Source organism: Oncorhynchus gorbuscha, linkage group LG13, assembly GCF_021184085.1.
Source record: "Oncorhynchus gorbuscha isolate QuinsamMale2020 ecotype Even-year linkage group LG13, OgorEven_v1.0, whole genome shotgun sequence".
Lineage (NCBI taxonomy): Eukaryota > Metazoa > Chordata > Actinopteri > Salmoniformes > Salmonidae > Oncorhynchus > Oncorhynchus gorbuscha.
In genome coordinates, this window is record NC_060185.1 from 39,399,082 (window position 1) to 39,659,717 (window position 260,636).

At 43.2% G+C, this 260,636-nt stretch overlaps 2 protein-coding genes and 3 pseudogenes across 2 annotated transcripts; 3 read left to right on the forward strand and 2 right to left on the reverse strand.

Annotated features, from left to right (window-relative positions):
- LOC123992853 overlaps positions 1-9,234 on the reverse strand; it is a 24,226-nt pseudogene extending 14,992 nt beyond the window's left edge.
- A 60,360-nt stretch (positions 9,235-69,594) lies between these two features.
- LOC123992309 (pleckstrin homology-like domain family B member 1) lies at positions 69,595-166,042 on the forward strand. The gene is given in 28 exon segments (XM_046293467.1): positions 69,595-69,746; positions 73,863-73,964; positions 77,774-77,897; positions 84,292-84,462; positions 95,917-96,042; positions 106,730-107,245; positions 107,247-108,256; positions 137,900-138,160; positions 139,730-139,876; positions 140,166-140,303; positions 146,260-146,415; positions 148,390-148,500; positions 148,872-148,961; positions 151,029-151,148; positions 151,806-151,958; positions 152,114-152,121; positions 152,183-152,480; positions 155,482-155,598; positions 156,351-156,453; positions 157,608-157,885; positions 157,887-157,903; positions 160,102-160,192; positions 160,475-160,621; positions 160,755-160,974; positions 162,398-162,483; positions 162,691-162,720; positions 163,424-163,462; positions 163,985-166,042. Coding segments are annotated over 28 exon segments (4,836 nt in total). The 5' UTR covers positions 69,595-69,710; the 3' UTR covers positions 164,126-166,042.
- Positions 166,028-191,150, reverse strand: LOC123992310 (annotated as a pseudogene).
- Positions 191,151-209,833: 18,683 nt separating this feature from the next.
- LOC123993955 lies at positions 209,834-214,758 on the forward strand. Its single transcript, XM_046296434.1, has 5 exons — positions 209,834-209,987; positions 210,165-210,345; positions 211,116-211,352; positions 211,673-212,858; positions 213,562-214,758. The coding sequence occupies exons 3-5, from the start codon at positions 211,214-211,216 to the stop codon at positions 213,746-213,748; spliced, it is 1,512 nt and encodes a 503-aa protein (XP_046152390.1). The 5' UTR covers positions 209,834-209,987; positions 210,165-210,345; positions 211,116-211,213; the 3' UTR covers positions 213,749-214,758.
- A 19,009-nt stretch (positions 214,759-233,767) lies between these two features.
- LOC123992311 lies at positions 233,768-254,594 on the forward strand (annotated as a pseudogene).
- The last annotated feature ends 6,042 nt before the right edge of the window (positions 254,595-260,636 follow it).

Below are 260,636 nucleotides of genomic sequence, written 5' to 3' on the forward strand. Positions count from 1 at the left end.
TGGGTAGCCTTCCACAAGCTTCCCACAATAAGTTGGGTGAATTTTGGCCCATTCCTCCTGACAGAGCTGGTGTATCTGAGTCAGGTTTGTAGGCCTCCTTGCTCACACATGTGTGAGCGTACCAAGTAATTAGGCGTCACTCTAAAGCGGGAAGGTGGAATAAACGAGTCAGGAGTAGGTTTTTCTGATTGAACACGGTTCTCTATTGAGGGTATTTTGTCAACAAAAACATTCTATAACATAAATCAATGAAAAATCTTCCAAGGAAAAAACACACTTCTCTCAGATGAAACAAGAACACTATAGGATAATCTTTAAACTACAACAAACATAAATCACGGGTTTGTCACCGTCTTCGTGGTTCTTTCAGCACAGCTTCTCTCTCTCGGTGGCCAGCTTCCAGAGGTAGTTTTCCTCCCCTCTGCTGGTTCCATTCTCTCTCTTATAGGGGAAGGAGAGTATCTCATTAGTACCGTCAGCTGTGCTTAATTGACTCTGGTTACCTTGTCTCCCATGCTTTGTTGGGCTACTATCCATGAGCCCAGCCTGCCCTCTAGTGGTCCTTCCCCCCCAGGACCGAACCGGAGGGTCGGGCGCCAGACGCACCGTCTTGGTCGCGTCAGCGCGTCTGCATTCCCGTTCCTCGATCCGGCCCTGTGGATGACATGGAAAGAGAACGGTTGTAAAGACAAAAACCACCTGTCTATTCTGTTGTTATTGTTTCTCTTACCAGCCATCCACGTGAGGGGCGCATGGTCAGTAACTAATGCAAACCTCCGACCCAGTAGGTAATACCGGAGATAATCGAGGGCCCACTTGATGGCTAAGGCCTCTTTCTCTACGGTCGCATACCTCTGTTCCCGATCGCTGACTTTCCTACTAATGAAGAGAATCGGCTTCTCTGCTTCACCTTCACCCTGAGCTATTACGGCCCCAAGCCCTGTATCCGAGGCGTCGACCTGCACAATGAACTCTTGTGAGAAGTCCGGAGCCTGTAGAACGGGATCAGAACACAGGCCATCTTTTAACAATTGAAAGGCCTCTTCCGTTTCGTCTTTCCACTCTACCTGGTTTGGCAGGTTTTTCCTGATGAGGTTTGTGAGGGGGTTGGCAATGGTTGCATATCCCGGGATAAAACGGCGATAATATCCTGTTATCCCTAAGAAGGCCCGAACGTCTCGCTTGGTCCGGGGTCGAGGCCAGTCACGGATTGCCCTGGTCTTCTCTGCCTGCGGGCGTATTTTCCCATTCCCCACGGTATACCCCAGGTATTCCGCTTCGGACAGGCCCAGGCAGCATTTATTTGGATTGGCTGTCAACCCTGTGGCTTCCAAACTCACGAGCACCGCCCGTAATCGCAGGAGGTGACTATCCCAATCCTCGCTGTGGATGACCACATCGTCTATGTACGCCGCTGCATACTCTTGGTGGGGCCGTAGAATGGCATCCATGAGGCGTTGGAAGGTTGCAGCGGCTCCGTGCAGTCCGAAGGGCATCCTCACATACTGAAAAAGCCCCTCTGGGGTGGCGAAGGCAGTCTTTGGGCGATCCTCCGGAGCCACCGGCACTTGCCAATATCCCTTCGTCAAATCCAGAGTAGTGATGAACTTGGCCTTTCCTAAGCGCTCCAAGAGTTCATCCACGCGGGGCATGGGGTACGCATTGAATGTAGAGATGGCATTCACGCCCCTAAAGTCGTTGCAGAGTCTCATACTACCATCGGCTTTGGGGACCAGGACTATGGGACTGGACCACTCGCTCATCGAGGGCTCGATCACGCCCATCCTCAACATCTCCCTCACCTCTTTCTTAGCGATGACTCGGCGAGCCTCAGGAATCCTGTAAGGGCGGATATGCACTTTCTTGCCGGGTTCAGTGTGGATATGGTGGAACAAGACATCTGTTTGCCCTGGGAATGGAGAGAATATTCGACCAAAGTTCATAATCAGCTTGTCTAGCTGTCTTGACTGCTCCGGTAGGAGAGTTTGGCCACGGCGCACCTGTGGTAGAGCCTCTTTTTTTTCTTTGCCCTCCAGGGCCATCAAAGCCACCTCCTCCTCTCGTCCATGGTACGTCTTCAGCAGGTTTATGTGATAGAGTTGGACCTTCTTCCTCCTGTCAGGTTGCTTGATGAGGTAATTGACCGGTGAGACCCTTTTCATTACCTCGTAGGGCCCCCTCCACTGCGCCAGCAAGCGATGTTCGGCCGTGGCCACAAGCACCACCACTTTCTCTCCCACGGTGAACTCACGGGGGGTTGCGGACTTATCATAGGCCCGGCCTTGGGTCCTTTGGGCCTTCTCCATATGCTCCTTGACTATGGGCCACACTGCTGACAGGCGGTCTCTCATCAGGGTAACGTGTTCTATTGTGGATCGAAAGGGGCATGGTTGGGTCTCCCAGGTCTCCTTGGCTAAGTCGAGGATTCCTCGACAGGGTCTGCCATAGAGCAATTCAAACGGAGAGAATCCAGTGGATGCCTGGGGTACTTCTCGCAGGGCAAACATTAAGTGTGGGAGAAGCATGTCCCAGTTTTCCCGTCTCGGGACACCACTCTTCTCAACATGCTTTTAATTGTTTTGTTCAAGCGTTCACAAAACCCATCTGTTTGAGGGTGGAATATGCTTGTACGTATCTGTTGAACCTGATATAACCGACACAAGTCCTTCATCAACCGGGACATGAACGGGGTTCCTTGATCGGTTAAGATCATCTTGGGTAGGCCCACACGAGAGAACATCAGGAATAACTCCTTGGCAATTCCCTTTGACGACATGTTACGCAGGGGTATGGCCTCCGGGAACTTGGTAGCATAATCTATAACCACTAGGATGTACTCGTGTCCTCTGGCGGATTTTGGGAGGGGTCCTACGAGGTCCATAGCTATGCGTTCAAAGGGAGTCTCTATGATGGGGAGAGGAATCAAAGGGTTACGTAGGTGTGGCCGTGGGGCTGTACGTTGACACTGATCACACGTTTTACAATACCTGGCCACATCTCGGGTGACACGGGGCCAATAGAATCTCTGCATGATTCTGTCAATAGTCTTGTCTCGTGCCAGGTGTCCTCCTAGGACTTGGGAATGGGCTAACTGTAGAACTGTATCCCTGTATGGTCTAGGCACCATTAGTAATTCCTGGTTTTCCCCCCTTCGTCGTACGACCCAGTATAAGAGACCCCGCGTGATTGCATAGTAAGGAAGAGGGGGCTCACCTGATCCGTCGACGTTCCTCCCGTCGATCACCTTCACCTTCCTCATGGCCTCCCTTAGGTCTGGGTCTCTATGCTGTGAGGTGCCGAACTGTCCCTTTAATTCCTGGGGCAGGTCAACCTCAGTAGAGGGATGTGGAGGTTGTTCCACATCCCCATCAGGGGAGACCGAGGAGAATCCCTTCCAGGTTCCCTCCTCGGATGGAGCTTCAAATATATCCCTTAGTGCCTGGTTGCTCCTTCCTTCCTGCGTTGTGTATAACCCTTCACAGGTGTCTTCATCGGTGGTTTCCTGGAATATCTGTCGTAAACGTTGGGTCGCTATTTCTTCCTCTGCTGTAGAGGACGAGGACGCGGCTACGTCTCCTTGTAGTACTATTACCTCGGGCTTGGAGATTCTCTTCTTTCCTGTCCCCCTTCTTCCCGTGCATAACGTCATCTGCCGAAGCTCCTTATATAGGGGACAGTCTCTCCCGATCAATAATGGCACCTTCAGCTGGGGCACTTTCCCTGCCCTGACTGTACACCTTCCTTTTGGAGTGAGAATAGGCATATTCACAGTGGGGTAATAGTGGGTGTCTCCATGGATACAGGATACGGCTACTTTGTCTGGTAGCAGTGTTGCGGAGGTCACCATCCGCTCCTCTACTAACGTAACCATACTTCCCGAGTCGAGAATAGCTACCACATCTTGTCCTTCAACTCGCACCGGAATCTCTGAGGCTGGGGCTATCTCTGCTAACCAACAGTGTTGATCCTGCCCCCTCAAAACGGGATGTGTGGGGGTAGGCAGTGACGACTCCGTGACCATGGGCTCATCCTTTCTAGGACATTGTGGGGCATAATGATTGGGAGACTGACACTTATAACACCGACCCGGCTGTGTGGTGGCTGACTTCTCCCACCTCCGGAGGGGGCTTGGACGTTTCGGTGGCGGGCACGCCGGGGTGAGTCGTGGTATGGGATTGGAAGACTCCTTCCGTTCCTCCTTGTCACTTTTTAACAACTCCCCTGTAGACCGATATGTTTCCACCGCCTGGGCTATTTCGTCGGCTGACAACGGGTTGGCTTGCCCCACAACCCTTTTTAAGTCACTGGGTAATTCTCTCAATATCTTGTCCACTACGAGAGTCTCTATCACATGTCCTACTCCCTTTCCAGGTTCTAGCCACTGTTTTGTCAGTCGTATTAAGGCGAAGATCTGTGCACGGACGGGTTGATCAGCTTTATAGGTCCATTGATGGAACTTTACAGCCCTATCTCTGGCAGTTAGCTGGTACCGGGACAGGATCTCGGTTTTTAGTCGCCCATAGTCCGTAGCTTCGTGGGAATCCAGGTCAAAATAGGCTTCTTGAGCCACCCCGGTCAAAAGAGCAGCTAATGCGCTAGCCCATTCTGTGGGCGGCCACTCTTCCAAGGTGGCCGTCCTTTCGAAGGTCATGAGGAAGGCCTCAATATCATCCTCCTTGGAGAGACGAGGTAAGATGGAGTGAGCAGCCGCTCTTGGCCTAACTCTAGGTTCTTCTCGTCGACTCAGCTGTTGTTGCAGGAGTTCTATGGTTGTCTTCTGCGCCGTGATCAATTGTTGTAGTAGGGCGTTATCCATCGTTCTTGAATGGTTCCTCCGGGTCTTCTGGAAGAATATTAATTTACTCATTTATCCTTGTGTCACTCGTCCACCTAATGCCTGCATCCTCCACCAATGTGAGCGTACCAAGTAATTAGGCGTCACTCTAAAGCGGGAAGGTGGAATAAACGAGTCAGGAGTAGGTTTTTCTGATTGAACACGGTTCTCTATTGAGGGTATTTTGTCAACAAAAAACATTCTAACATAATGAAAAATCTTCCAAGGAAAAAACACACATCTTCTCCAGATGAAACAAGAACACTATAAGATCATCTTTAAACTACACCAAACATAAATCACGGGTTTGTCACCGTCGTCGTGGTTCTTTCAGCACAGCTTCTCTCTCTCGGTGGCCATCTTCCAGAGGTAGTTTTCCTCCCCTCTGCTGGTTCCATTCTCTCTCTTATAGGAGAAGGAGAGTATCTCATTAGTACCGTCAGCTGTGCTTAATTGACTCTGGTTACCTTGTCTCCCATGCTTTGTTGGGCTACTATCCATGAGCCCAGCCTGCCCTCTAGTGGTCCTTCCACACATGCTTCTTCAGTTCTGTCCACAAGTTCTTTATGGGATTGAGGTCAGGGTGTTGTGATGGCCACTCCAATACCTTAACTTTGTTGTCCTTAAGCCATTTTGCCACAACTTTGGAAGTATGCTTGCGTCATTGCACATTTGGAAGATCCATTTGCGACCAAGCTTTACCTTCCTGACTGATGTCTTGAGATATTGCTTCAATATATCCACATAATTTTCCATCCTCATGAAGCCATCTATTTCGTGAAGTTCACCAGTCCCTCCTGCAGCAAAGCACCCCCACAACATGATGCTGCCACCCCTGTGCTTCACGGGTGGGATGATGTTCTTCGGCTTGCAAGCATCCCCTTTTTCCCTCCAAACATAACAATGGTTATTATGGCCAAACAGTTCTATTTTTGTTTCATCAGACCAGAGGACATTTCTCCAAAAAGTATGATATTTGTCCCCATGTGCAGTTGCAAACAGTAGTCTGGCTTCTTTATGGCGGTTTTGGAGCAGTGGCTTCTTCCTTGCCGAGCGGCCTTTCAGGCTACGTCTATACACGGCTCGTTTTACTGTGGATTTAGATACTTTTGTACCTGTTTCCTTCAGCATCTTCACAAGGTCCTTTGCTGTTGTTCTGGGATTGATTTGCACTTTTCGCACCAAGGTACATTCATCTCTGCGTGGTCCCATGGTGTTTATACTTGCATACTAATATTTGTACAGATGAACGTGGTACCTTCAGGTATTAACATTTCTCCCAAGGATGAACCAGATTTGTGGAGAGCTACATTTTTTTCTGAGGTCTTAGCTGATTTCTTTTGTTTTTCCCATGATGTCAGCAACGAGACATTGGATTTGAAGGTAGGCCTTGAAATACATTTACAGGTACACCTCCAATGGACTCAAATGAAGTCAATTAGCCTAACAAAAGCTTCTAAAGCCAAGACATTACTTTCTGGAATTTTCTAAGCTGTTTAAAAAGGCACAGTCAACTTAGTGCATGTAAACATCTGACCCACTGGAATTGTGATACAGTGAATTATAAGTGATTGTTGGAAAAATTACTTGTGTCATGCACAAAGTAGATGTCCTAAACGACTTGCCAAAACTATAGTTTGTTAACAAGAAAATTGTGGAATGGTTGAAAAACAATTCTTAATGAACCCAACCAAAGTGTAAGTAAACTTCTGACTTCAACTGTGTTCACACACACACAATAGTTCAGGTTTGGGGTCACTTAGAAATGTCCTAAATTTTGAAAGAAAATACAATTTTTTGTCCATTAAAATAACAGCAAATTGATCAGAAATACAGTGTAGACATTGTTAATGTTGTAAATGACTACTGTAGCTGGAAATGGCAGATTATTTTTAATGGAATATCTACATAGGCACAAAGAGGCCCATTATCAGCATCCATCACTCCTGTGTTCCAGTGGCATGTTGTATTAGCTAATCCAAGTTTATCATTTTAAAAGGCTAATTGATCATTAAAAAAACTTTTGCAATTATGTTAGCACTGCTGACAACTGTTGTCCTGATTAAAGAAGCAATACAACTGGCCTTCTTTAGACTAGATTAGTATCTGGGGTTCAACATTTGTGGATTCGATTACAGGCTCAAAATGGCCAGAAACAAAAGACCTTTCTTCTGAAACTCAGTCAGAAATGTCTATTCCATGTGAGAAATTGCCAAGAAACTGAAGATCTCGTACAACGGTGTGTACTACTCCCTTCAAAAGAACAGCGCAAACTGGCTCTAACCAGAATAGAAAGAGGAGTGGGAGGTCCAAACGTCTGAACAGTCATGTAAAAGTAAAGTACAGATACTCCAGAAAACTACTTCTGTACTTTAAAGTATTTTTATACAAGTACATTACACCACTGGAAATAAACCAATTGAATTTGTACTACATATTTTTGAAGTAGAGCAGCTCTCAAATACATCTCCATCATGTGGTGTTTACCTACCTGTCCAACGCAGACAAACAAGGCGAAGATTATCATTCCTAACCTAACAGGATAGGAGAAGCACAGTGACAGAAACTAAGTTGGGGATGATATGAAGTGAATATGTTCATCACAATGTTATCTCTCCTTGTGTTGCTGAAGATGACTGCCCTAGATAATCATAGATTCAGATGAATCCTCCACACACACACACACAATTACCTCAGGATCTTTTGTTGTCATAGGTTTATGGTGAGACTAGGGATTTCCTACTAGAGCACTGGAAGACAAACACTACCCATATTACAGTGGGTAGACGGGCTGTATTGTCCATGGAGGAGAGTTTGGGGAAAACACACCTCCAACAGGAATCTGCACCAGAGTGATTACAGAATCCCTTGTCATATTATATAAATATGACGTACAAGGTCCCTATTCGTGTAAACCTCACCGTATCTACGAATTGTACACATACAGTTTTTGCTATGAGCAGCACAGCACTATGCATGAGATGTGTGACTGAATCCAGGTTGTCACTGGAGGCAAGAAGTTAAATACCATGTCTGCGCCTGTACAAAGCTGTTGTCCTTCGAAGGCAATAAACAACTATTCCATGTAGGGATGATGTGCTAGTACAGTAATGTTTCATTAGTAACATTGTAGTCCTACCTGATGCCAAAGACCCTGTCGAGCAGGAAGCCCCCCAGGAAACAGAGCACCACGTTGGGCCAGGAGTATCAGGCATAGAGCTGCATGAACATGGATGTGTTGAGCTTCATGTCCTGGTGAAGACCAGAGAGGAAAGAGAATGTCAGTGCATTGGAAGACCAAATTACTAGAAAAAGTCAAACAAAAAGGCAGGAAAACACATATGAACTCTGAGTGCATGGACCAACCATACACTAACTATGACCTTTGGTCTGTTTACAGTATTATAAAATCTTTGATTACAGCGAAAGAAAAATGTACCTATGCTAGTTCTAATGAGCCAGTTCCTTGTTAGTGCCGACAGAACACCAAAGACGACGCATTGCTTTGATTCACTGCAAGTTTACAACATCGTCATGAAGAGTCACCAGACTTGCACATATAATTACAATGGGCCATAGACTTATAATAACTACAAAACATTTAGTTAAGTTATTTTCTATATTGCAGCATCGGAGGAAGGATCTGGCATACAGCAGGCTAGACTACAATGACGACAGGGTGGCATGATGGTGTCATGACACAAAAGTTCTGCATGTGTCAGAAGGAAACTTCAGTCCTCCTTCCTCACCTGTATGACTTGAGTCTGCAAAGCAGCGGGGTTATCGTAACAGAAGTAACTCCCTGAAACAAAGGAACGCTGTTAGTGGGTAGAATTGATACATTGTGTTTGGTACATCAAAGTGCCGCTACATTGTAAACTCGCTCTGATTTGATTGATACGGTCATAAAAGGCTACGGCGAGGTGAAAGATAACCAAACTAACAACGATTCAACAAAGTCTGATATCCAAAAGCAATTAGTCTGACAGCTAAATGAAGCCTAAACTTTCTCCAAAGAGTTGATGGAACCGCACTGCTCACCGAATCCGAGAAAGCACATTAAAAGTAGGACGAAAATGCTATGAAGCAGTCGTCTCGGGTCACAGAGCGCGGACATCGGTTTGACCGGTCCGCTTTCATTTCTGGGACCTGAAGAAGAGAGATCCCATTCCTCGTCCAAAAGCTTCTGTCGCTCTTCCGCCATCTTCGTCTGTGTTTTGGAATGGAAGGGAAAAGGTTAATAGCGCGCAGTTAGTCAAATGGCGTACTGATCCACGTGACTCGCCTCGGGTTGAGCGCAAAATGAATAGAACTAACTAATTCAAAGGACGAACAAAATAAATAATAGTATAGGCCTAAATGCTCAAGCGCACACATTCGTTCTGACTTTCTGCTCAGACTATCAGCCTCACCTGCTGTTCCTGTCAATCAGACATGCAGTGTCAACCAATGAACCAAAGATGCGTGAGGGAGGGCCGAGCCAACTCACAGTCACACACTAACATGCTGACCAGACCTGAAACGTTGAGTGCGAGAGCCTTGCAAAATAAACGTAGAAACACTGCTGGCGGCGCCAATGAGCGTCTGCGTTGCCAAGGGCTAAAATAGAAGTCATTCCTAGCCTGCCTCTCCCATCTCCTCATTGGTTTATAGAAGCAGGTACCCACGTGCCATCTCCTCATTGGTTATACCCACATGGGTGATTGAAAGACTAAATGTTTTGCCGGTAGTCGTGGTAAAAGTGTAGATGCCAATCACCATATAAGTTCAAATATGAAAAAGCCTGGAAGGAGGAGAGATGACTAGAAACGATTTGGTTGGCCATTTTATGTGTGGATTAATTGTCGGAGTAGAGGACCTTGTGCTTTGAGAACCTTAAGGGCCTGCTAGTGATAGTGGTGGAGCCAGCACCTCCACACGTGGAGATGTATCCACTCAGTGAAGTAGGCCTACTCCGCAACCCACAGCAATGCAGTCATCTATGGATCAGTTTATGCCAAAGTCTATGTCTGTAGCAAAACCGGGCCAAATTCATATTGCATTGGCTAAATGATTGCCACCGATTTCCAGCCATTTTAGATCGTGAAGGAGAGAGGTTTTAGAAATTATAGCAATAGTCTAAATCCAATGTACACAATTCCAAGCAGAAAAACCCTTTCAAAATCACTTATTCCACAACTGTACGAGAGCACACAGGCTTCAGTGTGGGAAAGAGTCCAGAAAGCTACTGCAGTTTTCCTCACCACTGACTCCTGGATATCAGGGGTAACCACTTCTTACATGTCGGTTACATGTCACTTCATTGAAGATTTTTCGATGTCTAACTGTCTTCTGGACTGCTTTGAGTTCAGCGACAGACACAGCTCAGAGAACTTGGCAGAGGAACTGTTGAGAGTGGCCAGAGAATGGCAAGTAGATGGAAAAGTGGTCTGTTCTGTTAGCGACAATGCAGCTAACAACCAAAGCCATGAAAATGTTTAAATGGACCCATCATCCATGTCTTGCCCACACAATCAACCTGATCGTAAGAGATGCTCTGAAGGTGATGAAGCCCACTGTGGACAAAGTGAAAGCAGCTGTGGAATATTTCCACAGGAGCACAGTAGATGCTGAAAAACTCAAGTCTGCACAACACCAGATGGGGATGCCTGAGCTGAGGCCTAAACAAGACTGCACTACAAGGTGGAATTCAACATTTTATATGTTGAAGCAATTTCTTCAGTCAAAGGATGCCATCATCTCTACCCTGGCCATTGTCAATGCACCTGTTGATGCTCTGACCCAAGAGGAATGGGAGGTGGTGGAGGAGGTGTGCAGAGTCCTGGAACCCTTTGAGCAGGTCACTGTGGAGATCAGTGGAGAGAGGTACAGTAAGCAGTTATTACTACATCATTATTTAATCCAGTATTATATATGTATACGAGCATTAGATGAGAATGTAGTATCAGTAGACAAAACATGAACCTGAACTAATAAGTTACTGTTCTCTCTTTTCAGTTATGTGACAGCCTCAAAAATGATACTCCTGTGTAAGGGTCTGCAGCGAATCATAGCCAGCCGCCAGAGAGAAGCAAATGTAACCACAGAGTTGATGGGCACCCTATGTTCAGAAAGTTCCACAGAATGGAATATAATCACCTGCTAACAGAAACCGCTGTACTTGACCCCAGGTTTAAGAAGTTAGCCTTCATTGATGCCAGAGCGATTGATGAGGCTCTTCAAAGAATAACCTCACCAGCAGTCAGCTGGCTCAGGCACCAGGAAGAAGAGGGCGGGACAGCCCCAGCAGTCAGCTGGCTCAGGCACCAGGGCGACAGGAAGAAGAGGGCGGGACAGCCCCAGCAGTCAGCTGGCTCAGGCACCAGGGCGACAGGAAGAAGAGGGAGGGACAGCCCCAGCAGTCAGCTGGCTCAGGCACCAGGAAGAAGAGGGCGGGACAGCCCCAGCAGTCAGCTGGCTCAGGCACCAGGGCGACAGGAAGAAGAGGGCGGGACAGCCCCAGCAGTCAGCTGGCTCAGGCACCAGGGCGACAGGAAGAAGAGGGACAGCCCCAGCAGTCAGCTGGCTCAGGCACCAGGGCGACAGGAAGAAGAGGGAACAGATGGAGCAGAAGCACCAGCAGTAGTGCCACAAACATCTGCTGTTTGGATGCTGTTTGACGAGAGAGCAACTGGGGATGCAGCACGAAGGAATCCCTCAGCAGATGCCATAATGGAGGTCCGATCCTATTTGGAGGAGCCCTCTGAGCTGGTGGAAGAACAAGGCCTCTGTCTACCCAAATAATTACTGAGATAAGAAACCCCATTAGCCCCTTGAAAGTGAGGCAGCTTGCATTTATGAATGCAAATCTCTCATAAAAGCTAAATATGGTCAGCATTTCTGTGTGCTGCTGGTTATAACATGGCATAAAAGGAGAGAAGAGGGACCCGTTTAATGTTTTAAGTGGGACGCTGCAGTTTTGCACATTATTTATTTTTCTTATGTTGTTCAGATTGTATTTGTTTTGAATTGTTGTATTTGTTTTGAATTGTTACATTTATATGCACTTTTTATATACATTAAAACGTTATACTTTAAATGCAAATGTTTAATAGTATTCTTTTTCATAACAAACCAATGCATTTAATACAGGAGAAACAGAACGAGACAATGTGCCAGGTGTGATATCCCTAAATAGCTCAGGCGAATGTTCCCATTTTCTTTTATATTTAATGTTTTATTTCTTACTATTATTTTTATTGGTGCGTAACTGTTATGAAAGTTGTATTGTCAATTTTGTTTTGTATTTAAGCGCCACGTTAAAATGTGTACATGACACTGCAACAAAATTTTCCCATGGGGACAATAAAGTCAGCAAGTTAAATGAAATCACACTCTACCTTGATTAGAATTGTTTTAACACCAATCATAGTCAAACTATTTGACTTGAAAAAAATACAAAACCTACTTTTTTTTAAAGAGCCATTTGGGAGCCAAAAGAGACGTCTCTTTTTGGTGAGCTGAGCTGAACGAGCCGGCTCACTGAAAAGAGACGGAACGCCCATCACTACAAAAGAGATCAGTATCTGAAAATAACATTCAATACAATTCAATACAATGGTGATTGCTACAGCGGGGGATTCATAGTCAGAATATATCACCCCATATATTAAATGAAATTAATTTCACATTATATATATATATATAGAAACAAGGCCAAAATAAAAAAATAAATGAATACATAATTAAATAAATGCTTGTATGTAAAAATAAATGTACGCAGAAAATCAAACACAATTTGATATGAGTTATTTTGCATTTACTTATTTTGCCAAAATATGCATCTTCCTAATTATTAATTTTTGTATTTTTGTCCCCATTTCTTTATTTTTGCCAAATTTGATTTCTTAGTGTATTTATGCATTTCTTCTTCCCTATGCAAATTATGAGGTGGGACTTCAACATTCAGGCATAGCAATCAAGCCCAGAGCTTCACGTTCGTTATAAAAATTTGACTAAGGCGCAGCAAGTGAGTAGAGTTACACATGTTTTTAATTAAACCGAAACTCAGCAAGACAAAAACGAAACGTGAAGCTATACAAATAGTGCAAACAGGCAACTAAACATAGAACAAGATCCCAGAAACACCAAAGGGAAATGGCTACCTAAATATGATCCCCAATCAGAGACAACGATAAACAGCTGTCTCTGATTGGGAACCATATCAGGCCAACATCATTTTAAAAAACCTAGACAATACAAAACTAGTGTACCCGCCCTAGTCACACCCTGACCTAACCAAAATATAAAGAAAACAGACATCTCCGGTCAGGGTGTGACACAGAGAGCGGATAGGTTGTGGTTGTAGTCGTGGCCAAAGGTTTTGAGAATGACACAAATATAAATTTTCACAAAGTCCGCTGCCTCAGTTTGTATGATGGCAATTTGCATATACTCCAGAATGTTATGAATAATGATTTGAATTGCAATTAATTGCAAAGTCCCTCTTTACCATGCAAATGAACTAAATCCCCCAAAAACATTTCACTGCATTTCAGCCCTGCCACAAAAGAACCAGCTGACATCATGTCAGTGATTATCTCATTAACACAGGTGTAAGTGTTGCGGAGGACAAGGCTGAAGATCACTGTCATGCTGATTGAGTTCGAATAACAGACTGGAAGCTTCAAAAGCATGGTGGTGCTTGGAATCACTTTTCTTCCAAAAGTGATTACTAAATGGCTCGGGGAACAAAACATTGATATTTTGGGTCCATGGCCAGGAAACTCCCCAGACCTTAATCCCATTGAGAACATGTGGTCAATCCTCAAGAGGCAGGTAGACAAACAAAATCCCACAAATTCTGACGAACTCCAAGCATTGATTATGCAAGAATGGGCTGCCATCACTCAGGATGTGGCCCAGAAGTTAATTGACAGCATGCCAGGGCGGATTGCAGAGGACTTGAAAAAGAAGGGTCAACACTGCAGATATTGACTCTTTGCATCAACTTCATGTAATTGTCAATAAAAGCCTTTGACACGTATGAAATGCTTGTAATTATACTTCATTCCATAGTAACATCTGATAAAAATAGCAAACTTTGTGGAAATGTATATTTGTCATTCTCAACTTTTGGCTGCGACTGTAGGTCCTCCCTAGAGAGGGAGAAAGACTTCATCTAGCACTGCATCCGTTACTGCATCAAATTTATATAGCCCTTCGTACATCAGCTGATATCTCAAAGTGCTGTACAGAAACCCAGCCTAAAACCCCAAACAGCAAGCAATGCAGGTGTAGAAGCACGGTGGCTAGGAAAAAAAACTCCCTAGAAAAGCCAAACCCTAGGAAGAAACCTAGAGGAACCAGGCTATGAGGGGTGGCCAGTCGTCTTCTGGCTGTGTCAGGTGGAGATTATAACAGAACATGGCCAAGATGTTCAAATGTTCATAAATGACTAGCATGGTCAAATAATAAATAATCACAGTAGTTGTTGAGGGTGCAGCAAGTCAGCATCTCAGGAGTAAATGTCAGTTGGCTTTTCATAGCCGATCATTAAGAGTATCTCTACCACTTCTGCTGTCTCTAGAGAGTTAAAAACAGCAGGTCTGGGACAGGTAGCACGTCCAGTGAACAGGTCAGGGTTCCATAGCCACAGGCAGAACAGTTGAAACTGGAGCAGCAGCACAGCCAGGTGGACTGGGGACAGCAAGGAGTCATCATGCCAGGTAGTCCTGAGGCATGGTCCTAGGGCTCAGGTCCTCTGAGAGAAAGATAGAATTAGAGAGCGAGCACACTTAAATTCACACAGGACACCGGATATGACAGGAGAAGTACTCCAGATATAACAAACTGACCCTAGCCCCACGTCACAAACTACTGCAGCATAAATACTGCAGGCTGAAACACTGCATCTGTTACTGCATCTGTTACTTCAGGGGGTTGAGTAGGCCGAGACACTTGGTGAGCTAGCTAATATTCAAATATAATGTATAATAATTAATATTACATATTATTTATAACCAAGTGCAAACCAAGTGTAAAGTAAGAATGTGCCTCCGACTACTGACATATCACTTAATATTCTGTCATATAGCCTAACTTACTTGTGCATAAGACTAGTGTACTTAAAATAGACATAACACAAGCTAAGCTGATCTATTGGTTTAGAATATATTTTTGAAATCATAGTTTTTTTCTAAAGGGTGAAGTTACAAGGCTATTTGGTGCGTATAATAACCAAACAAGGTCAGGGAGTAAACCAAGGATCACCCAAACAAACACTTTTCACGTACACCCACACATTGTTCTGTCTTGGGCGGAAAGACAACTGTCTCAAGCAGGGTTGGCAAAGAGCACCTCCAGCGAGTGGGGTGGGTGAGAGGTGCCTGAACTTGAGATATGGCATCTGACAAAAGTTGTGCTGAAAAATAATCATGGTCACATCACTTGATAGACAAAAGGGAGCCTGCAACCAGACATTTAAAGTCAATCAACAGAGTCAACCAAATTGTTTTGTGCAATATTGTGACAATTGGATTTATAGTGTGCACAGGCATGCACAAGTCTAAGTTTCAGAACATATAACTTTAATGTGTAAGGGGGTTTCTTGTTGAGTTATGAAGAGATTCTTGCATATTTCATTTCTGTTTGCATTGTGTATAATACTGACCCTAGATCGGCACCTGTACTCTGAGAAGCCTGACAACTTCTATGGCTATTAAATATGAAATCCTACTCCTGTGATTAAAGCTAATCTGGGCATGTAGTTATCAAGCTTCTCAGAGTATGGGTGCCGATCTAGGGTCAGTTTTGCTATCAAAGAATAAGGCTAGAATATAGACAGGGGAAATGTGATCATAGATCTGCACCATAGTGCAAGAAGCTGGACAGCTGGCCCAGATATCACACCATTTTGAAGGTCCTGTCAGTTAGATATGTACACTCACCGGCCATTTTACTAGGTATTAGGTGTTAACGCAAATAGCCTGCTCCTTCGAACAACGAATCATGTGGCTGCCTGCAACTCAGTCTCTAGAGTATATAGAGTAGAGAGCTTGAGTTGTTGGTCGACTAAACCTTAGAACGGGCAAGATGCATAATCTAAGCAACTTTGACCGTGGTATGATTGTTGGTGCCACACATGGTGGTTCCAGCAACTCAGAAACAGCTGCCCCTTCTGGGATTTTTACGCACTACAGTCTCTAGAGTTTACAGAGAATGGTATGATAAGTGAGTGGCAGTTCTGTGGGCAAAAACACGTCAAAGGAGAATGTCCAGATTCATTCAATCTCACAGAAAGACCACAAATGCTCAAATAACAGATGTTTAACAACAGTGGTGTGCAGAAGGACATCTCTTAACATAACACCGGGAATAATTCAGGCTGTTGTGGAGGCAAAAGGAGGTCCTACCCAGTACCTAGATAGGTGTACCTAATAAAATGTGTTATAAAAAGAGTATATAATGATAAAATATATATATATATATTTTTTTTTTAAATCAGGTTTGCAAGTTAAATATATGTTTTGTTAGTCATTATCTCACAGGGAATCAAGAAAGCTCACAAGAATTTGTGGAGTTCATTTTAACTTTGTTTCCAAAGTTGAGACGAGGGCGGGTACAAGCTACTGAACATTTCTGGAACTACACGGATCCATCATTATACCTGTCCCATGCCCCAATCAGGGCTACAGTGCAAGATCTGAAAGACCCTTGTGTCATGATAAATCATATGCTACTCTGTACATTTGGATTTAACTTCATTAGTCGATTCATAAGATTTGTTTTATGATATACCGTAGCTTGCTCAAAACTTACCTTTTAACAAGACAATTTCTACATTCTGGTCTCATTCATAATTGTTATAGTTGTGTAAATCTGTAGAAGTGTATTTAAATTCCTTTGTAAATGACCACAAACTAATGTAATGTAGGTCTGAAGAAGCTTAATCCTTATGAAGAATGCAACTTAACCAATTATTCTATTGTTTTTTGATGATTCTGGACAAGATTGTCTGGCCTTGTAATGAGGACGATGAGGATACCCTCACCTTGGAGGACCAATGCAGAGTCTTACATTTCCTAAGGAAATGTATAGAAAGTGTCATAAGTCTTTTTCCATTGTTTGATGCACTGATAAAGGTTCTTGATGAGAGTCTAAATCAAATGTAACATTCTCTTTAGAAAAGTATTTATTATTTGATCTCTGATCACACAATCAGGGTGTTAAAGGGAACACTAAGCCCTAAACACAGTCAGTTCAAGTAAAGGTTCTATGTGCATATATCTTGGTAGGATAGTGTTTTTTGGAAAGAGGGGTTAAAGTTTCCTTCATTGTATGTTTAGAAAAAAGGTCCAAAAAGTAGCTATTGTAGACCTTTGAATTTTACAATTTAAATATCAAGCATTTAGATAATTGCTACAATATTTTGCCTTTTGTGTTAGAGTATAATGTTTGTGTAATGCCAAGAGTGTGCAAAGCTGTCAAGGCCAATGTGGCTATTTGAAGAATCTCAAATGTAAAATATGTTATATATGTTTTTTGTTTACTACATGATTCCAAATGTATTATTTAATAGTTTTGATGTCTTCCCTATTATTCTACAATGTAAAAAAAAACTTGAATGAGTAGGTGGTCTAAAACTTTTGACTACTTACTGACTCAAGACTCAGCCTTTCATTTTTAAGTAATTTGTAAAAATGTCTAAATTCATAATTCCACTGACATTATGGGGTATTGTGTGTAGGCCAGTGACACAAACTCTTTAATTCACTTTAAATTCTGTCTGTAACAACAAAATGTGGGAAAAGTTAAGGGGTGTGAATACTTTCTGAAGGCACTGTATTTTACCGATCAGCTAACCACATCATATGTTACAGCAATCTGTCAGTTGATTACACAGTCGATGTCAGTCAATGACACGTCGCCGACGTGGCATGCAACCATTGGTTGATGCGTGCAACGTCTGAGCAGGGGAACGTGACCAATGTGATGACTGCTCAATGCAGCAGATGACATAATCTATGATGTCATAGTGCCAAACGCTATAAATAAGACGTGTGAGACTGTCAGACTCACTTTCTGTGGCTCGCCAACGGTAAGTGGCAAGAGATCTATTATCAATGGCATTAACTTGGAAACAATGTAAATCACAATAGATGAGTTTAGCTTCTCAGCTTTGCCTCATTTATGTCCTTTGATGCTATTTTATTGGTCAAGGTGAGTTTAGGTTGTAACTATGGTAAGTGTGGGATTCAGCTTGACCTATACATTAGTAAAGTGGGGGGGAAACGCTGGTAAGCTTTGGGGAAGTGTTGTTTCTCTGTCTATCCTACAGAGCAGCCAGAAGCAGGAGCCAAAGGAGTTGGAGTCACTGCTGACACCACTATGGCTTCGTTAGGGGATATCTACAACTCCTCTTTGATGAGTAAGGTAAGTAGTGCACATGACTAACACCACCATGGCATTGCCAGAGACAACTCATCTCTGCAGATTGTGGAAGACAACACTTTGCACCACTGGCAGTCAGCCATTTACTTTATACGCGTGTGTGTAGTAGACATGTATCACAGGCAGACATTTTGACACTTCTACAAAGTGAGTAACATTTCTCATGGGATTGCAAGCATGCCCTGAAGTAATGGGTTCAGGACCCTCTTGAAATCATAGGCCCGCTCACTAACTGTAATCACGTGAATTTTAACCCCTAGCCCATGGCTCTTTTCAGTTTCTGTAATTTTTGAAAACTTTCTCCGCTGAGAACACTACAGTATCTCCGGGGTTTATGAAAATTCCATTCATGTTATTTAGAATCTCCCACAATACCCTTCTGCAAGATAATTTAATACGAGGCTGAAGAATGGGCCTCACCTGGCTCCACTCACCGCTCTAACGGCATTGTAGCGCATTCATTTCCTGCCCAAATACTAGGCCTTGTTGCTGGCGAGGGAGGGAGATGATATGATTATTATATTCAGACGTGAAAGTAAATCAGGTCGGAGGTGTCCTAAATCCCCACGCCCATTTTGTGACTCTCCAGAAACCTGACTCAGGTCAATATATTTGACTCAAAAAAAAAATGTATCTGACAAAATGGCGGTATGATTATTATGAATAATACTTCCCTGCCAGTCTCTTGATGTTTCAGGTCAAAGGCCCTTCAGTTCAGATTTCACGGCTACCTAATTCCCATCAGAGCAGTGTGCCTGGTACACCCTGTGGCTAATCTGTTGTTACAGCATCACACATGGAGATCCATCCTGCCCCACTATCTCAGAGTTCAATGGTGCGGGAGACAACCTTTACCCTAGCCCATTCATAGATTGTAGGCTAATGCTGGCGCCTTACCATCTGCCACGCGGAGGGAATGCCCTGTCGTTTCGATGCTGCCTCGATGCTCTGTATAAAACGTCAATAATCCTCGCTTGCTATACGGTTTTGGAAACATTGAACTCAACTAAATTATCATCCAAAAATAATTGTACCAATACAAAAGGTACAGCTGTTTTACCATAGAACCCCACAGAGGTTTTTGGTGTAACAGCTTTGAGAAGAAATGTGTAAAAAAAAAAAAATCCCCCTCCCGGTTTCCATTAGCTCAGCCGGTAGTGTCATTGTAGTAAATGTGTAACGCAAATCTCTTTTAAAAACGACACACGGTAAGCTTATCTTTTGTATCTGTAAAATGATTTATCTGTGATATGAAAGTTAAGCTCAAGTGTTCCAAAACCGTATCGCAAGCTAGGATTATTATGAACATTTCTCAACGTTAAAACAGAGCGTCAGCATTGTAGTACACACGGTCCATAAGTTCAACTGAGAACCCTATAGAGCTGGTTGTACACCCCCTTGGGTTCTCGAAAGCGACAATTGGCCCAAAGTGTAGATTTAGGATCAGCTAAACTTCTTTGGATTTATTCAAATTAAATGTGTTAAACTGTCCAGTGAGAATCTCACTTTTAAACGTTCAACTCATACCCAAATAATTTAGTTGACTCATCCTATACTCGTTGTCACATTCTGACCTTGGTTCTTTTGTTATGTCTTGTTTTAAGTATGGTCAGGGCGTGAGTTGGGTGGGTTGTCTGTGTTCTTTTTTTCTATGATTTGGGATTTCTGTGTTTGGCCTGGTATGGTTCTCAAGAGGCAGCTGTCAATCGTTGTCCCTGATTGAGAACCATACTTAGGTAGCCTGGTTTCACTTTTGAGTTGTGGGTGTTTATTTTCCATGTCAGTGTTTTGTTCCACACGGAACTGTTTCGGTTTTGTTTTTTCGCATGGTCATTTATGGCTTTGTTCAGTGTTCATTATTCTTATTAAAAAACTAAGATGAACACTTACCATGCTGCGTATTGGTCCGATCCTTGCTACTCCTCAAGAGGAAAGCCGTTACACTCGTATGTGTGGCCAAAGTATAAATTGGAAAAAACAATTTACAAAAATCTCAATTTCAAACTTGTATCTCAAACAGTCCGTTTAAAATAAATGCTTGCTAATTCCTCATAAAGGATGATGTCATCCTCCTAAGGAAGATGAGCTGGCCAATCAGTGGCCTTTCAGCACAGAAAGCTGCTTTTTAAACGCACTGTTATAGTCATACGTCACATATGTTCATAGATGCTATTTGCATACTGTTTGTCTGTTGGTCATTTGGAAATCTGGTTGTATGAAGGTAAAATGAAACGCACATGGCGATGCGTAATGTTCCGTTTTGCTGGAGCTAAAGCACCTGCCTGTACAACTAAGGTTATATAATAAACTGTAGATTCATGCCAGTTATGTCCTATTCTACACCTCCAGTGAGTATTAGCTTTGGAATTAGCCTGCTTGTCATCTAAATGCTGTGCTAGCTGTAGCCCAGACTAATCTTAAAGCAAGCTAATAGTGCGACATAAGACCACAGTAAAACTACAACAATACTTGTCTTGTGTGGCAGGGCTTGCAAACTATTACAGACTACAAAGGGAAACACAGCCGTGAGCTGCCCAGTGACATGAGCCTACCAGATGAGCTAAATCACTTATGCGCTTCGAGGCAAGCAACACTGAGGGATGCATGAGCGATTCAGCTGTTCCGGACAACTGTGTAAGACACTCTCCGTAGGCAACGTGAGTAAGACCTTTAAACAGGTCAACATACACAAGGCTGCAGGGCCAGATGGATTACCAGGATGTGTGCTCCGGGCATGTGCTGACCAACTGGCAGGTGTCTTCACTGACATTTTCAAAATGTCCCGGATTGAGTCTAATACCAGCATGTTTCAAGCAGACCACCATAGTCCCTGTGTCCAAGAACAAAGGCAACCTGCCTGAATGACTACAGACCCAGTCCCTCAGTGTGTCAGAGTGAGCAATGAGCTGTCACCCACTCTTAGCTATGATGTGGGTGTGCCCCAAGGGTCAATACTGGGGCCATTCCTGTTCATTAATGATCTGCCTTCTGTCTGTACTGGGTCTGAAGTTCAAATGTATGCAGATACAGTGATATATGTGCATGCAAAGAGCATACAGCAAACTGCACAAGAACTCACTACTGTAATGGTCCAGGTTACAAAGTGGCTCAGTGACTCGTGCTTGCATCTCAATGTAAAAACTGTTTGCATGTTCTTCACAAAGAGGGCAACAGATGCTACTGAGCCAGATGTCTATGTGTCAGGGGAGAAGCTCCAGGTGGTATCTGATTTTAAGTACCTTGGCATCATACTTGATTCCAACCTCGCTTTTGAAAAGCATGTGAAAAAGGTAATTCAAATAACCAAATTCAACCTAGCTAATTTCCGATTTATACTAAATTGTTTGACTACAGGAGGTATCAAAACTGTATTTCAAATCTATGATACTCCCTCACTTAACATACTGCTTGACTAGTTAGGACCAGGTTGCTGTACAACATTAAAACCTATTCAGTCTGTCTACAAAACAGGCTCTCAACGTGCTTGATTGGAAGCCCAATAGCTATCACTGTTACATCCTCAGAAAGCATGAGCTCCTGAGTTGAGAAAATCTTGTGCAATACACCGACGCATGTCTTGTATTCAAGATCCTAAATGGCCTGGCTCCCCCTCCACTCAGTATTTTTGTTAAACAGAAAACCCAAACATATGGCAGCAGATCCACAAGGTCTGCCATGAGAGGTGACTATTGTTCCCTTAAGGAAAAGCAGCTTTAGTAAATCCGCTTTCTCTGTGAGAGCTTCCCATGTCTGGAATAGACTGCCATCAGACACAGCTGCACCACATATCACACTTTCACAAAATGCATGAAGACATGGCTAAAGGTCAATCAGATTTGTGATCATAATTCCTAGCTGTGTATTGTCACTTTCCATGTTGTCTGTAGCTTGTGAGGTGTGGAAACACTGTTGCTTTTATGAATTTTGTCTTGCTGCTTTTTGTTCTATATTTCTCTGCCTGTATGCTATGTCTTGCCCTATGTTGCTCTGCGTGTGCTCACTGCGCAATGATTGTAATTGTTTTTAATAACCTGCTCAGGGACTGCAGTTGAAAATTAGCCGGCTGGCTAAAACCGGCACTTTTACTGAAAATTTGATTAATGTGCACTGTCCCTGTAAAACTAAAATATATAAACTCAAACCCGTAGCACTCACGTCCGTAACCATGAAGTGCTTTGAAAGGTTGATAATTGCTCACATCAACACCATTATCCAAGAAACACTAGACCCACTCCAATTTTCATACCGCCCAAAAAGACCCACAGATGATGCAGTCTCTATTGTACTCTACACTGCCCTTTCATACCTGGACAAAAGGAACACTTATGTGAGAATACTATTCATTGACTGCAGCTCAGCATTCAACACCATAATGCCCTCAAAGCTCATCACTAAGCTAAGGATCCTGGGACTAAACACCTTCCTCTGCAACTGTATCCTGGACTTCCTGACAGGCCATCCCCCAGGTTGTGAGGGTAGGTAGCAACACATCTGCCACGCTGATCCTCAACACTGGAGCTCCACAGGGGTGCTTGCTCAGTCCCCTCTTGTACTCCCTGTTGACACAACTGCATGGACAGGCACGACTCCAACACCATCATTAAGTTTGCAGACGACACAGTGGTAGGCCTGATCACAGATGACGAGACAGCCTATAGGGAGGAGGTCAGAGACCTGGCCGGGTGGTGCCAGAATAACAACCTATCCCTCAACATAACCAAGACTAAGGAGATGATTGTGGACAACAGGAAAAGGAAGACAGAGCACACCCCCATTCTCATTGATGGGGCTGTAGTGGAGCAGGTTGAGGGCTTCAAGTTCCTCGGTATCCACATCAACAACAAACTAGAATGGTCCAAACACATCAAGACAGTCGTGAAGAGTGCACGACAAAGCCTATCCCCCCCCCAGGAAACTAAAGATTTGGCATGTGTCCTGAGATCCTCACAAGGTTCTACCGCTGCAACAGCGAGAGCATCCACAAGAATCCTGAACAGAATCAAATGGCTACCCGGACTATTTGCATTGTGTTGTGAGGCACATTGTTTGTGATAATGCAATGATGAACTAAGGCATGTTTGCACATTTCTAGACATTTGTTTGACTTTCGTTGTAAGAACTATTCTCTGGTCTTGGGCTCTGGAGGAGGCTGTAAAAAATCTGTGTTCACTGCAGACACACATTCACAAAGAGAGGGAATATTATCACCGTACCATATTCTAGGGCCCTGCATTTTGCACAATCATGTCACATGATTTGGATTCAAAATATGTAATTAAAGCTTTTTCATCAAACTGTCCCCATTTCTTTTTATGTCAGATGGTCCAGCATCTTCCTCAGACAATTGCTTTTATTTTTGATGTAATTCTCATTTCTGGATAAGGCTTAAAATACACAATACATCTTCCTATGTCACATGATTGTGCAAAACACAGGGCCTGTGCTGCCATCCTGTTAGAAGGTAACAGATTATTTTATTACAATGGTTAAATTGGATTTTCATTGTGTTCAATGGTGTTATTTGCCCCCTAGTGGCGCTTTCTGGTACTTAGAAAGACAACGCAAACGGGAAGTTCAGAATTTGTTTTGCACGCATAGAAGCAGCTACAAACAACGGTCTTTCAATGTAGTTATTTCTTGTCACGCTTCAGCCTTGGAAAAATATTTGTTTGTAAGTTCGATTCAAGCATTTAGCTAATGATGATAATCTTGCTATTGATAGAGTTTCTTACATATCAATGTTGGTTGCATTTACTCACATATTGCAATGCCTTTTGTGTATGTCGTTAGCTGTATTACTTTGCTCATGCGTCATGCAAAACAAATTGTAAAATATACAATACTGTAGTTTTTTTACTGTTTCTAGTGTAATATGCTTTGTTATTCTACATAGATGGTTATACATTATTAGAGTAATGAAAGGAGCAATTACCATATGGTTAACAATTAGCTATATGGTTTGGCATCATGCCAGATGCATGGTACCTTAACCCGTGCTTTGTATTTATGCAACTTCAAATGTTTAATGTACAGCTACAGTATGTCGGTGTGAATTGAACACTAAAGTATATTCTTTTCTGTATTTTGCAGTTTCACAACATAAACGTTTTCAATATATTCATTCAAGAAAAGTCACGCCTTGGGAGTTTTATTGAAGACTTAGTTGTTAGCTATCTGTCTAGTTTTGCATGGGAACGCAACTCAAGGGCAGAATAGGGCCCTACATATTACATAAAGTGATGGCTGTGGGACCTTTCATTGGTCTAAAGTAGACTAGCCAACCAATCAAACTTTATTGTCCCTAAAGTGAAATTTGGTTGGTCAGCAGGGGTTACATGATACAAATTGTCCATATAAAACTTGAGAGCGTTAAGAGTTTAAAGTAAATAGTTTTAGTATTTACAACCCACCTGGAGTGGTGATCTTGGTCCATTCTACTTTAAGGAAGTCTTCTAGTTTTTTGTCTCAGCTCAGACAGACTTGCTCACATCTTCAAAGTATTGAAGAGGACGGACAACGATGATGGGTACGTCTGAAGATTCACTAGGACAGGAGAGAGACTGATAACTCTGGAGAGAGAGCGAAGCAGAGAGAGAAAGGGCCAGAGAGAAATAAACATAGTTTCACATTATTTTAAGTTAATTTTCATATATTCAGGGGGATATTTGGCAGGGGCATTTCTAGGCCTAAGTCAGTGTTAAATGTAATATGTTATTGCAACATTTACCAAGACAGTATAGTTACCTGAAGAACATGGATGTGATTCTCTGTGAGAGCTCCTCCAGTTCAGCTATCTCCTGCTCCAGGAGTCCTTCAGCTCACCTCAATTCATTCTTCTCCTGGGCTTTGATCAGCTCCTTCATCTCAGAGTGCCTTCTCTTGATGCAGCAGATCAGCAAAGATCCTCTCACTATCCTCCACTGCTGCCTTTGAAGAGCGCTGTTAGAAGACAGACAGAGTAACAGTCTTCTTCCTCCTCTGACGAGGAGTAGTAGGAAGGATCGGAGGACCAATGCGCAGCGTGCTACATGTTAATCGTTATTTTAATAGAACACTGAAAAAAATACTAAATAACAATGTGAAATAACAAAAACCGAAACAGTTCCGTGTGGAACACACAGACACAAAAAATAAATCACCCACACCACACAAGTGCGAAAAGGCTACCTAAGTATGATTCTCAATCAGAGACAACTAACGACACCTGCCTCTGATTGAGAACCATACCAGGCAAAACACAAAAACCAACATAGAAAAAGGAACATGGACAACCCACCCAACTCACGCCCTGACCATACTAAAACAAAGACATAACAAAAGAACTAAGGTCAGAACGTGACAGAGAGAGAATTTTCTTTGGAGAACATTTTAGAAATTAATACAGAAATTCAAAGCTGAAATGTTTTGAGTCAATAAGTATTCAACCCCTTTATAAAACAACAGATGCTGAATATCACTTTGAGCATGGTGAAGTTATTAATTAGGCTTTGGATGGTGTATCAATACACCCATTCACTACAAAGATACAGCCGTCCTTCCTAACTCAGTTGCCGTAGAAGAAGGAAACTGGTCAGGGATTTTACCATGAGGCCAATGGTGATTTAAAAAAATACATGGTTTAATGGCTGTGATAGGAGATAACTGAAGATGGATCAACAACATTGTAGTTACTCCACAATACGAACCTAAATGACATAGTGAAAATAATAAAATATTCCACAACATGAATCGTGTTTGTAACAAGGCACTTAAGTTCCAAAAAAATATTTGGCAAAGAAATTAACTTTTTGTCCTGGATGCAAAGCGTTATGTTTGGTGACAATTCAACACAACACACCACTCTTCATATTTTAAAGCATGGTGGTGTCTGCATCATGTTATGAGAGTATGCTTGTCATCGGCAAGGACTAGGGAGTGTTTCTAGGATTAAAAGAAAAGGAATACAGCTAAGCACAGGCAAAATCCTAGAGGAAAACCTTGTTCAGTCTGCTTTTCAACAGACATTGGGAGACAAATTCACCTTTCAGCAGGACAATAACCTAAAACACAAGGCTACACTGAAGTTGCTTACCAAGACGACATTGAATTTTAAAAGAATAATTGGAAAATATAGTCCAATCTAGGTGTGCAAAGCTCTTAGAGGCTTACCCCATAATAATCACAGTTGTAATCGCTGCCAAATGTGTTTCTACCATTGTCTCAGGGAGTGAATACTTATTTTTCATTATTTAAAAAATTACGTTAGAATATGTCTTCAACTTTGACATCACAGAGTATATTGTGTAGATCGTTGACCAAAATGATAATTAAATCCATTTTAATCCCAGTTTGTAACACAACAAAATGTGGAAAAGGTCAAGGGTTGTGAATACCTCCTGAAGGCACTGTTTATTTTTCAGCGAGTTACCATTGAGTTGTTCTGGTCTTACCTGCTTCTGAGTCCTCTCTGCTGCAGCTGACACTGTATCATGGCCTTTATGTTCAACACACTGAACACTGTTGATCGGTACAGCAATAAAGATCCAGCAGTTTGTGGTGATGAGATCAGATCTTCTCCAGTAGTTGTGTGGTGGCTAGGAAAAAAAAGTGCGCTTCCTGAAACCAGTAGATTAATGGTGAGGTTAGAGGTGAGTCTCACAGTAAGACAACAGACACACCATACAAGACATGAGGGCTTTCTGCTTTCTGGTCCCAGTGCATACATGACACGCCACGTCTCTAGATCCAGCATAGCACAGAGCAGGGGGCCGGACAAACCAAACAAATCCACATTAGGTTTAATGATGTAGTATCTCACGTGTCAAACTCATTCCACGGAGGGCCAAGTTTTTATTTTTATTTATTTCACCTTTATTTAACCAGGTAGGCTAGTTGAGAACAAGTTCTCATTTACAACTGCGACCTGGCCAAGATAAAGCATAGCAGTGTGAACAGACAACACAGAGTTACACATGGAATAAACAATTAACAAGTCAATAACACAGTAGAAAAAAAGAAAAAAGAGAGTCTATATACATTGTGTGCAAAAGGTAGGAGGTAGGCGAATAATTACAATTTTGCAAATTAACACTGGAGTGATAAATGATCAGATAGTCATGTACTGTTATGCAGGTGAATGAGGACCCAAAAGCGACTTGGCGAAAACAGAGTCTTTAATCCAGTAACGTAAAAATACAATCAAAAAACACAATTTCCACTCGTAATGACGAGAACAGACTGGAGACTCGATCTTGAACTGCAGGTTGCCTCGGGAAGGCACTTGAACTTAGCAGACTCAGACACCTGCTCACCACGCAGCATCTGAGGGAAACACGACACGACAGGGCGATACACAAACACAGCACGGTGAACAATAGACAAGGATCCGACAAGGACAGAAGTGGAAAACAAGGGGAGAAATAGGGACTCTAATCAGAAGACAAAATAGGGAACAGGTGTAAAAAGACTAAATGAGTGAGTTAGGAGAATGAGGAACAGCTGGGAGCAGGAACGGAACGATAGAGAGAGGAGAGAGAGGGAGGGGGAGAGAGAGGGATAGAAAAAGGGAACGAACCTAATAAGACCAGCAGGGGGAAACGAACAGAAGGGAAAGCATAATGACAAGACAATATATGACAAAACATGACAGTACCCCCCCACTCACCGAGCGCCTCCTGGCGCTCTCGAGGAGGAACACTGGCGGCAACGGAGGAAATCATAGATCACAAACGGTCCAGCACGTCCCGAGAAAGAACCCAACTCCTCTCCTCAGGACCGTAACGGAAAACGATAAAAAGGGAAACTAGGGTACTACTCTAAAAAAAAAAATAAGACACGGGTAGAGAACTGAAAGCTTAAGAGCAAACAGAACCAAACAGGCCAGGAGAGTAACAACTAGGGACAGACTGAGACACAGCAAGGGCAGGAACAAGAACAGGAGAGATGCGATGGCAGGGAACAGACTGAGACCCAGCAAGACCAGGAGCAGAAGCAGAAAAAAATTACCAGACTTCTTCTGCGCGCAGTCTGAACACGCAGCCACGAAACGGCGCGTGTCACGCTCCTGAGTAGGCCACCAAAACCGCTGGCGAATAGAAGCAAGCGTACCCCGAACGCCGGGATGGCCAGCTAACTTGGCAGAGTGAGCCCACTGAAGAACAGCCAGACGAGTAGAAACAGGAACGAAAAGAAGGTTACTAGGACAAGCGCGCGGCGACGCAGTGTGCGTGAGTGCTTGCTTAACCTGTCTCTCAATTCCCCAGACAGTCAACCCGACAACACGCCCAACAGGAAGGATCCCTCGGGATCGGTAGAAGCCACAGAAGAACTAAAGAGACGGGATAAAGCATGAGGCTTGGTGTTCTTAGTACCCGGGCAATAAGAAATAACGAACTCGAAACGAGCGAAAAACAACGCCCAACGAGCATGACGCGCATTCAGTCGTTTGGCATAACGGATGTACTCAAAATTCTTTTGGTCAGTCCAAACGACAAAAGGAACGGTCGCCCCCTCCAACCACTGTCGCCATTTGCCTAGGGCTAAACGGATGGCGAGCAGTTCGCGGTTAGCCACATCATAGTTACGTTCCGACGGTGACAGGCGATGAGAAAAATACGCACAAGGGTGGACCCCATCGTCAGTATCGGAGCGCTGGGACAGAATGGCTCCCACGCCCACCCCCGACGCGTCAACCTCAACAATAAACTGTTTAGTGACGTCAGGTGCAACAAGGATAGGAGCGGATGCAAAACGCTTCTTAAAGAGATCAGAACAACAATCATACGACCGGTGAGGAGGAAGGGAGTTGGTTCTGGACCGACTGAAGACCGTGCGCAGACCATGATATTCCTCCGGCACTCCTGTCAAATCACCAGGTTCCTCCTGAGAAGAGGGGACAGAACAAACAGGAGAAATAGCAGACATTAAACACTTCACATGACAAGAAACGTTCCAGGAAAGGATAGAATTACTAGACCAATCAAAAGAAGGATTATGACACACTAGCCAGGGATGACCCAAAACAACAGGTGTAAAAGGTGAACAAAAAATCAAAAAAGAAATGGTCTCACTATGGTTACCAGATACAGTGAGGGTTAAAGGTAGTGTTTCACATAATATACTGGGGAGAGGACTACCATCCAAGGCAAACATGACCGTGGGCTCCCTAACTGTCTGAGAGGAATGTCATGTTCCCGCGCCCAGGCTTCGTCCATAAAACAGCCCTCTGCCCCAGAGTCTATTAATGCACTGCAGGAAGCTGCCGATCCGGTCCAGCGTAGATGGACCGGTAAAGTAGTACATGTACTTGACGGAGAGGACCGTCTAGTAGCGCTTATCAGTCGCCCTCCGCTTACTGATGAGCTCTGGCCTTTAACTGGACATGAAATGACAAAATGACCAGCGGAACCGCAATAGAGACAGAGGCGGTTGGTGATTCTCCGTTCCCTCTCCTTAGTCGAGATGCGAATACCCCCAGCTGCATGGGCTCAACACCTGAGTCAGTGGGGAAAGACGGTAGTGTCGGAGAGAGGGGAGACACAGTTAACGCGAGCTCTCTTCTATGAGCTCGGTGACGAAGATCTACCCGTCGTTCAATGCGAATAGCGAGTTCAATCAAAGAATCCACGCTGGATGGAACCTCCCGAGAGAGAATCTCATCCTTAACCTTAGCGTGGAGTCCCTCCAGAAAACGAGCGAGCAACGCCTGCTCGTTCCAGTTACTGGAGGCAGCAAGAGTGCGAAACTCTATAGAGTAATCCGTTATGGATCGATTACCTTGACATAGGGAAGACAGGGACCAGGAAGCTTCTTTCCCAAAAACTGAGCGATCAAAAACTCTTATCATCTCCTCTTTAAAGTTCAGATAATTGTTAGTACACTCAGCGCTTGCCTCCCAGATAGCTGTGCCCCACTGCCGAGCCCGACCAGTAAGGAGTGATATGACGTAGGCAATCCGAGCTCTCTCTCTGAGTATGTGTTGGGTTGGAGAGAGAACACTATATCACACTGGGTGAGAAAGGAGCGGCACTCAGTGGGCTGCCCAGAATAACATGGTGGGTTATTAACCCTAGGTTCCGGAGGCTCGGAAGACCCGGAAGTAGCTGGTGGCACGAGACGAAGACTCTGATACTGTCCTGAGAGGTCGGAGACCTGAGCGGCCAGGGTCTCAACGGCAAGCCGAGCAGCAGACAATTCCTGCTCGTGTCTGCCGAGCATCGCTCCCTGGAGCTCGAGAGTAGAGTAGAGAGAATCCATAGTCGCTGGGTCCATTTTTGGTCGGATCCTTCTGTTATGCAGGTGAATGAGGACCCAAAAGCGACTTGGCGAAAACAGAGTCTTTAATCCAGTAACGTAAAAATACAATCAAAAAACACAATTTCCACTCGTAATGACGAGAACAGACTGGAGACTCGATCTTGAACTGCAGGTTGCCTCGGGAAGGCACTTGAACTTAGCAGACTCAGACACCTGCTCACCACGCAGCATCTGAGGGAAACACGACACGACAGGGCGATACACAAACACAGCACGGTGAACAATAGACAAGGATCCGACAAGGACAGAAGTGGAAAACAAGGGGAGAAATAGGGACTCTAATCAGAAGACAAAATAGGGAACAGGTGTAAAAAGACTAAATGAGTGAGTTAGGAGAATGAGGAACAGCTGGGAGCAGGAACGGAACGATAGAGAGAGGAGAGAGAGGGAGGGGGAGAGAGAGGGATAGAAAAAGGGAACGAACCTAATAAGACCAGCAGGGGGAAACGAACAGAAGGGAAAGCATAATGACAAGACAATATATGACAAAACATGACATGTACAGGTAGAGATACTGGTGTGCAAAAGAGCAGAAAAGTAAAAAAATAAAACAGTATGGGGATGAGGTAGGTAAATTGGGTGGGCTATTTACCGATAGACTATGTACAGCTGCAGCGATCGGTTAGCTGCTCAGATAGCAGGTGATTGAAGTTGGTGAGGGAGTTTTATCTAAACCCTCCCTGGCGCTTGAAAATTAAACAATTGACCCTGCCCTATACCCAAATTAATAATTCAAACATTAAGTGGATAGCAGAGAGCATGTCTACCATTTACCAAAACGTTTTGGGACAGACCAGAGCCTTAGATAGGGCATTTTAGAAACTGTTCATCCTGTGAGCATTACATGGATCTCCTTTACAGTAAAAACATTGCATGAATTTATCATTGTATTTGCAGGTCCGAGAAAATAATTGCCTTACATAAAAATGTCATGCAATTCTACATCATTTTACATATTAGCAGATATGTTTTAATACCACAGAAATTACCGAAATTACACGCTAAGAAAGGACAGAATGTTCATCTTATCATATTTCTCCAATGCCAAATCAAATACATTTTTATTTGTCATGTGTCGAATACAACAGGACCTTACCATGACATTTTTACTTACAATGTCATGCAGGTGAATGAGGACCCAAAAGCGACTTGGCGAAAACAGAGTATTTAATCCAGAATAAACTTTACAAAACAAAAAGCATAATACTACACGTAAAGACGAGAACGGACTGGAGACTTGATCGAGAACTGCAGGTTGCCTCGGGAAGGCACTTGAACCTAGCAGACTCAGACACCTGCTCACCACGCAGCATCTGAGGGAAACACGACACGACAGGGCAAAACATAGACACAGCACGGTGAATTATAAATGAGGATCCGACAGGGCAGGTACGGGAAACAAGGAGTGAAATAGGGACTCTAATCAGGGAAAAGGATCGGGAACAGGTGTGGGAAGACTAAATGATGATTAGGGGAATAGGAACAGCTGGGAGCAGGAACGGAACGATAGAGAGAAGAGAGAGCGAGAGAGTGAGAGAGGGAGGGGGAGAGAGAGGGATAGAAAGAGGGAAAGAACCTAATAAGACCAGCAGAGGGAAACGAATAGAATGGGAAGCACAGGGACAAGACAAGATAATAAATGACAAAACATGACATACAAGCCCTTCACCAACATTGCAGTTTTAAGAAAAAAAGAGTTAAGAAAATGTTTACTAAATAAACTAAAGTAAAAGAAAGATATTTAAAAAAGAGGTAGATAAATCAAATAAAAATAATAAAAATACTGAGGGTACAGGTTAGTCAATGTGCGTGGGTACAGGTTAGTCCAGGTAATTTGTACATGTAGGTAAGGGTAAAGTGACTATGCATAGATAATAACTAGCGAGCAGCAGCAGTGTAAAAACAAAGGGGGGGGGGTCAATGCAAATAGTTCAGGTGGCCATTTTGGTATTTGTTCAGCAGTCTTATAGCTTGGGGGTAGAAGCTGTTACAGAGCCTGTTGGACCTAGGCTTGGTGCTCTGGTACTGCTTGCCTTGAGGTAGTTGAGAGAACTGTCTATGACTTGGGTGACTGGAGTCTTTGCCTTCCTCCGACACCGCCAGGTCCTGGATGGCAGGAAGCTTGGCTCCAGTGATGTAGTGGGCTGTATGCAATACCTTCTGTAGCACCTTACGGTCGGATGTCGAGCAGTTGCCATATCAGGCGGTAATGCAACCGGTCAGGATGCTCTCGATGGTGCAGCTGTAGAACTTTTGAGGATCTGGGGACCCATGCCAAGTCTTTTCAGTCTCCTGAGGGGTAAAAGGCGATATTGTGCCCTCTTCATGACTGTCTTAGTGTGTTTGAACCATGATAGTTTGTTGGTGATGTGGACACCAGGGAACTTGAAACTCGAAACCCGCTCCACTACAGCCCCATCGGTGTGAATGGGTGCGTGTTCGGCCCTCCTTTTCCTGTAGTCCACGATCATCTCCTTTGTCTTGCTGACATTGAGGGATAGGTTGTTATCCTGGCACCACACTGTCAGGTCTCTGACCTCCTCCCTATAGGCGGTTTTATCTTTGTCAGCGATCAGGCCTACCACCGTTGTGTTGTCAACTAACTTAATGATGGTGTTGGAGTCGTGCTTGGCCACGCAGTCGTGAGTACAGGAGGGGACTAAGCACGCAACCCTGAGGGGCCCCCGTGTTGAGGATCAGCGTGGCAGATGTGTTGATGCCTCCCCTTAGCACCTGGGGCCGGCCTGTCAGGAAGTCCAGGATCCGGTTGCAGAGGGAGGTGTTTAGTCCCAGGGTCCTTAGCTAATGTGGGCATTATGGTGTTGAACGCTGAGCTGTAGTCAATGAACAGCATTCTCACATAGTTTATTTTGTCCTGGTGGGAAAGGGCCGTGTGGAGTGCGTCATCTGTTATTGCGCCATCTGTGGATCTGTTTGGGCAGTATGAGAATTGGAGTGGGTCTAGGTTTTCCGGCATTATGGTGTTGATGTGAGCCATGACCAGCCTTTCAAAGCTACTGACGTGAGTGCTACATGGCGATAGTCATTTAGGCAGGTTACCTTCACTTTCTTGGTCTACTTGAAACATGTAGGTATTACAGACTCGGTCAGGGAGAGGTTGAAAATGTCAGTGAAGACACTTACCAGACTTGGTCCACGCATACTCTGAGTACACGTCCTGGTAATCTGTCTGGCCCCTTGGCCTTGTGAATGTTGACCTGTTTAAAGGTCAAGCTCACATTGGCTATGGAGAGCGTGATCACACAGTCGTCCGGAACAGCTGGTGCACTCATGCATGCTTCAGTGTTGCTTGCTACAGAGCAAGCATAAATGACATTTAGCCCGTCTGGAAGGCTTGCGTCACTGGGCAGCTCACGACTGGGTTTCCCTTTGTAGTCCGTCATAGTTTGCAAGCCCTGCCACAACCGATGAGCGTCAGAGCAGGTGTAGAAGGATTCAATCTTAGTCCTGTATTGATGCTTTGCCTGTTTGATGGTTCGTTGGAGGGCATAGTGGATATCTTATAAGAGTCCGGATTAGTGTCCTACTCCTTGAAAGTGTCAACTCTAGCCTTTAGCTCGGTATGAATGTTGCATGTAATCCATGGCTTCTGTTTGGGATATGTACGTACGGTCACTGTCGGGACTACGTTGTCGATGCACTTAATGATGGAGCCAGGGACTGAGATGGTATAGTCCCTGAATGCCATTGGATGAATCCCGGAACATATTCCAGACTGTGCTATCAAAACAGTCCTGTAGCGTAGCATCCACAAATTTTGGTCAAAATTTCCAAATGGAGGGTGAGCTTTGTATGCGTCTCTGTGTGTGGAGTAAAGGTGATCTAGGATTATTTTCCCTCTGGTTGCACAGCTGACATGCTGGTAAAAATGAGGTGAAATGGATTTAAGTTTGCCTGCATTAAAGTCCCCAGCCACTAGGAGCACCGCTCGGGATGAGCATTTTCTTGTCTGCTTATGGCCTTATTCAGCACGTTGAGTGTGGTCTTAGTGCCAGCTTCAGTTTGTGGTGGTAAATAGACGGTTACGAAAAATATAGATGAAAACTCTATTGGTTGATAGTGTGGTCTACAGCTTATCATCAGGAGAGCAATACCGCGAGACTACCCCTCATCTTACTGGACATAGTTGTTCTGTCCTGCCGATACACGGAAAACCCAGACAAATGTATATTATCCATGTTGTGGTTCAGCCCCGACTCTGTGAAACATAAGATATTACAGATATGTCCAGTTGGTAGGATAGTCAAACAGAACTCACCGTGCTTCTACACCTGCATTGCTTGCTGTTTGGGGTTTTAGGCTGGGTTTCTGTACAGCACTTTGAGATATCAGCTGATGTACGAAGGGCTATATCAATAAATTTGATTTGATTTGATCTGATCCAGTTTATTGTACGTTGACCAATAGAAATCATGGTAGAGGCGGGTTACTCACTCACTGACAAATTCTCACAAGGCACCCTGATCTCCGCACCCCTGAATTTCCTTATTTTCTTCATGTGAATGACGGGGATTTGGGCCTTGTCTGGGAGCAGCATTATATCCTTCACGTCAGACTCATTAAAGAAAAAAATCTTTGTCCAGTTCGAGGTGGGTAATCTCTGTTCTGATATCCAGAAGCTCTTTTCAGTCATGCGAGACGGTGACAACAACATTATGTTCAAAATAAGATACAAATAATGTGAAAACACACAGCCACCCCCCCAGTGGCATTCTTTCGAATCCGTGTGTTTTGTTTGCAATGAAACTGTCCCTGTTGGCAAATAATTAAATCTTAGACGTCATTAGGAATCTGAGCATGGTACTTTCAAAAGTTAGGCCTACCTTTCAACCCCAGACAGAGTAGACTTACTGACGCAGAAAAATGTAATGGCTTAACCAAAAGTGTTTCCTTGAAGCAGGCTGGACGCAGGGTTGTAATATCCATTGCAGTTTGTAATGCAGCCTAGCTTTATTTACACCATCCCAGCAGCTATCTTGAAAAATAACTTTGATCTGTGCTTCTCCGAGCATGCACTTTGTAGCCTATAGCTTATAGGCTATGGATCATTTGATTGAGATCACACTAAATAGTGCTTGATATTGTGCGCCCAGCAGAAAATCAGAGATGAGGGGCAGCATCGGGCACACATCGATATACAGACTAATAAGCAACTCATTTTCTAAAACATTAAGCAATAGTGAAATTCACCATTTACAAATTACATGACCCTCCCCTGGACTAGATTGAAAAAAAACACTAAACCCTCCCCCTGACTGAAATTGAAAATGCATGAGCTTCTCCCATTTTCCCCCAGGTCTCCATTATGTAAATTTCAATCCATCGTAAATGTACATAAATCTAGTTGTAAGGCACATAAATTACACTAGTACGGTTTTTCTGAGTCAATGCATTGACATTCCACTAGAGGGAGCTATTGCACTGTACATGAGCCAGAGACAGACGAGGAAGAGACACCACTCACTGTTTTTTTTCTGGTTCAGTGGAAGTCAATGAACTTATCCACCATCTTTGAATGAGCATAGAATGTTGTAGCCTACATGGTGGCCTGACAGGAAAAATGCAGGACCCTCCCTGGTGATCAAAATAAAAATAATTGTTGCTCCCTGTGACCCAAATAGAAAATATTACGACACCCCAATTTTCTTCGCACACCCCCTTCCAATAAAAAATGCCAGGTACCTCAAGGGGTTGTAGGACAATTTGGAAACTGTGAAATGACTGCATTACCCATAGATGGTCTCTTTGCAAATAAGGGCCATGAGATTTAGCCTTATGATTTGACCTAGGCCTACTATATGAGTGTGTTTGGGTTGTGGGTAACATCCTGGATCATGGGTAGTCCTATCAAATCATGAGAAATTTGGGACATAGTTTTTAAATGCCCTGGAGTTGAGAACGCCATAGCATCAATTAGGATCAAGAGGCAAAATAGTTGAAGAGAATAACAACACAGGGGGGTGTCAGGATTTTGCCAGGCTTGTTCCGGTTTTTGGTCACTAGATGCCCCCATTGTGCCTTTTGACCTTTTGTTTTCCCTTGATCCCCATTATTATTTGCACCTGTGCCTCATTTCCCCTGATTGTATTTAAACCCTTTGTTTTCCTCAGTTCTTTGCTCTGTGTTTGTATGTTAGCATCCAGCCCTAGTACTCTGTGAACTCTTGTTGATCCCGGTGGACTCTCTTGTGGAATTCTGTTTTTTGTTCTTGTTTGTTTGTTTGTTTTTTTGAGTATCTTTTGAGGCTTTTTGTGCTTTACCTTCCACCTTGTGGATTTACCTTTTTTGTCTTGGAGGATTACCTTTGTTCTTGTAGGATTCCTTTTGAGGTTGTGGAGTTACATGTTTTCCTGAAGAACTTCACTTTTTACTTCATTAAATACACCGTCTCAAGTACTGCTGTGTCTGCCTCATCTTTTGGGTTCTGCCGACTATTCGTGGCTCAGTTGGTTAAGTGACTGTTTCTCACTCCGGAGACCCGGGTTCGTAATCGGGTCCTGACAGGGGGTTATTGAGTTGAAGCTTATGTGGTGGTTTTCACTGATTGAAGGAGGGTCGCCACTAGTGTAATGTAACAAGATTGTGATGACAATATCTGATGTCATATCCTGTTCTCTATGTGTATACAGTAGGTGCGGTGGATGCAGATGGGCAGAATAACGTAGGGTTTCCAGCACTTGCCAGACGAAGTTACACCCCAATTATTTTTTAACGGAAGCATGAGGAGCAATGCGCAGTGGATTGTGGGAAGATGAGCAGTGCGAACTAGCGGAGCTATAGAAAAAGTTCAGCTCTTCTCTACTTTATGCAAATTGCATGTGTCCACCACTGCCATTAACCAAACAGGTGAGGAGCAGATGTTTGCTTGAAAAGCTTCCATTCATGAAACATAGTTCCACCGGTCATTAGATCCAGACAAGCACAACCAAAAGAGATGAAGGAAAGCAAATCATCGCTGTGTCTGGTTTTCCAATTCTATTTGATTTGCTTTGCTAGAATACAGAGACAAAATCATCAAGGTCAATGGCATGGAAGAGGATTGCAGAGATTGTTGGTGTTTTATGGTGAAGAGTTTGTTTGTGCTGCCTGCTAGCTATGAACATCAAATAACCTACACCTCAAAACTGTGATCAAAGCCATTAGTAAATTAAATGGTGAAATTTGCCCATCAAATACTAGAAATCATCAGTAACATGCATTATAACATTGTAGATTGTACACTAAGCATGGATTTCCCATGTAATATGCTACCAATTGGATTATGTTTTCTTAACATTACGATTCTCACATATTATAACTCTTTCACTGTACTTGTGTATGACTGATGATTATAGCGAGTGGCTGTGGATCCGACTTCTCTGGACCCCCCTTCCCGACGATGAAACGTTTCTACTTCCTGCAGTCTCTGCTCTACTAGTTCAACTGCCCAGAGAACAGACTACTCAGGAGAGGGTGCTCGTCTAATTAAAGTTAGATCAAACTTAAATCAATGTCTGCAAGATCACATAATGATAGTATTCTACATAAAATAACCAAACATAATATTATGACTTACTGTCAGTAATGAGATTTTAGGTTGATTGCGCCAATGGTCACATTTTTCTCTCGTGTGGCCAAAACACATGTCGCCACTAGACAAAATATGTGCTTTGGTTGAAACTAAACACAGGTGTGTTATACAGTTTAACACCATCTGCTGTAAAAATGTGCTCACTGTACAACACTGTAGGCTACTTTGAAACAATACTGTATAACTGAAGAAGATCTAATTGCATATCCCCACCAAACTGATTGAGATCAAATGGTTGGTATGTAGATGCTTCATGGGAGTTTCACAGGTAAAACCTGAAGAATTATCATTACATATTGACAGGGAGAAATGTGAAGGGACGGTGAGGACAAGAAGGTTCACATAAAGTGATGAAAGTAAAGAAACACAGGCAGAACATGATCCGGATCTTCAGCTCTGGCGAAAAGAGATCCAGGGGGCTGGACAGGGTGGATACCGACAGATCTACCGCCTCGGCCTAATTCAAAATGGCATATTCAAAATATTATCTTTGGTGTGTGTTTTTAATCTAGGAATTTATGTCATTTGTTTCAGTTTCCCTAAAACCTATGGTGATAATGATAACCAAAGTGATTCACAAGTTTTAAAAAATAGAGTGGAACAGTAGAGCACTAATACTACCTCTGACATGGCACAACTGACCTACATTTCATCAAGTTTCTACAATGCCATATTTCTGTAATTCAGTGGTAGGTCTGTGAGCAGTACCACACGTGTGACATGGCACCTGACAGGTGGAGTTAATGGTAATGGACACAATAATCCGCCACTATAAACTGTAGCCCCCTGACTACTGTAAAGGGAGAATCTAGGATTCAAACAACAACAAAATGGACTCCCCAACACGTTCTTTTGCAAACAGCAGAGGGATGGAGCTGGAGAAATGTAACCACTCAAATTCATCGACAGGGCTTTGAATGTATTACAAGGACTGACCATACATGAGATCAAAAGGACAGTTTAACCATGTTTTAAATGTAGAAAGTGTTTGTTTGCTATGTCATTTTTTATGACAAACAATGGGTGTAAACCAAGCTTCGTAGTTTCGCAGTTCTGTTCAGGTAACACAGCTGAACTCATGATACATTTACAAGTTATATTCTTCAAAATATAAATTGTAAATGTTTGGCTTTTCTCACCAGCACTGATTTTGCTGGCAGCTGCTTTATAGATTTCTTTATTTTATTTGCAATGACTGTAATATGTAGCTGTTCTATCTACTTTCATAGAATGTACTGGCTGGATAAGAAAGTCTGCTAAACGACCTAAATGCAAATGTAAAAATCAATGGCTATATACAATTCATTGAAAAGTAATAAAAGGATGTCCCAATCCCAGAATGCCCCTTTAAACACCATACTCTAATTTGTCCTCTGAAACACACTCCTCCCCAACTATGAAAACAATGAAATTCAGATGATAAGTTATGACCAAACGAGGAGGATTCAGACATACAATAGGCCTGATAAACCACACTCTTCAAAAATATGTTGCTTCTGCATTCACTGGACCATGCAACTGTAATGGAGGTGTGAACCACAATCACATGCTGAGTAACCTTACCTGAGACCTGAGCGCAGTGGGCTAACACAGTCTTGTGTGGTGACAGAGACCCGGCTTTGAACCTAGTGAGTCACACAACCAATGACCATCTCCAGGGGCCAGCAGGGGTGATTTGTTGTGGGATTGTTTCTGATCAAATCTGGATAACAGAAATCTATTTATTTTCCTAAAGCGATTTTTCAAGAGAGGGGGGGGGGTCAGTAAAACATATTTAACAGTTGATTTAGGGAGCTGGATAGTGTCATAAATAAGCAGGAATGAAGGAATAAGCATGCATTGGATTAGTTCAGGGCTTACCTGATTTGCACATTGATTGCAAGGAGTGAGGAGCAGCTGAAAGGATGAGAGTCGACTGGGAAGTTTGTAGGGGATTGGATCATGGAAAACATGGATGGAAACAGACTGGGGGATGACATTAGAAACCACAAAGAGGGAGATATTAAATACAACAAATCTAGATGGAAATTGTTGGTGACACAGGGACAGACAAATCCTTTGTGGTCCTTCAAACAGATGGGCAACCGTGGAAAAGGACGGGGAAGGGGGGTGACGTCAAATGGGCCAGGGGGTTAACAACATCCTTATTTGGGGTTGGGGGTGTCAAATGGGCCAGAGGGGTTAATAACATCCTTATTTGGGGTTGGGGGGTGTCAAATGGGCCAGGGGGTTAACAACATCCTTATTTGGGGTTGGGGGGGGGGGGTGCTAATAGCAGCTCTTCGTCATTTTTTTTTTAAACGAATGAATGAACAGGCAGATAAGCACTGAGCCGGGCTTTGTAAAGGGTCTCAGGGGAGAGAGAGGCTGAGGGGAGAGCTGGGCACAGACAATAGACTCAACAGAACACCATTATCATTGGTATGCTGTTAGAGAGTCTTATTTCAGTATTCAGTCTGTCAGAAAACCTGTGAACTACATAGGATTTTTTACTTTGTTCTGGCTGTTTTGGACTCTGGTGTTTGTGGTGTGATTCCTGTATGGTTTGGTGATTGCAGTCCAAACTCAGTACAGTGGAAGTAGAACTGGAAGTGCTTCTAGACCTGCTGGGAATCTGTTGTAAGAAGCAGCCTGTTCACCTGGACTCGAGGATGATGCTCAAGAAGGTCCGCTTCAAGGTAAGCTATTATTCTCTTATGTTGTTTTTTTAGTCAGGGCATGTGTAGGGCCCTGTGGTTGGATTAATCATGTCACATGACCTGGATTTCATCATTCATTTAAAGCTTTTTTGTTAAACTGTCCCTTTTATTTTTATGTCAGATGGTTCAGCATCATCCTCAAACAATTGCTTTTATTTTTGGTCTAATTCTCATTTCTGGAAAATGGTTCAAATAAAGGTTCAAATCCAGGTCATGTGACATGATTAACCAAAACACTTGGCCATATTATGACACGTGATTCTAGCAATGGTATTGCTTTATTAGACAATTGCTGAATCTGTATTTTCTAAGTACATCAAGCTTAGGAACTTAATACCAATGACCTGAACATAGATATGTGTTGTTGTAGTATTTTGTTTTATAACCTCTTTATAAGCACTGTAAAAACTTCCCAGAATATTTGTAGTGTTAAAGATCACACCGATTTAACCAGGGATAGAAAATGTTCATTTTATTTATAAATACTGTATTTGAATTCAACATTCAACTGCTGTGTACTGTCCATGTCACCTCTGTGTCACGTTTGGCCAGCTTACACTGACTGCCCATCATACGGCTATACACCCGCTTGATGAATCCTATCTAATGTGATGACATTCATCCCTTTTGCATTCCACAGAGTGGAGTCACAGAGGAGATAGAATGTTGTATTTACTCAGTAGATTAGAGTTGGTTATCCCCACTTATTCACAGCCGGTGGACATTGACCTTAGCGCTGCAGTTCAAATTAGGTCTGCTGTTGTGGCCCATGTGGTGAAACCCAGGTGATAATTATGACACCGGGCTTCTCTTCCTGGGAAAGATAACACAACCACTTGGTTGGAGGTTGCCTGGGTTAGGGCTTGGGGTTGAGCGTCAACAACAGATGATCTAGTTAACTTTGAGTAGGGGTTTAAGGGTGTGGTATAATATCATCACAAGACTACTCTGAACATGTGGACTTTTTTTGACACCGTGATATACAGTGCATTCAGACCCCTTGACTTTTCCCACATTTTGTTACGTTACAGCCTTATTCTAAAATGGATACAATCATTATTTCCTTTCATCAATCTACACACAATACCCCATAATGACAAATAGAAAACAGGTTCTTAGAAATGTTCATGTTTATTAGAAATTAAAAACAGAAATACCTTATTTACATAAGTATTCAGACCCTTTGCTATGAGACTCTAAATTGAGCTCAGGTGCATCCTGTTTTCATTGGTCATCCTTGAAATGTTCCTACAAGTTGATCGGAGTCCACCTGTGGTAAATTCATTTGATTGACCATGATTTGGAAAGGCACACATCTGTCCAAATAAGGTCCCACAGTTGACAGTGCATGTCAGAGCAAAAACCAAGCTATGGGGTCGAATGAATTGTCCATAGAGTTCCGAGACAGGATTGTGTCGAGGCACAGATCACCATTCTCGCCTTTATGGTAGAGTGGCCAGAAGCCACTCCTCAGTAAAAGGCCCATGACAGTCCTCTTGAAGTTTGCCAAAAGTCACCTAAAGGACTCTGACCAGAGAAATCAGATTCTCTGGTCTGATGAAACCACTCTTTGGCCTGAATGCCAAGCGTCACGTCTGGAGGAAACCTGGCACCATCCCTATGTTGAAGCATGGTGTTGGCAGCATCATGCTGTGGGGATGTTTTTCAGTGGCAGGAACAGGTTGACTAGTCAGTATTGAGCAAAAGATGAACGGAGAAAAGTACAGGGAGATCCTTGATGAAAACCTGCTCCAGAGCGCTCAGGCCCTCAGACTGGGGCAAATGTTCACCTTCCAACAGGACAACGACCCTAAGCACACAGCCAAGACAATGCAGGAGTGGCTCCGGGACTTGTCTCTGAATGTCTCTGAATGTCCTTGAGTGGCCCAGCCAGAGCCTGGATTTGAACCCGATTAAACATCTCTGGAGAGACCTGACAATAGCTGTGCAGCGACGCTCCCCATCCAATCTGACAGAGCTTAATAGGATCTGCAGAGAAGAATGGGAAAAACTCCCCAAATACAGGTGTGCCAAACTTAGGTAGCCTAGTGGTTAGAGCGTTGGACTAGTAACCAGAAGGTTGCAAGTTCAAATCCCCGAGCTGACAAAGTACAAATCTGTCGTTCTGCCCCTGAACATGCATTTAACCCACTGTTCCTAGGCCGTCATTGAAAATAAGAATTTGTTCTTAACTGACTTGCCTAGTTAAATAAAGGTAAAATAAAAAATACCCAAGAAGACTCAAGACTGTAATTGCTGCTGAAGGTGTTTCAACAAAGTACTGAGTAGAGTGTCTGAATACTTATGTAAATGTCACATTTCAGTTTTGTAATTTTTTATACATTTCCAAAAACTTCTAAAAAGTGTTTTTGCTCTGTCATTATGGGGTATTGAGTGTAGATTGATGAGGGAAAACATTTTTAAAACTAATTTTAGAATAAGGCTGTAATGTAACAAAATGTGGAAAAAGTCAAGGGGTCTGAATACTTTCAAATGGTATTGTGCTCTTTGTCCCTGAGAAGGAGCTTCCTATTTTTGGTCACTCTCACCTGTCACCCGTCCCTTCAAGACTGCTACTTTTCCTGTCCATGGGCCACAAGAGAGAGAGAGAGTGTGTGTGTGTGTGTGTGTGTGTGTGTGTGTGTGTGTGTGTGTGTGTGTGTGTGTGTGTGTGTGTGTGTGTGTGTGTGTGTGTGTGTGTGTGTGTGTGTGTGTGTGTGTGTGTGTGTGTGTGTGTGTGTGAAAGAGAGAGTGAGAGAGAGACAGTGCCAGAGATAGAGGGTCAGAAGGAAAAGGAAATTGGATGCATTCTGTAAGAGTATGTGGAATTTCCTTCTCATGACGCTACAAACAGACGACATGACAACATGATATTCAGCTAGCGGGACATATGCTGCACCGGCAAGATAGAACAGCACACTCCGGTAAGACGAGGGGGGGCGGTCTGGGCATATTTGTAAACAACAGCTGGTGCACGAAATCTAAGGAAGTCTCTAGATTTTGCCTGCCTGAAGTAGAGTATATTGTGATAAATTGCAGGCCACACTACTTGCCTGGAGAGTTTACAGCTATACTTTTCGTGGCTGTTTATTTACCACCACAGAAAGATGCTGGCAATAAAACTGCACTCAGTCAGCTGAAAAAGAAAATAAGCCAACAGGAAACCACTCACCCAGAGGCGGCGCTCCTAGTGGCCGGAGACTTTAATGCAGGGAAACTTAAATCAGTTCTACCAAATTTCTATCAACATAGTAAATGTGCAACCACAGAGGGAAAGAAATTCTAGATCACCTGAACTCCACACACAGAGACGCGGACAAAGCTCTCCCTCGCCCTCCATTTGGTAAATCCGACCATAACTCTATCCTCCTGATTCCTGCTTACAAGCAAATATTTAAGCAGGAAGCACCAGTGACTTGGACTATAAAAAAGTGGTCAGATGAAGCGGATGCTAAACTACAGGACTGTTTTGCTATCACAGACTGGAACATGTTCCGGGATTCTTCTGATGGCATTGAGGAGTACACCACATCAGTCAATGGTTTTATCAATAAGTGCACCGAGGACGTTGTCCCCACAGTGACTGTACGTACCTACCACAACCATTAGCCATGGATTACAGGCAACATTCGCACTGAGCTAAATGGTAGAGCTGCCACTTTCCCAATGCGGGACTCTAACCCAGAAGCTCACAAGAAATCCTGCTATGCCCTGCAACAAACCATCAAACAGGCAAAGCGTCAATACAGGGCTAAGATTGAATCATACTACAACGGCTCCGATGCTCGTCCGATGTGGCAGGGCTTGCAAACTATTACAGACCACAAAGGGAAGCACAGCTGCGAGCTGCCCAGTGGCACAAGCCTACCAGACGAGCTAAATTCTTCTATGCTCACTTCGAGGCAAGCAACACCGAGGCATGCATGAGAGCATCAGCTATTCCGGACGACTGTGTGATCACGCTCTCCATAACCGACATAAGACCTTTAGACAGGTCAACATACACAAGGCTGCGGAGCCAGATGGATTACCAGGACGTGTACTCCGAGCATGTGCTGACCAACTGGCAGGTGTCTTCACTGACTTTTTCAACATGTCCCTGATTGAGTCTGTAATACCGGCATGTTTATAGCAGACCACCATAGTCCCTGTGTCCAAGAACACAAAGGCAACCTGCCTAAGTGACTACAGACCCGTAGCACTCACGTCCGTAGCCATGAAGTACTTTGAAAGGCTGGTCATGGCTCACATCAAACACCATTATCCCATAAACACTAGACCCACTCCAATTTGCATACCACCCAAACAGATCCACATATGATGCAATCTATATTGCACTCCACACTGCCCTTTCACACCTGGACAAAAGGAACACCTATGTGAGAATACTATTAATTGACAACAGCTCAGCGTCCAACACCATAGTACCTCCAAAGCTCATCACTAAGCTAAGGATCCTTGGACTAAACACCTCCCTCTGCAACTGGATCCTGGACTTCCTGACGAGCCGCCCCCAGGTTGTGAGGGTAGGTAGCAACACATCTGCCACGCTGATCCTCAACACTGGACTCCCTGTTCACCCACGACTGCATGGCCAGGCACGACTCCAACACCATCATTAAGTTTGCAGACGACACAAAAGTGGTAGGCCTGATCACAGACAACGACGAGACAGCCTATAGGGAGGAGGTCAGAGACCTGGCAGTGAGGTGCCAGAATAACAACCTATCCCTCAACGTAGCCAAGACTAAGGAGATGATTTTGGACTACAGGAAAAGGAGGACCGAGCACGGCCCCATTCTCATCGACGGGGCTGTAGTGGAGCAGGTTGAGGGCTTCAAGTTCCTCGGTGTCCACATCATCAACAAACTAGAATGGTCCAAACACACCAAGACAGTCATAAAGAGGGCACAACAAAGCCTATTCCCCCTCAGAAAACTAAAAAGATTTGGCATGGGTCCTGAGATCCTCAAAAGGTTCTACAGCTGCAACATCGAGATCATCCTGACTGGTTGCATCACTGCCTGGTACGGCAATTGCTCGGCCACTGACCGCAAGGCACTTCAGAGGGTAGTGCGTACGGCCTAGTACATTACTGAGGCTAAGCTGCCTGCCATCCAGGACCTCTACACCAGGCGGTGTCAGAGGAAGGCCATAAAAATTGTCAAAGACCCCAACCACCCCAGTCATAGACTGTTCTCTCCACTACCGTATGGCAAGCGGTACCGGAGTGCCAAGTCTAGGACAAAAAGGCTTCTCAACGGTTTTTACCCCCAAGCCATAAGACTCCTGAACAGGTAATCAAATGGCTACCCGGACTATTTGCATTGTGTGCCCCCCCAACCCCTCTTTTTACGCTACTACTACTCTCTGTTGATCATATATGCATAGTCACTTTCACTATACATTCATGTACATACTACCTCATTTGGGCCAACCAACCAGTGCTCCCGCACATTGTCTAACCGGCTATCTGCATTGTGTCCAACCCAATTCATCATATATGCATTGTTACTTTAACCATACCTACATGTACATACTACCTCAATCAGCCTGACTAACCGGTGTCTGTATATAGCCTCGCTACTGTATATAGCCTCGCTACTGTATATAGCCTCGCTACTGTATATAGCCTCGTATATAGCCTCTCTACTGTATATAGCCTCGCTACTGTATATAGCCTCTCTACTGTATATAGCCTCTCTACTGTATATAGCCTCTCTACTGTATATAGCCTCGCTACTGTATATAGCCTCGCTACTGTATATAGCCTCTACTGTACTGTATATATAGCCTCTGTATATAGCTCTACTGTATCTCTAGCCTCGCTACTGTATATAGCCTCTACTGTACTGTATATAGCCTCTCTATCTACTGTATATAGCCTCGCTACTGTATATAGCCTCTCTGTATATAGCCTCGCTACTGTATATAGCCTCTCTACTGTATATAGCCTCTCTACTGTATATAGCCTCTCTACTGTATATAGCCTCGCTACTGTATATAGCCTCTCTACTGTATATAGCCTGTCTTTTTACTGTTGTCTTTTTACTGTTGTATTATTATTATTTATCACCTAAAACCTTTGCACTATTGGTTAGAGCCTGTAAGTAAGCATTTCACTGTTTCACCTGTTGCACGTGACAAACAAACTTTGATTTGATTTTTATTTAAGTTTCTTGGCCTAGTTAATCAATCATGTTACAGCCCATGCTTTATACCGGTTTGGGGTTTCCATCTCTAATTTGAAACTATCACTGTTTTATACTAAACTCCCACTAGGCGGCACTCTTGTTACATAATATTCAGATCCCTGCTGTATATCTCTGTATGGCTCTGGGTCCACATGTATCACGAATTTCATTTAGGATCAGTTTGACCTTTTAGATCAATAATGAATAAGATTACATGGACAGGGGGAACCTGATCTTAGATCAGTAATCCTACTCTAAGATGCTTCATTACATACAACCCTCATGTTGAAAGGATAGATTATCCAACTGACACTTGGTCATTTCTAGCTGTAGAGCAGTCTGTTGCTAAGAGTGAACTAGAATGGGAGAATACATGAAGGGATAGTGAGTTTTGCTAGTTGTTTTAATTCCTCATGGCAATACTACTCAAAGTGGTCTGTTGTCATATTACCAGCATAACCATATTAGAATGGAGAGTAATCTCCTATGGACAGTGATTAACCTATTTTCCAGAGAACAGCTACGATCATTCATATGGTCATCTTGAGTTCTCACTTTATGCGGATGTTAATGTAGAAAATACTAAGCAACTAACACAAAAGGATATGTGGCTACAGAATAGTAACATTTTACACATTTAGCCTGCAGCTCGTAGAAATGTTGAATAATCCACTTGTGCTTCTGGAGAAATGGTGACCCATTTCCTTGGAATCTCTGAATTCCCACTATATTGAAGTCTGAAATCACTCAATGAATTTCCAGCCCAGACTGCAGTACTGTTCCAGACCTGGAATAGGTTTGTTTTGTTCACCGATTGAGACGTTGAAATCAGCTCAAAGGATCAAGTCAGTGCCCATCAATTCTTTTGATGTCTGTAATGAACATTTCCTTCAAATTAGGCCCTGGGCCCTTCATACATGCTCCCACAAAGCCAATAGGAATTGAGTGGGAGGGGGGTAGGATAAATATGCTATTCATTAAAGATGAAAGGAAAGCAGAGGCAAGCTTTCTACTGACACAGCCTGTCGTGTCTTCATTTATTTTAACAGTGTACTGTAGGGTTGCATACCAAATGGCACCCTAATCCCTATATAGTGCACTTGAATAGGGTGCAATTTATCATGCAGCCTATGTGTTTAAAGTATGCAGATCAATAGTGGGCTGTAGATAAAGTGCATATTTAGTGGCTCCTGAGTACATTGTGTGTATTATGAGTGAGTGAAGTTATGGTTATGAGTGAGTGAAGCTCTGAAGAACCTTGGGGGGGCTCCCGAGTGGCGCAGCGGTCTACCGCCCTGCATCTCAGTGCTAGAGGCGTCACTACAGACCCTAGTTCAATTCCAGGATGTATCATAACCGGCCGTGATTGGGAGTCCCATAGGGCGGAGGACAATTGGCTCCACGTTGTCCGGGGTAGGCCGGGGAAGGCCGGGGTAGGCCGTCATTGTGAATAAGAATTTGTTCGTAACTGACTTGCCTAGTTCAATAAAGGTTCAATAAAACATGTAAAACCTTGATGTGATCAATGGAATAGTTGTGGATGTAGAGAGGCACTCTGTTCTAACCACCGGATGAGTAGAGAAACAACCATTCATTGAGGTTAAAGAGATAATAAGGTACACTATATTTTCTCATCTAATGTCTGTGTAATGGACATGGCAGAGTACCATTTATTATTAATCTTTTTGATACAAGTAATGTATACCATACCTACAATACATTCACAGATGATCATTCTCCCTAGCTTAAAATAATTCCTCATCATTTGCACACACACACGCATACACACACACACACACGCGGTTTGGGGTGGAATTTGGCTCTCTGCTACTCTATCTCTGTGGGGAGGTTAATTACATTTAAATAGACGGTTTAGGCTTAGGGAAGCACAGACCACGCAAGGTTGATGAAAGAGTGCCGCTACTCTCCAATCCACAGCTAGCATTTTAGGCAAATAGTTCTCTCCATCCTAAATGACTTCTACATGTTATACGGGCTGTCTAAATATCTGACCCACTTCTGCCTACCTGCTAATGCTTTTCCATCTTTCATTGAATTTCACTTTGATATATATATACAGTATTTTTAAATCAGGAAAATAATGTGCTTTTTCAGAGGCTATATGAGCTATATCTGTGGCTATGTTGTTGGCGTGTTTTGTATTCTGTCTGTGTTAGAGCCAGGCTGACAAGCAGCAGCATCTCTGGTTAGGTCAGCCATGACAGCTTGAACCAATTATGACAGCTGAGTCTGAGGCTCTGAGCAGCTCAGTTGGTAGAGCATGGCGCTTGTAATGCCAGGGTAGTGGGTTCGATTCCCAGGACCACCCATACGTAGAATGTATGCACACACAACTGTAAGTCGCTTTGGATAAAAGCGTCTGCTAAATGGCATATATTATTATTATTATATTATATATTATCTACAAACAGCAGACGTCTACAGTTTACGTTCACATTGCCATTATGTGATTAGTATCTGCCCCAGCTAGTGGTTGTATTATATGCTGATTTCCCTACTTACTATGTTTCAGTCATGTTTGACTCAGTCAACCAAATGAGCTGCAGAAAATATAGAGTTTACAATATAAGAGTTTAAGGATGAAATAGACTTGTTTATTTTATGTTGAAGAAGTGAAGCATCTGCTATTAAAATGCAGGAACGCAGTAAGTCAAAATAACTAATTGAATGCATTTGTGGGTTCTGTTTCGGAGACAGAGAGACTGAGCCGTTCAGGACACATCTAAGAACACAAAGAACACAATTATATCTAGCTCTCATGTTATGACTATTTGGGAAAAGGTGGAGGTCCACTCCACACTATGCAGTCACTGCCCTGTTATATGAGCTGCTGCCCCTCTACACTCTTAGAAAAAAGGTGCAATCTAGAACTTCAAAGGGTTATTTGCCTGTCCCCATAGGAGAACCTTTTGAATAACCCTTTTTGGTTTCAGGTAGAACCCTTTTGGTTCCAGGTTCTATCTGGAACCAAAAATAGTTATCCTATGTGGACAGCCGAAGAACTCTTTTGGAATCCTTTTTTCTAAGAGAGTAGGGAGTAAATTGCTCTCGTCCAATGAAAAGTCCCAGCACCTTACAGTCATTTTAATCTCCTCCAAAATATGCTAGTGACTCAAGGTGAAGTTGTTTCTGTAGGCGTTGTGAGAACAAGTCAGGATTTCTTTAGCCAGAAGAATGACTGCCTTGTGTCCTGCTAGGAGTGGTTGACAGCACAGCACAGGAGAAGAGGGGGGAGGGAGAGAGAGAGAGAGAGAGAGAGAGAGAGAGAGAGAGAGAGAGAGAGAGAGAGAGAGAGAGAGAGGGGGGAGAGAGAGAGAGAGAGAGAGAGAGAGAGAGAGAGAGAGAGAGAGAGAGAGAGAGAGAGAGAGAGAGAGAGAGAGAGAGAGAGAGAGGGGGAGAGAGAGAGAGAGAGAGAGAGAGAGAGAGAGAGAGAGAGAGAGAGAGAGAGAGAGAGAGAGAGAGAGAGAGAGAGAGAGAGAGATACTGTGCCCGCAGAGCAGAGTACAGGACACATTGCTTTCTCCCTCTTTTTGTCATGACAGTGTGATGTGAGAGAGTGTGTTCAGGACAGGGGAGAAGAAAAACAAACTCCTGCTGCACCTCTCCCTCTATTTGGATTCCATCCAGGATTTTTTTGTTTGGGTTTTGCTGTACATGAAGAAGACTGACAGTGGTGCACTCTACGTGTCCTGCTGTTTTTCTTGTGTTGTTACTGGAAACTTGCCCTTAGGTAAAGTAAACTTCCATCATGCTTTGTTAGAAGGATTGACTTTTTCAGACTGACAATCAGCTGGGAGAGAAGTGGTGTATGAAAGACTCCAGGTGAGACACATTACTCACTTTGTGTTGGCTGCATGTGTAGATCTGTCAGTAGTCTAAAGGTTCATTGATGAGTTTGTCTATTTGCATGTTATTCAATATAGTTTATTCTGTATTTTCTGTTGCTGGTTTAAAAGGAGGGAGAATCATGAATGAATGAACTAATGAGTGGATCACGCGCTTGTTATTCTTGTGATACTTTATTATTGAATTATAAGGGGTTTAAACAAACTGAACTAAATATATAACAAAATGTTATAATTGGGTGAGATTGTGGAGGAATTGTATAGTCACTCTTGGTTGGATATCATTGGTTGGATAGCATCTGGTTGGATATCATTGGTTGGATAGCATCTGGTTGTTTGTGTTAATGCCAACCTACAGGAGTGGGTCCTGTGACTGGTCATGGCTTATCAGAGCCTCAGACAGACACAACACAAGCGTAGGTTGTCCTCCCCTGAGTCTGCACACTGGAGGCTGAGATCTACAGGGCAGATTAACTAGGTATTGTTTGGCTAGTTGGCTACGATGGAGACCAACAGACAATGATCATGTCTGTGTACCTCTGCCTCTTCTAACTGTTCTCTCATAGTCTCTTTGCAGATTCTCTTATCAGGGTGGGGGGACAGAAGGATAGAGGGAGAAAGACAGAGAGACGGAGACAGGGGGGAGACAGAGGAAGAGAGAGAGAGAGAGAGAGGGCACAGACCAGTTACAAAGGCAACAGTCATTGCCACGTTTAGTCCCTTCTTCTTCCCACCCCTCAAACAGTGGATGCTATTGAGAGAAATAGAGGGAATGAGAGGGTGGTTTTGCAGTGGGTCAGACAGACAGGGAAATGCTCTCTAGACATTGACTTAAACTGCAATAATAACTCCTTTGTTATGGAAGATTGTTTTGTTATGTTCACACAGCAATCAGGGCCATGTCATCAAATGTGACTGTGTTGTTCCACCAGTCCGACTTCTAATGTGTGTACTTTGACTGACCTGTTCCTAATTTCATTATTTTATTTCACCTTTTTTTTAAATAGGCATGTCAGTTTAAGAACAAATTCTTATTTACAATGACGGCCTACACCGGCCAAACCCGGAAGACGTTGGGCCAATTGTACACCGCCCTATGGGACTTCCAATCACGGCCGGTTGTGATACAGCCTGGATACGAACTAGGCTGTCTGTAGTGACGCCTCTAGCACTGAGATTTAATGTCTTTGACCGCTGCGCCACTCAGTAGCCCCATTGCTTATTGCTGTTGGTTACCCGGAATGTGAGAGCCTTTTTGATACAATATAACTGTCTTAATAAGATGCATGATCCCTTTACCCCGTTAGAGAAATGTACAGTACTGACAGAACAGAAATAAGTGGTCTACTCTGGTGTGCTCAAGCGGTTACGGATGCTTCCTTCAGTGCACATGTATGCTGGTGTTGGTGTGAGGTCAAATCTGGCCAATGCCCTTCTAACCCAGTAACACACTTTCTCCTTACTTCCCTGTCCTTCACGGTCAGATCAAATAGGTTATTTTTGAGGGATATATATGTATATATTGTATACAATAGAGACTACCTGTCATATAGCATATTTATCTTTCTTTTATCTAATGAGTAGTTTCCCAAGCTGTGAGGATGCCTGTCTGTGAGAGAGTGTTATTGTTATAAACGGCTGTGTGATGCTGGGACTTCAGGCCTTTCCAACAGCTGCAATGTCTGGGCTTCACACACTACCAGGCGGTGCCTGTCTTTGTAGATGCTGCAGACTGGGTGACCTCTACTAAAAGCTCTTTCCTCATGTGATTTCCTTTCTTCCCTCTTCTTCTTCTTTTATGTCTCGCCTTGAGGCAAGCGCTTCATCCAAAACAAAGAGATAATCCGTTTCTGCCCGAATCGTCCTTTGCAATCTTTTTTCTATTTCATAGTCGGTTATTGCCTGTTTGCGAGGCCATTGGAAAGTGAGCTCAGCATCAGTCTTCACATTGTTCTCTTCAATTGGTGGTTCCAATGGCTCAGTGAGGTAGAGCATGGTGCTAGCAACACCAGGGTTGTGGGTTCCATTGCTGCTTGGTCCAGATATACACACAGTTGCTTAGATAAAAGTGTCTGCTAACTGACCATATTAGCATTCACAGATTTGTTTGGCGGTAGTTAGTTTACAATGAATGAAACCCAAAATTAGCTGATCATCATCATTACTGGTCCTATATATATGAGAACACGCCAGACTGATGGTTGGGGTGTTTTCCAAATGTGTTGTCATGGTAACACTTGGTTGGCAGTCCAAATGAGATGATGTCATCATGTGAGGCACTGGTGACATTTACAGCAGTTGAATAGTGCACCTGTTGTCATTTTCTCCAAGGAAACCGCTCTCTCTCTGGCTACTTGTCTGGAAAATGTCTCATTATAGGCCACATCAGTTGAATACACATGAACACAGGATGCTTGTCCAAAACAAGAACTACATTGCTATGATATATTGCAGGCTTTCGATTCATATTCACCAGGTTGGAATCTGTGATTCTGAATATCTGAATATGAGCAATTAGAAATAGACTTGTTTTGGGAAGTCGATTCCTGAATGTAGCAGAGGGGGAGTAGAGGATTGCTGTCCGTCCATCCATCCAGAGGATCGGTTTCCATGAATTCAAGGGATATATCCCACACTGTCGTTTCCTCCCCACCCCAACCCTGCTTCCACCTCTTCCCTGTTACTCCGTCTTCCCATAGTGCTGTCCTTAGCAACAACAACAAGCAATACTTTTTCCCCTACACACCGGACTGGGTTTGAGTTGGACATTTCTATGGATTTCTGAACTCATTTGTGAAGACCTCTCTCTTGTAACTGACTGACATTTACCACTTGAGGAAGAGGAGGACCAATCTAGAGTCAAAAGGAGAAAGGGGAGGGCGAGTCTGTGACACTCTCGACAAGCAACATACTGTGTGAAAGGGTTGCCTTTTAACTCCTAAAAGGCGGGAGGGTGGATGCTGTTTTGTTGCACTGACACACAGGGCCTTGTGTACTTGTTAGTCAGCTTATTCTGGCAACACCACGTTCAAATTCCTGGCTCGCTGTTCCTCTTTGTTCTGTTTTTCTCTTTCTAAAAAGGGGGACTGCAAGATTAATGAATAGACCAAGGAGTCTATCAAAGGACTGTTGGCGAGGCACAGCCTGGCACCAAAGCAGGTGGCACCAGTTGACACTTCAGCCAAACGTCACCTGGCTGGTATAGAGTTACAGACTTTTAGATTCGCTTGGAGAAAGAGAAGTATTGCATTTGCCTGCTGTCGTTTACATTTGGAGAATTTTCAGTTGGAGAAGAAGGAACTCTGTGTATACCATAGGAGCAAGTCCTGGGATAGTCTGTTTTGAGGATCCAGTAAGCCATGGCATCAGCGTTTCTGCCCACTGACCTGAGCGATGGAGCATTATCTCTGTTCAGCTAACATTGGGGTCAAAATATTTCTGCCGTCAAATCCCCAAACTAAAATCCAGGTTGTACCGAAGGTAAGTGGGAGTATAGAGATTAAATTGTGGCGATGGATAAATGAATAAGGAAAACATTTGATACTTTAGTGAGCCTCATAGTTGGCATGTTGTGAAACATGTTGTGAAACATGCACAGAAGGGCATGTATTGGCTGAGCTTAGATTAACGTCATTTAATGTCTCATTGTATAACAAAAACAGTTGGACTGTGGAAATGCAAAGTAGAAATGGTGAATTTGGAGACCAGATGTGTATACTAATCAACATGGTTCCCCCTCACTCTCTCTCGCTCGTTCTCTCTTTACATCATGTGGTTACGATATCAGTTGCTACTTCCCAAAGGCTATCGGTCAGCTCTGTTCTCACACACATTGTCCAATATTTCCCTGGGGGTTTCCCTGGCCATGTGCTGTCTGTATCAGCATGTGTGGTGGGGCAACTGTATGGGGTGGCTGGGCCCTGTAACCCAGTGGAGTGGAGGAGGGTCCAGTCACCTAGTCCATTCCCTCTCTCCTCTGGGGGATTATGGACATTGAAAAGAGCTCTTTGTGCTGACCAGCACAGGAATTTCTGTAGAGTTCCGTGTCTTTGGGAAACAAACAGCCAAAGTCAACGGAACTTTTGAGCAATGACCTGCTTTTGGAATACCAGGGAATACCACTCTAACTCTCAAAGTCCCTCTGCCCTATCCCCTAATGGTAGTAGGGAAATATCGGAGCCTGAGAAAGAATGACTCACTCCCTAACGGTTGCACTTGCATTTAAGCCAGGGGTTTAATTTTGGTCAAGCTTGCCATGCTGGTAATGCATTTATTAGATAGCAGTAGATTGCGGACAACAAGTGTTTTTGCATGTGAAGGATATATTTTTGTATGGAAATGTTAATCCGATAATTATAGTGTCCCTCTTCTATCCACTGAGCTGATCACTGTAGTTTCAGTATTTGTTGGTGTGAGTTGTTCAGTGAGGTCAGTGCTTGGGTGGGAAATCAGTCACATAACATACAGTCACTCATATTGGCCTTGTAATATGTCTTATGAAGAGGCTATAATGCATTTTAAGACTTAAGACTGTATAATAATAATGACGATATAATCACAGAATGTAAGGAGTGGGACTGTAACCTGGAAGCTTATAAGAAATCCCACTATACCCTCCGACGAACCATCAAACAGGCAAAGCGTCAATACAGGAGTAAGATTGAATCGTACTACACTGGCTCTAATGCTTTTCGGATGTGGCAGGGCTTGCAAACTATTACAGACTACAAAGGGAAGCACATCCGCGATCTGCCCAGTGACATGAGCCTACCAGCGAGCTAAATTACTTCTATGCTCACTTCGAGGCAAGTAACACTGAAGCATACATAAGAGCATCAGCTGTTCCAGACGACTGTGTGATCACGCTTTCTGTAGCTGATGTGAGTAAGACCTTTAAACAGGTCAACATTCACAAGCCCGCAGGGCCAGATGGATTACCAGGATGTATTCTCCAAGAATGCGTTGACCTACTGGCAAGTGTTTTCACTGGCATTTTCAACCTATCCCTGACTGAGTCTGTAATGCCAACATGTTTCAAGTGGACCACCATAGTCCCTGTGCCCAAGAACACTAAGGAACCTGCTTAAATGACTACAGACCCGTAGCACTCACGTCTGTAGCCATGAAGTGCTTTGAAAGGCTGGCCATAGCTCACATCAAATACCATTATCCCAGAAACCCTAGACCCACTCCAATTTGCATACTGCCCCAACATATCCCAGATGATGCAATCTCTATTGCACTCCCACACTGCCCTTTCCCACCTGGACAAAATTAACACCAATGTGAGAATGCTATTCATTGACTATAGCTCAACGTTCAACACCAAAGTGCCCTCAAAGCTCATCACTAAGCTAAGGACCCTGGGACTAAACACCTCCCTCTGTAACTGAATCCTGTACTTCCTGACAGACCGCCCCCAGGTGGTATGGATAGGTAACAACACATCCGCCAAGCTGATCCTCAACACGGGGGTCCCTCAGGGATGCGTGCGCAGTCCCTTCCTGTACTCCCTGTAGACTCATGACTGCATGGCCAGGCATGACTCCAACACCATCGTTAAGTTTACCAATGACACAACAGTGGTAGGCCTGATCACAGACAATGATGAGACAGCCTATAGGGAGGAGATCAGAGACCTGGTCGTGTGGTGCTAGGATAACAACCTCTCCCTCAACGTGATCAATACAAAGGAGATGATTGTGGACTATAGAAAAAGGAGGACCGAGCACTCCCCTATTCTCATCAACGGGGCTGCAGTGAAGCAGGTTTAGAGCTTCAAGTTCCTTGGTGTCCATATCACCAACTAACTATCATAGTCCAAACACACCAAGACAGTCATGAACAGGGCAGGAAAATATTTGGCATGGGTCCTCAGATCCTCAAACAGTTCTACAGTTGCACCATCGAGAGCATTGGTTGCATCACTGCCTGGTATGGCAACTGCTCGGCCTCCGACCACAAGGCATAGAGTTATAGGACCTCTATAGCAGGCGGTGACATAGGAAGACCCTAAAAACTGTTAAGGATTCCAGCCACCTTAGTCCTAGGCTGTTCTCTCTGCTACCACACGGCAAGCGGTACCGGAGCGCCAAGTCTATGTCCAAAAGGCTTCTTAACAGCTTCTACCCCCAAGCCATAAGACTCCTGAACAGCTAATCAAGTGGCTCCCCAGACTATTTGCATTGCCCCCCCACACCCCCTCTGTTACGCTGCCGCTACTCTGTTGTTTATCTATGCATAGTCACTTTGACTCTACCTACATGTACATATTACCTCAATTACCTCGACTAACCTGTGCCCCCGCACATTGACCTGTATATAGCCTCCACATCAACTCTGTACTGGTACCCCCTGTATATAGCCTCCACATCAACTCTGTACTGGTACCCCCTGTATATAGCCTCCACATCAACTCTGTACTGGTACCCCCTGTATATAGCCTCCACATCAACTCTGTACTGGTACCCCCTGTATATAGCCTCCACATCAACTCTGTACCGGTACCCCCTGTATATAGCTTCCACATCAACTCTGTACCGGTACCCCCTGTATATAGCCTCCACATCAACTCTGTACCGGTACCCCCTGTATATAGCCTCCACATCAACTCTGTACCGGTACCCCCTGTATATAGCTTCCACATCAACTCTGTACCGGTACCCCCTGTATATAGCCTCCACATTGACTCTGTACCGGTACCCCCTGTATATAGCCTCCACATCAACTCTGTACCGGTACCCCTGTATATAGCTTCCACATCAACTCTGTACTCTGTCCACATCAGTACCGGTACCCCCTGTATATAGCCTCCACATCAACTCTGTACTGGTACCCCTGTATATAGCCTCCACATCAACTCTGTACTGGTACCCCTGTATATAGCCTCCACATTGACTCTGTACCGGTACCCCTGTATATAGCCTCCACATTGACTCTGTACCGGGTACCCCTGTATATAGCCTCCACATTGACTCTGTACCGGTACCCCCTGTATATAGCCTCCACATGACTCTGTACCGGTACCCCCTGTATATAGCCTCCACATCAACTCTGTACCGGTACCCCTGTACCTCCACATTGACTCTGTACCGGTACCCCTGTATATAGCCTCTGTACACATTGACTCTGTACCGGTACCCCCTGTATATAGCCTCTGCACATTGACTCTGTACCGGTACCCCCTGTATATAGCCTCTCCACATTGACTCTGTACCGGTAACCCCTGTATATAGCCTCTGCACATTGACTCTGTACCGGTACCCCCTGTATATAGCCTCCACATTGACTCTGTACCGGTACCCCCTGTATATAGCCTCCACATTGACTCTGTACCGGTACCCCCTGTATATAGCCTCTGCACATTGACTCTGTACCGGTACCCCCTGTATATAGCCTCTCCACATTGACTCTGTACCGGTAACCCCTGTATATAGCCTCTGCACATTGACTCTGTACCGGTACCCCCTGTATATAGCCTCTGCACATTGACTCTGTACCGGTACCCCCTGTATATAGCCTCTCCACATTGACTCTGTACCGGTACCCCCTGTATATAGCCTCTCCACATTGACTCTGTACCGGTACCCCCTGTATATAGCCTCTGCACATTGACTCTGTACCGGTACCCCCTGTATATAGCCTCCACATCAACTCTGTACCGGTACCCCCTGTATATAGCCTCCACATCAACTCTGTACCGGTACCCCCTGTATATAGCCTCCACATCAACTCTGTACCGGTACCCCCTGTATATAGCCTCTCCACATTGACTCTGTACCGGTACCCCCTGTATATAGCCTCTGCACATCAACCTCTGTACCGGTACCCCCTGTATATAGCCTCCACATCAACTCTGTACCGGTACCCCCTGTATATAGCCTCCACATCAACTCTGTACCGGTACCCCCTGTATATAGCCTCCACATCAACTCTGTACCGGTACCCCCTGTATATAGCCTCTCCACATCAACTCTGTACCGGTACCCCCTGTATATGGCCTCTCCACATCAACTCTGTACCGGTACCCCCTGTATATAGCCTCTCCACATCAACTCTGTACCGGTACCCCCTGTATATGGCCTCTCCACATCAACTCTGTACCGGTACCCCCTGTATATAGCCTCTCCACATCAACTCTGTACCGGTACCCCCTGTATATAGCCTCTCCACATCAACTCTGTACCGGTACCCCCTGTATATAGCCTCTCCACATCAACTCTGTACCGGTACCCCCTGTATATAGCCTCTCCACATCAACTCTGTACCGGTACCCCCTGTATATAGCCTCCACATCAACTCTGTACCGGTACCCCCTGTATATAGCCTCCACATCAACTCTGTACCGGTACCCCCTGTATATAGCCTCCACATCAACTCTGTACCGGTACCCCCTGTATATAGCCTCCACATCAACTCTGTACCGGTACCCCCTGTATATAGCCTCCACATCAACTCTGTACCGGTACCCCCTGTATATAGCCTCCACATCAACTCTGTACCGGTACAATAGCCTCCACATCAACTCTGTACCGGTACCCCTGTATATAGCCTCCACATCAACTCTGTACCGGTACCACATCAACTGTATATAGCCCCACATCAACTCTGTACCGGTACCCCCTGTATATAGCCTCCACATCAACTCTGTACCGGTACCCCCTGTATATAGCCTCCACATCAACTCTGTACCGGTACCCCCTGTATATAGCCTCCACATCAACTCTGTACCGGTACCCCCTGTATATAGCCTCCACATCAACTCTGTACCGGTACCCCTGTATATAGCCTCCACATCAACTCTGTACCGGTACCCCCTGTATATAGCCTCCACATCAACTCTGTACCGGTACCCCCTGTATATAGCCTCCACATTGACTCTGTACCGGTACCCCCTGTATATAGCCTCCACATCAACTCTGTACCGGTACCTCCTGTATATAGCGTCCACATTGACTCTGTACCGGTACCCCCTGTATATAGCCTCCACATCAACTCTGTACCGGTACCCCCTGTATATAGCCTCCACATCAACTCTGTACCGGTACCTCCTGTATATAGCCTCCACATCAACTCTGTACCGGTACCCCCTGTATATAGCCTCCACATCAACTCTGTACCGGTACCCCCTGTATATGGCCTCGCTATTTTTATTTTACTGCTGTTCTTTAATTATTTGTATTTTAGATTTTTTACACTTATTTTTCTTAAAACTGCATTGTTGGTTAAGGGCTTTTAAGTAAGCATTTCACTGTTGTCTTTGGTGCATGTGGCAAATACAATTTTTATCTGATAATGATCACAATTGACTGAATAACGGCCACAAATAAGTTCTAAAGCATTATGACACATGTATGCTTTAACTAATGAGAGTGTCATACCTTCAACGGCTTTCACAAAGGGTATGATGATCTTGTGAGTCTGTGTTCTGTAGCGCTGCTGTTCCCCACGGTGGAGCAGGTGGTGTGTTTAGCCTGCAGCAGAGAGTGGCTGTGGTCCAAAACGGATAGCTCTGGGCCCAGGGCACTGAGCCTGTGTGTTTAGAGCACACCATCAGCTGAGGGAAGAATGCCAAAAACTCTTCCAGGCAATGCAGAGTATGTCAATATTGATATCATTGATATCTTTATTTTCATTTTGACCCGTGTTTTTTTTAGCTGCTTATGGAACATGTGGTCGGTTGGTTCGACACTCCTATTAATCCTACAGAACGATTCATTGTAAATCAGAAATAGTTGCACTTTATAATATGTAACTCGGCATCAGAAGCGCAAGTGACCATTTAGTTGAGAGTTCATTGTGCATATCAAATCTCCAATTTAATGTTTAAGACATCTGCATCTGTTGTTAGCAAATGTTAAATGTCCTGGGGGCCACTATCGGGCTTGGGGGCCACTATCGGGCTTGGGGGCCACTATCGGACCTGGGGGCCACTATCGGACCTGGGGGCCACTATCGGACCTGGCCTTGGCCTCAGCCCAACAGGAAAAGCTGCCTCTGTCGGCCATACAGGATGTCCACATATAGTGACACAGGACCGTTGAGTCTTCTGGCTGTCCTTTGTTTGTCATCATCTTCCTCTTGCTGTCACTCTGTTTTTCCTTGATCCTTCCGTGAAGAGATACAATCTCTTATATGGTTCACAGTTCACACAACAAGTCCATCTATTCACTTTCTCAAGGTCTATTTTCTTAAATTATTGCCTGATTTACAATAAGGTTTTTCATAGGTGCTTTCATAAGATTTTGCTTGTTAAATGGAGAATTTTATGAGAAAGTACCATCATACTGGCCAGTTTTAGCTATACATGGCGACCATAACTTGAGTTAAATACTGTGCATTGCTCACTAAACATATAGCCATAAACAACACTTTTAGCCATGTGCAAAAGTGGAAACCATTTATTCTGTCTGGGAGGCCACATCCATTGGCTGTATCCCGTATACCAATGCTATTCATTAATCCATTCTTAGATTTCTGTTATGCTTTGAAAGCTTTGGATGGCGTTACAATGAATCGTGAAACACTAAATAAATCCAAACTTGTGAGGCCAGTTATCCAGTTAAGAAGATTGTCTAAACTGAGATTTTCTTTTTTACTATGTTAGACTGACCAACCCCAACCACTGACCCTGATTGGCATTTTACCCTGCCTATTCCAGATTCCCTTTGTTCTCTGTGGCCTATAATAAACAGTCATATATCTCGCTGGTGCTAAAGAGAAGGAGAGTAGGGATGGAAGCCTTTGATGCTGTTCACTGTTTAGCACCCTGTACGGTGTACATATTAGGACATACACCCCTCCTGCCTGTCCCAGGTGCCCACTGGGTAGGTGAGTCATCTCCAGCCTCTGTCCTAATGATCGTAATGATGCAATCAGCCCATGTTAAACAGCATGATCTAAGCCAGAGGAGTGGTTAGGTAGAGGAGTGGTTAGGTAGAGGAGTGGTTTGGTAGAGGAGTGGTTAGGTAGAGGAGTGGTTTGGTAGAGGAGTGGTTAGGTAGAGGAGTGGTTTGGTAGAGGAGTGGTTTGGTAGAGGAGTGGTTAGGTAGAGGAGTGGTTTGGTAGAGGAGTGGTTAGGTAGAGGAGTGGTTAGGTAGAGGAGTGGTTAGGTAGATGAGTGGTTTGGTAGAGGAGTGGTTAGGTAGAGGAGTGGTTTGGTAGAGGAGTGGTTTGGTAGAGGAGTGGTTAGGTAGAGGAGTGGTTAGGTAGAGGAGTGGTTAGGTAGATGAGTGGTTTGGTAGAGGAGTGGTTAGGTAGAGGAGTGGTTTGGTAGAGGAGTGGTTAGGTAGAGGAGTGGTTAGGTAGAGGAGTGGTTAGGTAGAGGAGTGGTTAGGTAGAGGAGTGGTTTGGTAGAGGAGTGGTTAGGTAGAGGAGTGGTTAGGTAGAGGAGTAGTTAGGTAGAGGAGTGGTTTGGTAGAGGAGTGGTTAGGTAGAGGAGTGGTTAGGTAGATGAGTGGTTTGGTAGAGGAGTGGTTTGGCGTCAGGCCCTTTTAACACTCGGAGAAGCGGCTACTAAGGTCAGAGGTCACTGGAGGTGAAAGGAAGGGAGGGATGAGGGAATCACTCCCATCAACATTTTGTGATTATCAATGGTAATATTTGCAGGAAAAAAGCATTAAAGGAAAAAATCCTACCGGCTGTATTTCTGTATTTCGAAAGTGACAGTGCATTCAGAAAGTATTCAGACCCCTTGACGTTTTCCACATTATGTTACGTTACAGCCTTATTGTAAAATGGATTAAATAAAAAATGTTGCTCATCAATCTACAGACAATGCCCCATAATGACAAAGCGAAAACAGGTTTTTAGATATTTTTGAAGATGTATTAAAAATAAAACACAGAAATACCTTATTTACATAAGTATTCACCTTTCCTATGCGACTAAATTTAGCTCAGGTGCATCCTGTTTCCATTGATCATCCTTGAGATGTTTCTACAACTTGAACGGAGCCCACCTGTGGTAAATTCAATTGATTCAATTGATTGGACATGATTTGGAAAGACACACCTGTCTATGTAAGGTCCCACAGTTGACAGTGCATGTCAAAAACCAAGCCATGAGGTCGAAGTAATTGTCCGTAGAGCTCCGAGACAGATTTGTGTCGAGGCACAGATCTGGGGAAGGGTACCAAAAAATGTCTGCAGCATTGAAGGTCCCCAAGAACACAGTGGCCTCCATCATTCTTAAAAGGAAGGAGTTTGGAACCACCAAGACTCTTCCTAGAGCTGGCCACCCTGCCAAAATTAGCAATGGGGGAGAAGGGCCTTGGTCAAGGAGGTGACCAAGAACCTGATGGTCTGACAGAGCTAGATTGATGAGGGAAAAAAACAATTTAATCCATTTTAGAATAAGGCTGTAACGTAACAAAATGTGGAAAAAGTCATAGTGTCTGAATATTTTCCGACTGCACTGTATATATCTTGAAAACTTGATTGCTGACCGACAAAACATTTTAGGAGCATATCAACAATGGACTAATGAAACAAATATCAAAATAGAGTTTTTGGGTGGAATCTTCCATCCTGCATTTGGTCTTCTTAGAAATACCTAAGAAATAATTGATAAATAAATAAACTTCGAAATTAAAGTTGGTTTTGTGAGTTGTAGAGCTCTACTCATGGCACTTAATGTACAGGTAACTGCCAAAATAAAGGAAACACTTGAGTAAATGTATGGTTCTTGAGTTAATTAAGCAATTAACATCCTTTCATTCTTAAGGTCATGTATGAAAATAATGTTTCCCATTATTTTGTCTACCTTGGCAAGAACAAGACATCTCAGTGACTTTGAAATAGGTGACTAAAATGAGCATAGGGGGTTTAAGGTGTGTGTGTGTGTGTGTGTGTGTGTGTGTGTGTGTGTGTGTGTGTGTGTGTGTGTGTGTGTGTGTGTGTGTGTGTGTGTGTGTGTGTGTGTGTGTGTGTGTGTGTGTGTGTGTGTGTGTGTGTGTGTGTGTGTGTGTGTGTGTGTGTGTGTGTGTGTGTGTGTGTGTGTGTGTGTGTGTGTGTGTGTGTGTGTGTGTGTGTGTGTGTGTGTGTGTGTGTGTGTGTGTGTGTGTGTGTGTGTGTGTCAGTCAGTCACTAGAGCTCACCCAAATTGAACACTTATGGGGGATTATGGAGCGGTGGAGAGGTGCAAAACGCCAAATGATGGAATTTCTCAAGGAAAAATGGTGTTGCATCCCTCCAATAGGGTTCCAGACACTTGTAGAATCAATGCCAAGGCGCCTTGAAGCTGTTCTGGCGGCTCGTGGTGGCCTAATGCGCTAATAAGACACTTTTTGTTGGTGTTTCCTTTATTTTGGCAGTTACCTGTATAGTGATTTGTGTACAGTCGTGGCCAAATGTTTTGAGAATGACACAAATATACATTTTCACAAAATTTGCTGCTTCAATGTCTTTAGATACTTTTGTTCGATGTTACTATGGAAAACTGAAGTATAATTACAAGCATTTCTTAAGTGTCAAAGGCTTTTATTGACAATTACATGAAGTTGATGCAAAGATTAAATATTTGCAGTGTTGACCCTTCTTTTTCAAGCTCTCTGCAATCCACCCTGGCATGCTGTCAATTAACTTCTGGGCCACATCCTGACTGATGGCAGCCCATTCTTGCATAATCAATGCTTGGAGTTTGTCAGAATTTGTGGGTTTTTTTTTTGTCTACCTGCCTCTTGAGGATTGACCACAAATTTTCAATGGGATTAAGGTCTGGGGAGTTTCCTGGCCATGGACCCAAAATATCAATGTTTTGTTCCCCGAGCCACTTAGTGATCACTTTTGCCTTATGGCAAGGTGTTCCATCATGCTGGAAAAGGCATTGTTCATCACCAAACTGTTCCTGGATGGTTGGAAGAAGTTGCTTTCGGAGGATGTGTTGATGCCATTCTTTATTCATGGCTGTGTTCTTAGGCAAAATTGTGAGTGAGCCCACTCCCTTGGCTGAGAAGCAACCCCACACATGAATGGTCTCAGTATGCTTTACTATTGGCATGACACAGGACTGATGGTAGCGCTCACCTTGTCAACTCCGAACAAGCTTTTTTCCGGATGCCACAAACAATCGGAAAGGGGATTCATCAGAGAAAATGACTTTACCCCAGTCCTCAGCAGTCCAATCCCTGTACCCTTTGCAGAATATCAATCTGTCCCTGATGTTTTTCCTGGAGAGAAGTGGATTCTTTGCTGTCCTTCTTGACAGCAGGCCATCCTCCAAAAGTCTTTGCCTCACTGTGTGTGCAGATGCACTCACACCTGCATGCTGCCATTCCTGAGCAAGCTCTGTACTAGTGGTGCCCGATCCCACAGCTGAATCAACTTTAGGAGACAGTCCTGGCGTTTGCTGGAATTTCTTGTGCGTCCTGAAGCCTTCTTCATAACAATTGAACCGCTCTCCTTCAAGTTCTTGATGATCCGATAAATGGTTGATTTGGGTGCAATCTTACTGGCAGCAATATCCTTGCCTGTGAAGCCCTTTTTGTGCAAAGCAATGATGACGGCACGTGTTTCCTTGCAGGTAACCATGGCTGACAGAGGAAGAACAATGATCCCAAGCACCACCCTCCTTTTAAAGCTTCCAGTCTGTTATTCGAACTCAATCAGCCTGACAGAGTGATCTCCAGCCCTGTCCTCGTCAACACTCACACCCTTGTTAACGAGAGAATCACTGACATGATGTCAGCTGGTCCTTTTGTGGCAGGGCTGAAATGCAGTGGAAATGTTTTTGGGGATTCATTTAATTTGTATGGCAAAGAGGAACTTTGCAATTCATCTGATCACTCTTCATAACATTCTGGTGTATATGCAAATTGCCACCATACAAACTGAGGCAGCAGACTTTGAAAATGTATATTTGTGTCATTCTCAAAACTTTTGGCCACGACTGTATGGTGTACTGTATTCTTAGCCGGAGAAAATATAAACTTTGTTTGGGTGATAGACCATGGAAGGGTGTTGCCACAGAAGGGCACTTTCGCAATACCACATTTTAAATGGCCTCTCCTTCCATCTCATGAATTGAGTTCTTGTTTTGAGCTAAACCTACTTTTTGAACTGTTTTGCATTCCATGCAACAAAGTGTGACATTTTGCTCAAGCAAACGGCAGTAAGCAAAATAACCATAAACTCTTAATCTATTACTCTTTCTTCAGACAGATTTTAAATTAACCCTCAATGTGGTTCTAATGTTGTTTGAAAATGCTTTATGTTGTGTGTTATTAGGAATTTACCAGTAGTTTACTAGTCCACCGAGTGAAAACCAGACCAAGTTAAACAACAACGTGCAGCAGGACTTTCATCACGTTCATGTAGTAACCATGGAAGTTATTTGTGTTGTATTTGTTTTCAGTGGCAACAGGTTTGGTCCCAACTCCTAGACTTCTAATACCACTTTGTTTCAGTAGGTTGTGTGCTTTCTTGTGATGCAATGGCTGTGGTAACCCTCAATATATCACTTGGTTCGATCACAGAGAGTAGTACGATTGTCCCCCACAATGAAATCAGGGAGGGGCCTGTGGCTCTGTCTCCGTCTGTTAGTATGTGCATTGTTTGTCACACACGCTATCTCAGACAGCACTGGCCTGATTTGGACTAAACTTGGGTGAATTATGTGTCTTACCATAGAGAGCTGGCGTTTACAAAATTGCTCTGATTGGCCAGATGGTGGCGCTATAACACGTGATAGAAAATGCGAAAGGTCATGCCCCTCCCTCCGTTTGACCTAAAGTCATGAAATTCAGCACATAGATTTCTCTACTCACAAGGAAATAATTGGATTCAGGGACCCATAAGGTCATGATGGATTTTCCGCCATTTTGATTTTTTGAAAAACACTTTGGCACCGAATGATCAATCTGCACAAAACTTGATATGTGGCATCTATGGACAAATGTTTCTCAACGCAATACTTTCCAGACTAGTAACTAAAACAAAATGGCCGTTACAGACCAATATAAATTCACATGTTCGTGAATAATTGCATATAAATCTGTCAAGGATATTCGTTGCCATAGAGATCCGTCATTTACAAAATTACACTGATTGGCCAAAGGGGGGCGCAACATCATGTGTGGGGGACGACATGTTTGCTGTTGCTTTGTTGCTTTGTATTCTTGTAGCAATATCCCCATATTGTGCATATTGCATGAATCTTTCTGTAATCTGATTTACGGTATCTAGTAAAGACTCCCTAAAAGATGCATGCTGGACCTCTTACCACAGTTGTTTGCTATATTTCTGTGGCCCTAAAAACAGAAGGTGCTATTTGGCTCCAGCCACATCCAGTTGTGAATAGCTAAGGAACATTGCAGAGTAAAATTGTTGCCATAATCATATGTTCTTTGAAATGCCAAGTATTTATGTGCAGCCACTTGGTTTCCTATAGTAGGCTGTACATGGTGCCTACTACTAGAACTACTGTCCTCCCCTCTCTACCCTGTTCCCTGACATGATGGCGTTCCAGTGTCCATACTAACATACCACTTAGCTACAATATGTGCCCAATACATTGCTTCATTCTAGAAGGTAAGCTAGTTTTGTTATTGTAACAAGGCCATTTAGTGTCAATGTCCATGCCAGCAAGCCCAATAATTGATTGCTTCATTCTAGGTAGTATGCTAGTGTGAATATTAGAACAGATGATTTCCGAGATGTTTTCTCAGAGTGAAACATCTCCGGGTGAGAAACACATCAGGCCTCAGGAAGAGATTGCTTACCGTTTATAGAGACAGTGAATATTTTATTACGAGAACAAAAACTAAAAGGATGAGGATAAAACAGTCATGTGAGCAGATATGGCATTTGTAACTGAAATTATTGATTGTTTATTCACCAGTAAATATAACATTACATTATCAACAATATCCTCATTGGCTTATTTGATTTCCTCCCCTTTGCGATCAGGCTCTTCTCATGTCTCTCTTACAGTTAGAGTAACACCTGTGTGTGTGTGTGTGTGTGTGTGTGTGTGTGTGTGTGTGTGTGTGTGTGTGTGTGTGTGTGTGTGTGTGTGTGTGTGTGTGTGTGTGTGTGTGTGTGTGTGTGTGTGTGTGTGTGTGTGTGTGTGTGTGTGTGTGTGTGTGTGTGTTTGCATGTGTGTGTGTGTGTGTGCACGTGTGCGTGCGTGGGGTGGGGAAAGAAAAGGAGTGAGGGAGTTTATTTGGTGTCACGAGACGATTAGAACAAGGTGGTTCATCACCAGGTGGAGGAGGCAGGGCTCAGCGCTTGCAGAGGAAGATAAACCAGCCATTGAAAATACCATCCTCTCCCTCTCTTTCTCTCTCTCCCACCTCAGTTCTAATGCCAGTGTTGAGTAATCCTCTGGGTAGGAAGGAACAGGAAGCCAATCATTACCCTGGAACTACAGGACACCATACGAGACTATTCATTTATATTCTAATAGCTATTTATTTCAGATGCATCAGCATTTTGGAAGCTCACAAAGCGTCTCTTCATTTGAAATTCATGCCCATGGGTAGAGAATCTGTGGAGAATGTTGTCCCACATGCATTCATATGCATGATAAAACCTGCAAATGCTGTGTTTGGATGGTAGGGAGAGGATATTCCAGAGCGTAGTTTGAGCGGAGGCGTTACTATATATCCAACTGTGAACCCTGTGGTTAAATGAAGGCATCATTTCATGTAGCTCTTTCTGACACCCACCCCTGACACAGGAATCTCCTCCTCCATGCAGTATAAAGGCATAAAAAGGATTTTTGACATGACATGACATGATGTCTAAGGAGGTCATATCTTGTTGTTAAGTCGAGGACGTTCAGTTCTACACTACCACTGCTGTTTAGGAGTTTCCCTGTCTTGACTAGGGGACGAAAATAGGGAAGAAATTCCCAAATTCACCAATTTTCCACACTTCTCCCAGATTGTCATCAACGTGTCTGTGTCTGAGTGATTGATTTGTTTGACTCATGGGACAGTCGTGGGACTATTGCCCCGCTATTGCCCATACCCGCATGCCTTCAGCAAGCCACAAGCTCCCTCATTCCCTCCTTCCCTTTCTGCTCTCCAACTCATATCCCCATCAACAAATATTCATTAATGTGTGAGGGAAAGATCCATGCATGCTCGTTTGAAAACAACGCCTGCCTTTATAGCAGTGACTCCAGGCCGCCATTCTTTGCATTGTTGCTCCTTTAATCTGTGTGCGTGTAGTTAGCAGTGGGCTGGTTCTTTAGAGCGCATCGACAGAGAAAAGGCTGTCAACAGTATTTGGACAGAGAGCGAGAGAGAGATGAGGCTTTGATGAATGTGATGGCATGTGGTGGGAACTGGCTGAGAATAGGGGCTGGAATCAGATCAAACCAGACTAGATCACAGAGATATATTGGATTAGACAGCAGCCTATTGTATGTTCTATCCAGCTCTCCAGTTGACCTACATTGCCTAGTTATTCTCTCTGAGTTGTTGCATGTTTGTATTTCTCTAATAGTGTTAATATACATTGTTTCTGCTTCATGGTCAACTCACTTTAAAGGCTACTTCTACCCCTCATCTTCCTCTCTCACTTTTCCCTTCCCTATTTTTATCTGTCCTTTATACATTCCTATCTCCATCTGTTATCAGGGCTTGTGGCTGCCAGGCAGGAATGCGGGCTTAGTTCAGTGTAGCAAGCACAGACAGGTTCGTGTTGTAAATGGGAGCAGGTAGCGAATCAGCGGTGATTGTTGAGGTAGACGATACACCAGTAGGTAGAGCTGCTGGCAGGTAGTAGATACTGTAGCAGCTTTGAAGGAAGCTCTAATTCGCTCACTCGGTAGTTGAGAGCTAGTATAATTTCGCAAATGGAGGACGTGTATTTGCTGGACAACTGGCGAAAGGTAATTATTGGATCGCCCTACAACTACACTGTGAGATATGACAAGGGACGTGATGGCTATATCATGAGGTTACTGGGTCTCTCACATATAGTAGTTTCTTAGTATATATGGTCATGTGAAATATAACTTAGATTGAAGTCTTTTGTTCTGATCATAGTGTTTTTTTAATGTTTGGAGGTCGATTTAAGGCAGTCCCCCTCACCTCTCTGATTCAGATTGGTTGGGTTAAATGCAGAAGACACATTTCAGTTGAACATTCAGCTGGATAACTGACTAGGTATCCCACTTTCCCTTTCCCTGTTGTCATTTCTATAGATAGATCAGATATTTTAGCTAATTTATTGGCTGAGTTCTATCATGACAACAGGATAAACTTAATGATAAAGTACATTTGAATCTATGTTGTATATCGGAATGCATCAGAAACACATTTTCCAACCCTGCACAACATTTTAGGGATGCTAATTACTCTGAGAAGACTTCCACCCAAGACACTTAAATGTACAAAGATGACTATAAATATGGGTTGGTTAACATTGCTTGTGGTTTTCTTAACTAAATTTGCCCACAAGCCTCTAATTTCATAGATGATGGATGCATACGTGTTTTCTTAGTCTCACATACACTCACTCTCAATTATACTGGTCTCAACTGGTCAATTATAACACGTGTACAAATATAGACATGAAAAAGTATGTATAGCAATCTGTTGTGGGCCGACTCTGTGGACAAGCCAAAAAGCATTGAATAAAAGAGAAAGAATTTGTTGGATAAGGGGAGTGGAAGAGAGGGATGGATGTAGTAGAGACTGATGGGAGGGCAGACAGACACAGACAGACCGACAGACAGACAGACGCAAGGCGGCCGCTATGCATTCCTCTGGATGTGTCAGGTCTCAGGGGAGATCACCCTGTGTGTGTGTGTGTGTGTGTGTGTGTGTGTGTGTGTGTGTGTGTGTGTGTGTGTGTGTGTGTGTGTGTGTGTGTGTGTGTGTGTGTGTGTGTGTGTGTGTGTGTGTGTGTGTGTGTGTGTGTGTGTGTGTGTGTGTGTGTGTGTGTGTGTGTGTGTGTGTGTGTGTGTGTGTGTGTGAACGTGTGCCCACGTATGTTTGTGTGGGTGTTTGTGTGTTCGAACGTACAGTACCAGTCATTCAAGGGTTTTTCTTTATTTTGACTTTTTTATACATTGTACGATAATAGTGAATAGATCAAAACTATGAAATAAGACATATGGAATCATGTAGTAACCAAAACAGTGTTTAAAAAAAATTCAAAATATATTTTTGATTCCTCAAAGAAGCCACCCTTTGCACACTCTTGATATTCTCTCAACCAGCTTCACCTAGAATGCTTTTCCATCTGTCTTGAAGGAGTTCCCACATATCCTGAGCACTAGTTGGCTAATTTTCCTTCATACCGTGTTCCAACTCATCCCAAACCATCTCAATTGGGTTGAGATTGGATGATTGTGGAGACCAGGTCATCTGATGCAGCGCTGAAGAAATTCGGCTTGTCACCAAAAGCACTCACAAACTTCTACAGATGCACAATCGAGAGCATCCTGGCGGGCTGTATCACCGCCTGGTACGGCAACTGCTCCGCCCTCAACCGTAAGGCTCTCCAGAGGGTAGTGAGGACTGCACAACGCATCACCGGGGTCAAACTACCTGCCCTCCAGGACACCTACACCACCCGTTGTTACAGGAAGGCCATAAAGATCATCAAGGACATCAACCACCCGAACCACTGCCTGTTCACCCCGCTATCATCCAGAAGGCGAGGTCAGTACAGGTGCATCAAAGCTGGGACCGAGAGACTGAAAAACAGCTTCTATCTCAAGGCCATCAGACTGTTAAACAGCCACCACTAACACTGAGTGGCTGCTGCCAACACACTGTCATTGACACTGACCCAACTCCAGCCATTTTAATAATGGGAATTGATGGGAAATGATGTAAATATATCACTAGCCACTTTAAACAATGCTACCTTATATAATGTTACTTACCCTACATTATTCATCTCATATGCATATGTATATACTGTACTCTACATCATCGACTGCATCCTTATGTAACACATGTATCACTAGCCACTTTAACTATGCCACTTGTTTACTTTGTCTACACACTCATCTCATATGTATATACTGTACTCGATACCATCTACTGTATGCTGCTCTGTACCATCACTCATTCATATATCCTTATGTACATGTTCCTCATCCCCTTACACTGTGTATAAGACAGTAGTTTTGGAATTGTTAGTTAGATTACTTGTTGGTTATCACTGCATTGTCGGAACTAGAAGCACAAGCATTTCGCTACACTCGCATTAACATCTGCTAACCATGTGTATGTGACAAATAAAATTTGATTTGATTTGATTTGATCCATCACTCTCCTTCTTGGTCAAATAGCCCTTACACAGCCTGGAGGTGTGTTGGGTCATTGTCCTGTTGAAAAACAAATAATAGTCCCACTAAGTGCAAACCAGATGGGATGGCGTTTCGCTGCAGAATGCTGTGGTAGCCATGCTGGTTAAGTTTGCCTTGAATTCTAAATAAATCACAGATAGTGTCACCAGCAAAGCACCCCCACACCATCACACCGCCATGATTCACGGTGTGAACCACACATGCGGAGATCTGTTCACCTACTCTGTGTCTCACAAAGACACAGCAGTTGGAACCAATAATCTCAAATTTGGACTCAGACCAAAGGACAAATTTCCACCGGTCTAATGTCCATTGCTCGTGTTTCTTGGCACAAGCAAGTCTCTTCTTATTATTGGTGACCTTAGTAGCGGTTTCGTTGCAGCAATTTGACCATGAAGGCCTGATTCACGCAGTCTCCTCTGAACAGTTGATGTTGAGATGTGTCTTACTTGAACTCGGTGAAGCATTTATTTGGGCTGCAATCTGAGCTGCAGTTAACTCTTATGAACTTATCCTCTGCAGCAGAGGTAACTCTGGGTCTTGCGTTCCTGGTCCTCACGAGAGCCAGTTTCATCATAACACTTGATGGTATTTGCGACTGCACTTGAAGAAACTTTAAAAGTTCTTGAAATTTTCCGGATTGACTGACCTTCATGTCTTGTAGTAATGATGGCCTGTCGTTTCTCTTTGCTTATTTCAGCTGTTCTTGCCATACAATGGACTTGGTATTTTACCAAATATGGCTTGGTATTTTACCAAATATGGCTTGGTATTTTACCAAATATGGCTTGGTATTTTACCAAATATGGCTTGGTATTTGACCAAATATGGCTTGGTATTTGACCAAATATGACTATCTTCTGTGTGCTACCCCTACCCTTGTCACAAGACAACTGATTGGCTCAAACGCAGTAAGACAATCCACAAAGGCACACCTGTTAATTGAAATGCACTCCAGGTGACTACCTCATGAAGCTGGTTGAGATAATGCCAAGAGTGTGCAAAGCTGTCATCAAAGCAAAGGGTGGCTACTTTGAAGAATCTCAAGTACAATTTGTTCAAAACCTTTTGGGTTACTACGTGATTCCATATGTATTATTTCATAGTTTTGATCTCTTCACTATTATTGTACAATGTAGAAAATAGTATCGATAAAGAAACACCCTGGAATAAGTAGGTGTGTCCAAACCTTTGACTGGTACTGTATATGTGTGTTGACCGAGTTTTATAACAGGGGACATCAGCATTATTTGTGCGGAAACATTGTCTGTCTCCCTGTGTGTGGTGTGTGTTCTCATCTAATGAATCACATTACTGACTCATCCTGGCTGAGAGGGGCTGAAGGGGGAATCCCAATCAGCAGTGTCTGTCTTTCTCTAAGCGTACTCATTGATAACTTGTACGGTCTGACTATTCACAGTCCCATTGGCCATGCCTAGTTAAACATTCTGGACCATTGTCTTTCACTTGCAATGTATAGAACCGTGCATGTACAGTATAAACGCCACATAAGACGATACTTGACTGAAGACAGAGACACAAAGAGTAGATGAAGTGTTCATGTTGCCTTTTGTAAACAGCAGGAGGCAGTAACAGCAGAAGCCCTTTGAATCCTTTCATCGCTGTTAGTCTCCTTTCTTAGATGATCCTCTTACAGGTGTGTCATGTTTTGTTCCATAGGATCTTCATGTGTCAGAGGGCATGATCGACAACGCAGTGGATATGGACAGTCTGAACAGGAACTTGCCTGAACGCGGATGGCAGACCCATAAGGTGTTACAGGTGAGGTGTGTGTGTGTGCGTGTGCGTGTGCGTGTGCGTGTGCGTGTGCGTGTGCGTGTGCGTGTGTGTGTGTGTGTGTGTGTGTGTGTGTGTGTGTGTGTGTGTGTGTGTGTGTGTGTGTGTGTGTGTGTGTGTGTGTGTGTGTGTGTGTGTGTGTGTGTGTGTGTGTGTGTGTGTTTGTGTGTGTGTGTGCCCTTTCCATGATACAGACTGACCAGGTGAAAGCTATGATATCTAATTGATGTTACTTGTTAAATCCACTTCAATCAGGGCAGGTGAGGAGACCGGTTAAGTAAGGATTAAGCGTTGAGACAATTGAAAAGTGGGTTGTGTACGTATGCCATTCAGAGGGTGAATGGGCAAGACAAAATACTGAAGTGCCTTGTAACGTGGTATGGTAGTAGGTGCCATGCATACCGGTTTGTGTCAAGAACTGTAACGTTGCTAGTTTGTGTATATTGTAGGGGTATTTATTAGAGAGGGGTAAAGAAAGATTTTGTTTGGGTGCCAGGCAGGTATTAACCATGTCGAAAGGAAAAGAGTAGAATAGAGAGAACCACTACCAGACCCACACACATCAGCAGAAGAGACTGCCTAGAGTGTAGCCTGTTTACCAGATAGCCAGTGGAGAGAAAAGAGAATACACACCATATAAAACCGACATCACAGCACAGGGGTAACCCAAACAAGAATACCTCATACAATAATACTAATGGCAGAGCAATTGAACAGCAACTTCATACAAGAAAGAACCCAGTCATCAACAGAGGATTTGCAATAATATGTATTATCGTCCAGTGGAGGAGTGCAGTGGGTATGAATGTGGGGGGTGTTCATAGTGGAGGAGTGCAGAGGGTATGAATGTGGTTGGTGTTCATAGTGGAGGAGTGCAGAGGGTATGAATGTGGGGGGTGTTCATAGTGGAGGAGTGCAGAGGGTTTGAATGTGGGGGGTGTTCATAGTGGAGGAGTGCAGAGGGTTTGAATGTGGGGAGTGTTCATAGTGGAGGAGTACAGAGGGTTTGAATGTGGGGGTGTTCATAGTGGAGGAGTGCAGAGGGTTTGAATGTGGGGAGTGTTCATAGTGGAGGAGTACAGAGGGTTTGAATGTGGGGGTGTTCATAGTGGAGGAGTACAGAGGGTATGAATGTGGGGGGTGTTCATAGTGGAGGAGTGCAGAGGGTTTGAATGTGGGGAGTGTTCATAGTGGAGGAGTACAGAGGGTTTGAATGTGGGGAGTGTTCATATTGGAGGAGTACAGAGGGTTTGAATGTGGGGGGTGTTCATAGTGGAGGAGTGCAGAGGGTTTGAATGTGGGGAGTGTTCATAGTGGAGGAGTACAGAGGGTTTGAATGTGGGGAGTGTTCATAGTGGAGGAGTGCAGAGGGTATGAATTTGGGGGGTGTTCATAGACAACAAAAGCCTTAAAAATGTCCACAATCTTCTCGGCCATATGTCATTAGTACACCCCACCTCAATACAGTTCAAATAACAATACACAACTTACAAGCAACCTCACTTTTAACTAAAATGTCCACCCAAATACTTCTGGCAGGGCAATACTAGTCCAGCTCTAATGAACTTCAATGGGAAATGCATTTGAAAAAATAAATTCTCTCCACCTTTATAAACTACACACGCTGAAAATAAACCAAACTTCTGCAGCATAGCACACACAATCAAACTGTCGCGCCAACCAAGAGCTCCTCTCTAAAGATCTGAACGAGCTGTCTTTATTTCCTCCTTCCTTACTGCTGATGCGCTCTTTGTGAACGTGCCCTTCACTACCACTCTGTGATGAGTGTTCTCATAATGGGGAGGGGCACTTGGTCTGTGAGGCCATTGTGTGAGCGATACTAAAAACTTGGCAAGTGACGTTGGAAACAAAACGAAATCCTGTCTGTCATCGTACTATGTAATTTGGTTTTATTTTTTCAATGTCAAACCATACCCGCTGCATTTTCTCCTCTGGATAACTGTGTCCACTGATGTGGCATGTCAAGGCTCCCTGAAGACTAGCTAGATAAGAGAGAAATGGGTCTGTAACAACAAGCTGCCTCTGTACCCACCTGTTGTTAGTGTGGCTCTGTGTTGCTGAGTCCTGTGTTCGAATACTAGTTAAAATATCCATCTGGCACTCCAGGCAGTGCTTGACTTGGACTGAAATACATGTAGGTGCCAGTACTCATTGTGGGTGTCAGTACCATTTATATTCAGGAGCTCTTAAATAACGGTTAGCTAATCTATATGATATTTGAGAGAGAGAGAGAGAGAGAGAGAGAGAGAGAGAGAGAGAGAGAGAGAGAGAGAGAGAGAGAGAGAGAGAGAGAGAGAGAGAGAGAGAGAGAGAGAGAGAGAGAAAAAGAGAGAGAGAGAGAAAGAAAGAGAAAGAGAGAAGAGAGAGAGAAAGAGAGAGAGAGAGAGAGAGAGAGAGAGAGAGAGAGAGAGAGAGAGAGAGAGAGAGAGACTCTGGAGTGCCACAGGGGAGCAGTAGCACACAGGAAACTGCAGCTGGGTACCACTAACACAGTAGCCTATTCTGACATGCAGGAGAGAGACAATGATTAAACCAGCATAAGATCAAAGTGTAAAATATCAAAGAGAGGCTGATAGAAGAGACTGAACTTGTTACAGTAGGCCTTTGCCCTATCAAGCAGGAAACACTTGGATGCTCTTCAGAGAGGTCTTAGTAAGGTTTATTGGGGTTGTGTTCAGTAGGGCACACTGTAGCAAAACAAGTTGGCAACGGTAAAACTTTTTGTCCCTACTGAATACCATCCTGATGACAAAGAGACCCTGTGGCATTTCAACATTTCATCACCACTACCTGCTACAAAATGTTGGCATGTGATTAGGCCTATTACTAGTCCAAAATGTAATTGCACTATCCCTCAAAGCACTCATGGGCCCTCATCTACTACATCTAGTCAAGTCAAGGCTATACAACAGACTCAAAGTAGCATGCCATACATTGGGCTAATGATCATTGGGTTCAACCATTTTACTCCCTCTAGTCTTCTACAGTACAATGTTAGAGTAGCCTTGGCATCAAATGAATTAATTTTGACAAAAAATGTAATGCAAACCCCGCATGTGCAATACATTCAGAGAGATGCTATGCTGATGATGACAAAGAGGTTCTTCACAGCTTAGCTCACGTATGTCTTCCAGGAGGTAATGTCTCTTAATTGCAGTGCTTCAGTGGTTTCCAGCGAGCGCTGTTACCATGACAACGTTTCCTTCTCCCAAAGCCGCATGCTGGTGTTTTTGCTCTGCGGGCATAACTAGGCTCCCTCACAGCTCACACTCTCTCTGTATAAAGCGATATGTAAACAGCCCCAGCAGTCAGCTAGAGCAATGCCACCACACAGAGAAGACATTCATGCAGGCTGGATGTCCCTGGGCTATGAAATGAACCGTAATGTAGGCCTGTGATCCAGTGTAGCTGCTAAAACAGCACTAAAACATATTGTTCTCATGAATTGAGAAGGAATGAAAGGGATCATTCTGAATAGCCAACACGGTCATATAATATCATGTTATGTACTGGCTGTTTGTCTGGATAGTGAACATTTTTGTGTGACTATCTTTTGCAGTGAAAGGGAGCATCCATCCATTTGGGATGCATTAATGGTTCGTCAAAAGGCCAACTGTAGCTTGAGGGTAGTTGTCTCTATTCTCTACCCCATTTAGCTTTTCCAAAACATTTGATGATATTAAGTCTGCTTCCAATCATTAACTTATACTGCCATATGAGGCCAAATGGAGCTAATACAATGATAATTGAGTCTGTGACCTTTCTGTTCGTAGAGCACGCCACTGGATCTGTTTGAGAGTGGCAAGGCGCTGAAGGTCCAGGCAGAGCGCCCCCATCTGGTCAGTCTGGGCAGTGGCCGTCTCAGTACGGCCATCACACTGCTGCCCCTTCCCGAAGGTGAGCTAATATTGCTTCTAGGAATGTGCAAAGGTGAGGTGTAAGAATTTGGTTGGTCCTTACACCGCTTTTGCTCTTTCACATGTGCTTTTGAACAGTGAGGATTTGCATGCACACACACACAATGGAGCACAGAATACAAGAACATGCACATGCTCACACATCAGCCCCAGGAGCATAGAACTGACAGTGGCATGTCCTTCACCCTGCAGTGTTCACTTCAATACCACTAGAACCTCTATTGGCTTTACCCCAGCCAGAAACACACACACACACTCACAGTGTTTTTTCTCAAACGTATGCTTTGGCCACACATACGACTAGAGGATGAGTTAACAGAATAGGAACTTTTAAAAGTAAGATTTTCACTGGACAGTTGTGGCTACCCAATGAGCACGGGCTAACTAATATGCACAGGGGTCCCTTGTCGCAAGGTTCCGTTGGCCCCATAGCGACGAATGACTACATGGCTACATTTGCATCAACTATGGGTAACTACCACAAGAGTTTGGACTTCTGTTAAAGTTAAAAAGAGGGAAGTACACAGTGTCCTTCGCCCTCATCCCGGAAGCAGCTAGTTATTTTCTGGTTGTTGACAAACAGTTTTCTATAACAGCTTGCTTAGCTTTGAAGAAGTAATTTGTCAATATGGAACCCGTGCGAATTTGGTGGCATGATAATAATATAATATATATATGATCACGGGCTACCTAATTCGCACGGGGTCCATTGTTAGCTAGGACATCATGTCGTAACGTTAACAGAAGTCCAAACTCTAGCGATAGCTACCCATAGTTGACGCTAACATAGCCACCTAGAGCAACATAGTTTTCAAAACAAAGTCATTCGTTACTATGTGGCCGACGGAACCTTGCTAAGAATGGACCCAGTGCATATTGGGTCGCTCATGCTCATTGGATAGCCACACAGTTACTTTAAAACTGCAACATTTTCTCTCAGCCTCATGGCAACATGTGTAGAATAGCATTACAAAACTACACATTTTTCTCTCTGCCCCAAGGCAAAATGGGCTGAAATGCAGGTTAGTCATTATTCTGGGGGGCCTTCCAATTATCTTTCCACTTATACTGTGTCCTCAAAATACCCCTCAAAATACCAAAGAGAGGCATAATAAGTCATGTCAAACTGTCTAGAATTGCAGGAAATGTTTGAATTTGTATTTATTTAATCGGCCCCATGGACTCTCTGTATACTATTCGTACCCCCCAATTTCTACACCATAATTTGGCCTTGACCTCAACCCCCACCACCACCCCTCTCTAACACCGCATTACTACCCTCTCCCTACCTCCTGCACTGTCCACCACCCCTCCCTAACACCGCTTTACTACCCTCTCCCTACCTCCTGCACTGTCCACCACCCCTCCATCACACCGCTTTACTACCCTCTCCCCACCTCCTGCCCTGTCAACCACCCCTCCCTAACACCGCTTTACTACCCTCTCACTACCTCCTGCACTGTCCACCACCCCTCCATCACACCGCTTTACGACCCTCTCCCTACCTCCTGCACTGTCCACCACCCCTCCCTAACACCACTTTACTACCCTCTCCATACCTCCTGCACTGTCCACCACCCCTCCCTAACACCACTTTACTATCCTCTCCCTACATCCTGCACTGTCCACCACCCCTCCCTAACACCGCTTTACTACCCTCTCCCCACCTCCTGCACTGTCCACCACCCCTCCCTAACACCGCTTTACTACCCTCTCCCTACATCCTGCACTGACCACCACCCCTCCCTAACACCACTTTACTACCCTCTCTCCCACCTCCTGCACTGTCCACCACCCCTCCCTAACACCACTTTACTACCCTCTCCCCACCTCCTGCACTGTCCACCACCCCTCCCTAACACCACTTTACTACCCTCTCCCTACCTCCTGCACTGTCCACCACCCCTCCCTAACACCGCTTTACTACCCTCTCCCTACCTCCTGCACTGACCACCACCCCTCCCTAACACCGCTTTACTACCCTCTCCCCACCTCCTGCACTGTCCACCACCCCTCCCTAACACCGCTTTACTACCCTCTCCCCACCTCCTGCACTGACCACCACCCCTCCCTAACACCACTTTACTACCCTCTCCCCACCTCCTGCACTGACCACCACCCCTCCCTAACACCGCTTTACTACCCTCTCCCTACCTCCTGCACTGACCACCACCCCTCCCTAACACCGCTTTACTACCCTCTCCCTACCTCCTGCACTGACCACCACCCCTCCCTAACACCGCTTTACTACCCTCTCCCTACCTCCTGCACTGACCACCACCCCTCCCTAACACCGCTTTACTACCCTCTCCCCACCTCCTGCACTGACCACCACCCCTCCCTAACACCGCTTTACTACCCTCTCCCCACCTCCTGCACTGTCCACCACCCCTCCCTAACACCGCTTTACTACCCTCTCCCTACCTCCTGCACTGTCCACCACCCCTCCCTAACACCGCTTTACTACCCTCTCCCTACCTCCTGCACTGACCACCACCCCTCCCTAACACCGCTTTACTACCCTCTCCCTACCTCCTGCACTGTCCACCACCCCTCCCTAACACCGCTTTACTACCCTCTCCCTACCTCCTGCACTGTCCACCACCCCTCCCTAACACCGCTTTACTACCCTCTCCATACCTCCTGCACTGTCCACCACCCCTCCCTAACACCGCTTTACTACCCTCTCCATACCTCCTGCACTGTCCACCACCCCTCCCTAACACCGCTTTACTACCCTCTCCATACCTCCTGCACTGTCCACCACCCCTCCCTAACACCGCTTTACTACCCTCTCCATACCTCCTGCACTGTCCACCACTGCTACCATTCATCCTGGGAATTCCTTTCTCCATGCCCCTCTCTGTCTGGAGTTCTGCAGGGAGTTGGGTATGGAATGCACTGAGAAGGCTCCATCCCAAATGACACCCTATGCCCTATATAATGGCAGCTTCTTCCCTATGGGCCTTGGTCAAAAGTAGTGCACTTTATAGGAAATAAGGTGCTATTTGGGAGGCAGCCTTGGTCCAGAGGGGAGCGAGGATGAGAATGTGTGTTGAACTGTGATGTGACATTCCACTGGGTTTTACCTCCTGCACTGTCCACCACCCCTCCCTAACACCGCTTTACTACCCTCTCCCCACCTCCCGCACTGTCCACCACCCCTCCCTAACACCACTTTACTACCCTCTCCCTACCTCCTGCACTGTCCACCACCCCTCCCTAACACCGCTTTACTACCCTCTCCCTACCTCCTGCACTGACCACCACCCCTCCCTAACACCGCTTTACTACCCTCTCCCCACCTCCTGCACTGACCACCACCCCTCCCTAACACCGCTTTACTACCCTCTCCATACCTCCTGCACTGTCCACCACCCCTCCCTAACACCGCTTTACTACCCTCTCCCTACCTCCTGCACTGTCCACCACTGCCTCCATTCATCACCGCTTCCTTTCCCTCCATCCCCTCCTCCTGCACTGTCCACCACCCCATCCCTAACACCACTTATAATGGCACCCTCTCCATACCTCCTGCACTGTCCACCACCCCTCCCTAACACCGCTTTACTTGGGAGGCTCCCCACCTCCTGCACTGTCCACCACCCCTCCCTAACACTGTGATGTGACATTCCACTCCCTACCTCCTGCACTGTCCACCACCCCTCCCTAACACCGCTTTACTACCCTCTCCCCACCTCCTGCACTGTCCACCACCCCCTCCCTAACACCACTTTACTACCCTCTCCCCACCTCCTGCACTGTCCACCACCCCTCCCACCGCTAACACCGCTTCCACCACCCCTCCCTACTACCCTCTCCCTACCTCCTGCACTGACCACCACCCCTCCCTAACACCGCTTTACTACCCTCTCCCCACCTCCTGCACTGTCCACCACCCCTCCCTAACACCGCTTTACTACCCTCTCCCTACCTCCTGCACTGTCCACCACCCCTCCCTAACACCGCTTTACTACCCTCTCCCCCACCTCCTGCACTGTCCACCACCCCTCCCTAACACCACTTTACTACCCTCTCCATACCTCCTGCACTGTCCACCACCCCTCCCTAACACCGCTTTACTACCCTCTCCCCACCTCCTGCACTGTCCACCACCCCTCCCTAACACCGCTTTACTACCCTCTCCCTACCTCCTGCACTGACCACCACCCTCCCTAACACCGCTTTACTACCCTCTCCCCACCTCCTGCACTGTCCACCACCCCTCCCTAACACCGCTTTACTACCCTCTCCCCCTCCTGCACTGTCCACCACCCCTCCCTAACACCGCTTTACTACCCTCTCCCCACCTCCTGCACTGTCCACCACCCCTCCCTAACACCGCTTTACTACCCTCTCCCCACCTCCTGCACTGTCCACCACCCTCCCCTAACACCGCTTTACTACCCTCTCCCTACCTCCTGCACTGTCCACCACCCCTCCCTAACACCGCTTTACTACCCTCTCCCCACCTCCTGCACTGTCCACCACCCCTCCCTAACACCACTTTACTACCCTCTCCATACCTCCTGCACTGTCCACCACCCCTCCCTAACACCGCTTTACTACCCTCTCCCCACCTCCTGCACTGTCCACCACCCCTCCCTAACACCGCTTTACTACCCTCTCCCTACCTCCTGCACTGTCCACCACCCCTCCCTAACACCGCTTTACTACCCTCTCCCCACCTCCTGCACTGTCCACCACCCCTCCCTAACACCGCTTTACTACCCTCTCCCCACCTCCTGCACTGTCCACCACCCCTCCCTAACACCGCTTTACTACCCTCTCCATACCTCCTGCACTGTCCACCACCCCTCCCTAACACCGCTTTACTACCCTCTCCCCACCTCCTGCACTGTCCACCACCCCTCCCTAACACCGCTTTACTACCCTCTCCCCACCTCCTGCACTGTCCACCACCCCTCCCTAACACCGCTTTACTACCCTCTCCCCACCTCCTGCCCTGTCAACCACCCCTCCCTAACACCGCTTTACTACCCTCTCCCTACCTCCTGCACTGTCCACCACCCCTCCCTAACACCGCTTTACTACCCTCTCCATACCTCCTGCACTGTCCACCACCCCTCCCTAACACCGCTTTACTACCCTCTCCATACCTCCTGCACTGTCCACCACCCCTCCCTAACACCGCTTTACTACCCTCTCCCCACCTCCTGCACTGTCCACCACCCCTCCCTAACACCGCTTTACTACCCTCTCCCCACCTCCTGCCCTGTCAACCACCCCTCCCTAACACCGCTTTACTACCCTCTCCCTACCTCCTGCACTGACCACCACCCCTCCCTAACACCGCTTTACTACCCTCTCCCCACCTCCTGCACTGTCCACCACCCCTCCCTAACACCGCTTTACTACCCTCTCCATACCTCCTGCACTGTCCACCACCCCTCCCTAACACCGCTTTACTACCCTCTCCATACCTCCTGCACTGTCCACCACTGCTACCATTCATCCTGGGAATTCCTTTCTCCATGCCCCTCTCTGTCTGGAGTTCTGCAGGGAGTTGGGTATGGAATGCACTGAGAAGGCTCCATCCCAAATGACACCCTATGCCCTATATAATGGCAGCTTCTTCCCTATGGGCCTTGGTCAAAAGTAGTGCACTTTATAGGAAATAAGGTGCTATTTGGGAGGCAGCCTTGGTCCAGAGGGGAGCGAGGATGAGAATGTGTGTTGCACTGTGATGTGACATTCCACTGGGTTTTCTCCTTTTATCTGGAGCCCCAGTAGAGATGAGGCTGGACAGGGTCACTGTTGGGCAGAGGGAGGGGGTTGTGAAGGGTGGAATGGGATTTAGTTACAAAGCATTTGTTTTTTAGCGTGTCTGCCTAATTTAATGCATGACTGCTGGATATGACATTGACTCCCGCCATGAGTTACAAAGACTTGTCCAATGGACTATATCAGAGTAAAACAAGATTACGTAATCATTCACTTATTTTGAAGGTTTCACTTCTCTTGCAAGTTATTCTGTCACGTAATAAATAGGTAACTTTGGTAACATAATGAATAGGTAACTTTGGTAACATAATGAATAGGTAACTTTGTCATTATACAGTAACAACATGGACATTGAACACAATAAGTAAAACACTGTGGTTGAATGTCAATTTACAGCCACTAACAGCCACAGTCAACACACAGCCACATTCTTCTCTTGGCAACACAGTTTGATGAGAGACTGTTTCTATGAACATTGAGGGATCATTCTAGCCTGGTAGTCAAATATTTTAGTGCTTCTTTAGCCATCTCTTTTATTTGAACAGACAGATCAGGCTACCACCAGGCTACCATCCCTCAGTTCCAGTGTTCATCTTTTGCTCATACTCTTCTGGGTGTTGCTCCTACAGGTAGGACCACGTTGGGCCATGGGGCGATGGACATCAGCATCCAGGGCCCAGGAGTTGCCGCCCAGCACTGCTACATAGAGAACCGGGCAGGGATCATCACTCTCCACCCTTGTGGGAACCAGTGTGCCATAGACGGGCTTCCTGTCACCAAACCGGTCTGCCTGTCACAAGGTATGGCTCCTTACAAACAAACTGACTTGTGGAAATAAACCTCATTGGTAAGGAGTCTGTTTCTGCATACCTACGACTCTTATTGCCATCTATTATAGTAACACATTCAACATAGAATAATGACGTACAGCAACAGACACACATACTGTTTCAAGATGATTTGACAAAAAACAAACATGCAATTATAAATTTTTATGTGATATTGCTTTGGTCATTGAGAGGAACTCAATTACATTCCTGGAATAACCAATGCACATGTGTACAATTAATGCCAAAGATCGATGCCTATTTGCTAATTGTGTAATCAGCACTTACAAACCCCAAATCAATTAAGATGGGAGTATTAGAGTCAAGAAATCCATTCAGTAAATGCAAATGTGTGCCTTTTCTAAACACATCGATTGAGAAACAACCACACGTTCCTGTGGGACTGTAGTGAATCATTTGTTACCACAGTGAACTTGACTGTGCTATCAAGCACACTGGGATATTACAACATGGCTGGAAGGAAGCCTATTGATTTCCAATACATCACATTCTTTCACCCGGATGTCTGAATTTATGCTACAAGACCAACAGAAAATAAAGCAACAGTTCCTCCCGCTGGGAGAGTGTCTATGACATTAGTCATAGTACTTACAGTATCTCAACGGCTTCTTGGCTCCATAGAATCACAGGAACTTGATAGTCATAAGCTAAAAAACAGTAACGAGAGAGCTGGAGTTGGAGGCTAATGAGGACACTGCCTGTCTCCTGGCATCCCCAACCTGGATTGTCTTGTAAATCTGAGCAGGGACATTGCTATTTTTATTCCACCCCTCTTACCCCAACAGATCCCTTTTTACCCCTGGGGGTAAAAGGTCAAATAATGATTTTTGAGGGAATCATGGATATATGTATATTTTTTGGTACAAAAAAAAATGAATTGTACTGGTGAAGGATAACTTCAAGACCAAGGTGGTGTCATTGATTGTGCTGACTCAAGATCTGTGTAATAATATGTAGAGATGAGTTAGTTGATACTAGCTAGATACCTTTGACACTGTGGCGGTCGTATTATGTAACAGGCATCAGTGAAAAGATGGAATTGCTACTGTCATTCAAGATGCAGAAATTCCTTGTTTTTTCTGGGTGAGTGGTAAGCTATTGAAAATAATAGACTGAATCCAGACTTGAAAATTGGGTTGATATTACATTTTCATCTCAGAAGGTACAGTATTTACATTTTTCCCTGATTTATAGCACAGAGCAGTGGTCCTGTGAAGAGAGTATGAGACATATTGAGGGCTTTGTTTAAAGCTGATTGTAGGATGTTAACATGTGAACAACAAATCCATTGAACCCTTCCCCATAATAATTTGGTAGTCAGTCAGTCAAACAGACTCAGAAGATACTAAACTAATACTGGAGGAAATGGGTGAGGTTGATTCAGATGACAGAGATTTGGGATTGCACATAGAAACTCTGACTCAAGGTTAGTGCTCCTCTCACCCCACCCCACTGAGCCCCTCCTCCCACCACCCCAAACCCTTTTCTCTTTCTCTCTGGGGTGGATATTAGTTTGAGCCTGTGTCGGAAACAGCTGTTCAACTTCGACCATCTCTCCTGCTGCAAGGAGCCCCGGCAAAACAAACATGCGGGTGTAGTCTACTGCTATAGTGACTGACTGATAAATAGGACGTTGCGCGAGGCTGCGTTGGAAGGAACAATATCCAACGAATTGTAACGCAACATATTTCACTGAAATGGATTGTATGCTCACAGTACGCGTTGGATGAACCAACTGTTCTACAGACTGCACTACAAGGCAGGTGGACAGCGTATTTTGTGAAAACATAACGTAGCCTATGTGAGTAGCCTGTGGAAGAATACTGACACATATTACCATAACAAAGGAGTAGTCAGGACAAGCCCGCATTGCCGCTCTCTTCTTCTTCAACAATCATTTTCCATTCAGGAAAAACACGTGGCTGTTTTTAAAGGAGCAGCTGCGATGTTAACAGCAGAGGGCAAGAGGACTTTCATTTGGATTTAAAGTAAGTGTTATAGTCAGAATGAAAGGTAATGTCTATGTTGTAGAGTATTGCAGCTGTGTGAATTTATTGTATCTACCAACTTTTTGCAATTAGTTAATCATCAGTTGTAAAAAAAAAAGCGAGTTGCTAGATTCGTTACAGGAGATGGGTGACGTGACGTACAGTAAGTATAACGTTGTAACATTCAAATGATACATTGTGCCCTAATCTCGAAAGTAGACATTGTCTCCTTTATTGATATCGTAAAAAAAGATAATGCACCTGCACCAGTAAAGTAACATTGACCTGTTGTATTAATATTGACAGCAAAACATATACAAGGATAAAATCTCTAGCCAAATCCTCCACTATGACAGGGCAGTGATCTCTTTTCATTTTGGCATGGTCACCAGGTGCCTGTATACTGTTACATTTCTATTCCTGGTCCATGAGACCTAAGCATGCTGTTAACCCTGTCTAGAATCTAGACGCAGTCTATTCTCATATTCGCAAACCCACTCAAACCCACCCCTCCAAAATCTGTCATTTCTGACACATTGCGTTAACCCCGATTGCATGCGTAAAGAGAGAGGAGGTGTACCACCTCTGCAAACAAGCATCAGGCTTGCCCTAAAATTCACTCCTTGTTTACAGCTCGGTGAGCCACATATCCTGCTGCTCATGCTTGGTTGAACCTGGACTCTTCTCTTTGTGAGGCCACATCCACAGAGCGAGGATAGAGAAGTAACCCATAGCCATCTGTTTCACCGACTTGACCAGCAGGAGTATTTATTGTCTTATGTTGTTCTGGCAAAAGGAGGTGAGGGAGGGAGTGTGAACAGTGCACATATGTTACTAGACCCCTGACACTTCATTATGCCACTCACAGGAGATGGCAGATAGTTTCAGGATATTGTATCTGGGATAAATGTTATGGAATAGATTTCTCAATTATGAAAGTATATGAAGAGGGAACCTGAAATCAGTATCAATGGTGTCAAATGCCACATTCTATACTGTAAGGGGTTGACTGTCTCAAATGAAGTGGATTGTGTCTACTACTTGACTGTCACCATCATTCATTTTATTCATCACAAGCTTAAAATGTCTCATCGGGTATTGCTGTATAGGATACCGCTACCCACTTTAGAAAGTGGGCAGACGTCATAGTTATGACATGTATTGATATACCAACTCAGTTATGTTGGATATGCCAACTTCGTTATGTTGGTGAAAATAGAATGGTCACATCCTGTGTATCTCCTCTCTATCTCTTGGTATGTGTGGCTGCACTTTATGGCCTCTGCATTGGCTAAAGCTTTGAGTGATTAACTGGTGAGCTTGAAAGTGTCTGGCCTTTCCTTAAGCAGTAAAACACAACAATGCCATGGCAACTGTCTTGCTTACTTTTTGGCATCCCTTTGTCCAGTGTGTCCTCTGCTTTAGAGATATCTGACACTCTAGGTTTAGTGTCTGGTCTTCTGTGTTTTATGATGACACAGTTAAATGTGAAATTGTCAAACACTGTGAGCTTAAATGATAGTTAACTAGTAGTAAAGGAATGGAAATACATTTGGTCTTACTACCATAAGTTGATTTATTGATTGATTTTAATGTAATGAAAAGTTTATCTGGACTTGAGGTAGGGACTCTTTCTTTGTGAAGCCAACTGAAACTCAGTCGATCTCTATTCTTCACACATGCCCTCACGTAATCACAATTCCAAGTATTTGCTCTTAACCCAGTTTCCTAGATCTTATTTCAGTGGTCCAAATAGCTTACTTTCCTAGGCTTAATAATGAAGATCGTTTTTGGCTAACTAAACTAAAATTAAATGATGATATGAAAATGCTTTCATATCGTTGCTTGGCAAGGGTTTAACTCCAGGGAATATGGTCTCAATTTATTTGACACTACAGTGATATAAAGCAATGTAGTACCCCTCAGGTACACCAACCCAACCTTCTCCTATGGTTTCTTTCATCTACCAGGTTTTCATGAAAGAATATCTCTTGAGGAGATTTGAATCCCTGCCAGTGTCCAAGTGTTTTCAGGGAATAATGGTCTGTGCTCTTTGGTGTCACTTCTAGTTGTGTCAAAGTTACCTTGAAGTAAAGACATATCCACACCCATCTCAGACAACCTCATCTGTGATTTTCTGTTTAGAGTATTGAAAATATAGTAATGTCAATTAACCCGTTGACTTCTCGCAATCAAGTCTTCTACTTGAGTAGGCTACATGGTACCTTTTTTGCTGTAATTGAATAACATGAATATGGTAACTTGCAGAGAAAACCCCATACGAGATATGAAAGATGTACTTTGGAGCCATTCCCAAAGTGCACTCGCTGTGATGAGAACCCATGAGTTCTGCCAATATTGGAGTGTTAAAGGATAACTCTGCCTCGCAACGTTGAGAGAATCAATCTCGCTGATTAACTGTGAAGATCTTGGCTGCGCAGCCCCCGTTCTCTTCCAACAGCCTCAATGAATTATCTTCTGTGAAGGTTTTTTCATTTACCATTGAAGCATGTCCTCTCCCAAATGATGTAATGAATTATTATTTAAAAAATGGCAACGTGTCATATTTTACTGTCAGGTTGTTTTTAGCAAACACTTGATTAAACGTTATTGGAATCTCTGAGATGTTTGTCTCTGATAAAAAAGGTTCTTCACTTCAAATCTGGGGAGAGCTGAGAGCATATGGAGTGATGAGTGGAACAGTGGCGGACTGGGACCAAAAATTGTCCCTGGAATTTCTAACACACCGGCCCATTATTTTCCTTGAGGACCCCACAATGGCCCATTATTTTCCTTGAGGACCCCACACTGGCCCATTTTTTCCTCGAGCCAGATAAGGATAATTTTGCACAAAAAAAAAAATGTTAGACAGGGCGACTGGTCTAAAAATTGACCAGCCCATCTGGCATTTGCCAGAAATACTAGATGGCCAGTCCACCCCTGGAGTGGAGAACCCAAGGATCTATTCTACAACCCTGTCACTGGTTTAGTGCCGTCACTGCCTATACTCTGTCATCTCCTATGATTAACCAGAGGTGATTGACTAGGGAAGGTCCAATGGGAATGTGACCCCTACAAGTGCTCTAGTGGAGGTCTCCATGGACCACCTAGGGAGTTGGGTTAGGTATCTCTGTAGTCTGATTTGGCATAATTGTGGTCTGGTTAAAAGACAGCAAACTGTCATTTGCCCAACAACGCTGTCTCAGTAGAGATAAGAAGAGGAGGAACCCCTAGACAGAGGCACAGTGGGACAGCATGATGAGGGCATTGTGGTGACGGAAGGTGCTGCAATGAGGAGCTCGCACCCTGAGGTTTTTTTTAAATGTAAGGGAGAATTTTTAGTTCAGTGTGGTGATGCCAAATCCACACAGTTGCTTATCATATCAACAATGTATACTCAATGTATACTCTATTCTTAGTAGTCTGCTTATACACACACACACACACACACACACACACACACACACACACACACACACACACACACACACACACACACACACACACACACACACACACACACACACACACACACACACACACACACACACACACACACACACACACACACACACACACACACAGGTAAGTCTGATGACAAGAGGCAAACAGTAAACGTGGACGATTCTTAGTATGTTGATCTGTTGTACCGCCAAACCAACATCAAATTATTCATGATATTCATTCTCAATGTGTAACCACCATCAATCCATTTTTATTTCTGTATGCAAATTCTCCATTTATCTATTCCTCTGTACATTAGCTATAGCTGCAACAAACGACTGCTAGATTTATTGAATTCCAGAACAGTGATTGCCTGGGGACCTTGCTCATGGTATTGACTCGCTCAATTACTATTTGTTATTGTGAAAGATAGTTAAAAATGAAAACGAGGCACTATAATCGCAGATTGCTATTCTACGTGTACCGTATTCCGATTAGACCTAATTAGACCTAATTTATGATTCCAGTCAGGGAGTATCCCCGGGTGAAGGAACGGGTGGGCTTAAGTGGGCCCAGGCCAACCCGTTGGCGAGCCAGGACCAACCAATCAGATTGAGCAAAAAAAGTCAACACACCCATATTTTATCTTTAATACGCTTTAGAAATGCAACATTTGGCAAAATGTGTAGAATACCACAAGAAGCTATACAACTGCACATTTTCCTCTCTGTTCATGGCAAAATGTGTAGAATTGTAAGAAATTAGGTTTAAAACAGCAACATTTTCTCCCAGCCTCATGGCAAAATGTGTAGAATAACATGAGATTAGCTATAAAACAGTACATTTGAATCTTTGCCCCATGGCAAAATGTGTAAAATTGCAGGAAATTAGCTACTTTCCAAAAATACATTTCTGGCTATGCCACTGTCACCAGGTACAGTTTACACAATGCATAGCAGAGCTATACCATTTCAGGACATAAATAAATGCCTCACATCTCAGCACTCTGTAAATCTATAGTCACATACTGTTGTTTAGTGTTTCCATATGCCAAGTGATCCATCAATATAAGTAGGTCTCTAATGGCTGAATTGATGAGTCCTCATTGGCAATGATGTGGTTCACAGAGAATGACTCTGTCCTGTCACTATGAGTGGCTACTGACTAGCCATTTATGCAGCTGTCATCAATTTTTAATATTGTCCGTGCAGTAACTCACACAACTAATCATTCGGTAATTTCACAATATTTTCCTTGCGTTGATATTGATCAACCACCAGTCCAAGGCTGGATGTTTGGTTTTGCTATCCTTCCTCTGCCCCTGAGGAAAAAAAAAAATATATATATATATATATAAAATGCATTAATCTCATGAGCCATACTTCACGGTTCGTACTAGCTAGCCAGTCAAAAGTTAGTTGAGAGAGATTGAAAATCCTTAAACTTGTCATGTCATTGACTCAGACCCAGTTTGATGCCTCTGCTTGTCCAGTGTGTTGTCCACTCCTGGTTATGGGCTTATGAACACACACACACACACACACACACACACACACACACACACACACACACACACACACACACACACACACACACACACACACACACACACACACACACACACACACACACACACACACACACACACACACACACACACACACACACACACACACAGCTGTAGTTTGGAAATGGTGTGAGCGAGCAGCTCTTTGTGTGGTTTGCTGACTCAACCTGCCTGTCTGATCCTTGATGGTCTGCCGTGTCACCGCTCAGCTGTAGAAGTAGCAGGCAGCAAGATGAGGCTCCACTGCCCCTCTGCCTTGGGTCTGTGTGTGTGTATCATTACTCATTCTGTATTTATTCCTTGAGTTATTATTTTTTGATCATTTCTCTCTTTTTTTATATCTCCGCGTTGTTGGGAAGGGCCCGTAAATAAGCATTTCACCTGTTGTTTACCAACACAATTTGATTTGATTTGAATGTATGTCTGTGTGTGGGGGGTGTCTGGTGCAGCAGGCACTTTTAGTTAACTCGCACCGGAAGCTCCAGACAGTGAGGGGCACACGGGGTCCTACGGCTGCCGAGATCTTTGGATCAGACTCCCTGAGGGGAAAAGAGAATGAGCTTCAGAAAGAGCTTCAGTCTTCTTCTGCATACATCAGCCCACCATGCATACTGCTTATTCGTCCACTGCCTGTGTTCCAATAGAGCTGAGTTGTACAGCTGTAATGGTACAGTAAACAAGGCCATGTTAGCCTGACAGTATTTTACTGTTGTGGGTTAGGGTTCTGCATTCATAGTTCATATATGCATTCTGCACAGACTACATGCTTTTAAATACTTTATTTTTCCCTAAGGATCACTTAATCGGAATGGCTGATTAATTAGGACCGATTTTCAAGTTTTCATAACAATCGGAAATCTGTATTTTTGGGCGCCGATCTTTAAATTTTATTTTTTGCTGATACCTTTATTTAACCAGGCAAGTCAGTTAAGAACACATTCTTATTTTCAATGACGGCCTAGGGATGGTGGGTTAACTGCCTCGTTCAGGGGCAGAACGACAGATTTTCACCTTGTCAGCTCGGGGGATCCAATCTTGCAACCTTACAGTTAAATAGTCCAACGCAATAACGACCTGCCTCTTTCTCGTTGCCTGTTACGCAAATGCAATAAGCCAAGGTAAGTTGCTGGCTAGCATTAAACTTATATTATAAAAAACAATCAATCATAATCACTAGTTAACTACACATGGTTGATGATATTACTAGATATTATCTAGCGTGTCCTGCGTTGCATATAATCTCACTGAGCATACAAGCATACAAGCATCTAAGTATCTGACTGAGCGGTGGTAGGCAGACGCGTAAACATTCATTCAAACAGCACTTTCGTGCGTTTTGCCAGCAGCTCTTCGTTGTGTGTCGAGCCCAGGGAGGAGCGAGGAGAGGGACGTAAGCTATACTGTTACACTGGCAATACTAAAGTTCCTATAAGAACATCCAATAGTCAAAGGTTAATGAAATACAAATGGTATAGAGGGAAATAGTACTATAATTCCTATAATAATATAACCTAAAACTTCTTACCTGGGAATATTGAAGACTCATGTTAAAAGGAACCACCAGCTTTCATATGTTCTCATGTTATGAGCAAGGAACTGAAACGTTAGCTTTCTTACATAGCACATATTGCACTTTTACTTTCTTCTCCAACACTTTGTTTTTGCATTATTTAAACCAAATTGAACATGTTTCATTATTTACTTGAGGCGAAATTGATTTTATTGATGTATTAAATTAAGTTAAAGTAAGTGTTCATTCAGTATTGTTGTAATTGTCATTATTACAAATAAAAAATACGGGGAGTGTGGCGAAGTCAGGTAGGAGACCTGCGGCAACTCCCCTGTGCTTACCATGGAGAGAGAGGGACCGGGCAGGCACCGTGTTATGCTGTGAGGCGCACGGTGTCCACGGTGCGCAGGCATAGCCCGCACCGCCTCGTATCGGCCGGGCTAGGTTGGGCATCGAGCCAGGTGCCATGAAGCCGGCTCAGCGCATCTGGTCTCCAGTGAGTCTCCTTGGGCCGGGGTAAATGGCACCAGCCTTACGCATGGTGTCCCCGGTTTGGCCGATTAATCGGTATCTGTCACGTTCTAACCTTAGTTCCTTTGTTTTGTCTTTGTTTTAGTATGGTCAGGGCGTGAGTTGGGGTGGGCAGTCTGTTTGTTTTTCTATGTTGGTCTTTGAGTTTGGCCTGGTATGGTTCTCAATTAGAGGCAGGTGTCGTTAGTTGTCTCTGATTGAGAATCATACTTAGGTAGCCTTTGTCCACCTGTGTTTCGTGGGTGTTCATTTTCTGTTTAGTGTTTTTTCATTAACCTTACGGGACTGTTCGTTTTTGTCTTTCACTTTGTTATTTTGTATTTGGGGCGGCAGCGTAGCCTAGTGGTTAGAGCGTTGGACTAGTAACTGGAAGGTTGTGAGTTCAAACCCCTGAGCTGACAAGGTACAAATCTGTTGTTCTGCCCCTGAACAGGCAGTCAACCCACTGTTCCCAGGCTGTCATTGAAAATAAGAATATGTTCTTAACTGGTAAAGGTAAAATAAAAAAAATAAAAAAATGTTTGTATAGTGTTCAGTTTATTAAAAATATGAACACTTACCACGCCGCGCTTTGGTCCTCACCTTCTTCTACCAACGATGCCCGTTACGGTATCGGCTTTTTTGGTCCTCCAATAATCGGTATTGGTATCGGCGTTGAAAAATCATAATTGGTCGACCTCTAATTTGTGGTGTCAGATACAACCACGTACAAGTCATTACAATCACAGATAACAGTGCATTTTCCATTCTCACTTTGCATTTTGACATGTTTTCCTGCTATTATATGACCATGATGGAATGGTGTGCAACATAGTTTTATGCATGCTATTAATACGTTGGATCAGGCCTGTACAGTGCGTGTGTGCTCTCTGAATAGCCAATGAGTTGTGAGGTTGAGGTTGGCTTACGGTGTGTGATGGCTGTAGCCCCGGGGCTCTGTCATTTGAAGGGTGGGTCTGACATTGGGCATGATTGAGTTTTGCCACAAATCGGCCTGCCAAAATGCACAATCTCTATCTGCTGAAGAAGAACAGAGAGCGTGTACAGACAGATATTCAGCTGATGTGGCGCTCTCCACTAAAATCTTAAATAATACTGTTATAAAATGTAATCCGTCTCAGTACTACCATCGTCTTGTTTTAGGACACTTGTTTTTACATTAGCTTCCCTTCTTGCAACCCCAGAGATGTTTGTTTCATTCTTTATTATCAAATGTGGAAATAAACATTATATATAAATTAATTTTGTCTGTAACTTTTAGAATTTCCCATTAGTCGAACAATTTAAGCTAATGTTTTCACCAAGTCTTCACTGTCGACGCAAAAAAAATGTTATCTTCTGCTCCTCTGCATTGACGTCATCTCGTCTCCCTACACTGATGTGATAGTTACCACGGTAATTCAGCTGTGCCTGTTTTTGTGTCCTAATCACTTGCTGTCCTGTCAGAGCCTGTGAAGTAATCAACTATTCTTCCCCACTTGCATGGAATAAAAAGGCATCTGGCTGCATTGTACACACTGCATGTGTCCGAAATGAAATCCTATTCCCTATATAGTGCACTACTTCTGAACAATGCCCTATGGACCCCGGTCAAAAGTAGTGCACTGTAAAGGGAACAGGGTGAATCTGGATCGCACCCACTGTACAGTGATGGTGCTCTGATTGAACAGTTTCCATGAAAGCCTTTTTACCCCCAGGTTCTCTGGTTGCTGATGACAGATATCAGTTAGCAGACCACCACCCCCTATTTACCTCAATCTAAAATCTATTTTCAGCTATTCACTGTATAATGGGACTATGTTTGGACAGTACAGTAGCAAACATTGCTTTCTCCTGATTGCTTTTAGTTAGTAGCATACAGGACTGAATAAGAACGTTTGATATGGTTTTGATTTTTCAAGTATGGCTGTAAGTCGATCGGAATAGGCACTACAAGCATAGGGAGTCTTTTCCATGGAGATAAAAACTAAATCTATGGTCTGTTCACTCACAAGGCAATCATCACTGCTTACATAGAAGTGAGTTACAGGCTATGCCTGCCTTTTCATAACCCCTCACCACCTTATCAAGCTGCCAAACCCCAGTGACTTGTAATACTTTATCTTTTCATCATCAGTTATGTTTCCATTACGTAACACTGTCCAGACTTATTAGATGTGTTTCACTCATTTTACAGAGGCAGCATCAGTTGAAGCTAAAGCTGTTGAACTGAAGATACAGATGACAGATATCAATGTGTCAAGCATGGCCTTGGGGAGTTAAGGTGTTTAGGTCTTAGGCAAGGTTACTCATCACATGAGCATGGTTCACTGAACCACCTCCCTTACAAATGCTGCTTTCTCAACCTCCCATGTTTTCTTTTACAGGCTGTATGCTGTGTTTTGGCCAGTCGGCTTTTTTCCGCTTCAACCACCCAGAGGAGGCGTTCAAGATGAAGAGCATGATGCCAGGGGGAAGCAGGGGCTCCGGTGGGAACTACAGAATCCACTCAGGTAATATAGTATTGTCACAGGTAATATTAGTACTGTCACAGGTAATACAGTACTGTCACAGGTAATATAGTACTGTCACAGGTAATACAGTACTGTCACAGGTAATACAGTACTGTCACAGGTAATACAGTACTGTCACAGGTAATACAGTACTGTCACAGGTAATATAGTACTGTCACAGGTAATACAGTACTGTCACAGGTAATACTGTCACAGGTACTTACTCACAGGTAATACAGTACTGTCACAGGTAATATAGTACTGTCACAGGTAATACAGTACTGTCACAGGTAATATAGTACTGTCACAGGTAATATAGTACTGTCACAGGTAATACAGTACTGTCACAGGTAATACAGTACTGTCATGACACACTCAAGGTATAGGCCTACTGTTGTATGAAAATCAAATGTAGATGGTACAACATTTTGTGATCACTTTACATTTACATTTACATTTAAGTCATTTAGCAGACGCTCTTATCCAGAGCGACTTACAAATTGGTGCATTCACCTGACATCCAGTGGAACAGCCACTTTACAATAGTGCATCTACATATTTTAAGGGGGGGTGAGAAGGATTACTTTATCCTATCCTAGGTATTCTGTTTCAGGTGTCTCCGGAAGGTGGTGATTGACTCCGCTGTCTGGCGTCGTGAGGGAGTTTGTTCCACCATTGGGGAGCCAGAGCAGCGAACAGTTTTGACTGGGCTGAGCAACTGTACAGTGGTAGGGAGGCGAGCAGGCCAGAGGTGGATGAACGCAGTGCCCTATTTGGGTGTCAGGGCCTGATCAGAGCCTGGAGGTACTGAGGTGCCGTTCCCCTCACAGCTCCGTAGGCAAGCACCATGGTCTTGTAGCATGCGAGCTTCAACTGGAAGCCAGTGGAGAGAGCGGAGGAGCGGGGTAATTGGGAAGGTTGAACACCAGACGGGCTACTGTTCTGGATGAGTTGTAGGGGTTTAATGGCACAGGCAGGGAGCCCAGCCAACAGCGAGTAGACGGGAGATGACAAGTGCCTGGATTAGGACCTGTGCCGCTTCCTGTGTGAGGCAGGGTCGTACTCTGGTACGGGCCACCGCCTTGATGTTAGTTGAGAACGACAGGGTGTTGTCCAGGATCACGCCAAGGTTCTTAGCGCTCTGGGAGGAGGACACAATGGAGTTGTCAACCGTGATGGCGAGATCATGGAACAGTCCTTCCCCGGGAGGAAGAGCAGCTCCGTCTTGCCGAAGTTCAGCTTGAGGTGGTGATCCGTCATCCACACTGATATGCCTGCCAGACATGCAGAGATGCGATACCTGGTCATCAGAAGGGGGAAAGTTAATTGTGTGTCGTCTGCATAGCAATGATAGGAGAGACCATGTGAGGTTATGACAGAGCCAAGTGACTTGGTGTATAGCGAGAATAGGAGAGGGCCTAGAACAGAGCCCTGGGGGACACCAGTGGTGAGAGCGCATGGTGAGGAGACAGATTCTCGCCACGCCACCTGGTAGGAGCGACCTGTCAGGTAGGACCTAATCCAAGCGTATGGCCACGCCGGAGATGCCCAACTCGGAGAGGGTGGAGAGAGTATCTGATGGTTCACAGTATCGAAGGCAGCCGATAGGTCTAGAAGGATGAGAGCAGAGGAGAGAGAGTTAGCTTTAGCGGTGCGGAGCGCCTCCGTGATACAGAGAAGAGCAGTCTCAGTTGAATGACTAGTCTTGAAACCTGACTGATTTGGATCAAGAAGGTCATTCTGAGAGAGATAGCGGGAGAGCTGACCAAGGACGGCACGTCAAGAGTTTTGAAGAAAAGAAAGAAGGGATACTGGTCTGTAGTTGTTGACATCGGAGGGATCGAGTGTAGGTTTTTTCAGAAGGGGTGCAACTCTCGCTCTCTTGAAGACGGAAGGGACGTAGCCAGCGGTCAGGGATAAGTTGATGAGCGAGGTGAGGTAAGGGAGAAGGTCTCCGGAAATGGTCACTTCCGTTGAACCCTCTCAAATACAATGCTAGCATAATATTCAGAATACATGGCCGACGTCAGTTTATGGCAACCTACGTTGGAGTACACTGACACACACTGAATATAAACTATTGGGGTATATCGAAAAGTAAGCAAAGGGTTAAAAGCCAGGTATTATAAAGACATTTTGAATACCCCGTCAAATGAAAAGACATTGAATAAACAGGGCTACACTTCCTGCACCCAAGGTCCTTGTTTCTGTGTCGTCACAGATGAATGGCTCAGATTGTTAGTGGTAAAGGAAGCAGCTCCCTTACAGGTGCTGAGTTCCACACGCCACAGAAAGCCCCCTATTGCCTTTCCATTTCTGGCCTGGGTGGAGACAGGGTGCAACAGAACCCTGGCTGCCTATACCTGCTGGCCCTGGTTTCACACCATGCATGTTTTATGAGCATCTCATTCCTCTCTAGGCAGAAGTGTTCAGCTGCCTAGCCCTGCCCTGTCCTCTCCTCGCAGGCACAGTGGAGTGTTTCCCCTTGGCCACCTTTGGGGGATCCGTTCCAGCATCTTGTTATTTCCTTATTTTGTTACTTGTTGCTGACGTGCCACCGGTGACAAGTACAGCGCATATACATATTGGGTGTTGGGATCTTCCTGGTTTGGTAATGAATGCTTTTCACTGTTGTTTAAAGGGCTTAATTTCTCCTTAGATGTGTATTCCTTGTTGAGGTCGGTAGAGAGTCTCTGTTCTTACCCTTGAAGTACTTAAAAACTGGATTTATTGTGTGTCACATTAAGGTCGATAGATTTGATTTATGAGTATGATTTCTAAGACATTTCTAGCGCTTGCTTGGTAACACAACCCAGTCACCAACAGTACATTGCAGTAGGCCTATACAGTAGTTCAGCCACGCTCAGTGAGCAGCTCTGACACATTTCCTACCAGGCTCATTCGTATGCCAGCCAGGCAAGCTTTGTTGGCTAAGCACTGCTTATTTTAAGTTGAGGGGTATCTTTTACTGTTTCTATTTTTAAACCTCCACCCTATTCTTCCATCTTCCACTTCCTGTGTGTTTCCTCAACCTTTCCTGCACCGCACCCTTTTCCCTGTGTATTTTAGGTTAACAGAGGGGATTTAAATGCCCTCTTTATCTTAATGATCTCCTGGCTTCAATCTTAATATTCCATCATTTCAAATGGTTGGGCTCTGCCTAGAACGTCTGATTTAGCTTACACATTCTACAACTGTTTTTTGATGTAGTCAAAATCCCTCAGGTCATTGTCTATGCAGTACAAATTACAATAGGCAAGGAAATACAGTGGGGCAAAAAAGTATTTAGTCAGCCACCAATTGTGCAAGTTCTCCCACTTAAAAAGATGAGAGAGAGGCCTGTAATTTTCATCATAGGTACACTTAAACTATGACAGGCAAAATGAGAAGAAAAAAAATCCAGAAAATCACATTGTAGGATTTTTTTATGAATTTATTTGCAAATTATGGTGGAAAATAAGTATTTGGTCAATAACAAAAGTGTATCTCAATACTTTGTTGTGTATCCTTTGTTGGCAATGACAGAGGTCAAACGTTTTCTGTAAGTCTTCACAAGGTTTTCACACACTGTCGCTGGTATTTTGCCCCATTCCTCCATGCAGATCTCCTCTAGAGCAGTGATGTTTTGGGGCAGTTGCTGGGCAACACGAACTTTCAACTCCCTCCAAAGATTTTTTATGGGGTTGAGATCTGGAGACTGGCTAGGCCACTCCAGGACCTTGAAATGCTTTTTACGAAGCCACTCCTTCGTTTCCCGGGCGGTGTATTTGGGATCATTGTCATGCTGAAAGACCCAGCCACGTTTCATCTTCAAATGCCCTTGCTGATGGAAGGAGGTTTTCACTCAAAATCTCATGATACATGGCCCCATTCATTCTTTCCTTTACAAGAATCAGTCGTCCTGGTCCCTTTGCAGAAAAACAGCCCCAAAGCATGATGTTTCCACCCCCATGCTTCACAGTAGGTATGGTGTTCTTTGGATGGGCCTGGACATGTACTGGCTTAAGCAGGAGGACACGTCTGGCACTGCAGGATTTGAGTCCCTGGCGGCGTAGTGTGTTACTGATGGTAGGCTTTGTTACTTTGATTCCAGCTCTCTGCAGGTCATTCACTAGGCCCCCCTGTGTGGTTCTGGAATTTTTTCTCCCCGTTCTTGCGATCATTTTGACTCCACGGGGTGAGATCTTGCATGGAGCCCCAGATCGAGGGAGATTATCAGTGGTCTTGTATGTCTTCCATTTCCTAATCATTTCTCCCACAGTTGATTTCTTCAAACCAAGCTGCTTACCTTTTGCAGATTCAGTCTTCCCAGCCTGGTGCAGGTCTACAATTTTGTTTCTGGTGTCCTTTGACAGCTCTTTGGTCTTTGTCATAGTGGAGTTTAGAGTGTGACTGTTTGAGGTTGTGAACAGGTGTCTTTTATACTGATAATAAGTTCAAACAGGTGCCATTAATACAGATAACGAGTGGAGGACAAAGGAGCCTCTTAAAGAAGAAGTTACAGGTCTGTGAGAGCCAGAAATCTGGCTTGTTTGTAGGTGACCAAATACTTATTTTCCACCATAATTTGCAAATAAATTCATAAAAAATCCTACAATGTGATTTTCTGGATTTTTTTTCTCATTTTATCTGTCATAGTTGAAGTGTACCTATGATGAAAAGTACAGGCCTCTCTCATCTTTTTAAGTGGGAGAACTTGCACAATTGGTGGCTGACTAAATACTTTTTTGCCCCACTGTATATCACATTGTAGATAACGTAGAAGACTCAATACTATATAGCCTAGGCATATTATTAAATGAAATATGAATGACAGTATGATTTCACACTAGTTTCAATGTTAATGTCACATGCACAAGTACCGTGAAATGTTTTCTTGCTAGCTCTAACGCCAACCATGCAGTAATCGATAACATTGTAATACTAAAAAAAACAAGGTAGAACAAAAACACACTAGATATAAAAATAAGAACAACACGATAAAGTAAGCATACTATATACAGCAGGGATCATGAACTAGATTCAGACGCTGGCTGATTTGTTCTTGAGCGGATGGTCGGGGGGCCGGAACACAATTACAAATAATTTGTAGACAGAGTTTTGGTGGGTTGGGCCTCTCTGTTGTGGTCCCATATTCTTTTCATTTTTTAATAATGGATTTAATGGTGCTTGTTGGGATGTTCAAAGTTTCTGATATTTTTTGATAACCCAACCCTGATCTGTACTTCTCCATAACTTTGTCCCTGACCTGTTTGGAGAGCTCCTTGGTCTTCATGGTGCTGCTTGCTTGGTGGTTCCCCTTGCTTAGTGGTGTTGCAGACTCTGGGGTCTTTCAGAACAGGTGTATATATATACTGAGATCATGTGACAGATCATGTGACACTTAAATAAAGTCCACCTGTGTGCAATCTAACTAATTATGTGACTTCTGAAGGTAATTGGTTTCACCAGATCTTATTTAGGAGCTTCATAGCAAACGAGGTGAACACATATGCACACCACTTTTACGTTTTTCTTTTTTTTTACATGGACATACACAAAATGCAACAAAATAGGAAAAACGCCAAGAGGTTGAATAGTTTGCTAGGCACTGTATATGATAAACAGAGTAGCAGCTGTGTGTGTGTGTGTGTGTGTGTGTGTGTGTGTGTGTGTGTGTGTGTGTGTGTGTGTGTGTGTGTGTGTGTGTGTGTGTGTGTGTGTGTGTGTGTGTGTGTGTGTGTGTGTGTGTGTGTGTGTGTGTGTGTGTGTGTGTTAGAGCAAATTATGGAGTGAGTGTTTATATGTGTGTCGGAGTATCAGTGAGCGTAGTGTGTAGGGGTCTGTGAATATGCATAGAGACAGTGCAAAAGAATAAAAATACAAACAACTCATATAGTTTGTGTAGCCATTTTCTTAGCTATTTAGCAGTCTTATGACATGTGGAATTGAAGCTGTTCAGGAGCCTGTTGGTGTCAGACTTGGTACAGCTTGCTGTGTGGAAGCAGAGAGAACAGTCTATGGCTTGGGTGGCTGGAGTCCTCCTTTCACACCTCCTGATATAGAGGTCCTGGATGACAGGGATCTTGGCCCCTGTGATGTACTGGGCTGTCCGCACCACCCCCTGTAGCACCATGTGATCGAGGTTGGTGCTATTGCCATACCATGATGCAGCCAGTGAAGATGCTCTCAATGTAGAACTTTATGAGGGCCCATGCCAACCCTTTTCAACCTCCTGAGGGGGTAGAGGCGCTGTCGCACCTTCTTGACAACGGTGCACGTGTGATTTGGACCTCCTCCAGTGCAGCCCCGTCGATGTGGATGGGGACATACTCCCTTCCCCGTTTGCTGTCATCCATAATCAGCTCCTTGGTCTTACTGACGTTGAGGGAGAGGTTATTGTTGGGGCCCCACACTGCCAGGTCACTGATCTCCTACCTGTAGGCTGTCTGACCTCCTACCTGTAGGCTGTCTGACCTCCTACCTGTAGGCTGTCTGACCTCCTACCTGTAGGCTGTCTCATCGTCGCTGGTGATCAGGCCTACCACCTTCGTGTCGTCAGTAGCCTTGATGTTGGAGTCGTGCAATGATTATTATTATATGGTGTGTGGGCCTCCCACTATAACTCGGGAAGCCATGCAGTTTATTAGGCTACAGATTAAATAAATTATGAGGAACTTCACAGGGTTTTGTGAAAGTACACGGTGATGAGCTTGATGCTGCTTTCCAATAAATATCGAGGGTCTTATTCTGGTGAAATGATCGATGCTTGACTGCCATTTGACAAATACAAATATTTTCCTTCCTATCCATAATAATCTCATCATGTAGACTAGCCTACTGTACTCACACAGCCTACCTGCACTGTATCTGCGAGCTGTCGGCTAGAGCGCAGGTGCCCAGACCCAGGTAGGCACATTTGCTATTTAACGTAACAGTATTTGTGACAAAACTACAGGTAGAGTTGAAATGGAAACACATGATTTTTATTTGGTACATGGAAACGTAAGCAAAAAAATAAACATTGTGTGCACTAGGGCATCACGCACTGATTTTTATCCACAAGAAGTCTGTTTGGTGGAAACAGCACTGGTGTGAAAATATGCAGATTTTGTTTATGAAGATTCTAGGATATTTGCATGAAAATCTGTCACTAATTGGATGGAAACCTAGCTACTGTGATGGTCTTTAATTAAAATAGCAAAAATACATTTCTCAAGCACATATTCAACCAGTCTGGGAGTGGTTTGAGTCAGGGACCTAATTGGAGGAGTCTAATGGGCGGGGTATGTAACATAGAAACTAGCTGTTATTGGAAGAGGTGGTTTGAAATTCTCTTTGTTATTGGTCTATTTACTTTTACCTCCTGGTGATTCCGCCAGGCAGGCCAAAACTCCACCCATGCTAAACACATTTCAGGCAGTCTTTTCAAACGGCACTTACTCTCAAACTGTATTATCATAATTTACACTATTTCACAGTAATATTTCAACCTCATAGTGTGGAAATATATTTTTATAAAGCATAGGCAAATCACGTTTTTGACTGCACTGCCCCTTTAAGAAGAAAAACAGACGACATAGTTGCCGCCCCGGTAAATCTAGCAGGCGGTCACATCAGCACCGTGGACAGGGAAGGGAGGGGGAGCGAGCAAGCAGGATAGCGGCGCCTGGCACACGAAACCCGGCTGGAATATCACGTCGGCAGAGGCTCTCTCAACCTTCCCGGGTGCGGAGACCCGGGTAGGCTACAACAGGCTTCGGTAAAGGCAGCTTTATTGAGGTAGGAATGCCGGGCTCCAGCGTTTGGATTTTAGCTGGGCTATAAGTCATTATAAACGACTTAGTAGCAAGCTTACCCATTCATGTCAGTGCTGATAATTATTATTATTGGCGCTTTGGTGTTGGACATGATGGGGTCCGTCCAGGGACAGAGAATAATGTATTTTCACGGTCATTATCTACGTTTTAGACATGGGCCTATTCATATTCTGAGACGTTTGACAAACGAAATGCTGGCGACGACCATGTGGCCTGCTGAGAAAATAACGGGGAAAATGAATAACCAAATAACCGAGAAATATCCATATAATTGTAATATACACCAAAATGTATTGGGGCCATATGGTGGTCGTGCTGTCACTCAAAACGTCATGATGCTTGGATAGTTTTCTGCTTAGCAGAAGAAGAGCTCTGGTTGAGTCATTGTAGAAAGACCAGGCAGATAGGCTACTCCCAGCTCTTTACTGAACAAATAGTGGTTATGCATTATTTGTGAAGCCACTTCATCATCCAGGGCGATGAGATCATCTTTATGAATAGAACGCAAAATCACATGGGCTATTTAATTAAGATGGTTATTTAATGCAGTGATACACAGTAGCTTGTTTATCCTGGACTGAAAGTAGCCTATTTGAAGGGGATTAAAAACCGAGCTGGATTTAGAATGGCTTTCAGGTTTGGCATGTGCATGATATAGACATGTCACAGAAATGTGTTCACATACATATTTGCGTACACACAGTACATATTTCCAAATACAATAGTTGCCAAAGATGCATGATCTCGCTAATTTGTAATGTACATTGTAGCACTATGACATCTTATGGCAAGGTATTTTCGATTGTGATGTCTTTTCTTTACAATGTTTACATTTTTAGACAATAGAAAATAGCCATAGACAAAAGTCAAAAGACAACTGAACAGTCCACAGACATGGATCCACTAACCTAGACATGACATTGTCTGTGACTTAATGGTCAACCTTCAACATGAAGACAAAAACACAAACTCAGTCCTACATAAATTCCAACAAACATTAATGACATTGTACTCGCTCACATGTTCTCACCATATCCATGTCATGTCTGAATGTAAACCCAACTGGATGAATTTATATATATATATATATATATGTTTGGTATACTCAGTGTATATATATTGAGTATACCAAACATTTAAGAACACCTTAATATTGAGCTGCACCCTCTGAACAGCCTCAATTTGTCAGGGCATGGACTTGAAAATGGTGTTGGTGTTGAAAGCATTCCATAGGGATGCTGGCCCATGTTGACTCCATTTTTTTTTAAATTCATTTTTAAATCTCACCTTTATTTAACCAGGTAGGCCAGTTGAGAACAAGTTCTCATTTACAACTGCGACCTGGCAAGATAAAGCAAAGCAGTGCGACAAAAACAACAACACAAAGTTACACATGGAATAAACAAACATAGTCAATAACACAATAGAAAAATATATATACATTGTGTGCAAATGTAGTAAGATTAGTGAGGTAAGGCAAGGCTTCCCACAGTTGTGTCAAGTTGGCTGGATGTCAGACCATTCTTGATACACATGGAAAACTGTTGATCATGAAAAACCCAGCAGCATTATTTTCACATGCATCAGATAGGTGCAGGGGAATGTGTTGTTTTCCAGGGTCAGACATAGTAGTACAACACCCCTGGAGAAGATTAAGGTTAAGTGTCTTGTGGCTCTGGGATTTGAACCAGCAACCTTTCGGTTACTGGCCCAACACTCTCACCGCTAGGCTGCCTGCCATCATACCGATGATGACGTTTCTTATTTCTATTAGAGCCTATTAGCATATCATATTAATACCATAGGTTACACCTGGATGTCCCCTTGTGCTCCCTAATCTACCACATTGACATTATGGCGAGGCAGCGAGTTGCCTGAGATTTCGATTGAATTACCTGGCCTGCGCTGCTCTTCAGCCACACACTAAGTGGGTTATACTGGCACATTTTCTCCTCAATCTTTATATTTCCAAAGCCTGTCTTTTGTGGTGTCTGTCTGTCTGTCTCTCTCTCTGTCTCTCTTTTCAATTCAATTCAAGGGGCTTTATTGGCATGGGAAACGTGTTAACATTGCCAAAGCAAGTGAGGTAGATAATATACAAAAGTGAAATAATAAAAATTAACAGTAAACATTACACATACAGAAGTTTCAAAACAATAAAGACATTACAAATATCATATTATGTATATATACAGTGTTGTAACAATGTACAAATCTGTCTGTCTGTCTGTCTGTCTGTCTGTCTGTCTGTCTGTCTGTCTGTCTGTCTGTCTGTCTGTCTGTCTGTCTGTCTGTCTGTCTGTCTGTCTCTCTGTCTCTCTGTCTCTCTGCCTGTTTCTCTGCCTCTTTTATCCCTCCTTTTTCTCAGTAGCATTTCTTCATGCAAATTGTGGATTGGGTAAATTAAGTTGGGCAGCAGGTGGGTTTAAATTTAGAAGCGCTTTAAGATAATTGATGGATTGAAGTGTAGCCAACCTATAAAACTTAAGTGCCAATTGTAGGTACTTGTGCTAAGGGCTCTGGTTAAATCATAAAAGTAACAAGGCACTTTATATTAATGAGAGGTGATGCAACCGTAAGATACAGTCCATTTATGAACTTTATGGTCCATTAATTTCTCTACATCTCATTATCTATTCAGCTCTTAGAGCCTATGTCTGTTTCTATTTGTTTTCAGGGATATACCATACTGTAAATATTGCACATTTTGGTATTGTATATATATATATATATACCGTATATATTGCAGTGATCATAGTCTTTACTCATAGTATAGCCTAGTGAGTGATCATAATATTTATTCTGACCACTCTTTACATGTATGTGTACTGTATAGTAGGCCTATGTACTGTATACCTGAGACTGATATTAGCATGTATTCTCTACAGATACAGAGGGCCTGGTCAATGGGAACCATCAGTCAGGAGCGTCCCAGTCGCGCCACTCAGCCCCCGGGGAGAGAGACTCCCGCTCCGAGCATAGTGCCATCGTCAGCTCCATCGAAAAGGACCTGCAGGACATCATGGACTCACTAGTCATGGATGATCCCCAGCCTCCCTCTTCAGACCACCCCATCCCCCACTCCCCGCTGTCCCCCATGGTCAATGGAGGAGGCCGATACCTCCTCTCCCCTCCCACCAGCCCAGGAGCCATGTCGGTCGGCTCCAGCTATGAGAACACCTCCCCACCCTTCTCCCCCCTGTCCTCTCCCTCGGCGGCCAGCAGCGCAGGCAGCTACACCAGCCCTTCTCCCAGCGGCTGCCTGGACCCCCAGGACCCATCCCTGCCCCCCGTGCCGGTCCGCTCATCCAGCTACAACTACACAACTACACCACCCATCCCCCAGCCAAGGACCACACTGACCAACTACAGCCCTGGCGGCGGTGGTGCAGAGGGTTCCTGAGAGCCCTAAGCACCAGAGGAAAGGTCTCCTGGAGGCCCCCCAGAGCCCCAAGCCAGCCCGCAGAGGTCAGAGCCTGGATAACCCAGGTGGGGTGGGTTCAGAGAGCCCTAGACTGACCCACCTATCTGTTGCCTCAGCCGATGCCGGGTACATGGGAAGGAACGCAGTGCCAAGTAGCCCCAGATTCACGGCCAAGTTCCCCTACACCTCCTCCTCACCATCCAGTCCCAGGACGAAAGCGGGCACCATCCTCCAGGAGCGCCCGGCCAGCCCCTTCAGAGAGCAAGCGGACCACTCCCTCACCTCCAGCCCTTCCAGACAGCTGCTATCCCAGCACAGCAGGGCCTTTCAGCCTCCCCTGGACCCAATCGTCCACATCATCCAGGGGGGCTCTCCACTCCAGCAGCACCACCCCTTCCCCCACCCCCGCACACTGCAGCCCCCAGAGAGCCCTCGACTGTCTCGCAGGAACCTTGAGCTCAGCAGCGGGGGTAGCAGCATGAAGGAGCTCCCTCCTCTCAGCCCCTCCATGGCTCGCAGAGGGGTGCCTGTTCTCCCAGGGGCTCTCCCTGGAAGTATCCCCACATTGAGAACACCTGAGAGCCCATCATCATCAGGGAAGTTGGGAGTCCCGGAGAGCCCCAGGCTCCAACGCAAGGCCGAGTCCCCCGCGGGGGACCAGTTTGGCGGCAGTGTGGTTCGAGCCCGTAGCCCCTCCCCCACCTCAGGGTTGATGATGATGGAGAGCGGGGAAGGGGGGATGAAGGCCAGCTTTGGAAATGCCCTCTCCCCAGCGTACAGCCTGGGCTCTCTGCCTGGCTCCTCTCCTCTCGCCAGCCCCAGGGGCCATAGGAAGATGTCTGGGGGCCCCCGGGATCTGAGGGGCCCCCACCCGGGCATGCGGGAGCGCAAAAACAGCATCTCTGAGATCAGCGACAACGAGGACGAGCTGTTGGAGTACCACCGGCGTCAGAGAGAGGAGAGGCTCAGGGAGCAGGAGATGGAGAGACTGGTAAGTAGAGCGGCCTGCTCTTAGCTGGATCAACTGTTAGCTGTGAGCTAGGCTAGTCGTTCACACCAATCATCATTGACCTACGTGATACAGAGATGCAGGATAATAGCAACCTAGAAGTTATTGGATTGGTTGAGCAATATTTATCCAAGTAATACTATCAATTAAATGACCATTCATTTTTCTACTGGTCATCAAGATGGTCAAGGGCAGTGGTCACCAAAAATAGGAACGCAAGCCTTTATTGTTGTTTTTTTCACAGAAATGTTTGGTGATCGACTAGGAATGCCTTGGAGATCGGCCAGTCGATCGCCAAACATTTCTATAAAAATAAAAAAACTATAAAGCCTTGCGTTCCTATTTACATTTTTGTATTCCTATTTTTTTAACTACCCTTCGTGCCGGGTAGGCAAAGTGTTCCCATTTTTAACCATTTCATGTGTCTGAAGGTACAAACTCTGCCTTCCCTGTGGGCCTGGAGAGCAAATCAAGTGCACCATAGGCCTGCCGCTGGCCAATCGGATGGCTCAGATTACCATGCCTGCAGTAACGTAGCACACGTAAAAGAATGTTACAGCAAAGTTGATACTGTGAGATTTGAAAACTTCTAAAACCATGACTAGAGAGAGACTGTCAACGAATACAGCAAAGAGCTGCTGTTTTTATGACTGAGGGTAAGTTCTTACTCAGCACTGTCAGCACTTTGTTTTCAACGCTTTATAAGCCATAAAATGCACCTTCCTACTTCCACTTGTGCTACAACCAGCACTGCAGCTGTAGTGAATGAGTAGGAAAGTGTATCGTTATTATTGGCGTCTTGTGTCTTTTTAATATTGAGGAATATTTCACTTTCTCTGTTCATTGGAGTAACAACATGAATTTGTGCATGAATTAATGCGGTGCGACTCAAGTTTCGCCCTCAGCTGAAAGGCAGTGTATCTTTTTGGTCAGTGTCAGCGGAGGAAAGGGAGAGCGGAGGTACGTTGAGGCGAGCCCTCAAATGGCTGCTCAGTCGCTCCGCTGTGTCTCATTGCTACAGTGTTGTGTTTTTAATAGGTTCATGTTGCATAAGCTTATGTTTTTGATGCAATGTTCAGCAAAATCTGAGCGGTGGATCTCGGCTTGCATTTTGACTCAGAAAGTGATCTGGACTCAGAAAAGGTTGGTGACCAGTGGCCTAGAGGATAACTCAGCCGCCTGGGAATATTCCCAAATCCAGCCCCTGACACTATGCTGACAGAAAAATCTCTCTCCCTGCTTGTCTCTCTCTCTCCACTATTTATCCAATAAAAACAACAATGAAATCAAAATGTTGTTAGATTGGCCCCCTCGTGGTTTTCACATAAGAATTGAATCAGAGTTTTCCCGTCATACACATGTTTATGATGAAGCTACTGGATGTGCTGAGCTGTATTTTGTCTTATAGCCTTTTTTTAACCACCATGTTTAGTCTGTCTCCACTCAAGTGTTCCTCCACATGACCAGTTAACCATTTGTTTAACCTAAGAGGATGGGAGACGAGAGCACAGTGAAGTCCATATTTGTGAGGAGTAGGGATTGTAAAAAACTCTGAATCCCGACAAACCTTCTAATCTGCCAACGTGCGGTGACTAAACGTCCAGGTTTTTCCATGGCAACCCCATTGTTTGTTGTCCTTTTTTGCACTGAAGAGGGGGCGGGAGCGGTAGACATCTTGGATCCGTCTGTGTCCCCGATGAAGCGCCTGAGATAATGTCCTTTTATATCTGTGTGATGAATACTCGTCTGCCTCCTTGTAGGTACACCATAGCAATAGAATGACTAGATTGGGAAACCCCCCTCAGACCTTGGCAATATGAAGTTACAGTCATGGGTACATTCTATTTCTATGAGTAGGCTGCTGCTGCCAAAATCAGGGCAGTTCTTTTGGGCAGAGGAAGAATGACTTGCAACTCTGTGTACACTGGGCTATGCTCTGGTTCCCAACAGGAGCATTACTTCCATTACACAGCAGTAAAACCATGTCTGGCAATCCCAGAATGGACACAATCTGTCTTTGTGTCCTCCGTCACCCCCGTGTATTAGAGTAGGCTGCTGCCCTAAGTGTAGGAGAAATATCTCTGTTCCGATTCAACGAGAAAAGCAATTGCCAGGATTATTAAGGACAAAAAGTTCCCCCAACCTTATCAGTTAAATTGTATTTGTGATTCTCTCTGTATGGATGGGGTTTAAATTGAAAGGATGGTTATTACAGCGAACCATAACGACCTTTGGTCTTAACCTTGTGCCGTTAGACTGGGAAATATTGACACAGGACAGAATGTAAATAGCAGAAGGAATCTCGGGGAATGTACATAAGCCATGCGGATAAGGCATGTGGTTTATGGAGAAAGGTGCTAAGAAGGGGGTCAGATTGTAGGGATTTACGTTTTCTTTGTCAACTGTCGTTCTTACTTTCAAAATGTAAGACGGGTGGTTTGGCGAATTACGTATCGCCTGCGTGATTAGTAACCTTGTCTGAAGCCAGAAGGCTTGCATTTGCTCCCTGAGCAAATGCCTAGGCTTTAGCTTAGTGAGCTAGCTATCCCAAGTATAACCAGATTAAGCCCCTGGCATATGAGCTTTGCCACTGGTATGATAGTATTTTATTTGTTAGGAGGGATCGAGAGGGGTATTGTATGTGTTCACTGTGAACCCAGGTGTGCTCAGCTCATGCAGCACTGAATGAAGGATTTGGGTCCCGTAAGCATTATTACCATGAGCTATTTCTACATCCATTTTAATCGACACAAAGATTCTCTTCTGAAAGGGTCTTTACGATCCAGCAACTAGACACAGAAAGAACTGTGCAGAGCTAAGCATGGCATAAGGTCCTTGTAAGTGGAAGGCCATAGAATCCTGCCATGGTGCAAGATGGGGAGAAGCAGCGCAGCGAGCCTAGCGTGACACAGGTCCTCAGTGTCTCTCACAGGAGCTGCCAGGGGAAGTGGGAGGGATATGGCGGAAGGGGAGGTGGGGGGAGGTGTACAGTCCAATCATTGAGGCTATATTTACCCCAAAAGAACCACACTTTCTGTACCCATGGACCGTGTCTGTCTGTCTGGTCTGTCCAAGCCAGGGGTAACTAACTACACTTTGTCGCCAAGTTATTTACGGATGCAGTCAGTCAGACCCTGGGGATCAGTGTCATGCCCGAAGCAAGGAGGTATGCTGGGTACAGCTATCTATCCCTACAGAGGGAGGCAGCACAGGCTCTCTCGGCATCCTGAAACTATCAGCAGGGTTTATACATAAGACTTGTTTACTGTACCAACCATACTCAATTATTTGAGTGTTCTGGAAAAACATTTGTGTGATTTGTGGACCGAGAAGAACGGAAGTGTTCACCAGGGACAACATCATTCAGTCTGTTTGCAATGTTTACACAGCGCCTTCATTCTCTTTCATCCAAGTATAACGTGCCACATAAACCAGTGAAACGGTACCGTAAGATGTTATTTTCAGAGGTGAGCTCTATATCATATCATATAGGAGTCCAGACAGTTAAGGATATTATTTGTCACGTCTGAGCTGACTTTGAGTTGTATTGCTATACATGGTTGATTAGTGAAGCGTTGCCTTGACCAAGACACTTGGCATATGGCGTTAGTCACTGGCTGGCTGCTCTGACTGTCAGACAGTGTTGTGAAAACGCCAGTCTACTGAAGAGGATTTCATTGTTATAATGAGAGGTCCAAGGATGATATCACATATTCCGTTTCGTCATGCTCATAGCAACAGTTCCAAACTTAGCTAAACAAAAATACCCTTATTTGTCAGCTGAGCGACTCAGAATTTGCATGGATACGATTTAGGTTATTATTGTTCTCTCTAGCTCGAGGGACTTGCAGTGCATTTGAAAAGTATTCAGGACCCTTGACCTTTGATTTTTTTTTCATCATTCTAAACACAATAACCCATAATGACAAAGCAAAAACAGGTTTTTAGAAATGTTAGCAAATGTATTTAAAAAAATAATAATAATATCACATTTACATTTGTATTCAGGCCCTTTACTCAGCACTTTGTTGAATCATCTTTGGCAGCGATTACAGCCTCGAGTCTTCTTGGGTATGATGCTTCAAGCTTGGTACACCTGTATTTGGAGAGTTTCTCCAATTCTTCTCTGCAGATCCTCTCAAGCTCTGTCAGGTTGGATGGGGAGCATCGCTGCACAGCTATTTTCATGTCTCTCCAGAGATGTTAAATTGGGTTCAAGGCCGGCTCTGGCTGGGCCACTTAAAGACATTCATAGACTTGTCCCGAAGTCACTCCTGCATTGTCTTGGCTGTGTGCTTAGGGTCATTGTCCTGTTGGAAGGTGAACCTTTGCCCCAGTCTGAGGTCCTGAGTCCTCTGTAGCAGGTTTTCATCAAGGATCTCACTGTACTTTGCTCTGTTCATCTTTCCCTCGATCCTGATTAGTCTCCCAGTCCCTGCCACTGAAAACATCACCACAGCATGATACCACCAACATCATGCTTCACCATAGGGATGGTGCCTCTGTTCCTCCAGACGTGACGCTTGGCATTCAGGCCAAAGAGTTCAATCTGTGTTTCTTCAGACCAGAGGATCTTGTTTCTCATTGTCTGTGTCTTTAGGTGCCTTTTGGCCAATTCCAAGTGGTCTGTCATGTGCCTTTTTAATTTAGAAGAGGTTTCTGTCTGGCCACTACCATAAAGGCCTGATTGGTGTTGTGCTGCAGAGATGGTTCTCCCATCTCCACAATGGAACTCTGGAGCTCTGTCAGAGTGACCATCGGGCACTTGGTCACCTCCCTGACCAAGGCCCTTCTCCCCTGATTGCTCAGTTTGGCAAGCGGTCAGCTCTTGGAAGGGTCTTAGTGGTTCCAAACTTCTTCCATTTTAAGAATGATGGGGGTCACTGTGTTCTTGGGGACCTTCAATGCTGCAGACATTTTTTGGTAGCCTTCCCCAGATCTGTACCTCGACACAATCCTGTCTCAGAGGTCTATGGACAATTCCTTTGACCTCATGGCTTGGTTTTTGCTCCGATATGCACTGTTAACTGTGGAACCTTTTACATAGACACGGTGTGCCTTTCCAAATCATGTCCAATCAGGTGGACTCCAATCAAGTTCTAGATCAGTGGAAACAGGATGCACCTGAGCTAAATTTCGAGTCTCATTGCAACAGGTCTGAATACCTATGTAAAAAGGTATCTCTGTTTTTTATTTTCTCTACTTTATTTTCTCTTTTCTCTCTTTCACCCCCCCTTTCTCTTTCCCTGTCTCTTTCGCCAACTCTTTCTCTTTCCCTGTCTCTCTGTGCATGCAATTCTGTTCATGAAGAATTTCTAGCAAAGGGAGATGGACTTTTCAGAGTTGGTGAGAATGTTAGAGAAAAAGATTGGCTCTTCACAAGAGAGTGAAAGGCCAGTCATGCAGAGAAGAAATCTTTGTCAGTGTTCACATGGATTAGCACACCAAATATAACCAGCACAAAAAAATATATTCTTGGCTGTACTGTCCTGTCATCGGACAGCGTGGCTTAGGTTTTAGACCTAGAACAATTCCCGGTCAGTCACTGGTCAAAATCTGTGGTCAATCATAGGGCTGTTGCAGTGACCGTATTACCGCCACACCGGAGGTCACGAGTCATGAAGGCAGTCAAATTCCACATGACCATTTATTCACGGTAATTAGGCTTCTCCAAGCTCTGATGTTGCTGATGGTCATTAGTTGCCTACCAAACGTGCTAACTGCCTGGTACTCAGCACTCTATTGTCCCTTTAAACACCATGACATCAATGCAAATGTGATTGAAAATCTACTCAAACACTTCATGAGAGCCCATAAGCTCATGTTGCGCAACATTTCTATAGGCTATGAAATTTGTGCGTGAAAACAGTTACGACCTCTATTAAAAGGAGGAGGATCCCATCATTTTTCTATAGGCTAGGTGTACTATATTTATTTCTCATCATTTCTAATATTAAGCACATTGCTTATCTTTACAACAGGAGTATAGCCTACCTGGCTGGCTTGAAAATGAACCACAGGAAAAACATCCTCCATTCTCTATTTAAGTGCAGAGATGACATGTATTTTTCCCCCTGCCCCTGTTTCAAGACAGGTGCATGATAATGGTCTAAATCAAAACGAATTTCACACGTATATGTAAAGACAATATTTAAACAAGAATAGTCTGATTGGTGACAATATGAGCTTATCACTTGTGAATTACAGTTGAATTCGGAAGTTTACATACACCTTAGCCAACTACATTTAAACTCAGTTTTTCACAATTCCTGACATCTAATCCTAGTAAAAATTCTGTCTTAGGTCAGTTAGGATCACCACTTTATTTTAAGAATGTGGAATGTCAGAATAATAGTAGAGAGAATGATTTATTCCATCTTTTATTTCTTTCATCACATTCCCACTGGGTCAGAAGTTTACATACACTCAATTCGTTTTTGGTAGCAGTGCCTTTAAATTGTTGAACTTGGGTCAAAGGTTTCGGATAGCCTTCCACAAGCTTCCTACAATAAGTTGGGTGAATTTTGGCCCGTTCCTCCTGACAGAGATGGTGTAACTGTATCAGGTTGGTAGGCCTCCTTGCTCACACACGCTTTTTCAGTTGTGCCCACAAATTTTCTATGGGATTGAGGTCAGGGCTTTGTGATGGCCACTCCAATACATTGACTTTGTTGTCCTGAAGCCATTTTGCCACAACTTTGGAAATATGCTTGGGCTCATTGTCCATTTGGAAGACCCATTTGCGACCAAGCTTTAACTTCCTCACTGATGTCTTGAGATGTTGCTTCAATATATCCACATAATTTTCCGTACCTCACGGTGCCATCTATTTTGTGAAGTTCACAAGACCCTCCTGCCGCAAAGCACCCCCACAACATGATGCTGCCACCCCGTGCTTCACGGTTGGCATGGTGTTCTTCGGCTTGCAAGCCTTCCCCTTTTTCCTCCAAACCGAACAATGGTCATGATGTCCAAACAGTTCTATTTTTGTTTCATCAGATCAGAGGACATTTCTCCAGAAAGTACGATCTTTGTCCCCATGTGCAGTTGCAGACCATAGTCTGGCTTTTTTTATGGAGGTTTTGGAGCAGTGGCTTCTTCCTTGTTGAGCGGCCTTTCAGGTTATGTTGATATAGGACTTGTTTTATTGCGGATATAGATACTTTTGTACCTGTTTCCTCCAGCATCTTCACAAGGTCCTTTGCTGCTGTTCTGGGATTGATTTGCACTTTTCGCATCCAAAGTACGTTAATCTCTAGGAGACAGAACGAATCTCCTTCCTGAGAGGTATGATGGCTGCGTGGTCCCATGGTGTTTATACTTGCGTACTATTGCTTGTACAGATGAACATGGTACCTCCAGGCATTTAGAAATTGCTACCAAGGATGAACCAGACTTGTGGAGGTTTACAAAAACTTTTTTCTTGGCTGATTTATTTTGGTTTTCCCATGATGTCAAGCAAAGAAGCACTGAGTTTGAAGGTAGGCCTTGAAATACATCCGCAGTTACACCTCCAATTGACTCAAATTATGTCAATTAGCCTATCAGAAGCTTCTAAAGCCATGATATAATTTTCTGGAATTTCCAAGCTGTTTAAAGGCACAGTCAACTGAGTGTATGTAAACTTCTGACCAACTGGAATTGTGATACAGTGAAATAATCTGTCTGTAAACAGTTGTTGGAAGAATTACTTGTGTCATGCACAAAGTAGATATCTTAACCTACTTGCCAAAACTATAGTTTGTTCAGAAGAAATTTGTGAAGTAGTTGAAAAACGAGTTTTAATGACTCCAACATAAGTGTATGTAAACCTCCAACTGTATATATTATCACTTTTGGATGATTAAGGTAAGAAATACCTTTTTAAAGAAAATCATATTCATGCACGTCATGTAACCTAACCTATAGGCCTATATGATTTGATAAGGTTTATCACAACTAAGGTGGCCAAATAACTTCTTAAAATGAAGCACATTACTCCACGTTACAAAGGGTGTAGAGCCTAACTGGCATACATAAGCAGCGCGTGAGTTTCAAGTTTGGGGAAGATCATTTTCACCCTAAAAATGCACCTTTATAATAAAAGCATTAAATGCATAATTGTATTTGTGGAAACTTTGGAGAATGGCGTTTTTGCACTAATGGAACAATGGCCTACTGCCGTGTGCGCATTGTTGCTCTTATAATGTGAAGAAATAACCTATTAGGCTATCAACATTTTATGTTAAACGTTCTGATCTGTTGTGTCAGCCTTATTAAAGATTGTTTTTTTATGCTAGTGCTTGTATTAATTTGGGATCTATTGCATCCCACAACTGTCCCAGACTGTTTGGAATTCTTGTTCCTCACACAGAATATAATAGGACAACTTTTGTCCTATGAGGATAGTAGATTTAACATAGGCTAGTGCTTTTGCTGTTCGTTAGACCTACTCATCTTGTTGGCTGACGGAGTAAATGTGGACAGTCCTTCCAATACCTTCAATATGCACCTCGGAATTGGTAAGGACGCGTGCTGTTGTGTTCCAGATCTCTGTCTTCACTTGTAGCCTGTGAGGAAGACCTGATCATGTGATGGAGAGAGGTCTGAGTGCGAAGTACTTCAGAGCAGGCAGCACTCAGGGAGAAGGGCTGCAAAAGGCATGGATTTTTTTAGGGTGCATTATGGCCACACACAGGGGATGCCGCCGGGACATTCAAAGCATTATCAAGTGTCAAATTGTGAATGAGAGACTGATGAAGTGTGTACAGCCTGCGCAAAAACAAAGCAGAGCTCATGCCTTTTCAAACAACTTTAAAAAAATCATCATTAGAGTTGCATTATGTAGCCTTACAATGTATTAAACTCTAAATGAAGCATATAGGAGTACCTATTTCTTTGTTAACCTCTCTAGGGTACGTGGGACGCTAATGTCCCACCTGACTAACATCCAGTGAAAGTGCAGGGCACCAAATTCAAACAGAAATCTCATAATTAAAATTATACACCATTTTAAAGATACACTTGTTGTTAATCCCACCACAGTATCCGATTTCAAAAAGGCTTTATGACAAAAGCATACCATGTGATTATGTTAGGTCAGTACCTTGTCACAAAAAAACCATGTCACATTTTTCTAGCCAAAGAGAGGAGTCACAAAAAGCAGAAAAAGCAGAAAGAGAGAAAATGTATCACTAACCTTCATCAGATGGCACTCATAGGACTTCATGTTACACAATACATGTATGTTTTGTTCGATAAAGTTCATATTTATATCCAAAAATCTCTGTTTACATTTGCGCGTTATGTTTTGCCTGCAAAACATCCGGTTGAAAGTGCAGACGTCAATTTACAGAAATACTCATCATAAATGTTGATGAAAATACAACAGTTAAGCATGGAATGAACCTTTTTGGGATAGCATCATTTTCACTTTTGGATGAATAGCGTGCCCAGAGTGAACTGCCTCCTACTCTGTCCCAGATGCTAATATGTGCATATTATTAGTATTGGATAGACAACCCTCTGAAGTTTCTAAAACTGTTTGAATAATGTCTGTGAGTATAACAGAAGTCATATGGCAGGCGAAAACCTGAGAAAAATCAAACCAGGAAGTGGGACATCTGAGGTTTGTAGTTTTCTAAAGCTTGGCCCACCAAGTACACAGCGGTTACATTAAGGAGAAGCCTATCTTTAATTATGTGAATAACACTTTTATCAATGTTTATTGTGAGTATTTCTGCTAAAAATCACCTGATGTTTTGGAAACAAAACATTACTGCACGTAAGGCGCCAATGTAAACTGAGATTTTTTTATATAAATATGCACATTATCGAACAAAACATACATTGTGTAACAATGTCATATGAGTGTCATCTGATGAAGATCATCAAAGTTTAGTGGTTCATTTGATCTATATTTCTGCTTTTTGTGACTCCTATCTTTGGCTGGAAGAATGGCTGTGTTTTTTTGACTTGGCGGTGATCTAACATAATCATATGTGGTGTTTTAGCTGTAAAGCATTTTTTAAATCGGACACGATGGGTAGATTAACAAGATGTTTATCTTTCATTTTCTGTATTGGACTTGTTAATGTGTGAAAGTTACATATTTCAAAAAAATATTTTTAAATATCGCGCGCTGCCTTTTCAGCAGAGTGTTTGTCGAGGTCTTCCGCTAGCAGAACCCCTGCGCTAGAAAGGTTAAAAATATTCTTCCTCTTAATGCAACCGCTGTGTCAGATTTCAAAAAAGCTTTACGGAAAAAGCACACCACGGAATAATCTGAGTACAGAGCTCAGAGACCAAAACAAGCAATACAGATACCCGCCATGTTATGGAGTCAACAAAAGTCAGAAATAGCACTATAACTATTCACTTACATTTGATGATCTTCATCAGAATGCACTCCCAGGAATCCCAGTTCCACAATAAATGTTAGTCTTGTTCGATTTATGTCCAAATACCGCCTTTTTGTTAGCGCATTTAGTACAGTAATCCAAATGCGCAGGCCCTAGGTCCAGACAAAGTCAAAAAAGTTATATTACAGTTCGTAGAAACATGCCAAATGATGTATATAATAAATCTTTAGGATGTTTTTATCATAACTCTTCAGGAATGTTTCAACCGGAGAATTCCTTTGTCTTTAGAAATGAAAGGGAACAGAGCTAACTCTGTTAGCCTTCTGGCAGACCCATGACTCAATCAGCTCTCATTCTCTCCCACCTCACAGTAGAAGCCTGAAACAACTTTCTAAAGACTGTTGACATCTAGTGGAAGCCTTACGAAGTGCAATATGACCCCACATACACTGTATATTGAAAGCCTACAAACCTCAGATTTCTCTGAGGTTTTTGTCTGCCATATGAGTTGTGTTATACTCACAGACATCATTCAAACCGTTTCAGAGTGTTTTCTATCAGAATCTAGTAATTATATGCATATCCTAGCATCTGGGCCTGAGTAGCAGGCAGTTTACTCTGGGTGTACGCTTTTCATCCGGACGTGAAAGTACTGCTCCCTACCCCAAAGAAGTTAAAACAGAATAGTCGCGCGTGCGCACTTCCTCAAATTGTTTGGAGAAAACATCATTTCTATTTTATTCAGCTTTGTTGAATTGTATTCTTCATACTATAAAATAATATATAATAATTCCACGGACTTCTAAGCAAATCTTGTCTGCTAAATTAACCTAGTGTAGCCCACAGCCATATGGCATAGCCAGATCAGGACAACTCAGAGTATGCTATTTTGTTCTTCTGAAATAGACTACATTTTCTTCATATCATGTTTCTTTAGACCTGTCTAAAATAAATATGGATTTACTGTGAAGATGTAGGCTATATTACAAGGATTTATTAGACGTTTTAAATTGTAGATGTTCCAAAGGTCTGCATCAGTGGCTTGTAGGCTGTGTGTGGAAGCCAGAAAATTATAAATGTATTTGTTAACTTACGGTCAATTACCGTGAGCCTGACTAGTTATTTGCTTGACAATCACCGGCTGACGAAATTTGTTGACCGTCAGGTAGCTGTGGTTGATTTTAAACACTTGTATATTTTGTAGTTCTTACAGCAGTATACAGCTTTATTATTCTAACTACATTCCATCATTAGGACTAGAGTTAGAAGCATCCATGGAGGCCTGTGTGTGTGGTTTTAAAGCACGGTGAGTATCGAGTTTACTAGCCAGGGAAGATTATAGCTATCGCCACAGCTTGATTGAGAAAAGAGAGACCCAGATTATCTGTGAGTAGACAGTAAGTAGAAAATCTCTCATTCATGCTCCATTTGAAGGGAAGCTATTGTAGTCTTTTCTGTGTGAATAACAATAAATATGCTCTGTGTCTATTTTAGGTTCTCTGTGTCAGTTCTACCGCCCCATTGTCACGATTTGCCAAATACGGCACACTACCATGCTGTTTCAAAGCAATCGTTGGTTGGGTGCTTAAGATGGCATGTGGGGTGATCAAAAATATGTTAGGCTATCTGCATTCAGAGAACATTCAGTGAGAGAGGTCATAGGGCTGTCACAATTATTGTGTAATCGTGTAGCCGACTATTATGGACAATAACCGTGATCTGAAATTTGTTTTTGTCATTACCATCTTAATGCATTCATTTTAGATGAAGGGGGATTACACTTTATATTCAAGTAGATAAAGTTTACCCAATAGCAGTTGTTCATTTTTACATGAATTAGGTACAGTGCCTTGCGAAAGTATTCGGCCCCCTTGAACTTTGCGACCTTTTGCCACATTTCAGGCTTCAAACATAAAGATATAAAACTGTATTTTTTTGTGAAGAATCAACAACAAGTGGGACACAATCATGAAGTGGAGTGACATTTATTCGATATTTAAAACTTTTTTAACAAATCAAAAACTGAAAAATTGGCCGTGCAAAATTATTCAGCCCCTTTACTTTCAGTGCAGCAAACTCTCTCCATAAGTTCAGTGAGGATCTCTGAATGATCCAATGTTGACCTAAATGACTAATGATGATAAATACAATCCACCTGTGTGTAATCAAGTCTCCGTATAAATGCACCTGCACTGTGATAGTCTCAGAGGTCCGTTAAAAGCGCAGAGAGCATCATGAAGAACAAGGAACACACCAGGCAGTTTTTGATTTGTTAAAAAAGCTTGAAATATCCAATAAATGTCGTTCCACTTCATGATTGTGTCCCACTTGTTGTTGATTCTTCACAAAAAATACAGTTTTATATCTTTATGTTTGAAGCCTGAAATGTGGCAAAAGGTTGCAAAGTTCAAGGGGGCCGAATACTTTCGCAAGGCACTGTAAATCATTTTACGAGCAAATTGGAACGACCGGGAGGAGAAGCTTCATTTCCAGAAGTTGCAAGCGGTCAAAAACCCTCTGTCTGAAAAGAGGACAAGAAATGTTATCTTGACAACAAAAACAAATATGAAAAAATATTTCCACAAGAGGGACTATTCTTACCTTACTGTATTTTAGGAGAGCTCCTACTTTATGGTCTCCCAAGGGTGTGCAGAAACATGTTTTAAGACGAGAGCATTGTAAACAAATAGGCCCCTAATAACTTGTTTTTCTGATCTGTTGATTTGGCTGTAGGATTCTTAATATTTTATAAATTCTATTAGGATATAAATATTAATCAGTAACATAAGCGTGGTTATGTAAGCCACATCCCGTTTGAGGAAGTCAGCCCCATGTAGTGAGCTCTGACCCCTCCTCCCAGTGTCTAAGCCTCTCCCCTGGGCCTGAGAACAGAGGAATGATCTCCATCCGAGCTCTGTTGAAACGTGAGGAGGTGAATCAGAACCTAGCAATAGAGCCACAGTGCAGCCAAAGCTTGACTGTACATGCTACACTGATCTCGGACCAGTAATGGAGCAACGAAATGTCCTCAATGGAAGCGGATCGGAAGCACACACAGCGGGACAGAGTAGGGACCAAGCCATGCTGTACTTACTCTCTCTGGCTCAGGAGTACCCAGATTTCCTCTCCAATGTGACTGCACTCATGAGGGTAACAGGGGACAACTCTAATATTAGCAATTGTGGAACTGTTGCTGCTGTCTCTGTCTATATTTAAATATGATTTGTTATGTGTCTGTGTGTTTGGATGGTGTTAAAGACTTGTGTCGGGTATTCATTGTTTCGTTGGTTATATCTGCATTAGCAAGAGAGAGCTACACAGACAAGTTTTTAAACTGTTAACCTCTCTAGGGTATGTGGGACGCTAGCATCCCACCTGGCCAACATCCAGTGAGATTGCAGAGCGCCAAATTCAAATACAGAAATACTCATTATAAAAACTCAGAAAAGATACAACTATTTTACATAGGTTTAAAGATTAACTTCTTGTGAATCCAACAATGGTGTAGGATTTTAAAAATGCTTCACGGCGAAAGCATACCTTACAATTATTTGAGAACATCGCCCAGCAGACAAATCATTACAAACAGTAACCAGCCAAGTAGAAGAGTTACACAAGTCAGAAATAGAGATCAAATTAATCACTTACCTTTGATGATTTTCATATGTTTGCATTCAGAAGACATTCATTCATTCAATAAATTAATCCTACAGATGAAGAATGTGTGACATAAATTTTTTTTTTTTAAAGATATACATGAAAAATCATTACTGGACACCCTTTTTCTATAGTGAACCGCTTTCACACTCTAATTAACAATAATTTAAAATGTAAAGATAGGCTCTCGTGGAATAACCGTTTATGTGCACCACTCAGAATGGACGGACAACTTTTCTGTTGCTGATGAAAATTGGCGAAATGCGAGAAAGAAACGTAAAACAAAACTAAAAGAATGGAAAGACAGGCAAATGAAGATCTTACGGGATGTGGGAAAACCCTATACAAATAGCAAGGGTCAAGAAAAGCTGTCCAAAAGAGGTATGTGGAAGAACCGTATATCAAACAATCAAGCTAGCTAGCTATAGAGTACAGTAACTAACATGTATGTTCTGGGTTGTCTAATTTGTGACTATAGAGAAAACATATTGGCTAAAGTTCGTTGGCTACTAACTTACACATTATCGTTACAAATGTTATTGCTAGATTATAGAAGAAACATAGCTAGCTACTTTTTCTCCATCCACCGGATGATTCGACATGGCTACAGTAGCTAGCTAGTTATATGTAACGTTACACTGTATCCTGCAGGGATTGCACACCGAGGGTTCATTGAGTTGGCAAGCTGCATATTGAAGTGGGTGAAGACAAAATTCACACCACTCACCAAACCAGAGGTGCGCAAGTTGATCATCTTTAGTGACAGATGCTGTGGGCAGAATAACAACTGGCGGATGCTCAACCTGATGTCGATGCTCGTCTCTATGGGTTACTTTACCCAAGCTGAGCAGAATTTCATGGTCTTTGGTCATTCTTTTCTTCCTTGTGATCGATCTTTTGCCACCATAGAGAAGAGGCGTAAGGTGTCAGTCCTTCATACACCTGATGATGATACTTGAAGCACAACCAGCAAAACCATTCAAGGCGATGAGGATGAAATGTGAAGACTCCAGGCACCTCCCAGATTCTGTCCTCAAGCGACCAGCTGGACTACATATCACCTCAGTGAGGTGGTTAAAAGTCCCAGGTATTGCACAGAGAATAGTTTACCAACATCCCATCAACATGCAACATGTTGTTCTAACAATAAAATATCCAAATGCTTGACTGTGAAAGTTGTTTATTGATGTCAGGAACTTCAAATGTTTCTGTTCTAATTTCAGTTGAATCTGTATGCCAGACAGAGCCACAGTCTATTTGAGGGATGGAAATCGTGGCTGATCTCCAAACCAAAACAAGGAGCTACACCTCTACCTCCCTATTTTGCAAGCCACTACCATAGAGCATATCAGAGTCCTCTGCCCATCAAAAAAAACAAGTACCAAGATCTGATGACCATGCTGACCTCGCCAGCTGCTGCAGAGTGAATCATTTGTTGTTAAACCAAGCTACATAATTAAGCATTTTTTCTGAGTTTATGATCTCATGAACCTGTATAGTATGTTGAATCTGAATACATTTCAGAAGACATGTCACCCCTGTTGTAGGAAATTAAATGTATAGTGGGTGTTTTCTATGTGAATCAATTTGTGTATGATTGGAACCAGCACAAATATATTGAATTAATACAATTTTAAGATGTTGTTCCTCGTGTAGAAAATGTTATGTACAATATGTTCTGTTGAGAATTATTTTGTGTGTGATCATTTGAACCTTTTTTAATCTGAATTAATTAAAAGCAAAAGTCACCACATACAGTATGTGAGTATTCATTTGATCTTGATTCCCTTTTTTTATTCATTACAATATACAGTACGTCTCTAAGCAGTTAATACTTTTAAAAAAAATCAATTGTTGTTGGAAGATATGGGTATGGTGAATTATTTGTCAACTATAAAACACCTAATGTGGTACCCACAAAAATGTTTCACATATATGGTTCTTCGTCTGTAGGATTCAAATGTTCCTTTTGTTCTATAAAATCTCTCTTTATATCCAAAAACCTCAGTTTTGTTTGCGCGTTTTCTTCAGTAATCCACAGGCTCAAACGCAGTCGCAACAGGCAGACAAAAAATCCAAATTGTATCCGTAAAGTTCATAGAAACATGTCAAACGATGTTTATATTCAATCCTCAGGTTGTTTTTAGCCTAAATGATCTATAATATTTCAACCGGACAATAACGTCATCAATATAAAAGGTAAACAAGAAATGCTGTTTTCTATTAGAGGTCGACCGGTTAATCAGAATGGCTGATTAATTAGGGCCGATTTCAAGTTTTCATAATAATCGGAAATCTGTATTTTTGGACACCGATTTGGCCGATGTCCCAATTATTATTATTATTATTTCACACTTTGATTTAATCTTTATTTAACTAGGAAAGTCAGTTAAGAACATATTCTTATTTTCAATGACGGCCTAGGAACGGTGGGTTAACTGCCTCGTTCAGGGGCAGAACGACAGATTTTCACAATTTTTCAGCTCGGGGGATTCAATCTTGCAACCTTACAGTTCACTAGTCCAACGCTCTAACCACCTGCCTCTCATTGTACTCCACGAAGAGACTGCCTGTTACGCAAATGCAGTATGCCAAGTTAAGTTGCTAGCTTGCATTAAACTTATCTTATAAAAAACAAATCAATCAATCATAATCACTAGTTCACTACACATGGTTGATGATATTACTAGTTTATCTAGCGTGTCCTGCAGGCTGTTTAATTTGGGCATGCTTTTCATCCAAAATTCCAAATGCTACCCCCTACCCTAGAGAAGTTAACGCAATTATTGTTTGTTGTTCCAGAATAGATGTGGAATTGGGAGGAAACAATGGGTTGTGTGTGTACGTGCGTGTCTGCCTGTATCTGCTTGAGTTGGTGTGTATGTGTGCATGGGCCTGTGCGTTCCTGCATGTGTTGGTGTGTGGGTGTGTTATGTTGAGGTCATAGGCTGTTCATTTGCAGAGCAATTCACAATGGTGGCTTTCAGTTTAACAGTTTATTTTTACGGTTTCAACCTGTTTTTAGACTTTGGAGATTTGGCTGGTTAGAGCATGTTAAATATGCTTAATGTGCTTGATATCCAATTGGCAGTTACAGTCTTGTGCCATCGCTGCAACTGCCGTGCGGACTCTGGGAAGGCGAAGGTCGAGAGCCATGTGTCCTCCAAAGCACAACCCAGCCAAGCCGCACTGCTTCTTGACACACTGCTGGCTTAACCAGGAAGCCAGCCGCACCAATGTGTCAGAGGAAACACCGTACAGCAGGTGACCTGAAGTCAGCGTACATGCAACCTGCCGCCTCAAGGAGTCACTAAAGCGCGATCAAACCCGGATCTGTAGTGATGCCTCTAGCACGTTGCAGTGCCTTAGACCTCTGCGCCACTCGCTATGCCAGAATAAAAGTTTTTCATTAGGCCTGTTCTCCAAGTCTGTACTGTTGAATTAACCTCTCTAGGGTATGTGGGACGCTAGCGTCCCATCTGGCCAACATCCAGTGAGGTTGCAGAGCGCCAAATTCAATTACAGAAATGCTCATTATAAAAATTCAGAAAACAAAACATATTTTACATAGGTTTAAAGATTAACTTCTTGTTAAACCAACCACAGTGTCATATTTATAAAATGCTTTTCGGCAAAAGCATACCTAGCCCAGGACATAGCCCAGTTGACAAATTATTACAAACAGTAACCAGCCAAGCACAAGCGTTACAAAACACTTTAATAGAGATAAAATTAAACCCTTACCTTTGATGATCTTCATATGGTGGCAATCAGAAGACATTCATTTACTCAATAAATGTTCCTTTTGTTCAAAGAAGTCCCTTTATATCCAAAAACCTCTGTTTTGTTAGCGTGTTTTCTTCAGTAATCCACAGGCTCAAACTCAGTCCAAACAATCAGACAAAAAAATCCAAATTGTATCCGTAAAGTTCATAGAAACATGTCAAACGATGTTTATATTCAATCCTCAGGTTGTTTTCTAGCCTAAATGATCTATAATATTTCAACCGGACAATAACGTTGTCAATATAAAAGGTAAACAAGAAATGCACAAGCGCCTGAAAAAACTGCGTCACGTTAGGGTCCACTCGTTCAGCCTGGTCTTACTCCCTCATTTATAAGAATACAAGCCTGAAACGATTTTTAAAGATTGTTGACATCTAGTGGAAGGCATAGGAACTGCAAATGGACTCCTAAGTCAATGGATACTGTAATGGCATTGAATAGAAAACTACAAAATCCCCCAAAAAACTTCCTGAATGGATTTTTCTCAGGTTTTCGCCTGCTAAATCAGTTCTGTTATACTCACAAACACTATTTGAACAGTTTTGGAAACTTTTGAGTTTTCTATCCGAATCTACCAGTTATATGCATATCTTATCTTCTGGGCCCGAGTAGCAGGCTGTTTAATTTGGGCATGCTTTTCATCCAAAATTCCGAATGCTGCCCCCTACCCTAGAGAGGTTAACAATGTTATACTAAGATGACCTTGAATTGAATGATTCAATTCTCACAGAGAAACATACCATGAAACTCTTACGCTTCCTTTCAAAGTGCATCCTATCCACACAACGTCAAACACACTCAGCTTCAAGACCTCTGCGTCTGTCGCTAAGAGATTCTAGAGTCGTGTTAGTTAGGAACCAAATAGACTGAAACAGGGAGGGATAACCTAGACTCAGGGCTCATTTTCATTTTCCATTGTATGGAAACCAGTATGTCATTTTGTTATTTGAGTGAACTATCCTTTTTAATGAGCACAACTCAGGCCACAGTGAAAACTCCAACCTGAGGGTGTAAATGTTTGGAGGTCAGGGGTCATTCATCTTCTACTGTGTGGCTGTGAAGTCTGAGTTTAGCCTAGTCAACATCCTGCCGTGCCAGTGTGTTCTGTCTTCTCAGACAGGGGCCCAGCCAAAAGGGAGGAGACAGAGAGAGAGGGAGAGAAAGTGGGGAGACAGAGAGTGAGATACCCTATGTTCATTTAACCTCACCTGGACAAACCTGGTCTTATGGATATCATAGAAAGCATGCTGCAGTATCATAAAAGCTACTAGTTGTATGGTGGTGTAGACTTGCTCCCATGTTCTCCTGTAGTACATTGTTTTGCATTTAAATATTGTGGGATGGATGATGGGCACAACACAATGTATAGGTTTGGAAACCTATGTCATCTAGTCAGCTTCTAGAACGGGATCCTATTTCACTTGCATCTTTCCTCAAAACTTGTCTCTGTTTATTATTTGACATGTGGCTCTAAGACCGGCCTTACTGCCACTCAGAGAGACATCCAGGGGAAGGGGGCTGTTGTCTCATTAATAGAGGCACCATTCGTTTTGAATGCAAGCCAGTTCGACCAGGGACAACAAGTTTCCTCTCAAACATAGTCAGTGATACAGGCTGCATCCCAAATGGTATCCTATTTTACCCTATGGGACCTGATCAAGAATAGTGCACTGTATAGGGAATAGGGTATCATTTGGGACATGGACACCAGTATTGGATGCTGGTGGAAGGCTAGTCTTCCATGTGGCTGTTTGAAGCTGCCGTTCTAATTAGCGCGAGCTAGTGACTAGCGGAAACTGCCGTGATTTTTCATCAGAGAGAGAGAGAGAGAGAGAGAGAGAGAGAGAGAGAGAGAGAGATCTTTAATGTGGTTGTTTTCCCAGTGTTCGCTGCACTAAGGAGGGTGTGACGTTCTTTTTTTCCTTGGGTTATGAGTTGTGAAGAATGCCTTTGCATCAGTGAGACTCTGTTCTTGGTAACTCGGTGGCTGTCCTTGTTGCATGTCTACAGTGCAACATTTTAAGCAATACCAAAACATGTTCCAATCCAACGGCTGACAAGATGCCTAGAATATGGGCATTCCCCACAGGGGTGTAGGTTGTTTTCTGGTCAGTGTATATACACTGAGTGTACAGAACATTAAGAACGCTTGCTCTTTCCAGGACATAGACTGACCAGGTGAAAGCTATGATCACTTATTTATGCTAAATCCACTTCAAAAAGTGTAGATGGAGGGGAGGAGACAGGTTAAAGAAGGATTTTTAAACCTTGAGACATGGATTGTGTATGTGTGCCATTCAGAGGGTGAATGGGCAAGACAAAATATTTAAGTGCCTTTGAACTTGGTATGGAGTAGGTGCCAGGTGCACCGGTTTGTTTCAAGAACTGCAACGGTGCTGTTTTTTTCACGCTCAACAGTTTCCTGTGTTTATCAAAAATGGTCCACAACCCAAAGAACATCCAGCCAACTTGACAAAACTGTGGGAGGCATTGCAGTCAACATGGGCCAACATCCCTGTGGAACGCTTTTGACACCTTATAGAGTCCCTGCCCTGAGTAATTGACGCTGTTCTGAGTGCAACTCAATATTAGGAAGGTGTTCTTAATGTTTTGTAAACTCAGTGTAATTTGACCATGCCATCAGAATATATGTCATTGTCAACAGCTTTGCTCACTGGGAAAAGGATGCAGAAGTGCATAACAAGGACAGGAGAGAGAGAGGAACAGAAAAATGAGGAAGAATGGAGAGAGACTGGTACAACCACAGATTTACATTGGAAAGAAGGCAAGAATGAGGAAGAGATGCTTTGATTCAAAGAATAGGCCTAGTCGTTAAACGTTAGGGAGAGTGGGTTTGTGGGAAAGCTACTGACTTACTCAAAGAAAGAGGATGTTGAGAGAGTGAGGGATAGATAGAGTCCCGGTGTTTGTGGAATGCCTTAAAATCGCTGGCTAGAAATGAGTGTGCCTGAATGTCCCAACGAGGAGCATCAATCACTTTCTGCAAGACGCCATTTATCCTCACTCCAGACTCTTTATCAAATCGGTCTCATGTCAAGCAATTACCCTAACATTTTCCTGGGTTGTAATCTCCTTTGACTTTCTTAACTGTACACTTCATTTACTCATTGGATCGCTGCCAGTCAGTTAGCTAAACAGGCTAAGTACATTTTGCTAATATGAGAAGGAAAGCTAATGATGCTTAGAGAGCTCGCTGCGAGTTTGTGTTGTGCTGTCACATTTTGTCTGTCGATGAATTTAAATGGAGGTGGGAGGAAGAATGACTCAGTAAACAGTGAAGAACAACATGAAATAACCAGGAATGAGTCATGGATGAATGGAACGTGGGTGGGTTAGTTGGTGGGAGTACTGCCATCTTTGAATTGCAACCAGTTTGACTATTGAGTAGTACTGTCAACCCGGACCGTGGCTTTTCTGGATCTGTGGGTTCAAATCCCAGGTTGGCCATAGCAGGGATGGACCTTGTTGTACAGTATTTTACTTCTCATTAAGTATTTTCCTGTGGAGCAGACTGTAGTGTAACTGTAAGGCTGGTTGTGGTTTAGACTTGAGACTGAGCTGATCCCTTGAGTCTCGCATTAGCAGATAAGGAATGAGTCTTTCTTTAGCTTGGCTAGGAAATCCAGTCAGTGTTCCTCCTGTCAGCAAGCTGAATCTGCTACTACTTCAACTCTACTTCAACGCTGGAGCAACATCAAATTCAACTCTTCCATCTGAATAGGTCAGACATGAGAACATGCAGTATGGACAGACGTGGCCAAATGTTTTGAGAATGACACAAATATTAATTTTCACAAAGTCTGCTGCCTCAGTGTCTTTAGATATTTTTGTCAGGTGTTACTATGGAATACTGAAGTATAAATACAAGCATTTCATAAGTGTCAAAGGCTTTTATTGACAATTACATGAAGTTGATGCAAAGAGTCAATATTTGCAGTGTTGACCCTTCTTTTTCAAGACCTCTGCAATCCGCCCTGGCATGCTGTCAATTAACTTCTGGGCCACATCTGAATGCAGCCCATTCTTGCATAATCGATGCTTGGAGTTTGTCAGAATTTGTGGGGTTTTGTTTGTCCACCCGCCTCTTGAGGATTGACCACAAGTTCTCAAGGGGATTAAGGTCTGGGGAGTTTCCTGGCCATGGACCTTAAATATCAATGTTTTGTTCCCTGAGCCATTTAGTTATCACTTTTTCCTTATGGCAAGGTGTTCCATCATGCTGGAAAAGGCATTGTTCTTCACCAAACTGTTCCTGGATGGTTGGGAGAAGTTGCTCTCGGGGATGTGTTGGTACCATTCTTTATTCATGACTGTGTTCTTAGGCAAAATTGTGAGTGATCCCACTCCCTTGGCTGAGAACAACCCCACACATGAATGGTCTCAGGATGCTTTACTATTGGCATGACACAGGACTGATGGTAGCGCTCACCTTGTCTTCTCCAGACAAGCTTTTTTTCCGGATGCCCCAAACAATCGGAAAGGGGATTCATCAGAGAAAATGACTTTACCCCAGTCCTCAGCAGTCCAATCCCTGTACCTTTTGCAGAATATCAGTCTGTCCCTGATGTTTTTCCTGGAGAGAAGTGGCTTCTTTGCTGCCCTTCTTGACACCAGGCCATCCTCCAAAAGTCTTTGCCTCACAGTGCATGCAGATGCACTCACACCTGCCTGCTGCCATTCCCGAGCAAGCTCTGTACTGGTGGTGCCCCGATGCCGCGGCTGAATCAACTTTAGGAGACGGTCCTGGCGCTTGCTGGACTTTCTTGGGTGCCCTGAAGCCTTCTTCACAACAATTGAACCGCTCTTCTTGAAGTTCATGATTATCCAATAAATTTAGATTTCGGATGAATTAGGTGAATTCTTACTGGCAGAATTATCCTTGCCTGTGAAGCCCTTTTTGTGCAAAGCAATGATGACGGCACGTGTTTCCTTGCAGGTAACCATGGTTGACAGAGGAAGAACAATGATTCCAAACACCACCCTCCTTTTGAAGCTTCCAGTCTGTTATTCAAACTCAAATAAGCATCGCAGCGTGATCCCCAGCCCTGTCCTCGTCAACACTCACACCTTAACGAGAGAATCACTGACATGATGTCAGCTGGTCCTTTTGTGGCAGGGCTGAAATGCAGTGGAAATGTTTTTTGGGATTCAGTTCATTTGCATGGCAAATAAGGGACTTTGCAATTAATTGCAATTCAACTGATCGCTCTTCATAACATTCGGGAGTATATGCAAATTGCCATCATACAAACTGTGGCAGCAGACTTTGTGAAAATTTATATTTGTGTCATTCTCAAAACTTTTGGCCACGACTATACACTAGGTAAGAATGTGAGTCAGAGGCCTGTTGTTTATTGAGGGCACTAAATATCTTTCATTGTCAGCCCTACATCTCTGCATTTACAAAGGTCTGGAGACAATGGAGGGGTTTGGGGGTGGGACTCTGTAGAAGGGCTGTGTTTGTTTATCTGTCTCAAGGAGGGAGACTTGGATTTGTTTGAACGGGACTCCAATGAGTCTCACTGTCCTCCTAGAGCTGTGCCTTTTCACACCTGAGAGTAAGTAGCCCACTGATTTGCTGACTTTTATTTGCTGTACTGTAGATGATCAAATTTAATTTTCATTGGTTGATTGATTTAATAATTGATAGTTGTTGTTTTTTACTCTTGAACATGGTGAACTTTAAACAACAAAATAAACCAAAATATAAATGCAACATGGAACAATTTCGAAGATTTAGCTGAGTTACAGTTTATATAAGAAAACCTGGGATGGCATAGGCTCACCCACTGGGGAGCCAGACCCAGCTTATCAGAATGCATTTTTTTCCCCACAAAAGGGCTTTATTACTGACAGAAATCTCCCTCAGCTCATGAAACATGGGACCAGCATTTTACATGTTTGGTTTACATTTTTGTTCACTGTAGTATTAGGCCTACATAGTGTTGTGTGGATGCTGCCATGCTGGTTGTGGAACTCAAGGAAACTCTTGGAATTCTCTGTGTCATATAATCGGTATCAAAGCACGAGACTAGCGGGTGCTAGACCATTAACAGCCATGTGTTTAATAGGTAGTGGATGTGAAGTGATATGCTATGTTGTGATTGGAACCAGTCAGTAACTTAGACCTACACGGAGCGGAAGCTGCAGGTTCAGAGTGAGACGTGTGGGCCAACTTGGAGATCCAATGAGTCGCCCTCTTCACCTTTCCTCTCGACTCCTCGGGTTCTGACTGTGCCACCAGGTTTTGGTATTGTGTGCTTTAAAGGTGCTTGGAAAACTTTAGTCCCACCTTGCCTCTGCCGTGCCTCTACCCTGGGGGAGCCAGCTAATGACATCTACAGAGACTGTTTAAGGCTCATAAACTGAGGGATTCGACCCTTTTAAAATCCCTCCTCCATTTCCTGGTTGTTAACCTCTCTGGGATATGTGGGACGGTAGCGTCCCTTCTCGCCAACAGCCAGTGAAAGTGCAGGGTGCCAAATTCAAAACAACAAAAATCTCATAATTAAAATTCCTCAAGCATAGAAATATTTTACACCATTTTAAAGATTAAATTCTCGTTAATCCAGCCACAGTGTTTGATTTAAAAAATGCTTTACAGCAAAAACACCACAAATGATTATGTTAGGTCATTACCTAGTCACAGAAAATCACAGCCATTTATCCAGCCAAAGAGAGGAGTCACAAAAAGCACAAATAGAGATAAAATGAATCACTAACCTTTGATGATCTTCATCAGATGACACTCATAGGACTTCATGTTACACAATACATGTATGTTTTGTTCGATAAAGTGCATATTTATATAAAACAATCTCATTTTACGTTGGCGCGTTACGTTCAGTAGTTCTAAAACATGCGGTGATTGTGCAGAGAGCCACATCAATTCACAGAAATACCCATCATAAATGTTGATGAAAAAACAAGTGTTATACATGGAATTAGAGATATACTTCTTCTTAACCTCTTGCGCTGAGCCATGCCGGATCCGGTAGCGTAATCATAGCCTCAAGCTCATTACCATAACGCAACGTTAACTATTCATGAAAATCACAAATTAAATGAAATTAATATGCTAACTCTCAAGCTTAGCCTTTTCTTATCAACACTGTCATCTCAGATTTTCAAAATATGCCTTTGAACCATAGAAAATCAATCATTTGTGTAAGAGTATTGATAGCTAGCATACCATTTAGCTTCGAATGTTTTCAATGAGGAGACTCTCAGTTACATAGCAGATGTCTAGTTTTTCCTGAAAGATTCTTTGTGTAGGACAAATCGCTCCGTTTTGTACATCACATTTGGCTACCGAAACAAACCGAAAATTCAGTCACCAAAACGTCGAACTTTTTCCCGAATTAACTCCATAATATCGACCAAAACATGGCAAACGTTGTTTGAATCAATCCTCAAGGTGTTTTGTCACATATCTCTTCATTGATATGCCGTTCGTGGAAGCATGCTTTCGTCTCAGATTCCCATGGAAAAATACCAGCAGCTGACTTTTGCGCACCAATTTCCACGCAGGACACCGTGCGGACACTTGGCAAATGTAGTCTCTTATGGTCAATCTTCCAATGATATGCCTGCAAATACGTCACAATGCTGCAGACCCCTTGGGGAAACGATAGAAAGGGCAGGCTCATTCCTGTCGCATTCACAGCCATATAAGGAGATAATGAAAAACAGAGCCTCAGAAATCCTGTTCATTTCCTGGTTGCAGTTTCATCTTGGTTTTGCCTGAAGCTTCTGTTTTACCGTACTCACAGTGAATATCTTTGCAGTTCTGGAAACGTCAGAGTGTTTTCTTTCCAAAGCTATCGATTCCATGCATAGTCGAGCATCTTTTTGTGACAAAATATTGCGCTTAAAACAGGCACGTCTTTTTATCCAAAAATGAAATACTGCCCCTAGAGTATCAAGAGGTTAATGCAACCGCTCTGTCAGATTTTAAAAAACCTTGCAATCTCAGTACAGCGATCAGACGACAAAGCAGCCAAAACATATCAGCCATATTGTGTAGTCAACATTAGTCAGAAATAGCATTATAAATATTCACTTACCTTTGATGATCTTCATCAGAATGCACTCCCAGGAATCCCAGTTCCACGATAAATGTTTGATTTGTTCGATAAAGTTCATAATTTATGTCCAAATAGCTTCTTTTGTTAGCGTGTTTGGTAAACAAATCCAATCGCGCGTTCAGGTCCAGCCGAACGTCGGACGAAAAGTTCAAAAAGTTATATTACAGCCCATAGAAACTTGTCAAACTAAGTATAGAATCAATCTTTAGGATGTTTTTATCATAAATGTTCAATAATGTTCCAACCGGAGCATTCCTATGTCTGTAGAAAAGCAATAGAACGAGAGCTAACTCTCTCGTGACCGCGCCTCAGAGCCTGTGGCACTATGCCAGACACCCTCTCTCATTCCCCTCTCATTCCCCCCTCCTTCACAGTAGAAGCCTGAAACAACTTCCTAAAGACTGTTGATATCTAGTGGAAGCCTTAGGAAGTGCAACATTTACACTGTATATTGAAATGGCAAACAGTTGAAAAACTACAAACCTTAGATTTCCCACTTCCTGGTTGGATTTTTCTCAGGTTTTCCCCTGCCATATGAGTTCTGTTATACTCACAGACATCAGTCAACCAGTTTTAGAAACTTCAGAGTGTTTTCTACCCAATACTACTAATAATATGCATATATTAGCATATGGGACAGAGTAGCAGGCAGTTTACTCTGGGCACCTTATTCATCCAAGCTACTCAATACTGCCCCCTGTCACCAAGAAGTTAAAACTCTAATAGTTTGCCTAATTTCAGTGTATATGACAAAATAAGATAATATCATGTAGAGAATCATTGTACCATCTTACCCACTGTGAAATATATTTTCCCATTACCAAAAATGTTGTTGTTTCAGCTGTTTGAAGCAGGTGTACCAAACTGAAAGTGAAAGACACATAATTTAACATTTATTTATCTAGGCAAGTTAGTTAACAAATTCTTATCTACAATGGCGGCCTACCCCGGCCAAACTCGGACAACGCTGGGCAAATTGTGCGCCGCCCTATGGGACTCCCAATCACGGTCAGTTGTGATACAGCCTGGAATCAAACCAGGGTCTGTTGTGACACCTCTAGCACTGAGATGCAGTGCCTTAGACCGCTGTGTCACTCGGGATCCCCAAAAAAAACCTACGAATGGGAGGCATAGAAATAGCGCACATTGAACAGATCTAACGCTTCTTAGAGTTGCTTTCAAGTAGAAGAATAGATCTATAACTCACATTTCTATGTTGATTTGGTCAGGTCATCCAAAAAGTTACATATTGACACTTAAGTCTGTGGTGGTCTGGGACTTGAACATAAAAACACCTTAGGCACTGGGAGCTCTGCTCGTAAAACAAAAGAGGGTACTTTGTGCTTATACAAGAGGAATAGAGGTGCTCAAACGGTGCGTCAGAAGGCGAGGTGCTCAAACGGTGCATCAGATGGCGAGATGCTCCACTCTTGAAGGTCTTAAGACACTAGCTCTGCTTGTACGAGGGAAAAAAACGTACTAACAATTTGCTGAAGTTAGCAAAAACCGGGCAACCAGTCACTGAACATAAGATCAGAAAATCACATAATGCAAAGGTTGTGTCTACGCTAATTTGACGCTGTCATGCTGATTCATGTACAGAGAAACACATGGGCATTGCAGAAACAGAAATCAGCCCCTCTTTGAACCTAGACAGACAGACAGGCCTACTGTGTTCAGACAGTCTGTTTGGACACAGTGATTATGTTGACTCTCTGTTAACTTTCTAACAGCATCAAAAAGTAAACATGCTCACAGAGAGGTGGTGGGATTCGAGAGAGCATATAGTATGTTATCCAGATATTCTTTTCAGACCTCTGTTCAAATAGTGTTTTCTTCAAAATATTTAAGCAGCTCTGTCTGGCACCATGGAACCAATGGGATGGTCCCAAAAGTGCAAGGTATTTGAAAAAAAAAAATAATTGAACCCAAGTCTGATTCTCTATAGCCCAGGGCCATGCACTGCCAGCCAGGTCCTGTTACATGATATGAGAGAAAAGCTCCTGGATTTATGCCATACAAACTTTAAAGCCCCATGAATGCCTGCTGTCGGTATGCTCTGTTTCTTAGTAAACTACATTCTTAGCAAACAAAAATGCAGGGAACGAGAACATTTTCTGTTTTTCTCAGCTGTCGGTGTAGTCAGGCCTGCATTTTCTAGACCTAATTCACTAATCAGTGAATCCAGAAAGGGAAGGCATGGTGCCATTTTCAGATGAAAGCCAGTAAGATGTGGGTGTTGTGCATTGCAAATGGAGGCTCCACTGTTGTTGTGCTTTCCCCTCATATATCTAGTGAACATATTGTAGCCCAGGGCTTGTTCTTCTAACCCTCTGTTAAGTGAAGCTGGCTGACTCAGATTACAGGTTAAGGTAATGTAGGGTTTGGTGTGTGGAACCCCAATCAGAGAACCTCACTTACCTAAATCACAGGGAATCACTGTCTGAGTGTGTATCAACAATTCTAGAGCCTACCACCTGAAAACTTTATATGTTTATTTAACTAGGCAAGTCAGTTAAGAACAAATTCTTATTTACAATGACAGCCTAGGAAGAAGGGCAGAATGACAGATTTTTACCTTGTCAGCTCAGGGATTTGAGCTAGCAACCTTTTGGTTACTGGCCCAACACTCTAACCACTAGGCTACCTGCCTCCCCAAGTATCCCTAATTAGGTATAAAACCTAGCTGGTTTTAGACCTGGTGTCAAATCAGACGGAGTAATGTGGTACGGGTGCTATTTCCATGTGATCAAAACATCTCCTTTGTCTGAAAATACCAAACATAACTCATCTGGAAAAAAACGTGTTTTCTAATATTCTTTGTCTGTGTTTATCTGTCTGAGCACTGTATTCTACTGACTGCCTAATAACCTTTTCACAATACTTTAGTCGAGCTGTACTGCGTTGGCCCGGTTACCGGAACGGTGCTGAAAAGAACAATGTAAAAAGAAAATACAAGTCCAAGTCAGCACAGTACAGTTGGTTCGGCACAATAGAGTGAAAAGGAACTCGTGTCTCTGTAAAACCAGAGTCACAGAGCAATGGATTGGCTGCAGGGGCCAGTTGAATTTTAGACGTTAAAGGTCACCTCAGGGTTCACCTGGTGATGAGCAGCAATGGACTGCTGCAGAGGTGGGCCAGTACACCTCTTAGAATGATAGCTGTTTCTACAATCACTGTGTTTGTTGAGACCCCTGAGTAGGACCTCTAGACACTGGCAATGCACTGCCAGCTGTGATACATCTTGTTGTTTCAGGGGTGCACAGGCAGTCTATATGTCTGCTCATTGGGATCAAGACACGGTCGTCAGTATAGTACCTACAGTTAACCTACTAACTTCCTGTGACCCAGTTATAGGCAATGACACAATAACTATGAACACACCAACATCCACAAACATGTCGGTTAAGGGAGTTTTTTTTTGTGTTGTTTGCTAGGAGTGTGATCTGTACTGCGTATAAGACCAGCTTGGTCTGGCCTAGCCATTGCCGGAGCTAGATCTGTCCCTGATAAGACCTGGTTCCTGAGGAAAGATGCCATCACTGGGGGGAGGTGGGGGAGGGTCTAGGGAGGGTTTTGTTTATCTACACCCACCTCCAAATTGCTCATTTCCAGATTGGCATCAGTGGCAGCCACACACAGGAAATGAGATTTGGGGCGAGGGCGAGGAGGAGGACATATTTGCAGCTGAGGCTGGATGTAATCAGATCTTCTATGTTTCTGTCTGTCCACAGGAGAGGCAGAGGCTGGAGACCATCCTGAACCTGTGTGCTGAGTACAACAAGGGCGACGGGCCCTTGGGGGGTGAGGCAGAGGGGAGGATGGGCTTCCCTGGGGGTCTGGGACCGGGGGAGGGGGCGGCCAGGAGACCCTCTATGGACAGCTTGGCAGGGTCCAGCTCGCTGCGTCGTAGCATGGCCCAGAGACAGCAGAGGGAGAGTGACGAGGAGAACCTCAAGGAGGAGTGCAGCAGTACAGAGAGCACCCATCAGGAGGTGAGGACTACACTTCCTCCACAGGCCCTCCACAATGGAGACCGATACCAGGTCAGACGTAGGGCCGTCTATTATCACTTTCATCATTTCTACTAATTACTATGAGAACTACAGGCATGACATACTAGTACTTACTACGAGAACTACAGGCATGGCATACTAGTACTTACGATGAGAACTACAGGCATGACATACTAGTACTTACTATGGGAACTACAGGCATGGTATACTAGTACTTACTATGAGAACTACAGGCATGACATACTAGTACTTACTATGGGAACTACAGGCATGACATACTAGTACTTACTATGAGAACTACAGGCATGACATACTAGTACTTACTATGAGAACTACAGGCATGACATACTAGTACTTACTATGAGAACTACAGGCATGACATACTAGTACTTACTATGAGAACTACAGGCATGACATACTAGTACTTACTATGAGAACTACAGGCATGACATACTAGTACTTACTATGAGAACTACAGGCATGACATACTAGTACTTACTATGAGAACTACAGGCATGACATACTAGTACTTACTATGAGAACTACAGGCATGACATACTAGTACTTACTATGAGAACTACAGGCATGACATACTAGTACTTACTATGAGAACTACAGGCATGACATACTAGTACTTACTATGAGAACTACAGGCATGACATACTAGTACTTACTATGAGAACTACAGGCATGACATACTAGCATGGGCTTGGTATACTAGTACTTACTATGAGAACTACAGGCATGACATACTAGTACTTACTATGAGAACTACAGGCATGGTATACTAGTACTTACTATGAGAACTACAGGCATGACATACTAGTACTTACTATGAGAACTACAGGCTTGGTATACTAGTACTTACTATGAGAACTACAGGCATGGTATACTAGTACTTACTATGAGAACTACAGGCATGACATACTAGTACTTACTATGAGAACTACAGGCATGACATACTAGTACTTACTATGAGAACTACAGGCATGACATACTAGTACTTACTATGAGAACTACAGGCATGACATACTAGTACTTACTATGAGAACTACAGGCATGACATACTAGTACTTACTATGAGAACTACAGGCATGACATACTAGTACTTACTATGAGAACTACAGGCATGACATACTAGTACTTACTATGAGAACTACAGGCATGACATACTAGTACTTACTATGAGAACTACAGGCATGACATACTAGTACTTACTATGAGAACTACAGGCACCTGTTGAAATGACAACAGCATGCAAGAGCTTACTGCATGCATTTAATGTGGAAAATTGCTAGACATAGCCTGACCTTGAATTTTGACACGATTGATGGTTAAACGGACATAGGAGGAAGATCACAACATTTGTTTGCCAAGCGACAGTGTTCAACAAGGAGGCATGTGATGTAAATAGTCCCTCCCTAACCTAATGTGTGTGTCTGTGTGTGCGTGCAACCGACTGAAACCGATAACTACTGCCAATGGGCCATGCTCTTCACACCTATATGTGACAATGTGCCTCCCTCTTCTGTCTCTCTCCCCCTTCAGCATGAAGAGCAGTCTGTTTCTGGCGGCGTGGAGCGGGCAGAGCTGGGTTACCTGGAGGACGAGAGGGTCAGAGTGCTGGCCCGAGTCGACGAGCTCAAATCACGGATTATAGAGCTGGAGCAACAGCTACAGGAGTCCAAGCAGGAGGTAAGAAAGTCCATCAGTTCAATTTCCAGATAGTAGGCTACTTCTAATACTAGAAAGATATGTGGGGAAGCTGAAGGAAACGATATACTGTGTGTGTGTTTGTTTGTGTGTCTGTGAGTGTGTGTGCATTCACATACATTTAGTAACACAAACAAGTAGAAAGTGATTGAATGAGCACTGGGTGGTGTAAAGTGACATGCACCGCTAGGTCTGCTGTCTGTTAGGGAGCTCTGTGATTGGAGCAGGGGGCCAGGGGGGCTCATGTGTGACGGGTGTGTCCCGTTCCCAGGCGGAGATGGAGCGGGCCCTGCTACAGGGGGAGAGGCAGGCGGAACTGGACCAGATGGAGGCAGAGACGGAGATCATCAGACAGCTGCAACACAAGCGCAAGGAGCTGGAGAACACCATCCAGAGGGAGAAAGACAAGGTCGGACCCTGGGGGAAAACACACACACAGTATAATCTCCTGTACACAGTAACCAGTCTTACCACCTGCAGATGACTTTTAGCTCCATTTATAAACCTGTCATTCCAACGTTACTGTGTTGTATTTTAATGGAGAAAACCAACAGACAGACAGACGGTGGGTATGCAGACAGGGAGGTGAGATTTGTGAGATCTCAACATTGTGTTTAAACACCACAGACACAACCCATCCCACCTTTCCTTCCACTGGACTGTCTGTTATAGTTCCTGTTCAGGTGGATGTAACGTTACAGAACGTTCACGTAGAAATATATCCTGTAGAACAATATATACCATTTTCTGACGGATAGAAAAAAAGGATTCATGGCAGTTCTATCCGTGATGTTTCTGCAGCGTTCCGAACGTTTCACATCACTGACTATACATCATGTAAGCCTCAAAGGGACTGAACAGCCTTTTCTGGTCTCTTGACATTCCTTAAAGGCATTGCCAAATCCTGGATGGCTTCCCAAGACCGTATCTAGTTGGTTTTGCCATCCCAAGGTAAATTCACCCAGCCGTAGCAGTCGCTCTTCAACCTCCCCCAGCGAGGAATGCTCCATCCTTCCATCTGTTGTATGCATTGGTGTTTTACCTTAGAAGAGCTTTGGACGATGGCGCTTAGACTTAAGTATGGGTGTTTTTTTGTCTTTATTTTGGTTCTTCATTTTCCTTGGTGGTTTCTCTGTCTCTCTCCTCAGGGATTTTTCTTCTTCTGCAGCTCGGCTCCACTAACCATCCTCCATTAACCTCTAATCCTCTCACTGCTTCACTCAGCAATTTCCTCTCCTCCTTTCCTCCACTGTCAGCCTGAAATCCATGTATGTCATTACCACTTGTCTTTAACGTGTCCCAAATGCTCCCTATTCCCTATACAGTGTACTATTTTTGACCAGGCTATGGGCTATGAAGGGAATAGGGTGCCATTTGGGACGTAGGTGTGAATTGATCTTTTAGGTTTCTACTTCGCTGAAGCTTTCGGGACAGGATGCTAGTGGGTATGAGTGGCTGGCCACTAAAAGTATATCTGTGGGAATCCTTTTAGGACTATTGTATAGGCTACATTGCCCACCAAATACAATAGTTCATAACATTACAGAGGGCCTCTATCTGATGGCTTTACACAACTGTATGTTGTTTTCACCTAGTCATGTCACTCCACTGATGTAGGCTTTATGTTGACACTTAAACTGAGAAACTGAAAGGGGTCATTTTCTTGTCTTTCCTTCTGAAGGCTTCTGAAAAATCTTGTTATTTGTATATTGCTGACCATTTCGGAGAGTCTCTCTCTCGCTCTCACTTCCTGTGTTCAAGTTAGAACCTTGAGACCCTGTCGGTCTGTCTCAGCTAAAACTACAAATCAAAACAAAAGCTTAAACTAGAAAAACTACCTGTATTGTCCTCTTCTCTACTGTTATTGCCATTGGTCACAGACAGAGGTGGAGCCAGAGCAGGGAGGCAGTTAGGCAGATTGGAGAAAAGGAGTGCCACTCAAACTCCAAAGCACCGCCCACACCCCTCTCCCACCATATGACTTTAGATAATGCTGTAATGCTAAAAAGGTTCTTGGTCTGCAGAACGTTTCCCTCTCTCTCGTGCATGGTTTACTCTACTCTACTGGTTGTACAGTGGTGGCCCTCTAGAGGTAGTTTACCAGGCGCTTTCACTACAATCAGACCCAGGCTCTAACTCTCTCCTTATTACACACATCCTCTCCTCTTCTTCAAAACATATTGGAGGAAAATATCCAGGGTTTTTCCCCTTTGACCTTTCATTGCGTTTCGAAGGAGACGAGGAGAGCCGACGCGGGGAATTGAGGAGGGCCTATTGCGAAAGAGCTCCATACTGTACCAGGGAAAGCTTTTATTCCCTCCGGGGGTTTTGATATCACAGCCTGGGTGCCAGTAGGGCCGTAGTGCAGAGCACTAGTTACCCATGGTGCCAGTAGGGCAGTAGTGCAGAGCACTAGTTACCCATGGTGCCAGTAGGGCAGTAGTGCAGAGCACTAGTTACCCATGGTGCCAGTAGGGCAGTAGTGCAGAGCACTAGTTACCCATGGTGCCAGTAGGGCAGTAGTGCAGAGCACTAGTTATCCATGCTTACACCGCCTGCACTCACATGCTGCAATAACAACAAAGATCTGTTGTTATTGATCGTTCCGTAAGCTTTTAACCAGATGCCCAGAGGATACCCAACCCTGCTACCCTTGACCTTCTGTAATTCATGCTTTAGCAGTGGGCCTTACTATAATCTACTGTTTTGCCTAATTTGGTATGAGCGAAACCCACAAAGTGATTGATATTTTCTGCTGTTTTATAATACAACTGTTTTAAAAACATTTCAAACACAATGGTAGTCAACCATGATAACTAAAGCAACACACTAATAACGATATGCTGCTCATGGTTAATTTTGGGAAGCCCGAAGAAGCATGAATGTGACTTCTGATCATTCTAGCATGCCTACACATCCGGTTCAAAACTAACTGGACTGACCTAAAGTATTAATACCAAAGTCACATGAAAATCTGGATAGGCCAACTATTATTATTATTATTTAATAAAAAATTGAAGCCACATGATAAAGAGAGGCACCACTCAAAGTAGAGCACTGTGACGTGAAAAAACAACCACAGCTTAGCCAAAACAGAAACTATTTAATGTTTGATCAAATAGCAAAATCTCCCATTCCATCGCAGACCAGTGTTATCATGAGCATCGAACCCTGCAGCTTGGAAATGTCTGTGAACAAGAAGTCTGTTCAGACCTGTTTGAGGCCTGGGTCGTGTTCATTAGGCACCGAAAGGGGAAAAAACTGACTTAAACAAGGAGAATGTACCTGGACTTGTCCAATAAGAAACGGACATTTTTGCTTTCCATTGCAATTTTTTTTTTATGTTTTCAGTGTTGTGCCCTGCAGTCCAGCACTTTTAAAGTTAGTCACTGGGGATTGAATTCACAGTTGTGAATTCAATCCACTGTTGTGACCTCTAACATCGGAAGCTTTTTGCATGGCGTGGATTTGAGCAAGTGTTTTTTTTTTGCTTTCTCTCTCTGTTGTCCCCCCCCCCTTCCCCTCCTCCCTCCCACCCGGACGGTGTGTTCTCTTTCTAGGAGAGGGCAAATGTTGACGCAGAGCGCCGAGCCCTGGCGAGCCTCCAGGAGGGCTACAGTGAGCTGAAGAACCAGCTTCATAACTGCCCCGAGTCACTGAGGGAGCAGTTACACGAACAGCTCAAAAGGGTCAGTCGTCAATCTACCACCAAGACCATCACCCCCAACCATCCCTGAGACCCAGAGACAGGCAGTGTCCCCCCAGCCCTTGTACCCCTCCACACACCCACCCATTTCCTCCACCCTCGTCTCTGAGCTACACCAATCCAACATTTTGAAGGGAAATTCCAGCAGAGCCACATCACAATTAGCGTATACTTACCTCCAGATTGTTGAAGTACCCAGTAAGAGAATAGCATTTTCAGGAAAAGCTGAAGTGGTGTACTGACGGATTTACAAGTGTAATGTCTACTGATCTCCTGGATAAAGTGATTTACAAGTGTAAAATCTACTGATCTCCTGGATAAAGTGATTTACAAGTGTAATATCTACTGATCTCCTGGATAAAGTGATTTACAAGTGTAATATCTACTGATCTCCTGGATAAAGTGATTTACAAGTGTAATATCTACTGATCTTCTGGATAAAGTGATTTACAAGTGTAATATCTACTGATATCCTGGATAAAGTGATTTACAAGTGTAATATCTACTGATCTCCTGGATAAAGTGCATAGAAGGCTGCACTTGACGGCCAAAGAAACGGAATTGGAATTCAAATTCTATGATGAACACTGAAAAATGTTCCTAACATCCAAGAAGATGGCATACAGATCTAGGGTAGGTTTCCTGGACACAGATTAATCCTAGACCAGGACTAGAAAGTATGCTCAATGGAGATTCTACATGGACTAGACTAGGCTTAATCTGTGTCTGGGAAACCTGCCTGTAATGTTTATGCCAGATGCCGGTCGGTGATTACTGCATAGTATGCAAAACACTATCTTGGTATCATAAGACCTGGTGCATACCTCTTCAGATACTGTTACTGGGACCTTTAACCCTTTAGCCGGGACCTGTTGCACTCTGCACGTATGAAAATCCTGTCTTATGCCCTTCGCCTATGTGCTAATGCCACAAGCTGCTGGAATTTCCCCTCTCCTCTCTCCGCCACAACGATGTGCTATGCCTCTGAGCAATCAGAAGGAGTGTCAATATGGCTCCTGATGACTTTGGGGCGAGGTGCTGCATTGTGGTGATTTCTGGGCCGTATGTGCGTCGCAGGCGTTTCACACAGAGGTGTGTGTGCTGTCTGTCTGGTTGATACAGTCTCTGCATCTGGAAGCATCCCTCCCTCTCTTCTTGATTAGTGATGGCTTATGACCCCTTAATAACTGCTTACTAATCTATTCATGTAGACACTTTCCACTCCCTGTCCTACTCTCTTTTCATGTCTTTCCTCTAAATGGAAATGGGTCTGTTTTGTGTCTGAATAATGTTTTATATCGTCAGCTCTCTGAAAAGTCAGTCCATAGAAAATGTATTTTACATTTTGTCAGGCAGTGCAACTGTTTATCAGCCAATTACATTTTGCACGTTAGCTCTATTCACTTTGCTGTCCTATCCACGTAAAGTAGCATGACATATTGGCTGACTGACTTGACATGAGAACAATTGCTATACAATTTCCCTTCGTTACAGGACAGAAAGCAGATATAATACATTTTGTATACTTCTACATTTGCAAATGCTGCCTTGTACGTCTCATTGGGTCATGTTCATTAGGCACCGAATGGAGGAAAATGAACTGAAACGGGGGGGGGGTCCACCTGGACAAAAATAAACAAAACATTTTCCGTTGCGTACACTGATGAACACGACCCTGATTTGCTGTAGACATGCTTCAGAAGTGCGACAGAGGCTCTTGAGTGGCCTGCTCTCCAAACACAGAGGGCCTGAAGATGTCAGTGTTGACATGAGCCTTCACTCGTCAGTAACGCTCCGTTGAACTGACAGCAAGGGCAGGCCCTTGTCTTTCCCGCTGCCAAGTCCTCACATCTCTGTGTGGGTTTCTTCGGTTTATGGTAAAGGATCAAGGCATTCAGTTGGGTTCTCACATGCAAGTCAGCTATAAAATTCAGTATAGAAGATAGTACTGTATAAGTACTTTAGTATTACTACAGTAAAAGCACAGTATTACCTTTTGTAACATATAGATAGTGCAGCAGAGAAGACCGCTTGTCACGATTCAATCAACCTACTGGGCTATAAAATCTTTCAACCAATGAGATTCGCAATGAGGCAGTTTCCTCCAGATATGCATGTAATATTGATTGTTGTTGCTGACATTTTCATAATGTTATGGTGCTTCTCCATTGGTGGCATAGTTAGGAACCTAGGATACAATGAAGAGAGAGTCTAATGGCAAAGTTAACCCAAGTAACATAATGTTCAAATCTATCAAAGCATGATCAACGTATTCATAGTGTTAAACAGAACTCCACCAATCGTTAGATAGAACCTCCATGCAGTTTACTCTGGACTTGAAGCACATTCATTCCATGGCCTATCACCCCTGGTTGTGCTGGCTTGGCTTGGGCCTTGACCGCCGTGGCTGAGAAGCATGGTCATTGGAGAGTGTCAAGGGGGCGGTGGGGGTTGGCCTGACCCTGTGGTGACCTTGTGGGGTGTGGTGGGGCTGTCTGTCTCTTGGGGTTGGTAGTTGTGCTTTCTATGATGAATGTGTGAACAGGCAGGCCAAATACAGCCCGGCTCGGCTCAGCAGTGTGAAAACTGTATATTATAGGAGGCTGAGGCCTGGTGTGGTTGTGACCCATTGTGATGGGCTCTGTGTGGGGTTCAACAGGAGGGCGAGACCCTGGAGTCAGAGACAAAACAGTTTGAGGACCTGGAGTTCCAGCAGCTGGAGAGAGAAAGCAGCCTGGAGGAGGAGAGGGAGACCATCAGCCAGCAGCTGCTGCAGGAGAGGGCCGAGTACCACACCAGCGTGGCCAAGAGGAAGGTAATGGACTGGACCACAATGGCTGCTCCTATCAATTCTGGCAACCCTTCATCATATATGGAGCTGTGAATATGAATGTCTGTCAGAGAAACTGGCTAATTTCTGATGATTGCCAAGTGCCTTTACAGGTTGAGTGTAAATAGTATGATTATTCACATCAAGAATGGTGTTGGTGGGGATACCTGACAAAGACATGATACATGATCACTGCTTTGTTTTGAGTGTAGTGTACACTCCCATTCAAAAGTTTGGGCTCACTTAGAAATATCCTTGTTTTCCATGAAAACATACATGAAATGAGTTGCAAAATGAATAGGAAATATAGTCAAGACGTTGACAAGGTTATAAACCTTTTTTGTTGTCAAAGTATCCTCCATTTGCAGATCTTTGGCATTCTAGTTGTCAATTTGTTGAGGTAATCTGAAGAGATTTCACCCCATGCTTCCTGAAGCACCTCCCACAAGTTGGATTGGCTTGATGGGCACCTCTTACTGGGGCGGCAGCGTAGCCTGGTTGTTAGAGCGTTGGACTAGTAACCGGAAGGTTGTGAGTTCAAACCCCTGAGCTGACAAGGTACAGATCTGTTGTTCTGCCCCTGAACAGGCAGTTAACCCACTGTTCCCAGGTCGTCATTGAAAATAAGAATCTGATCTTAACTGACTTGCCTGGTTAAATAAAGGTAAAATTAAATTAAATTACGTACCATACGGTCAAGCTGCTCCCTCAATAGGGTTGAGATCCGGTGACTGTGCTGGCCACTCCATTAAAGACAGAATATCAGCTGACTGCTTCTTCCCTAAATAGTTATTGCATAGTTTGGAGCTGTGCTTTGGGTCATTGTCTTGTAGGAGGAAATTGGCTCCAATTAAGCGCCATCCACAGGGTATGGCATGGAATTGCAAAATGGAGTGATAGCCTTCATTCTTTAAAATCCCTTTTACCCTGTACAAATCTCCCACTTCACCACCACCAAAGCACCCCTAGACCATCACATTGCCACCACCATACTTGACAAATGGCGTCAAGCACTCCTCCAGCATCTTTTCAGTTTTTTCTGCGCCTCACCAATGTTCTTCTTTGTGATCCGAACACCTCCAACTTAGATTTGTCTGTCCATAACACTTTTCTGTGTCTGCATTCTTTTGCCCATCTTAATATTTTATTTTTATTGGCCAGTCTGAGATATGGCTTTTTCTTTGCAACTCGGAGTCGCCTCTTCACTGTTGACATTGAAACTGATGTTTTGCGGGTACTATTTAATTAAGATGCCAGTTGAGGACTTGTGAGGCGTCTGTTTCTCAAACTAGACAATCTAATGCACTTGTCCTCTTGCTCAGTTGTGCACCGGGGCCTCCCACTCCTCTTTCTATTCTGGTTAGAGACCGTTTGAGCTGTTCTGTGAAGGGAGTAGTACACATCGTTGTACGAGATGGAATAGCCTTCATTTCTCAGAACAAGAATAGACTGACGAGTTTCAGAAGAAAGTTATTTGTTTCTGGCCATTTTGAGCCTGTAATCGAACCCACAAATGCTGACGCTCCAGATACTCAACTAGTCGAAAGAAGGCCAGTTGTATTGCTTCTTTAATCAGAACAACAGTTTTCAGCTGTGCTAACATAATTGCAAAAGGGTTTTCTAATGATCAATTGGCCTTTTGAAATGATCAACTTGGATTAGCTAATACAACGTGCCACTGGAACACAGGAGTGATGGTTGCTGATAATGGGCCTCTGTACGCCTATGTAGATATTCCATAAAAAATGTGCAGTTTCCAGCTACAATAGACATTTACAACATTAACAATGTCTACACTGTATTTCTGATCAATTTGATGTTATTTTAATGGACAAAAACAAGGACATTTCTAAGTGAACCCAAACTTTTGAATGGTAGTGTATATTTTCTCAATTTAAAGTTATCTTGTTGAGTACCCCTTTAATTCATCAATAACTCTTTAAACATGTTTTCTTCCAGGACAAGGTGGCAGCTCTGGAAGGCCAGGCCAGTCAGCTGGGACAGCAGGCGTCTCAGGAGTGTGACAAGCTGGCTAAGGACAGGAACCTTACCCTGCAGATGCTCCATAAGGTAACAGTACAATACAGCCTATATCTGGCCCAGCAGCTACTACAATCAACCCCTTTGAAAATGAATATAATTAGAATCTAATCATTATCACTCTCTGGTCTTGCTTGACAATGTGAGAATTGCACACAAAGTCATCACCAAATTAAGGGCATTGTTCCATGCCAGCCGCCTCAGATTAAGTCTATTAACTAAGAGCTTGTTGGCGTTTTTCCCCATTTGTCGACGTTTCACTTTCAATCTCGGCGTATGTGCTGCCTTGTCCCCAGCTTTTCTGCAAGTGGTGTATTTTTTTTATTTGGTGAAGAAACTATGGCAATCCATAGTCAGGACAGAGTCCGATACTTATCTGTTCTGGTGTCTCTGTGTTCTAGGAGAAAGAGAGACTATCGGCCCTGGAGAAGAGGTACCTCAGCCTTACTGGAGGAAGGACTTTCCCTAAGAGTTCCAGCACCATGAAAGAGGTGAGGGGGGTTTATCTTACGGCCTTTCAGGGGTCACACCGCCAAGGACAGTTATCTACCATGACCCAGATATATGAACGGTCCTCCGCTCTGCTCACTTGTCTAAAGCCACACTCCTTAATTTGTGTATACTGGCAAAGACTAACAAAGACCACCACTAAAGATGTTAACAATGGTGCAAATGGCCTCCATTACATTTTCACATGCAAATAGTAGGCTTAGGATACTGGATTTCTATGATACATCTGTTGTTCTCAATGAATTATTTCAAGTTACACAATTAGACTGTGGCTTTAAGGGGAATTTGTTGGTTTTCATAGTTGAGATGGTAGAATGTTTGACTGGTGAATAGAACTTGGTATCTCTCTGTTCCTACATGCGGTGTAGGTCTAGTGTGTGCTTGTTCTACCACTGGCGTGCCAGAGTAACCATTTATTTACTGTGTTTAACATGATGTGGTGTCCGCTTGTGAAGTATGGCCCTAATTGCATTGCGTTCGGATAGTTAGATGCAGCTGATCACATCAGTAAGACCGGTTCCATCTGATCATTCAGATCCGGCTGACATATTTTTGGGGATTGGAAACATCTGCACTTTTATGATGGATTGTACATATCTCAACTCAGGCCAGCGAGATACTGAATCCGTGGGCTGTGTGGTTTAGTCTGAAAACATGAACCGATTAGTCTGGTCCTATCAAACCTGCATTCTTATGCATTTAGACCACGTTCATTACATGAGATGGATCCGTTTCATTGTTGAATTGGATATTAAACAATGATATTCATTTAGACCACTGTAAACTAGACCTATTAAACTGAATATAACCCATACAAGGGCACTCAATGTGCAGTAACACCTATGTTTGACCCTTTTGTGATTGACAGTTTTTACCCCAATACTGTATTGACACTTGTGTAGTTTAGAGGGACATAAACAGTAACTGTACACTACAGCAACTGGAGCTGAGACCAGTGTCCCTGACTGTCCCTGTTGAAACAGGAAGTGCTCCATATCAGCGAGATTGACCTGTTAGAGGACTCCCACTCCCAGCATCCTCTCTGCCGACCCGCTGCTTTCTTTTTAAGCTCCTCCTTTCAGTTATACCCAGGGGGCAGCCCGACAGAGGTAACCAGACTAACTGTCAGTGCAACTGTTCCTGCATGACACCTGAGCTCACTCACTGTAACCCCCCTATGCACAGTGTGTCTTTGTCCAACACTTAAAGGCCCACTCTGTGATATTTACAGCTTTATAGGAAACCAAGGTGCGAGGTTGCCATTTTGTTGTTGTTTTTTAATTAAGGAGTGGGCCTTTAAGAGGTCTGCGTGAGTTATGTCTTGTTACCCCCAATGACTCCCAGCAAATTGCACCCCGCCCCCCATATGTAGCTTAAAAACACATTTGGTCATCCTGTGAGGCCCTTGAAGTACAGTACTGATTGGAATGTCGTCATTGTTTGTCTTTATGAAATACTTGGTCTGCTGGATTAACTGTTGCCATTTTAATTGATGTGTCTCTTCAACTTTTAGAATGGGCAAAAGCATAAACAACTCATGCTACAACTGGGGTGTGAGGATGCTGTGTTTGTGTGTCGGTTTAGCCAGAGGCTCACATGCATGGTGCTTTGTCTCTCATTGAAGTGTACTATTCTGTTTGGTTTGTGTACACTTCTCTCAATTAGCGTTTTGCTATCCTTTGAAGATGGCGAGAGCTTGTTGACGTCACTGTTATTCTATTCTTTCGCAGCGTGTTTGCAGTTCTCCAGCCCGATGTGAGGCTTGGGGAATTGTGGGAAATTACAGGGTAGAGAGATGCTGTGCTCCTTATGTATTCCGTTCATGTCGTTGTTCATGTTTTTCACACATATGTGTTTTATGTTTTAAAAACAAAAGATAAAGCAGCAGCTTGTCTCAGGTGGTTGTAAAGTGTACGTATATTATATGCCTGTGTGTGAAATGGGTGCACATCCGTGTGTGTATGAGTATGCATATTATGAAAAGGACGTGTCATGGACTGAGCTCATGGCCTCTTGTCCTGTTTGGTTTGCGTTGCGTTGGCTCTCAGGAGTACATGAAGCTCTCGGATGTCTATAGGATGTATGGGAGAGATTGCCATGACACCCAACTCACCACTACTGCTCAGCACGGCCTCTCGCTCATCCTAGACACAGCTGCCCCCTGCGAGGTACCACTGCTCTCTCTTTCTATCACTCTCTCCATCACTTCCTACCTCTCTCTCTCTCCCTGTCTCTGTCTCACTCTATCCTCTCCTTATCACTCCATCTTTTCATTCTTTACCTGTTGCTCTTCTCTAGCTGTCCTCTTGTAGGTAGCTTACTGTACTTACATACTGCTGTATTGGCTTTCTGCTAGATGGCCCTGTCCTTGTTATAATCAGCTCAACTAACCTCTGCATTACTGATTTGAGAATGAGAATTTTGAGGATAATGGTACCAGACCTGGATGAAATGCTGTACATATGTCATATACATTCAAATACTTGCCAGTATATTTTAGGTGAGCTTGATTTAGCTTGGAGCTTGCACTTTTGGTACTGTTTCATTGGTTCCATTGTACCAGGCAAACTGAATCAAGCACAGCTCAAGTATTTGACATACTGTATGTATTTGACCCAGGTCTGGATGGTACAATGGGTTGATATTATTGAAAGACTATCCATATGAGAGTCAGGTTTACTGACATGTATTTCACATGCTGTCCTTGTAGCTTCTGTTTTCCTCCCTGTTGACGTGTGTCCTTCTCTGCCTGTGTTTCTCTATCTTTCCCTGTTTGCCCTTTGACATCCTGTCTGCCTGTTTATATGTGGCTCCCTGAATGAAAGGAGTATTTGACTGTGGGCCAGTTAACTCAGATCTTTGGGATGCCGAAGGTCGAGTCCTCCCCTACCTCTCCTCTCCGGCCCCTCCAGTCAGGAGCGGGAGACCCTGCCTTCTCCTGCCTCTCCGTTCCTCACGGTTCCTCCCCCTCTCTCTCTGTTGAGGTGTGTGTCTGGTCTCTCTCTCTCTATTCCTTCTCACCCATCTCTCCTCCACCTCTCGTTTCTGTGAAGATGCCCAAATGACTCCTCTATCCCTGTGGACAAAGCTAGTTGAAATGACATTCATTTCAACAGGTTTTTTCCGTTGAGAGACCTATTTGTCAGCATTTGCTGATGTTTCAAGAAGATGAGAATTAACATTAAAAAAACATAACATTTAGAAAACTACCAGATCCTCTTATTTGCTCATTAATGCTTTGTTTTCTTATTTCTCTTCCTCCTCCACTCCCTTGCTCTGTCCATCCTGTCCTTTGCCTCTCTGCTGTCCATCCTGTCATTTGCCTCTCTTACTGTGGACTCTTCACTGCGGCCCTCCAGTACCAGCCTGAGCGCAGTAGGCCTCAAATCCCCACTCTCGATTTAGAGCAGTGGTACCAGGAGGTGATGGCTGCTGGGGTGAGCAGCCATCTCTGCCCCCCTCTCCCAGCTAAATCTCTCTCCCCTCGCAGGCCTATGCAGGTAATTCTCAGAGGTGCTGCCTTCTCCTCCTCTTTTCTATTCCTCCCCATGTTTTACTCTTCCATTGATTCTGTTCTGTCTTCATGTTCTCACTTCAGATGAAAATGCCTTTTCAAGTGCAGTGTGCTCTGTTGATTGAGCTAATTGTTCATCGATGTCACGGCTGTTGAAAGGAGAGGACCAAGGTGCAGCGTGGTCTGCGTACATTTTCTCTTTATTTGAAAAAAGACGGCGAAAAAAAAAACACTACAAAAACAAACCGTGAAGCTCAAAGGCTATGTGCCCTAAACAAAGTCAACTTCCCACAAAGACAGGTGGAAAAGGGGCTACCTAAGTATTGTTCTCAATCAGAGACAACGATAGACAGCTGTCCCTGATTGAGAACCCTACCCTGCCAAAACATAGAAATACAAATACTAGAGTATAGAATACCCACCCCAACTCACACCCTGACCAAACCAAAAATAGATACATAAATAGGATCTCTAAGGTCAGGGCGTGACAGTACCCCCAAAGGTGCGGACTCCGGCCGTAAAAACCTAAACCTATATGGGAGGGTCTGGGTGGGCATCTATCCATGGTGGCGGCTCAGGAGGGAGGAGACGTATGGGCAGCCTGGTACGTTGAGCTGCCACAGGACTCACCAGGCTGGAGAGACATACAGGAGGCCCTGTCCTAGGCAGAGGCACCGGATACACTAGGCCGTGGAGGCGCACTGGAGGTCTTGAGCGTAGAGCCTGCACAACCCGTCCTGGCTGGATGGTTATTTTCGCCCTGCAGATGCGGGGCGCAGGCACAGGACGCACTGGGCTGTGCAGACGCACCGGAGACATAGTGCGTAACCGTAAGGCTATCCAGAGGGTAGTGAGGTCTGCACACTACCCCTCTTGCGGTAATTGAATAGCCTTCTTTTTACAGAAGGCGAATGCCAAATCGGCATATTCAGAGGGGATGCGCACGGTGGAGACCTGGTCTGGACTTTCCACAGTAGTCGCACCGACGGAAACCCCTAAACACCTCCCCGAGCACTTTCGTGACCACCCCGTGAGAGCCCTCTGTTGTCACGAAATAGTGGGGTCATGACAGGCCAACCAGGGTAGGTCCAGCACCACAGGAAACACAGGAGAATCAATAAGGAAGAGACTGATTCTCACCTTGTGACCCTCCTGCGTAACCATGCCCAGTGGAGCGATGGCCTCCCTAATTAGCCCTGAGCCTAATGGTCGACTATCTAGGGTGTGCACAGGGAAGGGCATATCCACAGGAAAAATGGGGATCCCTAAACTATGGGCAAATGATCTGTCAATAAAATTCCCAGCTGTGCCTGAATTTGCAAGCACCTTATGCTGGGAATGCAGGGAAAACTCAGGAAAATTAATAAACAAAACCATGTGAGCAACAAGGGGCTCTGGGTGAGCCTGGTGTCGACTCACCTGGGGTGACACGAGAGTGCCCTGCCTGCTGCCTCGACTCCCAGAGGAACCTCCACAGCACTGACCGGCAGTGTGCCTTCTGCGGCCACAGATAGTGCATGGAACGGCCCCTCCTCCGGTCGCCTAAGTGCAGCACTTCCCAGCTTCATGGGCGTCGGAGCGGTGGTGCTTGGGGATGTAACCAACAGACCCCGATCTGGACGTCTGCGGGTAGCCAGAAGGTTATCCAGCCGGATGGACAGGTCCACCAGCTGGTCGAATGTAAGAGTTGTGTCCCTGCAGGCCAACTCCCGACGGACGTCCTCACACAGACTGCACCGGTAGTGATCGATCAGGGCCCTGTCGTTCCATCCCACGCCGGCAGCCAGGGTCTGGATTTCCAACGCAAACACCTGTGCTCTCCTCGTCCCCTGCCTCAGGTGGACTAGACATTCACCCGCTGCTCTACCGTCAGGCGGGTGGTAAAAGACTGCCCGGAAGCGCCGGGTGAAATCCTTGAAGTGGTCCAACACCGCTTCTTCCCCCCATACGGCGTTGGCCCACTCCAGGGCTTTCCCTGAGAGGCAGGAGACGAGGGCCACACTCTCACGGCCCAAAGGAGCCGGGTGGACGGTTGCCAGGTAGAGCTCTAGCTTGAGCAAGAACCCCTGACAACCCACCGCCGTTCCATCATACTTCGTCGGGAGGGAGAGCCGAATCCCACTGGGCCCGGGTGAAGGAGGGGTGAGTGATGGTGAGACTGGTGGTGCTGGTGGAGATGTGGAGGAACTCTTCTCTCCCATCGCTCTGTGGTTTGTAGAATGCCATCTATGGTGCTGCCGAGATGCTGTAGCATGGCAGCGTGCTGCTGGACTCGCTCCTCAACCCCTACTGCTGGGGCAACTGCTCCTGCTGACTCCATTCCGAGTGGGTGCGTGTTTCTGTCAATGCTGTGGGTAACTGATGAAAGGAGTCAGGCGCAGGAGAGCTGAGATGCGTGGACAAGGTATTTAATACAAGATAACACCAATATAAACACAATACTATGGTGCGGGAACAATACCGGTACCACAAGGGTTTAATCATGAACATGTAATGGGGGAATTGAAACCAGGTGTGTAGAAAACAAAGACAAAACAAATGGAAAATGAAAAGTGGATCGGCGATGGCTAGAATGCCGGTGACGTTGACCGCCGAACGCCGCCCAAACAAGAAGACTCTGACGGAAGTCGTGACATGTTGTTGGTGCTGCCATAATAATCACTGTCTCTGTCTGTCTGATATCTCAGTAGTAGCTGTAGTGATTTAAAGTACACTCACCAAAAGTAGGCTGCTTTAACATTTCAAAGATATCAATCAATGTCAATATGTTGGTTGAATTGAAATTACTTTGAAACTCTAAAAAAGCCAACATTTTTTGTATTTGTACCCTACTCTACTTCTCATAGCATCTCCCACCAGAGTAAGCATCACAGTTTATCTTCCTCATTCCATTTAATGTAATACATGTTTTACTATGTGCGGGGTAACCTCGAACTATTAGTTTCTGTGTTTGATAGCTGATCCTGGTCCATCTTCACTCCTCCCAGGTGTTCCGCTCCAAGCTGGACAGTGATGCTGGACAGACGGTAAATCAACCCAAAGCAGGCTCCGGATCCCATCTGCAGTGTGGAGCTGCCACACTGGGACGCAACACAACCTCCAAGGTAAACCTCCGCTCCATCTCTATTGGTTGGCTAGTAGTAGGCTCCTCAGCGGATCATGTAGTAATCAACTATTATTATAATGTGAGGTTTATGTAAGGTTCATTTGAATAGCAAACATTTGCAGCTAAAAGCCGAATTGCAGCCTACACAAGCCTACAACCAAGTGAAAATACTAAATAAAAGTTACTGGTGTAGGAGGGAAGTCACATTTGTGGCTGGATTTTGTAGCTCGTGCAGATCTCTTCTGAGGCAGCCATTTGCTGTAAACTTGCAATCTAGCTCGCTTCATCATAATAGTTTGTGTTAAGTTTCTATGAGGACGACTAAAGTACATAATGCCCTTTATACACAATCAATCTGAATGTAGTGCATGTATCCTGCTCAGGTCACCTGGTGATTGATTTGACCTAGCATATGGTTACATACTGGTAAACAACGGCAGGTTGTTATGTGTTGTGTGCTACATGATAGTATCAGATTACATTTGATAGTATTAGATGACATTGCTCACAAGACCGAGAGTTTAAATGCATACCATATGATGGTTTATATACTGTCCCATTCACTGGATATCTTATTGCCTGCCAGTCAATGACGACCACATTGGAAATCAATATTTTGGTGGAAACCTTGATGGCTTGTCACTTGTGTACTTCCATTGCATTGATATGTTGCTGTATATGTTTTTCATTGTTAATTGAATTGAATTAATTTAATCAATCGTTCACTCTCCTTCTTTTGTGTCCTTCTAGAGCCCACTGATGGTTCCCAACAGTACCGGCAGTTTGCCACGGAACTTGGCTGCCACCATGCAGGACATAGAGACCAAGAGAGCGCTAGCCTTACAGCAGAAAGGTAACCACCTTTTGGGGGTTTTCACCAGGCTACTCTGTCCCATGTTCTGGTCTGAGGTCAGAGTTTCAGCAGTAAACATCAACATGGAATAAATATAGTTAGAATGTGTTTAAGATGGTCCTCTCCAAGATTTGTCTGTCATTTTCAAGATTTCCTGTCATGCTTCAGAGAAACCACACCCCGTCCCTGTCTTCATCACCCCACTTCCCCCTCACCCAGTCTCTGCTTCCACGGTTACGACCCTTCCCACGCTTCCCTCCTCTAGCTCGGATTTAACCACCATGTTGTCCTCCTGTCTGTCACCCTGTCCTTCCGTCCCTCCATCCAAACATCCCTCTCTCCATTACTGTCCTCCACTCTCCATGTCACAGAGTCCTCCTTGCCTTCCACGCCTGAGTCTCCCTGCTCCACCATGGACAATCCCACAGACCGACAGATAGACAGACAGACCTCTGAGCCTGGGAGTGGGTTTGGTCTCATGTTCATTTCCTAAAAGTCTGATGTTCATCTCATATAAACTCTCCATCCTTCTTCTTCTCCATCCCCCTGCTGAGAATCAACAATGCATGCATTTGGTAGAAGCAGTGCTCTTCATCTGTCGGGCCACCGTTGTTCCTCTCTAACTTTGCGCCTGTTTTTAAAAGAGGTATCTGTCAGCTATATGATGGATAGCGAGCATGGGTTTGAACTTGAAGGTGACTTCCTTGGGTTACTCGATAATTTTGCATTAGTATTTCTGCTGCTAATGTACTTAGGAGGCTTTGGTGATGAGGAAACGTGTTGCCGGGTGAATTGTGCTTGGGCTTTTGATAATACCAAACACATACTATACATGTATGTTTGATGTATGTGTGGGGCCTGGTTTCATCTGTCGCTGACCTGTGGTATCTACATTACATGGACTCACAGGCAATCTTTAGGTATTCTCTCTTCATAGCCGGGTGACGCTGATCATCAGGACCTTTTTCTTTGCAAGTGGATGTGAGTGTGTTTGAGTTGGTTAGTGGGTGAGTATGTATGTCTGCATGCTGAGGGTGTTGCCATGCATCCTGGAACTGTCATCATGGGACATAATGGGGTATCCCTGGACGTGATGAAACCACCCCCCAGATCAGCTGTGACCTCCTACTTCCTCCCTCTCCCTCCACCCCCAGGCCACCAGGTGATCGAGGAGCAGCGGCGTCGATTGGCTGAGCTGAAGCAGCGGGCTGCAGTGGAGGCCCAGTGCCAGTGGGATGCGCTCCACGGCTCTCAGACCCACCTCAACACCCAGTATGCCCCTTCCCATGCCCAAGGCCCTCCCATGGTGCACCACTCCATCCTGCACCACCAGCCGCCACCGGCGGGCGAGCAGCCATACGACACACTGAGTCTGGAGAGCTCTGACAGCATGGACACCAGTGTCTCCACCGGCAACAACTCAGCCTGCTCCCCCCGACAACATGTCCAGGTCAGAGAAACATACACACACACCCCGCACGCATATCCTCGAACACATACACACACTTCACCGACATGTCCAGGTCAGAGCGAGGAAAACTCAGCCTTACATGATACACAAAGTACACACAAATACTGACTAATTTATGCCAAGGAATCTCCGATAAGTAACCACAGGTGTCAAGCTGTGTCTTGTATCAGCTCATTATTCATTATTGTCTGTCTAACAGTGACAAAAGAAGCCTATGTGGCTGCTCAGCTGTTGTCAGTATTCTGGTGGATATTTAATGTACGCTACTGAGCCTGCTGGAACCAAACCAGGTTGTCTGTCCTGAACTGGTCTGCTGGAACCTAACCAGGTTGTCTGTCCTGAGATGGTCTGCTGGAACCAAACCAGGTTGTCTGTCCTGAGATGGTCTGCTGGAACCAAACCAGGTTGTCTGTCCTGAGATGGTGTGCTGGAACCAAACCAGGTTGTCTGTCCTGAGATGGTCTGCTGGAACCAAACCAGGTTGTCTGTCCTGAACTGGTCTGCTGGAACCTAACCAGGTTGTCTGTCCTGAGATGGTGTGCTGTCCAAACCAGGTTGTCTGTCCTGAGATGGTCTGCTGGAACCAAACCAGGTTGTCTGTCCTGAGATGGTGTGCTGTCTGTCCTGAGATGGTGTGCTGGAACCAAACCAGGTTGTCTGTCCTGAGATGGTGTGCTGGAACCAAACCAGGTTGTCTGTCCTGGGATGGTGTGCTGCAACCAAACCAGGTTGTCTGTCCTGAGATGGTCTGCTGGAACCAAACCAGGTTGTCTGTCCTGAGATGGTGTGCTGGAACCAAACCAGGTTGTCTGTCCTGAGATGGTGTGCTGGAACCAAACCAGGTTGTCTGTCCTGAGATGGTTGTCTGTCCTGAGATGGTGTGCTGGAACCAAACCAGGTTGTCTGTCCTGAGATGGTCTGCTGGAACCAAACCAGGTTGTCTGTCCTGAGATGGTGTGCTGGAACCAAACCAGGTTGTCTGTCCTGAGATGGTCTGCTGGAACCAAACCAGGTTGTCTGTCCTGAGATGGTCTGCTGGAACCAAACCAGGTTGTCTGTCCTGAGATGGTGTGCTGGAACCAAACCAGGTTGTCTGTCCTGAGATGGTCTGCTGGAACAATGCCGAAAAGGACGGTGTGTAAAGTATCCGAGCCAGCACAGTTGGGTTTCAGTCGGCACGATAGTGTGAAAAATTTATATTTCTCTAAATCCAGTTCAAACATTCTACAACTTAGAATTCAAATGTGAACAGGTCATCTTTGTGACAGTTAAAGGCACTCCCAGTCCGTACAGAACTCGTCAAGTTTGTTGTCGTGCATGAGTTATCACCGGCCATAATGAGGCCTACACAAATGTCAACAGGGAAACGCTCTTCCATAAACACATGAGTGACTGCTGAAATATAGTCAAAAGACTAGTTAAATATAGTCTTTATAGTCTTTTAAGACTAGTGAAAGACACTCTGCACAGATAGAGGGGTTTCCTTGAGCCAGATGGTCTGAAAGGTAGGGTGTGTGTGTGGTCACACAGATTAGGCAGATGTGACCATCCCCTTTTGGATCTGGTGAAAGCACAGCTGTTTCTCCACTTTAAACAGGTAATCAAAGATTGCATGTACTTATCAGGCCCAAGCACTCATTAGGGTTGTGTTCAGTGGGCAGGAAATTGAGAGAAAAAAACTGTCCGAAGAGGGAAGGCTACTATCTGGACGTGTCCAATGAGAAACAGTCATTTGTCTTCTGTTGCAAAGCGTTTTAGAATGTTGACCTTCACATGCCTTAATGAACACAACCTTGCACTCACTGTCCGCTAGGTACCACCTGGCTGTACGGGACATTTCCAGTGTATTGGACCTCTAAACAGTTATAGACATGTATACTGACACATTTTATAACTGTCTGGGATAGTTAATAACTGTTTGTGTTAGTTAGTGTCCACATAGTAAGTTACTGTTTTTATGACCAATGATGACAGGTGTTTTTAGGACTTACTTACTTACGTAATCCTCTTCGTTCCCATGTAAGAAGCTTGCCGATCTTTAGCCATTTCGGGCGTGGTTTTCCATGACGGGCCACAGTTTTAGGACTTAAAAGTATTAATAAACTGTTACCCATAAATATATTGAATGATGGATGTCATTGGTAGTTGAGATGTAACTCTGACTGTCCGGTTTGCAGTGCCAGTGGGATGGACGCGCTGAAGATCGAGGAGATGGAGAAGATGCTGAAAGAAGCCCACCTAGAGAAGGCCAGGCTCATAGAATCCAGAGTAAGACACCACCTCACACACCATGTCTAGCTTCCTATCAGATCCCATACTAACGTCTTACTTCAGTGTTTACAGCCAGAAGAGGACTGGCCACCCCTCTGAGCCTGGTTTCTTCCCAGGTCCCTGCCTTCTAGGGAGTTTTTCCTAGCCACTCTTCTGCCTCTGCATTGCTTTCTCTTTGGGGTTTTAGGCTGGGTATCTGTGAAGCACTTTGTGACAACTGCTGATGTAAAAAGGGCTTTATGTTCACGATCTTCGCTCCACCTCCGTCCTTCTCTCCAGGAGCGTGAGAGCCATGCCCGTAGGCAGATGCTGGAGGAGGAGAGGAGGCGGCGCGAGGAGGCTGAGAAGAGGCTGCAGGAGGAGACGGTGCACAGGCAGCAGCTGGTGGATAAGGAGGTGAAGATGAGAAGCAAGAACTTCTCCCAGGTGAGCCTCAGGCCCGACAACAACAATCTACAAAATCCAATCAAAAAGAATATGCAGTTTGAGATCTGTCTCTCTGACCCTCTGTTAGTCGTACAGAAAGACTGGTTACATGTCTGTTTCCTTCTTTCCTCAGGCCCGTCCTATGACTCGTTACCTGCCCATCCGCAAGGAGGAGTTTGACCTGCGCTCCCACATCGAGTCATCCGGCCACAACGTGGAGACCTCTCACCACGTGATCCTCACAGAGAAGATGTGCAAGGGTTACCTGGTCAAGATGGGCGGCAAGATCAAGTCGTGGAAGAAACGCTGGTTTGTCTTCGACCGCCTCAAAAGGACCTTCTCCTATTACGTTGGTAAGGAAAATGCTGCCATTTATATCCATGTTTATATACAGTCATATTTGTGTGCTCTTATTGCTCTGATCGAGCCAATGGGAGATACAGTACATGGCATATTCATACCCCTTGAGCTTAATGTAGACCGTATTTGTGAAAGGTGGTGTAAATGAAGTCAGTGGAGATGAACATTAGGATACACAAGGGTAATGCACATTTGTGGTTAGCAGTTTGGTAGCAGGCTTTAGATACAGTAATATGCAAATGCTTGGTGATCTGAATGATAAAACTGCTAATTATGAAATAATTACTTTATATAAAATTGCAACTACTTTCCTAGAAAATTATGCTTTTATGATTATTTTTATGTAGCAGGGATCAGTTTATGCCTGAAGGTAAAAAAGGGGCATAAAGTTACCCCCGGTCCCTCTTATGTTTTTGCAGTGGTTGATGAAATAATCTGCAATATTGTACCATAAGGGTGTAAGAATGTAGAAATCAGGGGCTCTGTTCAAGCGTTACAGATTCCGCAATATAGATTAAATGTCATTTCCGATTGAGTCAACATGCAGCGTTTACTATGAATGCAGTCTCCACCATTCTATTTATTTATCCCTTATTTTACCAGGTAAGTTGACTGAGAACACGTTCTCATTTGCAGCAACAACCTGGGGAATAGTTACAGGGGAGAGGAGGGGGATGAATGAGCCAATTGTAAACTGGGGATTATTAGGTGACTGTGATGGTTTGATGGCCAGATTGGGAATTTAGCCAGGACACCAGGGTTAACACCCCTACTCTCACGATAAGTGCCATGGGATCTTTAATGACCTCAGAGAGTCAGGACACCCGTTTAACATCCCATCCGAAACGACGGCACCCAACACAGGGGGATTGGGATATTTTTTAGACCAGAGGAAAGAGTGCCTCCTACTGACCCTCCAACACCACTTCCAGCAGCATCTGGTCTCCCATCCAGGACCAACCCTGCTTAGCTTCAGAAGCAAGCCAGTAGTGGTATGCAGGGTGGTATGCTGCTAGCAAAGGGGGGGGGTGTATTGCCTTTAAATTCCAATCACACTGTAAAGCTGAATTTCTGCAAGGAGGATTGAATAGAGCCCCAAGTCTAAAATACAATAGTAGTCAGACACCGCAACCTATTTAAAACAAAAAGGATGCCGTGTTCTCTACAAAAACATTACATATATTTCCAGGAGCTTTTTTGGCTGAAATATTCTTCAAATGGACATGATGATACAGTATGTTCCTTTTATGACACTGGCTTAGGAAATACTGTAGTAGCTCAAGAATAGAATTGTGATAAACAATGAAAAGGATTGTCCGTATCTACATATATTCCATGACTGTCTTTCCCTCTGTCATCAAGGAAACTGTACTGTAGGAATCGAAAATAATAATGTGATGTTTATCTCCTCTACAGACAAGCACGAGACCAAACTGAAAGGAGTCATCTACTTCCAGGCCATTGAAGAGGTCTACTACGATCACTTGCGTATCGCCACGAAGGTACTTTCTGTGTTATCTACCCAACAATCGAAAAACAATCTTGAGGCATAACACAATGAAATGCTCTTTTAATCACTTTTTCTTTTTACGCTTTCACTGTACTGATTAAATATTTATCTTGAAGATCTTTTGTTTTATACACGTTTTGCTTCTTCTACACTTTCATTTCTCTTCTCACTCTTTTGCTTTGACTGGCTGGTTTCACAGAAAGGATTTTTCAACCTCAATTTGGCCAATGTATGTATCACTTTTTGTCTGTGAGCCCACAGACCCACCCATTGCTTGTTCTGCCCCCCCCTACCCCAGTGTGTGTGTTTGTTGGTTGGTTTGGTTGTTTGTTTACACAGAATCTTCAGATAGAAATGTGTCATGTAGAATAGATAGGATTGTCTGTCATGTAGAATAAGGATTTGTGTCGGCTCTACATATTCCATTGCTATCTGCAACTTTCAGTTGAATACCCACCAGGGGCGTAATCATGCATGATTAATACAAAACAAAAACACAGCCATTACAGAACAGTGCATCTCTGGATCCTCACATTTTCCCTTTCCCCCCTCAGTTTCATATTTGTCTGAAGTGCCTGCATTGGAGTTGTTTGCCAAAGCAAGCCTTCTTAGTGATAATTCACTTGTCTGCTCCTCTGTGGAATTGGTTGTGTTTGAATCTGTCCCTTCAATTAATACAATTGAAACAGACTAAATATGGGTGGATTATCTAGGTGTGTGTTTGCGTGTGTGTGTGTATCAGCGTTGTATTTCATACACTGTATATAGTTTATGAACTCCTAAGACGTGCATGTGTGCAACTGTAAAATATGTGCGATGGGCACATGCGTCTTATAGTTTGTGTGGAGAATGTCATGTTTTGTGTGTGTGTGTGTGTGTGTGTACTGTCCTGCTGTATTTCTTATATCATGTTTTGACTCTGTCTCCTTCAGCACTTTTCTGAGCTCCTGCCTCCTCAGTTTCGAAGAGAGGTGTGTGTGCCAGCCACGCCCTGATTAACTGTGTGTTGTGGATAAACACGTGGTAGCGCAGCGTAGGGCTCACTTTTCTTTTTACTTGTTCAAATGACAGACGTGTGACTCGGCCAAGGAGAAGCCCCACTGTCCGGCACCAAGACAATCAGTTGAAAAAAATCTATATGGGCAAATGTATAGCAACTAACCCTTGCCTGTGGTTTTTGGGTTGTCGATTTTGATATTTGATTATTGTAGCACACCCATCATGACCAATTAATTTAGGAAAAATATATAGGGACAGAGCATGATATTGGTTATTTTAGTTGAATCAGAGACAATATCTGAGGGTTAGCACGTAGAAAAAAAACTCTCCACCCACATTCTGCATTCGATCTAGCCTCCAATGATCCCCAAAAAGGATATGGGTAGCTTCCGCACTTTCACACCCCTTAACATCGAGTGCTAAATCGGAGTCATTAAATTATACTTCAGCTCCATATTACTGACCTTTGACCTTTCTCTCTCCTCCAATCCCAGAGCCCCAATCCCTCGTTGACCTTCTGTGTGAAGACTCATGACAGACTCTACTACATGGTGGCCCCTGCCCCGGAGGCCATGAGGATATGGATGGACGTTATAGTAACCGGAGCCGAGGGCTACACACAGTTCATGAACTAATACTGGAGACTTGCGTACGTTGACATAAGGAGACTGTTTCGGCAGGAACACTTCAAGAGATTCAGGCCTTTCCTTCTAGCGCCTCTCCCAATATTGGGAAATTGCCTTTTTATTTTGTTAAGTTCATTATATCTATTTTTAAAATTCACGTCTCTCACTTCACTATATACATTTTTTCTCCACTGGTTTTTCTACTTGCTTCTGCCCACTCATTAAAAAAGGGAGCCCTGGAAGAGACACACACACACTGTATATAACCAAACGACATAACTGTCAGACTTTCTGCTCAAAAGCCTTTCTATATTGCCAAATGGAGATCTTGTTTTAGTTAGTCTCTTGCGTGAGACCTATTTTGTGTATCAGTAAATGTCTTTGATAGTTTTTTTTTCTTTCTTTTTTTTTTTACACACGTGGAATATTGCCAAATGACATAACAATGGTTTCAAACAGATGGTCGTTTTTATGGAATGTTTCAAAAAGAATACAAAGGCATTTGCCCAAATCTACTTAAGTTTATCAGTGAGTGAAAGATGTAAATCATTTAAGAAATGCTTTAAAAGAAATTCTATTGAAAATGGAGAAAACCGAATTGAAATCAGTAAGACCATGACACAACACACCAACTCAGGAGTCCATACTTAATTTAAGTTCCACAGATGAAACTAGATCTTGATCCATCTCTGTGATCTTACTTTACTGAACTAGATTCCACTGTGTCCGTCTTACACTACTCCTAAAGACACACACAGTCTGTTTGCCAAGTCCTGATAACTTGACCCCTTGCGTAAGCAGCCATTCCATCACTGCCAGCCTACAACACCAGGAGATCTAGGGACTACATAAATGAGACAACAGTACATGTCATTATAAAATTGCTAATCATTCTGTGCCTTGATGTGTCGTAATACTCCTAGTCTGTAACTGTTGATCATGCTGGTTTACAATCTTTGTTAACAGTATCAGAATTCAACAGACTTGCATGGGGAAGGGAGATGGGAGTCTGACTGCTGTTTTGATGCAGCAATACACAAGTACATGCGAACAGTAACATTCCCTGAATTCCAAGTTCCATCCCCCACTGCATCCTACGCTCTTGTGTTGATCTGAGATGATTGGTAAAGAGGTGGTAGCTACATATGGCTCTCTGATACGCAATGTGGAATTGTCGCCATATACTATTGCTTACACAGATCTACACAAGTGCACAGGGTATATGGGCTTGTTTTCAGACTCAGGGTGCATTTAAGCTTTAATAGAACGTCAAATGATCTGGTAGCTTGACAAATCATTGTAAAGGACTCGGACAGGCGACACGATCACATTTATAAATCACCATCTGAATATCTTTTTAAAGAAGACTATGCTGTGATTTTGAACATGTAAACCTGGGTGTTTCGGTTTATTGAGAAGCCTTGTGAAATGTAGTTCTCTTCTTCTATTTATGGTTAACCTGCCTGAGATACAGTAGTACTGTAAACTGTCAAGAAGAGGAAAAAAGACTAGTGAGAAAAGACCTTAATATATTTTCCTGTTTATTTTTTCCCCACACCGAAATGGGTGCAACCAAATATTCAGCATTGACCAGAGGTATATCATAGTGTTATATAAAAAAAAGATGCCTGTATGAAAATGTAAATTTACTCATCATTCAACCAGTATTGTATAAAAAGCAATTTACTTGTTTTTGTCATTTCAAAAGAATGGTCAGAATACACTTCAGTATACTTAAAAGAACACTCACAGGGTCACACAACTGTCTACACTCCCTCAACACCGTGTAGAACATCTCTCACACCATCTTCAGACTATATTATGTTGACGGTACACTGTTTTATACGGCACTTTCATGTATGGATTGTATGGATATTGTCAGATCTATTAAAACAGAAATGTTACTGTAAGTCTGGTTTGAAATCATAGCAGCATGGCCATGGTTTTATTGAAACATTTCATTCTCATCGTCGCAGTAGAAACACTGATATTACTTTTGAAATAACGATCTCACATAATCGTTTTAACATAAATCAAAGTTTTTTTTTTTTAATTAAAAAATTATTAAAAGTACATTGTAATGCCCATCTATTAAACACATTTTAAAAATTCACTTCTGTTAAAAACGGATCACAAGTTGGTCAATGTGGTACCATGAACTGTAGAGGTTTTATGAGCTCTACCTAAAAACATGACTTCCTTGATAGGAAAGCAATTGGTTGAGCCATGGTCCAGTCAGCTTGTGATTTTCTTTCTTTCTTTCACACTTCATTGATTTCATCACCTGTGAAAATGTCAAACATCAATAGAGCATTCCCTGCTTGTCCTAGGATTTTACTCTATAAAACAAACAGTGAACATACACATTAATATCTACATTTGTCATTGAGGCTAATTTCACAAACAGAAGTATGAGACGAGTAGGTTTGGTTATAGAAAGGTTTTGTACTTACTCTCTGCACATGGGGAGCTGTATTCACTCACAGCTTCATCACCTGAGAACAGAACAGATAATGCAGAGGTTAGTTTCTTTCTAATGCTAACTTGACTTCCCTTTCTGTCAGTCAACATCATTAAACTCCCACTTCAGGGGAGAACCAATGGTCCCACTGGTGAGGTCTTGTTTCCTTCTTTAGGGAACAAGAGGTATGTATGGAACCCAGACAGGTATGCCAGTGCCACCAAATATTTCAGAGAGAAATGGGTGGTTTGGAAACTGGTTAATAGAAACATGTAGTCTTCATTAATAGACAAAAAAAAGCAACATCCAAACAACTACTGTATATGTTGTTATTTTCAATTCACGGTGCGCTATTTCAAAGGACTAATATAGACTGGGGAACAATGTTTTCGGTGCATGAGAACACGTTTTTACTGTCGGTGTTAAATAGAATTCTTACTTGTCTGGTAGTAGTCATACACTTTCACCACAGCTGGTTTGAGATTTCTCACAGGCACAACCTCCTCTATGGCCAGGCTGTACGTCTTAGTTTCCTTCTGAATAAGCTGGAAGAAAAGGAAATAATACATTTGACACTGCAGTTCAATGTTATTGATTCATATAGTGTTCCTGTATAAAACTTCCACTACGGTCTTACTTTGATGTTACTGTTCAAGTTAAATCCAGTGTGTGGATACAAATGAGACCACATCCAACCAGGTTAATGTGACCGATAAAGAGAGCAGCCTGTTTAGATGCAACATTCATTATTCATGTTCCTACCCCATCTAGGTAGATGATGACATGTCCTTCCTCCAGGTCAACTCGTTTGACAGTGGGGTCATTTTTCAACTGGAAGAACCGAACACAGGTTAACATTGTCATAGACAGTAGAACTGATTAGTCCAAAGGACAACCACTGGCATTTACAATACTTACAATTAGAACAGACGCCATTATCATTAATATACATTAACTAATCCAGGAGGGGATTATACTTAGGGCCAGGAGTGTTCACCAACCTGGTAAAACTCCTGGCCCTGATTAAACTGTATATGCGTTACCCTCAACTAAGGCTCTCTTATTGACTCACAGGCCTGAGGGAGGACTTGTCCAGGACGAAGCCAGAGAGAAGTTTGACATTGATGATCACCATGTTGGTCTCCTCTCGTCGACCGTTGTACCTGTCAGTCAAACAGGTCAGATGAAGGTAACATACTGTATTACCTTAAAAAGTTGCAAATATGCAGAAATCTCACCATTTCCTGGTTGCTACAATTCTACTAGTTTGCCTAATTTATGTTTATGTGACAAAACAAGGAGTACCACAGTATGAGTCATAATACCCAAAAACCTAGAGGTCAAACAGTTCCAATCGTTTTCTACCTGGCGTGACGTTTTGATAACCGTGTAAATCTCTCTAGGACAAGATGACTTATCAATATATATTCGCCTGTATTGATCTCCCAAAAAAGTGTTTAAGTGTTTCTAAAATAAATCATTTTAAAAAACGACCTGAACCATTTCCATGCTTGACCGCAAGGTTTTCTGGGTATTATGACATCTCCATTGTGGGGCTCTATGGTGTCGAGTGAATCATTGTACGATCTAAAGCTCTGAAATATATCTTCAATAAAAACAAATATTGTATTTTCTGCTGTTTGAAGCTGGTGTACAAAACTGAAAGTAAAAGATGTAAAAACTAAACTAAATAGCACACATAAAAACAGATCTACCGCTTCTTAGACTTGCTGTCAATGAGAATGACAGATCTATAACTCACATTTCTATGTGAATTTGGTTGGGTTGCCCAAAAAGTTACATATAGCAGCTTTAAAGATATTGACATCTACACACTGGTGGTTCAGTCACTTTGTTCACTTGTCCTACCAGAATCAGTCAGGTGCTCTTTCAAGGTTAAAAGGAATACCACCGTACCTTACATCCACAGACACAATCATTGATTTCTTGGTGCCGCTGCATTTCCCCAGCGTCTCTGTTGAGATGTTAAAAGCAGAGAAATCAGGAGGGGGAATATTGTAGTGCATGGCGATCTGAAAAGAAAACAGACAATACCATTGAGATGCATGAATTCAACATCCACATTTCAATGTACAGTACACAATGTACACTTCCATTAATGCTGACACTCTAGGGTTGAAACGTTAGTTTTTGTTCAACAGTGTGCCCTACTGAACACAAACCAGACACTCGGGACTGCATGTAGAGGCAGCAAAGGGCTAATGACTGGAGCCTGACCTGCACAAACACACAGCTTTTGCCCTGTGCCTTGATGTTGTAGTCGCCAGGGACCTCCCTCAGCTGCTCCTCCTGATAGAGAAGCCTGTTGTTCTGATTCACAGTGAACTCCATATTCAGGCCTCCGGCTGAGCTCACACTGACTGTACTGGCGCCCTCTGGACTGGAAGGTGGCAGCACCGTACTTGGCCAGAGCCTGCAGTGCTACCACTGTGTCCTGATGACAGAGGAAGAAGAGGGAGATACTGTTGCAAAAACAAATCTGGATGACTGTAGCTTGGGTGAAGATGGAGAGAATCAATATAACAAAGAAATACATTGAGAATCTAAAATGAATCACAACAATTCAAGGAAATCCATACAATGTGTTATGAAGTAAGGCTTAAATAAAATGTCCAATATGGTACATTTCATGTAAAATAAGTATTTGGTGTGATCAATGTTTAACCATGTACTAACAGTAGGGCGACAGGCAGATGAGGTGCTAGTGAATTAATGTCTACCAGAACAAAAAAGTACCTGTGTGGAAGCAAAACCTCCGTAGGGGTTCTGCTGCTGGGCCAGCCAGCGGACGATGGCGGTGGAGTAGTCCAGCCCAAAACCTGGCATGGAGGGGCCTGAGAGCAGCGCCAGCAGCACGTAGGATGTCATTTCCACCTCCAGAAAGTCGGTCTTCCGCCCAGAAGCCTCTGCTCTCTCCCAGTGACGATTGCCACCTGTGGTCATTTTCGTTGTCGACAGTGACTGTTTCACGGCAGTCAGACAGACAGGTAAAGACAAGACATTTTCACAAAGAGACAAGACACATACCTGAGGTATCAGCAATCTTGTCCAGGTGGGTGATGAGCTTGGCCCTCATATCCTGGTTTTGTGCCAGGGCGAATGTGTAGGACATCAGGGCTGTGGTGTAGGTGTTGTCCAGCTTGTCAGACACTGCTGCCTTTAGACACACCAGACTCTTCTCCACCATGGGGTCCTGACACACCCACATACAAATACAACAGTGTTGTGTTCATTAGGCACCAGACAGAGGAACACTGATTGAAACTATGAGGGAATACCTGGACCAATAAGAAATGCTAATTCAGTTGCAAAATGTCTATGGGCTTTCCACTGCGTTCCCTATTTAATACAACCAAGACCTTTTATCAGGTCTTTAATATGGGTATGAGTACTAAATAATGTTAGCAATACAAATAAATTAGGTGTATGCATGCACAGTACCAGTCAAATCTTTGGACACCTACTCATTCAAAGGTTTTTCCTTTATTTTTTACTATTTTCTTCATATATTTGAGTTTCTTTAAAGTAGCCGCCCTTCGTCTTGAAGACCGCTTTGCACAAGACCGCTTTGTTAGCATTTTCTCAACCAGCTTCACCTGGAATGCTTTTCCAACAGTCTTGAAGGAGTTCCTACATATGCTGAGCACTTGTTGGCTGCTTTTCCTTCACTCTGCAGTCCAACTCATCCCAAAACATCTCAATTGGGTTGAGGTCGTGATTCTGGAGGCCAGGTCATCTGATGCAGCACTCCATCACTCTCCTTCTTGGTCAAATAGCGCTTACACAGCCTGGAGGTGTGTTGGGTCATTGCCCTGTTGAAAAACAAATGATAGTGGGACTAAGCGCAAACCAGATGGGATGGCGTATCACTGCAGAATGCGGTGGTAGCCATGCTGGTTTAGTGTGCCTTGAATGCTAAATAAATCACTGACAGTGTCACCAGCAGAGGACCCCCACACCTCCTCCTCCATGCTTCACGGTGGGAACTACACATCCGGAGATCATCCGTTCACCTACTCCACATCTCACAAAGACACAGCGGTTGGAACCAAGAATTTCACATTTGGAATCAGACCAATGGACAGATTTCCACCAGTCATATGTCCATTGCTCATGTTTCTTGGCCCAAGCAAGTCTCTTCTTCTTAATGTTGTCCTTTAGTTATGGTTTCACTGCAACAATTCCACCATTACTGCCTGATTCTCCTCCGAAAATTTGATATTGAGATGTGTCTGTTTAACTCTGAAGCCCTTATTTGTGCTGCAATTTCTGAGGCGGGTAACTCTAAAGAACATATCCTCTGCAGCAGAGGTAACTCTGGTTCTGCCTTTCCTGTGGTGGTCTCATGAGAGCCAGTTTCATCATAGCGCTTGATGGTTTTTGCAACTGCACTTGAAGAAACTTACAAAGCTCTTGAATTTTGGTTGAGAGAATGCCAAGAGTGTGCAAAGCAGTCAAGGCGAAGGGTGGCTACTTTGAAGAATCTCAAATATATTACATGAAATCAAATTATTTGTCACGTGCTGTCACGCCCTGGTCGAAGTATTTTGTGTTTTTCTTCATGTATTTGGTCAGGCCAGGGTGTGACATGGGTTTTTGTATGTGGTGTGTAGCTTAGTGGGGTTGTAGCTTAGTGGGGTGTTCTAGGAAAGTCTATGGCTGTCTGAAGTGGTTCTCAATCAGAGGCAGGTGTTTATCGTTGTCTCTGATTGGGAACCATATTTAGGCAGCCATATTCTTTGGTTGTGTTGTGGGTGATTGTCCTGAGTGTCTTGATGTCCTTGTTCGATGTTAGTTGACACATGTATAGGCTGTTTTCGTTTCGTTTATTGTTTTGTAGTGTTCGTGTTTAGTCGTGTTTACGTTTGTTTAAATAAACATGGATCGCAATCGACACGCTGCAGTTTGGTCCGACTCTCCTTCACCATATGAAGACCGTGACAGAATCACCCACCACAAACGGACCAAGCAGCGTGTCAACAGGCAGGAGCCACAGGAGAGGCAACAGAGGCAGGAGCAGCAGCAGCTGCAGTGGGAGAGGCTGCACTACCTGGAGAAATGGACATGGGAGGACGAACTGGACGGTAAAGGACCCTGGGCTCAGCCAGGAGAATATTGCCGCCCCAAGGCCGAGCTGGAGGCAGCAAAAGCAGAGTGGCGGCATTATGAGGAACTAGCACGGCAGAGCGGATGGAAGCCCGAGAGTCAGCCCCAAAAAATGTATTGGGGGGAGGCTCACAGGGAGTATGGCTACGCCAGGTAGGAGACCTGAGCCAACTTCCTGTGGTTACCGGGGGGCTGGAGAGACCAGGCAGGCACCGTGTTATGCTGTGGAGCGCACAGTGTCCCCAGTGCGGGTGCACAGCCCGGTGCGGTACTTTCCAGCTCCGCGTATCGGCCGGGCTAGAGTGGGCATCGAGCCAAGTGCCATGCCTTGCGCACGGTGTCCCCAGTTCGCCTGCATAGCCCAGTGCGGGCTATTCCACCTCGCCGCGCTGGCAGGGCGACCAGGACCATTCAACCGGGTAGGGTTGGGCAGGCTCGGTGCTCAAGAGCTCCAGTGCGCCTGCACGGCCCGGTCTATCCGTCACCACTTCCACGCACCAGCCCTCCGGTGGCAGCCCCCCGCACCAGGCTGTCTCTCCGGCTCATCCTTACAGAGTCTCCCGCCTGTCCGGCGCTGCTGCCGGAGTCTCCCGCCTGTCCGGCGCTGCTGCCGGAGTCTCCCGCCTGTCCGGCGCTGCTGCCGGAGTCTCCCGCCAGTCCGGCGCTGCTGCCGGAGTCTCCCGCCTGTCCGGCGCTGCTGCAGGAGTCTCCTGCACTGTCGGAGTCTCCCGCCTCTCCAGCGCTGTCGGAGCCTTTCTCCTCTCCTGCGCTACCGGAGTCTCCTGTCTGTTCGGAGCAGTCAGAGCTGTCAGCCTGCATGGAGCAGTCAGAGCTGTCAGTCTGCAAGGAGCTGCCAGTCTGCATGAAGCAGCCAGAGCTGTCAGTCTGCATGAAGCAGTCAGAGCTGCCAGCCTGCATGGAGCAGTCAGAGCTGTCAGTCTGCATGGAGCAGCCAGAGCTGTCAGTCTGCATGGAGCAGCCAGAGCTGCCAGCCTGCATGAAGCAGTCAGAGCTGCCAGCCTGTATGGAGCAGTCAGAGCTGTCAGTCTGCATGAAGCAGACAGAGCTGTCAGTCTGCAAGGAGCTGCCAGTCTGCAAGGAGCTGCCAGTCTGCAAGGAGCTGCCAGTCAGCCGGGATCTGCCAGAACTGCCAGTCAACCAGGCTCTTCCAGATCTGCCAGTCAACCAGGCTCTTCCAGATCTGCCAGTCAGCCAGACTCTTCCAGATCTGCCAGTCAGCCAGATTCTTCCAGATCTGCCAGTCAACCAGGCTCTTCCAGAGCTGCCAGTCAACCAGGCTCTTCCAGAGCTGCCAGTCAGCTGGGATCTGCCAGAACTGCCAGTTAGCCAGGATCTGTCAGTCGGCCAGGATCCGCCAGTTAACTAGGATCTGCCAGTCAGCCAGGATCTGATCATCAACCTGCCTGAGCTTCCTCTTACTCCTGAGCTTCCTCTTACTCCTGAGCTTCCTCTTACTCCTGAGCTTCCTTTCACTCCCGAGCTTCACCTCAGTCCCGAGCTTCACCTCAGTCCCGAGCTTCACCTCAGTCCCGAGCTTCACCTCAGTCCCGATCTGCTCCTCAGTCTAGTGGAGTTCTGGGTGAGGACTACTAGGCCATGGTTGGCGGCGAGGTTGGACTATCCAAGGACGCAAGGCGAGGGGACTAAGACATTAACTGAGTGGGGTCCACGTCCCGTGCCGGAGCCGCCACCATGGACAGACGCCCACCCGGACCCTCCCTATTGATTTGAGGTGCGTTCGGGAGTCCGCACCTTAGGGGGGGTTCTGTCACGCCCTGGTCGAAGTATTTTGTGTTTTTCTTCATGTATTTGGTCAGGCCAGGGTGTGACATGGGATTTTGTTGTTTTCGGTTTTCGTTTAGTTTATTGTTTTGTAGTGTTAGTGTTTAGTCGTGTTTACGTTTGTTTAAATAAACATGGATCACAATCGACACGCTGCGGTTTGGTCCGACTCTCCTTCACCATATGAAGACCGTGACACGTGCGCCGAATACAACAGTGAAATGCTTACTAACCAACAGTGCAATTTCTAAGTAAAAATAATATATATATATATATTTTTTTAAAGAATTATCTGGGGCGACGCACAATTACATTTACATTTAAGTCATTTAGCAGACGCTCTTATCCAGAGCGACTTGGCCTAGCGTCGTCCGGGTTAGGGAGGGTTTGGCCGGTAGGGAAATCCTTGTCTCATCGTGCACCAGCGATTCCTGTGGCGTGCCGGGCGCAGTGCGCGCTAACCAAGGTTGCCAGGTGCACAGTGTTTCCTCTGACACATTGGTGCGGCTGGCTTCCGGGTTAGATGGCGCTGTGTTAAGAAGCAGTGCGGCTTGGTTGGGTTGTGTGTCGGAGGACGCATGACTTTCAACCTTCGTCTCTCCCGAGCCCGTACGGGAGTTGTAGCGATGAGACAAAACAATTGGATACCACGAAATTGGGGAAACTTTTTTTTGTAAGAAAAAAAAAAAAAAAGTATTATCGTACATACATTTTGTCCCCCTACACCAAACGCGATCCCGACACGCAGGTTAAAATATCAAAACAAACTCTGAACCAGTGACATTCATTTGGGGACAGGTCGAAAAGCATTAAACATGTATGGCAATTTAGCTAGTTAGCTTGCTAGCTAATTTGTCCTATTTAGCTAGCTTGTTGTTGCTAGCTAATTTGTCCTGGGATATAAACATTGAGTTGTTATTTTACCTGAAATGCACAAGGTCCAACAATTAATCCACACAAAAACCAGCCAACCGAATAGTCTTCTCTCCTCCTTCCAGGCTTTTTCATCTTTGAACTTATATGGTGATTGGCATCTACACTTTCATAGTATTACCACGACAACAGGCAAAACATTTAGTATTTCAATCACCCACATGTGTATAACCAATGAAGAGATGGCAAGTGGGTACCTGCTTCTATAAACCATTTTTTATTTATTTTACTTTCATTTAACCAGGCAAATCAGTTAAGAACACATTCTTATTTACAATGACGGCCTGGGAACAGTGGGTTAACTGCCTGTTCAGGGGCAGAACGACAGATTTGTACCTTGTCAGCTCGGGGGTTTGAACTCACAACCTTCCGGTTACTAGTCCAATGCTCTAACCACTAGGCTACGCTGCCGCGGAGATGGGAGATGCAGGACTTGCAGCGTGATCTGAAATAGGAATGACTTAAATTTTAGCCCTTGGCAACGTCCAGGTGTGAAAGGGCAGTGTGGAGTGCAAAAGAGATTCCATCATCTGTGAATCTGTTTGGGCGGTATGCAAATTGAAGTGGGTCTAGGGTTTTTGGGATAATGGTGTTGATGTGAGCCAATACCAGCCTTTCAAAGCACTTCATGGATACAGATGTGAATGCTACGGGCAGGTTGCCTTCGTGTACTGGGTCACAGGGACTATGGTGGTCTGCTTGAAACATGTTGGTATTACAGACTCATGATTCCATTCCTTTATTTCATAGTTTTGATATCTTCACTATTATTCTACAATAGTAAAAATAAAGAAAAACAATGGAATGAGTAGGTGTGTCCAAACTTGACTGGTACTGTATGTATTTAAACACAGTATTGTATTGCTAACCTTGTGCGGACACACAATTCAGTCCCATTCAAAACCCTATTTTCCCTAACCTTACCCTTACCCCAAAAATCTAACTCTAGCTTCTAACTTTAGCGCCTAACCCTAAAAATAGCATTTGACCTTGTGGGGACCAACATGTCCCCAGATGTCCCCACAAGAGTAGTTAAATATGTCCACACACATGTCCACACAGTGCCTGGCTCTCTCCAGACGTGACGCTTGGCATTCAAGCCAAAGAGTTCAATCTTGGTTTCATCAGACCAGAGAATCTTGTTTCTCATGGTCTGAGAATCTATTAGGTGTCTTTTGGCAAACTCCAAGCGGGCTGTTATGTGCCTTCACTGAGGAGTGGCTTCTGTCTGGCCACTCTACCATAAAGGCCTGATTGGTGGAGTGCTGCAGAGATGAATGTCCTTCTGGAAAGTTCTCCAATCTCCACAGAGGAAATCTGGAGCTCTGTCAGAGTGACCATCAGGTACTTTGTCCTCCTTGATCAACGCCCTTCTCCCACGATTGCTTGAGTTTTGGGCGGTCAGCTCTAGGAAGAGTTGTGGTGGTTAAAATGTCTTCCATGTAACAATGATGGAGGCCACTGTGTTCTTGGAGACCTTCAAAGCAGCAGAAATGTTTTGGTACTCTTCCCCCAGATTCGTGCCTCGACACAATCCTCTCGTCGGAGCTCTACGGACAATTCCTTCAACCTCATGGCTTGGTTTTCCTTTCTCTGACATGCACTGTCAACTGTGGGACCTTATATAGATTATATAGACAGGTGTGTGCCTTTCCAATTCATGTCCAATCAATTGCATTTACCACAGGTGCACTCCAATCAAGTTGTAGAAACAGCTCATGGATGATCAATGGAAACGGGATGACCTGAACTCAATTTCGAGTCTCATAGCAAAGGGTCTGAATACTTATGTAAATACGTTATTTCTGTTTCTATTTTTAATAAATTAGCAAACATTTCTAGAAACCAGCTTCAGCTTTGTCGTCATTTTGGGGTATTGTGTGTAGATTGATGACAAAAACATTTAATTTGATCAATTTAAGAATAAGGCTGAGACGCAGGGCTGTCCAACCCTCTTTCTGGAGTTCTGCGGTCCTGTGGGTTCAGTCCAACCCTAATTTAGCATATCTGATTCAGCTAGTTAAGGTCTTGTTGAGCAGCTAATTAGTAGAATCAGGTGTGTTAAATTAGGGCTGGACTGAAAACCTCCAGGAAGAGGGTTGGGCAGCCCTGCTGTAACGTAACAAAATGTGGATTAGGTCAAGGGGTCTAATACTTTCCCAATGCACTGATGGATATGTATTTCTATCTAGGAAATAGTGGGACGGCTAAGCAGAAATATCCCCTAGGGCTGTACATCTTGTTTATCAATATGATATAAAAAGACATGGATATGGAAAGAGAGAAAGGTCATAACTCACAGTAGTGTTGCCATCCAGCTCCAGCAGTGCAGCGGTAATGTAGGCAGTGAGTGACACTTGATCCCCGACCCCTCCCTATAACACCAAAGGGTGACAGTAAACTTCATCCAATATCATACAGTACTCTCAGGTGCGACAGAGTTTCAAAGTCACACTGATATCAACCGATATCAGGAAAAAAAATCCTTGCAGTGTTTAAAACATTCACATGGTATGGTGCACCAAGATAAAGAACAGGGTGGGAAAACCTGTTAAGCCCTTCAGATACAAGTGTACTGTTCTGGAGATACACAAAAGATGTCAGGACTAGTCAGACTCTGGTAACTTTCGGAGGTGGTGTGTTCTCAGGGCAGGCTAAAACATGCTTGGGATTCTTGTTGTGCTCAGCATGTGCTTTTTTTGGGGCACACGTGGGGTCCTAAGGTCCTCCTGAACAGTACATTATCCCAGGTGTCAGTGCAGGATGAATTATGTAAAGTACATGTATTTGATTGTACGATATGTATTGTTATCAAGTATTTTGTGTTTAGTTATCTAGGATTTTATACCGATTCCACCATTGCACTAAATAGAATGGGACACTTTTGCACCAGAACCTCCTGCTGAATCTCTGCCCTTAACGTCACCTTTTCACATTAGGTGGCACCTGTGGGACAGGTACAGGATGGCAAAAATAACTGCCTGAGTTACACCAGGAAAGCACAATCCCTCCATCAGTGCTCAGACTGTCCGCAATAGGCTGAGAGAGGCTGGACTGAGGGCTTGTAGGCATATTGCAAGGCAGGTCCTTCCTGCAGGTTTATCCTGACATGACCCTCCAGCATGACAATTCCACCAGCCATACTGCTCGTTCTGTGCGTGATTTCCTGCAAGACAGGAATGTCAGTGTTCTGCCATGGCCAGAAAAGAGCCCGGATCTCAATCCAATTCAGCACATCTGGGACCTGTTGGATCAGAGGGTGAGAGCTAGGGCCATTCCCCCCAGAAATGTCCAGGAACTTGCAGGTGCCTTGGTGGAAGAGTGGGGTAACTTCTCACAGCAAGAACGGGCAAATCAGATGCAGTCCATGAGGAGATGCACTGCAGTACTTAACGCAGCTGGTGGCCACACCAGATACTGACTTAATTTAGATTTTCACCCCCCCCCCCTTGTTCAGGGACACATTATTCCATTTCTGTTAGTCACATGTCTGTCCAACTTGTTCAGTTTAGGTCTCAGTTGTTGAATCTTGTTCATACAATGTTCATACAAATATTTACACATGTTAAGTTTGCTGAAAATAAATGCAGTTGACATTGAGGATGTTTATTTTTTTGCTGAATTTAGATGTGGTGAGCCTTACCTAAACTATGGATCATGGAATCTAGATAACAGTGGCTAGTAGCCATACTGTATGTGCTGAAAGCCAACCCTAACTTTGCCACAATAACAATTGGCTTCATCACATCCTAATATGGATTTGAGACAATCACATTCTACCTTTATTACATATTGTTAACACCCTTAAATCAAATGTCATTTTCTAGAGGGACTTAAAAAAAACATTTACATTGTAGAATAATCTAAGAGACGGTATTATGACTGTGGACTTGCAATAAACTGACCAGGTGTTTCCAGACTCATCACTCTTCCCAAAGGCACTGTAGGAGCCATCATCATGCTTGTAGTTGAGCTCTCTCTGGTAGCCTGCAACACAAATGGCCAAATGAACAAACAGACTCTCCTTCTAGGGACAGGTACTGTATGTGGAAGGTGCAGTTAACTGGTTTTGTGCCAAATATAGGCAACATGTTGTTGCTAGTCAGAGGGGAGATGCACATAGAAATGATCAGACTACAAACTGTTAGAGACCGTGGTCATCTTTTCAGAGTCCTGTTCAATCACAAGTCTTTTTAGCACAAGGCTTATTGCAAATTATTTTGTCATATCCCATTATATGTATTAAATTAAGCCTTTGTCTTCAGAATAGTTAGCAGCCTATTTACCAGGGTTGTGTCCAGTAGGGAGATTTTATTTTAATGATATTGAAGAAAATAGGGAGTGTAGGCTGTAACTGAACATGTCTGATAATAAATGCTTGTTTTTCATTGCAACATATTTTAAAACAGTTTTGTTATGTTGTGCCTTACTGAACCAGACCCAGCTTCCTCACCACTCTCTAAGAAGCCTGTGGCCCTGGTCTGGATCTCCTTGGTGCGCTGCCTGGTGCTCTGCAGGTAGTTGAGGATGTAGATGTTGGGAGCAAACAGCACCATGTTCTGCTCTCCACAGCCATAGGGCATCTGCAACAGGCTGTCCAGGTTCTTCATGGCCCGGCCCATCAGGTCGCCTGGTGAAAGAGACCAACCATTGAGGCAAGCAATCAAACATTGGTCTCTAATTAATGGCAGTTATTTGACGTGCAGATCCCTGTTCCTTACCCTAACATTAATCAATGCTTATCCCTGTCCTCACCCATAACCTTAAGGCAATCATAGATCTGCAGGTTGAATAGTTGAATATCCACTTGCCCCATCATGAATACATGGATGAAAAATCCTTGCCTACACTTCATCTGCACCAAAAGGAAAACATATCCTGAACATTTGATAAAACTTAGAATTAGATGTGAAACCTCAACAAAACAGGCTGAGTATTCTCACCTAGTACTGACAGAGAGGCCTTGGCAGAGCCCTCCACAAACACCTCAGGCAACTTCAGAGAGATGTCCTTCTCCACTGGGCCCTCTGGAGACAGATAAATGAGACAGACTGAGTGACTTGAAAACTGGTATAACCAATTAAAAAGTATTTAATCTAAACCAAAACAAATGCATGTCAACTTAATCATCAGGGTAATTATGAGAAAGTAAAATGACTGAGAGGTCAGGAGATCACCTGCAGGGCAGAGCAGGGCGTTGTGGCTAACCGTCTCCTGGGTTCCCTCGGCCTAATAGAGGGACCATTTTCAGGAAAAACAGCACCAAAATAAAAATCTAATGATGACAACTCCAGTTCTTTTGATACTAAAATGTATATGGTAATCACTTAAAGGTTAATTAAATGTTTGTTTTTTCCCACAATTTCGTGGTATCCAATTGTTTTGTCTCATCGCTACAACTCCCGTACGTACTCGGGAGAGGTGAAGGTCAAGAGCCATGCGTCCTCCGAAACACAACCCAACCAAGCCACACTGCTTCTTAACACAGCGCTCATCAAACCCAGAAGCACCAATCTGTCAGAGGAAACACCGTACTCCGCCTGGCCCGCCACAGGAGTCACTAGTGCGCGATGAGACAAGGGGATCCCTGCCGGCCAAACCCTCCTCTAACCCGGACGGCGCTAAGCCAATTGTGCGCCGCCCCATGGGCCTCCCGGTCGTGGCCGACTGCAACAGAGCCTGGGCTTAAACCCAGAGTCTCTGGTGGCACAGCTAGCACTGCAGTGCCTTAGACCACTGTGCCACCCGGGAGGCTTTTGACCTGAAAAGTACACTGTTCAGATAAGTCTACGTCCCAGGCCGTCTTGTGTCAGTCCAGCTATACGACTAAATCCCCCAAAATATGCATTAATTAATTCATTCACAGATTACATTTTTCTTCAAACTTGTAAAAATATTTCCTTTTTTATTTATTATCCATGGGACGGTGTCTAACTGTATTTAAGCTTAAAACACCAAACCATGTTGGTCTCCTCATCAAAATACCAAACATACAATAGCAGGGGATGTAAAATCTAATGTATTTACCCTCACCCTAGTGTTACTGAAAACATGTTATCACAGTGGGAGAAACAGTGGACTTGCTATACAGGACAGACACTCACCTCTACCAGCAGTGTTTACACAATGGTATCAATGCTTCCTTTCTCTGGCACCGTGGCCACTTTGTTGCCGCAGAGCTCCTCAGTCTTCAATGCCTCTGCGCTCACTTTCACACTCACCTCCCCTATAGTTCAGGACAGGGAGACATTAACATTCCAGTCTAGACCAGTCACCCATCAGCTTGCTTCCTGTCACCCTCTCATCCTAAAGTTAAATCTAGACTTGGTTTCTTCTATCGTAATCGCTCCTCTTTCACCCCAGCTGACAAACTAACCCTAATTCAGAAGACCATCCTACCCATGCTAGATTATGGAGACGTAATTTATAGATCGGCAGGTAAGGGTGCTCTCGAGCAGCTAGATGTTCATTTTCATTCAGCTATCAGACTTGCCACCAATGCTCCTAATAGGACACATCACAGCACTCTATACTCTTCTGTAAACTAGTCATCTCTGTATACCCATCGCAAGACCACTGGTTGTTGTTTATTTATTAAACCCTCTTAGGCCTCACTCCCCCCTATCTGAGATATCTACTGCAGCCCTCATCCTCCACAAACACCCGTCCTGCCAGTCACAATCTATTAAAGGTCCCCAAAGCACACACATCCCTGGGTCACTCGTCTTTTCAGTTCACTGCAACTAGCGACTGGAACGAGATGCAACAAACACTCAAACTGGACATCTTTATTTCAATCATGGACACTCTTACTGACCGTTGTGGCTGCTTTGTGTGATGCATTGTTGTCTCTACCTTCTTGCCCTTTATGCTGTTGTCTGTGCCCAACAATGTCTGTACCCTATTTTGTGCTGCTACCATGTTGTGCTCCTGCCATGTGTTGCTGCCGTGCTGTGTTGTCATTTTAGGTCTCTCTTTATGTTGTGTTGTGTTGTCTCTTATCGTGATGTGTGTCGTGTTCTATATTTCTTTATATAATTTATTTTTAATCCCAGCCCCCATCCCCGCAGGAGGCCTTTTGGTAAATAAGAATTTGTTCTTAACTGACTTGCCTAATTAAATAAAAACATGATAAAAAAAAAAAAGAATCCTCTCGCCACTCCTCAGTCACTCATGAACCCTGGCTCAACTGTTCCTTCCCTCCCTCGTTCCTTCCCATCCTCCCTCGTTCGTTCCTTCCCACCCACCCTCATTCCTTCCTTCCTTCCCTCCATTTATTTGATACCCCAAGGGAGATCTTTCTCAGATATCCCTCTTGACTTGTTAGTACAAGCGATTGTCAACATTTCTTTACAGGGCTTGGATATATACAAGGAATGTATTTGAGCCATGTCTATTAATATAATAATAATATAATATATGCCATTTAGCAGACGCTTTTATCCAAAGCGACTTACAGTTATGTGTGCATACATTCTACGTATGGGTGGTCCCGGGGATCGAACCCACTACCCTGGCGTTACATGCTCTACCAACTGAGCTACAGAAGGACCACTAGATACATAACTGAATATTCTTACATTTCAGTCTGACGAGAGCTGTGCGAAGTGAATAACGCTGTCCTTAGGCACCACAGACGGCAAAATTCACATCCTACCCCCTCTTTGGCCCTAACCTGTCAACATTTACATTAATTAAGGGTCTGGATAGGTATAAGCAGTTTAGTGGAGTTACCACCATATTTATTACACCTCACAGAAGAATTAGTGGGAAGGACCAGGGAGTACATTTGGAGCCTTGTGATAGATTGACAGAAAGTACTGTATGGCTCACCCAGAGCAGTTGGGGTGAGGATCCACTTGAAGGTGCTGCTCTCTTCAGCACACAGACACAGGGTGTACTGGCAGCCTTCACATGGCCTGGCTGTGAACTGGTCCGACTCAGCTAGAATTACCTTCACCTAGGAGAAAACACATGGGGTCAATCTCAAGTCTTTCCTAGATTCCACACGTCCTCTTCTCTCGTCCTTAGTGTCAGAGCGTCAGGTTGTCTATAGGGACTATCCAAATGAAGTGGGACTGGAGTGGTAAAAGAAATAGACAATACTGGGAGGGCTTACCATGACACACTTGGAGAGGTAGTTGAACACTGTGGTCTTGAGTGTGAACACCTCCCCCCGGATGACAGAGTAGGGCAGCGTCAAGCTCACAAAGAAGGGTTGGAAGGCAGTGAGGCCAGTGTTGGGAGCCAGGCCAAAACCCACTGAGGAAGTACAGAATGCCCCTGCAGCCCACTTGGTGATGGTGTCAGGGACAGTCTTCTCAACATCCACCTCTCCTGTATCTCTGGTGGTGAAAAGGGTGCAATAAAAACAAAATTTATGTTACCATTTGAACACATGGTTTATGGTCATGGACTCCAAATATGGTGTCTGTTACAGTGCTTACCCCACAGGCACCAGGTCCCAGATCCAGGTCTCAGGGAAGTATGTGCGGACGGTCTCCTTAGGCCCGGCAGAGGCTTCAGCTGCTGAGGTCTCTGGCATCATGTTGGCAACTAGCAATGGAGCATCAATTTCATCTACGTATTTAAATAGGATAGATGTAAATAGAAACCAATCCTTTATTAGGTTAAGACTAGAAAGGTTTACAAAGTAGTGTATCATACCATATAAGTCCATAGAAAAGTGTAGGTTACAGTCAAAAGGTTTTTTCACGTCAGAGTTGGTCAGGATCTTGATTCCAACTTCCTAAAATTAAAATGTACAGAAAATTCTAAAACAGTGTCCAGAAATAAAGGCCATATCATACCTGTATTTCAGATCAGCTAAATTATGTGGGTATTAGTTTTAAAACCCAAACATTTCTGTAAATACTGTGTACATGTCTTTCTACATTTTTCTGAAACATCACTTCACAGACCACATTCCATTTTAATTTATTCAGTGTCTACTTCAAAAAGACAGCATTTTAGCTTGAACCTCTTACTTAAATATTAAGTACACAAACACTTTCCATATCCCAAACAGACAAAACAATAACAAACTTATTTGAGACTCTTACTTTAAAGATGTTGTAAACGTCGTTTTTGTCGTTGTTGGGGCCAAACCAGAATGAGCGTTTTTTCCTATCAGGTACAGGTGTTGCTTCCAAATCATCGGCCTGTTTAGGTACAGGTGGAGGGGGCACCTCCATCTCCTCTTCAGGTCGGCATGGGTAGGGGTCAGAGTCTTCCACTTTGTATGAATATCCAGACAACTTCTGAACAGGCAGCTGACTGAAGACCTGCAGAGAGGGAAGTAATATACCTCTTGTAATACTGACTAGATCATCCACAGCATCTTGACATGGTCAGAAAGTGATCAGAGGTTACAGGGTCAGAACAAGGTCAGTGCATAGGATAACACCTGGGTTAAATACATATAGCAAATACTTGATTTAGCTTGAGTGGTACAAGAGAACCAATGGAATAGTCCCAAAAGTTTAAACTTTAAGTATCAGACAGTTGTTAAACCATAGTTAGAAGAAGCTGAAAGTAAGCCAGATCCTATCTTGAAATACATGAGTGCAACAAAATCAATGGCAAAGGGGGATTTGTGTGATCAGTGGTTAGTCAATCAAATCAAGTCAATGGATGGGCTGTGTACTGTACCAAATGGCACCCTACTCCTTATATAGTGCACGACTCTAGACCAAACCCCTTTGAGGCCCAAAAGTAGTTCACTACATGGGGAATGGGGTGCCATTTGGGACACACCCATGGAGAACGTACAGAGTCTAGGCTGAGCTCCTGTTCAGGCTGCAGCAGCAGCACACTCTGGTCGATGGCCCTGAGAGAACACAGAGACCCTGGGTGGGCCTGGAGGCTCAGAGAGGTCTTCTCCCCTGGCAACTCCTGGAGGGATGAGAACTTCAGGGACACCTGGAGAGGAGAAAAGGAGAACACATCACAGCAAATGTTTAAATATATCTTCAATGCCTTCAGAAAGTATTCATACCCTTGACTTACACCAAATTTTGTTGTGTTACAGCCTGAATTCAAAAGAAAATGTAATATGTTTTTTTCCCCTTCACCCATCTACACACACAACAATAACAAAGTGAAAACATGTTTTAGAAATGTTCGTAAATATATTTATAATGAAATATCTAATTTACACAAGTGTTCATCCCGAGTCAATACTTTGTATTAGCACCTTTGGTGGCGATTACAGCTGTGAGTATTTTGGGGTTAAGTCTAAGAGCTTTGCACACCTGGCTTGTACAATATTTGCCAATTAAGCTAAAATAAATATTTGAGCTCTGTCAAGATGATTGTTGATCATTGCTAGACAGCCATTTTCAAGTCTTGCCATAGATTTTGAAGTCGATTTAAGTCAAAACTGTAACTCAGGAACATTCAATGTCATCTTGGTAAGCAACTCCAGGTATGGAATTGACCTCGCCGATGACAAGCATACCCATAACACAATGCAGCCACCACCATGCTTGAAAATGCAGTATGAAGAGTGGTACTAAGAGATGTGTTTTGTTGGATTTGCCCCAAACAAAACACTGAGATTCAGGACATAAAATTAATTTCTTCGCCATAACTTTTGCAGTATTACTTAAGGGCCTTGTTGCAAACAGGATGAGGACCAGTGACACAAAATCTAAATTCAATCAATTCTAAATTCCTTCTAACACAACAAAATGTGAAAAAAAAGTAAAGGGGTTTGAATACTTTCTGAAGGTACTGTATACTAACATATATGTCCAACACATTGGTTCATTTCAAGTACAGTAGCAAACTGATGTGCATATTGGAACAGAGCCCACATATAATAACAGTGCTGGAGTACTGTGTAGAGGAACAGAAACAGACAACAATTTTGTGATGATCCAAGAGGTGCAGTTGAAGCATTTCATACCATAGTCTGATGCAAAGTCATTTTGGAAATCGATTGTAGTGCACGTTGCCCCGATATATCCATATGTGTCATGTTTTGTCATATATTGTCTTGTCCTTGGCTTTCCCTTCTGTTCGTTTCCCCCTGCTGGTCTTATTAGGTTCGTTCCCTCTTTCTATCCCTCTCTCTCCCCCTCCCTCTCTCTCTTCTCTCTATCGTTCCGTTCCTGCTCCCAGCTGTTCCTCATTCTCCTAACTCACTCATTTAGTCTTTTCACACCTGTCCCCTATTTTGCCCTCTGATTAGAGTCCCTATTTCTCCCCTTGTTTTCCGCTTCTGTCCTTGTCGGATCCTTGTATGATGTTCGCTGTGCTGTGTCCTTGTCTCGCCCTGTCGTGTCTTGTCTCCTTCAGATGCTGCGTGTGAGCAGGTGTCTTAGTCTGCTACGGTCGGTGCCTTCCCGAAGCAACCTGCAGTCAATGGTCGAGTCTCCAGTCTGTCCTCGTTACTACGAGTGGATTTAAGTTTTTTCCTGTTTTGTTTTCTTCTTGAGTTTTCCAGGATATTTACTTTTGCCTTATACTGGAATAATAATAATATACTGGAATAAAGACTTCGCTAAGTCGCTTTTGGGTCCTCATTCACCTGCATAACAATATGGCTCTGGCTCTCTGATGTGACATTTTGACACCTCATGTAGCTGGTGAAAGGTGCCTAGTTGCCTACCTTGTTTTTCAGGCAGAGTTGAATGGGGAAGTCTCGACTGTCTGCTACTGCCTCCCCATGGCATGGTATACACCACTACCTGGGCTAAAGGGGTCAGCTTAGACATTCGCTGCAGCGAGAGAGTCAGCTCCCCTTGGTTTACTGAAATGAGAGACAGACAATGCGAATGAAATTAAGTCACCGTAAACCACCAGTCATCCAATACGGACATTGTGATCTGTGATTAGTCTATGATATTTAAATATACTTTGCACTGTGCAGTAATAACTTGTATTGAAGATATAATCTGGCTGATTGAATCCTATCATGACAGATTTTCATCCCATGCCAGTTTAATGCCATTAGGCCTTTCGACGGGGTATATTCTCTAATCAAGTGAGGTTCTGTGAAGTCCTGAAGAAAAAAATGTCAGGAAGCATTCGGGAGAATCCAAGACCAATTCCTTTACCTCTTCCTTCATTAACAGTCACAGGAAGACAGCCATGCTGCTGAATGCTGCCTCTAGATATAACCTGGGACATAAGATCACTTTTCAGCTGCATGTAAAGTACTGTATGGGTTTGCCTGATCCATTAAAATCTTTCCAGACATGACAATCAAATACCAAAGTAAGTAATATATATATATATTCCAAAACCACAGTCAAAGTAAGTGGGAAATTAGGTTGTATTTTGAGTGAAACATCTCTTTAACCTTACCAGATAGAAAAAGTTCAGGGTCTTCTGTCCCTTCATCAGCTCCTCCCCCTGGATGATGTAGCGAGCAAGAACAATACCGTCCTTCTCACAGGAGAACTTCCCTTTGCCCTGCATTATCTTCACAAAGCTCTTGCTCTTGGAATAAAATTTCCTTGCAAAATGGTCAGCGGATGTATATTCTGGTCTACGCACGCCGTGCGTGTACCGATAATCCTCCCTAACCTTTTGATAACGAGCCTGGTTGAAGAAATACAGAAAATATATGAAAAAGAAACAATTGTAGTAACCTTAGGGAATACACCATGATAAATTAATGATCTCATTCTGAACAAACATTTTTATATTTAAATAATATATCATGAAATAATTAGAGGAAAACATGAGTGAGTGACAACTGACCGACAGAGACACAGACTCAGAACTCCACAGAGAAGTGTCTAGAGAGAAGGAAGCAATGCCCTTGCTGTCTGTGGTGAGAGTCCAGTCCTCAGATGTGCCACTGTTTTGTAGGAAGAGATACACAGGCTCATTGGGAATGGGAGTAGAGTTTGGACCGGTCACTTTGATCTGAAAACACAGGACAGGATGACTGCAGATGTCCAATATACTACATGTAAACTCCCATTGCACACAACACATCAAAATCATGGTTTAGATGCTCCAAATGATGCGTTAACATTTATCATAACATCTTTCAAAGATTTTCCTAAGCAATCCATTTCCCTGCAGTGTTATTAAAAAGGCATTTAATATATTTTGTCCTCACCTTCCCCTCATATGCAATCCCTGGTTTATATGCTTGGGGCACGTCCTCAAAACAAACAGTTACGATGACATCGGTAAAGCTTGCCTTGCCACTACCTTTAAGGATGACCCCTGGAGAGAACACAGGCAAGGGTCAGAGGTTAACAGTTGAGCATGTAAACACCTCTACGTTAAAGATGAAGTTCTCTCCTACCCGTTCCATATTCCTCCATCTCAGTCTCCACTTCAAAGTCATCAAACCTTGATTCATTTAGAGCGAATCGGGTCACGTCAATAATTTGGGTTGCACAACCAGTTTTGTCGGTCTAAGGAGAATGAGTACAGATATTGTAGGTCAGCTTAGCTCCACTACGAAAGTATGCTTCCATAAACCTCACCACAGTGAGTTCTATTTGTTATCGAAGGATTTAGCGTAACAAGAATAAAAAACACTTACTTTCCTAATATACAACTCGCAGATATTACTAGAACCATATAACCAGTAATGTCGAATGGCATTTCTACAAACTTTCATCGTGACAGACCCCAGGACTGGTTTTCCATAAGTGTATCTAGAAACAAAGTCACCAGAAGAATGACAATTCAATAATGGTATATACATACATGTGTTGTAAAATTAAATTTAAAAAACAGCTATGAACATGAGCAAGTATCAAACATGGGACAGTATCTATAAAGTATAGTCTATGCAACACACATATTAAGTCCTAATATTCTGCCCATAAAATGTCCTTGTGTAAAAGCTTGTTTGTCATTATCATTATCTTGCTGGTCATTATCATCATATTGTCTGTCACGCGCCATCGTCTTATTCACTTACTTTCCACAAACTCTCAGTGTTGCTTCATTGTCCAGAATAGTTATTGTTTGGGGAAGATGGACTTTCACCTCATATTTGGGCAACACTGTAAAAGATACATGTTGATATTACGTCTTCAATGTCTGTTGAACTACACCAGAAACAAATCACAGACCACAATTTAATCACAATGTAAAAACAATAGAATCAGACAGAAGACATCACCATATTCTTTGATGTCAAAGTTTTGGGAGGTTTGTTCTCCCTTCTCATTCCATGCAGTGATGATGTAACTTCCTTGCGTTGCCTCTGCAGACATGGGGTGGGACAGGTCCAGAATTCCACTCACTGTTGACTGGTTCAACCACTGAGCAATGCGGTTGGAGTTGGGGTCCTGTATATAGTAGGTTGAAGGAAGGTGTTTTTGTTACAGAGGCAGGCATTGTATCAATTTATGCCGCAGTACATATTGACAGGAAATATTTTCGAAGGGAGATCATGACATTATTATTGCTTATCTTATATATGCAGATTTAGTTTAGGTGCAATAGATTTGAATGAGTCTCACTTGAAGTTCCACTGTTTCATACTAGAAAAGAGAAACAAACATTCAGCATTTACATTGGGCCCCCAAAAAATGTTTAAACTGTATTTGTATTTCCTCCCAGAATTGTTTGGTGTCAGAAATGGGTTTAAAACATTAAATACATAACTTTCCAAAACAGTTTCCACAGTAGAGGCATCTACAGAGTGGCAGTACAGAGCAGGCTTTGAGCTCCTTTCGATTCAGATGCTCTGATCAAACAGCCGGGCCAAATGAACTCTGATCCACCCACCCACCCAGCCACCCACACTGCCCCATAAAAGAAATGGGACTGCAAGAGAATGAAATCATTGCTCCATCACGTCCCTTCCTTACTAAACTAGAGTAAACCTCTCCCAAACCACACAGCACCTCCCTAAAATGTTCCATTGCTGACCAACACTGGGCTGTCCTGTACAACCCAAGTTAAAAATGCTTTCAAAGACTAACTTTATTTTTATTGAATAACACTGAGAGTAACTTACCATCTGATTGAATGACAAGAAACTAGCATCCAGCGAGACGATTCGGAACTTGACTGGAAAAGTGGTAGAAACATGTATCTATATAACATCTGTCTATATACAATATATTCATCATCAATTTCAGTAATGACCTTTCCTCAAAATGAGTATGTATAATTATCATTCAACATTATCAACAGACGAAAAGGGTCAGTTTAGTACATTTCAGTGTTCATCAAATAATGTATCTAACTACCTGTCTGTCCAGGTTTGTAGACTGGTTTGTCTGTCTGGAAAATGGTGAGGAATCTTTTGGGCTTGATAAACATCCTGGTCTTTTTACTCATCTCATCCTTCCTCCCCTTGATGCTAACATGGACACTGGTCACACTGTCAGTCTTCACTGTGGGTACCTGTACACCATGAAGAACAGGACAATGGATGTTTCTCTAGCTCTTAATAACCATAGCTTGGCTCTCCTAACAGTAGTTTGAGAAGAGCGCTTTTTGTCAAAATGGTGGATAGTCATACTTCACTATGCTGAGGTTAAAATAACAGCCATTACATTTCATGGGTTGGATCATTTTGCATACAGCCTGGAAACCAAGTTGAGTTCCACACAACATGACTGAGTTACATCCAAACTATTCAGAATAAAAGACTGACATGAATGTGTGTTGTTGAATGAAATATGTATAGCTAGCATGAGTCTAAGATGACCAGAAAAAGAGTCAGGAGTTTCTATCAACTGTAATCTGATATACACAGAGTATACAAAACATTAAGGACACCTTCTCCTTCCATGACAGACTGACCAGGTGAATCCAGGTGAAAGCTATGATCCCTTATTGATGTCACTTGTTAAATCCACTTCAATCAGTGTAGATGAAGGGGAGGAGACAGGTTAAATAATCATTTTTAAGCCTTGAGACATGGATTGTGTCTGTGCGCCATTCAGAGGGAGAATTGGCAAGACAAAATATTGAAGTGCCTTTGAACTGGGTATGGTAGGTGCCAGGTGCACCAGTTTGTATAAAGAACTGCAACAATGCTGGGTTTTTCACACTCAACAGTTTCCCGTGTGTATCAAGAATTGTCCTTGACCCAAAGGACGTCAAGCCAACTTGGGCTAGCATCTATGTAGAACGCTTTCGACAACTTGTAGAGTCCATGGCCCGACAAATTAAGGCTGTTCTAAGGGCAAAACTCAATATTAGGAAAGTGTTCTTAATGTTTGGTATACTCAGTGTATGTACAACTAGTGGGAGTTACTGTTCAACTAAAATCAATATGAAGCGAGGAACAGGTTGTGTAACACCCAACACTGACGGGAAAGAGACCAGATTTAAAGGGTCAGCTACTATTAAAGCTGATGCCTCCGATCAGTGTTAGTTAAGTAAACAAATGACGTCAACATTTAACAAATTGGCTTGTTGACTGTAGTCGAGATGCTTTTGCATGTGAGAAGATAGAATAGGGCCACATTCAGTAGATCACATTGTTGTGGAACTTAGCAGTTAGAAATGTCATAGATAGAGCTGGCATGATTCCTTAATCTACATGTCAGACTGGCATGATGGTTCTACATAATATATTTCTATCAAAGCCTTATACAATGTTGTAGCCTGCCGAACGCAGCACAGTTGCAGCTGACCTGGAAGGAGGTGCAGCGATAGAAATCCTGTGTTACGGCTTCCTCCAGTAGAATGGTGCTGCTGCCACCCTCCATCTCCATTGACACCTTCAATGACAGAGGCTCTGTTGCTTGATGGACCTGAGCACAAAGTTTCTCTGTGGTCCCTCCTACCACTTCCGAGCTGACCGTCACCAGATAAATCCTTAAAGGGGAAAGAGTCAGCATGAATGCAGCTGTGGTAATAATACTTAAGTGGCAGTGTCATGTTTGTCATTTATTATCATGTCTTGTCCCTGTGCTCCCCATTCTATTCGTTTCCCTCTGCTGGTCTTATTAGGTTCTTTCCCTCTTTCTATCCCTCTCTCTCCCCCTCCCTCTCTCACTCTCTCGCTCTCTCTTCTCTATCGTTCCGTTCCTGCTCCCAGCTGTTCCTATTCCCCTAATCATCATTTAGTCTTCCCACACCTGTTCCCGATCCTTTCCCCTGATTAGAGTCCCTATTTCTTCCTTTGTGTTCCGTTCCTGTCCTGTCGGTTCCTTGTTTAGAATTCACCGTGCTGTGATTGTGTATCGCCCTGTCCTGTCGTGTTTTTGCCTTCATCAGATGCTGCGTGTGAGCAGGTGTCTCTGTCAGCTACGGCCTGCGCCTACCCGCTGCAGTCTGTGGCCGCTTCTCCTGTTATTCCCCTCTACAGACTAGAGGATTTCTGTTATTCCCTGTTTGGACATTTCCTGTTAAGGATTCAGGATTTGTCGTTTTCTGTTTGGACTTGAATAAACTCTGTTTCTGTTAAGTCGCTTTTGGGTCCTCTTTCACCTGCATGACAGGCAGTGTGCTCAAATGGCTCTTTTGTTCCTACTGATGTTTTAAAGTTGGGGACAAAGTTATCTTAATCGTCTCTGGCTATGTGAGAGTCCAACCAATGAGAAATGGAGGGCACAATTGATTTTGTTTCGGACAGTGTTCAAGGGAACACCAATGAGCCGATTTGATGGTCTGTCAACCATGTCTTGGGGATCAGTGGTGTCATGCCCATCGAAGAACGTGCCCCCTCAGATTTGTCCTGTTTCAAATGAAAATGCAGTGCATCGGAAAGTATTCGGACCCATTGACTTTTTCCACATTGTTACGTTACAGCCTTTCTCTAAAATGGATCAAATTCATTTTTCTTCATCAATCTACACACAATACCCCATAATGACAAAAGTTGACATTTCTGCAAATGTATTTAAAAAAATTATATTAAAAAAACAGAAATACCTTATTTACATAAGTTCCTTTGTGGATATGGGAGCACATTCCAGAAGGACAACCATCTTTGCAGCACTCCACCAAAGCAGGCCTTTATGGTAGAGTGCCAGACGGAAGCAACTCCTCAGTAAAAGGACCCTGACAGCCCACTTGGAGGAGTTTGCCAAAAGGCACCTAAAGGACTCTGACCATGAGAAACAAGATCCTCTGGTCTGATGAAACCAAGATTGAACTCTTTGGCCTGAATGCCAAGTCTAGAGGAAACCGGGCTCCATCCATACGGTGAAGCATGGTGGTGGCAGCATCATGCTGTGGGGGTGTTTTTTAGCAGCAGGGACTGGGAAACTAGTCAGGATCAAGGGAAAGCTGAATGGAGCAAAGTACAGAGAGATCTTTGATGAAAACCTGCTCCAGAGTACTCAGGACCTCAGACTGGGGTGAAGGTTCAACTTCCAATAGGACAATGACCCTAAGTACACAGCCAAGACAACGCAGGAATGGCTTCAGGACAAGTCTCTGAATGTCCTTGAGTTGCCCAGCAAGAGCCGGACTTGAACCTGATCGAACATCTCTGGAGAGACCTGAAAAAGCTGTGCAGCGACACTCAAATCAAACTTTATTTGTCACATGTGCCGAATACTACAAGTGCAGACCTTCCCTTGAAATGCTTACTTACAAGCACTTTGCCAACAGTGTAGTTCAAGAAATTCCCCATCCGACATGACAGAGCTTGAGAGGATCTGCAGAGAAGAATGGGAGAAACTCCCCAAATACAGGTGTGCCAAGCTTGTAGCATCATACCCAAGAAGACTTGATGCTGAAATCACTAACAAAAGGTGCTTTAACAAAAGTAATGGGTAAAGGGTGCGAATTCTTGCGTAAATGTGCTATCAGTTCTTTATACATTTAGCAAAAAAATTTAAAAACCTGCTTTTACTAGTGTCATTATGGGGTCATGAGTGTAGATTGATGAGGAGAAAAAAACAATTTCATCCATTTTAGAGTAAGGTTGTAACGTAACAAAATGTGGGAAAAGTCAAGGGGTCTGAATCCGTTCTGAATGTACTGTATATACAATGAACAGAAATATAAACCACAATGTGTAAAGTGTTTTAGGAGCTAAAATAAAAGACCCCAGAAATGTTCCATAAGCAAAAAAAACATTTATCTCAAATTTTGTGCACATCCCTATTAGTGAGCATTTCTCCTTTGCCAAGATAATCCATCCACCTGACAGGTATATCAAGAAGATGAGTAAATCGTTACACAGGTGCACCTTGTGCTGGGGACAATAAAAAGCCCACTCTAAAACTTGCAGTTTTGTCACACAACGCCATGCAATTGGCATGCCGGTTGCAAGAATGTCCACCAGAGCTGTTGCCATAGAATTTAATGTTAATTTCTCAACCAATTTGGCAGTACTTCTAACCAAGTCTCACAACAGCAGACAACTAGTAACCACGCCAGCCAAGGAACTCCACATCCGGCTTCTTCACCTGCAGACCAGATCATCTGAGACCAGCCACCCGGACAGCTGATGAAACTGAGGAGTATTTCTGTCTGTAATAAATCCCTTTTGTGGGGAAAAACTCATTCTGATTGGCTGGGCTTGGCTCCCCAGTGGGTGGGCCTGGCTCCCAAGTCAGTGGGCCTATGCCCTTCCAGGCTCACCCAAGGCTGTGCCCCTGTCATGTGAAATACATAGATTAGGGCCTAATGACAGATTTTCTTCTATGAACTGTAACTCAAATAAATCATTGAAATTGTTGCATGTTGTGTTTATATCTTTGTTCAGTATATACACAGTACCAGTCAAAAAGGTTGGACACCTACTCATTCAAGTTTTTCCTTTTTTAAAAATCATTTTCTACATTGTAGAATAATAGTGCATACATCAAAACTATGAAATAACACGTATGGAATCACGTAGTAACTAAAGAATCAAAATATATTTTAGATTCTTCAAAGAAGCCTTAATGACAGCTTTGCACACTTTTGGCATTCTCTCCACCAGCTTCACCTGGAATGCTTTTCCAACCATCTTGAAGGAGTTCCAACATATGCTGAGCACTTGTTGGCTGCTTTTCCTTTACTCTGCGGTCCAACTCATCCCAAACCATCCCAATTGTGTTGAGGTTGGGTGATTGTAGAGACCAGGTCATCTGATGCAGCACTCAATCACTCTCCTTCTTGGTCAAATAGCCCTTATACAGCCTGGAAGTGTCCTGTTGTCCTGTTGAAAAACAAAATGATTGTCCCACTAAGTGCAAACTAGATTGGATGGCATATCGGTGCAGAATGCTGTGGTAACCATGCCAGTGTGTGCCATGAATTCTACATAAATCCCAGACAGTGTCACCTGCAAAGCATCCCCACACCTCCTCCTCCATGCTTCACGGTGGGAACCACATATGCAGAGATCATCCCTTCACCTACTCTGTGTCTCACAAAGACTCAGTGGTTGGAACCAAAAATCTAAAATTTGGTCTCATCAGACCAAAAGGACAGTTTTCCACCGGTCTAATTTCCATTGCTCATTTTTCTTGGCCCAAGCACGTCTCTTATTATTGGTGTCCTTTAGTATTGGTTCCTTTGCAGCAATTTGACCACGAAGGCCTGATTCACACAGTCTCCTCTGAACAGTTGATATTGAGACGCTTCTGTTACTTGAACTCTGAAGCATTTATTTGGGTTGCAATTTCTGAGGTAATTAACTCTAATGAACTTATCCTCTGCAGCAGATGTAACTTTGAGTCTTCCTATACTGTGGCGGTCCTCATGAGAGACAGTTTCATCATAGTGCTTGATGTTTTTTGTGGCTGCACTTGTCAAGAACTTTGAAAGTCTCTTCATTTTCCGAATTGACTGACCTTCATGTCTTAAAGTAATGACAGACTGTCGTTTGTCTTTGCTTACTTGAGCTGACTTGCCATTATATGGACCTAGTCTTTTACCAATAGGGCTATCTTCAGTATACCACCCCTACTTTGTCACAACACAAATGATTGGCTCAAATGCATTAAAGGAAAGAAATTCCACAAATTGACAAGGCACACCTGTTAATTGAAATGCATTCCAGGTGACTACCTCATGAAGCTGGTTGAGAGAATGCCAAGAGTGTGTAAAGCTGACATCAAGGCAAAGGGTGGCTACTTTGAAGAATCTCAAGTATATTTAGATTTGTTTAACACTTTTTTGGTTACTACATGACTCCATCTGTTATTTCATAGTGGATGCTGTAGCAAACTGGCTCAAATTAAGATCCTACATCTGTATAAATGCCTCATGAGCTTAGTTCAACTGTCATACCTCATCAGAATACCAGAAATAAGCAAATAAATTCAAATGTTCTGTCACATGCACCAAATACAACATGTGTAGACCTTACAGTGAAATGCTTACTTAGGAGCCCCTAACCAACAATGCAGTTAAAAAAACAATAAGAAACAAAAGTAACAAGTAATTAAAGAGCAGCAGTAAAATAACAATAGCGAGACTATATACAGGGGGGTAGCGGTTAGTTGAGGTACTATGTACATGTAGGTAGAATTATTAAAGTGACTATGCATAGATGACAAGAGAGAGTAGCAGCGGAGCAAAAATGGGGGGCGGGGACAATGCAAATAGTCTGGGTAGCCATTTCAGTTCAGGAGTCTTATGGCTTGGGGGTAGAAGCTGTTTAGAAGCCTTTTGGACCTAGACTTGGCGCTCCGGTACCGCTCGGTCTGGAGTCTTTTCTTCAATGCTGACACCGCCTGGAGTCTTATGGCTTGGGGGTAGAAGCTGTTTAGAAGCCTTTTGGACCTAGACTTGGCGCTCCGGTACCGCTTGCCATGCGGAGTCTGGAGTCTTTTCTTCGTCTGACACCGCCTGGTATTTTTTTTATTTAACTAGGCAAGTCTGTTAAGAACAAATTCTTATTTCCCATCACGGCCTCGGAACAGTGGTTTAACTGCCTTGTTCAGGGACAGAACGACAGATTTTTACCTTGTCAGCTCGAGAATTCGATCTAGCAACCTTTCGGTTACTGGCCCAATGATCTAACTACTAGACTACCTGCCGCCCCAGGTATAGAGGTCCTGGATGACAGGGAGCTTTGCCCCAGTGATGTACTGGGCCGTACGCACTACCCTCTGTAGTGCCTTGCGGTCAGAGGCAGAGCAGTTGCCGTACCAGGCAGTGATGCAACCAGTCAGGATGCTCTTGATGGTGGAGCTGTAAAACCTTTTGAGGATCTGAGGACCCATGCCAAATCTTTTCAGTCTCCTGAGGGGGAATATGTTGTCGTGCCCTCTTCACGACTGTCTTGGTGTGCATAGGCTGTCTCGTCGTTGATCAGGCCTACCACTGTTGTGTCATCGACAAACCGTGCAGGACAGCAAACTGCAGTGCAGTCATGAGTGAACAGGGAGTACAGGAGGGGACTGAGCATGCACCCGAGGGGCCCCCATGTTGAGGGTCAACGTGACATATGTGTTGTTGCCTACCCTTACCACCTGGGGCGGCCCATCTGGAAGTCCAGGATCCAGTTACAGAGAGAGGTGTTTAATCCCAGAGTCCTTAGTGATGAGCTTTGAGGGCATGATGGGGTTGAATTCTGAGCTGTAGTCGACAACCAGCATTCTCAGGTATGTGTTCCTTTTGTTAAGGTGGGAAATTGCAGTGTGGAGTGGAGTGCAATAGAGATTGTGTCATCTGTTGATCTGTTGGGGCAGTATGCAAATTTTAAATATATTTTTAAATGGTTATAGTTGAAAAACTATAGATGGAAAGTTTGATCGATTGATTGCTTGATAGGATTGGATAGCCTGAACATGTGACAGTTATTTTGGTGTCTAGCGAGAATGGTTAGAGAGATACTATTACTTTTGGTGTGTTATTTTATGCAAATTTGTACAAATATAAACAAACCATTTATAACTTTCAAAAATGTTAAAGTTGTTTTAATGTTTGTAGCTGAAATGTTAAAAGAGCAGTAACATTCAAAATGTCTACAACTGTGTTCTTATGGCTGGAATTTAATCCATAAAATGTTCTGCTAATTTATGCAACACATTTTTAAAAATAATTTATAAAGGTTTTAGAGAATTTGAAGTTTGGTATTTGGTATTTTATTAGGATCCCATCAGCTGTTGTACTCTTCCTGGGGTCCACACAAAACATGAAACATGACATAATACATAATAAACAAACACAATAAACATTACATTAATAGACAAGAACAGCTCAAGGACATAACTACATAATTGTAAAAAAGGCACACATAGACTACATATATATATAAATACACAAACTATCTAGGTCAAATAGGGGAGAGGGGTTGTGCCATGAGGTGTTGCTTTATCTGTTTATTGAAACTAGGTTTGCTGTTTATTTGAGCAATATGAGATGGAACAGAGTTCCATGCATCAATGGCTCTATATAATACTATACGCTTTCTTGAATTTGTTCTGGATTTGGGGACTGTGAAAAGACCCCTGGTGGCATGTCTGGTGGGGTAGGTGTTTGTGTCTGAGCTGTGCGTAAGTTGGCTATGCAAACAATTTGGGATTTACAACACATTAATGTTTCATATAAAAAGAAGAAGTGATGCAGTCAGTCTCTCCTCAACTCTTAACCAAGAGAGACTGGCAGCATAGTATTTATATCAGCCCTCTGATTACAATTAAGAGCAAGATGTGCTGCTCTGTTCTGGGCCAGCTTCAGCTTAACTAGGTCTTTCCTTGCAGCACTCGACCACACGACTGGACAATAATCAACATAAGACAAAACTAGAGACTGCAGAACTTGCTTTTTGGAGTGTGGTGTCAAAAAAGCAGAGCATCTCTTTATTACGGCTAGACCTCTCCCCATCTTAACAATCATTGAATCTATATGTTTTGACCATGACAGTTTATAATCTAAGGTAAAGCCAAGTAATTTAGTCTCCTCAACTTGTTCAACAGCCACACAATTCATTACCAGATTCAGCTGAGGTCTAGAACTTAGGGAATGATTTGTACCAAATACAATGCTCTTAGTTTTAGAGATGTTCAGGACCAGTTTATTACTGGCCACCCATTTGTTAAGGGTTTAACCTCTTGCTCCTACCTGGCACGCAGGCGTCCCATCTAGAGCTCTGGAAATGCAAATGCGCTACGCTAAATGCTAATAGTATTAGTTAAAACTCAAACGTTCATTAAAATACACATGCAGGGTATTGAATTAAAGCTACACTCGTTGTGAATCCAGGCAACAAGTCAGATTTTTAAAATGCTTTTCGGCGAAAGCATGAAAAGCTATTATCTGATAGCATGTAACACCCCAAAAGTAAAAGACCCGCAGGGAACGTAAACAAAATCATTAGCGTAGTCGGCGCTACACAAACCGCACAAATAAAATATAAAACATTCATTACCTTTGAGCATCTTCTTTGTTGGCACTCCTAGATGTCTCATAATCACTATTGGGTCTTTTTTTCGATTGAATCGGTCCATATACAGCCTAGATATCGATCTATGAAGACTGTGTGATAAACGGAAAAAAATAGTGTTTCATAACGTAACGTCATTTTTTAAAATTCAAAAAGTCGACGATAAACTTTCACAAAACACTTCGAAATACTTTTGTAATGCAACTTTAGGTAGGAGTAAACGTTAATAAGCGATCAAATTAATCACGAGACGAAGTGTTTTCTATAGGGGTCCGTCTTGAAATACTGTCCGTGTATTTCTCAACCAAAATATCCGGTCGGAGACCTGAAGAAAAAGCCTGTCTCTTGTTCGTTTGACCAAGAAACAAAGAATTGGCAAATGATAAGACTGTTGACATCGTGTGGAAGCTGTAGGTACTGCAATCTCATCCCTATTTAATGTCTTTCGCCCATAACAATGGGTTGAAGCGGCGGATGGATATATTTTTCCACTTTCAGTGATCAGATTTTCCTGCACTTTTCAATGAAACGCACGTTCTGTTAAAGTCACAGCCGTGATTTAACCAGTTTCATAAACGTCTGAGTGTTTTCTATCCACACATACTAATCATATGCATATACTATATTCCTGGGATGAGTAGCAAGGCGCTGAAATGTTGCGCGATTTTTAACAGAATGTTCGAAAAAGTAGAGGGTCGACTGAAGAGGTTAAGTGACTTCATTAGCTGTGGGTGCTCATGCATATATGGTTGAATCATCAGCATACATGGACACACATTCTTTGTTTAATGCAAGTGCCAGGTCATTGGTATAAATAGAAAAGAGTAGAGGGCCTAGAGTGCTGCCCTGTGGTATACCACACTTTACATGTTTGACATTAGAGATGCTTCCATTAAAGAAAAAAACCTTTGAGTTCGATTAGATAGATAGCTCTGAATCCACGATATGGCATAGGTTGAAAAGCCATAACACACATTTTTTCAACAACAGGTTATGGTCAATAATGTTTTTGTGGAAATTCTTACACATGGACACTCAAAGTCAATCTTAAATTAATCATTGTTTATTATCAGTTAACTGGAGAGGTTAAACCAAACGTGATGCACCATGTTGGTTTATGTCAGGAGCTCTGACAGGGCAGTCATGTTAGTTCTCTTATATACTGCAGCCAATTATTTTTTACATAATTTAGCTTATTCATAATTAATTCATAATTAACGTTTGCTTCATTCATGTGACCAACCAATACTGGTTTATATATGTGACAGACCAATACCTCACGAGGCTTCTTCTCTAAATTGAGACCTTGAAACTGAGATATACTTCGTTCTCAAAACAAGGGTCTGGACATACTGCCAAATTGCAGATACTGTCACGCCTTGGTCATTGTATTTTGTGTTTTTGTTATATGTTTGGGTAGGCCAGGGTGTGACATGGGTTTATATGTTGTTTTCGTATTGGGGTTTGTATTATTTGGGATCGCGGCTGATTAGGGGTGTTGTATAGGCTTGGCTGCCTGAGGCGATTCTCAATCAGAGTCAGGTGATTCTCGTTGTCTCTGATTGGGAACCGTATTTAGGGAGCCATAGTTTCGCTTTGTATTTCGTGGGTGATTGTTCCTGTCTCTGTGTAGTGTTCACCAGATAGGCTGTAATAAGTTTCACTTTCAGTTTGTTGTATTTGTATTTATACGTTATTTAATGTACCGCGATTCATTCATTAAAGTCATGAGTAACCAACACGCTGCATTTTGGTCCGACTCTCTTCCTTCAACAGACGAACGCCGTTACAGATACTGAACCAATCACTTGCATGAACAGTTATTAAAAAAGCACAAACATAGAATGCAGACTTGTCTAAATAGAAAATCACCAACGGAAAATTTTCCATCACTATATCAAAGGTTGCACTGAAATCTAGCAGTACAGCTCCCACAATCTTCTTATTATCAATTTCTTTCAACCAATCATCAGTACATGTTGAGTGCCCGTCTCTATAAGCATGCTGGACGTCTGTTGTTAATTTGTTTACAGAGAAATAGCATTGCATTTGGTTAAACACAATTATTTTCCAAAAGTTTGCTAAGAGCTGGCTGCACCAGTAAAAGCCTCTTTACCACTCTTGGGTGGTGGAATTACTTTGGCTTCCGTCCAGGCTTGAGAACAAAGACTTTCCTCTAGGCTCAGATTAAAGATATGACAGATAGCAGTGGCTATGGAGTCAGCTACCATCGTCAGTAGCTTTCCATCTAAGTTGTCAATGCCAGGAGGTTTGTCATTATTAATCAATAACAATCATTTTTCCACCTTTACAAAATTCTAACTTGCAATGCTTTTCTTTCATTATTTGTTTTTTATGTATGAATACGATGGCTCACTGTTCATTGTGGGCATTTCCTGCCTAAGTTTGCCCACTTTGCCAATAAAGTTATCATTAAAATAATTGGCAACGTTAAATGGTTTTGTGATGAATAAGCCATCTGATTCGATGAAAGAGAGTACAATTTGTCTTTATGCCTATAATTCCATTTAAAGTACTCCAAAGTTTTTTTCCATCATTCTTTAAATAATTGATCTTGGCTTCATGTTTAGTTTTGTCACATAATTTCTCAATTTGCAGTAAGTCAGTCAGTCAGATGTGTTGTAGCTTAATTGGCCAAAGAGCAATTCCTGTGGTCTACTTGTTATCTATCCCGATGCCTAGTCACTTTACCCTGCCTTCATGTACATACTGTACCTACCTCAAATACATTATCTTGCTCCTCTGCACATTTATTCTGGTACCATGCGTATATACCTCCATTCTTGTGTGTTTTATTTTATTCCTCTTGTGTTACTATTCCATTTGTATTTGACTCTGCATGGTTGGGTAGGGCTCGTAAGCAATCGTTTCATGGTAAAGCAAGCATTTCACGGTAAAGTCTATACCAGAGCATGTGACAAATAAAATGTTATTTTATTTTATTTGGTTCTTATCAAACACATGTTAAAATAGTTACATTTCAAAAAGTTGATATAGTATCAGAAAGCTGTATATAATCTAAACATTGGTTTGGAGTTGATAGCTTACACAGTGAAAGAGGAGATTAGAATTAGAATTAGAATTAGAATTTCTGATTTTTTTAACCCTTGAACTCTATCAGAGCATTTACACTATAGAAGTGGCATTCTCCTAGCCACACTAGCCTCGCCTTCATGTGGGTGCTAATAAGCTAGCAAGCAAGCAAGGTAGTGCTAATAATAATAATTAACAGCCTTTGTCAGCCAATCTAGTAGGGGTTGGAAGCGATCGTGAGCTTCGATCGGTCACTCGCATCGCCATATTGCGGAAGAAGTTCAGCTTTACCCAACTTTAGTCCCACCCTGTTCAGCTCCTTCACTCATGCACTTGTATGACTCCGTTTATTGACATTCAAATGCATTGGAGATCATAAAAAAAGTTTGTTGTTGTTCAAAAAGTTGAAATGCTCTCAATTATATATATATTTTTAAATCTAAGTTGGTGCCCTCGGTACATTTTAATGTTGGTTTCATATTCATAGCTTAAATTGTTTACATTCTAGAGCGGGCTAAAGAAATCATATAATAATAATAAGACTACGTAAGAACTCTAGAGTGATATTGCCTTCAGAAAGCACATTGATAATACAACTATGTAAGAAATCTTGTGTGGTCTTGCCTTCAGCAAGCACATTAATGAGTATGAAAGAAATCTTGTGTGGTCTTGCCTTCAGCAAGCACACTAATAATATGAATATATAATCAATCTAGAGTGGTCTTGTGGTTTGATAAGAGAGACAGAAGCAGAGACAGACGCACTTAGTCAGACATTGGGAGGTTAACAGAGGAATTTACCAACGCATATTGAAAAGCCTCTCCTGAAGAGGCTGCATGCTCCTACATTCTCTTGGTCTGATAGGACAGGATATTACTGCTCAGTTCTAGGGATATGAACGTTTCTCAAGACATCCTACTGTCTGTATCAAATATGAACCAGTATACAATTGATTTTTCTTTCGGTGACAAGACATTTACCAATTGTGTTACAGATTTGTTCATATTTCCCTGTCCAGTAATAACCCTTGATGTGGCTGGAGAAGAGAACACTTTGAGACCCTTAGAGTTGTTGTTGGCTTGACACCCAGCTCCTACAGACTTGTGAAGCACAACACCACAATCTGAATTGAAGATGCACACACAGGGACACACACACACACACATACTGTACAGTGCATTTGGAAAGTATTCAGACCCCTTGACTTTTTTCACATTTTGTTACGTTACAGCCTTATTCTAAAATACATATATTTTTTTTAATTCAATCTGCACACAATACCCCATAATGACAAAGCAAAAACAGGTTTTAAGACATTTTAGCAAATGTATTAAAAAAAACAATTGAAATATCACATTTACATAAGTATTCAGACCCTTTACTCAGTACTTTGTTGAAGCACCTTTGGCAGTGATTATGGCCTCAAGTCTTCTTGGCATGACGCTACAAGCTTCGCAAAACTGTATTTGGAAAGGTTCTCCCATTATTTTCTGCAGATCCTCTCAAGCGCTGTCAGGTTGGATGGGGAGTGTCGCTGCACAGCTATTTTCAGGTCTCTCCAGAGATATCCAATCAGGTTCAAGTCTAGGCTCCGGCTGGGCCACAAACTTGTCCCCAAGCCACTCCTGATTGTCTTGGCAGTGTGCTTAGGGTCAATGTCCTGTTGGAAGGTGAACCTTTGTCCCAGTTTGAGCTCCCGAGCGCTCTGGAGCAGGTTTTCATCAAGGATCTCTCTGTACTTTGCTCAGTTCATCTTTGCCTGAATCCTGACTAGTTTCCCAGTCCCTGCTGCTGAAAAACATCCCCACAGCATGATGCTGCCACCACCATGTATCACCGTAGGAATGATATTGGCAGGGTGATGAGCGGTGTCTGGTTTCCTCCAGATGTGACACTTGGCATTCAAGCCAAAGAGTTCAATCTTGGTTTCATCAGACCAGAGAATCTTGTATCTCATGGCCTGAGAGTCTTTTGGAGCCTTTTGGCAAACTCCAAGCGGGCTGTCGTATGCCTTTTACTGAGGAGTGTCTTCCGTCTTGCCACTCTACCATAAAGGCCTGATTGGTGGAGTGCTGCAGAGATGGTTGTCCTTCTGGAAGGTTCTCCCATCTCCACAGAGGAACTCTAGAGCACTGTCAGAGTAACCATCGGGTTCTTGTTTTGGTTCCCTTCCCCAGATCTGTGCCTCAACACAATCCTGTCTCGGAGCTTGGACAAGTCCTTCGACCTCATGGCTTGGTTTTTGCTCTGAAATGCACTGTCAACTGTGGGACCTTATATAGACAGGTGTGTGCCTTTCCAAATCATGTCCAATCAAATGAATTTACCACAGGTGAACTCCAATCAAGTTGTAGAAACATCTGAAGGATGATCAATGGAAACAAGATGCACCTGGGCTCAATTTTTCACAGCAAAGGGTCTGAATACTTATGTAAGTAAGGTATTTCTGTTTTTTATTTTTAATACATTCACAAACATTTCTAAAAACCTGTTTTCACTTTGTCATTATGGGGTATTGTGTGTAGATTGCTGACAATTTATTTTATTATATCCATTTTAGAATAAGGCTGTAACATAACAAAATGTGGAAAAAGTACTTTCCGAATGCACTGTACATGCACAGGCACACATGCACCACACAAACAAACAAACACACGCACGTACACACACACACACGCACGCACGCACGCACGCACGCACGCACGCACGCACGCACGCACGCACGCACGCACGCACGCACGCACGCACGCACGCACACACACACACACACACACACACACACACACACACACACACACACACACACACACACACACACACACACACACACACACACACACACAAGATTCAGCATGTGTGTGTTGTATGTGTGCTCTTAATTGTTGTTGCTGGACAATCATTTGTTCCTTCTCAACAGAAGAAAAGTGAGAGAAGTGGTACTGGAGAATCTCCTGAATGTAATGAAGTTGTTTCAGTTTCACAGTCATCTACAACAAGTAACAGAAGAGGGCAGCAGACTCAAGCACAGTAGCATATCAAGAACCCATGGAATTTTTGGGATGGGCTCATTTTGAGTAATCATTGCGTACTTGATAGATTAATATATTTAAACGATGTAATTCGGAATAATAGTTATTTCTGGTCAATATCTAATACTGGTCAATATCTAATTCATGGGCATTATATTGCAGTATCTGAATCACCTCATGAGGCCAAGACAAGTCTACTCTATATTTTCCTTGAGGCTCCTTCTGCTACATCTTCATTGAAATGTTAAAGATCAGAGTAACAAAAACAAATGCCCATTGACGCATTTTGACACCGAATGTTCTTTGGTGCGCACATCATCTCATTTTAGTATACAGAAGCCATACGGAGGCACCTGTGTGAGGGTACACATTTGTCGTGTCTGGCCTGTTTATGGGGGACTGATTAAGCCTGTGGTTGTGGCTGACACAGGAGAGCAACTGGCTGCTGCTGCCTGTTAGTTCCCTATAGACTCAGACTGCTGCTGAGGTTCAAAAGGCCCCTGTTGTCATGGGAGGAGTGACTGATCATGGCAGTAGTGCTGTTCGGGAGCGTCCCTGTTGCTGTGTCCTACCCACTCTGAGTTTCCTATCCAGTATCCAGTATCTATAATCCCTCAGGATAACCCCTGGTGGACTAGCACTCCACAAATATTCTCAGGGTGAGATTCACAATAGACTGTCGGGTGGGAGTAAGTAAGGTGCTGAGGGAGAGATAAGAACATTATTTGAACACTGTAAAACACTTGTTCCCTTTGGCTCTACGATCAAAGACCCGGCTTATTATTATTCTGTGTTCTGTGATAAAACTACAATGGCTTGAAATCACTGGATCGTTCTCTATTCCAACCCATATTGTTATGCAGCACTCAAATAAAATTCAGTAATCCAGTAACATTATCTGAACATATAACTATAACCCTTATGTCCTCCCTTTGAAATACTACTGTCTAAGATTTGGTTGTTTCTTAGCTCTTCTTCAGTGATCTTCCCATAGTGACTGCTTTTAATAGGGATCCATAACAACGAAGCATTAATACTGTTGTCATCCCAGAGGCTGGTGTTGTGAAGGTAGAGGATAGTGTCTCCCTCCTCCCACCATCTTCCACCCAGGTCCTGTTGATGTATTAATTGTCTGGCCTCTCACAGACATGCTTGTCATTTTTTACGTGACAGACCATACAGAAGTTGCATCCCAAATTGTACCCTATTCACTAAATAATGCATGACTTTTGACCAGAGTCTATGGGCCCTGGAAAAAATAGTTTTGATTTAGTAATTTAGGAGATGCTCTTATCCAGAGCAACTTACAGTTATTTTGTGGTCTGCTGCCTTAGCTCTCCTGGTCCTGGTCAGCTCACAGTCAGGGCTGTGGGGCATTGGATACTAGCTACCTCCCCAATCTGAGCCACGATCAGTTACTGACTGGAGGTGACATTGAGAGAGCTTAAGATGAAGGTGAACAAAATGTCACAGGTATGATTAATGAAATTAAATGACAACTGAAATTAAATGTAATGAGAACCTTAGAAGCCTTGCCTTAAAATACATGCTACAAAATTGTCTTTAGCCTCTAATTCACTCTTCCTGCTAAATTGTTAATTTGATATTCAGACTCATGGTCAATATGATTTAAAGTATTTTCGTATGAGCATTTGTATTAATTCAACACAGAGATGATTTATTCTTCTCAATGTCATACAGACTTACAAAAGTTGTTAGTTCCAGCTCGTGATTGAACCACATTTGACAATGCAGCACACCATCCGCATGATAAGATGACAGGATGACACTCCCTCTTTCTCCCTATTTCTACCAAGCTTCCTCAGGGATGATTTACGTTCAAGAAGAAGCTTTCATCAAATTAAAGGTCATATCTATGTATATTTGCCTCTGATTTTATTTTTCAGGATTATTCTATACAAATTCATTTCGGTAAAGGATGATTTTGACAAAATATACATACAGAAAGTAAAGGAAGCAATTATGTTGATTATTATAGTACAGGTTTTAATCACTACAATTACATCTTAAACACAAGTAATGTGGGAGGGAGGGTGGATTAAAGGTATCAAAAGTGTCCCTGCATTGGCAGTAACCTGTAGTGTTGCTTCCCATGTTACCAATCCCTGTGAAAAGTTAATGTAAGCAGGATTTGCAGGGAGCTGGTGATGAAACTATGCTGTAACTGTTACCAATGTGCCATACTTGCGAAGTGCAAGCCTTCCTTTCAAAGCGTTTCTCTATATGCTGCAGGGTCAGATCTCTCAGAGCTTCTTGTACAGTAGTTGCAGAATGATGGAAGGCAATAATGCTCAAAAAGGGGCAATGCTTTTGCAGCAGAAAATATGATTTGTATTCTTTTCAATAAATGAAATGTACATAGAAAATGAAGAAGATATAGCATCAAATTATATAGGTATGGCATACGAGATGATATGTGGCAAATTAACGCATACAGTGCGTTTTGAAAGTATTCAGACCCCTTCACTTTTCCCACATTGTGTTTACGTTACAGCCGTAGTCTAAAATGGATTCAATTGTTTTCCCCCTCATCAATCTACACATCTACACTCCATAATGACAAAGACATTTTTTTCCATTTTTTTTTTCAAATGATTAAAAATAAAAAATAAACGGAATATCACATCTACATAACTATTGAGACCCTTTACTCTGTACTTTGTTGATGCACATTTGGCAGCGATTATGGCCACGAGTCCTCTTGAATATGACGCTACAAGCTTGGCACACCTGTATTTGGGGAGTTTCTCCCATTGTTCTCTGCAGATCCTCTCAAGCTCTGTCAGGTTGGATGCGTCGCTGTCCAGCTATTTTCAGGTCTCTCCAGAGAGAGATCGGATTCAACTCCTGACTTTGCCTGGGTCACTAAAGGACATACAGAGACCTGTCCCGAAGCCACTCCTATGTTGTCTTGGCTGTGTGCTTAGGGTCGTTGTCCTGTTGGAAGGTAAACTTTGCCCCAGTCTGAGGTCCTGAATGCTCTGGAACAGGTTGTCATCAAGGATCTCTCTGTACTTTGCTCTGTTAATCTTTCCCTCGATCCTGACTAGTCTCCCAGTCCCTGCCACTGAAAAACATCCCCACAGCATGATGCTGCCAGCACCATTAGTCACTGTAGGGATGGTATTGGCCAGGTGATCAGCGGTGCCTTTATTCCTCCAGACAGGCCAAAGAGTTTAATATTGGTTTCACCAGACCAGAGAATCTTGTTTCTCATGGTCTGATAGTCCTTTAGGACACTCCGTGTGCCTTTTACTGAGGAGTGTATTCCGTCTTGCCACTCTACCATAAAGGCCTGATTGGTGGAGTGCTGCAGAGATGGTTGTGGAAGGTTCTCCCATCTCCAAAAAGGAACTCTGGAGCTCTGTCAGAGAGACCATCGGGTTCTTGATCACCTCCCTGACCAAGGCCCTTCTCCCCCTGATTGCTCAGTTTGGCCTGGCGGCCAGCTCTAGGAAGAGTCTTGGTGGTTCCAAACTTCTTCTATATAAGAATGTTCAAGGCAAATGGGTTCTTGGGGTCCTTCAATGCTGCAGAAATCTTTTGGTACCCTTCCCCAGATCTGTGCCTCGACACAATCCTGTCTCGAAGCTCTATGGACTATTCTTTCGACCTCATGGCTTGGTTTTTGCTCTGACGTGCACTGTCAATTGTGGGACCTTATATAGACAGGTGTGCACCTTTCCAAATCATGTTAAATCAAATGAATTTACCACATGTGGACCCCAATCAAGTTGTAGAATGGATGATCAATGGAAACAGGATGCACCTAAGCAACAACAAAAAAATGCAATCAATTTGAATAACATTCAAACATAAAACCTGTTTTCGCTTTGTCATTATGGGGTATTGTGTGCAGATTGATGAGGAAAACATTCATTTAATCCATTTTATAATAAGTCTGTAACATAACAAAATGTGTAAAAAGTCAATGGGTCTAAATACTTTCCGAATGCATTGCATATATTAGATTTATTTTAAATGCAACCTTTATTTAACTAGGCAAGTCAGTTAAGAACACCTTCTTATGTACCATGAAGGCCTACCGGGCCTGTCCCTGAACATCTACCTTGTTCAGGGGCAGAACGACAGATTTTTACCTTGTCAGGTCTGGGATTCCATCCAGCAACCTTTCGGTAACTGGCCCTATGCTAGATGTAGAGAGGGTCAGACGACTGCAGGACATTTTCATGAACTTCATGACACGCGTATTACAAATGCAAAGAATTGAGAGGTTAAATATGCACAAAATCTGCAACGAGTGCAATAACAAGAACATTGTAAGCACAGAGGTAAGGGGATTATTTTAAACCCTTGGCAACAGACATGCCGAAAAAAACACATTTCAAAAGGGGGGCAGTGTTCCCTATTACTATAGCAACAGGAAGAAGACATGGCTGCTTCAATCAGCTTTGGGTTTCTCAGTGAGGAAAATGCATAGCAACTCCAGACAGGGAGTGGTGTAACTGTTGTACTAACGAGAGATAAAGTCAAGTGTAAGCCGATTTGTCCTCCTGTGTGTCCTTTTGTCCTTCTAACCATATGGCACTTTGGAATTATTATTATTATACTCATTTCTATTAACAGAATATGGAAATAATATATTTTTTTATACAAGTTTGACCATTTTAGCTGAGATTAAATTAATGGCTGGTAGCCTACTAAGTGTTTCTCTGGTTGACGACACTAAAGTGCATTACATTTATAATAAAAGTTGCTCATTCGTTATAAGTTCTAAGGTTGCAACCTTCTTATTATAATTATTAAAGAGGTAATGTCTTATGTAGGAAATAATAAATACTAAAAGAGGCAGATGGCCTCTATCTCCTTACTTTGTATACGTGAGTACAAGTAGTAACATTGGATCTATGACAAATAAAAACATTGGACAATTCATAATTGACCAATAAGCGGTTCAGTCTAGATAAACCAATAGTGTGACCACATTCTTACAGCATTCGGCGAATCCCCTGCGTATCTGATGCAACAAGGCTGCAACAAAAGTTACACCTTCCAACTGCAAGACTGTATCCTTCCTCCCGGGTGTGTGACCAAATAGTTCCTCATAAACCGTTGCCGTTATTACAGAAGGCTATAAGACATTCTCTGTGGGAAACATATTATTTACTGACAAGACATTAGCTCGGAGATATTATCCATAAAAATGCCATGATGCAGAAGTGAATTACGTTATTGCAACACAAGTGTGGGTGTAGAAATGTAGGTATATTCTTTTCAATTTAAATAATTAAAAGTTACATCGTTTTCTTTCCATTTGATTTCTATATGACCTTTGAAAATAACAGAAGGTGGAAAGTCCCTTGCATATGACGCGATAAAAAGGTGAAATGTAAACTGCGGATTGATTTGTATCTGTGTGATTCGGTCCTGCTTTAGGAGTTCCAGAAGAAGTAGCGGATCCCAAAACTTTCTGTTTGCAACTCGTCTTCATAACAGTCCATGTGAAGTCATTGTGTTCTTAGGAAGACATGGCTTATTAAATTGACCCCACTGTCACTCTAGTCGTTGTGCTCTGCATTTGCAAAGCACTTCCAAAAAACTATCCAGTAATAATGGGGTAAGTGAAATTGTTTGTTCTCTTTATACTACAGTAGTTGTGAAGTATAATGTGTTGAATATGTTAGCTTTGACATTGTAATTGTTTTATTAACTATTTCTGAAATGATGTTGGGGTTATTGTAATCACCTTTTAGTCTAACAGATATTTTGAATCTACAGTTTTACAGTAGCCTACTGAGCTCAGAAGTGAGAATTGCCAGTGAAACATATTTGATCAGTGGACTACTATAGTAAAACTATAGTTTTCAAACGTAGAAATGTGCTGTATGTTAAAAACATTAACACATAACAATAGTTGGAATGAGAGGAAATTAATACTTTTTTTGGTATTTGATCTATAATACACATAGGCTAACTAACATGAAAGTTTTTTACCATGCTGCAGACACCGCTCTCCTGAACTGTGAAATGGATTAGAATAAATACAATTTGATATGTTGTTGAGATATTATAGTTGCATTTATGAGGGGAGTGAGTTTTCATAGAGACAGTGTTAAAGTATATAGCCCTGTAACATTTCCTAACTTATTTTCCTAAAGTTCAGTAGTTTCATAAAAATAAAACTTAGATGTTATTTTATGCATGTGACATGCAATTATCAGGAATTTTTAACCAATTTTGGACTCTCTGATAATTGCACTATTTGTATAGGTGTTTTGAGACTGTGGTGCTTTTGGGGGTGTGGCAGTCGGGTGTAATGGGGTGTTTGGGTGTGGAAATTCAGTAGAGTTGTTGATTGTTTTCATTTGTATTTTTTGTCATTTACAGGTCTTCAAGTGTTCCCACCACTCTGCCCATAGTGACGCTTCTCTCAAACCCTTGCACACTTAGTGCATTTCACCGCTTGGACCGAAATAAAAGACACGATGGCTGCATCGATCCTTCGCAGGAAAATTCCTCTTGTTTGCATGGTCGACCTCATTATTCCCTCTCTCCAACAAGCTAACGACAGCCAATCCTGGGGAAGGAAGGGGGCGGAGTTATTGGAGAGACCGCACATAATTGGTGAGTTACTGCAATACGCTTTTTTATTTTTCCACATTCCAGGTGGAACCGCACTGCAGTACGAGCTAATGTCGTACAGTGAGTAAAGCTAAGTGGATATTTTCCCAATGAAGACGATGGCGTTCAATCATTTTCAAATGATCGGTTAGTTTTTCAAGGATATTTTTACCTTTCTACATTTATCGTCTTCATTTTCTGATTTTTCTACATTTATCATCAGATATTAAAGGACTGTTTTTTAAAAATCCTCATTTAATTTTTATGCTTGCAATATGGACATTCAAATAAAATATTTTTAACGAAAATTGTATTTTTCGTAGGTGATGGTCAGACGGACTGGATGACGGAAAAAGTTGATTTGTCTTCGTTCCAGTCGACTACTGAATCCTCTTCTAGCTCATCTTCTCCGCCCTCACCATTGGATCATGATGTCAAGGTGCCCTCTGACTTGGAGGTCATGACCTCTCTTTTACAAGAGGAGCTTGCTCAGCTTGAGGATTACTTCCGGTCTGAATCGACTTCAACCAAATTGGACAAATCACCAAAATGTGACAAAGGCGCCCAAGCAATGGGTGCCCATTCTTACTACCAGTTGCCCTATGCTTCCTACAGTGGCAACCAATCAGAAACAAGCCCACTGGTTGTTACCCTGGCAACGGGGGAACTCGACCGGGTGAGCTTCAGTCGTGGTCCCGTTGGAAGATCCAAAATGGCGAGACCAGCCCCATACAACTATCATCATCATTCATACAATACTTGCCGAAGAATAGTTTCAGATGGTGTCAACAAAGTTGGTGAGGAACTTGAGCATGACACCTGGAGTGCCAAAGGAAGTTACTCAGGAAGCACAGAGGTGGCTGTTAACCACTGTTCTACATTGAAAACCGTGGGGAAGAGCATTAGCAGTGTTAAGAAAGTCAGAGAATGTGGTGTATCGTTGAAGGAAGAGGAAAGTTATTGTTTTACAGAGGACGTGTTTTGCAGTGAAGAGATGACCAGAGGTTTTTGTATGGGCGGGTCCTTCGATACCCACCCCAAGAGAGAAGGACAGTTGATGCATGGTATGAAGGTTAGTGGTTATGATGGTATGGGGCTGGAGGTCTTGCATTGCAACAAAGATGGTGGACTCTCTGGAACTATTCCTCAAGAGCCAGAGGCAAATGATGGGTATTACCACCACCACCCGAACGTTGCTCATACAGAGCCTTATCATAGCTTTATCGGTGAAATCGAAGAGCCTACACAAGCACATGGTATAGAGCCCCAGCATGGCCACTACCTCTTCCCAGAATGCATCGAAGACCAAAGCTACGAATGTCTGTCAAGAGGAGAGAGCGAGGGGCCAATGGTGGACTCGCCCATTCACAGGCAAGCAGTACAGAGGCTAAAGGAAGATCCATGCTCCCTGAGCTGCCTCAAACCAGGCCTTGTCTCTGTCCCTCTGGAAGTACATACCGGAGAACGGAAGCAGAAGAAGAGAGACCAGAACAAAACAGCTGCTCACAGGTATTTTGTGAAAAATTTAGTGATTTTCTTTGTTATGAAGTTTAAATAAAAACTGAAAATCAAATCAAATTTTATTTGTCACATACACATGGTTAGCAGATGTTAATGCGAGTGTAGCGAAATGCTTGTGAGTATAGAATGTTTGGTCATTTTTTTTGTTTGACCAAAGAAACGTCTGTGTACATTTTAACTAATCTTTTAAAGTTGAAAAACTGAACTTTTTTGTAGACTCTAATATCTGGTTTGATTGGGATAACTTTGGCTTTTCACTGATGTGATATGCTACTAGAATAGCTTAGTTACAAAATGTGTTTTATAAAAGATGAAATCTGAACTCTTCTTCTAATATGTCCCGCTATCTTGGATGTTCATAGATGCATATCTGGAAATCTAGTTCTTGAGGGATGAGGGTGGGAAAACATGTCCATGTTAAATTCATGATGTTAGCTTTCTCTATCATTAGAGAGAAGTGATATTGAACTGCCAGCCTACTGTAGCTCAGTGACCCAGACATGGTAGCTTCTACAAAGATACAGAAAGTCCTGTGGTAGGTTTTTTTTGACAGATGGGATGTTGTGGGTGTAGGACAGGGTTGGCAACTGCCTGTTGCTGTGGGGTGTGCGAGAAGGACACAATAAGGGGAAAGATGGAGGGGGGCTCCAATGGTAGATGCAAGCTGATCCTGGTATTTTGTAAACTAAAGGTATCGACTGCGTAAGAGGGCGGAGCTGGACATACTGGAGGAGGAGCTTCATGGGCTGGAGGGACAGAACCGGGAGCTCCAGGACAAGGCGGAGTCAGTGGAACGAGAGATTCAATATGTCAAAGATTTACTCATCGAGGTCTACAAAGCCCGTAGTCAACGCCTAAAGCAAGATGCCAGTGCCTAATCTCCCACCCACAACACCAGCACTCGCATCAAGAGCACTTGTTTGTTCAAAATGATAGTTGCATGATTTTGGTAGTTTTTCTAAAAAATATAATCGCTTTATTATTGTTACAGACAATATGCCACACAATGTATCTTTCCAAATGTTTCCCTGAATGACTTCAGGGCTTAGTTGGTGAATTTAGGAGGAAACTATAAACTGTCCGTGACCACTGTGACACTGACCTGCACTCACAGCCTTGTAATGTTGGAGTTTGAGCTTGCAATGATTGACCTTTTTACAGTCATTTTTTAACCGTAATAGAAACGATTGAATTATGCCTGTTTTTATTGACAGTCAATGTCAGCATAAAGGAAGGATGTTTCATGCTGTGATGATGTATGTTTTGTTTTATTTATTCATCACCTTTTGCTTTGTCCACTCATTTGGTATAAGGGATTGAAGAAGGAATGTTTAAAATGCTGTGGAAAAGTTAATAAATGCTGCAAACTACTAGAACATTTTATTGCTAAAAGGCTGATGTAGAACATGTAGGAAACCACCTAGACCTTGCTAAAGTACCCAATGCATGTTTGATTGTTAAAAAAGCATGATTGCTTGTTATTTGAAAATGACTATTCTTTTAACTGCATGGCTTCCTGATTTAATGGTTTCCATAGAGCATTTTCTCAAGTCATGCTTTAACTGTTTAAGTTTCATTAGCTGAGAAGTTCCACAGAGCTTTACTCTAAACTATTTATTTTATACTCAGGATGTTTGTCCACTTTTACATAATGAGGAAAATTGACATGGCTATCACTGTTTTATCATCTTGGTTTTTTCTTGGCTGTATTTTGCGAAAAAACAATCACCTGTTGACACAACAATAAATTGTTGTTGGGCATAATGTCTTCATGATAATCTTATTGAATGAATATGTGTTGAATTCAGGTCTACTTGTTTGATAGATGACTATATCAGGTAACTATCAGGTAAATTGCAGTCAAATAAACCAGTTATGTTTGATCATTTATTCTTTGTGGACTGTTATTACAATACATTGTTGTTACACTGTTATAGAAGTCAGACAGTTTACATCATTGTTGCTCAATCCATTCCTGTGGGACCCACAGAGGGAGTGCACTTTTCTGTTTTAGCCCAGCTAACACACCGGATTCTCATCAAGGGCAGGATTTCCAAGCCTTGTTCATGTAGCTTAATGTATCTTCTGGAAGACTAGTTAAATGTAGACTCAATGTCTGTCAATGTCCAGCGAATAAACAACAATGTTGTCAAGGTAGATCAAGAGGGAGTCTCACCATCGGCCCAGACACCGCTGTGTCGGGCCTTACACAGGCCGAAAGTCATAGAAACCCAATGGGGTGGTAAGGGGCATTGCAGGGGCATTATGCAGAACGGAAGGTCAAACTCGTAGACATCCAGCGGAGCAAGGGTAAGAAAAAAGACAGAGACGTTACACAGGCTGAAAGATTCCCAGTCAAACTCTTACAGACCCGACAGTGTGGTAAATATATCATCTGGATCTAGCCTGGCAGGACCAACGTGATTGCTGCATTCACCATTCTATTTCACGTAACATATTACGGAATAATGAATGCAGCGATCAGGGTGGTTTCACCAGGCGAAGGTGGGTCCATCTTGACCTGCCAGTATGTCGGTGTGTAGATCTGAAGGAATCAGATTGGTGTAGCAATATGGCGAAACCCTTAAACCCTTTATAGGTGAGTACTGTATCACTATTTTGTAACACTTATTCAGTTCCTTCATATCCCAAAAGGCTATGCATTCTATTTGGCCTGTATTCTCAAAGTCATAGACAAGAGTAGGATGTGAGATGCCCCTTTCTTCTATGTCTGTTTTGAACTGAGATTTCACACCCTCTGGTCTGGTTGACTGCGTTGCAGGGAGAGTAAGTACATATATATTTTTACCACCAGAGGGAAGACAGTAAGGAATCATGATGCATATTATGATGAAAAATAGTAAATGTTCTGTTTACCATAAAATCTTGTGTTTTCCATAGTGTGACGACCCTCCCACTCTGTCTGCCGTATTCTGTCTTTGTTCTTGTTTCCTTATTAGGATGCCGGTGGGCGGAGTTGAGAGGGTCGTCAGCTACATGGGAAACACCTGGGCCAGGTGTCTCCCAGGATAAATAGACCTCTTCCACATTCATGGAGGAGACTCTCTCCATGCAGACACCCGTTGTAGATTGTGTTGTGGTTCTTGGTGGCCTTTTGTTTGTTTGCTTTGGCACCTTTCATCACCCTGCATTATCACATTCATGCATGCAAAACACTCACTTACACTATTGATTACTGATTACACACACCATTGTATATTATACTTAGTTCCTTTAGTTAATAAATACATATTTTGCTACTCCTTATCTCCACGTTGTCTCCCTTTGTTACGGGCTTTGAGCCGGTTCGTGACAATAGAAACATGGGACATTTTACAAACACAATTTCTACAATGCTTGCAAAGTCACTACGGTTGTAGGAGATCACTCTCTAGTGTAAAGTCAGGGAGGAAAACATAGAAAGTATCAGGATAAAGGTAAGACCCAGATGCAGACCGTGTCGAAGTAACAATGTTTATTACAGCAACAGGGGTAAAGGAACAGGACGGCAGGCAGGCTCAGGCAGAGTGGTCAGGCACACGGGCTCAGAGTCAGAACAGGCAAGACCAGAAAGATGAGAAAAGAGAGACTGGGAAAACGCAGGAGCTGATACAAAAACCGCTGGTTGACTTGATGAAGAAGACGAAATGGCAACCAACAAACAGAGAACACAGGTATAAATACACAGGGGATAATGGAGAAGCTGGGTGACACCTGGAGGGGGATGGAGAAAATCACACGGACAGGTGAAACAGATCAGGGCGTGACAGAAAGGGTCATTTATACATACAGTACCAGTCAAAAGTTTGGACACCTGCTCGTTCATGGGTTTTTTCTTTATTTTGACTATTTTCTACATTGTAGAATAATAGTGAAGACATCAACACTGAAATAACACATTGAATCATGTAGTAACAAAAAAGTGTTAAACAAATCAAAATAGATTTGAGATTTTTCAAAGTAGCCACCCTTTGCCTTGATGACAGCTTTGCACACTCTTGGCATTCTCTCAACCAGCTTCACCTGGAATGCTTTTCCAAAAGTCTTCAAGGAGTTCTGCCATATGCTGAGCACTTGTTGACTGCTTTTCCTTCACTCTGCCGTCCAACTCATCCCAAACCATCTCAATTGGGTTGAGGTCAGGTGATTGTGGAGGCCAGGTCATCTGAAGCTAAAGTAATAATCTGCTGCATACCCAGAGGCCAAAGGCACAATGAGGAAGGCTGGTATCTGTATCAAAGCTGAACTCTAGTCTAAACTAATATCAATATTCAAAGTTACACAAAACTGTTGGAAAAGATCCTGAATTCTGTCGAAAATGTCCATCAAGATTAACATTGGTCATTTTTTTATAGGGAAGTTATATTGTCACACATGTTTATTCTACCACAAAGATTGATCTGATACAGCAATAATCTATTGAATGTTAACTTCAGTTTAGAGGCATCTGACTAACGGGGCTATAATATTAAAGTGAAATATGTGACATTATTAATTCACTGATCTATCATTCTATGTGAAAATGCAGCATGATCAACCCATGTTGGCTTTGAGCATAAGTGCATATTATTAATTTTACTTTAGGAAAAACAGAGATGAGTTATGGCTGATACTGAAGTCTATAGCAATCCTACCAAACCACTCTGAGACTTGGCGTTTGACCGGAGGCTTCCGTACACCCTATTTCATCTCGTTCCAAAAATTATATAAAGAATGCTTGTGAGAAGCAAGCAGGTTCTGACTTAAATGTTTTATTTATTTTTGTAACTTTTTTAATTGAATATTTGAAACATGTAATATACTTGCAGTGAAGCCGCTCAACAACTACATCATACCAGTCATCTAACAGACTCCCATTCAGAGCGACACACAGAAGCATCCAGGGTCAATGCCCTGCTCAAGGGCACATTGACAGATCTCCCACCAGGCCAACAAACGTGAACCCAAACCCTCCAAGATCCCCCCACAGTTCCCCAATAGCTGTCTCTCAGTCATTCGAGACCCCTCCCACAGTGCCCCCCAATAATATATATATTTTAAACAATTTATTCAATTTCCCACCCCTAAGAACCCCCCAATGCACCAACAATCAAGAGAATGAACTAAAGAGAAAAAAGAAAAAGACAGAAGAAAGCAGCAAACAATGCACATTAAAAAATATATATAAATAAATAAACAAAAAACAAAGGACACCAAGGAGAAGTAAAATCATAACAGCATTTCCAACTGTATATGTTCGTCTACATGTCTGGCGCGATTACATGTAAGTGTGTGTTCTTGTATGCATTTATTTGAATGAGAGTGTGTGTACTGTATATGCATGTGTACAAACACCTGCATGGCATCAGCCTCAGGCAAATCGGTATTAGTTGTAAAAACACTGCCCCTCTGTGTCATTCAAACATACTTTTTATTGTGTTTTATTTGGACTTTAATTTTTTTTTTTTTATCTTTGACCTCCTGACCTCCTTTGATCTCCTGCACAGCAACTCCCCTCCCACTTGTCTCCAATTCCACAGCACATCCCATCTATCTCTGCTGGCCACCCTCTTCAGGTTTCAATGCAACACATATCTTTCAACTATGCTGTGATGTTTATTGTACAATTTCAATTTATTTAGTCAAATAGAATCCACAGATTGAGAGTTGAAGATAAATACTTTTACTAAGAGTATTAGTATATTAGTAATTGACTGACCCGGTCTCTCCAGATCTCCTAACAGTACTATTTCTAGGGTCAATTTTAGTTCAACATTTTCAGCCATTCCTGAACCGGAGACCAGAAACAGGCTACCAGAGGCAATACCAAAAGAAATGGTCTATTGATTCTGAATCTTCACAACAAAATCTGCAGAGCTTCGATGATTTTATGCCCCAAATATTCAACATTTTGATGGTGGCAAGAATTCTATATAATAATTTTTGGAGAAAAGCACGAAGTCTTGAATCTTGCTTTGTTGTATATATCAACTCATACACTCTGTACCATGGAATCGGTACATCAAAACTCTCTTCCCAACTATTTTGCAATCTGTATTGAACATCCTGGTCCTCAAATGAAACTGGAATAATTTCCTATTTATGCTATTTTATTCCTCCGCAAGTTTTGACCCTTTATATTCGGGAGACATACTAGTTCCCTACCTTCTCCCGCTGCCACCCGCCTCCTTCATTTTTGGGGTAATGTTGTAACCAATTGGTTGTACTCTTGGATTAAGCAGACCTTCCCATACAATACTGATAACTCCATGAAGGACATAACTCTACCATTCCAATTTACAATATGATTTAACATCAGAAGCCTCCTCCCTAAGTTTGCTTCATTCACTGCTTCAGCACACTCCGCCAACCCTGATGTCCTAGCCATGTCTGAATCTTGGCTTAGGAAGGCCACCAAAAATTCTGAAATGTCCATCTCCAATTACAACATTTTCCGTCAAGATATAACTGATAAAGGGGGCAGAGTTGCAATCTACTGTACAAATAGCCTGCAGAGTTCTGTCCTACTATCCAGGTCTATGCCCAAACAGTTTGAGCTACTACTTTTAAAAATCCATCTCTCCAGAAATAAGTATCTCAAATCAAATCAAATCGAATCAAATTTTATTTGTCACATACACATGGTTAGCAGATGGTAATGCGAGTGTAGCGAAATGCTCTGAGACCGTATTGGGATGTAAAATGTTACTAGAAATCTTGTGTATTGCACCTTTTGGCTAAATGTTGACTACTCGACACAAGTTGACACATTGAAGTGGTCATTCTCATTTTCAGTAAAGTTGTGAGATAAAACATTTATGGACGTCAACCCCTTAAATGAATCTATTTGGTTAGATAATGACATTTGATTAAACAAGGAAGGCAGTCAGTAAATTGTGCTAATCTGTCAAAGAGTCCAGCGTTTTCGGCCCAGTCCCATGATAGTGGTCCAAACTTGTCAGAATACCTCCAGTAGGGGAATTTGGCCTCTCCGAGTAGCTGGCAGGTTCTCCTGGCATAGGTGAGTCGTGTCTCTTAAACAGCCTGTTTCCAATCGCCCGTTTCCCCTCAAAACTATGGATGCACTCACTGCCCGCGTTCTCCTTACTTTTATATCGCTCACGCATCTCGTTCCCCTTTACAGCAGCAGGGAAATGTAGTAAAGTTAGTTGGAAACTAAATCAAACGGAGCACTCTCAATATATTGAAACAGACGGACTGTTTACCTGGGAGTCCTTGCCTGTAAATATCAGCGTTCAAGGTCAGTTTTGTCTGAAATCCCTCAGTGGGGCGGTAGCCTGCCCTAAATGAAGAACTTGGTGGAGTGAATGCTAAATTGTTCTGACCACACCTGTTTTTCAAGTCAGAAGTAGAAAAGAAGAGATAAATGTTCAGTACTGGCCTAGCTAGTCCCTCACTTTCGCATGTGCACTATTCCTACTATTCTTCAGTGTCTCTTCTTTATTGGCATTTTTGTCATTTTTATTTGAAAACTAATAGCCTATATCCCTATAGCCATATCTAGATATACATGTATTATCTATTGTGCTGTAATCGCTGCCAAAGATGCTTCAACAAAGTACTGAGTAAATATACTTATATAAATCTGATATTTCAGTTTTTAATTTGTAATAAATTAGCAAACATGACTAAAACAACTGTTTTGGCATTGTCATTTTGGGGTTATGTGTCAGACTGATGAGGGGGAAAACGATTTTAGAAATTGGCTGTAACGTAACAAATGTGGAAAAAGCCAAGGGGTCTGAATACTTTCCAAAGGCACTGTATATACAGTGGGTACCATAACTAGTGACACCCTTGATAAAGATTAGCAAAAAAAAGACAGTATAAAATAAACAAGACATATACTGAGCTATATTTTATGCAAAAACATTTTTTAAATTATATTATTTTTTAGCAATTCAATTACTCATAGAAATATACACTACATGATCAAAAGTCAAACATCTAATTCCAAAATCATGGGCATTAATATGTAGTTGGTCCCCCATCTTCTGGGAAGGCTTTCTACGAGATGTTGGAACATTGCTATGGTTACTTGCTTCCATTCAGCCACAAGAGCTGTGATGTTGGGCGTTTAGGCCTGGCTCGCAGTAGACGTTCCATTTCATCCCAAAGATATTCGATGGGATTGAGGTCAGGGCTCTGTGCAGGCCAGTCAAGTTCTTCCACACCAATCGACAAACTATTGCTGTATGGACCTCGTTTTGTGCAAGGGGGCATTGTCATGCTGAAACAGGTAAGGGCCTTCCCCAAACAGTTGCCACAAAACTAGAAAAACAGAATCGTCTAGAATGTAATAGCGTTAAGATTTCCCTTCACTTGAACTAAGGGGCCTAGCCCGAGCCATTAACCTTTACAGGATCGCCCCCCCCCCCCGCAGGATGGTTGAGCTAACGTGCGCTAATGTGATTAGCATGAGGTTGTAAGTAACAAGAACATTTCTCAGGACATAGACATATTTGATATGGGCAGAAAGCTTAAATTATTGTCAATCTAACTGCACTATCCAATTTACAGTAGCTATTATAGTGGAATAATGAACTTGAAAATGTATTAATAAACCAATTAGGCACATTTGGGCAGATTTGATACAACATTTTGAACAGAAATACAATGGTTCATTGGATCAGTCTAAAACGTTGCACATACACTGCTCTAAAAAAATCTACAGTGCCTTGCGAAAGTATTCGGCCCCCTTGAACTCTGCGACCTTTTGCCACATTTCAGGCTTCAAACATAAAGATATAAAACTGTATTTTTTTGTGAAGAATCAACAACAAGTGGGACACAATCATGAAGTGGAACGACATTTATTGGATATTTCAAACTTTTTTAACAAATCAAAAACGGAAAAATTGGGCGTGCAAAATTATTCAGCCCCTTTACTTTCAGTGCAGCAAACTCTCTCCAGAAGTTCAGTGAGGATCTCTGAATGATCCAATGTTGACCTAAATGACTAATGATGATAAATACAATCCACCTGTGTGTAATCAAGTCTCCGTATAAATGCACCTGCACTGTGATAGTCTCAGAGGTCCGTTAAAAGCGCAGAGAGCATCATGAAGAACAAGGAACACACCAGGCAGGTCCGAGATACTGTTGTGAAGAAGTTTAAAGACGCATTTGGATACAAAAAGATTTCCCAAGCTTTAAACATCCCAAGGTGCACCGTGCAAGCGATAATATTGAATTGGAAGGAGTATCAGACCACTGCAAATCTACCAAGACCTGGCCGTCCCTCTAAACTTTCAGCTCATACAAGGAGAAGACTGATCAGAGATGCAGCCAAGAGGCCCATGATCACTCTGGATGAACTGCAGAGATCTACAGCTGAGGTGGGACACTCTGTCCATAGGACAACAATCAGTCGTATATTGCACAAATCTGGCCTTTATGGAAGAGTGGCAAGAAGAAAGCCATTTCTTAAAGATATCCATAAAAAGTGTTGTTTAAAGTTTGCCCCAAGCCACCTGGGAGACACACCAAACATGTGGAAGAAGGTGCTCTGGTCAGATGAAACCAAAATTGAACTTTTTGGCAACAATGCAAAACGTTATGTTTGGCGTAAAAGCAACACAGCGCATCACCCTGAACACACCATCCCCACTGTGAAACATGGTGGTGGCAGCATCATGGTTTGGGCCTGCTTTTCTTCAGCAGGGACAGGGAAGATGGTTAAAATTGATGGGAAGATAGATGGAGCCAAATACAGGACCATTCTGGAAGAAAACCTGATGGAGTCTGCAAAAGACCTGAGACTGGAACGGAGATTTGTCTTCCAACAAGACAATGATCCAAAACATAAAGCAAAATCTACAATGGAATGGTTCAAAAATTAACATATCCAGGTGTTATAATGGCCAAGTCAAAGTCCAGACCTGAATCCAATCGAGAATCTGTGGAAAGAACTGAAAACTGCTGTTCACAAATGCTCTCCATCCAACCTCACTGAGCTCGAGCTGTTTTGCAAGGAGGAATGGGAAAAAAATTCAGTCTCTCGATGTGCAAAACTGATAGAGACATACCCCAAGCAACTTACAGCTGTCATCGGAGCAAAAGGTGGCGCTACAAAGTATTAACTTAAGGGGGCTGAATAATTTTGCACGCCCAATTTTTCAGTTTTTGATTTGTTAAAAAAGTTTGAAATATCCAATAAATGTCGTTCCACTTCATGATTGTGTCCCACTTGTTGTTGATTCTTCACAAAAAATACAGTTTTATATCTTTATGTTTGAAGCCTGAAATGTGGCAAAAGGTCGCAAAGTTCAAGGGGGCCGAATACTTTTGCAAGGCACTGTAAATTGTGCCTAAACTGGAATAATACACTGTGGCCTTTCTCTTGCATTTCAAATATCATGAGAAGGGAGAAAAAAACACGTTTTTTTCTTTGTATGATCTTTTACCAGATCTAATGTGTTATGTTCTCCTACATTAGTTTCACATTTCCACAAACTTCAAAGTGTTTCCTTTCAAATTGTATCAAGAATATGCATATCCTTGCTTCAGGTCCTGAGCTACAGGCAGTTAGATTTAGGTATGTCATTTTAGGCGAAAATTGAAAGAAAGGGTCATTGTTCATCCTCCACCAAACTTTACACTATGCATTCGGGCAGGTAGCATTCTCCTGGCAAACTACGAACCCAGATTTGTCCGTTGGACTGCCAGATAGTGAAGCGTGATTCATCACTCCCGTCCAATGGCGACAAGCTTTACACCACTCCAGCCGATGCTTAGGCTTGCGTGTGGCTGCTCAGCCTAGGAAGCCTATTTTATAAAGCTTCCAACGATCAGCTATTGTTCTGACGTTGCTTCCATAGTCAGTTTGGAACTCGGTGGTGAGTGTTGCAACTGAGGAAAGACAATTTGTACGTTCTCCGCTCTTTAGCACTCGGTGGTTCCGTTCTGTGTGCTTGTGTGGCCTACCACTTCTTGACTGAGCCGTTGTTACTCCTAGACTTTTCCACTTCACCATTACAGAACTTACAGTTGACCGGGGCAGCTCTAGCAAGGCAGAAATTTGACAAACTGACTTGTTGGAAAGGTGGCATCCCATGATGGTGCCATGTTGAAAGTCACCGAGCTCCTCATTAAGGCCATTCTACTGCCAATGTTTGTCTATGGAGATTGCATGGATGTGTGCTCGATGTTATACACCTGTCAGCAATGGGTGCATATGAAATTGCAGAACCCATTAATTTGAATGGATGTCCATATACTTTTGTATAAATAAGGTATTTTGTTGAATAAGTAATTAAAAGATAGGAATCAAAATGATTGGCTCCCCTGTTTTCAATAGTCTAGCACCCTCCCCTTGTGAGGATAACGACACAGTTCAATGGGGCTCAGAAAGGAGAGGGTTGAGAAAAATCATTGGTGCATAGTCGTAAAACACTGCCATCTAAAGGATTTAATAAGCAATCTATAGATATCATGTCTCCAAGGAAATGTAGGCTGGGGTCTTTGAGTGTATCTCAATTGTATTGATTCCTCATGTCCTCCTTCCCGGCTAACAATGCATTTAGCCTATTAAACTACATCATTACTTGAGTTCTACTATGGTGTTTTTGTAAGTGTACATTTGTAATTTTTGTTTTTTTTATACTTACGTAATTGTTTCAATTATTTTGCACCCTCTGCTGTTGGTGATACAGTATAGCATGCCCGACAGTTACTGTATTACAGTGTGGTATATTATGGTAGTTAGTCCATATCTACACTAGGTGGCAGTAGTGTATTGGAATGTAGCATAATAGGAGGGGGAATACCAATTCATACATTTTTATTTTATTGAATAAGTTACTGAATTTAGAAGACCATACCACAGTATTATAGCAGACTTTTCCAGACAGGAAAATCCTGAGGAAGTAGAAAATAAATGGTTCAGTTTATGCTACTGTTTCAGCTGATATACAGTATAATAACAACTTCCAATGATATAGTTTAGGGATGGGCACCGTTGATAGGGGTGGGGGGGACACAACAAATCCGAAGTCATCATGAGGGGCTCCAGTGGCTCGCGGGTCTGTGTACCCACATCCATACGTACACATGCAGTCAGAGCCAGCCCTACCCTTTTGGGGGCCCTTGGTGTTATGTGGGGTTATGTCTTCCATTCATAATACAACCTACGATGCTGGAATTTAAATAGGGCACTGCATGTGTAACTTATTAACTGTACTCAGACCATTTAGTCGAAACTCCAATAGGAATGCAGAATTATAATCCCATCACTCTAGCAAACTTTCCCAGAAAACTGTTTTTGAATGTAAACCGTTAAACTGGTTTGTTGAGTGTAGGGAGAATGAACAAGACATATTTTAGCACATATAGTACCACTACTCATCCAAAACTTGTTGAAAGTTCTCCTTGAAACAACAAATTCAGATTTACAGTTTGCGTGCCTTGAACAAATATTTGCGAAAGCGTTTGTCTCGCATTAGCAGGTATATGAATCACGTTTCATTGATACTTGGAGCACCATGAATGTGTTGGGTGGGTATTGGAAGAGTGACTTTCTATATGCATTATGAAACAAGCCTCTATATGCTCTGTTGGGGCTGTAAGTCATCTTTAGATCTGTTTCAATAGATAATGCCAATATGCTTTCATTGAGGATCACTTTTCTAAAGATGTTCGTCATTGAGTTAGCCCTCACCGAAAAACGACATGATTTCACGTGTGTGAATGTGTTTTAGGAACACTTCATACGTGAAAACAAAGGACATACAGTGTTTTCAATTGACAGATTTGACACACATGACTGCGTTGTATATACAGTCATTTTTATTCAACATCTCATCACCGGAGATTTGACCTCGCAACCTCTTGGTTCACAGCGTTCCAATCTTTCTGTTGCGCCTCCACATCTGCAGGGTTGGGGAGTAACGGATTACATGTAACAGATCCGTTACATGTAAGGGATTACAAAAAAAACGGTAACTGTAATCCGTTATGTTACCAGAAAAAATATTGTAATCAGATTACAGACACTTTAGAAGAACTCGACGATTACTTTTAAATTCAGAAAGGATGTTTGCGGAAAAAAATATTTGACACGTATCTGTTTTCTCAATGACATTCAAGTCCGCATTGAAAAAAAGGCGCAAGTTTAAGTTTGTTCCACGTGAGCGAGTCTGACCACAAGTCAAAGACCACTATGATGACACACCAAATGTGTTTGATCAATCGCGGGAAAAGAGCAGAAATAGTATTTTGTAGGCTACAGTCCAAGCAATGTCTTCCAATGGTGCGACTGCTGTCGGCATCCTAAGATTATCCAACTTGAATAAACGTTTGGCGGTAAGGATGACAGCAGTGGTGTAGTCTATAGCGATACAGATATCACTTATTATTGATATCTACAAAGCTCATTGATGTGAATCACACTGCTGCTCTCTCATTTAGCTATTTGCGCCTTACGGATTGTGGTTGTTGTGGACGGCTTTTCGCAAATCTAAATGTGTATTTGAACCCAATAATGGTTGAATTCAATAAGTTTAAACTGCCTATCAATCATTGTTTTTGGAACCAGTGGACAACCAGTGAATAATATGCTCTTGCAACAGCTGCAGACCGCGGATCCCAGCCTGTGGAATAAAAGTGGGGCTTTTATTGCTCAATCTAATTCATACTGATAAAATAAATAAACCCATACATTTTTAATGGACATATGCTCAAATTCGCACACAGACTTAAAAGGGCAATCTGTAGTTGTATATATATATCCACTGATTCTTGAATAATATAATTTATAAATGTCTCATGAGCTTAGTTCAACTGTCACACTCCATGAGAACCCAAAATGTAAGTTTGTTTTTCTCCAATGTTTGTAAACATTGCAAATGCGGTATAGCCTCATAACATGGTTAAAACAATAATGTTGATGTCATGGATGGTCAGTCCTTGCATCCTATTAATCTGAGTGTGGTTACATTTCTACAGGTCCAGAACAGAGGCGGGGCAACCATTTTGTAATTGTTTCATCTGCGGTTTTGCCCTATAAACAGCTGCATATTATCAAGATATCAAACTGTCACCAACAAACAGGTAAACAATAGCAATAGGCCTATAGCAAATGCAGCATATGGCATTAATTTCTGACATGTAAATAGCACTTTTCAGTAGTGCTCAATTCTGGGGACATTGCCCTGTGTAGGGTGTCGTCTTTCGGATGGGACGTTCAACGGGTGTCCTGACTCTCTGTGGTCACTGGAGATCATATGGCACTTATCGTAAGAGTAAGGGTGTTAACCCCGGTGTCCTGGCTAAATTCCCAATCTGGCCCTCATACCATCACGGTCACCTAATCATCCCCAGTTTACAATTGGCTCTTTAATCCCCCCTCCTCTTCCCTGTAACTATTCCCCAGGTCGTTGTTGTAAATGAGAATGTGTTCCCAGTCAACTTACCTGGAAAAATAAGGGTTACATAAAATAAATATAAGGTATGAAGATAAGACCCAGATGCAGACCACGTCGAATAAACAATAGTTTAATATTCCAACAGGGGCAGGTAATAGACAGGTCAAGGCAGGCAGAAATCAGTAAACCAGAGGTGGGGCAACGGTTCCGGGTAGCAAGCAGGCTCAGGGTAAGGCAGAGGTCGGTAATCCAGAGGGGGGCAAAGGTACAGGTCGGCAGGCACGCTCAGGGTCAGGGGCAGGCAGAGTGGTCAGCCAGGCGAGCTCGGAGTCAGTACAGGTAAGGGTCAAATCCAGGAGGGCGAGAAAAGAGAGACTGGAAAAAGCAGGAGCTGAGACACAAAACGCTGGTTGACTTGAACAAACAAGACAAACTGGCAACAGACAAACAGAGAACACAGGCATAAATACACAGGGGATAATGGGGAAGATGGGCGACACCTGGAGGGGGTGGAGACAATCACAAAGACAGGTGAAACAGATCAGGGTGTGACAATAAAAACATTTAAAAACTTGAATCAGTGAGCCCAATCAGTCCTCCATGACAACAGAGTAGGCCTGGCTAATAAACCCTTAGTTATGGGGTTATGCTCAGGTAAAACAATTTGGCTAATCTATACTTCGATCCCCGGGACCACCCATACGTAGAATGTATGCACACATGACTGTAAGTCGCTTTGGATAAAAGCGTCTGCTAAATGGCATATATTACAATATTACTTCCAAGTCCTATTCTTGAAGATCAAGGGGTATAACATTTATTGGAATGACTGGAATTCAGAATTAGGTTTTTAATGTAAAGATACAATTTAATCGTATTATTATATGTAGTAGAAAGTGATGGTTTGGAAGAAGCCAACATAACCAACCCATAAAGAAATATTTAACATCCATATATGTCCAGCAATGTAAACTTTAACATTGATTTACCCTGCAATAGATGTCATTCAATTGGTAACATTTTTGTCTTCTTCTAATGCATTTTAAGGGGAAAGTAATCTAAAAGTACCTGAATGTAATCAGATTACGTTACTGAGTTTGGGTAATCCAAATTTGGACAGGTAACTAGTAACAGATTACATTTAGAAAGTAACCTACCCAAGCCTGCACATCTGTGTAAATTGCAGTAAATCTCAGCTTTGTAAAACATACACTCAAGAAAAACTATCATAGTGATTCAGGAATAAGATTGAAACAGAATAATATACCCCACCAACAGACAACTACAGAAAACCCTCCTTTACTTGAGTAAAAATATGCATTATAGGTAAGGGAATGCTACAGACTTTGTGAGGATACAGAAAGATCAGCGCACCTCACATCGAGAGGTTGTGTTTTCAATTCCCAGAATGGGTCATATTTTAGTTGAACAGCATACCACTTACTTTAAAACAACCATAACATTATTTGAATTATAATGGTTTGTGACCATCAGGGACATCAAGTGCAGTCCTGACAACTGGTCAAATAAATGTCTTGAGAACATCTTACAAAAGTCCTAACATAGTCCTCACCCTTATGGAAAAAACACGACTGCGTGGCCAAACACGACTCCAACACCATCATTAAATTTGCTGACGACACAACAGTGGTAGGCCTGATCACCGACAATGATGAGGCAGCCTATAGAGAGGAGGTCAGAGACCTGGCAATGTGTTGCCAGGATAACAACCTGTCCCTCAATGTGAGCAAGACAATAGAACTGATCGTAGACTACAGGAAAAGGCGGGCTGAACAGGCTCCCATTAACATCGACAGGGCTGTAGTAGAACAGATCGAGAGTAACAAGTTCCTTGGTGTCCACATCACCAACGAACTATCATGGTCCAAACACAACAAGACAGTGGTGAAGAGGGCACGACAACAACTTTTCCCCCTCAGGAGACTGAAAAGATTTGGCATAGGTCCCCAGATCCTCAAAAGGTTCTACAGCTAACACCATAGAGAGCATCCTGACCGATTGCATCACCGCCTGGTATGGCAACTGCTCGGCATCTGACCATAAGGTGTTACGTTCCCCAGTTTATATGTTGTAGTTTGTGTATTTGCATGTGTTTAGTTCAGGAAATGGCTTCCTTAAATCCCTCAAGCAACTAATTGGTCGACTCCATGGCTAATTGGAGAGCTGACCCCGCCCCTCGTCAAGACACAGCTGTCTCCAGTTACACATTCATTCTGAAGCTATATAAAAGCCAGTGTTCTGTTCAGGAGAGAGATTTTACTGGAGGTCGATTTGCTAGAGATTTTGCTGGGAGTTCATTGCAGAGAGATTTTGCTGGGAGTTCATTGCTGGGTAGACTTGGTATGTTCTGTGAGTTTGTTGCTCAGATAGAGCTTATTTGATGTCCTTTGTTTCTTAGTTTGTTTGAGAAATTATTTGTTCTCCTGTTTCATTTGTTCCCAGGGGGGAAGGGGAAGGCACATAGAAAGTGCTTAGGCAAGAGGCCCGCGGGCATACATATACCCGTAGTATATTCATTGTCTAGACACAATAGGTAAGACCTGGGCGGACCACCCCCTGTATTTTGGTTAGGGCACCAGGTGGTGCTAAATTAAGTAAGTATTGGTTAGGCAGGTAAGATAGGAGAGGGGGCTTTGAGATTTTCTTTCTTTGCTTTGGTTCCGTCCAGCCCCTTTTCCCCATATTACCGTGTAAAGGAATAAAGTCCTTGTAAACGGTACCACATTCTGCCTGTTGTCATTCTTACTCATGCCTACAGTCCATACCTTTTTTCACTTCACGGAGAGTTTAGTTGTAGCAGGGTGTTGCGTTCACTCTTCATAGAGGCGTGCGTAACATAAGGCGCTATAGAGGATAGTGTGTACGGCCCTGTACATCACTGGGGCCAAGCTACCCGCCATCCAGGCCTTATATAATAGGCAATGTCAGAGGGAAGCCCAAAAACTTGTCAGACTCCAGTCACCCAAATCATAGACTTTCTCTGCTACTGCATGGTGCCGGAGTGCCAAGTCTAGGACCAAAAGGCTCCTTAACAGACTGCTGAACAATTCATCAAATGGCCACCGGACTATTTACATTGACACACCCCTTCCATTTGTTTTGTACACTGCTGCTACTCGCTGTTTATCTATGCATAGTCACTTCACCCCAACCTACATGTACACATTACCTCGACTAACCTGTACCCCTGCACATTGACTCTGTACCGGTACCCCCTGTATATAGCCTCATTATTGTTATTTTATTGTTACTACTTATATTTTTTACTTTAGTTTATTTGGTAAATATTTTCTCTTCTTGAGCTGCGCTGTTGGGTTAAGGGCTTTTAAGTAAGCATTTCATGGTAAGGTCTACACTTGTATTCGGCGATTGTGACAAAGTTTGATTTTATTTTCTTGTTTGTATTCAATGTAAGATGTTCTTCTGGGGCTTATTGTTGCCTAGTTTTGTCAATGCTATCTATGTGTGGTAGTATGAATTTCTACTGAAAAGGGCATGCCCATTTCCATCGTAAACCCCCCCCATAAAAACTCAACTCAAAGACCTGCTCCTGATTCCGACTCCAGCCATGCCTGCCCCTGCCTCCCACCTATTTCATCATTTATAATTTAACTGGCATGCCTGCGAGAAGTTTACAGTAAATCAGCAGTGTCATGAATCTGTAATACATTAAAATGTTGCTGGTTGAAACCAGTCAATGTTGGATTAGTGTTATTGTATCATTGCATTGTTAAAGTTAATGATTTATTGTGGCCTTACAGTAGTTAACTTTAGTTGGCCTATGAGCTGTTCTTCTCCCACTTTCTTTGTGTTTTCTTTAGCTGTCGGACACACAATACAATCTTTAAAAAAATGGTGCTATCTAGACCCTAAAATGGTTCTTCGGCTATCCCCATAGGAGGACCCTTTGAAGAACCATTTTTGGTTCCAGGTAGAACACCTTTGGGTTCCATGAACAAAGCTTTCCACAGAGGGTTCTATGTGGAAGCCAAAAGTGTTCTGCTGTACCTAAAACCAAAAATGGTTCTACCTGGAACCAAAAAAGGTCATCTTATGAGGCCAGCCAAAGAACCCTTTTAGAACCCTTTTACCTAAGAATGTAGTAACGAGAGAGAGAGTCTTCAGATCTCATGTCTCCAAGATAAATGTCCCTTTTAGGCAGTTCTCTGATGTCATTGTCCTATTTTGTGACAAAGGCAACCGAAATAGGCTACTTTGCTTGAGATGTTTACTGGGAGAAAAAAGACAGTTGTGAGTGGTCCATTGACTGACTGCACGCCTGGCTGCATGGCTGGCTGCTTGGCTGGCTGCTTGGTCGTACAGTGTGCTTTTCAGTGGAACGTTGTTGTTTAACCAAGCTATACTGAGAAAGTCCCTCACAGGGCACCATTTATCATTGTTCAGCCACTGAATGAGGAAGTGAGGCACTGAAGGGTGTCAATCCAACTTGAGCAATAGTTAATTTAGGAAAACTAATTCAGAGCGTGTATGCAACGTGTGTCCATTTGACAGTATGCCAAAATAGCTCAAGTTTAGCAGGTGATGTCTTGTCTTGTTCACAACATAGAAACATATCCATCATAAACGGTGCATTGTCTTCCTCACAGAGTTGATATAGAGATAGCTAGAATCATGTAGTGACTTACAAATCTGTGGCAAGGAGGTAAATCACTTGCCTCTAAGTGTTGTCCATGTGCATTTGAGAACCAAGGCTGACGTCTATGAGTGAGAAGATGACAGACAGGATTCTCAGGGAGAGTATATAGTATACTCTGCCATGGGTATTATGGTACTTGGAAACAGGGGAGCGCTTCTTGGTGAAAGATAGCATAATTCAGTGTTTGGGTATTGTCTTCCATTATTTGCTTCAGTGGCAGAGTCCAACGGCAGATACGGCTCAGGTGCATTACAAATAATAGTTTGCTCTGTGAAGGAATTATCCCCACAGGCATCACATACTTACTCTACATGTATGAAATCCTCTGTGTCATGCATACAGTAACTGATTTGCCATAGCTTGTTTTTTAAAGTAATTTGTCATCCGTGAAGGAGTTCATCTTTCTTGGGGAGGAATAGGGAATTTCCCAGCTCTAGTTCCTTCTAAACTATCGATATGAACATCCTCCTCAGTGTCCTCTCGTTGGGCATCATGACCATATAAAACATGACAGAACACCTACTGATTAACTGTTGATCAAAAAGAATGCAGGTCTCAGACAGTCGCACAGAGACTCAAACTGGTTTATCGAGCAATTCAACAAACCATAAACTCCATGTCTAAAAACAGCTCTCGCTTTTAAGTAAGCAAGGCAAAAGGGTAGTGCATTACAGTGAATAACAAAACGTAGTGGGAAACTTGATTTTCTTTTGCATTTGGCATAGTGTGGAGCAATTTATGTCATTTGGTTAAAGTCCACTGTTACCTGTCTTGTATAGCTACTTGTAGGAGTAGTTTTACAGCTGTGTTTCTGTATTATCAGTACCATTTTGTTATCAGGATATGTACTGTATATTGATTGATATCAACTCACTTCCTTTGAACCGGTTCCTTTGAACCCTTTTTTCGGTATTTGCTAAGTATTTACTCACTCAGACCTAGTGTATAGCCTTCCCACACTGGGAAGAACTAGGACAGTTGAAGACCAAAACTCTACAGATCTATTAACATATTCCACCCCAAATCTCGCGTTGCTGACCATTATATGAAGACTAACAGCTGTGCAAGCCTTTTTACAAAATTTACTAAGTGATTCATTCAAGATGTCCGAAGTAACCCATGTTTTACTACTGGAGATGGGGCTATATGGCGTCTTAAATCCTCACCCGTGTTAGACCCTAGACTTGTTGATCTCATGGCAGTGGGATTGAGTGGGGAGTAGAAGTGCAAGGGAATTGCACAGCCCTTGGAGCAGGCTGCTCATGTTTGTTTTAGCAGGTCCTGGCCTGCTGCAGCTGTCTGGAGAGGTGGCATGTACACACAGGCCGTAGGAACTAGCACAGCCCTCACTTGGCCTGGCACACACACACAGACTGCTCCGGGTAATCTCATGATACTGCCCTCACACCTCACAAACTGGTGCATGCACTCACACACACACCGTCCCATCTAGAACACCTTTTAATATTATCACATTCATGAACTCCTGTCTAGACAGAGGCACTATCTTGATCAGATATGTTCATCAATGTCCGAGGAGAACTTGACTGAATCCTGATGAACACATTGAATCCTGATACCACTGAATTTGGGAATGTTTCCTCATACAGTATTTAGATACAGTATGATAAGGTAGAGACAGTCAATCATTTTTGTTTCAACGACTGATTGTCCATTTTGATATTAGCTTTTCAATCTAAGTGAGAGCGTCTGCTGGCTTCTCATGGTGCTTTGGTTGCCTCCTTGTGGTCATAAGGAGAAAAGAGATCATACCGATGTTGCTTGCCAAATTTGGATTGGCTCAATCACCTGATATTGTATGTTTAAAGCCCCTTATACAATTTACACTTCCACTAATGACGCTGGCTACAACCTTTGGGCTGAAACAGAATACATCAGCTTTACCTTGTGGGCATCCTGAGGAAATTCCCTCTCAGCTCAGCAACATCAACCCCCTCACTGCTCTTCAGCAAGTGTGTGCATGTGACATGGAGACAGGGGCTGAAAGTGGGATTAAGATGGTGAATGAGTGAGAGAGAGAGAGAGAGAGAGAGAGAGAGAGAGAGAGAGAGAGAGAGAGAGAGAGAGAGAGAGAGAGAGAGAGAGAGAGAGAGAGAGAGAGAGAGAGAGAGAGAGAGAGAGAGAGAGAGAGAGAGAGAGAGAGAGAGTGCTTGCAGGCACGCATCCGTTCATGTCTGTGTAATTGACATAGTAAATTACAATGTTAAGAGTTACATTTTCCTCGCGGTTCGTACTTTTCCCATGTCATACTCATTTCTGAAACCATCACCCAAAAAGATCTGTGCTGTCCAAGTTTAATTTATATTTCCCTCTCAGAAATTATATTAATCCGTTGTTCATTTATTGAACCATCCGTTCCAGTAAACTCCTCTGCTTTGTTTTGGGTTTAAGGATGTCTAAATGGAGATTTTACATGTGAGAGAGGAATAAAGTACTAGTAGAGATACAGGAAGATAAGTATCACATTCTTTGTTTTTTTCCAGAGTCCTCGGTATCCCTACACAGGAGCAGTGCCTTCAGAATGTATTAATCATCCTTAACTTACTCTACATGTTACAGCCTGAATTCAAAATGGATTAAATAGATTTTGTTTTCACGCATCTACACACAATACCCCATAATGACAAGGTGAAAACATGTTTTTATACATTTTAGCACATTTATTGAATTGAAATCAATAAATATCTCATTTACGTAGAATTGACTCACATGCCTGAGTCAATTCTTTGTAAAAGCTCCTTTGACAGCGATTACAGCTGTGAGTCTTTCTGGGTAAGACTCTAAGAGCGTTCCACTCCTGAAATGTGCAATATTTGCCCATTATTTATTTTTATCAAGCTCTGTCAAATTGGTTGTTGATCATTGCCATAGATTTTCAAGCAGATTTAAGTTAAAACTTGAATTCGGCCACTCAGGAACGTTCACTGTCTTCTTGGTAAGCAAGTCCAGTGTAGATTTGGCCTTGTGTTTTAGGTTATTGTCCTGCTGAAAGGTGAATTAATTTACCAGTGTCTGGTGGAAAGCAGACTGAACCAGGTTTTCCTCTAGGATTTTGCCTGTGCTTAGTTCCATTATATTTATTTTTTTATCCTGAAAAACTCCCCAGTCCTTAACTATTGCAAGCATACCCATAACATAATGCAGCCACCACTATGCTTGAAAATATGGAGAGTGGTCCTCAGTAATGTGTTTTAATCGATTTGCCCCAAACATAAAATGTTGTATACAGGACAAAAAGTGAATTGCTTGCCACATTTAAAAAATATATATTTTAGTGCCTTGTTGCAAACAGGATGAATGTTTTCAAATATATTTATTCTGTACAGGTGTCCTTCTTTTCACTCTGTCGGTTTCTTTATAGTTACTGGGTTTATTAATACACCACTCAAAGTGTAATTAATATCTTCACCATGCTCAAAGGGGAATTCCATTTTTTTTTACCCATCTAGCAAATAGGAGCCTTTCTTTGCAAGGTATTGGAGAACCTCCCTTTGTGGTTGAATCTGTGTTTAAAATGCACTGCTCGATGCAGGGACCTTACAGATAACTGTATGTGTGTGGAACAGAGATGAGGTAGTCATTAAAAACACTATTAACACTGTTAAACACTATTATTGCACACAGAATGAGTCCATGCAACTTATGTGACTTGTGAAACACATTTTTACTCCTGAACTTATTTAGGCTTGCCGTAACAAAGGGGTTGCATACTCACTGACTCAAGACATTGCAACTTTTTATTTGTATTCATTTTGAAAATGTGTGTGTGCGTGTGTGCGTGTCTGGGTATGTAATGTGCATGTGTCAGTCAGAGAGGCCAATGAGCGTCTTCCTTTGTGAAATCAGAAAGCTACTTCTGAGAGACACAACCTCAGTGTTACAATACAGTTACACTCAAAATACATCATGGTGAATATAAATGTTCATTGTAATCAAAGCGGCTCATTTTGCTTAATGCCACAGAACACCTCTGTGATCATTTGAAATCCCCTCTATAACAGCTCCTTTGCATCAGCTATCTAAATGAAGCCATACTTTGCATCAGTCAGTGCACTCATTCAAAAGCCATGGGAAGAAAATAGAATGAACAGTGATAACTTTTAGACAAGGGCGTAGTAGTAGTAGCTGGAACTACATAATTTTCTCACCATGATAATGTAAGTTAAAACGTATTCATTATGTTCTAGTTCTGGTCAAAATAGTAGCTATAGGTAACATATCAGGAAGATTACAATGGATATTTCAAACCCTGGAAATGTTGATTATATGTGTCTTTTAGACACTATTGCATGTGTAGCCAATTAATCTGTCTGCCTTTGCCACGAGTATGACAAAATGTGTAGAATTTCAGGAAATTTGCTTTTAAACAGCAACATTTTCTCACAGCCTCATGGCAAAATCTGTAGAATAGCATGAGATTAGCTGTAAAACTGCACATTTTTATCTTTGTTTTCCCCATGAATCAACATTTCTACAGGCTTTACGAGGGGAAGAACTGTTTCATGTACAATATTGTATATTATTGGGGTGGCAGGGTAGCCTAGTGGTTAGAGCGTTGGACTAGTCACCGGAAGGTTGTGAGTTCAAACCCCCGAGCTGACAAGGTACGAACAGGCAGTTAACCCACTGTTCCCAGGCCGTCATTGAAAATAAGAATGTGTTCTTAACTGACTTGCCTGGTAAAATAAAGGTAAAATTAAAAATTAAAAAATTGTGCAGCAATACTTACTCTGTAGTCTTGTTTGAATATAAAGAATGTAAAGTAGATAGTTAGTAGTTAATAGTTACTATTTGAATTGTGTGGATAATAAAACATTTATCACAAATTCTAAAGTGTCCTTATGTAGGTACCATTCAAGTAAAATACATCTCATGTAATGGATCTTGGTGAACACTGACATGTTTAGAGTGTAAAAGACTGTATTAGTCAAGCTCTAAGTCAATGTCAGTGGAGCGTTGGTGACACTGGGACCACTCAGGGAAACCTGTGGTTGGAAGAGATGTGACATCACTTGAGGTTTTGTAGCGGTTGCTATGAAGAAAGTCACTGAAACCCATCACTCACTATGGTTCTGTTTCAAACTCAGATCTTATTAAGAAAAGTCTGACAGCCGTAGAGCATGCCCTGGGAGAAATGTAAGTACATGATCCTTTCAAAAAATGTAATTGAAATTGAAATTAGAAATGTTGACACATCAACTCATGAATAAATGAATTTATCTGACCAAATGTTGTGCTATATTCCAAAGCATGATATTGTACTTTTTTAAATCAATTTATCAAATGTTGCCTAACATAATTATTTAGATTTTTTACTACAGCAAGCTAACATATTATTGCATGGAAAGTAATAGCAAGTGACTCAGTGTCAATTGGCCTACCTCATCCAACTGACCAGTCATCATACAGTACGTACTGTATGTGGGCGCTGTGGAAATGTGCACAGTGTTGAACAAGTCCATATGATTACTACAAGATAACAGCACTGAGAACTATGGCATGAGAATGAGCATTTTGCACATTGTCATTGAGGGTTAAAAGTTGGGGTCAGAGGTTGAAGGTCATAATTGATACAACATGCCCTACAGAAAAATGATTTTCTACATACTATTTGCTGAGTCAACCGTTCAAGTCGTGTGGCGACATGTTTCAGGTCAGTCTTGATGGATAGTCTTCTCCAAGCTTCCTCACCGTTATGCACTCTAGTGGCATGGTTAAGATGATTTACTGTGGTTTTTGACTTAGGAAGTCTTTATAAAGCAGCAGATGGAGATGTAATACTTTGGCCAGTATAAAAGGATCAAAACAGTAGGCCTCTGTTTGGACAGAAGGATTTTTACATTCTTTAATCAGAGACAGGGATGATGTTTAAGTAGCACTTCAAACCAAATCCTAAATTGAGATCCACAATTTTAACGAGAGTAACTGTCGACTTCAGCATATTGATGTGTGGTAGCAGTGCTAAAATCAATGTTGTCAGACTCACTGGAGAAAGCGTTATGTTGAAGCCCCTTTGGAAACAGGAAGGCAATCATTTGGAGGTTGGTCTTCATGTTGCCAAAAATCTTGAGTGCCACACAACTGTAAAACACATCACAGCTGCGTTGCTTCCTCATTTATACAGCTCAGAATTGTGTGTGTGCATGTGTTTCTGAGTGTGTTTGGCATGCGTGCATGCTCATGAGTGTTTGTGTTTATGAGGAATAGGACTGAAATCTTGATTTTTTTATGTTCTCTTAGATCGCCGTATTTAATATCAATTAAATATATAAATAGAACTGCTCTTGTTCATATTAAATGTGGACACCCCCTCACACACTCGCTCAATCTAATATCCATTTGTATAGTTTCTGGTTGCTGCAGTTACATTAAGAGGTTATATTCACCAATAGGTAGTGGAATATAATAATTTTTAATAATTTTTTAATAATTTAAAAAATAATGAAGGTCTTCCAAACGTATCAAATTCAGCATTTTACATGACATGATACAGTGCATTCAGAAAGAATTCAGACCCCTTGACTTTTTCTAAATTTTGTTACGTTTCAGCCTTATTCTAAAATGGATTAAATTGTTTTTTTCCTCATCAATCTACACACAATCCACCAATACTGACAATACAATACTTTAAAAAAGGGATTACATCCTCGAGTCTTCTTGGGTATGACGCTACAAGTTTGACACACCTGTATTAGGGGAGTTTCTCCCATTCTTCTCTGCAGGTCCTCTCAAGCTCTGTCAGGTTTGATGGGGAGCGTTGCTGCACAGTTATTTTCAGTTTTTCTCCAGAGATTTTTAATCAGGTTCAAGTCCGGGCTCTGGCTGGGCCACTCAAGGACATTCAAAGACTTGTCCCGAAGCCACTCCTCTGGAGCAGGTTTTCATCAAGGATCTCTCTGTACTTTGCTGCATTCTTCTTTCCCCTGATCCTGACTAGTCTCCTAGTCCCTGCCACTGAAAAAATCCCCACAGCATGATGCTGCCACCACCATGCTTCACCATAGAGATGGTGCTAGGTTTCCTGGAGCTCTGTCAGAGTGACCATCGGGTTTTTTGTCACCTCCCCGACCAAGGCCCTTCTCCCCTGATTGCTCAGTTTGGCCAGGCAGCCAGCTCTAGGTGGTTACAAACTTCTACTATTTAATAATGATGGAGGCCACTGTGTTCTCGGGAACCTTCAATGATTCAGACATTTTTTTTGGTACGCTTCCCCAGATCTGTCACACAATCCTGTCTCTGAGTGCTACGGACGATTCCTTCGACCTCATGGCTTGGTTTTTGCTCTGACTGTCAACTGTGGGACCTTATATAGACAGGTGTGTACCTTTCCAAATCATGTCCAATCAAGTAAATTTAGCACAGGTGGACTCCAATATAGTTGAAGAAACATTTCAAGGATGATCAATGGAAACAGGATGCACCTGAGCTCAATTTCGAGTCTCATAGCAAAGGGTTTGAATACATGTAAATAAGGTGTTTCTGTTTTCTTTTTTTTTACATTTGCAAAAATATCTAAAAATCTGTTTTCGCATTGTCATTATGGGGTATTGCGTGTAGATTGATGAGTGAAAAACATAATTGTATACATTTTAGAATAATTTTACGAATGCACCGTATTCCGTTTCACAGCTATATAGCTAATGCTTTATCTTCCGTTGGTTGGTTCTAATGGTTTGACCTCTGAGTAATGCTGTGTGCCGTAGCTTCCTTTCCCACTGACATGCATGCTATACATGTGGTTACTGCTTGTCAGAGCCCACAGCTTTCTCAGGGGCTGCATGAGGTCTGTTTGACTACAGTACAGACACATTTAATGTAATTAAAGTTCACTTTTTAAGTTTATGCTTATCGTTCAACTTGCCTCAAGTTTTACTGTAATTAGCTGGTTATTTACTATAGTTTCACTGTTTGGATGAAACAACAACTCCATACTGTAGTTAATATGGAAAATAATCAACAATTCAGTAATATGAAGTTACTCATTGATCCTACTCCAGGTGAAACAACACATTCAGAATTATGTACTACAATGGGACGAGTTACAGTCTTTTGCACCACAGTAAGTTAAGTGTAAAAACATTTTTTTAACTAGGCAAGTCAGTTAAGAACAAATTCTTATTTACAATGACAGCCTACTGGGGAACAGTGAGTTAACTGCCTGACAGATTTTCCCTTGTCAGCTCAGGAATTCGATCCAGCAACCTTTAGATTACTGGCCCAACGCTCTAACCACTATGCTACCTGCCGCCCCTTGGTAGATGTAGGAGGACATTTAGTGCAGTGTTGATGGGCTCATTGAGTGATATGTAGGAATGCAGCAGGGGTAGGGGGGGGGGGGAGTAGTAATTGGTATTACATTATTGTATGCTAGTAATTGGGCCTTATAGAGTTGAATGATAATGTGAATGTAATTTAAAATTGTTATTTGGTTAAAAAGTTCAATCAGCTGACTGCTCCTGGAGTCAGTGTACTTTACTGTGCTGGGGGGGTAAATCAATCATGTTCTGATTTAGATTTGGAGAGGAAAGTGGCAGGACTCGATCCAGCTAACAAAACAGGCCAAGTGCTTACAGTGCACAGCCAGATCTGAAACCATAGGGCCTTACTCTCTGCATTATAGATCATATAATCAGTCTCTAGACACTTGACAACAGGAAAAGGGTTCCCACGGTTTCACACACCTTGGTCACACACGTGCACAGACAAACAGTGTCTTATTGTATGTGACAGTGATTTTTAAAGGCACAGTTTAAAAATATAGTCAAACCATATAGTCAAACCTGGGGAATGTATAAGTCAAAGGCAAGGTATGATATTCCTTTCCGGTGTCAACCAAATGTGTATTAAATAAGTAACATTTTTATGGACCAATATCCTGAGCCTAAAGACCATGATTTTCCATCTGCAGATGCCTTGCCTTAGTTGAGTGATGTCTAACTTTTGAACCTTTTGATTAATTATGTCACTGAGAAAGATCAGGGAGTGTGTCTGATAGTGAGTCAAAGTTATCATGAATGTGCATTAAATATCTACTGGTTCATATCACTAAGAGAAGATTATTAATTAAAAACAAATTAATTAAGTGGGAGTCAACGAAGGGAATAGATGTGAACTGGCAACAGTTATACTTCCAAAATATCCGTTTCAACAATGATAACAGAGCTGCTCACAATTTATGACTCAAAAGTATTTTTCATTCACGCTGAGTCCATCGATCAAACTCAGAATACGTTGTCATTAATGACATGCCTATGGGAAAATGGCTCCCTCTATTTATAATGTTTCAACATTCTATAGCCTATTCTAGTCTATCAAATTGACAAGTAAATTGTTTGTAAAAAGATTACAGTTTATATAGCAAGTGAGTATGTGCTGTTCTCATGTTGTTGAAAATATTTGTTTCACAATAGAAGTGCGTTTCAAATTCCAACTTGGCCTACTTAAAGAGGCCACCACACTCATTTCAAGCTAATACATGCAGAATGTCTGAGGTAGCATGCGTTTCGGTCTGTCTTAGTGCCTACAGACATACGGTTTTCTGGGTGTAGCACACTTGAGCTTGAGATTCTACTTTTGTTTCTATTATGTTCCTTCCTGTTCACTTATCCAATCAGAACCACTATCAGTGGAGCAAATCACATCTATGACACCTCTTATTAAAGAGTGTTTATATAACTTTTGTTACTAGGGGTGCTCTCGAGCCAAAAGCTGTCTCCTAAATGGACAAAAATACTGTCTTGAAATTACCTCAGGACAGAAAGGGGCACACCTCCCCACCACACCCATGAAGCAAACAAAATTGAACCTACATTTTTAAAGAGCAATCAATTAATCATATTTTTATTTTTATTTACAGGGGACAATGCACATTATATTACACAATACTACAGTAATGCAACATCCATGTAAATGTGCCGTGGATAGCCAAAGCTAATTTGCACCTGTAGTCCCAGGGCAGCAGGGCAGCAAACTACAGGTCTTTAGTTGCAGACTCAATCCTTTGCTGCCCTGACACACGGATATAAGCTAACTGACAGTTTCTCCTTTCTGTGATTGATTCTATAGCTCCGTCCTTAGGGCTGCCTGATGAAAAGCCATAGCAAGGGGTGCGAGTCTGAGACTCAGACGAGGAAACGAGGTTGCTGACGAGGAAACGAGGACTTCATCTCCACAATGCCAAGACAGTGCCCCCTAGAGCGGCGAGGGAAACATAACAAGAACTACAAATTTAGTGTATTTATATTTCTACTTATTACACCAAAGCAGCAGCTACTCTTCCTGGGATCAAAATTAATGCAGTTATCCAATTTTAAAAACATTACAATACATTCACAACAGATTTCACAACACTCTAAGTGTGTGCCCTCATGCCACTACTCCACTACCACATATCTACCACACAAAATCCATGTGTACATGTCTGTATAGTGCGTATTTTATCATGTGTGTATGCATGTGTCTGTGCCTGTGTTTGTGTCTTTTCACAGTTCCATAAGGTTTATTTTTTATGTTTTTAATCTAATTTTACTGCTTGCATGAGAACAGAGTTCTGTGTACTCTGTATGTAGTACTGTGCGCCTCTCTTAGTCTGTTCTGGACTTGGGGACTGTGAAGAGACCACTGGTGATATGTCTTGTGGTGTATACATGGGTGTCCGAGCTGTGTGCCAGTAGTTCAAACAGACAGCTCGGTGCATTCCACGTCAATACCTCTCAGAAATACAAGTAGTGATGAAGTCAATCTCTCCTCCACTTCGAACCAGGAGAGATTACATATAAGGGCCAGCCGTGCTGCCCTGTTCTGAGCCAATTGCAATTTTCCAAGTCCCTCTTTGTGATACCTGACCACACGACTGAACAGTATTCAAATCAATCAAATGTTATTGGTCACATACACATGATTAGCAGATGTTACTGTGAGTGTAGCGAAATGCTTATACTTCTAGATCTGACAGTGCAGCAGTATCTAACAGGTAATATGTAACTAATTCTTCAACAAAACCTAATACACACAATCTAGTAAAGGAATGGGATAAGAATATATAAGTATAAAATATATGGATGAGTAGTGACAGAGTGGCTAAGATGAAATAGATAGTAAAGAATAGATAGTGAGGAATACAGTATACATTACATACATATGAGATGAGTAATGCGGGATAAGTAAACATTCTTAAAGTGGCATTATTAAAGTGACTAGTGTTCCATTTATTAAAGTGGCCAACGATATCACGTCTGTTGGTAGGCAGCCGCCTTTCTGTGCTAGTGGTGGCTGTTTACAATCTGATGGCCTAGAGATAGAAGCTGTTTTTCAATCTCTCTGTCCCAGCTTTGATGCACCTGTACTGACCTCGCATTCTGGATGGAAGCGGGGTGAACAGGCAGTGTCTTGTGTGGTTATTGTCCTTGATGATCTTTTTGCCTTCCTGTGACATCGGGTGTTGTAGGTGTCCTGGAGGGCAGGTAGTTTGCCCCCGGTGATGCATTGTGCAGACCGCACCACCCTCAGGAGAGTCTTGTGGTTGTGGGCAATGCAGTTGCAGTACCAGGTAGGCTGTCTCGTCATTTTTGGTAATCAAGCCTACCACTGTATTGTCATCTGCAAACTTGATGATTGAGTTGAAGGCGTGCATGGCACGCATTCGTGTGTGAACAAGGAGTACAGGAGGAGGCTGAGAACGCACCCTTGTGGGGCCCCAGTGTTGAGGATCAGCGGAGAGGATATGTTGTTTCCTGCCTTCACCACCTGGAGGCGGCCCATCAGGAAGTCCAGGACCCAGTGGTTCAGGGCAGGGTCAAGACCCAGCGTCTGAAGCTTAATGATGAGTTTGGAGGGTACCATGGTGTTGAATGCTGAGCTGTAGTCAATGAACAGCATTCTTACATATCTATTCCTCTTGTCCAGATGGGATAGGGCAGTGTGCAGTGTGATGGCGATTGCATCATCTGTGGACCTATTGGGGGGTAAGGAAATTGAAGTGGGTCTAGGGTGACAGGTAGGGTGGAGGTGATATGATCCTTGACTAGTCCCTCAAAGCACTTCATGATTACAGAAGTCAGTGCTACAGGGAAATCATCATTTAGTTCAGTTACCTTAGCATTTTTGGGAACAGGAACAATGGTGGCCATCTTGAAGCATGTGGGGACAGCAGACTGCGGTAGGGATTGATTGAATATGTCCGTAAACACACCAGCCAGCTGCCTTGCGGGGGTTAACGCGTTTAAATGTTTTACTCACGTCGGCCATGTTACGCCTTGGTCTTAGTATTTTGTGTTTTCTTTATTTATTTGGTCAGGCCAGGGTGTGACATGGGTTATTGTGGTGTGTTTTTTGTCTTGGGGTTTTGTGGGGTGTCTAATTAGTCTATGGCTGCCTGAGGCGGTTCTCAATCAGAGTCAGGTGATTATCGTTGTCTCTGATTGGGAGCCATATTTAGGCAGGCATATTCTGTGAGTGTTTCGTGGGTGATTGTTCCTGTCTCTGTGTTTGTTTTCACAAGATAGGCTGTATAGGTTTTCGCGTTTCGTTTGTTGTTTTGTAATTTAAGTTATTTCATGTATCGTACATATTTTCATTAAAGATCATGAGTAACCACCACGCCACTTTTTGGTCCGACTCTCTTTAAACAGACGAACGCCGTTACAGAATCACCCACCACACACGGACCGAGCAGCGTGGTGACAGGCAGCGACAGCAGAAGCAGCGAAAAGAGGAACGGACATGGGAGGATGAATTGTTCGGAGAAGGACCCTGGGATCAGCCTGGAGAATATCGCCGCCCCAAAGAAGAACTGGAGGCGGAGAGAGCTGAGAGGCGCTGGTATGAGGAGAAGCAACAGCGGAAGCAGGAGCAACAATATCGGGACTACACTACTTGGGAGGAGATAGACAGGTGGGCGGTCGACCCAGAGACAGTACCGGAGCCCGCCTGGGATTCGCTGGAGCAGTGCGAAGAGGGTTATAGGAGAATGGAGTTGGAGAGACAAGCACGGCAGCGCAAAAGGAAGCCCAAGAGTCAGCCCCAAAAATGTATTGGGGGGAGGCTCAGGGAGAGTGTGGCAGAGTCAGGGTTCAGACCTGAGCCAACTCCCCCTGTTTACCGCAAGGAGCCATGGATGTTATCGCAGCTATTGGCGAAGCTGAGGGCTGAGTCTGAGAGGGTCGAGGAATTATTGGACAGAATGGAGGAGAGTGAACAGATGGGAGATGAGGAGATACTCGAGGAGTTGTTAATGGAATTGGAGGAGAGTGAAGAGAGAGAGCAGTTGATTTGGCGTAGTATGCAAGATAGTCGCCCGACGGAGCGTGTCGGGGATTTGATGGCAACTGGGTCAGTGCTCCATACTCGTCCTGAGGTGCGTGTTAGTCGGCTGGTGAAAATTGTGCCAGCCTCACGCACTAGGCCTCCTGTGTACCTACCTAGCCTCGCACGTCCTGTGCCAGCCCTGCTCTCAGGCTCTCCAGTACACCTTCACGGTCCGGTCCATCCTGTGCCACCTTCACACACCAGTCCTCCGGTGGCAGTTCCCCGCACCAGGCTTCCTGTGCGTGTCCTCGGTCCAGTACCACCAGTTCCAGCACCACGCACCAGGCCTTCAGTGCGCCTCGCCTGTTCAGCGCAGCCAGAGCCTTTCTCCTCTCCAGTGCTGTCGGAGTATCCCACCTGTTTAGCGCTGCCGGAGTCTCCCGCCTGTTTAGCGCAGCCAGAGCCTTCCTCCTCTCTAGCGCTGTCGGAGCCTCCCGTCTGTTCAGCGCAGCCAGCGCTTTCCTCCTTTCCTGCACTGCCGGAGTCTCCCCCCTGTTCAGCGCCTCCAGAGCCTTCCTCCTCTACAGCGCTGCTGGAGTCTCCTGCCTGTTCAGCGCAGCCTGAGCTGCCAGTCTGCATGGAGCAGCCTGAGCTGTCAGACTGCATGGAGCAGCCAGAGCTGCCAGTCAGCATGGAGCAGCCTGAGCTGTCAGACTTCATGGAGCAGCCAGAGCTGCCAGTCTGCACAGAGCAGCCAGAGCTGCCAGTCTGCATGAAACAACCAGAGCTGCCAGTCTGCATGGAGCAGCCAGAGCTGCCAGGTTGCATGGAGCAGCCAGAGCTGCCAGGTTGCATGAAGCCCCCAGAGCTGCCAGTCTGCATGGAGCAGCCAGAGCTGCCAGTCTGCATAGAGCAGCCAGAGCTGCCAGTCTGCATGGAGCTGCCAGTCTGCATAGAGCAGCCAGAGCTGTCAGTCTGCATAGAGCAGCCAGAGCTGTCAGTCTGCATGGAGCAGCCAGAGCTGCCCAGACTGCATGGAGCAGCCAGAGCTGCCAGTCTGCATGGAGCAGCCAGAGCTGCCAGTCTGCATGGAGCAGCCAGAGCAGCTAGATCCGCCAGTCAGCCAGACTCTTCCAGATCTGCCAGTCAGCCAGACTCTTCCAGATCTGCCAGTCAGCCAGACTCTTCCAGATCTGCCAGTCAACCAGACTCTTCCAGATCTGCCAGTCAACCAGACTCTTCCAGATCTGCCAGTCAACCAGACTCTTCCAGATCCGCCAGCCAGCCAGGATCTGCCAGATCCAACTACCTGCCTGAGCTTCCTCTCAGTGCTGAGCTTCCTCTCAGCGCTGAGCTTCCTCTCAGTGCTGGGCTTCCCCTCAGTGCTGGACTTTCCCTCAGTGCTGGGCTTCCCCTCAGTGCTGGGCTTCCCCTCAGTGCTGAGCTGCCCCTCAGTCCCGAGCTTCCCCTCAGTCCCGAGCTGCCCCTCAGTCACAAGCTGCCCCTCAGTCCAGTGGGGTTCTGGGTGAGGACTACCAGGCCATGGTCGGCGGAGAGGGTGGACTATCCCAGGACGCGAGGGGGAGGAACGAAGACATTTATGGAGTGGGGTCCACGTCCCGAGCCGGAGCCGCCACCATGGACAGACGCCCACCCGGACCCTCCCTATGGTTTTGAGGTGCGTCCGGGAGTCCGCACCTTAGGGGGGGGTTCTGTCATGCCTTGGTCTTAGTATTTTGTGTTTTCTTTCTTTATTTGGTCAGGCCAGGGTGTGACATGGGTTATTGTGGTGTGTTTTTTGTCTTGGGGTTTTGTGGGGTGTCTAATTAGTCTATGGCTGCCTGAGGCGGTTCTCAATCAGAGTCAGGTGATTATCGTTGTTTCTGATTGGGAGCCAAATTTAGGCAGCCATATTCTGTGAGTGTTTCGTGGGTGATTGTTCCTTTCTCTGTGTTTGTTTTCACAAGATAGGCTGTATAGGTTTTCACATTTCGTTTGTTGTTTTGTAATTTAAGTTATTTCATGTATCGTACATATTTTCATTAAAGATCATGAGTAACCACCACGCCGCATTTTGGTCCGACTCTCTTTCAACAGACGAACGCCGTTACAGGCCACAGAGAAGGATAGCCCACAGTCTTTGGTAGTGGGCCGCGTCAGTGGCACTGTATTGTCCTCAAAGCACGCAAAGAAGTTGTTTAATTTGTCTGGAAGCAAGACGTCGATGTCCATGAAGGGGCTGGTTTTCTTTTTGTAATCTGTGATTGTCTGTAGACCCTGCCACATATGTCTCATGTTTGAACCATTGAATTGCGACTCCACTTTGTCTCTATACTGATACTTAGCTTATTTGATTGCCATACTGAGAGAATAACTACACTGTTTATATTCAATCATATTTCCAGTCGCCTTGCCATGATTAAATGCCGTGATAAGTGTTTTCAGCTTTGCGCAAATGCTGCCATTAATCCTATACACTTCCTTATAAACTTGCTCACCGAGTCAGTGTATACGTCAATGTTATTATCTGAGGCTACCCAGAACATATCCCAGTATCTGTGTTCGAAGCAATATTGAAGCGTGGAATCTAATTGGTCAGACCAGCGTTGGATAGACCTAAGCACGTGCGCTTCCTGTTTTAGTTTCTGCCTATAGGAGGGAAGCAACAAGATGGAGTCATAGTCAGATTTGCCAAAAGGAGGTCGGGGGAGGGCTTTGTAAAAATCGCGGAAGTTAGAGTAGCAATGGTCGAGTGTGTTACCCACTCGACACAACTTTGGAAGTTTACATGCACTTAGATTGGAGTCATTAAAACTCATTTTTCAATCACTCCACAATTTTCTTGTTAAAAACTATAGTTTTGGTAAGTCGGTTAGGATATCTACTTTGTGCATGACACAAGTAATTTTTCCAACAATTGTCTACAGACAGATTTTTTGTCAATTGGAGGTGTACCTGTGGATGTATTTCAAGGCCTACCTTCAAACTCTGTGCCTCTTTGCTTGACATCATCGGAAAATTCAAAATAAATCAGCCAAGAACTCAGAACAAAAATGTGTAGACCTCCACATGTCTGGTTCATCCTTGGGAGAAATTTCCAAACGCCTGAAGTAACCATGTTCATCTGTACAAACAATCGTATGCAAATATAAACACCATGGGACTACGAAGCCATCATACCTCTCAGGAAGGAGACGCATTCTGTCTCCTAGAGATGAAAGAACCTTGGTATGAAAAGTGCAAATCAATCCCAGAACAACAGCAAAGGACCTTGTGAAGATGCTTGAGGAAATGGGTACAAAGTATTTATATCCACAGTAAAACGAGTCCTGTATCGATGTAACCTGAAAGGCCGCTCAGCAAGGAAGAAGCCACTGCTCCAAAACCGCCATAAAAAAGCCAGACTACGGTTTGCAACTGCACATGGGGACAAAAATTGTACTATTTGGAGAAATGTCCTCTGGTCTGATGAAACAAAAATAGAACTGTTTGGCCATAATGACCATCGTTATGTATGGAGGAAAAAGGGGGAGGCCTTCAAGCCGAAGAAAACCATCCCAAACGTGAAGCACAGGGGTGGCAATATCATGTTGTTGGGGTGCTTTGCTGCAGGAGGGACTGGTGCACTTCACAAAATAGATGGCATCATGAGAAAGAAAATATTATGTGGACATATTGAAGCAACATCTCAAGATATTAGTCAGGAAGTTAAAGCTTGTTCGCAAATGGGCCTTCCAAATGGACAATGAGCCCAAGCATACTTCAAAAGTTGTGAGTAGCTTAAGGACAACAAAGTCAAGGTATTGGAGTGGCCATCACAAAGCCCTGACCTCCATCCTACAGAAAATGTGTGGGCAGAACTGAAAACCTGTGTGCGAGCAAGAAGGCCTACAAACCTGACTCAGTTAAACCAGGTCTGTCAGGAGGAATGGGCCAAAATTCACCCAACTTATTGTGGGAAGCTTGTGGAAGGCTACCTGAAATGTTTGACCCAAGTTAAACAACTTAAAGGCAATGCTACCAAATACTAATTGAGTGTATGCAAACTTCTGACCCACTGGGAATGTGATGAAAACAATAAAAGCTGAAATAAATCATTCTGGCTAGTATTATTCTGACATCTCACATTCTTAAAATAAAGTGGTGATCCAAACTGACCTAAGAAAGAGACTTTTTACTAGGTTTAAATGTCAGGAATTGTGAAAAACTGAGTTTAAATGTATTTGTCTAAGGTGTATGTAAACCTCCGACTTCAACTGTATGGTTTACAGTTTTCATAAAGTCCAATGAAGTTCCTTGATGGCCGTCTTGGTATCCACTTGCGGTGGGATATTCCACGGCTGTGACGATAACTGAGGAGAGTTCTCTTTGGAGATTATATGGTCGGCGTTTGACAGTGAGGAATTTTACGTCAGATGAACAAAAGGACTTGAGTTCTTGTATGTTGTTACAATTACACTATGAGTCGTTAATCATGGAACATACACCCTTGCCCTTCTTCTTACCAGAGAGATTATTATTCCTGTCGGTGCGATGCACTGAAAATCCCGTTGGAGGTAGGGACTCTGACAGCATATCCCCAGCTAGCCATGTTTCCATGAAACAGAGTATGTTACAATCCCGGATATCTCTTTGGAAAGCTAAATCAGTTCAAATGCCCTGGGAGGTGCAGACAAAGGATCTGCTTTGGGAATGTCTTATTCCTGGTCGTAGCGCTGGTTGTGCTGGTAAGTTGATGTCTCTCTGATATCCAATAGTTCTTCCCGGGTGTGTGTAATATCACTTAAGGTGTTCTGGGCTAACAATGTAATAAATAATACATTAAAAAAAACAAAATACTGCACAGTTTCCTAAGGACTCGAAGCGAAGCTGCCATTTCTATCGGTGCCATCTTGTCCAGGTGCGACCAAACTAGGGCCTGCAAGACCTGCCTTGTTGACAGTGCTGTTAAGAAGGCAGAGCAATGCTTTATAATGGACAAACTTCTCCCCATCTTAGCCAATGTTGTATCAATGTTTTGACAATGACAATTTACAATCTAGGGTTACTCCAAGCAGTTTAGTCACCTCAACTTGCTCAATTTCCACATTATTCACCACAAGATTTTGTTGAGGTTTAGGGTTTAGTGAAGGATTTGTCCCCAATACAATACTTTTAGGTTTTTTTATACAGTATTTAGGACTAACTTATTCCTTGCCATCAATTTTGAAACTAAGTGTTTGTTAAGTGTTGCTGTCATTTCACTAGCTGTAGTAGCTGATGTGTATATTGTTGAGTCACCCGCATACAAAGACACACTGGCTTTACTGAGTGGCATGTCGTTAGAAAAGTTGAAAAAAGTAAGGGGCCTAGACAGCTTCCCTGGGGAATTCCTGATTCTAGCTGGATTATGTTGGAGAGGCTTCCATTAAAGAACACCTTCTGTGTTCTGTTGGACAGGTAACTCTTTATCCAAAATATAGCTGGGTGTGTAAAGCCATAACACATATGTTTTTCCAGCAGCAGACTATGATCGATTATGTCAAAAACCGCACTGAAGTCTAATAAAACAGCTCCCACAATCTTTTTTTCATCAGTTACTCTCAGCTAATCATCGGTCATTTGTGTAAGTGCTGTGCTTGTTAAATGTCCTTCCCTATAAGCGTACTGAAAGTCTGTTGTCAATTTGTTAACTGTAAAGTAGCGTTGTATCTAGCCAAACACCATTTTTTTCCAAAAGTTTGCTAAGAGTTTGTAACAGGATGATTGGTCGGCTATTTGAGCCAGTTCTGTTTTTTTGTTCTATTCTTAGGTAGCAAAATTATTTTAAAATAAAGTGTGTTCCCTCCGTGCCTGAGGGAACACACTTTCTAGTAGGCTTAAATTGAAGATATGGCAAATAGGAGTGGCAATATCATCCGCTATTAACCTAAATAATTTTCCATCCAAGTTGTCATACCCCGGTGGTTTGTCATTGTTGATCGATAGTAATAATTGTTTCACGTCTTCCACACTCTCTTTACGGAATTCAAAATGACAGGGCTTGTGAGCCTGTCATTCTATAATAGAGGATTGAACAAGACAGAGCAGGAGACAAAAGAGAACAGAGGCCAAGCCACAGGAATGCAATTGGAAACATTTTAGATAAGTGTCAACCTGTCATCCTGAAGCGTCAAACAGAATCTTCAGCATTTCTTCTTATCTTTACAACATGCCCTAAAAACCGAGAGAGATGGCCTTTCGTTCGGCTGGACATGCACAACGTCAACTGAAAGGAGCCTGGAGAAGATCAGATCAGATTCCTACAGCAGGGTAGAAAAGGGGATTTTCTCCTTATATAATGCAGGTGTTTTTCCATGACAGTTACTACCTGGCTGCAAGGCTGGGCACAAGGCCTATGCAAATCAGCTCAGCTCAGCCATGCCAATGAGCCCTCTTACCAACCTCTCAACCTATTAATTACCTGAAAACTAACAAGGCACACAGAGTACGGCATTCTCAACACTACACTCCAACCAACAGACCCTGATGCGATAGAAAGATCGAGGGCCTGTTAAAAAAAGGAGGGATACCCAACTAAATGGACTGTGTTAGTTGAATCTCAGAGGTTCTCAGAGGGACTCTCTAAAAAGAGAGGTTCTCAGAGGTTCCGGGAAGGGTTCAGCTGATCAGTAGAAGAAGTTAGACTGAGTTCAATTTATTTTACTAAATGTGTGGTATTTGTCTTTATAAAAAAGAGAAATGCAAAATGAAGTAATAGATTAATACACCATATAATATGTGAAACACCTTTTGTAACAACAATATACAGTATACAATTTAGTGCTCCAGCCTGCCAAGTGAATTTGCATGCCTGGATTCAATTGAATGGTCTCCTGTTCCAGATCCTTTCTGCCTTTCCACTGTTTGCTCCAAATTCCCACATACTTCACACACACACGCACGCATGCATGCACACACGCACGCACGCACACACACACACAAATACACACACACACACACGCACACACACACACACACACACACACACACACACACACACACACACACACACACACACACACACACACACACACACACACACACACACACACACACACACACACACACACACACACACACGCACGCACGCACGCACGCACGCACGCACACACACACACACACACACACACATAAATGGATATAATTTACTTATTATTCAACTGTGAAGTAATGCAAGTGAATACATTGTTCTACACACAGGGATCATGCCTATATAAGCCAGTGGATTTGTAGCTACTGTTGAAATGATGTTGGCATTTAAAAGGATTATAATCACTCGCCACCCGGGGTTTACCGTTGATAATGCACATACAGCATTCGAATGTAAACTCCTGAGCTTTAAAGCCCAAATACCATTGTAACTCAGCTTAAATAATAAAGAGTGAATTTAGATTCCCTTCCTTCAGGTAGATTTCTCAGTACATATTTTTCACAGGTTGGGATCACAAACAACAACTTGCCTTCATATGCACGTCTTGGTAAGTAAATTGGAGTATATATTCCCATAATTTATTTGGATAAGTTTAAATCTTTACATTACTATTGGCTACTAGTGCTAACCCAGTATGGTATATCCATAGGGACTTCCAGGTTTGAAGTGGCTAGTAGCCTATCCAATGACTCCTCCACAGTCAATGATGTCGGCCTCTGTGCAGGTTGGATAGCCCAGCCTGCAGCTACTGCTCTCCAGCCCATGAACCATTGGTCCTACCCAAAGTACCTCCAACAACATGACCCCACCACCACTACCTCCACCACCTTGCCCCTCACCACTGACATGTACATGGTGGGCCCATCCTCCATACTCACCTACACACACACATCTCTTTTTACCAACTTTGGGGAGAGTGAAAGAGCAACTAATCTTGATGCCAATTGAATTAACCTCTACGGGATGGGTGTCCCTAAACCGGGACGGATGCTAACGTGTGCTAATGTGAATGGAATGACATTTTAAACAACAGCCAACTTTCCGTGACATAGACATGTCTTAAATGGGCAGAAAGCTTAAATTCTTGTTAATCTAACTGCAGTTCTAATTAACAGTAGCTATTAAAGTGAAAAATGCCATGCTATTGTTTGGGGAGAGTGCACAACAACAAAACATTTTTATCACGTCAACTGGTTTGATACATTCACCTCTGAAGGTAAATAATGTACTTACATTCAGTAATCTTGCTCTGATTTGTCATGCTGAGGGTCCCAGAGATAAAATGTAGCATAGTTTTGTTTGATCAAATAAATGTATATGTTCAAATGTAGGAATGACCGCACTGCTGTCTCTGGCTCCACACCCACCCCGCCCGGACATCTAAACTCCACCAAGGCACCTGCAAGTTCCCCGACATTTCTGGGGGGAATGGCCTTGGCCCTCACCCTCCGATCCAACAGGATCCAGACATGCTCAATGGGATTGAGATCTGCGCTCTTCGCTGGCCATGGCAGAACACTGACATTCCTGTCTTGCAGGAAATCATGCACAGAATGAGCAGTATGTTTTTTTGTTTGTATTATATTTTACTAGATCTAATGTGTTATATTCTCCTACATTAATTTCACATTTCCACAACCTTCAAAGTGTTTCCTTTCAAATGGTATCAAGAATATGCATATCTTTGCTTCAGGTCCTGAGCTATGTATGGGCAGTTTGTCATGGGCGTCGTAAGAAGCGGACCAAGGTGCAGCGTGGTGAGCGTACATTTTCCTTTTATTTATAGAAATGTTGCCAACAAAACAAGGAAATGACCGTGAAGCTTAACTTCGGCTATAATGCCTCTAACAAAGTCAACTACCCACACTGAAAGGAGGGGAAAAGGGCTACCAAGTATGATTCCCAATCAGAGACAACGATAGACAGCTGTCCCTGATTGAGAAGTTAGATTTGGGTATGTCATTTTAGGCAAAAAATGAAAAAAAGAGTATGATCTTTAAGAGGTTTAAAGCATAAACTCTGTAAAAATTCCATCATATCCACAGAGCATAGTAATATACACCTTCACCTGTACAAAATAGTTGTAACACAACTGGGGTTTGACTACAAACACAACCCCTGTTGTCGGTGCAGACCCTAGCACCTACGTCCACAGCCCTCACGCAAGTGGACCTCCAGGACTCAGTGTTGACTTATATCCAGGGCCTATGGACCCAGCCGCTAACCACCATCCCTACATCGGGCGTGCATTTTGCCTTTCACCCTGCCACTCTGGCTGGGTCTCAGTTGCTTCCCATGTCCATGACAGTGACCCCACTATGCCCCAGCAGGACCCCCAGCCCCTGGAGCAGAGTCCTGCTGTGGCTGAAGAGCCCAACCCTCTGGAGAAACTTCTGGAGGACCAGGATCAGGATGACAAATACACATATGTGAACAGTTCCTCAAACTTCATCCCCAGTGTCTAAGATATATTAGTGTTGGAGCCAGTCATAATCATTTTGGAAATGTTTACAGAATGCTTATGAATGTTTTATCTATGGGTTATAAATGAATGTATTGTGTCGGTAACCCTTGTATTTCTATTGCTCATAATTCAGGTACATGGTGCTTGTAGTTATTCTTTCCTTTATGTTGTAATGTACATTGAAGTACTGTGAATTGCTTTTTTTATGAAGTAAAAGGAACAGTGTTGTAGTTTGACTAGTTCTATTATTTACTTTACAAGAGTTTTGCTGAAAAATAACTGCTGTCATGTATTATAGATGCTGTAACTGAAAGACAGGCCTTGAATGATTTGTCCCGCATCAATTTAAATGACTTGTAAGATGTTTATTTGTGAAAGAAATACCTCCTTTCTGACAACCATAATCGAATACAGTTGTTTTAAAAGTAGTTACTCTGAGACGTCATTCAATTGTTAAATGAACCCATATTGATATTTATCCAGGGTCTGCTTTGAAGAGTACTTGACATAAAACATGAAAACATCTTCTTGCCTGTAGCCTTTCACTCTCTTGTCATTATCTTTTGAAATCAGAAGTCAGAAGTTATGGCTGTCAGCTAACTATGGTCCAAGAGTGGGAAAGGCCTTGGTTCTCTGTTTATCTGGCTGTCCCATCTGTGGCTCCCCTATGGGGTTTTGATGTCTACCACCCCCCAGGCCCCAGGGGAAACCGTCAGAGAAGGGGCTCTGAAGCACACCTGCCACACCCACCTGAAGAAAATCAACTACTACAGGTCTGAGGTCAGGCAAGACTGCTCTTGTGTTCTTTCAGTTTATTGGTTTGTGTTTGAAGGAATGTTACGTTACAGTATGTTACATGGCAGTATTTAGAGATCCTGAAGACCGTGTGGGGCTTCAAAATGCATTATGTCAAACATATTCTGTCAATAATTGTCAAACCTCTACTCTTTCTGTATGTTAACTTGTAAATTCATTTGAATGCCATTACTCAATTTAAGACTTCAATAGCATACTAATACGTTTCATAGTGGACAGAACTGACAGTTCTAAGGCCTCATACGATATGTCCTAAACACAACTATTACAGAACATTCTGATTTTCAGTTGAAGATTAAACAGAAAATGCTTATCTTTCTCTTATCAAAATGAAGTATGACATGAAACACAGCTAACAGTGTGGCATAATAAAAGTGTTTTAAACTCCAAATAAATCATCAAGGGAACCACAGTCTTATCTCTCAAATATATCTATATTTTTTGGCACATCTTGAAAATCTATCACCAATGACAACGTCCTCCATCAGGCCTTCAACCTTTTATTCCTGTTATAATATGTATTAACGCCCTTAGGATGAAGGTCCTGACATACCTTGTAGCCTCTTTCTGTTTGTGTTTGCATTGCTTGATAGTACTTAAGAAGAAAGACGACAGCTATGTTGAGATGATACAGTGCATTCGGAAAGTATTCAGACCTCTTGACATTTTCCTCATTTAGTTACGTTACAGTCTTATTCTAAAATTGATTCAATTATTTTTCCCCTCATCAATCTACACAACAATAACACCGATTTATTTTGAACATTTTGCAAAAAATAATTGACGTTTACATAAGTGTTCAGAACCTTTATTCAATACTTTGTTGAAGCACCTTTGGCAACAATTACAGCCTCAAATCTTCTTGGATATGATGCTACAAGTTTGAAACACCTGTATTTGTGGACTTTCTCTCATTCTTCTCTGCAGATCCTCTCAAGCTCTGTCAGGTTGGATGGGTAGCGTCGCTGCACAGCTATTTTCAGGTCACTCTAGAGATATTAGATTGGGAGCAAGTTTCCGTCAGGGATTTCTCTGTACTTTGCTCCATTCATCTTTCCCTCAATCATGACTTCTCTCCCAGTCCCTGCCACTGTTTCTCATGGTCTGAGTTCTTTAGGGGCCTTTTGACAAACCCCAAATGAGCTGTATGTGTATTTGTGTTTATTATGGAACCCCATTAGCTACTGCCAAGGCAGCAACTACTCTTCCAGGGGTTTATTATAGATCCCCATTAGCTACTGCCAAGGCAGCAACAACTCTTCCAGGGGTTTATTATAGATCCCCATTAGCTACTGCCAAGGCAGCAACTACTCTTCCAGGGGTTTATTATAGATCCCCATTAGCTACTGCCAAGGCAGCAACTACTCTTCCAGGGGTTTATTATAGATCCCCATTAGCTACTGCCAAGGCAGCAACTACTCTTCCAGGGGTCTGGCAAAATCAAGGCAGTCATACAATTTTAAAAACATTACCATACATTCATCACAGAATTACAACACACAACACCCTCAGGCCCATACTCCACTACCACATATCTACAACACAAAATCCATGTGTATGTGTGTCTAGTGCATATGTTATCATGTGTGTGTGTGCATGTGTCTGGGCCTATGTTTGTGTTGCTTCACAGTCCCTGCTGTTCTTATCTGTTGTTTAAATATAACTCTACTGCTTGCATCAGTTACCTGATGTGGAATATAGTTGCATGAATAGAGTTGCATGGCTCTATTTAGTAGTGTGTGCCTCCCATAGTCTGTTCTGGACTTGGGGACTGTGAAGAGACCTCGGGTGACATGTCTTGTGGAGTATGCAAGGGTGACTGAGCTGTGTGCTATTCGTTTAAACAGACCGCTCTGTGCTTTCGACATGTCAATACATCTCACAAATACAAGTAGTGATGAATTCAATCTCTACTCTACTTTGAGCCAGGAGAGATTGACATGCATATTATTAAGTCTCTCTTTGTGGCACCTGACCACACGACGGAACAATGGTCCCGGTGCGACAAAACTAGAGCCTGTAGGACCTGCCTTGTTGATAGTGTTGTTAAGGAGGTAGAGTAGCACTTTATTATGGACAGACTTCTCCCCATCTTAGTTACTGTTGCATCAATATGTTTTGACCATGACAATTTACAATCCAGGGTTACTCCAAGCAGTTTAGTCACCTCAACTTGCTCAATTTCCACATGATTTATTACAATATTTAGTGAACAGATTAGTGAATATATAGTGAATGATTTGTCCCAAATACAATGCCTTCAGGTTTTTAAATATTTAGGACTAATTTATTCCTTGCCACCCATTCTGAAACTAACTGCAGCTTTTTGTTAAGTGTTGCAGTCATTCCAGAAGCTGTAGTAGCTGACTTGTATGATGTTGAGTCATCCGCATACAAAGACACACTGGCTTTACTCAAAGTTGTAAAAACATCTCAAGGATGATAAACGGAAACAGGATGCAATTGATCTCAATTTTGAGTCTCATAGCAAAGGGGATGAATACTTTTGAAGTCGGAAGTTTACATACACCTTAGCCAAATACATTTAAACTCAGTTTTTCACAATTCCTGACATTTAATCCTGGTAACAATGTTCGGTCTTCGGTCAGTTTGGATCACTACTTTATTTTAAGAATGTGAAATGTCAGAATAATAGTAGAGAGAATGATTTATTTCAGCTTTTATTTTTTTCATCACATTCCCAGTGGGTCAGACGTTTACATACACTCAATTAGTATTTGGTAGCGTTGCCTTTAAGTTGTTTAAATTGGGTCAAACTTTTCAGGTAGCCTTCCACAAGCTTCCCACAATAAGTTGGGTGAATTTTGTAGGCCTCTTTGCTCGCACACGCTTTTTCAGTTCTGCCCACAAATGTTCTATAGGATTGAGGTCAGGGCTTTGAGATGGCCACTACAATACCTTGACTTTGTTGTCCTTAAGCTACTTTGTCACAACTTTGGAAGTATGCTTGGGGTCATTGTCCATTTGGAAGACCCATGGGCGACCAAGCGTTAACTTCCTGACAAATGTCTTGAGATTTCGCATCAATATATCCACATAATTTTCCATCTTCGTGATGCCCTCTATTTTGTGAAGTGCACCAGTCCCTCCTGCAGCAAATCACCCAACATGATGATGCCAGCCCCGTGCTTCACGATTGGATGGTGTTCTTCAGCTTGCAAGCATCCCGCTTTTTCTTCCAAACATAACGATGGTCATTATGGCCAAACAGAACTATTTGTGTTTCATCAGACCAGAGGACATTTCTCCAAAAAGTACGATCTTTGTCCCCATGTGCAGTTGCAAACCGTAATCTGGCTTTTTATGGTGGTTTTGAAGCAGTGGCTTCTTCCTTGCTGAGCGGCCTTTCAGGTTATGTCGATACAGGACTCGTTTTACTGTGGATATAGATACTTTTGTACCTGTTTCCTCCAGCATCTTCACAAGGTATTTTGCTGTTGTTCTCGGATTGATTTGCACTTTTGGCACCAAAGTACGTTCATCTCTAGGAGACAGAGCGCATCTCCCTCCTGAGCGGTATGATGGCTGTGTGGTCCCATGGTGTTTACACTTGCATACTATTGTTTGTACAGATGAACCTGGTACCTTCAGTCGTTTGGAAATTGCTCCCAAGGATTAACCAGACTTGTGGAGGTCTACAAATTTTTGTTCTGAGGTCTTGGCTGATTTCTTTTGAATTTTCCGATGATGTCAAGCAAAGAGGCACTGAGTTTGAAGGTAGGCCTTGAAATACATCGACAGGTACACCTCCAATTGACTCAAATTACTGTATGTCAATTAGCCTATCAGAAGCTTCTGAAGCCTTGACATAAATTTCTGAAATTTTCCAAGCTGTTTTAAGGCACAGTCAATTTAGTGTATGTAAACTTCTGACCCACTGGAATTGTGATACAGTGAAATATAAGTGAAATAATCTGTCTGTAAACAATTGTTGGAAAAATTACTTTTGTCATGCACAAAGTAGACAAAACTATAGTTTGTTTACAAGAAATTTGTGGAGTGGTTGAAAAACAAGTTTTCATTATTCCAACCTGTCACAACTTCCGCCGAGGTGGGCTCCCCCTCCTTGTTCGGGCGGCGTTCGGCAGTCGACGTCACCGGCCTTCTAGCCATCGCCGCTCCATTCTTCATTGTTCCATTTGTTTTGTCTTGCTCCCTGCACACCTGGTTTACATTCCCTAATAAACTGCATATATATATATTCCTCTGTCCCCCCCCATGTCTTTGTGTGGGATCGTTTTGTTACGTCTTTTGTATTGACGCGCCTAGCTGTTTTTTCCTCAGGTACTATGCTTCAACCAGGAGTATGTTTAATTGTTAAACATTTTTGCTTATTTGTGACTTTGTCACGCTTTGCACTTTTGCCTTTGGCTGGAGGTTTATTGGACACTGTTGCGTCCGTCTGTTGTTTGCTTCTGCCGAATAAAGTGTGCGCCTGATCACAATTCTCTGCTCTCCTGCACCTGACTTCAACACCAGTAGCACATACTCTGACACAACCTAAGTGTATGTACATTTCAGACTTCAACTGTACGTAAATAAGGTATTTCTGTTTTTTACTGTTAATACATTTGCAAAAAAAAATCTAAAAACCTTTTTTTCGCTTCGTCATTTTGGGGTATTGTATGTAGATTGATGAGGATTTTTTTTTATTCAATCAATTTTATAATAAGGCTGTAACGTAACCAAATGTGGAAAAGGCAAAGACCTGAGTACTTTCCAAATGCACTATGTCATTAGCTCTGAAGTATGTGATTCTTATCATGGCTCTCAACTAATGCAGCCAGTGTATCTCCTGTATGGTTTTAAGAATACAGCACCTTCATTCTGGCTAAAGAGATGCTCCAACATGCCTGCACAGCTGCCCTGAGACTGAGGGCGGGACATGTGCTATGGCTGCCAAGAAGCATCACGGAAAGGCAGTGCTCTGGTGGGCACTCTCCATGATCTAACAGGTTCCAGGAGACAAGGATTAGTTAGGCATTGTGTGAAATCCTTCACATTTAATTCCTGTGATATTGGTTTTGAGTAGCGCTTTAAAAAAAAAGGGTTCTATGATGACAGGTAGGGTTAAAAATGAAACATTTTTCATCTGAAGATAATGAATAACCTTGCGAGTATGAGTTACCATACCCGGTCTCAGGGATGGAACATTCTGGAAACCCCTTCGGTCTCCTCAGAGTTAGGTAAATCTGCTTTTTTAGTT

What these genes read in the sequence shown, in the direction of transcription:
- LOC123993955 (XM_046296434.1), top strand. Translation starts at nt 211,214, where the DNA reads ATGGCTGCATCGATCCTTCGCAGGAAAATTCCTCTTGTTTGCATGGTC. An exon ending in GGAGAGACCGCACATAATTG is followed by an intron (nt 211,353 to 211,672) that starts GTGAGTTACTGC and finishes TATTTTTCGTAG; the next exon opens with GTGATGGTCAGACGGACTGG. An exon ending in AACAAAACAGCTGCTCACAG is followed by an intron (nt 212,859 to 213,561) that starts GTATTTTGTGAA and finishes TGTAAACTAAAG; the next exon opens with GTATCGACTGCGTAAGAGGG.